At 43.0% G+C, this 288,358-nt stretch overlaps 1 protein-coding gene across 1 annotated transcript; it reads right to left on the reverse strand.

Annotated features, from left to right (window-relative positions):
• Nucleotides 1–7,650: 7,650 nt before the first annotated feature.
• On the reverse strand, nt 7,651–204,272 carry LOC124796224 (odorant receptor Or2-like). Its single transcript, XM_047260316.1, has 8 exons — nt 204,246–204,272; nt 177,027–177,248; nt 149,653–150,004; nt 85,202–85,553; nt 69,447–69,546; nt 67,956–68,057; nt 43,200–43,355; nt 7,651–8,454 (listed from the first exon to the last, which is right to left on the reverse strand). Exons 1-8 carry the CDS (start codon nt 204,270–204,272, stop codon nt 8,386–8,388), a joined length of 1,380 nt encoding a protein of 459 aa, XP_047116272.1. The 3' UTR covers nt 7,651–8,385.
• Between the last annotated feature and the right edge of the window lie 84,086 nt (nt 204,273–288,358).

Raw genomic sequence — 288,358 nt, forward strand, 5'->3', positions numbered from 1 at the left:
GGCGTCTGAGATCCGTTGTACATACTGTCCTTTTCATGGGTGTTTAATGGTCTGTTGGTAATCTATTATAGCTATTCTTTTAAAATATTGTGTTTTATGTAAATCAACACAATATTTTAAAACAATGGCTATATATTGTGTTTTATGTAAATCAACCCCCCCATGAACCATGGACCCTGCCGTTGGTGTGGAGGCTTGCGTGCCTCAGCGATACAGATAGCCGTACCGTAGGTGCAACCACAACGGAGGGGTATCTGTTGAGAGGCCAGACAAACGTGTGGTTCCTGAAGAGGGGCAGCAGCCTTTTCAGTAGTTGCAAGGGCAACAGTCTGGATGATTGACTGATCTGGCCTTGTAACAATAACCAAAATGGCCTTGCTGTGCTGGTACTGCGAACGGCTGAAAGCAAGGGGAAACTACAGCCGTAATTTTTCCCGAAGGCATGCAGCTTTACTGTATGATTACATGATGATGGCGTCCTCTTGGGTAAAATATTCCGGAGGTAAAATAGTCCCCCATTCGGATCTCCGGGCGGGGACTACTCAAGAGGATGTCGTTATCAGGAGAAAGAAAACTGGCGTTCTACGGATCGGAGCGTGGAATGTCAGATCCCTTAATCGGGCAGGTAGGTTAGAAAATTTAAAAAGGGAAATGGATAGGTTGAAGTTAGATATAGTGGGAATTAGGGAAGTTCGGTGGCAGGAGGAACAAGACTTCTGGTCAGGTGACTACAGGGTTATAAACACAAAATCAAATAGGGGTAATGCAGGAGAAGGTTTAATAATGAATAGGAAAATAGGAAAGCGGGTAAGCTACTACAAACAGCATAGTGAACGCATTATTGTGGCCAAGATAGATACGAAGCCCACACCAACTACAGTAGTACAAGTTTATATGCCAACTAGCTCTGCAGATGACGAAGAAATTGAAGAAATGTATGATGAAATAAAAGAAATTATTCAGATTGTGAAGGGTGACGGGAATTCGAGTGTAGGAAAAGGGAGAGAAGGAAACATAGTAGGTGAATATGGATTGGGGGACAGAAACGAAAGAGGAAGCCGCCTGGTAGAATTTTGCACAGATCACAACATAATCATAACTAACACTTGGTTTAAGAATCATGAAAGAAGGCTGTATACCTGGAAGAACCCTGGAGATACTAAAAGGTATCAGATAGATTATATAATGGTAAGACAGAGATTTAGGAACCAGGTTTTAAATTGTAAGACATTTCCAGGGGCAGATGTGGACTCTGACCACAATCTATTGGTTATGACCGGTAGATTAAAACTGAAGAAGCTGCAAAAAGGTGGGAATTTAAGGAGATGGGACCTGGATAAACTAAAAGAACCAGAGGTTGTACAGAGATTCAGGGAGAGCATAAGGGAGCAATTGACAGGAATGGGGGAAATAAATACAGTAGAAGAAGAATGGGTAGCTTTGAGGGATGAAGTAGTGAAGGCAGCAGAGGATCAAGTAGGTAAAAAGACGAGGGCTAGTAGAAATACTTGGGTAACAGAAGAAATATTGAATTTAATTGATGAAAGGAGAAAATATAAAAATGCAGTAAGTGAAACAGGCAAAAAGGAATACAAACGTCTCAAAAATGAGATCGACAGGAAGTGCAAAATGGCTAAGCAGGGATGGCTAGAGGACAAATGTAAGGATGTAGAGGCCTATCTCACTAGGGGTAAGATAGATACCGCCTACAGGAAAATTAAAGAGACCTTTGGAGATAAGAGAACGACTTGTATGAATATCAAGAGCTCAGATGGAAACCCAGTTCTAAGCAAAGAAGGGAAAGCAGAAAGGTGGAAGGAGTATATAGAGGGTCTATACAAGGGCGATGTACTTGAGGACAATATTATGAAAATGGAAGAGGATGCAGATGAAGATGAAATGGGAGATACGATACTGCGTGAAGAGTTTGACAGAGCACTGAAAGACCTGAGTCGAAACAAGGCCCCCGGAGTAGACAATATTCCATTGGAACTACTGACAGCCGTGGGAGAGCCAGTCCTGACAAAACTCTACCATCTGGTGAGCAAGATGTATGAAACAGGCGAAATACCCTCAGACTTCAAGAAGAATATAATAATTCCAATCCCAAAGAAAGCAGGTGTTGACAGATGTGAAAATTACCGAACTATCAGCTTAATAAGTCACAGCTGCAAAATACTAACACGAATTCTTTACAGACGAATGGAAAAACTAGTAGAAGCCAACCTTGGGGAAGATCAGTTTGGATTCCGTAGAAACACTGGAACACGTGAGGAAATACTGACCTTACGACTTATCTTAGAAGAAAGATTAAGGAAAGGCAAACCTACGTTTCTAGCATTTGTAGACTTAGAGAAAGCTTTTGACAATGTTGACTGGAATACTCTCTTTCAAATTCTAAAGGTGGCAGGGGTAAAATGCAGAGAGCGAAAGGCTATTTACAATTTGTACAGAAACCAGACGGCAGTTATAAGAGTCGAGGGACATGAAAGGGAAGCAGTGGTTGGGAAGGGAGTAAGACAGGGTTGTAGCCTCTCCCCGATGTTGTTCAATCTGTATATTGAGCAAGCAGTAAAGGAAACAAAAGAAAAATTCGGAGTAGGTATTAAAATTCATGGAGAAGAAATAAAAACTTTGACGTTCGCCGATGACATTGTAATTCTGTCAGAGACAGCAAAGGACTTTGAAGAGCAGTTGAATGGAATGGACAGTGTCTTGAAAGCAGGATATAAGATGAACATCAACAAAAGCAAAACAAGGATAATGGAATGTAGTCTAATTAAGTCGGGTGATGCTGAGGGAATTGGATTAGGAAATGAGGCACTTAAAGTAGTAAAAGAGTTTTGCTATTTGGGGAGCAAAATAACTGATGGTGGTCGAAGTAGAGAGGATATAAAATGTAGGCTGGCAATGGCAAGGAAAGCGTTTCTGAAGAAGAGAAATTTGTTAACATCCAGTATTGATTTAAGTGTCAGGAAGTCATTTCTGAAAGTATTCGTATGGAGTGTAGCCATGTATGGAAGTGAAACATGGACGATAAATAGTTTGGACAAGAAGAGAATAGAAGCTTTCGAAATGTGGTGCTACAGAAGAATGCTGAAGATTAGATGGGTAGATCACATAACTAATGAGGAAGTATTGAATAGGATTGGGGAGAAGAGAAGTTTGTGGCACAACTTGACCAGAAGAAGGGATCGGTTGGTAGGACATATTCTGAGGCATCAAGGGATCACCAATTTAGTATTGGAGGGCAGCGTGGAGGGTAAAAATCGTAGAGGGAGACCAAGAGATGAATACACTAAGCAGATTCAGAAGGATGTAGGTTGCAGTAGGTACTGGATTTTAAATTTTTGGAAAATCAATTGTGGGGACTTCAGCCGCTGTAGACCTTAGTCTTAAATTTAGTTGTCGTTGCGTTGCCTTTTCATTTAGTGTGCTTTCGCCCACTTAAAACTTAAAGGTATTTTTGAATTTTTGGAAAATCAGCTGTGGGCCTTCAGCCGCTTAAAGCGTTATTCTTAAAATTTCCCCTTAAGGGAAAACAGTGTGGCCTTCTGCCTTAAAAGATGGTGGTAATATATGTTAAAATTTTTAAATTTAATTGTGGCCTTTAGTCGTTTGTATTGCACCTTGTTTATGTTTACTCTATCCACAATTATCTTGAGGCTTTCAGCCTAGCTGTGATATATACAATTTGATTTGCAATTTTAACTGCGTGTCTTCAGTCACTGGACATTTACCTTGTTGATTTTTAAGGTTTCTTGTTTGGAGGCCCTCAGCCATGAAAGAATTGGATTTTGAAACACGTAGTTGTAAAGGTTCGGCTATGTGCAGTTTTGGTTTAAATGTGTTATTAAATTACAATTTTGAAGTGAATCTGACCGCCACCTTATTTGGCCCTTTCCCCAATCCTAATCACCTGTTCTGCCGTGCGGGTTTAGAGGGCATTTCAGTCCATATTTGATATTTGTCAATTACAGCGCCGTTTACCACGAATGAAGAACAATGTTTTGAGAAAATCGTACGTATTTTTTGGCGTAGATTCCGAATATGTAGTAAAAATAGGGGTTCTGATATAAAAATATAAAGTTGACGCTATCCACACAGGAGGGGTGGTTAGGAGATGGCCGGTTGTAGAACAGACAGATGTCCGTTTTACTAATATCAACTGTTCATCCAACATTTTTTTCGTATGATGCACCGTTTTTGAAGTATTTAGTTACCTCAGGTTAAAACAAACATCCTGTATCTTCATTAACTGTTTCTTCCACCTCAGTTCTAATTAATACTCATTATTTTGAGCTACATTTGAACGATTTTCAGATGCATTTATCAGTCTCGCCCTACTACATCTATCATTTGTTGCTCAAGTTGAAAGAGTACAAGGTGTAACAAGATAAAGCTTGATATTGACTGGAACGACGTGAAACAAAATGCAGTCAGTTCACTTAACGCAGTTGTACAGTGTCAGAACTGGTGTTATTTCTTTTCGAGTTGTTTTGTTAATACAGCTGTAATACGTACCGGCTGCGGGAGCTCACCGTCGTCCATGTTGATTCCCGACAAAGTCCTGTATTCGGCGTTTTGCCAGCCCGCACAGAATGCGTTAAATATGAAGCATGAGCAACGTCAATGAAGAAACACTGGACTGAAATATTCAACGTGCGTGCTTTCACAAACACGACACATCATAATCGGATAGTCAATTTCACTTTTGAAGTCTCAGTTTGCTTTAATGTTGGAATGGCGGTTAATAACTGTTGTGAGCACTAATAGTTGAATTTTAAGGTAGTCCCATCGAAACGTCAGCAGTTTCTTTAATAAAGGAAGAACGAAAGCGTTGTCAGTCAAATAACAGAAATGCTACCATCATCATAAATGTTACAGATTATTATTGCTCCAAATAGTGGCTTTGTTCTGAACTACTTCACAGCTCACTTCGTGCAGTAGATTTCTTTGCCTGCAAATTTCGAATTAGCTGGATTTCTTTGGGGGGAATAGCTATCAAGAAAATATACATGAAAGCACAAATGTGGAACTATGAGGGATGTATGGCAAAAGATATTCTTTAAAATAACTTTCTGTATTATCAGAGATTTCAGCTGTGTCTATTTTTATGTAGAGGACAACTGGAATCTTCTGAAAGTCTTGATTGCTTACTTAATGATAGAGAAACGGCTTGTCACGAAAATCGACGTTTTATGTATTTAGTCTGTTACACTGTATGCAACACAGTGTGCTAGATGGCGTTGTATTTTATTTAAATGAAGCGCTTACGAGGAAAAATAAACTTGTTTGTGAATAGATATATTAATACTGATGTATTCAATTCTTCAGTAGGACCTTTGGTGCTGTATAAATTATTTAACAGATCTTTCAAATGCATTTATATTCGTACTTTACGTCATTTTAAAGCCTCTCACAACCTTCTGATCCGCTGAAGCCTTAACTTTCTGCTACATACTTGTATTAACGGGTATTGTATCTAAATTTTCTTTTAGTCTTGTGCTATGATTCTGTATGTCTCAGTTTTGTCTCACACTATTGATGCCAATAACATTTTTATACTGTGTACTAGTATGTCCATACCATATGTGCATGCAAATGATTGATAGCGATTTTAAACAATGTTTTACACCGACTGTCCATCGCTAACTAATGGCACTCTTCCGGATTATGAGCTTTTAGAGAATTTTGGCAGAATATGTGGCCATATTTTAGACATATGTTAAAGTAACTATAGGAAGAACTCATTAGGGAATGCTCATTTATGTGACCTTTTAGTTCCCTTGAAGAACGATAGCAAGATTTAGTGACCTTGCCACTGATGTGTTCGATAGTTTGTCCCATTTTAAAACAATTTGTTAGATAGGAAGTCACATATTCCAAAGATAATTTGAACGACTCATGCGTCTAAATAATGCGGAACGAGTCAGTTTACAGCACATGTATACATAATCAGTGTTAACATTAATGCACATACAAGTTTTTACTCCAGTTCCACTTAAAAACAAGCTTCATTAATAAAAAATCGTCTTTGTAATAGAAAAGTTGCCCAGAAAAAATGATTTCGGGTTAGATATAAAAGTTAAAAGTTTTTGTTATTACTGTCTGCAAAACCATCTTGTTGTCACCCAACCTGCTGTTTCATTTTCAGGAAGTTTTGTTTGCTGAAAGTACAGTTTCGTGTTTTGTTGGTTATCAGTGACTCAGACTGCCAGACGTTTCTGATTCCCCTCTCAACGCACCGTTCGCTGCTTCCACAACTTCCATAGTTACACCTAAACATCGATTTTTTAACACTTACTTGATCTTAAATTTCTTCAAACAACCGCACGTGGTAGCCGCGCAGTCTGAGGCGTTTTGTCACGGTCCGGGCGGCTTCCCCCGTCGGTGGTTCGAGTCCTCACTCGGGTATGGGTGCGTGTGTGTTGTCGTTAGCGTAAGTTAGTTTAATTTAGATGCAGTAGTGCGTAAGCTTAGGGACCGATGACCTCAGTAGATTGGTCCCATAAGACCTTACTACAAATTTCCAATTTTTTTTCCTCAGTGGTTTGCATTGGTTGTGAGTCCTCCGTGTTACTTTTGCTAATGAATGAAATCCGACTCGCGCGGCTCCATTATTCACCTACTTCTTAACCTCACCTATTTTGATAATCACAAATCTCTAACCTTCTTTTGTTTGTCAGCATCTGTTGCCGCCTTGTAGGTTTGGCCCGTAATACGTCAAAGTGCGACTGGTTGCAAGATCTGCGCTTCTCTTTGAAATATGACCAGCATTGAGCTCTGATAATGCTGTAGCAGGTGACTGAGTTTTGTAAATTTTCGGGGAGAAATTATTCTTTCTTTTGCACGAAAAATATTTCGATTGTGCTGCATAATAAATGCGGAATTTCTGCAAGCATAATTTATAGAATGGTGGCTTGTGGGACAGGGAGGCCCATCAGAGCTGAATCGATCGATGAGCTTCGAGGAGCAGCAAGGTGTGGCTTCTAGGCGGTCTCGCACAGATTTCAAGTCAAAAGCCGTGTCGGGTACCCATCGCCATTTCCGAAACACAAGACACAAACATCTAAATACGAAATCACAAGGGGTTAGACCTGTATAATTAGTGAACACGCGAAACAAGACATTCGATCGTGTGTGAGAATAAATAAATTAGTGTGGTCAGAACGAATCGTATTAGATTACAGAAATAAAGCTATTCTTAAATGTATGATGGACGAACAAAATAATGGCCAAATTTCTAACTATTATAATGTAAGGACCAGACCTGCAAAATCCGTTAATTATATATAATATAAAAAAGTTGCACATAATGTCCCATTCTCTGAGCAATAAGTGCAATTAAAAAGAAAAGGAAAAAACAGAAGGTGTTTAAGAATGAAATGTAAAATCTCGAAACCGTGAATAAATATACCTCACCAGTGCCTGTGGAGGCTCATTCATTATTTTGCTGAATTATTTTACCAGCAGATCTACACAAGCATGAAGAACTTTGCAAGTACAGCAAAAATTTCAGTGAAGCTGAATCAGTCTTTATACACCTCTGAAAAACAAAATTCTAGTTTCTCTAGTACTTGTTTTTACATTTCACCTTGTGATATTTTTTTCTTTTATTTTGTCTTACTTATAATGATGTACATCGAGTTGCTCAGTTAGTGACAGTTAGATGATGCTAATGTCATTAAACATTATTCAACAAAGTGCTGGAATTTTTATATTACATCTTTATAGGGTAGACGTGTCCACTAAGATTTTGCTTTACGTAAATCATACACTATCAACCGAAGTGCATGTTATACAGGTATATCGTATTTTATTAAAACAGAGAATAAGCAATAAGCGTTTACAGCACTAGTTTCATTATAAAATGCATTAAACATCTGCAAGCTATGTCGCACTACATTTTCATTAGTGGAGTCTTACCCTAGTAGCGAAGTTCGTTGCTTAATCGCAGCTCGCACATTTCAGTAACACTGAAACCTAGGACTAATACATATTTTAATATCCGATTTCAATATTATTCCCTTTTTCCCCAGTTGTCTTCTGCAGCTCGTGTTATCTTACGTAAATTACGTTTGAGATACCTCACTTTACTAATATTGTACGAAGTTAAACGCTGTATCACAGATTGATCAGCTTAAAACTTTCATTTTAAGTTACAGTATAACAGATTACGGAAGTGATAAATCATTTTAAATATGGTGCTCTTATGCTTTATACTGCTTTGGTCAATTTCTATACTATTTGCAAGACATTAGTTCGATCTCAGAACGTTGAATTTACGAGTATATGTGGTGGAATTTTCCCTCTATTAGCTATGTGAGGCAAAATTGTGTTGACAACGGCTTAGAAGCCCAAACTGATGAACGCGTGGTGGGGCTAAGATATATGCTGGCGGTCGTTCATCTGGTGCAGGAGAGCGAAGTACGTGTAGGAGCCCTTCAGCAGCTGGAAAAGAGGGAAAACAATTCTTTTAGCGCGTAACGTATTGTTGACGTTCAGGGTTATTAAATTTCAAGAGGGAGTATATCAATCATAGGACTGATAAAATTCGCCGATCACATTGCTGTGCACAGAAAATGTGAGGGAGAATTACAGGGCCTGTTGAAATCAATGGACACTTCAGGACATGGACTGTGTTAACTCTGCAACAAAATAACGCACGACAGACGACTAAAGGACGATATGAGAGGCAGGGCAGCGACCGCCGCTGGGCGTAAGGCTCTAACTGCAGTTCACCCCCAATGTAGGCCTCCCAGTTTAAAAAATTTACTTTACCCAATCCGTAGTAACGAAGGAAGTCTGGGTTTAACGTCCCTCTGACATCGAGGTCATTACAGACGGAGCACAAGCTCGGATGGTGTCAAGAACGGGAAAGGAAGTCGGCCGTGTCCTTTTAAAGGGGCCATCCTGGTATTTAGGGAAAACACGAAAAACCTATATCAGGATAGCCGCCCTCCCGAATGAGAGTCCAGTGTTCTAACAACTGCCCCACCTCGCTCGGTACCCAATCCGAGACAGGGATGTTGTTGTCCATATACTTCGAATTTCTCACACGAGTTGTAGGCCCCTCCCTTTTATGTCCGTTGTTTTTTCGAAGACAGTAGAAATCGGAGCATACAGACGATTTCACATCGCTAAAGATTCGTTCTTCGTGTGAAACTCCCATGTGATACAGGTTATATTTCTTCTGAATATTCTCTCATCCAGTAAAAGAATCTATTCATATAAGCTTAATATCTGTTATGTCCTGCATCAGAGGACCAGAATATTAAACACATGTTTGGCTCCCGACGCAGTGCTAAGAGTATTCTGTATCACAGGGTGCCTCCTCACTTTCGAACTCTGGTAAGGTAGTCGAATGTCTCATCACCAAAGAAGTCTCTTGATGTTGTTGTGGTCTTCAGTCCGGAGACTGGTTTGATGCAGCTCTCCATGCTACTCTATCCTGTGCAAGCTTCTTCATCTCCCAGTACCTACTGCAGCCTACATCCTTCTGAATCTGTTTAGTGTATTCATCTCTTGGTCTCCCTCTACGATTTTTACCCTCCACGCTGCCCTCCAATACTAAATTGGTGATCCCTTGATGCCTCATAACATGTCTGACGAACCGATCCCTGCTTCTAGTCAAGTTGTGCCACAAACTTCTGTTCTCCCCTATTCTATTCAATACCTCCTCATTAGTTATGTGATCTACCCATCTAATCTTCAGCATTCTTCTGTAGCACCACATTTCGAAAGCTTCTATTCTCTTCTTGTCCAAAGTATTTATCGTCCATGTTTCACTTCCATACATCGCTATACTCCATACAAATACTTTCAGAAATGACTTCCTGACACATAAATCTATATTCGATGTTAACAAATTTCTCTTCTTTAGATACGCTTTCCGCCATTACATTTGATATCCTCTCTACTTCGACCATCATCAGTTATTTTGCTCCCCAAATAGCAAAACCCCTTTACTACTTTAAGTGTCTCATTTCCTAATCTAATTCCCTTAGCATGACCCGATTTAATTAGACTACATTCCATTATCCTCGTTTTGCTTTTGTTGATGTTCATCTTATATCCTACTTTCAACACACTGTCCATTCCGTTCAACTGCTCTTCAAAGTCCTTTGCTGTCTCTGACAGAATTACAATGCCATCGGCGAACCTCAAAGTATTTATTTCTTCTCCACGGATTTTAATACCTACTCCGCATTTTTCTTTTGATTTCTTTACTGCTTGCTCAATATACAGATTGAATAACATCGGGGAGAGGCTACAATCCTGTCTCACTCCTTTCCCAACCACTGCTTCTCTTTCATGCCCTTCGACTCTTATAACTGCCATCTGGTTTCTGTACAAATTGTAAATAGCCTTTCGCTCCCTGTATTTTACCCCTGCCACCTTCAGAACTTGAAAGAGAGTATTCCAGTCAACATTGTCAAAAGTTTTCTCTAAGTCTACAAATGCTAGAAACGTAGGTTTGCCTTTCCTTAATCTAGCTTCTAAGATAAGTCGTAGGGTCAGTATTGCCTCACGTGTTCCAATATTTCTACGGAATCCAAACTGATCTTCCCCGAGTTCTGCTTCTACCAGTTGTTCCATTCGTCTGTAAAGAATCTGCGTTAGTATTTTGCAGCCGTGACTTATTAAACTGATAGTTCGGCAATTTTCACATCTGTCAACACCTGCTTTCTTTGGGATTGGAACTATTATATTCTTCTTGAAGTCAGAGGGAATTTCGCCTGTCTCATACATTTTGCTCACTAGATGGTATAGTTTTGTCAGGACTGGCTCTCCCAAGGCTGTCAGTGGTTCTAATGGAATGTTGTCTACTCCCGGGGCCTTGTTTCGACTTAGGTCTTTCAGTTCTCTGTCAAACGCTTCACGCAGTATCGTGTCTCATACATTTTGCTCACTAGATGGTATAGTTTTGTCAGGACTGGCTCTCCCAAGGCTGTCAGTGGTTCTAATGGAATGTTGTCTTCTCCCGGGGCCTTGTTTCGACTTAGGTCTTTCAGTTCTCTGTCAAACGCTTCACGCAGTATCGTATCTCCCATTTCATCTTCCTCTACATCCTCTTCCATTTCTATTATATTGTCCTAGAGTACAACACACCTGTACAGACCCTCTATACACTGTGGTCTAGCGGTTCTAGGCGCGCAGTCCGGAACCGACTGCTACGGTCGCAGGTTCGAATCCTGCCTGGGGCATGGATGTGTGTGATGTCCTTAGGTTAGTTAGGTTTAAGTAGTTCTAAGTTGTAGGGGACTGATGACCACAGATGTTAAGTCCCATAGTGCTCAGAGCCATTTGAACCTCTATATACTCCTTCCACCTTTCTACTTTCCCTTTTTTGCTTAGAACTGCATTCCATCTGAGCTCTTGATATTCATGCAAGTGGCTCTCTTTTCTCCAAAGGTCTCTTTAATTTTCCTGTGGGCAGTATCTATCTTACCCCTAGTGAGAGAAGCCTCTACATCCTTACGTTTGTCCTCTAGCCATCCCTGCTTAGCCATTTTGCACTTCCTGTCGATCTCATTTTTGAGACGTTTGTATTTCTTTTTGCCTGCTTCATTTACTGCATTTTTATATTTTCTTCTTTCATCAATTAAATTCAATACATCTTCTGTCACCCAAGGATTTCTACTAGCCCTCGTCTTTTTACCTACTTGATCCTCTGCTGGCTTCACTATTTCATCCCTCAAAGCTACCCATTCTTCTTCTACTGTTTTTCTTTCCCCCATTATTGTCAATCGTTCCCTAATGCTCTGCCTGAAACTCTGTACAACCTCTGGTTCTTTCAGTTTATCCAGGTCCCATCTCCTTAAATTCCCACGTAACTTTGTACAGTCGGTAATACAGCTGATTTTACTACGATCGCCCTCACTCCCTGTGTAAGTGGGAGATTGGAATTTCATCAAAAGATTTCGCTGCAGGGAAGAAACGCCTGATAACGGTTCCATCTCCCAAACCATATCCATGCCATTCGCTTCCTCACGCCTGATGGCACGCTACCGATATAAAATATATTATTAATTAAACTGATCATGGAAGTCCCTTTGCATGGTGAGCAGTTCTTTACCTGCAGTCATATTACACTCGCCGGGTAACACAAATGGGACTCCCCGGAGGCAACATGATGTACTTTTCAAGGAGCGCTACTGAGAAAGTTCACGGAACCGACATTTGAAGCTGATTGCAGGAGGATTCTACTGCTGCCAACATCCATTTCGCGTAAGGACAATGACGATAAGAAATTAGCTTTCGTATGGGGGCATGTAGGTGGTCTTTTGTCCCTTCGCTACATTTGCTAGTAGAATACGAAAGGAAATTACTAGTAGTGCTACAAAGTAGCCTCCGCCAAGCACAGCAAAATATGCATATAGATGTACATAGATGTGTGTTTAGTCTACCTATTAAGATGTCAGTCCATCCATTTATAGGCACAAAAATCTCACGGATGAATGTTGTTTCGTTGTTTATCGAGAAAACAAACGACGGAAGTTCTGTTGCTGGTTGTCTCTCAGTAAAAACCTTCGTATTAGCCTCTAATTTTCGCACTACAGTCACTTACCGAGACGCGTGTGAGAGGCTGTAATACATTTGTCCACAAAACACATCAAAAGCGGTACAGAGCTCACCTCTCACAGCCCCTTTCGTCAGAGTATCGCTTACGCGCCATATTCCCACGAACCTTCTAGTGCATTTTGTATAGCGTTTGAATCCACCTGATTCTGACGAGTAACGGATGTCCCTCGCCAAGTCACAGGCCCCTGCTAAATCTTATGAAATCCTATAACGCTGGTACGGCGTTGTTCCATTTGTTAGAAAGTTGTCTATTCCCCCATTCGTTCAAATAGTTCAAATGGCTCTGAGCACTATAGGACTTAAATTCTGAGGTCATCAGTCCCCGAAAACTCAGAACTACTTAAACCTAACTAACCTAAGGACATGACACACATCCATGCCCGAGGCAGGATTCGAACCTGCGACGGTAGCAGTCGCGCGGTTCCAGACTGTAGCGCCTAGAACCGCTCGGCCACCCCGGCCGGTCCCCATGCGTCACTGGCTGTATAGAGAGCTATCACAATGAGAAAAAAAACAGATTTTTTTTATGTTTGGTACTGTTATTAGTGATTCATAATCGATGACGTAGTAGAATAGTAGTAGGTCTCTTTGGCTATGTCAGATTTGATAGTTACATTTATGTATATTCATCTCCAACGCCCAGCATTCCTGAATCCTCTGCAAATCTCTACAAATTACTGGTGTCGGAAACCTGCTGTAGACAGGAGCCAAAATTTAAATACGTATTCCACAAACAACTACGCAGTCTGGACCATGTCGTGGCTGTGTTATCGCCTTCTTCCTTCCGTTTCCAGTCACACACGCAATGATAGGGTAAAAACGAAGTTCTATATAAAATGAAGGTCTGTATGTGGTGTCACCGCCAGACACCACACTTGCTAGGTGGTAGCCTTTAAATCGGCCGCGGTCCGTTAGTATACGTCGGACCCGCGTGTCTCCACTATCAGTGATTGCAGACCGAGCGCCGCCACACGGCGGGTCTAGAGAGACTTCCTAGCACTCGCCCCAGTTGTACAGCCGACTTTGCTAGCGATGGTTCACTGATAAATTACGCTCTCATTTGCCGAGACGATTGTTAGCATAGCCTTCAGCTACGTCATTTGCTACGACCTAGCAAGGCGCCATTATCATTTGCTATTTATCTTGTGATGCATGTACCGTCAGACCGATGTTCACCAATTATGGATTAAAGTTAAGTATTCCAGAAGCTACGTACCTTTTTTGCTAGTCTCTATTCCTTTAACTGTTCCAGACCTCACGCCAGCCTGCGTGAGCTTAAACGCGTGCCTTCAGCTTCCTCTCGTAGTGGCTTGGCTGTCTTGCCAAGTCACAACACTGTATATATATTAATATCCTCTATGATCGCTACACTGGATAAAGGTCTTTTAATGGTCAAGGAAGCCTTACTGCTGCAGCTTTACTATACACTATACAATGCACAAAGAAAATGTGACTCATCTGCAATTCATCGACATCGAATGATTGTCCATAAATACACTATATGATCAAAAGCATCCGGACACATGGCTGAAAATCTCTTACAAGTTCGTGGCGCCCTCCATCGGTAATGCTGGAATTCAGGATGTTGTTGGACGACCCTTAGCCTAAATGACAGCTTCCACTCTCGCAGGCATACGTTCAATCAGATGCTGGAATGTTTCTTGGGGAATGGCAGCCCATTCTTAATGGAGTGCTGCACTGAGGAGAGGTATCGATGTCAGTCGGTGAGACCTGGCGCGTAGTCGGCGTTCCAAAACATCCCAAAGGTGTTCTGTAGGATTCACGTCAGGAATCTGTGCAGGTCAGACCATTACAGGGATGTTATTGTCGTGTAATCACTCCTCCACAGGCCGTGCATTATTAACAGATGCTCGATCACGTTGAAAGATGCAATCGCCATCACCGAATTGCTCTTCAACAGTGGGAGGCGAGAAGGTGCTTAAAATATCAATGTAGGCCTGTGCTGTGACAGTGCCACGCAAAACAACAAGGGGTGCAAGGCCCCTCCATGAAAAACACGACCACACCATAACGTCACCGTCTCCGAATTTTAATGTTGGCACTTCACACGCTGTCAGATGACGTTTACAGGGCGTTCGCCGTTCCCACGCCCTGCCATCAGAGCGCCACATTGTGTACCGTGATGCGCCACTCCACACAACGGTTTTCCATTGTTCAATCGTCCAAAGTTTATACTTCTTGTACGAAGCGAGGCGTCGTTTGGCATTTACTGGCGTAATGTATGACTAATGAGCAGCCGCTCGACCATGAAATCCAAGTTTTCTCACCTTTCGCCTAACTGTCATAGTACTTGCAATAGATCCTGACGCAGTTTGGAATTCCTTGGTGATGGTCTGGATAGATGTCTGGCTGTTACACATTACGACGCTTTTCAACTGTCGGCGGTCTCTGTCAGTCAACAGAAGAGATCGGCCTGTACGCTTTTGTGCTGTACGTGTCCCTTCACGTTTCCACTTCACTATCACATCGGAAACAATGGACCTATGATGTAGGTGACACCGAATCACCTGACTACGTTCGACGTCCGTGAGTTCCGCGGAGCGCCCCATTCTGCTCTCTCACGACGTCTAACGACTACCGGTGTCGCTGATATGGAGTACCCGGCAGAAGGTGGCAGCACAATGCACCAAATATGAAAAACGTGTGTTTTTTGGGCTGTCTGGATACTTTTGTTCACATAGTGTATCATCATGTCCGTGTTCTAATCTCCTTTATCGTATTCCAGTGATCACCACTCTAGATGTGCGACGGCATAAGGGTGTCAGAGTCTTCGCTGATAGTATAGTGTTTGGTTTTTTCAATTGGGATACCTCTATAATTCAGTTCTAACAGCACGCCCTATCACAGAGCTTCCAACACACTACCCACTGAATCATTTACATTCGTGCAACAGCCTCACACCTCCACGATGAATGCAGAGCAAGTGTAACGGAAAGATTTAGTCGCGGCATTGTTCATCCTTCCTCCATGTGTTCCTCTTGAGTGGACCGACCATGATCTATTCCGTCTTGAATAGAGCATATCCACGTGGCAGCACGCATATGTGTAGTGTAACTATTTATTTAGAAACAAACCCAGTACCTACACGCTTATCCGACTATCGTACATTTATTTATTTATTTACACGTCAAGTTCTGTAGGACCAAATTGAGGAGCAGATCTCCAAGGTCATGGAAGATGTCAGTACAAGAAATTACAACACAAAAGTAATAACAGATAAAAATAAAATGTTTATGAACCCGCAAAAGCCAACCAATAAGTTTAAGTAAACGCTATCAACAAAACAACAAGAACCAGCTTTATTTTTCAAGGAACTCCCCTACAGAATAGGAGTGACCCATGAGGAAACTCTTCAATATCGATTTGAAAGCGCGTGGATTATTGCTAAGACTTTTTAATTCGAGGTGTAGCTTATTTAAATTGGATTCAGCAGTATAGTGCACCCCTTTCAACACAAAGTCCGATCCAAAAGCAAGTTGGATTTCTGCAGAATATTAACTGAGTGAAAGCTGAAACATCCTGGCAGATTAAAACTGTTTGCCCGACCGAGGTTCGAAATCTGGACCTTTGCCTTTCGCGGGCAAGTGCTCTACCATCTGAGCTACCGAAGCACGACTCACGCCCGGTACTCACAGCTTTACTTCTGCCAGTATCTCGTCTCTTACCTTCCAAAAAGCTGCTTATTCTTGGGAATAAGCCAATACTGTTAACAAGAAATTACAGTAAGGAACATATGTATTGAGAGGTCAATGCATAATATCCAGACTCGTGAAGAGGGGTCGACAAGAGGTTCGTGAACTTACACCACTTGTTGCCCGAACCGCCATTTATAAGCCAAAAATATCCGTTCAGAAAGGGAAGAGTTACTCCAAAATATAATACAACACGACATAAGCGAATGAAAATAAGTAAAGTAGACTAATTTTCGTGTTGAACGATCATTCACTTCAAAAACCGTTCGAATAGTAAAAATGGCAGCATTAATAATTTGAACAAGATCTTGACCGTGGGTTTTCCACAACAGTTTACTATCTACCTGAACACCTCACTAATCATATGCACATCCTGTGATATTAAAACGTTAGGTTATATTGAATTGTGTTAGAAACTGTAAAAGCTGAGTCTTACTGTGATATAACGTTAGTTTATTTCCTACAAGCCATAAACTTGTGTCATGAACAGCATCGAGATCCATTTAACCAACCAATACGAGCCACACCAAATCAATAACGATATTTCTTCCAGCAGCAGCCGTTATTTTAGTGAGTCTAACATCTCGGTCCAAACTGTAGTGCCAAAGTCTCCAGGTGACACGCCAGAAGAAATTGTGGAAACTAGCTTCCTACACCGTCACTTCTTAGAGGGTAGGTTACACCCCCTTAAAAATGAGTGCAAGTGAATCTGAGCCTGACGTACTCTACTTTAACTCGGCGACCTGTCAGTCCACAATATCTGGGCTGCTTCCCTTAGGATTCTAGCAAATGGAGCCGAACCCAGCATAAGCATTCGCATTCTTCTTCAGCTCCCTCCAGCTGCTTACTACTAGGTACTTTACTGTAGTTAACGCTTCCGATGACAGTGTATTGGATTTCTACTCCTATCAATGTGCAGTAGATTTATTTACGTTCAGGTCAACTTCCATTAACACCATAAAACTTCCAATCTGCTTCCAAACAACTTTATGACCTGCAGACATTCCACATATACACTCCTGGAAATTGAAATAAGAACACCGTGAATTCATTGTCCCAGGAAGGGAAAACTTTATTGACACATTCCTGGGGTCAGATACATCACATGATCACACTGACAGAACCACAGGCACATAGACACAGGCAACAGAGCATGCACAATGTCGGCACTAGTACAGTGTATATCCACCTTTCGCAGCAATGCAGGCTGCTATTCTCCCATGGAGACGATCGTAGAGATGCTGGATGTAGTCCTGTGGAACGGCTTGCCATGCCATTTCCACCTGGCGCCTCAGTTGGACCAGCGTTCGTGCTGGACGTGCAGACCGCGTGAGACGACGCTTCATCCAGTCCCAAACATGCTCAATGGGGGACAGATCCGGAGATCTTGCTGGCCAGGGTAGTTGACTAACACCTTCTAGAGCACGTTGGGTGGCACGGGATACATGCGGACGTGCATTGTCCTGTTGGAACAGCAAGTTCCCTTGCCGGTCTAGGAATGGTAGAACGATGGGTTCGATGACGGTTTGGATGTACCGTGCACTATTCAGTGTCCCCTCGACGATCACCAGTGGTGTACGGCCAGTGTAGGAGATCGCTCCCCACACCATGATGCCGGGTGTTGGCCCTGTGTGCCTCGGTCGTATGCAGTCCTGATTGTGGCGCTCACCTGCACGGCGCCAAAAACGCGTACGACCATCATTGGCACCAAGGCAGAAGCGACTCTCATCGCTGAAGACGACACGTCTCCATTCGTCCCTCCATTCACGCCTGTCGCGACACCACTGGAGGCGGGCTGCACGATGTTGGGGCGTGAGCGGAAGACGGCCTAACGGTGTGCGGGACCGTAGCCCAGCTTCATGGAGACGGTTGCGAATGGTCCTCGCCGATACCCCAGGAGCAACAGTGTCCCTAATTTGCTGGGAAGTGGCGGTGCGGTTCCCTAGGCACTGCGTAGGATCCTACGGTCTTGGCGTGCATCCGTGCGTCGCTGCGGTCCGGTCCCAGGTCGACGGGCACGTGCACCTTCCGCCGACCACTGGCGACAACATCGATGTACTGTGGAGACCTCACGCCCGACGTGTTGAGCAATTCGGCGGTACGTCCACCCGGCCTCCCGCATGCCCACTATACGCCCTCGCTCAAAGTCCGTCAACTGCACATACGGTTCACGTCCACGCTGTCGCGGCATGCTACCAGTGTTAAAGACTGCGATGGAGCTCCGTATGCCACGGCAAACTGGCTGACACTGACGGCGGCGGTGCGCAAATGCTGCGCAGCTAGCGCCATTCGACGGCCAACACCGCGGTTCCTGGTGTGTCCGCTGTGCCGTGCGTGTGATCATTGCTTGTACAGCGCTTTCGCAGTGTCCGGAGCAAGTATGGTGGGTCTGACACACCGGTGTCAATGTGTTCTTTTTTCCATTTCCAGGAGTGTAAAACAAATACGCCGCGAGCCACTGTACAATGCTTGGAACAAGGTACATCGCACCAGCCTTGTCGATTACCCATACATTTCAATCTCACGCTCTGATCGAGTAAAGAAATTATTGTCTGTATACTTCCATACATACCCTAGTCCAGCCTTATTTTCCCTGAGGAAGTAAGTCGTCTATTCTAGGCCATTTTTTCTTGTTGCGTATTCAAACGGAGTATACCAACCTGTATGATCCTGGGAGCATCCACACGATGATTCTGCATCGCCGACCAGTCAGGTAACACGAGTAGATGTGGCCGCACAGGACTGGCAGGCAGCGGCTACGCCGTGTCGAGTTATTGGGTCAACGTTACTGTTATCATTTCACATTAAACTGATGACGACCTCAAACGTGTAGAGGAAATTGAGAATCTGCAGTGCGGTACGAAATAGGGTGGGGGAACCTGTGCGATCAGCGTATATATATATATATATATATATGGTGAGTCACCTAACGTTACCGCTGGATATATTTCGTAAACCACATCAAATACTGACGAATCGATTCCACAGACCGAACGTGAGGAGAGGGGCTAGTGTAATTGGTTAATACAAACCATAAAAAAATGCACGGAAGTGTGTTTTTTAACACAAACCTACGTTTTTTTTTAAATGGAACCCCGTTAGTTTTGTTAGCACATCTGAACATATAAACAAATACGTAATCAGTGCCGTTTGTTGCATTGTAAAATGTTAATTACATCCGGAGATATTGTAACCTAAAGTTGACGCTTGAGTACCACTCCTCCGCTGTTCGATCGTGTGTATCGGAGAGCACCGAATTACGTAGGGATCCAAAGGGAACAGTGATGGACCTTAGGTACAGAAGAGACTGGAACAGCACATTATGTCCACATGCTAACACCTTTTTATTGGTCTTTTTCACTGACGCAAATGTACATTACCATGAGGGGTGCGGTACACGTACACACGTGGTTTACGTTTTCAATTACGGAGTGGAATAGAGTGTGACCCGACTTGTCAGGCCAATAGATGTTCAATGTGGTGGCCATCATTTGCTGCACACAATTGCAATCTCTGGCGTAATGAATGTCGTACACGCCGCAGTACATTTGGTGTAATGTCGCCGCAGGTTGCCACAATACGTTGTTTCATATCCTCTGGGGTTGTAGGCACATCACGGTAGACATTCTCCTTTAACGTACCCTACAGAAAGAAGTCCAGAGGTGTAAGATCAGGAGAACGAGCTGGCCAATTTATGCGTCCTCCACGTCCTATGAAACGCCCGTCGAACATCCTGTCAAGGGTTAGCCTAGTTTTAATTGCGGAATGTGCAGGTGCACCATCATGCTGATACCACATACGTAGACGCGTTTCCAGTGGGACATTTTCGAGCAACGTTGGCAGATCATTCTGTAGAAACGCGATGTATGTTGCAGCTGTTTGGGCCCCTGCAATGAAGTGAGGACCAATGAGGTGGTCGCCAATGATTCCGCACCATACATTTACAGTCCACGGTCGCTGTCGCCCTACCTGTCTGAGCCAGTGGACCAGTAATGCATGTTCCGTAGATTCACTGCCCCGTGGTTTGTGAAACCCGCTTCATTGGTAAACAGGTAGAACTGCAACGCCTTCTCTGTTAATGCCCATTGACAAAATTGCACTCGATGATTAAAGTCATCACCATGTAATTGCTGATGTAACGACACATGAAACGGTTGAAAGCGGTGACGATGCAGTATGCGCATGACACTACTTTGACTCAGTCCACCGGCTCTCGCAATGTCCCGTGTACTCATGTGTGGGTTCATGACAACAGCAGCTAACACACCAACTGGACCCGATTTTCCTATGACGGGCCTGTTACGGACCCGTTTGCGTGCTACGACCATACCTGTTGCATACAGTTGGCGGTAGATGTTTTGCAATGTGCGGCACGTTGGATGCTCTCTGTCCGGGTGCCGTTCTGCATACACCCTGCAGGCTTCAGCTGCATTTCGTCGACACTCGCCATAGATGAGTATCATCTCCGCCTTTTCAGAGTTCGAATACACCATGGTCACAGTTCCTACACCACTACACTATCACAGACGTCTGGTAACACGGTGTACTACAGTTGGTCTGCGTGCGGAGACAAATGCAGAATAACAATAGCAGCAAGCGCTACATGCGGACACTGCGACAGCTAGACCAAACCACAACAGTGTACTACAGCCACACTCGTAAACACGGTCGTCATCGTAAACATGTCCCTGCAGATGCTGCTCGCCGACCGTGGCCCGTGTTTGTTACAACACGCAACTGAACGTCGGAGGTTTCAAGCGTCAAATTTAGGTTACAATATCTCCGGATGTAATTAACATTTTACAGTGCAACAAACGGCACTGATTACGTATTTGTTTATATGTTCAGATGTGCTAACAAAACTAACGTGGTTCCATTTTAAAAAAAACGTAGGTTTGTGTTAAAAAACATACTGCCGTGCATTGTTGTATGGTTTGTATTAAACAATTACACTAGCCGCTCTCCTCACGTTCGGTCTATGGAATCGGTTCGTCAGTATTTGATGTGGTTTACGAAATATATCCAGCGGTAACGTTAGGTGCCTCACCCAATATATATATATATATATATATATATATATATATATATATATATATATATATACAGGGTGGTCAGAGAATGTCTGAAACGCATGTCGTGATGTTGTAGGGCAGATTGGCAGATTGTACTGAGACATAAATGTTTAGACAAAAATGCGATACGTTGCCCCGTTTCCGAGTTATTTAGCATTGAAGTTAGCCAACCGGGGCATCGCGCGCTCACTTCAAGCGGCCTGCTATGGGCGGTGTTACCTAACGAGTGCTTTTTTTGGTTAGCAGAAACGAATTCCCGCGCGCAATGACCATATCGGCTAACTTCAATGCTAAATAACTCGGAAACGGCGCAAGGTATCGCATTTTTTCTTTAACATTTATGTCTAAGTACAATCTGCCTTACAACATCACGACAAGCGTTTCAGACATTTTCTGACCACCGTATATATATATATATATATATATATATATATATATATATATATATATATATAAACCATGAACCTTGGCGTTGGTGGGGAGGCTTGCGTGCCTCAACGTTACAGACAGCCGTACCGTAGGTGCAACCACAACGGAGGGGTATCTGTTGAGAGGCCAGACAAACGTGTGTTTCCTGAAGAGGGCAGCAGCCTTTTCAGTAGTTGCAGGGGCAACAGTCTGGGTGATTGACTGATTTGGCCTTGTAACACTAACCAAAACGGCCTTGCTGTTGTGGTACTGCGAACGGCTGAAAGCTAGGGTAAACTACAGCCGTAATTTTTACCGAGGGCATGCAGCTTTACTGTATGATTAAATGATGATGGCATGGAGGTAAAATAGTCCCCCATTCAGATCTCAGGGCGGGGACTACTCAAGAGGACGTCGTTATCAGGAGAAAGAAAACTGGCGTTCTACAGAGCGTGGAATGTCAGATCACTTAATCGGGCAGGTAGGTTAGAAAATTTTAAAAGGGAAATGGATAGGTTAAAGTTAGACATAGTGGGAATTAGTGAAGTTCGGTGGCAGGAGGAACAAGACTTTTGGTCAGGTGAATACAAGGTTATAAATACAAAATCAGATAGGGGTAATGCAGGAGTAGCTTTAATAACGAATATGAAAATAGGAGTGCGGGTAACCTACTACAAAAAGCATAGTGAACTCATTATTGTGGCCAAGATAGACACAAAGCCCATGCCTACTACAGTAGTACAAGTTTATATGCCAACTAGCTCTGCAGATGATGAAGAAATTGATGAAATATATGATGAGATAAAAGAAATTATTGGGGTAGTGAAGGGAGACGAAAATTTAATAGTCATGGGTACTGGAATTCGACAGTAGGAAAAGGAAGAGCAGGAAACGTAGTAGGTGAATATGGATTAGGGCTAAGAAATGAAAGAGGAAGCCGTCTGGTAGAATTTTGCACAGAGCATAACTTAATCATAGCAAACACTTGGTTCAAGAATCATGTCCCGGGTTCGATTCCCGGCGGGGGCAGGGATTTTCTCTGCCTCGTGTTGACTGGGTGTTGTGTCATGTCCTTAGCTTAGTTAGGTTTAAGTAGTTATAAGTCCTAGGGGACTGATGACCATAGATGTTAAATCTCATAGTCCTCAGAGCCAAGAATCATGAAAGAAGGTTGTATACATGCAAGAACCCTAGAGATACTAGAAGGTTTCAGATAGATTATATAATGGTAAGACAGAGATTTAGGAACCAGGTTTTAAATTGTAAGACATTTCCAGGGGCAAATGTGGACTCTGCCACAATCTATTGGATATGAACTGTAGATTAAAACTGAAGAAACTGATAACATGTGGCAATTTAAGAAGATCGGACATGGATAAACTGAAATAACGAGAGGTTCTACAGAGTGTCAGGGAGAGCATAAGGGAACGATTGACAATAATGGGGGAAAGAAATACAGTAGAAGAAGAATGGATAGCTTTGAGGGATGTAATAGTGAAGGCAGCAGAGGATCAAATAGGTAAAAAGACGAGGGCTAGCAGAAACCCTTGGGTAACAGAAGAGATACTGAATTTAATTGATGAAAGGAGAAAATACAAAAATGCAGTAAATGAAGCAGGCAAAAAGGAATACAAACGTCGCAAGAATGAGATCGACAGGAAGTGCAAAATGGCTAAGCAGGGATGGCTAGAGGACAAACGTAAGGATGTAGAGGCTTATCTCACGAGGGGTAAGGTAGATATTGCCTACAAGAAAATTAAAGAGATCTTTGGAGAAAAGAGAACCACTTGCATGAATATCAAGAGCTCAGATGGAATCGCAGTTCTAAGAAATGAAGGGAAATCAGAAAGGTGGAAGGAGTATATAGAGGATCTATACAGGGGCGATGTTCTTGAGGACAATATTATAGAAATGGAAGAGGATGTAGATGAAGATGAAATGGGAGATATGATACTGCGTGAAGAGTTTGACAGAGCACTGAAAGATTTGAGTCGAAACAGAGCCCTCGGAGTAGACAACATTCCATCAGAACTATTGACAGCCTTGGGAGAGCCAGTTGTGACAATTCTACCATCTGGTGAGCAAGATGTATGAGACAGGCGAAATACCCTCAGACTTCAAGAAGAATATAATAATTCCAATCCCAAAGAAAGCAGTTGTTGAAAGGTGTGAAAATTACCGAACTATCAGTTTAATAAGTCACAGCTGCAAAATACTAACACGAATTCTTTACAAACGAATGGAAAAACTGGTGGAAGCCGACCTCGGGGAAGATCAGTTTGGATTCCATAAAAATATTGGAACACGTGAGGCAATACTGACCTTGCGGCTTATCTTAGAAGAAAGATTAAGGAAAGACAAACCTACGTTTCTAGCATTTGTAGACTTAGAGAAAGCTTTTGACAATGTTGACTGGAATACTCTCTCTCAAATTCTGAAGGTGGCAGCGGTAAAATACAGGGATCGAAAGGCTATTGACGATTTGTATTGAAACCAGATGGCGGTTATAAGAGTCGAGGGACACGAAAGGGAAGCAGCGGTTGGGAAGGGAGTGAGACAGGGTTGTAGTCTCTCACCAGTGTTATTCAATCTATATATTGAGCAAGCTGTAAAGAAAACAAAAGAAAAATGCGGAGTAGGTATTAAAATCCATGGAGAAGAAATAAAAACTTTGAGGTTCGCCGATGACATTGTAATTCTGTCAGAGACAGCAAAGGACTTGGAAGAGCAGTTGAACGGAATGGGTAATGTCTTGAAAGGAGAATGTAAGATGAACATCAACAGAAGAAAAACGAGGATAACGGAATGTAGTCGAATTAAGTCGGGTGATGCTGAGGGAATTAGATGAGGAAATGAGACACTTAAAGTAGTAAAGGAGTTTTGCTATTTGGGGAGTAAAATAACTGATGGTCGAAGTAGAGAAGATATAAAATGTAGACTGGCAATGGCAAGGAAAGCGTTTCTGAAGAAGAGAAATTTGTTAACATTGAGTATTGATTTAAGAGTCAGGAAGTCGTTTCTGAAAGTATTTGTATGGAGTGTAGCGATGTATGGAAGTGAAACATGGACGATAAATAATTTAGGCAAGAAGGCAGTAGAAGCTTTCGAAATGTGGTGCTACAGAAGAATGTTGAAGATTATATGGGTAGATCACATAACTAATAGTGAGGTACTGAATAGGATTGGGGAGAAGAGGGATTTGTGGCACAACTTGACTGGAAGAAGGGATCAATTGGTAGGACATGTTCTGAGGCATCAAGGGATCACCAATATAGTACTGGAGGGCAGCGTGGAGGGTAAAAATCGTAGAGGGAGACCAAGAGATGAATACACTAAGCAGATTCAGAAGGATGTAGGCTGCAGTAGGTACTGGGAGATGAAGAGGCTTGCATAGGACAGAATAGCATGGAGAGCCGCAGCAAACCAGTCTCAAGACTGAAGACCACAACAACTATATATATAGTGGTGGTTGACGACTAAGTACGCACTTCATCTAAGTCTCGAATAATCTGTCTTCGAAGAAAAGCATCTAGCTAACTGTAACTCTCTCTCCATCATATTGCTGCAGGGACAAAGAAATTGCCTCGTTGTTGCACTACTATAGGCATTCTGCAGACACCTTACCCCGACACTAATGCTACCCCTCCATCAGACGGGTGCTGCGCTACTGCAAGTGTCTCGTCGACCATGTTGGAGTGTTTTGCGAGTGTCTTTCTAAGGTAATGCTGCTGGAATTTACCATGTGTCTCACCACGGAACATCTTCTCTGTGTCCAATAACCTGTCTCCAAGGCACAGTTGCCAACTTTGTTTAACTCTCGAACCGTCTTACTGTTGCTGGATCAGAAACCTTGCTTCGGTTTTGCATTACTATAGGCATTCAGCAGTCGCCTTACCACGACACTAGTTCTGCCCCTCAGGGACAGCCTCTCTCCACCACAAGGATGCACAGCTACTGCACGAGTCTCTGTCACACTGCTGCATGTGTATTTCTGTTGTACTGTAGTTGTCATTAGGCTAGGGTCACACCGTGGAATCTCTTCTGGGTGTCTACCATTCTTGCTGCTACACACAGCTGACGGATTTCTATAATTCTCTCCCCATCGAATTGTTCCTATGACAGTATTCACTTGGCCGCTGGGCTGCTGGAGTACTCTAATTGTCTCGTCGACATTGTTGGAGTATTTCTGCAAGTGCATGACTATGAGAATTATTCTGGAATTTAGCACCGGTCTCACCACAGAACCTTTTCTGGGTGCCCAATAACCTGTGTCTGATGCAGAATTCCTATCTTACTGCATCTCTCATGCCACTTTATTCTTGCTGGGACAAAGAAATTGCTTCGCCTTTGCACTAGTACAGGATTCTACAGAGGTCTCTCAGTGATCCTGCCAATGCCGTTCTAAAAATGCTTGTCCATCACACCGTTTCTGGGCAACTGCAAATGTCAATCCACCACACTGCTGTGTGCGCGACGGCTCCTATCAATATGCATTTTCTCTCCACCGTACCATATCTGGGTGTAAAATACTTCGTAACCGAGGCCCAGCTGTCGGCTTACTGTAACTCTCACTCCCTCAGATAGACCTTGGGACACAGAAGTTACTTCGCCAGGCATTCTTAGACGCGTCGCCATCACACTGTGGCTGACCATCAGCACTCACTTCTCCATCTCACGTGAACTTGCCTATAGCAAGTGTGTGTCTGACACTGCTGAGCTTATTTTTCAAGTGCGTTTCCCCGAGACTGCAGCGGGCAATTTGGTTGGGTCTCACCATGAAACGTCGTCAGGGTGTCCAGCAGTCTTTCTGTGAGGAAAAGCTGATGACTTGTTGTAACTTTCTCCTCATTACCTTGCAACAGAACAGTCACTCTGCAATGGCGCCGGTATGACAGTCCCGCTACCGTTTTGTTATTACCTCTCCATGATACGGCTGCTGGCCTGGTGCACCAGTTTCCTCGACACTCTTATAGTACTGTTCCAAGTGCCCATGAATTCTAATGCTGCAGGCAATTAGGGAAGGCCTCGCCATGAAGCCCCTTCTGGGTCTCCAATAATCTGTCTTCGAGGCTTACTGTAACACCCTTTCCATCGCATTGCTGCAGGGACATACAAATTGCTTCGCCATCGCATTATTACAGGCTTTCTCCTGATGCCTCACAGTGACTCTAATGCTGCCCCCTCATAAATTGCCTTTCCATGATACAGGTGCTGGGCAACTGCAAGAGTTCCTACCACGCTGCTGGTGTCGTTCTGCATGTGTATTTCTATTATACTGCTGCTTGTATTAGACTAGACATGGAAGTTCTGGGCCTCCAATAATCTGTCTCCGAGCTTCCTGTAACGCTCTATGGATCACATTGCTGCAGGGACCTAGAAATTGCATCGCCGTTGCACTACAATAGGCATTTTCGAAACGCGCTCGCCATGTCAGTAATACTACCCCGATGGTATTGCCTCTCCATCAGATAGGTCATGACCTACTACTTATGTATAGATGACACCTTTCGAGTCGTTATGCTAGTGAATATCCATGATACTGCCGCTGGATTTTGGCTACGGTCACACAAAGGATCCTCTTCTGGGTGTCCTGTAGTTTGTTACCGGGGCACAGCTGTCGACTTACTGTAACCCTCAGACACATAAACCGCTTTGCATTCGTACTACCACAGGCATTCTGCAGATGCCTCACAATGACAGCAGTTCTGCCCCTCAGGAACTGCCTATCCATTAGACAGATACTGGGCTCCTGCAAGAGTCCCAGTCACGCGGCTGCAATCATTCTGCAATTTTATTTCTGATATACTGCTTCTTGTCTAGGCTTGGGTCAAAGCATGGAAACTCTTCTGGGTGTCCAGCACACTTTCGGCGACACAAAGCTGATGGCTTTCTATTATTCTCTCCCCATCGCGTTGCTCGTGGGACAAAGTAATCTCATCGCCATTGCAATACAGTGGGCGCTCTGCAAACGTCGTCTTATTGTGCTGGCGCTCAGTTATGCCCCTGCATTGCACGGTTGCTGGCCTACTGCAAGTGTCTCATCGACATTGTTGGAAAGTGATTCGATGTCTTTCTATGAGAATGCTGCTGTAATTGAATGTTGCCCCCAAGGAACTGCCTCTCCATCAGGCTAGTGCTGCCGCATTGCACATGTCTCGATGACACTGCTGTAGTCATAACGCTGGTGTATATCTGTGATACAGACGTTGGCACTCGGCTACTCTCTCCCTATGGAACCTCATCTGTTTCTCCAGTGGCTTGTAACGGACTCACAGCTAGGAGCTTACTTTAGCCCTCGCATCCTGAGATTTACGCTGGCACACAGAAGTTCCCACGCCGTCAGACTACCACAATCATTCTGCAGACGCCTAACCGTGGCGCTATGGTTGGCCTTAAGGAATCGCCTCTCCATTTCACGTGTGCCGTCCTACAGGAAATGTCACTACGACACTGTTGGAGTCCTCCTGGAAGTGCGTTTCTCGTAGACTGCTGCTTGCATACTGATGGGGTGTGACCTTCGAACATCTTCTGTATGTCCAGCAATATTACTGCAAGACAACACTGATATCTCGCTGTAAATTTCTCCCGTTCATCTTGCTCCTGGGACACAGTAATTGCATCGTCGTCGCAATAATATAGTCGTTTTTGTGAGTTAACGAGCTCTCATTTAAGTATTTAGCCGAAAGAGTCAGCCTTCAGGAATTGTGAAATGAACCCTGTCGTGCAGGGCCGGATGCCACAAAGGGCACAGATTCACCACGAGATGGGGAAACTCATAGGCGTCTATTGTCTGTTGAGGCCTAAGCGCTGTAGTGTGCGAGTGAGACAGACGGGAATCTACGTCATGGGGTGAAAGGGTACAGTACCACCCGACATTGAAAATAGGTACAACATTCTTCGTTATTCTTGTCAGAAAAACATACTTTTTTCTAATAATAACTCAATTTCAATTAATACAGCGAAGCCGGGTACCAGTGTGGGAAAGAATGACAATTTATTTATTTAATTGATCACATGTGCACTCCCACAAAATAAATCCCTACATCCAGTTTGGTGAGATCTGTGAAATGAATGAATGTATGGTCGTCTGCTAACCACAGATAGTGAATGTGAATATATGATCATCTTTGAGACGGTACTTGGGTCATCTTTGGTGGGACCAAAGAGATGAAATTTACCTGAGCTTTGAGCGCCTGAAATGTGGCTGACCAATACGGTAGTAAGGTGCTCCCCCACTTCGGCAGAGGTGTGAGAGGACCTGAAGAACGGCCATGTTTCAGCACTCTGCTGCTGGATCTAGCGTTGGTAACACCTGTCTTAGGCGTGCTACGTAAGGACAAAAGAGTGGAGACATGGTATGCATGTGAAATACTTAAGAGTAGTTTAGAATAACAATTTCTCTATTTCAGGAACTTTTGTGGGGAGAATTAAATGTCAGGCAGGTAATATTAATGGGATCGTAGTAATCTTCGAAAGTGACCAACGGTCACAATGAAACCACGTGTAGCAATAAGTTGAAATACTTCAGAGTGCTTAAGTTAAGCTTAATTACTAGCGTGTGTACTACAAGTTGGAAATATTTAAGAAATGGCGTGTGCAGGACTTGAAATTAGAGCCGAGTACTTCCACGTGGTGAGTACTGTGTGAGTCTCAATCTGCGTATGAGACAAAGGATAAAGAGAAGTACTCGTCCATGGTATCAGTTGAGGACTCGTGTGTGTGATGAATATGTTCTTAATATGACTTTGCGTGTTATGTTTCCGTGTGACGCTTGATTCAAACTATAATACTCTGAGAGAGAAGCAAGGTGAGTCAGCCGTCTATCCAGCAACGCCACTTGGCTTGCATTGCACAGGAAGACGTGCATATAACGTCCAGAGTTCGTGGTAGGAAAGAAAAGTTACGAAGTGGGGCAGTATCGTGTGGAACTGGGATGAATACTAATTGAAGTGGGAAAGCTGAAAGTGATGTGATTATAATGTTGTGACTATTCCTTATGTTGTATTCCATGTTGCAGTGTGGTGTATGTCATGTAATTTAAGTATGTGTGGTTTGCATGGGAGAGTAGCAAGGTAGTTTCAGAGGTAGTGGGTTATGCATGTTCCTTTTGTACCGCTCGGTCTGGAGGAAAGTTTCGTGATGATGGTTATGATAGTCGAAGTGTGAGATATAGCAAAAGATCCACCATCCTATCCAGAAAGTGCACTTTAGCGTTAAAGAATTACGAGACCATAAGATAGAGAATCACCAATGTAAAGCCATGCCCTCTGGGCGGAATTTCTCATGTGTTATTGTTGTAGGTTACAGAATTTGTGTGTTTAGGTTATAGAATTTATCGGAATAAATAAGATAGTGAAAAGAAATAGATTGGTGGCCTTTTCCTTCGAATTGTATGTTGCCATGATATCCAGAATTTATAATGTGTGCGCCATTCATATTCAGTGCGATGGCCACGTGTTGATCAAAGCCGTTAAATAAAAAAGAAAATGTGGTATTGCCAGTGCGTAGTGAACAGTGAGAGTTGTGTAAATTACTGATAGTCAGATGTGCGTTTCTGTTGCGTAATATTCATACAGAAGAATAATTTGTAACTTAATTGTGAGTAATAGAGTTCATGTTACTCGATAAATAAGAATGAATCCACTCGCTTGGCAGACCACTCATCTTGCATGCCTGACTGCTTGACGCCACAGTATGAGCAAGGCATGTGGGTGCCTCTCAAGGGAAACCCAGTAGAAGGCCTTTGTCGCCGAGGAGACATAGCAGTGTTAAATAAGGCGGACCTAAGATCGGCTATAAAGACGCCTCCCTATGACACTCCCGCTACCGTTATATTGTTGCCTCCCCATAGCACGGCTGCTGGCCTACTGGAAGTGTCTGGTCAACATTGTTGGGGTATTGGTGCGAATGCCTTTCTGAGACAAATGCTGCTCGAATTTAACACTGGATTCCCATGAAAATTCTTGTAACAGCTGCTTTGTCTAACATGTGGTTATACACGAACTTCATTTGTAACAGCTCCCCTCATGATGTAGGTAGGGTGTCATCAAATTTTGAAATCCAAATTCGGCGGTGTTGCAAAGTATTTGGGTCTGGGAATACCGAGTACTACAGTACCGAAATGAAATGTTTCCGACAGACTTCGTCTTCTGTTGTCGTGACCGTAGTTTTGTTAACGGAACTCGAATCTGAGATTGTACACGAGCGCTTCCATATGACGGAGTTCGTCATGTTCTTGACTTTGGTTTGTGTCCGTTCCCCCATCTATTACGTTTTCGCGTCTGGCTCCCTCGCGCACGTTCACTTGCATCAGGTGATTTAGCAACTCATGGTTTCTTTTATTTATGTCGTTCTAAAAAATGGCTCTGAGCACTATGGGACTCAACTGCTGTGGTCATAAGTCCCCTAGAACTTAGAACTACTTAAACCTAACTAACCTAAGGACAGCACACAACACCCAGCCATCACGAGGCAGAGAAAAATCCCTGACCCCGCCGGGAATCGCACCCGGGAACCCGGGCGTGGGAAGTGAGAACGTTACCGCACGACCACGAGATGCGGGCTTATGTCGTTCTGCGTCTGTTTAAAGCGTAATAGTGACTGCACCTCTTCGCTGTCATTTGAACAACAGGCAGTGTCCTATCAAATTCATTTTCTCTCCACTCAGACGCAATTTCGACTGTCAAAGTCAGAACGTCTACTTTCTGCGTGACTTGTGCCGTTACAGTTTCCTAGTGCTCTTCACATACGCGTTCTGTGGCTTCTTTAACTTGTTACGGATTTACTACAATCTCAGAGCGCCCTTGCAAGTCGATTCGATTTTCTATTCGCTCGGTAATTTCCTCCATATCTTCTCGTATTTTACCGACTTCGGTACTTATGTCCCTTTTACTTGATTGTTTCTCCGTCACCAACGGATTCACGCGGGTTTCGAGTTGACCAAACTTTTGTGTTTGTTCCCCAAATCTTTGTTCCTGCCTATCGAACCGTTTATTCAAGTCTTCTGCTATGGCACCAATTTTGTTTGTTAAATCTTCCGAAACTCGTTTCTGTTCTTCCGAACTTTGTTTCTGCTGCTCCAAGTTACGGTTTTGTTCTTGCAAGAGTTTAAGAATTTCTCCTAAGATATCATTGTCGGTACCAGCGGTAACCGCGAATATTGGTTGCGCGCCTTCTACTCCCGCCGCCCGGTTCTGAGTTTGACCTTGCGGAAGCGTGCTCCCGGCCACCCCCGCCTGGTCGGAGGACTCGAGCCCGCGGGTTGCTCTTTTGTGCACCCCTGCACACCAGCACTGGTGTCTCTCGCACCAGCAACGCCGTGATTTCAACATCGTTATCGACGCTGAAACACGACACAAAACAGAATTGTGGATGCCTGAAAAAGAGGTTTGATTAGTATATTCTATCACAACTGACTGCGCAATCGGAAGAAACCGGAGTTCGAATGAAAATCCTGGCTAAGGGTCAACCACATGCGAGCTCCCTTATGACGACACAACTTTTTTGTTAGCAGTTCGTTAACTCTGCCTGTCTGTTCTATATATACTCACTATTATTGAATTTATAATGGCAGGCTAAGAAGGGAGTTGCTTACTTTTGATAGCAGGATTTTTCCTACTTTTTTATATGGCATGCTGTGATAAAAGATATTAACTATGTAGCCATCTTACTTACATATTATGGCTTTAAGTCACGTCAACGTACTGTAACCTGACACACTTGTATGTCGTTCTCTTTTTTTTTTCTTTATTGATTTTAGATTCCCCCCACCTGGAGAGGGGCGTGCTGACAGCCGCTTAATACACTGCTCTACAGCCGAAAGAAAAGTTAAACAAACAATGGTGAAAGAACAAACAATATAAAAAGGCGATAAAACGGTGATTTTGTTAATAACAGTAAAATGGATAAAGTTGCTGAACGTAAAATACAAAAATACGGCGTTGACGATGCGGATGAAGACACACAGGAAGGAGACAGGCAGTATTAAAAAACACGGCGACTCTCTGGTTTCTGCTCGCATGAGATAAAAACACAACTAGTGACAGTATGGTGGCTGTTTGCAATAATGACAGGGGACGCACAACACTGAACACTCACTTAAAACAGCACTGTAGAGGCGACACAGTAGCAGATGGGGGGCGTAAGGGAGGACCCAATTAAAACAGCACTGTAGAGGCGACACAGTAGCAGATTGGGGGCGTAAAGGAGGACCCAGACCGATGAAGGGGAAAAAGGGGGGAGGAGAGGATGGGGAAAAAAGGGGCGAAGCCGATGAAGGGATTTGTATGTCTTTTTTTTCCTTTATTGAGTTTCAATTCCCCCCAAAGGGTGCGGGCTTGGCAGCAGCTTAGTACGACACTCTTCAGCTTACAGAATTTGTAAACCAGAAGAAGAAGATTAAACAATAAAAGCAGGCGATAAAAACTGTGATTAAATTGTAAAATGGTGGAAAATTGTGGAAGGTAGAACATAAGACAAAGGGGCAATGCTGATAAAATACACAATAAGCAGACAGGTAAATCAGTAGACAGACAATTTAAAAAAAAACACGGCGCCAGTCTGGTTTCTGTCTGCAAGAAATATAAAAATCGCACCCAGCGGCAGTATGATTTCTGTTTGCAACACTTTGGAAAAGACGCACAACACTGAACACTCACTTAAAACACTGCACTAAAAAGTAGGCAAGAAGATGTCACACCACAGCCAAGGGCAGATGGGGGGGGGGGGGGGGAAGAAAAAGGGGGAAGGAGAGAGAAAACGAAGTGGGGGAAGGAGCTGATGGAGGGAGTGGACTCAAAAGAGGGAGGGGGGCAGGGCAGACGTGAGAGGGAGTGGGGAAAGGCAGAGGAGGGGAATTCAAAAGGATTCAGGGAAGAGAAGGGAGGCAGAGAGAGGGTAGGTGGGAGAAAAACAGGATGGAAGGGCGAAGATGGACAGACGAATGGAGGGGATCAGAGTTGATAGGAAATGGAGGGAGAGAGGGCATCCTGCAGTAGGGGCAGTCAACAGAAGCCACCTTGGGAAAGGAGAAGAAGGGTGTAGGGGTGGAGGGTAGGGGGACACAACGGTGAAGGTGCGTCAGAGAGTGGGTGTTGGAGAGGAGGAGCAACCAGGGGATGAGGGGGATCAAGGCAGCGGGAGGTGTAGATGACATGGATATGTTTGAGGAAAATGAGCAGATGGGAGAAAGGAATCAGGTCGTGGAGGATACGCATGGGGGATGGGAGGTGTATACGGAAGGTGAGGTGGAGTGCTTGGTACTGGAGAATCTGGAGGGACTTATAGAATTTGGGGGGGGGGGGAGGCGGATATCCAGGTGGGACTGGCGTAACAGGATTTGTAGGTGTGGAGAATGGTAGAGGGGTTCAACCCCATGTCCAGCCAGAGAGGAGTTTGAGGAGTCGGACACAGTTGTGGGCTTTGGATGGGACAGAGCAGAGATGAGGATCCAGGTGAGTTGACAGTCAATTGTGAGGCCAAGGTAGGTGAGGGTGTGGGAGAGGCGGACAGGATGGGTGCAGATAGTAAGGGAGACATCAAGGAGTCGGAAGGAGCGAGTGGTACAACCTACGATGATTGCCTGGGTCTTGGAAGGATTGATTTTCAGGAGCCACTGGTTACGCCATGCAGCAAAAAGATCAAGGTTTGTATGTCGTTGTCAATACTGTTAAACACACTTGTGATGTTGTTACACAGTGCAAGCACATGTAATCAAACATCATAAAACAACATAATCTATAAGTGCACATGTTCGTTAAACCATCACTAGTGACAAATGCATTAGACCACAGCTGCTGACTACTGTTTGCAGGCTGCTGATAACCATTTTGGCGCATAAACTGTTTACAGATATTGTTTTGCTATATGTGGAGCGCCATTGCAGTCCAACAACTGTACTAGGAAGCAAAGAGTATGACGTCATTGCACAATTACATAGTCTGCTATAAGATCTTATGTGACTTATTGTTAAACCATCATACATAAACGTGAGAATTACACATAGAATTACATACACAAGGGTTATACATCGTTATACATAAAATCTTATGGGACTTATTTTTAAAACATCATGAATAAATGTGGGGACTATATGTCGAATTACACATATAAGGGTTAAACATCGTTATGCATAACTGTAAGTATTCTTTTTTGCCCACTCTTGCTGTTAAATTTGTACAGGATGTATATTATTACCTCATAGCTTTATTGTATTAATGCTATATAACCAAACTGACAGAGGTAGTGAGATGTCACCTCATGTGCTACTGAATCAGTAGCATGCTCCCATGGAACCACCCTCGCTTAAATCCAACACAGCTGGCGAAACATTTTGTCAGCATTACATGCATTTTCAGTACATAAATTGATCATCGACGTAGCAAACGAAAGTAATATGAAAATACAATATAGTACGTCTTCTCTATGTCAATCATGTAAAACGTGCTACCAGCATCGAAGAGTAAAACAGTAGCCTAAATCGTAAAAAAGTGTACAATATCGTTTTGACGGGAGTTCGTTATTTTATAAAATTCATACTACACTGCATTAACATTCTTCGTTGTATTAAATTCATAATACACTGAATTAATACGTTAACCTGAGCCTAAGTCTGAGCTGCTGTTAGTGTGTGCATCGTAAGATCGAGTAAAAATTATCTAAGAATCGTTTGTTTCTCAAGTTGCTCTGGTCATTTAGAAGATTACCAGGATCATTTTTGAGAAGCTTGTATATTTCCGTGTCTTCAAGGACCCTCATAACTCTTCCTTTAGGTACAGTCTGTAATATTGTCAGGGCTGTGCATCCCACCTGGATCTCCGTCCCTCCTATCTACTAGAAGTCCCTTCAAATCCTGGAACGCCATGTGCTCCACCTCACCTGTCGCAACCGTCTCCCATCCCCCACGCGGCCCCTCTATGACTTAATTCCTTTCCCACACCTCCTCCTCTTCCTTGAACAGATATGGATCCTTTACACCTCCCATAAACTTGATCCCCCTCACCCACTTGTCCCTCCTGTCCTTTCCCACCCCAATCCGCTGCCACGTCTGTACTCCTGCATCCCACCTGCTCTCCATCTTACCACCCTCCACACCCCTGCCCAAGGTGGCTTCCGCAAACCCCCCCTCCTGGATAATGCCCTTGTCCCCTCCATCTACCCCTCCTACCAGATTTAATCCTCCCCTTCCTCCTCCTTAGTCTTCCTCCAGGGATCCCTCTTTCCCTCGTATCCCTCCTAACATCCTTCCCTCTCTTCACTCCCTTCCCCCTCCCCCTGGGCTTCCACAGCCAAACCTACCCTCTCCCCTCCCTTCACTTCTTCTCTCCCACTGGCGTCCTCCCCACCTCCCTCCTACCCTCCCCTATTCCCTGTAGCAGAGCCCCCCACCCCTTTATGTCGTACGGTAGTGTGTGCAGGTCCCAGTGCATCAGTGTTTTCTGTGCAGTGCTTCTCCATTCCAGTGCACTTGTGTCTCTTCAGCATCCTCCACCATTCGACAGTGTACTCATTGTGCCTTCGTATACGATTGCACTTGCTTGTGCAATTCAGTGTCTTCAGTTTGAACGACTTCATTATTCTCATTAAGTGTGTTACCTGTTTTATCATATTCATACCGGGTGATCAAAAAGTCAGAATAAATTTGAAAACTTAATAAACCACGGAATAATGTAGATAGAGAGGTAAAAATTGGCACACATGTTTGGAATTACATGGGGTTTTATTAGAACCAAAGAAAACACCCCATATTGCTAGACGCGTGAAAGATCTCTTGCGCGCATCGTTTGGTGATGATCCTGTGCTCAGCCGCCACTTTCGTCATGCTTGGCCTCCCAAGTCCCAAAACCTCAGTCCGTACGATTATTGGCTTTGGGGTTACCTGAAGTCGCAAGTATATTGTGATCGACCGACATCTCTAGGGACGCTGAAAGACAACATCCGACGCCAATGCCTCATCATAACTCCGGACATGCTTTACAGTGCTGTTCACAACATTATTCCTCGACTACAGCTATTGTTGAGGAATGATGGTGGACATATTGAGCATTTCCTGTAAAGAACATCATCTTTGCTTTGTCTTACTTTGTTATGTTAATTATTGCTATTCTGTTCAGATGAAGCGCCATCTGTCGGACATTTTTTGAACGTTTGTATTTTTTTGGTTCTAATAAAATCCCATGTCATTCCAAGCATGTGTGTCAATTTATACCTCTCTAGCTACATTATTCCGTGATTTATTCAGTTTTCAAATTTATACTGACTTTTTGATCACCCGGTATTTCCTGTCTATCTGTCTACATGTTATCTGTTCTCTGGTTTTATATCGCCGAAGAGCAGTATAGGTAGGCCGCTGCCGGCCTACCTTTTGTACAAAGTTTTAAAATAACAAAATAACGGAAAAAGAAGATATGCAAATGTGTCCGCTTGCATTACGTTGACATGGCTTAAAGCCATAGTATCTAAGTAAAATGGCTACATAGTTAAAATGTCTTGTATAATTGGCACAACGTCGAGATAATGAATCTGTAAAATATTTTTTTTAAATATTCAGTATTTTTCAGCAGCACTTGATAACGGCGAAAGGCCGAAATTGCAATAGTGTAATAAAAACTTATAACAGTCACTGGCGTAAAGATGATGACCTTCAAAATATTTTTTACTACTGTGAATCCCAACTACAATTTTGTTGAGTTTACATTGAATTCCAGTCGCAACCAGATTAAACTACGTAATGTTTTTGCGTGTGGTAAGAGTCATAGTAATTTTAAATAAGGATAGGGAACCATGCCACAACAAGATGTTGCAGAAAAGTTTCGAATTTTAGCTCCTATTTCACCGACTATTATGTATTTAAATATGTTAAACCTCAGTGGACGTACACTGTTGAGAACTGCCTGCTCTATATTGAACTTTAATTTCGCTTTAGGATAAATATTAACCAATATTAAATAAATGATTGATAGTATGTTTTGTTAACTGTGGTATTGAAACCTCTTTAGAGGGATATCTCCGAATTTATGTGTATGTTATTCATTTTAAACCGCTTTCGTGGCAAATTCTTATTTGTTAACAAACATATGGTTCAAATGGTTCAAATGGCTCTGAGCACTATGGGACTCAACGGCTGAGGTCATTAGTCCCCTAGAACTTAGAACTAGTTAAACCTAACTAACCTAATGACATCACAAACATCCATGCCCGAGGCAGGATTCGAACCTGCGGCCGTAGCGGTCTTGCGGTTCCGGACTGCAGCGCCTTTAACCGCACGGCCACTTTGGCCGGCAACAAACATATAATATGTTATTTCCACCTCACAAGAGGCATACCTACATTTAGTGAAATTTAACCTCATCTGAGGGAAATTTGACTGTACTTGCAGAAGAATTGTGTCACAAGGTCGATTGTAATGCCCATTCTGTGACCACAACTATTCTAAGAACAAAATTTTCTTAAAAAGAAAAAGTATGGAATTATCCTTACATTGGAAGAATAACCCCTATCCATTTTTTATTTCTGCAGGTATTGGGTGATGCAATATCACAACTGGTGCAGTTCCATGATTAACATCAGTGCTCCAATATATATTCATACTATCTGATACGTAACTATCAGCATAAATTCATCTTTTACGTAATTAATTAACTGTGGTGTAATCTCAGCCCCAAATACCAGCCGGCCGGCGTGGCCGAGCAGCTCTAGGCGCTCCAGTCTGGAACTGCACGACCGCTACGGTCGCAGGTTCGAATCCTGCTTCGGGCATGGATGTGTGTGATGTCCTTAGGTTAGTTAGGTTTAAGTAGTTCTAATTTCTAGGGGACTGATGGCCTCAGATGTTAAGTCCCATAGTGCTCAGAGCCATTTGAACCATTTTGAACCCAAATACCACATGCCTGTGGAGTAATTATGGGTCAACGTATTTTATTTTCATTCCAGTGTGCACGTCCTGTGTCCTTCATTGCCTTTTTTAACCCCTCCTTAATGTGTGTGGTCATATATGAATGTTTTGAATGTTATTGATTGGCGACTCCATGGAGTGTCCTGTGCACCACGACCAGATAATGGATATACTTGGAAGGAGAGACAGCATTAGTCGTATTATTTTTGTATTATTAACCGCAAAATCGATTTTCGGTCACTTAGTGACCATCTTCAGTGCTGTAATATACAATTTAAATTGGTAGGCACAAGCCTACCAATTTAAATTGTATATTACAGCACTGAAGATGGTCAGTAAGTGACCGAAAATGGATTTTTCGGTTAATAAAACAAAAAAATACGACCAATGCTGTCTCTCCTTCCAAGTATATGTTTTGAATGTGGTAGCAGACGAACCAGAGAAGTGGTAGGTTTGTGAATATTTTACCAACTTAAATGCTGTCAGTGGAAGGTAAAGAGCAGGAACAGGAGGATTTGGCCAAAGATGTGTAAAAGCTAAAAAGTTTTCCCACCCGAGGTTGGTCACGGGCTTCGCCCACCACCTTGGGCCGGTCCGAGAGGGCTCAGCACGGCCATTGGTAGCGGGGAGTGTTTAAGGACAGGTGAGCGACCGGACATTCCCTCAGAACGGCTGTGTCAAATAAGGGACAAAGGTATTTGAATTTCACTTATTTGTTAAACTCACCAGTTTCCTTGTGATAGATGTTTCAGTGACGATTATTTAGTGACCGATTACGATTTTTAGTCGAATCAATCGGATATAGAGTAATCTGAGAAAGTGATTTCCATTAGGTGCGAGCAAGCGGTCCATAAATTCAAATCTAAATCTCCGTTAAACGTAGTAAGAAATTTTACAGCTTGCCTACTATTATTGATGAACATTTTTAAATTATCTTGTAACGATGTCGGAATGTTTTATTCAAAATTTTACAGAGTGGGCGTTTTGTGAGACGAGTCCGTTTCTTTACAAGTGCTTCAATCTAGCAGTATGCCGCCACAAAATCGTGCTCGATGCCATCTATGAACTAAAAGACAAATATATAAAAAAAAATAAAAAGAATCTTCTCACCAAAATGCTGTCGATATTTGATTGCCCGTGATCATTACTTAGTGCATGTGAATGTCTGTCTTTAAAATAGGACAGTGACTAAGTGCTCTCCAAAACTTTCCCTTCCCCATAGGACTACGCAAATTGAAGCCAACACGGCTTGTAATTCTCAGGTAAGATATTGTGAAATAGAATTTCGCAAATAGTACCATGAATTTTTGTCAAACTATCAAATGCAAACAGATTAATCAAAAATAAAAATAGCTTTTAATTTGAAAGCAACTTCCATTTATCGCCTGAAGAAAGAGTCACGTTAATAGCACTTACGTTTAGGCTGCCCTTATCTTAAGTTCTTGGCACAGGATTAGTTCAGGCCAACACGTAGTTGTATGTGACTCCCCCATATTCCTATTGCGTTATCGGTTGCGACCGTACAAAATATCCGTAGGTGCAAAACAACACCCGGGAATAAAGTTCATTCGGTGATAGACTGTTGTGAAAATATAGGTGGGCAAAACCTTAGTCTATTAACGGGAGGGATAGTCAGAGAAGGTTACGTACACGATAATAAGAGTGTGTCCAAGGATCTTTCATCACAGCATGCCATATAAAAAGGACGAAAATTCCTGCAATTAGAAGTAAGCAACTCCCTTCTTAGCCTGCCATTATAAATTCAATAATAATGAGTATATATAGAACAGACAGGCAGAGTTAACGAAATGCAAACAAAATGAGTAGTGTCGTCCTAAGGGAGCTTGCAACAGGAATAGATTAATATAAATCCCTGAGGAATGAAATAAATAAGAGGTGCAGGACAGCCAAGGCAAAATGTGAAGAAATCCAAAAGAAATTACTGTCGGAAGGAGTGACTCGGGAAAGGTAAAGGGACCAGAGAGGTAGTTCTGAAGTTGCGGTTGATAACAGAAGTAAGCGTGAAAAAAATTAAAGCTCGTTAATAGGATTTATACATGTGGAAAAAGTATGTAAAACGGTGCAAGAAACTATGGATAAGCTATGCCGAAAGTCGGGTTATATAAAACATATACAAGAAGCAAGCTCTCTGATTGAAAGAGTGTACGACAGGGATATAGATTTTCGCCCCTAGTGATCGATTTGTACATGAATGAAGGAATGACAGAACAAAAGAAAGGCTCAAGAGTTTGATTAAAATGCGGGGTGAAATGATATCAATGATAGGATTCGCTGATGGATATTGCTATCGTTAGTGAAAACGCTGAACGGAATGAACAGTCTCATGACTACAAATTGTGGATTGAGAGAAAATGAAAAAAGACGAAAGTAATGAGAAGCAGCAGAAATGAGAACAACGAGAAACTTGACACCGAAATAGGTGATCACGAGGTTAATGAAGTAAAGGAATTCTGCTGTCTAGGCAGCAAAATAACTCATCAAGGATGGAGCAAGGAGGATATAAAAAGCAGAGTGGCACTGGCGAAAAGGGGCATCCTTGGTCAAGTGAAGTCTACTGTATCAAACATCGGCTTTATTTAGAGGAAGAAGTTTCTGTGAATGTACATTCAGAGGACCGTATTGAATGTTAGTGAAATACTGAAAGTGGGAAAACCATAACAGAATATAATCGGAGCATCTAAGATGTGGTGCTACAGAAGTATGTAGAAAAATAGGTGGCCTCATAAGATAAGAAATGAGTGAGTTCTGTGGAGAATCAGGGAGAAGGGGTATGTATGGAAAACAGTGGCAAGAAGAAGGGACAGGATGATAGGACACGTGATAGGATGTGCGGGAATAACTCCCATGGTGCAGTAGAGGAAGACAGACTGGAATATGTCCAGTAAATAACTGAGGGCGTAGGTTGCAAGTGATGCTGTGAGATGGAGAGGTTGGCACAGGATAGGAGTTTATAGCAGCCCTCTTCAAACAAGTCAGAACACAAATGAAAAAAAATATATCCCCACTTACCCACAAAATTAATCGTATATTCATCCTATTATATTTTACATGGATAATACACTAAAGGCCATTAAAATCGCTACACCACGAAGATGACCTGCTACGGACGCGAAATATAACCGACAGGAAGAAGGTGCTGTGATATGCAAATCATTATCTTTTCAGATCATCCACACAAGGTTGACGCCGGTGGCGACACCTACAACGTGCTGACATGAGGAAAGTTTCCAATCGACTACTCATACACAAACAGCAGTTGACCGGCGTTGCCTGGTAAAACGTTGTTGTGATGCCTCGTGTAAGGAGGAGAAGTGCGTACCATCACCTTTCCGACTTTGATAAAGGTCGGATTGTAGCCTATCGCGATTGCGGTTTATCGTATCGCGACATTGTTGCTCGCGTTGGTCGAGATACAATGACTGTTAGCAGAATATGGAATCGGTGGGTTCAGGAGGGTAATGGTAATACGGAACGCCGTGCTGGATCTCAACGGCCCCGTATCACCAGCAGTCGACATGACAGGGATCTAATCCTCATGACTGTAACGGATCGTGCAGCCACGTCTCCATCCCTGAGTCAACAGATGGGGACGTTTGCAAGGCAACAACCATCTGCACGAACAGTTCGACGACGTTTGCAGCAGCATGGACTATCAGCTCGGAGACCGTGCCCGCGGTTACCCTTCACGCTGCATCACAGACAGGAGCGCCTGCGATGGTGTACTCGACGACGAACCTGGGTGCACGAAAGGCAAAACGTCATTTTTCCGGATGAATCCAGGTTCTGTTTACAGCATCATGATGGTCGCATCCGTGTTTGGCGACATCGCAGTGAACGCACATTGGAAGCGTGTATTCGTCATCGCCATATGGTATGGGGTGGCATTGGTTACACGTCTCGGTCACCTCTTGTTCGCATTGACGGCACTTTGAACAGTGGACGTTACATTTCAGATGTGTTACGACCCGTGGCTCTACCCTTCACTCGATTCCTGCGAAACCCTACATTTCAGCAGGATAATGCACGAGCGCATGTTGCAAGTCCTGTACGGGCCTTTCTGGATACAGAAAATGTTCGACTGCTGCTCTGGCCAGCACATTCTCCAGATCTCTCACCAATTGAAAACGTCTGGTCAATAGTGGCCTAGCAACTGGCTCGTCACAATTCGCCAGTCACTACTCTTGATGAACTGTGGTATCGTGTTGAAGCTGCACGGGCCGCTGTACCCGTACACGCCATCCAAGCTCTGTTTGACTCAATGCCCAGGCGTATTAAGGCCGTTATTACGGCCAGATGTGGTTGTTCTGGGTACTGATTTCTCAGGATCTATGCACCCAAATTGCGTGAAAATGTAATCACATGTCCAATGAATAACCGTTTATCACCTGCATTTCTTCTTGGTGTAGCAATTTTAATGGCCAGTAGTGTATATAAAATTTCGTAGTTTTACATCCTTTGAATTGTCAGCAGTATAGCGGGGGCCATGAGTTAGTGATGAGTACGCACCACGAGGAAGGTCTGTCGGGAGATCTTGTAGAGCTTGGCGGCGGTGAGGCAGAGGGGCCTGTGGACGCGCGCCATCACGATGCACAGGGAGCGCTGGAAGCGGCCGCCAGCCCCCGGCCAGGCGCAGCTGTAGGCCGACAGCCGCAGCGCGTCGCTCTGCAACAGCGGGGCCGCGGGGCTGCTGCACTCCACCAACAGGTGTTAGCGAGGTGCGCTGATGACGGCGTACACTCCAGTACTCCCCCAAGTGGAGCACAGACATGCGCTACATGTTGGTGTGTGTCACTGAGTGGACTACTCATACACTGAGGCGGTAAAAGCTCTGGGATACTTCCTAATGTGGTGTGGGACCTCCTTTTGCCTGGCGTAGCGCAGGAACTCGACGTGGCATGGTCTCAATAAACCGTTCCAAGGCTCCAGCAGAAATACTGAAGCATGCTGCCTCTGTATAACCGTCCATAATTGTGAAAGTGGCGCCAGTGCAGGATTTCGTGCGCGAACTGATCCCTCGATTAAGTTCTACAAATGTGTGATGGGATTCACATCGAGTGATCCGGATGGCCGAACCATTCGCTCGAACTCTCCAGTACTTTCTTCAAACCAATGGAGAACAATAATTGTGGTCTGGTGACACGGGACACTGTCACTCATAGAAATTCCATGGTTGTCTGGGAACGTTAGCTCCATGAATGGCTAAAAATGATCTCCAAGTAGCCGAACATCCAAAGGACCCTGTCCATTCCGTGTAAACGCAGGCCACACTATTACGTAGCCATCATCAGCTCGCACAGTGTCTTGTTGGCAACTTGAGTCAATTTCTTGTTGAGGTGTGCACCACGCTCAGACCCTAACGTCAGCTCAGAAACAACTGTAATCAGCACTCATATGACCGACTTTTCCAGTCGTCTAAGGTCCAATCGATATGGTCACGAACCCAGGGAAGGCACGGCAGGCGATGTTGTGACGTTAGCAAAGGCATATGCGTCGGTCGTCTGCTGCTACAGCCCTTAACGCCAATTTTCGCCGCACTGTGCTTACGGATATGTTCCTTCTATGAGCCGCTCTGATTTTTTGCGGTTATTTCACGCAGTGTTGCTTGTGTGTTAGCACTGACTACTGTACACAAACTCCGTTGCTCTCAGTCGTTAAGTGAAGGCCGAAGCCCACTGCGTTGTCCATGGTGAGAGGTAATGCGTGAAATGCGGTATTCTCGGGACACACTCTTGACACTGCGGATCGCGGAATATTGCGTTCTCTTACGACTACTCAAACGGCATGTCCCATGCGTCTAGCTCCACCAGTCTCCTAATTCCCGTCGTGCCTCCATAAGCACGTGCGAAACGTTTCCACTTGAATCACTTCAGTGAAAATAGCAGCTCCGACAAAGCACTGTCTATTTCTACCTTACGTACGCGATCCCCTACCTGCATTTGTACACGTGCGCCTCATTATCCCATGATTTTTGTCACCTCAGTGTAGATAACGAGAACAAAAAATTGTTCCAATGGCTCTCAGCCCTATGGGACTTAACACCTGAGGTCATCAGTCCCCTAGAACGTAGAGCTACTTAAACATAACTAACCTAAGGACATCACATACATGCATGCCCGAGGCAGGATTCGAACCTGCGACCGTAGCGGTCGCGCGGTTCCAGACGGAAGCGCCTAGAACCGCTCGGTCACACCGGCCGGCTAACGAGAACAGAAACAGGGCCTACAGCACACTACGGGCCAAAAATTTTCGATCGCTAATGATAAAAATATACACTTCATCCCAATGGACGAAACATCCTCAAAACTAAACAGACCAACAAATACTTCTTTCCCTCTTCTTATATTGAGTACAATACAGTATGCTTTACATTTCAGCCTTTTCAAAATACTGACCCCATGCTCTCAGCACAACTGCGCAAACACATGGCTTTCTGGAGGTAAGGTAGTGTTTTTGCAGGTATTGCTGTCCAACACGTCTGTATATTAGTGTATAAATCTTCAACATTAAATAACCCCAGATTTATGCCCTTCCTGTCAAGTTTAATCCCTAAGAGTTAATGTGGTTTACGTCAGGTGACTGACTTGCCTAGACCATACTTTTCAGTGCCCAACATTTCTCTTTCCTACTGACGTGCCGTCTGCACAATTTTGAAGCATGTTTGGGAGCATTGCCCTACTGCACAACACACGACAAAAAAATCCCTGTAATGGACTGACCTGAATCCTATAGAATAGCGGTGGGATGTTTTACAAGGCCGACTTCGTGGCAGGCCTCACCGACCGACATCGATACCTCACCTCAGTGCAGCACTCCGTGAAGAATGGGCTGCCATTCCCCAAGAAACCTTCCAGCACCTGACTGAACGTATGCCTGCGGGAGCGGAAGCTATCGTCAAGGCTAAGGGTGGGCCAACACCATCCTGAACTGCAGCATTAGCGATGGAGGGCGCTGCGAAGTTGTAAGTGATTTTCACCTAGGTGTACGTATACTTTTGATCACATTGTGTATTTACTTCCTCGCGAATTTCAGGTGCAGTACGAGTCCTCTGACGTTTACTACGTACATATGAGAACTAAACTCCTTGTGTAATGTTAGGGTCTTCCAGATTGCATAGGCACAATTTATTTGAACCACTGCATTGCATGCTCATAAATTAGTTGGAGGTGTTCACGCTATTTTAGAAGCACGTTACTTTGATAATAGGAGCAACGATGTATATGACATAATCTGTTACCAAAAAATCATCCATAAAATCCTTTAAAATGGGTTAAGGCCGAAATTGTACAATCGTACAGGAAATAAAGAAAATAGCAGCTGAAGGCTTCAAGAAATCATCTAAAAAAACAAAAAAATAAATCTAATCAAATCGATGAGGAGAAGTTCGCATGGTCCTCTTCTCAGCGTTATCTGTATAAGATACACGCAGTGTACACTGACAAAGACAGCCGAAGAGCTGTGTTTGTAGAACTGCGCCCTGTGCGAGTTGCCTCGTACACACGTATAATTCTCACAAATACGTATGCGTTAAGGAACGTTGTACAGACATCATGCACATACCACAGAACAACTCACAGCAGAACAATGATTCTCCCTGTGGTACAAAGGAAAGGTCTAAACAAAAAACACTAAAAGAAGATGTGGTAAAGGAGTCGTTATCTCCCCCAATTCTCTTATGAATTGCTCGGCATGATGAAGTGACTACCCGACATTTGTGGGTCACGTAACGAAGTATAGTCACGTTACAGCTCAAAATGGCGTGCTTTGGTATCTCGCCTTACAAGCGCAAAAAATTTATCACGGAAAATACCTTTGCGGGAAGCTGGACAACTTCATGCTAACGCTATTAACTTTACTGGCAATGCTAACGAGAAAGGGGATATTGCCGTTAGAGAAGACGACGGAAGGTGTAAGCAAGCGATGGAAAGCAACAATTAAGTAAGTAAGTGGTGTGCACATTACGGAAGGACGGACATGATGACTAATACAGCAAGGTTCAAATATATCTGCCCCAAAGTAAAATGCGCGTAACAAATATTTCGTTGATGATCTGGATAAATGTGATTAGGCAAGAATTTCTGTGACATTATGAAGAATGCAACGAAATACAGTCTTTCCAAAAAGTTTATAGTTTTTGTCGCACACAACTGGAATTCCAGGCTAGCATAGAAACTATGAGAAAAAAACTGTTCTAGGAGATTTGACTGTAAAAGGTGCCAGCATGGACGAGTCATTATGCTGGACTAAAGAACATACATGGGCAAACTACACTAGATTTTTTACGAAAAATGAAGCATCAGGGGAAGCAGCAGTTCCGTTAAACGTAGTGTGGACTCGTAGCCACTGCACTGTGGATAAATGTTGCAAGGTGACAATGAACGAGTAGTGTTGTCGATCAAAAGTGCCAGGCAACGTTGTCAGTTTCATGTTCACTTCTCCCCTATCGGTATGCGAGGAAAACGTTAGACTATCACGTAGAAATGGAGCACCGGCCACTTTGCTTTCTCCACTGACATGAGTTTTTAAGAAAATGGCGCCCTTTCTACTTCCACCATACCAGCTAGACCTAACTCCTACAAAACTGGTCCAAAATGTTGCAAAGAATAAGACGAGTAGTCGTAACATGTCAACCATTCCCTCTCTCACCAGAAATAATAACGGCCAATGCTTTTGCTGCTAATACGCATCAGATTTGTCGTGTTTATACTCAAGCAGCTTCTCAGTTGGCCTCGGAAAGCTGAATGCAACCCTTTCCAGACTTTTCCATCAGAGAGAAATTTGAGGTGCCCACCGGGAATTGGCCTGTGGCTTCAGTGTTATGAGCCAAAATCTTTAACCACACTTCATTCCACTTCCCTGTAGCCATCCCATTAGTTTTTACTGGTGTGGCGCTAGAAGACTTGAAAAGGCGTGTATCAGCCCGAAACATGTGTGTACTACTACTAGAGGAGAGACGGACGGGGAAATAGAAAATATAGTGAAATCATTCGCCATACAAAGTGTCGCCATGTCATCCTCGACTGAAACAGCAAATAAAGACAGCAGAGGCAGCTGTGACTAGTAGCAACATCTAAGACAATTAGTCTTCTATTCCCCCCTACCTCCCTCCCCCTCCCTCCCCCCCCCAAGGACCTAAACTGTATACATATCTGCCTTTAGAGTAAAGTCTATGTGCGACTGAGTGAAAGTTTTCTAAGTACGTGTTTGTAAATACAACGCATTTTTTCTTGCTGCACCCTATTTTATTTCTCCAAGACGCGTTTCGCCTTTTTCACTTTAAGGCATCATCAGTAGGGTCTAGAATGATACATTTTTGTTTTAATATGTGTTATTTCTATTTTATAAAACAATTCATGTCTTGTTTTTTATGTAAATAAGTGATTACCTACAGTTCTTCGCGTTTTTCGTTTGCATCTGGATTTCCTCTCATCTGGTAATATGCTGGAGATCGCACTGCAACTCTATTTACAAAACATTAAGCATATTTTTATGTTCTGAACTTTTTCTCCCCATTTTTCATCTTGTTTGCCTTTATTGTTGTGGTGCACTATCAGTCTTCCGTCACTAATTACAGATATTTGATCGAAAACTGTAATTTCCAGACGTAGCCAGCCACTGTGAGTTCACTGTGTATCTCATCCTGTTTGGTTTGAAGAATGTTGAATATGACCGTAGTGGCTATCAGAGAATGGTTCAAAGTTTTGATGTTCAGCTGATTTGAGTTTAGGTTTAAATGTATTGTACAACCGTTCGTGGACAAATAAGTGCAAAGGGGTCAGGTGGTGGTATTATTATTATTATTATTATTATTATTTTCGATTATTCCCATTTAAGAGAGCGTTTGAACTTGAATTCCTTTATGATGATTGTTTGTGTTTTTTCTGAGCCCAAATTTTCTTCATGTGTTCACTGTGTTGTTTCTTTCGCTCCGCTGTCCATTTGCATCCTGGTCTCTTCTGTGTTGTGGTGTCAAATTTATGTTTTTTGATGATGTTCCTGAATTCAGTTCTGTTTTCTGCATCGTTTACTGTTATTTGTGCTTGTCTGAGGTCCTCTTCAACTTCTTTTATCCATTTTGTTTTTCCCCTGCCTGAGTTGATGACTTTAAGAATTCGCTTTGAAATTCTGTTTTCATTCATCCTGTGGATATGTCCGTAGAACTGCATTCTTCTTTTCCTTACTGTATCTGTAATCTTGTCTGTGTATTTATATAATTCTGATGTTGGTCTCTTCTTCCAGATTCCTTGCTCTTGTATCGGGCCAAAAATTTTCCTGAGAATTTTCCTTTCTTGTTTCTCTATTTCTTTGATTTTAGTTTGCCCACCTATTTGTGTTGTTTCAGATGCATACAGTGCCTCCGGAAGTACGACAGTGGTGTAGTGCCTCAATTTTGCGTTAGTGGATATGGACTTTTTGTTATAATAGTTCCACGTGAGTTTATATGCTTTCTGTAATTTTTTTATTCTTTCCTCATTGGCCTTTAGGTTGATCCCTGATGGCTGAATGATTTCTCCCAGGTATTTAAAATGTGGTACTTGTATGATTTTCCCATGGGTTGTCACAATAGGCAATTTGTCTTGTGGCACTCTTTCTATGTACTGGGTTTTCTCATATGAGATTTGCAGGCCAGTTCTTTGTGCAATTTCGTGTAACTTCTCTATGGCGTTAGTGGCTTCTTTTCTATTATTTGTGAGGATTGCAAGGTCATCTGCAAAAGCTAAACACTTCACATTGAATCTATTATCTTTTCTAATGCCAATTTGGATTCCTTTGACTTCTTTTTCCCATGTCCTGATGATTTTTTCAAGAATGATATTAAAGAGTAATGGTGAAAGTCCGTCACCCTGTCGCACTCCAGTTTGGATTACAAATGGTTCCGAGATATCCCCCATAAATTTAACCTTGGAGACTGTGTCAGTTAATGTTTCCTGAATGATTGCTCTTGTCTTTCTGTCAATGCTGAATTCTTCCAGCGTCTTGCAGAGCACTACTCTGTCTATTGAGTCGTAGGCCTTTTTAAAATCTACAAAAGTAACCACTGTGTTTCGGGTGTTTCTCATCTGGAGAATCATTTTCAGATTCCAGATCTGCTCTATGTATGATCGTCCCTTGCGAAAACCAGCCTGGTATTCTCCTATTTGTGGGTCAGCTTGTTCTTCTAATCTATTCATGAGAACTTTTGATAGGATTTTATATGTGACCGGTACGAGTGAGATACCCCTGTAATTATTTGGTTCAGTTTTGTCCCCTTTTTTGTGGAGTGGATGGATGAGTGCGCATTTCCATTCAGAAGGGATCTGTTCTGTTTCCCAAATGTTTAATACGATTTTGTGAATTTTTCCTGTTAATCTTTCATCATTTAGTTTCCATAGTTCTGCAATAATTCCATCTTCTCCTGGGGCTCTATTGTTTTTCAGTGTCTTGATAATTTCTACAATTTCGTTGATGGTTGGCAGTTTAGCGTCAGGATTTGGTGTAGACGTCTCGTAGTGAATGTCCTCTGTAGGTCTTTCACAGTTGAGAAGTTTGTTGAAATAGTCTGCGAGGATTTGGCAGTTATTCTTCGTGTTAGTTTCTAGTGAACCATCCAGTTTCTTGAAGCAAAGATTGGGTGGCTGGTATCCTGCAATATGTTCTTTAAACGTCTTATAAAAATTCCTGATGTTGTTCTTCTTAAAGTCTTGTTCTATCTCATCTAGTCGCCGTTTGTCATAATTTCTTTTTTCCCTCCGAATAGTTTTCGATGTTTGTTTTCGGATTACTAGAAATTGTTGCCATTTTTCCGATGTTTTGTGACTATTGAAGTTTTTCCAGGCATTGGTCCTTTCTTCTATTGCTTGGTCACATATTATATTCCACCACCTGTGTTTTCTCCTTCTCGGGGGTTGACCCAATTTCATTGTGGATTTGAGGACGTCCACAAGTTCTGTCCAGTTTGTGGTGTTTGTCTGACTAATTTCCTGTAAGATGTTTTCCTTGTTGAGTTTTATGTATTCGGGGTCTGGTCTCAGCACTTTCTTTAGTTTTGGTTTTTTTCTGTTGGGTTGTAATCTGGTCTTTATCTGTAGAAGATGGTGGTCTGAGTCAAAAAATCCTCTTCTCGTTTTCACATTCAGAATTTCTGCTGTGTTACTCTTGGAGATGGCCACATGGTCTATCTGGAATTCACCCAACATTGTGTTGGGCGACTTCCAAGTATACAGTTTCTTGTTGGGTTTTTTGAATTGTGTTGACATAATTACGAGGCTGAAATTTTCGCAAAAGCTTATCAATCTTTCCCCATTCTTGTTAGTTCTCTTGTGAGCTGTATGGATTCCGGTGATTTTCCTGTATTTTTTCTCTTTACCTAATTGTGCGTTAAAGTCGCCTAACAAGATTATTACATGGTGTTTGGCAATTTTGTTTGTCGTCTCTTCAAGGTCATTCCAGAAGTCATCCACTTTCTGGCAGTTCTTCTTGTTATAGTTATTTGTGGGTGCGTGTGCGTTGATCAAGGTATATGCTTTGTTGGCCGATTTGACGGAGAGCGTTGATATACGTTCTGAGGCAGACTGGAAGTCAATGACAGAGTCACTGATAGATTTGTGGACTGCAAATGCTGTGCCAAACTGTTTGAGTCCTTTCTCATTAGTTTTAACTGCTGGTTTTCCTTTGTAGATCCTGTAGTTGTCTGTATCAAAATGGGTTTCGTCCGTAAATCGTGTTTCCTGGATTGCAAGGATTTTGATCTGGAATTTTTGCAGCACGTCTGTAAGTTGTCTGATCTTGCCCAGTTTGAAAAGAGTATTAGTATTAAGTGTACCGATGAAGTGTCTTTGTTTTGTGTGTAATAATTTGGACGTCGTCTGGTTCTCAACCTTAGGCGTAACATGATGCTCCTGGTCCCCCGGAATCCGATGACCAGGTAAAGCCAGCCTTGCGACTGGTGCCCGGGGTAGTGGATTCATTCCTTGTGTTATCATCATGTTTGGTTTTCAAGTTGAAAACTAACTTGGTGGTGGTCCTTCCGAGGAAAGATCACGAGGAATACGACTTGATTGTTGAGATCAAGAAGGTTGCTGCAGCCGCACCATCTAGGCGAACAGACGCTGACCCCTAACCGCTGGATACCAGGCAGACGTTAGTGGATTTCGGTTGATAGTTTTGGTCCACCCCGGGTATTTTATTTCCCCTGTGTTGTAGTGTTTCTCTATTATCTTATCTATTAGTGTAAACAATGATTTGTTTGGCATGTTTACTTGATAATTAAACAGGATTTTCTTTTCTTTTTGGTTTTCTGTTTATGGTAATTTTCTTACTGGTTTGTGTTTCCATTTCATTTGTGTACTGTCTTGTGTTTTTTCTTATATTTTGTTGATTGTTCCATGTTGTTGCTACAGTACTGTGTGCTTGTGGTTATATTTGGTTCTGTTGTGATGTTGTCAATGGTTTTGTGCTTTCTGATTTTATTTTACTTTGAATTTTCTTATTTAGGTTTGTAACTATGTCAACATTGTAGCCATTGTTGTGGGCTGTCTACATTATGAATTCACGTTCTTTTTGATAGTTTTCTTTGTTGGGTGGCACTGTGATGAGGCTATGGAGTATGTATCGAAGCACTGCTTGCTTTTGTGAGTGTCGATGATTCGAGAATTGGGGAGTGCATTTAAGGTAAATTTGAAACACATGTTTATTTTTTGATTTTTATGTACAGAGAGTTAATTTGATTATTCCGTTCTCTTTCCATTGTGAATTTTATATTTGTATTTACCTTGTTAATGTCAATTTGTTATGTTTCAATTTTTCTTTGTGGTTCGTTTATTAAAGAGAGGACGTCATCCATGTACCTGAAGCAATATAGTACATTGTATTCTTTTGCTACTATTTCTGCGAAAATTATCTGTTCAGTGTGCTTTATAAAAACATTTCCTAATCCCTCTGAGACTGGAAATCTCACTGGTAATCCATCTTCTTGTAAATAAAATTCATTATTGAATTGGAAGTAATTTTGTCTGTTATAAGCTTTGTTAATGCATTTCATTTCTCTGTTCATCACGGAGTTGACTGTCCATTATAGAACTCGCAATGAATAACCAAAAACAACCCCAAACCGCAAAAAAAATCCATGCGTATATACTCCCCCATCCCCACCCCCCTCTCTCTCTTTGTCTGTCTGTCTGTCTGTCTGTCTCTCTCTCTCTTTCTCTCTCTCTCTCTCTCTCTCTCTCTCTCTCCCTGTCACACACACACAAAAACACTATGTAAACAAACCAAACAGGATGAGGCACATAGTGAACTCACAGTGTCTGGCTACGTCTCGACATGACTGTTTTCGATCAAATATCTTTAACTAGTGACAGAAGACTGATAGTGTACCACGGCAATAAGGGCAAAAAAGACGAAAAGTGGGAAGGAAAAAGTTCGGAACGTTAAAACATGGTAAATAGAGTTGTTGTACGATCCCCTGCATGTGACCAGATCAGAGGAAACCCAGATGCCAAGAAAAACGCGAACAACTGTAGGTAATCACTTATTTACATAAAAAAACGAGACGTGAACTGTTTTATCATGTACAGATAACTGATACCAAAGCAAAACTGTATCATTCTAAATCCCACTTAAAGTGAAAATGGCGGAACATGTCTTGGAGAAATAAAATACAGTGCAGCAAGAAAAGACTGTTCTTAAACACCGTCCATATAGGCCTTGAAGGCGCAGCGGTACCCACCGGCAGGCGTTTCATCTTCAGCCCTCAGGCGTCACCAAAGGTAGATGAGTTGGGGCATGTGGTCAGCACACCGCTGCCCCGGAGCCGCAACTTCTCAGTCAAGTAGCTCCTGAATTGGCCTCGCGAGGGCTGTCTGTACCATGGTTGCCAACAACACTAGGTACACTCGGACGGTGACCCATCCAAGCGCTAGCCAAACCCGACAGAGCTTAACTGCGGTATTCTGAGAGGAACTTGTTTTACCATTGCAGTAAGGCGTTGGTGGTTTTTATTTACAAAACAAAAATTTGTGTACTTGTTGCGGACGATGGCCGCATAAACAAATTAATTAGTTTTCTAAATGTTTGCGTAGCGTGTATCTGAGGCAGGACGTGGGTACCAGGCCGCTATTCAGCTAATGGGGTGTGGGGAACTGACTAAAAATCACATCCGAGCTAGCCGCCGCATCAGCCCTGATAGTTATACTGCCGGACGGACTCGGGTCGGGGCGTGTCCCCTACGCAAAAGCTGGCGCTTTTAAGCCTTTTTCATGGATGTGTAGTGTCCCTTGGTGATTTTTACGGACAGTGCGTGTGCAATGAATATAAAAATAGTGAATAACATAAAATAGACAAGACTTAAAAGGCATTTGTAAAGAACTATATCAGTAATATTTATGAAAACCTGTAACGTAAATACTCTGATGCGAAAAGGACTTATCGTAGTGATAATATATCGAAATCAAATATTGGTATCTTTGTGTAATTATATATACGATGGCCAGTGTAGTGACGTAACAAGACTGTTACGCCACACGGTAGTAGCCAAAAGAAAGGCACGCTATACTAATGCTGTGGCCGATAGTGCACGAACGGCAATAAGCAGACGGGCGTGAAGTCTGGAACATGAGAACTTATAAATGAATAAGAAGAAAAGTATGTAGATGCTTTTTACTTAACTTTTATTTATTCCTTGGAATACATCTCTCTTGAATACTCGTAAGCTATAGGCACTGATACAAATGGCTCCTTGCTATTCGTAGCCATTAACTTCTGATGGCTATTCTGTCTCTCGGCTAATGAGAAAGGCTTCGTACAACTGGGCGATAGCTAGGTTCTCGTACAACTGGGGCGGTAGCTTGGTTCTCGTACAACTGGGCGGTAGCTTGGTTCTCGTACAACTGGGGGCCGAGTCCACCCTCGTATCACGAGACCTGCCTAGGTGGTGGCGCTAGGTCTGCGATCACAGTGGCGACACGCGGGTCCGACATGTACTACATGGACCGCGGCCGATTTAAACTACCACCTAGCAAGTGTGGTGTCTGGCGGTGACACCACATTCCTCCCCCGCAAATCGGCGAACGGTCGTGTAATAAGGCTTCCGCCCGCCGTGGGGAGGACCACATGTTGACGTATGCGATGAGGTGGGGAGCCTAACAACAGGCGAGGCTGTGCCACCCGCACCCGGCCATCCGGTCCGTGTATGCGCCCGTAATAAGACATGAGGGACCGAAGGGTCGATGTCCATGGCGTCGGGGTAGCCGACGCGCGATGACGTCATGTGGTCCGGAGCGGGCGGGCGTTCCATGGCGGAGGACAGCTGGTCACGGGAAGCGATCGGCGGCGCGTGACCCTGGGAGGCGCTTGGCGGCTGCAACGAAGCGTCGAATGCGGTCGGCGGCGGCGGCGGCTGCTGCTGCTGCTGCTGCTGCTGCGGCGGCGGCGGCGCGTCGCCATGGGGCAAAATGGAAGGCATCGTCGGTAACACCTGGGGATGAGGCGAGCCAGTAGATGGGTCCCCAGGGCGCTGACCGGACGGCACCGTCGCTGAAAGCAGACGGGGAGCGGCAGAACCCGAGCGACGACAGAGGCGCAGCTGATTGAGATGCCGACGCACCTCACCAGAGGCCCCCAAAACCAAATACATCGCGCGGCCGAGGCAGCGAAGAATGCGCCCTGCGAGCCAACGCCGTGAACCGCGATAGTTGCGATAAAATACAACGTCGCCTGGAGCAAAAGCAGGAGTCTGCCGCTGCACAGGAACCTGATGCGGCGGATGCAGCAAAGACATCAAGGTGCGATGAGGACGACCGTGGAGCAACTCAGCCGGCGAGCGACCATCTCGGGGCTGAGAGCGATACGAAGACAAAAAGAGCAACAATGCGTCCTCCCGAGAATGCGACTCTTTCAATTTCAACATCTGCGACTTGAAAGTCCGGACCAATCGTTCAGCGGCACCGTTGGACTGAGGCGAAAACGGCGCGGATGTCAGATGTTGAATACCATTGGCCTGGCAGAATGACTGAAATTCGGCGGACATGAATTGTGGGCCATTGTCGGAAACAATAGTCTGCGGAAGACCTTCAATGCAAAAGAGAGCAGACAACGCTTGGATGGTGGCGGAGGACGTCGTGGAAGACATCCGGACAACAAAAGGAAAATTACTGAAGGCGTCGACCAGAACCAACCATCGAGCATTCCAGAATGGACCAGCAAAATCAATGTGCAAGCGTTGCCAAGGGGAAGTGGCTTTTGGCCACGCAAAGACTTTCCGCGGCGGTGCGGACTGTTGTTCGGCACACGCCGGGCACGAAGAACACATATTCGTAATCGCAGCATCGATTCCGAACCAAGTACAGTGCTGACGAGCAAGTTGTTTCGTTCGCACTATACCCCAATGTCCTTGATGAAGAAGCCGTAAAACAGAGGACTGTAACGAACGTGGGACCACGACTCTGGACTGATCATTATCAGAACGCAACAACAAAACACCACGGCGAACAAAAAGTCTCTCCTTGTGAGCAAAAAATCGGCGAACCAACGGATCCTCGATCCGAGACTTTGACAAAGGCCATTGCGTAGCAACAAAACGTAAAACAGTAGCAAGGACAGGGTCAGCAGCTGTGGCTGTAGCGACACGACGAAAATCAATCGGAAACGATTCGACCACTTCATCGGTTTCCGAATCAATGAACATGCAAGCAAGTTCGGAAGAATCGAATGCTTTATCCTCAGCAACAGGCAAACGGGACAACGCATCGGCGTTTCCGTGCTTAGCAGTGGACCGATACAAGATATCGTAGCGGTACTGCGAGAGGAAAATAGACCAGCGAATGAATTTCTGCGCTGTACGTGGAGGTACAGGCTTGGACGGATGAAAAAGCGATGTCAAAGGTTTGTGGTCTGTGATGATGGTAAAGTGACGACCATACAAGAAATCATGGAACTTAGTAACACCAAACACGAGAGCCAAAGCTTCTTTCTCTATCTGTGAATAATTTCTTTGCGCAGACGAGAGCAATTTGGACGCAAAGGCAATAGGGCGATCATGTGAGCCAACTTTGTGCGCAAGCACAGCACCGATCCCGAAATCCGATGCATCGACCATCAACAAAAGGGGTTTCTGGGGATCGAATGGCGTAAGGCAAGTATTAGAAAGCAACGCCGATTTCAACTGGCGAAAGGCGCGTTCACATTCCGTCGTCCAGACGAACGGAACACCTTTACGGCGTAAGCGATGAAGCGGAGCTGAAATGGAAGAGGCATTGCGCACATATTTATGGTAATAATTAATTTTACCCAACACACTCTGTAGCTGTTTCACATTTTGAGGGGAAGGCAAGTCTTGTATGGCACGGAGGTGCTCTGGACTCGGGTGTATGCCTTGGGCATTAATGACATGTCCCAGGTATGGTAAGTCACGAGCAAAAAACACACATTTGTCCTTCCTCAAGCGAAGACCATTTTGCCGCAAGACCTGAAATAATGTTCGTAAATTCGCAAGATGATCTTCTTCTGTCTGTCCGGAGATCACTATATCGTCCAGATAGTTTGCTGCAGTAGGGACCGACGCACAAATAGTTTGTAAATATTGCTGAAACAAGGCAGGGGCGGATGCACACCCGAAAGGCAGTCTTTTGAAGCGGTACAATCCAAGATGCGTGTTAACCACTAATACGCGCTGGGATGCGTCGTCCACCGGTATTTGCAAGTACGCATCGGCTAGGTCCAACTTTGAAAAATATTTTCCCGGGCACAGTTTAGCAAAAAGATCTTCCGGGCGGGGCAAAGGAAAAGTAGCAGTCACTAGCTGTGGATTCACTGTGGCCTTGAAGTCCACGCAAAGTCTCAATTTTCCGGAAGGTTTTGGCAAAATGACTAAGGGTGAGGCCCAAAGAGAAGCTTGCACACGTTCAATTACACCCTGTGATTCGAGATCGTGTAACGTTCTTGCGACCTCATCACGCAATGCGTGGGGAACATTGCGCGCCCTGAAAAATTTCGGTTGCGCGTTTACCTTCAGTTCTAAATGTGCTTCATAGTTTTTAGCGCAACCTAAGCCCGGTGCAAAAATGTCTGCAAATTCGTCACACAGCCGAGAAACACTGTCTGCAGGCACAGTCTGATTCACTGATAGGACCTGATTTACAATAGACATGTTAAACAACTTAAATAAATCTAGACCAAACAAGTTCACTGCAGAAGAAGAACGAAGAACGTAAAACGACACAAGTTTTGTTTGTCCCTTGTATGTTGCAAGAAGGCTGCACTGTCCTAACACAGGAATTTTCTGTCCGGAATATGTAGTTAGCTTAACATTTGCGGCACGCAACGGAGGTGCGCCCAGTTGTTTGTATGTGTCGTGATTGAGCAATGAAACTGCAGCTCCGGTATCGAGCTGGAATGGTATCACTTGGCCGTCAAAGTCTAAGTCCACAAAAAGTTTATTGTCCTGCTGACGACAAGAGCGACTGTTTTGTGCAATTGGAACAGACACTGGTACAGAATCACTTGCTAATTGACGTGATTTCCGGCGACGTCGACGCACAGTTTTTGTGGGACGATCACAGTCACTGTTAGAGAAAGTGTCACTGGACGAAGTGGAATTAACGACATGAATGTCCATAGGCGAAGGTCCACGAGCCTGAGTGTCCTTGATTCGATTCCGGCGCGAAGCAAAGGGCCTGGAATGATTGTGATTGTCTGATCTGAGCTTTTTCTGGCAAACACTTTGAACATGTCCTTTCTTATTGCAGAAAAAGCAAATAGCTTGGCGTGACGGGCAATGTTCACGCGAATGTCTAGTAGCACACCGCGGGCATGATTTCACTACATTTGTGGGCTGGCGCGGCACACCTGGCTTAGCACGCGGCGGCAGCTGTGCGGACGGCCGCGAGGGCAGTTGACCGGGGCGCGTTGCGCGAGCGCGCCCGGCGGGCCGGTTAATGTTACACACGGCTGGCGAAGTTTCAAAAGATTCCTGAGCACAGTCCAGTGTGTCCTGTCTATCCAATATGTCTATCACTTGTTGAAGGGAGGGATTAACTAGTTTCAAAATTTGCTCCCGTATGCGAACATCAGAAACGTTCTGTGCAATTGCATCACGCACCATTGTATCTGAATAAGAAAGACCACAGTCACATTCAAAGGCACAGTCCCTAGTAAGTCCTTGCAATGTTGCTACCCACTCCCTATTAGTTTGACCGGCCGTACGTTTTGTACGAAAGAACGTATACCGTTTTGCAACCACATTAACTGTTTCTTTGAAATAGGCATCTAATGCAGACAAAATTTCCTCGTAGGACAGAGTTGCTACGTCTCGTCGGGGAAACAATTTCACTATCACACGGTATGTGGACACACCGACACAAGAAAGCAAAAACGGCTGCCGCTCATTACCTTGAATTCTGTAGGCAGCAAGGTGGAAGGTGAACTGGCGAGACCACTCTTGCCACGTCTCATCGGCTGCCACGTATGGTCGAAAGGGAGGTGCAACAGCGTTCAGTGGCAGCGGTAGCGAAGAAGCGGCGGCGGCCGCATCGGTGTGCAGCGCACGTTGACCCTGGACGAGCTGTCCAAGGGCATCCAATAACGCCTGCGTCTGCTGATTCTGCAAGCGATAAAATTCGGACAGTACATCTGGAGAATGTGGCGAAGCCATGACACAACGAAATGTAAGCAATCAGAACACTTTAAAGCGGCGCCAACGTGGCAAATGAATTAATACAAACTCTTGTGCTCGTCGCCAATCTGTAGTGACGTAACAAGACTGTTACGCCACACGGTAGTAGCCAAAAGAAAGGCACGCTATACTAATGCTGTGGCCGATAGTGCACGAACGGCAATAAGCAGACGGGCGTGAAGTCTGGAACATGAGAACTTATAAATGAATAAGAAGAAAAGTATGTAGATGCTTTTTACTTAACTTTTATTTATTCCTTGGAATACATCTCTCTTGAATACTCGTAAGCTATAGGCACTGATACAAATGGCTCCTTGCTATTCGTAGCCATTAACTTCTGATGGCTATTCTGTCTCTCGGCTAATGAGAAAGGCTTCGTACAACTGGGCGGTAGCTTGGTTCTCGTACAACTGGGCGGTAGCTTGGTTCTCGTACAACTGGGGGCCGAGTCCACCCTCGTATCACGAGACCTGCCTAGGTGGTGGCGCTAGGTCTGCGATCACAGTGGCGACACGCGGGTCCGACATGTACTACATGGACCGCGGCCGATTTAAACTACCACCTAGCAAGTGTGGTGTCTGGCGGTGACACCACAGCCAGAACATATCTTCTTCTACCGCTTCTTTTGTTCGTTGGAGATTTTGGGTAGCGCTTAACGCTTTCAGATGTTCGTATTGTTTTCTCTCCTACACGATGTTAAGGTGTGTATGTGAAGTATTGCTTAAAATATATGTATAAAAATAGTTCATGTTATTATTTCAAGGTAATATAAGTACCTCATCTCAATGTTTCACTTGCAGTGAAAGATTGATTAGTATTTTTCAGCAGCTACGACGCCCAAAATCCGTTATCGCTGACCGAGCGAGGTGGCGCAGTGGTTAGCACACTGGACTCGCATTCGGGAGGACGACGGTTCAATCCCGTCTCCAGCCATCCTGATTTAGGTTTTCCGTGATTTCCCTAAATCGTTTCAGGCAAATGACGGGATGGTTCCTTTGAATGGGCACGGCCGATTTCCTTCCCAATCCTTCCCTAACCTGAGCTTGCGCTCCGTCTCTAATGACCTCGTTGTCGACGGGACGTTAAACACTAACCACCACCACCGTTATCGCTGACGGGCAACAATTTGCTGCCATTACGCGGCAGATTCAAATATTAAGTTATTTTACAGATTTCATTCATAGCAGTGGCTACTAAATCATTTTAAATCATTATTTACTTTGAGTTTGAGGATTTCAGCAATTTGCATTTACAAGAGTTCAGATATTTTCAGCGATATCAGTTAAAGCAGATCAGTGAACTCTGGCCTGGACTTCATTTCGTGTAATTATTAACTTGTAAGGAGCCTGGCGCTCATCTAAAATAAAATCAAGCATTTATTTGGCCTCCTACAAAGTATTCAGCTTACAGCTTATATTGGCCCCGCCTACGTAATGAAAACGATTAATGTTTAAGTCTCATCTTACGTAGTTTTAAGTAAGGAACCAATATAAATGTCGCCCGGTAACGTTGGGGCGTGAGGAAAAAAAAATGGTAGTCATGGAAACATATGTATATTACTTAATTCTGCATGTATATTAATACAATACAAATTTTTGTTTCATGTATAGCCGTCACGAACGTGTGTACCAGAGAAGAACCTTGATAGACCCTGAGAGGATAAGGAAACATATACGAACAGAAAAGAAAAAAGGTAAGGACCACTAGGCATCAATCCTTGCTGCATAGGCTTAGTATCATGAAAGTACAGGAGAATAGATGGTACATGGTGCGTAGTGGAGTAGGAAATAGTTTGTATTTGTGAAAACAATCGTTAAGCAAGTGGTAGCAATGTGAGTTTAGAGATATTAACCATTTTTTAGAAAGCATAGTCTGCTCCTATAGTCCAGCACCAGTATTTGTAGTAAGTAGGTACACTGTAAAGCAGTCGCCAGTGAAAGTGTATACCGTTAAAGTGTGTGAAGCAGTTTGTGTGGATTTCTTGTTAGTATGGGTAAAGTTGGCCGAGTTATGCAGCCACCACAGAATCAGGATACAAATATGCGGGATAATTTTCCGTTATTAAGCGATATTCATCGTGATAAGGAGATGGTAGACGTTACTACTAACCATAGGAATGATAACGGTGGTAAGCTATTTTCAGGTGAATCACCAAGATCTAGTCAGTACATGGAAGTACCAGAACAGATAGCCGATACCAATGCAAGTAGCAGTATCACAATGAATAGATTAACGACGACGCCTGTATGTTCGCGCTACCCGACCTGTTCGCGGAATTTCTCAGGAAGTTAGAAGAGAGGGACAGGTTACGGGAAGAAGAAACGAAAGAAAGAGATAGAATCATGGAGGAACGAAATAACCAGATACTTAAACAAATCAGGGAACAAGTCGAAGAGCGAGACGAAGCATTAATGGAGCGCATAAATGAACAGTTCTAGAAAGTACAGTCGGAGATAAATGAAATGAAAAACGCATACACCGAATTGTGGAACATAGTCAGCAACATGGCACAAGACGTGCAAACGTTGCAAATGGCACATACAGTTATAAAAGACGAGGCTGAACAACTTACACGCCGTACGGAAAACCTTGAAGTAGTTCAAAAGGAAACTATAGACAAACATTTAGCCGAACAAGTTAAGAAAGTAGAACAGTAATTCCAAGATTGGCTAACTGAGAAGGACAGTCAGATATCGGAACAAATAGAGAATAAAGTGCTATGCAGCAAGTAACGAACGGCGTACTGTGTTTAACGAAGGCGATGTTGGCCTGATATATTCGACGATGCCCTTTGGTTACACTGACTAAAGGATTCTTCTAAGAAATACCAAATTAAGATAACCTGAAGATGCCTAAATAAGGTGAAACGCGTCGTTGAAAAATAAAAAAATAAAATTGCACCGCGTCAGTTTTACAGGAATATGATTTAAAGATCATGTACATTAAAGGAAAGCTAAAGACGTTATAGAGGACGTGTCTGAAGTCAAACTCCTACTCATGACGTCACAGCAGCACCGACGCAAGTATCTGTAACTATTTAAGAATATCGTACAATTGCAAGATGAGGATCCTACGTGGGAAGAAATAAAGCAGTCAACAAGACAGAAGCAACCAAGTAACCAAAACTCGCAATATAAACGAGAGAATAATGTAGTGTATCACAGAAACAACACAGATTCCGAAATATGGTGCGTGTGTATTCCCCACCAATGCATAGAAAATTTTGTTTGTTACACTCATTAAGCGTGGTGACACGTGGGAATCCAAAAATGTGGTGCCATCATACGAAGGTACTGTTACATTCCAAACCTCAAATATGTGGTACAACGGATAGTAAGGACATGCGAAGTTTGCCAGAAAGCAAAATCCAACAATCAAGGCTGCAAAACAGGACTACACCTGATAATTCCTATCTATCCACTTCGACTTGTATCTGTGGACGTCACGGGACCACTACCAACCGCTCGTGGCGGCGTAAAATATTTCCCGTTTATGATACGTTTACGAAGTATGTGAAGCTGTATATGATGGAAACCACCTCGGCCAACCCTATGATACAGCGTGTATTAAAGGACTACATCCCAAATGTGGGAAAACCTCAGAATATTTTGACAGACAATTCAAAATATTTTACGGGTCGTTAGTGGAGGGCATTTTTATGCAAACAAAACATCAGGCATATACTATTCACGAGATTCCACCCCAAAGCGAGCCCCATGGAAAGAATCTTCTGCGATATAAATTGATTTGTAAGAACATATGCACACAAACAGCATACAAAATGGACGGAACTGGTACCGTTATTTGAGACATTACATAACAACTTGCCTCATCCTTCAACAGGCTACACGACCCACGAATTATTATGCCACACTTCGGAACCCAGTGAACGCACTACACCATTGCCAAAGCTATCACACCCGGATAAAGCTCAGGAAGAGAAAATAAGGGAAGCAGTAAGTAACATAGGAAATTGTGCTCACCGGAGAAAATTACGGTATGACAAGGATATACATAAAGCCATCGAAACCAAGGCACCACAACACCGTCACATGTGACGTAACACATGAGAACGCAGGGTGTCCGTAGTGTACCACTGTGCTATCAGAGTTCCTTCGTGTACTACCAGGCGTGACCTGGGGCCGAACCCCGTGGCTCGCGACACCTCGAGTAACACCGCCGTGACCCTGCAAGACACTGGAAGGCGCGGACCTATCCCCAGCAGGCGGCCACGCCTGGCGTGGTGCGGCAACGCAGTACGCCTTTGATCAGCAGTCCACGCTTCACGCGGCACGGTATTCCCCCCAGACATGACCGCCCGTGTTGTGGTATTAGCGGCAACCTACGCGTGACACAGTAATTCCCTCGCCCGGTTACCGCTGATCTCTGACCAGTGATGCAGGATGAAACAGAATTGCGCAGGCAGTCCATTCCTTGTTCTCGAATGGCAGACACTGATGTTAAGGGGTCACGACGTGCTTGCTGACAATACGTCGACCCCCCCCCCCCCCCCTCGTGGTTGTCAGACGTGGTCGACCGGATACTTGGTGGCGGGTGTGCTTGCCCTCAGGTTCCCATGCAATCCAACACTGGGGCACACTCACATTCACATGCCCCACAAACCTGGACATTATACTATTCGACCAGCGATCCGAGTGGACACCCACATTGAGATCCATTTCATATTCTGCCAGATTCAAATGCTGACACCGCTGTCTAACACGAGCAAGTATCATCTCCATGTCGTTCACTGTGAAGCCTCGACAGCTTATGCTGTTCACGACCCTTATGCAGGGTGTATCATAATTAACAGCGTAAACTCACACAGTAATTACACAGTAGTTCAAACAGAAACTTCAGTTAACACAGTCTCGATCATTTAGTTTCTGGTTATCAGCCAGTGCTGACGTGATTCTATGTGAACCCTACATGCCGTTGTGTGGTGTGGTCTTTGTTTACATTGTTGAGAAGTAGAGTTGTGAATGGATACGAAAGTACAGCACACAGTCAGAGTGGCACACACATCAGTTGTTCGTGAAGTGGTAGTTGTGTTGCACGTGTGTCGATCGTAACAGGGAACGTTACAGTAGCGAGACGCATGCAGATGCATTTCGCGTACGATAAGACTGACGGCCATCCACAGGATGTTGCATTTCCATACCGAGAAGCATATCCTGGCCGAAGGCACCCCGAGACTCGAACGTTTACAAGTGTGGATCAACCAACGACTCCAAGAAACTACGAGCATGCTGCCTGCACGAATTACGCCTCTGCTTGAAGATGTGGTGCTGGAAACAGTCGAACACTCTACAGGCATGTCGACAAGGAGTCTTGCCACACAAATTCCTGGAATGAGCCGCAGCAGTGTTTGTAGAATACTGCGTTGCAGTTCAATTTATCCGTAATACCTTCAGCGAGAGGTGCACAAGGTGCGAGTCAAACGTTCTGTCAGTGGATGCAACGATAAGCTGTGCGCGTCCCGAGATTTACCTTTAACACTGAGGCGTATATGAGCTGCGTGTGTGTGATTATTGATAGCAACCGCTCTCCGCTCTGCGGGAACGTCTTTGCCCGGTTGCTCAGTGGTGGACGCTGTTATGCAAGGTGGCAGGGACGTTGGCATGCATGGAATATGTTCGGAGTTGTTGGCTTATTGAAGGCACAGACAGTGTGCTATTCACTGTTTGCAGCTGCTGTGGACGTGGTCGACTTCCTGTCGGCCTGATCGCAGGGCTGTAACTGGCTGCCTGCAATGAGGACTGTTGGTGGTGTGACGTCCATCTGGATTGGAGCCACTGGCCAGTAAACCGTTTCACAGACGGGAACCTGGCTTGGAATTTCTTCTCAGCTGAAAACTGTTGGTATCGTCACGGTGAGCAACTGCCTTTTCATTAGACAGCACTTTGAAAGCGTTAAACACAAGTCCCATTATCCTGGTTACGTTGCATCTAGCAAATCCGTTTTCTGTGCCTTGCATACCACCAGGCGAGAGAGCACTCATCTGTCAGTTGTACTACAAAATTTGTGGCCATTTTCAGTACACATTGTGAAATGCTGAGTCTGCGTGTCCAGACTCAGCGTGTGCCGTTCTTTGTAAGCTGCAGAGATCGTTGGTGATCACACAAGCTTTTCGTGTTGTCTTGTTAGTCTTTTAGTGAGTTGTGCTCTTAAGAGATCTGTTTTAGATCGTCCTTGCTGGTTTGCATTTTGTGTCTTTGTCTATGCTGTCCAGTTGATGCGTATATCTACTGTGTTATAGGAACTTCATTAATATAATTTCGCATGTTGCAGCGGAGCATAGGAGTAATATTATTATTGTTTTTGTGCATATACGGTAAAGAAGGCCAGAAGGTGGCCTGGCTGTATGGTACTATATGCTTGGTGTCCGTCTCCTAAACTGACAACTATTTCAAAACAAAGAGGCACCTTCACGTACTATTTAATTTGTGAACGCAGTGGGTAATAAAAGTGTCAGTCTTCTTTTATTAAAGAGCTTCGCCAGATTGTTAAATCTGTGTGCATCTATTATAATTTTTCGACACCTGAGCCACATTGTACGTGAGATCGACCCTTTGTGACACAGTCACCAATTGCTGTTGTTGTCTGTTATTCTGCCTCCCTCTGCTGCCCCAGTGGGCGAAAGTTGATTTGAGTAATTACTGTTTCTGACCGTTCAAAGGCGTTAAATTTTGTTTTTTGATTTTCAAGAATTTCTTTTATATATAACATTTTTAATATGCTTCTTGCCGCAAGGTGATTTGTCTGATTCATTAACTGGGTGTCAGAAAGAATTTTACGTAAATACTTACACCAAGAGCGTATCAGCATATATTTGCTACTCTAGTTGCTTTCTTATCCTCAGTGGTCCTCGCCTATATTCCAGTCTGACGTTTTGGGTACGTTAAATACAATTGTGAGTCGGCTCACTTACTGTAAACTTGTTATTGGCCTTTGGCCGTAAATACATTTATTTTTATTATTTATTCATTTACCAGTAGGTCTCGATCGTTTTTAAATTTCGGAATTCTATGTTTTTTTAAAAAAAATATGACTAGCCATGTTCGCGTTTGTGAAATGCCTAAGTGGCTAGTGGCTCGAATCCAGATGGACGTCACAGCACTAACAGTCCTCATCCGAGGCAGCCAGTTGCACCCGTATCATCAGCCCGCCAGGAAGGTGAACACGTCCGCAGCAACAAAAAACCGTAAACAGTTGTTATTAAGCTAGTGTTTGTCTGTGGTGCCAAAAGAACAGTGACTAACTGTTTTTCTAAATTTCTCGGTGGAGAATTGTTATATTTATCTATTCTCCCTTGGAAGACCCTTTCTCAAGTCCCATAACTGTTTTACTGTGTGTTTATTTGGTTACTCGTAATGATAATAAATTTTTGTCAAAATTTTAAATGTTTTTATTTACCTACCCCTCGCCCTATCAGACATCTACCGCCACAGACATTTTATTTACAGTTGAAGCAGGGTTCACTTCTGATGGTGTGTTTAATTATTACAGTTTTCACGTTTGGAGTATCTGGGCTCCTACCAACGTGCTGTGCACGAATTCCCATATCAACGATATTTCTCATTACATCTGTAATTAGGGGTACAAGGGGACCGGGCAAAACATGCTATTGCTACCAAACGAACTCAATGCACGGAATTACCTTCCATTTCGCGGCATCGTCTTGCAGAATGGTTGAGGAAGTTGCCTCAGAGCAACGCCGAAGGACGTGGTACATGTATGATGGAACACCGGGACGTATTGCTGCTGTAGTGACATGACATCCAGCGCGCCGCTATGGCCAAATGTGGCTTGGGCGAGGAGGACCTGTACTGCGGCCTCCAGCATCACCCGATTTGAACCACATGGATTTCTGTGTCTGGGGCCACCTTAAGGATACAGTGTACGCCACTCTCATTAACACAGTTGGAGTACTGTGTCAGAGACTTGTCAGTGTTTGTCAACAATTTCTAAATGATTCGGACGTGTTTGAAACCATCTGAAACTATTTGTGGCGAAGGGCAGGTGCCTTCATCAAGGTACAAGGGCGACACTTTGAACTCCTCCTTTAACTACGAGTACAGTCATTTAACTGCCATCGTGTTCATTCAGAACACCTGCACTTCTACCAAAGTATCTCTATTAACTTTTTTTTTAATGTTTCACAGTATTGCTTCCTTTTCGCAACTGAGATGACGTTTACGTAGGATCAAGTCAGTGATGTCTGGTAATCAAACAATCGCAATTATCTCGCTAACGGTTCGTTCCTGGACCTATACGTAGTGGGACTTATTTGCTTCAACTTTCGTGTACTTTCAATTGTGTGCGTGTGCGCTTTTAATTATGATACTCTCCGTATATCATACCAGGCCTGGAAGCAACACTGAACGCAAACGACACTCACTCACTGTGGTGGCCACTATGCTAGTCACAGAGGACTGTAAATGTAATCATTTACATTTCCGCTGACTGCTAGAGTGAGGCTAGAGTGACATCCGTCGGCCTTCCGGGAACTTCTTCTTTTTCGTTTCTTTCATGCAGTGCAGGGTCTCGATCACTCTTCCTACAACATCTACGCATGCAGACACACGCCCATATCTACGTTTGATATGCCATGTTACCTGCTCCAGTAGCTCGTTCCCATACCAGCAGTACATGAACAACTCGTAGAACATGGTAGCGAGGTAGGTGGCATAAGCGGGCATCTCTTGTCTCTTCGTGGACTGAAACAAAGGTGAAGAAACTGTCAGCTATTTGCAGAATGCTAATACGAAAGCAACTTACAAAATAATTACAGAATTTCTGCGCTGTAAAATGTTTACCCAGTGCAATAAAACTGTTCTATTCCGCAAAAACGGAATCCATATGATATAAGAGATTACATGCATATCACTCTCCTCTACAAAATGATCAATATGCTCACTAAAATTAACAAACATACCGGATTTTAATGAAACAAAAGATCAAAGGCTTTAGTACAGAATGTAGCACAATGGATCCTTTGCAAGACGTGAACGAAACTATAGATCTCCCTGTTTGAAAAAAAAAAATGTTCAAATGGCTCTGAGCACTATGGGACTTAACAGCTGAGGTCATCAGTCCCCTAGAACTTAGAACTACTTAAACCTAACTAACCTAAGGACATCACACACATCCATGCCTGAGGCAGGATCCGAACCTGCGACAGTAGCAGTCGCGCGGTTCTAGACTGAAGCGCCAAAGCTTCAGAGCTAAATTTAACAAATCTCAGGACATAGAAAGGAATATGTGTAGTTGCGTAGCATAACTAGTCACTTTTGACTTTATTAATAGCATTAAACTCTTCCCCTCATATAAAGATCTGTTCGCAAATGGAAGAACTTAATACAACCATGCAATGTATTCGCTGTTGCAAATACGAACAGCGATCAGCTGTATAAGGGAATGACGGCAGTGAAAACTTGCGCCAGACCGGGAACCAAACGCTGATATCCGGTTTTACGCGAGCGGTCATATAACTGCGTTGGCTATTTGTGCACGATTACCGGCATGAATGTCCGAAGGGACACTCAATCGTTTTTATTATCAGACAGGCACTACAATATCGGATTTATCCGCCGATACCAGGCACGGACTTTCAATTAAAATGTCCTCCCCTGCACGGGAAATACGTGCTGTGTGTACGAGTACAGGTTGTGACGCAGGTTATGCCCATGGGAGGCGGTAGGTAGAACTTAGGCAACGTGTGTCACCTATCATCCAGTCGGCTGCCCTGCGTGGTAGGCCGAGTTTCTGGTTCGCTTGTGAAATATCTTTCTGCACTGAGAGAGGCCCATTCTTCAGGTTATCCCGCTGTAAATCGCCTTATCAATGTACTGGGTAGATAGTACATAGATGCAAAACACAAGGTTGGCAGACCGTGCGTTTTCAGTCGTCCCATGGTCGGCGAATTCAATAAAAAGGCGCCGATCACCGCTGGGAAGCGTCAGACAATATTTTGTCTCGAACAAGAGTTATTCCCCATGACGGGGCCTATCGTTCCCAGATCTTCCGGGATGTGGCTGACATCGCAATAGTAACTGCGGGCGAGCCGTTGCGTCCACACACAGCAGCTGCAGATGCGCCGTACTTACTGTCATCACAGCGAAGGCGGTGAAGCAGATGACGAGGGTGCTGGTGGCGAACTGCGCGAGGACGGAGGGGCTCAGAAGCGACTCCATCTCCTCCACCGACCTGTAAGAACCAGGAAGAAGAAATTACCTGAGTTGTAAACCAGGACTCTTTATACTAAGTTTATCTGTTTCGGTTCTAAGAAGCACAGAAAGGATGTAGAGCGTTAATAAGGTGTTTGTAAATTCATATCTTATGTGACGAATTTATTTCTGTGTAATCCTGCGTCCAGCATCATTTAACTAATACCGTCAACAGGTTTATCTAGCGAGAGCAGTTATCTCCACAGCACTTTACTGAGTCGTGTGGAGGGCTCTCATCTTATTCTGACGAACGTCCTGAGAGCTCCCATACTGTTCATAACACACTTGTGGTGTAATATTGTCCGAACTCTTCAATCTTTCGATATTTGCATCATCATAATCATCATATGTTGGCATAGAGCAACAAAGAAAGTATCAACACCTTCAGATTAGGCTCAACAGTCTCAACGAACTTATTAAAGGTTAAAATTACGTATCTGACGGGAGAGTAAGCATTTTTTTTTTTTCAAAAATTAAAATTTTTGGCATGTAACGACTGGGCAAATTGGCCCCTAGAGCGATTTTCATTGAGTGGCAATTTAATCATACCTCGGTGCTCACGGTCAAGGAGCAGACGTGGTCACCGTCTTGGGGGGTGATACTTAGCTAGAAGATGCATTCAGAAACCTCCTGTGCACCCTAGACAAAGCAAAAGTAAATCTACAAACATCAAATTTCTTTTTCGTTTATGATTACTGTGGCTTTATATTGTTTTCTAGTGACTTCCTGTGGTTACATAATACAGGATGATAAGTTTGCTTCAGTTAACATCACGTCAATATAAAATGGAATAATACTGCGAACGTAACGCCCACTTTAGAGTGTGAAACGTTAGGAAAAAGATGAAAATTGTTCCAAAAGAACAGAGCAAGAACATGGACGATATATATGAGACATGAGAAAAAGCTTATCTGAATCAAGTAAGCAGGAAACGGACTGAGGATGAAACAGATTGCAAAAAAGGGTATGCAATAGTACTAAGAGAAGAACACCAAAAAGAAAGATCTCCGAATTATGTATCAGTGAAAGAGATGCTAATCTGCATGTAAATCAAACGTGGCATTGGAAACAAGTAAATTTCTTAATAGGAACCAAAAGCACAAGGAAGTCCTTAATAGCATGCCAGTATAAAAAGGAGTAAACTACCATAAGAGACTTTGGGTACAGATTATAGAGAGAAAAGTAATTATCGAGCGCAGACTTGGTCGGAGTTTCATAGTATTAGGAAGAGTGTAATACTCACTAAATTTCTTCCCTAACAGGGTACTAGGGTATTTATACTTGTTATAAACAATATGATAGTGGAACTCTGGTTTACCAACGTTTAAGAAAGGGAACGGAAATAATCGTGAGAATGAAGTATATTAACGAGAAGGCTAATGACCAATGCGGATTTTTAAGAGGAAGACCCCCTCGCAAATGCCTATTTCGTATGACTCTATTGACTGCGAAGCATATATAATCTTCACAGATAAAATCAATGCTTCCAATAGAATGGGCAAATATGGAAGAGAAACAATTCCCAAATCATTTGCTAAATGTGTTATTACAATCCTCTAATGTAATTATGTCAACACTGAAGTGGAGCTAAAAAGACAAAAATGAGACAAAATAGGAGAACCGGTAATGAATGAATGACATCAAAAGTATCAAGATTTAAGTCTGGACAATGTGATGTTAGAGTTCATTTCTGAAGAGCCCCCACGTGTCAAGGACACTAGTTGCCACCAAACGAAAGTGTTATGTGGTGATGCCACCGTAATGACGTGGACCAGATTTTACTATAATTACTGGATACATATCGTCAAATGAGTTTCCTTGATAGTGATTCTGTTTAAGCACAAGGTGACAGTTGACATCCCTTCGTGACTATCGCACATCCTCCCAAATATGACTTTTTGTGGGATGGAACTCCTCCATGAAAATGGTTCGTGAATGTTCACAATTGGCCTGACGACAGTTTTAAATAACTTCAGCAAATAATTTTTCACGTAACAAAGTAACAATCTTGTTATAACTTGGCGTCTGAAAGACATTTGACTCAGTATTACACAAGCGATTGTTAACTAAAGTACGATAACATAGGGTATCAAACGAAATTAGTGACTAGATTTCATGGGATGGAGGACACAGTACGACATAGGGTCAGCCACATATGTGGAAGTATCCTCAGGAGTACCGCAGGGAAATGCTTTGGACCTTTGCTGTTCATTTTCTATGTTAATGACATTTTTATATATGATTCAATTACCTATAACGAGATACTATCTCAACAAAATTGTATATATATACTCAGTCTGATTTTGATAAGATGTAGAAGTGATGGAAAGATTGGCAACTTGCTTTAAATGTTCAGATATCGAAAACTGTGCACTTAAAAAAATTGACGAAAGAAGACACGTAGTGTCGTGTGACAAGTCACAGCTCGAATCACTCGACTAACAAAAACACCTGGGAGCAACAAACCGTGAAGATGTGAAACTGAATTATCACATAGGCTCTATGGTAGATAAAACAGATGGCAGGCTTCGGTCCAGTACTAGGATTCTAGGACAATCTGGTCCCTCTACAGAAGTGAATTGCTAACAAATCACTCGTATGTCTAATACCAGAATATTGCTCAAACGTGTGGCATATACATCAAATAACTAAAGGAGGAGTCAGTGAAAGTATTCAAATAAGGAGGGTAGCTCGTTGGTGACAAATTTGTTTAATCTACGAAGAAGCATCATGGACACGTCGGAAAACTAAATTTTGCATTCTATTGATGATAGACTGGCAGACGCTCGAAAACAACCGCCCAACTGCACCACGAAATCTTTATTCAAAGTTTTAAGAACCAGTATCAAGCGAGGAACCTAGGAATATACTACATTCTCCTTGACTTCCCTAGGAATGACGAAGACTGTACTGGACTAATTACAGAGAGCACAGAGGCACACCAGCAGTCTTCCTATGCTCCATTCGCGAATGGAACGACAAAAATCTCCAATGCACGGTACAATGGTAAGTACCCAGTGCCACGCAGCTTACAGTGATTTGTAATGTAGATGTAGATGTACGTGTAGACGCTTCTGCAAAGCTGCGTGGTATTAGGCGCCATGTCATGGTCACGGTCCGCGCGGCTCCCCCCGTCGGAGGTTCGAGGTTCGAGTCCTCCCTCGGGCATGGGTGTGTGTGTGTGTGTGTGTGTGTGTGTGTGTGTGTGTGTGTGTGTGTGTGTGTGTGTGTGTTTGTGTGCGTGTGCGTGTGTGTTGTCCTTAGTGTAAGTTAGTTTAAGTTAGATTAAGTAGTGTGTAAGCTTAGGGACCGATGATATCAGCAGTTTGGTCCTATAAGAAAGATATCGAAAAAAAAATAGGTTTTTAAAAGCTATGTTAGAGAAGGCAGCTATTGCGCCAGCATGTAACGTTCCTTCTCATAGACTGGCTTTTGTATTTTTCCTTTACTTAATTTTTTAATTGTTACTAATATTTTTATGTTACGATAGTTGAAAGTAGCGTGAATAAAAGGCCGCTATGTGTAAGAAGCGTGAAGCGCCCTTTGAATGTACCCTGATGGCTAAAAGAGCCACGCGCACTTTGAATAAGAAAATTCTATCTGGCATTGAAATCAACGTAAAATGATTCAAATGGTTCAAATGGCTCTGAGCACTATGGGACTTAACATCTGAGGTCATCAGTCCCCTAGAACTTAGAACAACTTAAACCTAACAAACCTAAGGACATCACACACATCCATGCCCGAGGCAGGATTCGAACCTGCGACCGTAGCAGTCGCGCGGTTCCGGACTGTAGCGCCTAGAACCACTCGACCACCGCGGCCGGTTCAACGTGAAAGATTGGGTCGCCACCAACTCCAGCCACGCAACAAATAAGAGGTTGCACCGACCCGTAAAATTATTTAATTTATTCATAAGAAAAACTCACAAAAGAACATTCATTGTAAAGTCACTGATAAAGAATGGGATGTAATTATCAATATGATCCAGGCATTGCTCACGCGAATCAAATACTGAACAAAGTAAAGCGCTCGTGAAGACTGTCCATAAGTGCAGCTTGCAGCAACATTCCTGAAAACAAGATCTATTCCATAGCATTTGTTTTAAATAAAAAAGCGACGCTGATTATTGGACCTGTGCGCATGGAGACGCTATAGATGAGCTAACAAGGAAAACTACAAGGTAAATGGCGTAGGTAATGGAGACGCAACATCGGTACACTGGATAAGATTGGAGGCAAAATTACTTATCCTTAAAACATTGATGTTAGGCAACTATACAGCTGCTGTTGCCTGGTAAGTAAGTACAATTGCTTGTGAAACGCTATACGTTTCACTGCAGACTTGTGTGCCCACTTGGTTCACGGAGACAGAATTTCTACATACCGTGCCCAATTTTAGTAACATCAAACCACGCAGTAGCGAACAATTCACATTTAACAGACGACACATTTGAGTAGAGAAATGATAATGGCAGAAGGCCAACAAACTCTACTACGAGGGCAGTTCAATAAGTAATGCAACACATTTTTTTCTGAAACAGGGGTTGTTTTATTCAGCATTTAAATACACCAGGTTATTCCCCAATCTTTTAGCTACACAACACTATTTTTCAACGTAATCTCCATTCAATGCTACGGCCTTACGCCACCTTGAAATGAGGGCCTGTATGCCTGCACGGTACCATTCCACTGGTCGATGTCGGAGCCAACGTCGTACTGCATCAATAACTTCTTCATCATCCGCGTAGTGCCTCCCACGGATTGCGTCCTTCATTGGGCCAAACATATGGAAATCCGACGGTGCGAGATCGGGGCTGTAGGGTGCATGAGGAAGAACAGTCCACTGAAGTTTTGTGAGCTCCTCTCGGGTGCGAAGACTTGTGTGAGGCCTTGCGTTGTCATGAAGAAGAAGTTCGTTCAGATTTTTGTGCCTATGAACACGCTGAAGTCGTTTCTTCAATTTCTGAAGAGTAGCACAATACACTTCAGAGTTGATCGTTTGACCATGGGGAAGGACATTGAACAGAATAACCCCTTCAGCGTCCCAGAAGACTGTAACCATGACTTTACCGGCTGAGGGTATGGCTTTAAACTTTTTCTTGGTAGGGGAGTGGGTGTGGCGCCACTCCATTGATTGCCGTTTTGTTTCAGGTTCGAAGTGATGAACCCATGTTTCATCGCCTGTAACAATCTTTGACAAGAAATTGTCACCCTCAGCCACATGACGAGCAAGCAATTCCGCACAGATGGTTCTCCTTTGCTCTTTATGGTGTTCGGTTAGACAACGAGAGACCCAGCCGAAACAAACCTTTGAATATCCCAACTGGTGAACAATTGTGACAGCACTACCAACAGATATGTCAAGTTGAGCACTGAGTTGTTTGATGGTGATCCGTCGATCATCTCGAACGAGTGTGTTCGCACGCTCCGCCATTGCAGGAGTCACAGCTGTGCACGGCCGGCCCGCACGCGGGAGATCAGACAGTCTTACTTGATCTTGCGGCGATGATGACACACGCTTTGCCCAACGACTCACCGTGCTTTTGTCCACTGCCAGACATTCTGCAAGCGCCTATGAATATCTGAGATGCCCTGGTTTTCCGCCAAAAGAAACTCGATCACTGCCCGTTGTTTGCAACGCACATCCGTTACAGACCCCATTTTAACAGCTCCGTACATCGCTGCCACCTGTCGGAAGTCAATGAAACTATACGAGACGAAGCGGGAATGTTTGAAAATATTCCACAAGAAATTTCCGGTTTTTTCAACCAAAATTGGCCGAGAAAAAAAATGTGTTGCATTACTTATTGAACTGCCCTCGTATTAAACCATGTGGATCGTTTCCACCGGACATAAGGTAATGGGATAAAGAAAATTCATAAAGCAGCAAAAACTACCAAGGTTCGGAAAAGATCAGAATGCACTCACACGCAGTTGCAGACACACAACACACACTCACACTGAACCGAGGGCGCTTCAACATATGCAACACCTTTGTGCTACGTTCTTCTGACGGATCAAAGTCAAGTCTGCATTAGGAATCAAACTGAAAGTCTGCAAAAGCCTTGCATTCCTTGCTACGGCCCAGAAAATCAATTTTTTATAAGATGAAATGCGAGATCAACAGCTAAAAGCTCCTCTCTCGCTATGAGACAACGCGCCACGCGGTTACGTCAACTCACCCACCTTCGAAGAGACTTCGGCAGCAGACCCTCGGCGAGGGGAGCAAACCTCTCTGCTTACCTGAAAACTACATAGGTTGGCCATTCTGTGCGACTACCGCTGATTCTCTGCAGCAGACTAAACTCCTGTATAGCAAAATGGAAAACACCGACATGCATTCACTCACGCATGTCAGAGAGTTCTGTATCATTGGAAAGCGAATAAAAATGATACTGAAAGGGGACTACAGGACGCTTTCATAGTGTCTCAGTAACTTATAGAAGTACTGGATGGAAGCAAGTGGCTTTGGATGGAAGCAAGAGGCTGTGGATGGAGGCAGTTGGAGCAGCACACGTGTTGCCTGTAGCAGGTCGGTGATTCGATGAGCGGCTCGCTACGTGAGAAGATGTGTTACTAGCTGATATAAGAAGGGAACATGGAAAATTGGCATGGAACTTTAATACCTTTAAACAGAAATATTAATACCAGAAGACATTTTCAATACAGAAAACGTCAATGGTACTCTGTGTTTCATTATCAGTGGTTGTGGAAATAATCCGGTGCATAAAATCGGAGTTTTGCCAAATATATGACGACCACAAAATCACACGAGAGTATAAAAGTACGAAGGAGTATGATTTTGAGTAGTAGAGGCTACGGATCACCACGTCAATCAGTCGGCGCACGGACACGATGCAGGCGAGACAAACGCGTACGCCACCATCTTACACTACTGGCCATTAAAATTGCTACACCACGAAGGTAACGTGCTACAGACGCGAAATTTAACCGACAGGAAGAAGACGCTGTGATATGCAAATGATTTACTTTTCAGAGCATTCACACAAGGTTGGCGCCGGTGGCGACACCTACAACGTCCTGACATGAGGAAAGTTTCCAATCGATTTCTCATACACAAACAGCAGTTGACCGACGTTGCCTGGTAAAACGTTGTTGTGATGCCTCGTGTAAGGAGCAGAAATGCGTACCAGCACGTTTCCGACTTTTGATAAATGTCGGATTGTAGCCTATCGCGATTGCGGTTTATCGTATCGCGACATTGCTGCTCGCGTTGTTCGAGATCCAATGACTGTTAGCAGAGTATGGAATCGGTGGATTCAGGAGGGTAATACGGAACGCCGTGCTGGATGCCAACGGCCTCGTATCGCTACCAGTCGAGATGACAGGCATCTTATCCGCATGGCTGATGGCTGTAACGGATCGTGCAGCCAGATGGGGACGTTTGCAAGACAACAACCATCTGCACGAACAGTTCGACGACGTTTGCAGCAACATGGACTATCAGCTCTGAGACCATGCCTGCGGTTACTATTGACGCTGCATCACAGACAGGAGCGCCTGCGATAGTGTACTCAACGACGAACCTGGGTGCACGAATGTCAAAACGTCATTTTTTCGGATGAATCCACGTTCTGTTTACAGCACCATGATGGTCGCATCCGTGTTTGGCGACATCGCGGTGAACGCACATCGGAAGCGTGTATTCGTCATCGCCATACTGGCATATTACCCAGCGTGATGGTATGAGGAGCCATTGGTTACACATCTCGGTCACCTCTTGTTCGCACTGACGGCACTTTGAACAATGGACATTTCAGACGTGTTAGGACCAGTGGCTCTACCCATCATTCGATCCCTGCGAAACACTACATTTCAGCAGGATAATACACGACCGCATGTTGCAGTTCCTGTACGGGCCTTTCTGGATACAGAAAATGTTCGACTGCTGCCCTGGCCAGCACATTCTCAGATTTCTCACCAATTGAAAACGTCTGGTCAATGGTGGCCGAGCAACTGGCTCGTCACAATACGCAAGTCACTACTCTAGATGAACTGTGGTATCGTGTTGAAGCTGCATGGGCAGCTGTACCTGTACACGCCATCCTAGCTCTGTTTGACTCAATGCCCAGGCGTATCAAGGCCGTTATTATGGCCAGAGATGATTGTTCTGCGTACTGATTTCTCAGGATCTATGCACCCAAATTGCGTGAAAATGTAATCACATGTCAGTTATAGTATAATATATTTGTCAAATGAATACCCGTTTATCATCTGCATTTCTTCTTGGTGTAGCAATTTTAATGGCCAGCAGTGTAGTATTTTCCGTTTTCTAATTAGTTGTAACCTTTGTAAACATATTGAGCAATCAGAGATCACAATGTACAGTAATAAAACATTATATAACATCCCTGATCGTATGAAAACCCTTTTATTCATAAGTGGTGACCGGTTTCGACCCGATGTGGATCATCTTCGGACGCTGCTCTGTAATTCAGAGTACATCAGAATAGAGGGAAACATGAAATACAATAAACATTCGGTCTAGAATAAATTATACGGTGCTCTAACCGGTGGCGACGTTTGGAGATGGAGGCAGCAAATGTGGACGCCGCACACTGGTGCCGACTGCTGACTGCGTGGCAGTGAGGTGGCGAGTCGAACAGCAGGTGCCACCACTGCTTGCTTGTCGCCCTGCGTCATCTTTAGCCAGCAGGATACAACGTATGCGACACTTGTTTGACAGTTGTTGATGTTGTTGTTGTTGTTGTTGTCTTCAGTTGGTTTGATGCAGCTCTCCACGCCACACTATTCTGTGCAAGCTTCTTCACCACCCAGTACTTACTGCAACCTACATCCTTCTGAATCTGCTTAGTGTATTCATCTCTTGGTCTCCCTCTACTATTTTTTTACCCTCCACGCTGCCCTCCAATAATAAATTGGTGATCCCCTGATGCCTCAGACTATGACCTACCAATCGATCCCTTCTTCTAGTCAATTTCTGCTACAATTTTCTCTTCTCTCCAATTCTATTCAAATAACTCCTCATTAGTTATGTGATCTACCCATCTAATATTCTGCATTATTCTGTAGCACCACATATCGAAAGCTTGTATTGTCTTCTTGTCTAAACTACTTATCGTCCACGTTTCACTTCCATACATGGCTACACTCCATAAAAAATACTTTCGGAAACGATATCCTGACACTTAAATCTATACTCGCTGATCAGATTTTTCTTCTTCAGAAACGTTTTCCTTGCCATTGCCAGTCTACATTTTATATCCCCTCTACTTCGACCATCATCAGTTACTTTGCTCCCCAAATAGCAAAACTCCTTTACTACTTTAAGTGTCTCATTTCCTAATTTAATTCCCTCAGGATCGCTCGACTTAATTCGACTACATTCCATTATCCTCGTTTTGCTTTTGTTGATGTTCATCTTATATCCTGCTTTCAAGACACTGTCCATTCCGTTGAGCTGCTCTTCCAGGTTAACCATACAATAAAGCTGCATGCCCTCGGGAAAAATTACAGCTACAGTTTCCCCTTGCTTTCAGCCGTTCGCAGTGCAGCACAGCAACGCCGTTTTGGTTAGTGTTACAAGGCCAGATCAGTCAATCATCCTGAGTGTTGCCCCTGCAACTATTGAAAAGGCTGCTGCCCCTCTTCAGGAACCACACGTTTGTCTGGCCTCTCAACAGATATCCCTCTGTTGTTGTCGCACATACGGTACAGCTATCTGTATCGCTGAGGCACGAAAACCTCCCCACCAACGGCAAGGTCCGCGGTTCATGGGGGGTACGGTTTGAGAGTATGAATGTAAAACTTAATACCGCAAGGTAACCAGAGGCGTCCTGCTGCCCGTCTTTGCTGCACTCAAAAGTTTCAGCCAGGGCAGTCGGCTAACATTTTAACAGAAGCTACTGGCTGGTCAGTAGTAATTCTTCACGTTAGGTGGTGTAAAATTTTAACTGTACAACAAGTAAGTTGTTGTGTTGCTTGAGACTTTCCTGACGAACTCCTTGTAAATATGGTTCTCGGGCGAGACGTCGAATATTTTTGTGAAATTCCTACAATATTTCGTCAGCGAAACCGATCGTCATTTTCAAGACGACAGTTTGTTGCACCGATGAAGCATTGTGGAATTTTCACGACGATACCCGACGACTCGCCCGAGAACCATATTTAGGTGTAAATTGTTATTTTGATATAACCTACAATAATACGCAGCATGATATTAAGGTTTATGTTCATGCTCTTTGGCATGTATCGCATACGTTGTATCGTGTTGGCTAAAGACGACGCAGGGCGACAGGCAAGGAGCAGCACGCCTGCTGTTTGCCTCCACGACACCGCCACACAGTGACCAGTCGACGTCACAGGGCGGCGTCCACTTGTCCTGCTCCGTGTCCACACGTCATCACTGGGTAGAGAAGCGTATAATTATGCTTTACTGTGTGTTGATGGTGTTGGGACAGCAACCAGCCACAAATTTACTTTCAGTTCATTTATTCAAAGGATACCGTTGTGATTCATCCTCAGATTGTGGCTAGTTGCTGTCCCAACACTATCAACATTTGTTTTCAAACAACAGCCACGGTCTCCATCATGTCATCTTTACTTTATGTTTATTACATTAAATCATTCCCTCTATTTCGTCGCACTCGGAGCGAAGGTGATCCACGTCAGGTAGAAACCGTAACCACTTATGAATAAAAGGGTTTTTATGAGGTCAAGACTGTTGTATATAATATTTTATTCCAGTTCATTATGTAAGTTTTTATCAGAAGTGTATTGCTGCGAAGTTCACGGTGACCTTTTTCAATAAATTCACCGTAATGGTACCCCTAAACTTCATTTACTGAAGGCAGCAGCGCGTATTCTTATCAGAGGCCATTGATTATCAGTTTACAGTACGGTTGCCGCATGCTGGGGCGTCGTCAGAAGGACCCCAACTCTGAGCACACAGCCGAATGTCTAAAGACATACTCAAAAGGTTAATTCAAGAACGGACTAGCCTCACACTGCCTCCCTCAGTGACGTGGTCTTGCCCGCTGTATACGTGTGTCACGTAGACATCACTCACAGGTCGATTTCTCCTTCTAATTAACAGTGCTAGAGACAAAGCGTTAGAGAAATGTTTGAAAATCATTCGAAAATTTTCCCCGATTTGTAGAACCGTGCAAATAACATGGCGATCATCAGATAAACACATGGATTTAGCGACGTCCTACGTCATTTCAGATGCAGCGCGAGCAAAGTCTTTCGTTGCACCGTAGATGTGACTGGTCACTTGTGGGTCAGAATCTCGGTGGAGGAGAAAGCCGTGCAGTATCGGCTGGCCGGCCACTACTCTGGTTTACCTTTCTGCCTTCAGGTGGTAAAAGTGTACCTTAAGAAGCAGCAAGCACGTATACCTCCTCCCTCTCTTCAGTGCTTTGTCTGCTCTGCGTGGCTGGCGGTGGTCGCAGTGCTCTTAGGATAATATCAGGCCTGTGGTAGCCCTTTTGAAGTCGAGAGATTAACATAATTGTTGTATTTCGCTTATCTATGCTATGTAAGAAATGACATCTAACAAACGTTTCATGATAATTTCCGTAAAAGAACGTATGATATGAATAGATCCGACGGCTTCTCAGTTGTGCAGTACCGGCCACGCGATTGTCTTTCTGTACCGACCACATGTAACTTCAGTTTTTAAATTATATTTTCTTCTTCTCACTTCTTTTCAGACTGACGTCGCAGAAACTGAACAAAAATAAGAGGAAGATGAATGAAGAGTGCGTGAAAACGCTGTGAGCAATGTCACATCTAACAAAATGACCCCAAGGGAGGTTCAGAAGTAGGACCTTTGTATCACTACCTTCCACACGACAATTGAAGGAGAAAATGATGTTTGGTTGGTTGATTTGAGGATGGGACTAAACAGAGAGGTTATTGGTACCATCGGATTAGGAAAGGAAGTCGGTCGTGCCCAGTTCAAAGGAACCATCCCAGCTTTTGCCAGAATCAATTTAGGGAAATCGCGGAAGACCTAAATCAGGATAGCTGGATGCGGGTTTGCACCGCCGTCCTCCCGAATCCGAGTCCGGTTTGCTAACCACTGCGCCACCTCGCTCGGTGGGAGCAAAAGATCGCCACCGAGAAAATGAGATTGAAAGCCAAAAAAAGAAAGGCTAAAAACAGTTGAAGAAAACTGAATTTAAGTGCTCCAAAAGGTAATTAACGCACAGAGAGTGATCATGAGAAACTAATTACATAGCGGCAAAGAAAACTGGACTTTACCGGAAATAATGGGTCAACAGAAGGCATCGAAAACTGCATTTGACAAAGTGCATGGTGCCGTTTGACGAATAGTGGGTGCTTTGTATCAAGTATAGAGGCTGGGCACAAGTTGGATGTGTGAATCAGGAGGATAATTTGTATTTTATTTGCGATCTCTTTAAAACACTGAGTTAAACATTGGTGAACTAAGCTGAAATAGCAACAATAAGTTCCCATTCTTATGTGTTCTACTGTTATTCAATAAGTATCAGTGTTGTACATCATTAATAACGCCGATGACATTGTAATTCTGTCAGAGACAGCAAAGGACTTGGAAGAGCAGTTGAATGGAATGGACAGTGTCTTGGAAGGAGGATATAAGATGAACATCAACAAAAGCAAAACGAGGATAATGAAATGTAGTCGAATTCAGTCGGGTGATGCTGCGGGAGTTAGATTAGGAACTGAGACACTTAAAGTAGTAAAGGAGTTTTTCTATTTGGGGAGCAAAATAACTGATGATGGCCGAAGTAAAGAGGATATAAAATGTAGACTGGCAATGGCAAGGAAAGCGTTTCTGAAGAAGAAAAATTTGTTAACATCGAGTATAGATTTAAGTGTCAGGAAGTCGTTTCTGAAAGTATTTGTATGGAGTGTAGCCATGTATGGAACTGAAACGTGGACGATAAATAGCTTAGACAAGAAGAAAATAAAAGCTTTCGAAATGTGGTGCTACAGAAGAATGCTGAAGATTAGATGGGTTGATCACATAACTAACGATGAGGTATTGAATAGAATTGGGGAGAAGAGGAGCTTGTGGCACACCACACGCTGTATACGTGTGTCATGTGGACATCACTCACAGGTCGATCTCTCCTTCTAATTAACAGTGCTAGAGACAAAGCGTTAGACAAATGTTTGAAAATCATTCGAAAATTTTCCCCGATTGGTAGAACCATCCAAAAAACATGGCGATCATCAGATAATCACATGGATTCAGCGACATCCTACGTCATTTCAGATGCAGCGCGAGCAAAGTCTTTCGTTGCACCATAGATGTGACTGGTCACTTCTAGAAGAAGGGATCAGTTGGTAGGATATGTTCTGAGACATCGAGGAATCACCAATTTAGTATTGGAGGGCAGCGTGGAGGGTAAAAATCGTATAGGGAGACCAAGAGATGAATACACTAAGCAGATTCAGAAGGATGTAGGCTGCAGTAGGTACTGGGAGATGAAGAAGCTTGCACAGGATAGAGTAGCATGGAGAGCTGCATCAAACCAGTCTCAGGACTGAAGGCCACAACAACAACAACCCATATTATCAATGAAAGGAAAATGGTTGGTACTACAACGTATTTTCTACAAGCCTTGTAACTGTGACTCTTTTACTTTCGAAGGAATTAGGTAGTATAAATAAACAATAAAAATCATTACACTGTGAAATTCATAGAACATGTGTACCAGGAATAGAATATGGTGCCCATAATTAAAGTTCCAGTTTCAAAACGCGTAGGAAGAGAACCACTGCTCACAAATTTGAACAATGTATTATTGACGCCGGAGGGCAACGTCATGGAACAAAAAAAACGTAAATTTTATCAATAGACGTCTCTGCCAGCGTCTTACAGTAAATCGGATCAGGTACAAATGGCAGAAGAACTGCAGTACTGGGGCTATGGTTTGAGTTGCATATTGCACCAGCCATGCTCTTGAATGCGCATGACGCACAGGTTCAGCAATCGACACTTGCTGCACTGTTTGTTCGGTAAGCCCATCGACCAAGACAAGGTCCTACCAAACCGGGTGGGAAAAATCGGTTTCGAATTCTTGTAAGGCCAAAAGTTGCGTAAAAACAAATGCAAAATGATGTCTGCTTTTAATTGTCCTGGGGCTAAAAATTGCATCAAAAGGAAAATGACTTCGGTTTTTAATTGTGCTGGGGCCAAAAACCACATAAAAAGCAAACTGACATCTGTTCCTAATTGTCGTGAGACTGGTGCAAGACATATTCAATAATCTGCCCACAGTTTTCTACCGCAAGTTGAAATCGGGGAACATCATGTTCCACAAAAGAATGGAGTGCCTCAGAGTTCACGTTCGGAATGCATTGCGCTGTTCTTTCCTTCACTTCAGCTACGTTCGTAATTGGAGCACTGAACGCAGCATCTTTCAGATAGCACCATAGCCAGAAGTCACATGGATTAAGATCAGGTGATGTGGACGGGCAGGCTGTAGGGAAATGAGCGCTGACAGTTCATACATTTCCGAAATGCTTCTGCAGCAGCCGCATCGCTGGTTGTGCAATGTGCGGATGAGCGCCATCTGCATAAAAACATGCAAGCTGTCAAGAAGCTGGAGTGACGCTGATGTGCAAAAAACTGTTAGTGACCGTACAGGTAACAAGACCCGCAGGGCTCATCTCGAAAAACACATCCTGCCATGAACGATACCGTTAACTTGCACCACACACTTGCTTTTTCAGAATGATGTGGTAACAATTGGTGTGCGTGCGGATTTTCTATTGCCAATATTCCGTAATTCTGCATACTGTGTGTCCTTGGAAAAGAAAATGGGTTGGTTCAAATGGCTCTGAGGACTATGGGACTTAACTTCCGAGGTCATTAGTGCCCTAGAACTTAGAACTACTTGAACCTAACTAACCTAAGGACATCACGCACATCCATGTCCGAGGTAGGATTGGAACCGAACCTGCAACCGTAGCGAAACGAAAATGGGTTTTATCTGTCTACAGAATGTGCTGCGGCCATTCATTATCCACATCCACGAGAGCAAGAAATTCCGGAGTCGTAGTTTGTCCTGCTGGCAAGTCAGCAGGATGCTACCCCTCAACACGGATGAGTTTGCATGGACAGCAGTGCAGGCTGATTCGTAGCATTTTACGGACTGTGGTCGCGGGACTGTCCAACGTTTGGGCAATTCCCCACGTGCTGCACGTTTGCACACAGCTGGTCAACCCCTCCTGCAGTGCTGTGGCCACATCTTCGACAGATGTCGGATCACCTGATTTCATCCTTTGCCACATTTTACTTCAAAAGAACCTCTCTTTTTGATAATTTTGTAATCGATTTCCCCAGAACCTTAGCTGACTTTGAACCAATGTCATTTTCCACACGCTTGAATGTATATAAATATTCAGATTAACCACCACAATTAAGAAGGGACATCGAAAATCTTAAGCACGAGTTCCCCTATTACCAACAGTTATACAGGATGGGAAAAATAAAACTGGCCCAGGAAAATATTTCAAGCGCCTTGAGATAGGCAACCCAACATACAGATGCAGGCGATGTAAGCTGGGTTGTCTATTTTCAGGTGCACGAAATATTCTTCTAGGACAGTTTTACTTTGGCTAGGCTGTAGACAGAGCGTTGCGTTACGCAGCTTGATGATCTCCTGGTGGAAGAGGACGCACTGGACGAGCCTCCGGTAGTCCCCGTGCCGTGTTACAGAGGCCGCGGAACGCCGGTCGCCTACGGTAGCCGCTTCACCGCGCCCGGGCAGCTGGACGGTGTCAGCCAGTGCTGCGTTGAGCATCTTGAGCTGCGACGACAGGTATATGATGAGCGTCACGTAGAAGGCGTCCAGCGTGCTGGTGGACAGGTAGATGAGCATGAACCAGTAGCAGATGAGCGCGTAGCTGAGCTGGTAGTAGGGCGTCCGCACGGGCTGGCCCCCGTACCACCAGATCAGCATCGGCAGGTTGCGGCCCAGGTGTCTCTCGAACGTCCCGTTACCTGCAACCACACAAATCGTACAGCTATACTTAAATAAGCAGTAAGAACTTTGAACTTGCCACACCTCCCTAAACCTTCTACAGCTCATTCCAGTAACTGCGTCCTCTACATCTACAACACACTTCGCAAGCAACCGAATGCAGCGCGGTGGAGGATCCTTTTGGTAGCATCAACGTATCCCCTCTTCACTGTTCCACTTCGTTTGGACGTGGAAGAATGATTGCTAGTAAGCCGTTGTATTACCCTTATGTTCTCGGAATTTTTCATCGTGGTCATTTCGTGAGATGTATATGGGAGGAAGTAATACGGCATCAGACTTTTCCCGGAAAGTGCTCACTGGAAATTTCAACAGTAAACCTCTCTGATATGCACAACGCATCTGCTTTGAAGTCTGCCACTGGAGTCTGTGAAGCACCTCTGTAGGGCCGACTAAACGAACCCGTGACGAAACGCGCCGTTCTTCGTTGGATCTTCACTGTCCTACCTATCAGTCCAAACTGGTGAGGGTCCCACACTGATGAACAACACTCAAGAATCGGTCGGACAAGCGTCTTATAAGCCAGTTGCTTCGTGGATGAGTTACAATTCGTTAAAATTCTTCCAATGAACCTCAGTTTGGCATACTCTTTTCGGACTATTTATTTTAAGTGGTCATTTCGTTTAATTTCGCTCCTAGACATTTTACGGTAGATACTGTTTCCAGTAGTTTGACATCAATAATGTAGCTATACAGTGTCGGATTTCTTTTCCTGTGTACACTCCATATGTTACATTTATTTACGCTCGGGGTAAATTGTCAGAACCTGCACTGTTGTGGGTTGGCAGGAGAGCCAACACCGTTACTGGAGGAAGCCTAAAGGCACGCGTTTTAGCTCACGCAGGCTGGCGTGAGGTCTGGAACAGGACAAGGAAATTAGAATTTAGAAAAACGGACGTAGCTGGTGGAGTACTTAACTTTAATTCGTTAATGAAGAACGTCGCTCTTGACGGTACATGATTCAGTATCAATAGTAATTGGTAATGGCGCCTTGCTAGGTCGTAGCAAATGACGTAGCTGAAGGCTACGCTAACTATCGTCTCGGCAAATGAGAACGTATTTTGTCAGTGAACCATCGCTAGCAAAGTCGGTTGTACAACTGGGGCGAGTGCTAGGAAGTCTCTCTAGACCTGCCGTGTGGCGGCGCTCGATCTGCAATCACTGATAGTGGCGACACGCGGGTGCGACGTATACTAACGGACCGCGGCCGATTTAAAGGCTACCACCTAGCAAGTGTGGTGTCTGGCGGTGACACCACATGCACCATTCATCAATCCTCTGCAGGTCATCCTGCAAATCGGCTCTGTCTTCTCGTGTTGCTACTTTCATATAGAGAACCACATCATCTGCGATCGCTCTTAAAGAGCTTCCGACGCTTTTTACTAAATCATTTACATACGTTGGGTACTACAGAAATTACCTTTACGTACGTCGATTTTGTTCCATTAGGAGCGAGGTGTAGAGTTCTTTCTGCAAAGAACTCTTGTACCTAGTCTCAAATCTGGTCCGACACTCTGCAAACCTGTATTTTTTTCGCTAAACGGCAGTGCAGGATTGAGTTAAATGCCTTCCTGAAGTCAAGGAACATGACGTCAACCTGAGCACCGTTGTCAACAGCACTATGGATCTCGCGGAAAAACAGAGCGAGTTGCGCTTCACAAGATGTCTGTTTACGGAAGCCTACATCAACAGATGGCAGAACTATATAACTTTCGGAAATGGTCGACATTGATGTCCGTATGTTGATGTTCTGTAATTGAATTCCTTGCTGCTGAACGCCGAAACGCATTCATGAAAAGCTGAAGAAGGTGTAAGGAAATGCGCCGTTGGACGCCAGACAAGGGTTTCGTTGCTGTAGAGAAGCTGAAAGGCGCACGCAGTTGGCCGATGCCACGCACAGCGGCCGGCCAGCTGCTGCAGTGACGCCACACAACACGTAGCGCGTCGACAAAATCGTCCGCGGCGACCGCTGGGTAACACAGCAGACGAGTTGCGTCGGCAGTAAGTGCGTTGCGATGGTCGTTACTGAGAAACTCGGCTACTGCAAGATTTTTGCGTGCCGGATACCGAAAATGCCGACCGACCGGAATAACGAGGAACTGCACCACACCGCGTCCGTCTCTCCGTCTCTTCGGTCCACCAAATGAAGCTCATCGGAGGCATCACTTTGGAGCACCAGCGGCTGAGGAAGCTGGGCCACGATTCTTACCGCACAAGTTTACATGCTCGAGTTTCATGGTGGAAAAGAAACTGTGCATAAAGGTGGAGATTTTACTCAAACGTGACAAATTAATCGTCAATGTTGTGGTTGACATTTAAATCGCATTTACTTTTCATGTAAAGTGAAAAGAAAGTAGCCATTACTTTCTGATTGACATAATACATAACGTTTCATGCATCATCTGAAAATTGGAACTGTGTCTTCATTGTTAACTTCCTTAAATTATCTTACAAGAATTGTATGTTACGTCAACAGGTATTTTGGAACAATTCCAAGCAACCAGCCAAAATTTGGTTTTATTTCACTTTATCAAAAAAGCACTGTTGCATGTTTCTATTTTAGACATTCATCGTGTGACGCCTTCTGGCTCTTATCAAAGCACATGGATGTCGGTTTAACGCTTTCTGCGTAAGTGATTTCGTGGAGAAACCACAGCGATATTTTCACTTTGACCCTACTGAAAACTTAGTTTCTCACTGTTCCTCGCCGGCTGGTGTGACCGAGCGGTTCTAGGCGCTTCCGTCTGGAACTGCGCGACCTCTACGGTCGCAGGTTCGAATCCTGCCTCGGGCATGGATGTGTGTTATGTCCTTAGGTTAGGTAGGTTTAAGTAGTTCTAACTTCTAAGGGACCGATGACCTCAGATGTCCCATAATCCCATAGTGCTCAGAGCCATTTGAACCATTTTTCACTGTTCCGCGATGACCTCATAGATCCATGCACTTATCTTGTGATGCACTTATCTTAAGACAAATGGAACCACGTGCTCTAACCAGATGCACTGCAGCTCGAGACAAATGGCAGTCAAGGAAAAGTTTATGGTGTTCCAGTTTACTAGTTTTTGTAACAGTCGTGTAATTTTGTTCTTAGAATAGAATACGGCTTTAAAAATGCGAATACTGGACAAAGTGGTGGGTTAGCGTAGTGGTTAATGGACATTCGTAAAGTGCAAAAGGTCGAATATCCTAAAATCATTTGAAATTTTTATTTGTAATTCGTTATGTAAATGAATTTGATCATTATTTGCATCTGATTAATTGATTTAATGCAATGTTTCTATTTCTACCTCTTTGTAACGTCATGTAGATCGTCGTAGTAACGTCTCATTTGTCTTCAATTTTTCTTTCCTATCATTATTTTACCTATTGGAATCTTTGTGCAAATGGTCACCATTATTTTTAATCGTCTGTCATAGTAGTGGAACATACGAAATTCGTGGTCGATCGGGTAAAGACCAAAATACGAAATAATCTGTTTGCACCAAATATGCAGTAGTGACAAAAATGTACTTACCACTACGAAATGTGGATATTTTGGATGGTAATAGTGTTATAGATTAGGTTAGAAACATTTAATACGTAAATTATTGTTGTATTCTGAAAAAAAACGAATATGGAGAAAGAAAGAAGGAATTATAAGTAAAAATGAAATTCAACCACAATAACGAATAGCAATAATGCCTACAGTAATGTGTACGAAAACATGAAATGTTACAACGACGTTAATACATAAAAATAATCAATATCATGTGAACAAAGTTCACAAACGAAAAAAGAATGATGTGAAGTAACAATCGAGCAAATTGGAGAGTTCATATGATAATTAAAATTATATCACAAAGAAATAGAAATAAAAAATTACATTCAAGCAATGTAAATGAACAAACGTTGTAATCAAAGTAATTTCGATAAAAATTTAAAAATAAAGAATGGGAAATCACCCATTAGCATTCAGAACCACAGTGTTCTGTACGTGATCAGTACCTCTCTACCACCAAGCTCTCATGATACGTGTAAGGAATTTTAATGCAGTTTTTTAATTTTATTTAGTTTCTTAAAATTTTTAGTTATCATATATATATATACATATATACATCCGAGGAGTGTCACCTGCGACCAGTTTTGCGAAAGAAGCGGCGACATGTTCTGCACAACCCACCCAACATTTTGCATGACAACGTGCAGGTGCAAGTAGTGGGGCTACGTCTGTACAGGTGCATTTTGTTAGTGGTGGTGATGGTTTTAGTGTTTAACGTCCTGTCGACAACGAGGTCATTAGAGACGGAGCGCAAGCTCGGGTTAGGGAAGGATTGGGAAGGAAATCGGCCGTGCCCTTTCAAAGGAATCATCCCGGCATTTGCCTGAAACGATTTAGGGAAATCACGGAAAACCTAAATCAGGATGGCCGGAGACAGGATTGAACCGTCGTCCTCCCGAATGCGAGTCCAGTGTGCTAACCACTGCGCCACCTCGCACGGTCTTTCGTTAGTGCGGGTTGCCTACATCAGGGGCAGGTATGCACTCAGGGGCAAACCTATTATTCTCCTTTGACTGACAGGTATTTAACATATTGTTCTCCTTTGTTTGACAGGTCCTTAGCCTATTGTTCTGCTAAGTGGTTTTCCATGTCACAGCACTTAACCCATTGTCCCCCCCTCACACTTCCCCCCCCCCTCTCGGGAAACCCCTCACCCATCGCTGTTACAGGTACACTTTCAGGTATGAGTTAACCTACTGTTCTGTAAGTGCTTTTCTATGTCATCCCAATTTCCTTTTAAGTGACAGACACTTAACCTATTATCCCCCCACCCCCTCCCCCTCCCCAACCCCTCCCCCCTCACTGCTACAGGTACACATTCAGGTCTGTTATTGGAATAGGTCCCCCTCTCACTCTTATCAATTTGATTGACAACTTAATTGATTTGATCAGTTAGTTAACACTTCTGGTGGGAAAGTTCCATGCCCTCGACCATGCTCCCCTGGTGGGAAGTTCAAATTCCATCAGGGTAATGCAACCTCTACTAACCTAAGAAAATGGTGGGGAGATAATTTAGGTCACATTGACTACTTCATTAAATTGGTCAATTAATTGACCTCTCTGGTGTGAAAGTGCCACACCCCCCTGGTGGGAAGTTCAAATTCCGTCAGGACATGCAACCCTAAGACAATGGTGGGAAAAAAGGGCACTTCCACTATCCTAACTCATCCAACCGCCACCTCTTCTCAGTCGATCGATCATTTGGAGGGTATTCGATTGTAGTGTATGGAATATTCTTTAAAAATTTTAGACATTGTGTGCACTATTGTTTATTTAAACAATTTAGGGGATTCAAGGCATTGTATGGAATATATAGAAATTGGTGGAGAGGAAGGATCTCATAACAAGAAATTCAAGTGTATATTGTTTATTTAAAAAAAAAAAAAATAAGTTTGTGGGGGTTGAATTTCACTTGATCATCATTACCTGCAGTCTGGAAACATGTACGTCTTTTAAAAAGTAATTACATGGAGGAAACATGATGCATTACCTAATGTTCATCATTGTACCCTGGGTGTCTTAACCTAATTTTTGGGCCTTTGTTGGCACTTAACCTATTGTTCTGTTAAGTGGTTTTCCATGTCACCCCCATTTCCTTAAAATATTCTACCGCCATTGATACTAAATTAAGTAATTAGTTAAGTCCTCCCACCATTTTCTGGTACACTTTTAGAATTTCACATGCTTTTGAACGCCATTTTTGGCGCATTCTTCATTGCCACACACCTCCTTAAACTTTTGTACTGCGTTTTACATAAAAATTATGCAAATTTACCTAGTGTTCTTCACTTAACCTGCTGTTCTGCTCCATGTCATCCAACCACGCGCTCCCTCCCATTAACTACTATACCGCCAATACCACATTAATATAAAAATCTATGCAAATTAATTAAACTGGTGTTATTCACATGTAGGGGGTGGTTTTTCTTAATTCGAAGCATCCGATTGTTCGGTGAAATCGATGGAATATAGCTTATACAAAAGATTGCTAATAAAAAACATATTCCACCACTCGACACCCGATTTAGCTGCCACCACCACCACAGCCGCCGCCAACGCCGCGAGCCACCGCCGGACGCAAGCCAGTGCGAGCCATTGTTCTCACACAGCTGCAGGTGAAAGTTAGGTCTGTTTTCCTGTATACAGTTAGAGTTCTTCGAGTGTTATACTGACGTCACAGAAATCCAAGGCGCGCTCACACTGGTCCCATGCGCGATGACGCCTAGCTGTGATAAGATCCAGCACTGAGAGAGATTTCCAGTGCTTCCCAGATTAGCACAGGCTGCATTGTTCCTCGCGCAACATGAGAGACGTGTCTAACCGTGCTTAACTGTTCAAAGTGACTAAGCAACGCCGCGAAGTGCGTGCGTGTAGCTACAAACGCTCGCAAGCACATCTAACAAGGATCTAAATCTTATACTGATGTCACATGACTATGTAGAAATAAGAATCCAGTCGACCTCGCGGAAACAGTATAAAAAAATTGAGGTCTCACCATGTATGCATGGAAATTCTTGTCCTAAGAGAACCTGTTTACGAAAATAGCGCAGAATAACATCGAATGCAGTCTTCCTCGCGGACCTGAAGTGGTAACCTATCCATCGCGTGTTAACCTTCCTGCTTTCAACACGCACAAACACTCCATCCGCTATGTAGAGGCTCCTTTATCCCAGCACAAAGGATGTGAATAAATCTAGCATTATGATTGGCTCTTATCGAATTTACCCAGTGAATTACTGATGCCGATGGTATCGACGCACCATCCACCTTTTCTTTCTTTCTGCAGATGAGACTTCCAGCAGCTATTTTACACAGATCGCCATATTGCACTGGCAATAAAATCTTTCAGACAACCATATATATTGACAAATTTGGAAAGACTCTTACTCGTTTACCCTGCTCTCCCACCGAGGACAGGAGCTTGAATATTAGTGCGTGAAACCACTCTCCAGCCCAGCAATATACCACCGCATACCGTGCCGTTGTAGTAAACATACAATTCGTATCCTGTGCTAAACAATATCATCCCTTTTACACCATTCTTACATATACCGTGAATACGGGCAGTACTGTATATATATTCCTGACCAGAACACCCACAGTGGACCGAAGTCGCTCTCAGAACTGTTCTACAAATTCGGATTCGTTTCCCGTCGGCACAAACACGTTAATGTTTCTGCAAGGAACCTGTTTACTTGCATGCTAACTTTTCTACTCTTATCTCCAGACTCGGGGTCTACAGGAACACAAGTATTTTTTTCGTATGGTTCACGATAATATTATACCATTTTCGCTGTACTTCTCGATATCCAGCACTAGACAGCATTCTACCGATCGCTAGGGCAACATCATTCCCAAAATATAGACTGGAAATTAGTTCTCTACAAACCCGAAACTTATGCAAGGTGGGGTGTGCTGTAAAACACTGACTAACTAGAAACTTGTCACGTCCAGAAAGACATTTACTTGGCAACTAGAAACAAATAGAGGAAACTGGTATCACCACTCTCGTATACGGATGTCAGTGATGTAGTAGATTCCAAATCATCCCCATAATTTACAAGGTCAACTAAATTATTTCTCATGTCTAGGGAACTGGCAAATGTGTCTTCAAACACTATATCTTCTCTCAACCAAATAAACCCTCCTCACACTGTCATTGACCAACCCGCCCTGCAGCACTGTTACCGAATTAATCTACAACCAATCAGAAGAAGACTGCTACACTTGACGTCTCGTGAGTGAAGGGACCTTTCCGAGTCCTAACCCTTCCAAGGGCACGAGATTTCTCGAGATGCGGCCATGTCGAGGAGCTTAGCACTCCTTATTGATGTATAGTAACAGATTTCAAAGTGTCGTGATGTAATACCAGGCGGTTAAGAAGAACAAGGAACAAATGATTTTTATGCTTGATGGAGCTCCAGACCGATGGAGTTCGACGCATTTTTACGTAAATCAACCAAGCTATCAACTTTAAAGTATTGTTCTAGAGTCTAGGGTCGGTACCTGGAAGGTAGCAGAGCAAACGCTCTCCGAATGCGGAGGTGACTGGATACAGTTGAGTGCAGTGCTGTATTACACCTCCTGATCAATGCATTTGGACTAGGTGGTGGCATTTGTGCTGCATTTACAATCAGTTTTAGAACACAGAACGAGATGTTATGTCATAATCGCATATACAGATCTGACCTGAAATCGACAGAATTGCGAAAAGTGACCAGGGAATAGGTATATATTGACCGAATATAGAGCCTAATGTGGTGAACCTAAGGAAGTACTTTGCTATCTTCTGGTTCGCATAGAACAATTAGTATACTGGACCCAGTATACTGCAACAGGAGGAATCCCAGGAAACGTGGACATCGAAATGAAGGGAATAAGGGAGGCAGCAGTCAATTTTTTTCCCATTGAGGCTGCATTATACTGTATGTCTATTGAGGTACCAGTGATTCCGGATGCATCAGTCACGTGACATAGCCTGCGTTCTACTAGTATACAGCTACGTGTTCTGTATGTATTTTAAAGCACTGTCTACTTGCGATCGTTAACGGTAAACCTGTCGGTCATCAGAGGATTTCCATCTCATGTGTGAAGAAACTTGACACACTCCTCTAAAGGAGCTTTCATTTATGCGATCACCCCTGTCGCATCCCGGGTGTAAAATCAAGACTTCAGGGTCATAACTAACTTAGCGGTAAGAGCTTGTGATGCGCTGCAACCCCTCTGTAGGCACTGCCCAACTGATGCGCTGTTTAGAGAGTTAGTGACGGAATGACTTGTAATTTTCACATGTCGAACGCTGCTGCTTTGCGTTTATCTGTCTCCTTATCAGATGTATCCCCGACTAGTAAGTATCATTTTATGTAGGCCTTATGCAGGCATTGTATAATTTATTAACTGTGATTGGATGTGAACAGTAGAGACTATACGTCTCCGCAAAATATTTACCATTCGATAAGATAGTTCAGCTTAGAGAAACTGTGAAGAAGGATGTATGTCTGATAGGTGGGAAAGGGTTTCGATCTAACACTATAGCCAGTTTTTAAGTGCAGAACATAGTAGTCTTAGGAGTGTGTGTGTTTATGTTCTCTATCTTAACAGTGCCCTCCAAGTATAGATCCTAGACTCTAGAACAATAATTCAGAGTTGATAGCTTCGTTGATTTAGGTAAAAATGTATCCAACTCAATTCGTCTCGAACTCCATCGAGTATAAAAATAAGTCTTTTCTTGTTCTTCTTAACTGTATGCTATTACATTACCGCACTTTGAAATCTGTTACTATACATCGATAAGGAGTGCTAAGTTCTTCGACATGGTAATATCTCGAGAAATCTCGTGCACTTGGATGGTTGGGACTTGGAGAGCTATATTAATTCACGAGACGTGTAGTGTAGCGCTCTTCTTCTGATCCCATGGAGATTAACGGTGCTGCAGGGTGTGTTGGTCAATGACTGTGTGAGGTTGGTCTTTTATCCTAAGACGGGGAGAATGCTCTGTGACTCCCATACGCTGAGAGATAATTCGTAAATTAAACACTATGCTCGAAGTGTTACAAATTTGTAGAGCGTTGTCTGAAGTACTTTGATCATGTTTGTGTTCGAGAATTAACAATGAATGGACGTACTGCACAATAATCTACCCATATTCGCAATCATACTCGCAAAGTGATGTAAAAGGGGCGGTTTAGCTGTGATACTGAAATTGGGGGCCATACTGCCACATCAATGGCTGATGCTGAACCTAGTGTAAAATTCTTCAAACTATCAAGTTCCAAAAAATGTTCAAATGTGTGTGAAATCTGGTGGGACTTAACTGCTAAGGTCATCAGTCCCTAAGCTTACACACTACTTAACCTAAATTATCCTAAGGACAAACACACACACCCAGGCTCGAGGGAGGACTCGAACCTCCGCCGGGACCAGACGCACAGTCCATGACTGCAGCGCCCTAGACGGCTCGGCTGATGCCGGGCAGCGAACTATCAAATCTGTTGCATAATATTACGGTGCACTGAAGGTGGCTTCTCCATCACATCTGCGCATCGGTTACTACATAATAATTGAGTGACATAGCTTATTTGAGTTGGGGGAGACGTTTTGTGGGTGTGAGACAACTTCTGGGGGTTGCTGGCAGCCAAACAGCGATCGCGTACATGAGTGCAAAATTACGAATAACTCGAAATGGAACGCCGAACCATCATCTGTTCTGTCACGGCGACATATGAACTTAAATTTAGATGTCATGGAAGAATTTCGCACAGTAGTTTGGAAACTCTCCACAACGCTGCCAATCTCTTCTATTTTCCTAATGTTGTAAGCGTGATTTACTTAAAAATAATTCAGTGTTATGCTATCCCCGGTAAGAATATGATTTACATAGTATGATGTCTAGTTTCCTGTGAGAGGTCGTGGATCAGAGCGTCTTAATGCAAGTTTAGAATCTGACATAGAGCTCGAAGTCGTGGCAGAAAAAAGAAATGTTTTGCAGTGCACAAAGCGCGTTAGAAAACAGTGTTCCAAACAATTAAACAGGGCCACAGTTGGCGTTTCTTGCAATGTACAGTATATTACGTGGGATACGATTATTCTCCTAGAGTGGATGTGATGAAACTTTAAACTACCCTCTGCAGTGTATCAATAAGTGTGTATTTAATAGGTTTGTTCGACACAGGAAGCAGTAGCAGCAGCAGTTTGAGGGGTAGGTTCAGTGAGGGGTGAAGTGTGCCGTTAGGAATGCCTGGCGGGCTGCACACTGTGATATTCTGGGAAGCATTGAGAAATCTCTCTCTCTCTCTCTCTCTCTCTCTCTGTGTGTCTATCCCCCTCTCTCTGTCTCTGTCTCTCTCTCCACGCTGGACCCCCAACGCAGCTTTGCGTCAACGCGCCAGTAATGGCGTGTATGTAAGTTCTACACTCCTGGAAATGGAAAAAAGAACACATTGACACCGGTGTCTCTGACCCACCATACTTGCTCCGGACACTGCGAGAGGGCTGTACAAGCAATGATCACACGCACGGCACAGCGGACACACCAGGAACCGCGGTGTTGGCCGTCGAATGGCGCTAGCTGCGCAGCATTTGTGCACCGCCGCCGTCAGTGTCAGCCAGTTTGCCGTGGCATACGGAGCTCCATCGCAGTCTTTAACACTGGTAGCATGCCGCGACAGCGTGGACGTGAACCGTATGTGCAGTTGACGGACTTTGAGCGAGGGCGTATAGTGGGCATGCGGGAGGCCGGGTGGACGTACCGCCGAATTGCTCAACACGTGGGGCGTGAGGTCTCCACAGTACATCGATGTTGTCGCCAGTGGTCGGCGGAAGGTGCACGTGCCCGTCGACCTGGGACCGGACCGCAGCGACGCACGGATGCACGCCAAGACCGTAGGACCCTACGCAGTGCCGTAGGGGACCGCACCGCCACTTCCCAGCAAATTAGGGACACTGTTGCTCTTGGGGTATCGGCGAGGACCATTCGCAACCGTCTCCATGAAGCTGGGCTACGGTCCCGCACACCGTTAGGCCGTCTTCCGCTCACGCCCCAATATCGTGCAGCCTGCCTCCAGTGGTGTCGCAACAGGCGTGGATGGAGGGACGAATGGAGACGTGTCGTCTTCAGCGATGAGAGTCGCTTCTGCCTTGGTGCCAATGATGGTCGTATGCGTGTTTGGCGCCGTGCAGGTGAGCGCCACAATCAGGACTGCATACGACCGAAGCACACAGGGCCAACACCCGGCATCATGGTGTGGAGAGCGATCTCCTACACTGGCCGTACACCACTGGTGATCGTCGAGGGGACACTGAATAGTGCACGGTACATCCAAACCGTCATCGAACCCATCGTTCTACCATTCCTACACCGGCAAGGGAACTTGCTGTTCCAACAGGACAATGCACGTCCGCACGTATCCCGTGCCACCCAACGTGCTCAAGAAGGTGTAAGTCAACTACCCTGGCCAGCAAGATCTCCGGATCTGTCCCCCATTGAGCATGTTTGGGACTGGATGAAGCGACGTCTCACGCGGTCTGCACGTCCAGCACGAACGCTGGTCCAACTGAGGCGCCAGGTGGAAATGGCATGGCAAGCCGTTCCACAGGACTACATCCAGCATCTCTACGATCGTCTCCATGGGAGAATAGCAGCCTGCATTGCTGTGAAAGGTGGATATACACTGTACTAGTGCCGACATTGTGCATGCTCTGTTGCCTGTATCTATGTGCCTGTGGTTCTGTCATTGTGATCATGTGATGTATCTGACCCCAGGAATGTGTCAATAAAGTTTCCCCTTCCTGGGACAATGAATTCACGGTGTTCTTATTTCAATTTCCAGGAGTGTATATCGGATGAAGTTATTTGAGCTTCTATAGTTGTTAATTTTTGTCTGCTGGGGGGGGGGGGGGGAGAGAATAACGATGATAGGATGTTGGGCTTATAGATTTGATTGGACGTGGATCTGTAGTACTTGTATCTAGTTTGAGAACGCACAACAATGCGCGCATTTCCGCCGAATGGTCAAAACACGGTCATGTCGCACTAACTCAGTTCGCTCTGTTTCTAGATGGGCTGCAGAAGGTGGTGGATATGGCTTTGTCCGACTTTGCTCAGTCCCGCCATAAAATGGTATGATCACATGTGCAAAGCGGTATAAATGGGAGCAGTTGCAAGATGTGTAGGGACTGACTAAGACCATGTTTGGATTTTTACTGTAGCAGATAGGTTCGAGAACGTGACTTGTTTCCGGATATGATTCACTTGTGGCTGTGATCCTTCTCAATGAGTCATCGCCTTTAACTCAATGGATATATAACGGAACATCTGACATGGTATCGAGACTGAATACGTTACACACATTGGATAAAGATCTATCGTCGTGAGGGAGTTGCAAATACCCGTCACATACTGCGTTCCTTAGCCGAATGACTTTCAAAATTCATCGGGCTGGTTCAAATTGCTCTAAGCATTATGCGACTTAACTTCTGAGGTCATCAGTCGCCGATAACTTAGGACTAATTAAACCTAAGGACATCACACACATCTATGCCCGAGGCAGGATTCGAACCAGCGACCGTAGCGGTCGCTCGGCTCCAGACTGTAGCACCTAGAACCGCACGGCCACACCGGCCGGCAAATCCATCGGACAGATGTGTGATATGTCCGCATTTGAGGATCAGGTTCATAAAGTATATCTGTTTGTGTAAAGAAAATGTCTATATGCTGTTGTAGGAAGGCTATGGATTTGACCTGGGGTACTGTCATAGCGAAGGGAAGAGTATGTCTAGTGCCAAGGAAGGTACAGGTATTTCCAGAGCCACAGTCTTCAACAGAGTGTATTTCGAATACTGCGCTCATTGTCGAATACCGTTCAGTTGAGACCAAGATCGTAAGAGTTAATTGTAAGTCTGTCCGGCCCCGGTAGCTGAGTGGTCAATCCTAAGGTCCCGGGTTCGATTTCCGGCTGCGTCGGAGATTTTCTCCGCTCAGGGTGTTGTGTTGTCCTAATCATCACCATTTTATCCCCATCGACGCGCAAGCCGCCGAAGTGGAGTCAACTTGAAAGACTTGCACCAGGCAAACGGTCTACCCGCCGGGAGGCCATAGCCACAATAAAAAAAAAAAAAAAAAATTGTATGTATAATGATAGAAGAAATATGTGAGGCGTTTTCTATAATGTGTCCGTGTATGCAAAGTCTGTGGTGGTATTGATTCGCGTTCCCACGTTAATTGTAGCGGTCTTTTGAATGCAGAGGCCTGTTGGAGTGTAGGAATTTATGGTAGTTAACTTTACCATGTTCTAGACGACCGAATAGCGAATTAAGTATGTGCTAGGATGCTTTCGTGATCAGGTGTAACTTTGAGAAGATGGTGCGTTTGCAGTGGAGCGTTATTCCCTCCCATGTAAATTGTTCGGTCGACTGCTTCTGCACATTTGATGCCTATATTTAGTTGAGGGAATGTTGGACACACATTTGCCTGCTCTCTAGACGTGGGAATGACCATAGTTGGTTTGTAAACAATATTGATCATGTGCAATCTGTTAGATGACCGACTTCGGTATTCGAAAGCGCGAATATCAGTTTACTCTACTTGTTTCTAGTTAGTCAGTGGTTTACAGCACGCTGCACCTCGCTAAAGTTTGGTGTTTCTGGAGAAATAATTTACAGTCTATAACCTGCGCATTATGGTGCGTTAGCGATCGGGTGGCTAGTGCTGTGTTCTTGATCCCGAGAAGTACTGCGAAAATTGTATAAAATTATGGCGAAAATACGGGTGTTCTTGTAATCGACTAGTCTGGAGATGACTGTAGAAATGCGAGCAAGAAAGCGGAAAGAGCGTTTAAGCCAAGGGGGTTCAAATGGCTGTAATCACTGTAGGACTTAACATTGAGGTCATCAGTCCCCTAGACTTAGAACTACTTAAACCTAACTAACCTAAGGACATCACACACATCCATGCCCGAGGCAGGATTCGAACCTGCGACCGTAGCAGCAGCGCGGTTCCGGACTGAAGCGCCTAGAACCGCTCGGCCACAGCAGGCGGCTTGCCAAGGGGGAAATGAGCATGTTTTTGAACGTCAGTTCTGAGAGTGACTTCAGTTCGCTGATGTAAAGGGGGCGATTTGGTATGGTTGGGGATATGAATTGCATGTTTACTAGATCGAGATGGTACGCGGTGATATATTCCCTGGTTGGAGATCGGTTTGACACTCCAATATTCTTGCTAGTGTAGTATGTATTTGATGACTTGTAGACAAATTTCCCATGTTTAGTTGTCGGTGCAAAATGGTGATCAGTGTAAAATAGTTTATTACCTCTGAGTGTAGCGTCTGTAGAAAGAATGAACAGGTTGGGGGTGTATAGATTGAGGGAACTGTCTGTGCAATTTAGCAATCTTTGCAAAATAACCGCTGGAAGTCAGAGAAAGAAAAGGTGGATTGTTCTTCGATACCTCCGGCATAAGTAATTCGACTGGTAAATTCGAGAAGAGCACATGAGAATGCTCGAATTGATTGTGGTGGGATATAGGAGCGGTGAGAACATTTGCGTATTTTGAGAGCAGGAAAGCTATCACGTTATGTCCGGGAGGAAGACTGGATTAGGCGATATTTTGGTAAACAGTTTCTGTTAGGGTGAGAATTTCCGTGCATACAAGCTGAGGCATGAAGAAAGCGGTCGTTGACTATTTCTGGGACACTGTACAACTCCATAGAGGTCGACTTGGCTCTTTTTATGGGAAGGTTATTAGAAGAGCTTGTAAATATGTGCGTGCACTTGGTGGTGTTGCATCGGTCATGTGGGGGAGGGAGGGGGTGCTTGCGGTTAAGTGCGTGTCAACACGCTCTGTGCTGTTCTGCATCCAATGGTGAGGACAGGTGGCGCCTGGAGATGCCTCGAATATGAGACTGGCGTGAACGCGATTTGGAGTGCTATGACAGTATAACAGTGACTGTATAGAGGAATGCAACTTTCACCGGTGTTTGGTGGCGGTGGCTGGCAAGTGCGGCAGAGCGCGCGTACCTGGCTTGTCGCGGCAGGAGCTGTGTCGGGGTGAACACGTATTTGGATAGGAATTTCATGGGCGTGGAGTATGAATGCGGCTGTCGCCACCTCACGTTTGTGGAAGCTGAGAAGGGACCAGTGCGCCGTTTGAGGGCTGTCAGGCGTGTGACTTCACGGGGGAGGAGGTGTGGTGGTGGGTGCTTGTGTGCATGTGTTGCATTATTTTGCGAGCAGCCCTGTAGGCTGTGCCATGCGTTATTTTCCATTATTTAGGAGCAGTTTGCTATTGTGTACTGAAATTAGGAGTGGCTTGCGTGTCTGCAGACTGTGTATTGTGACGCCAAGCACATTAGGGTGGATGATTTGTATCAGTGTGATGGATAAATTCGATCACTAAAAAAATGTTTGAAACTAAGTAGAGTGAACTCCTTCTTTACTCCCCCCAGCAGCCCAGAGCAGGCTGAGTCATTTTCCCTCACGATCTTGATTTACATCACGAAACGGACGACAGCGTTGTAGACCTCATGGAGAACACACTGTTTACCGCCATCATGGATAACTGTACTTCCGTCATCAGCTGGTGTCACTGTGGCGTCCTCTGATGGCAAGGCAATGTAGTAAGACAGTTGGGGTCTGGAGCTCGTGGTGGACCCACTAGGTAGCACCATGTTAGATTACGGTACTTGCGTCACTAGAGCGTCCTCTAGTGGCATCAGTATGACCTACGTCAGTTGGGTTATGGACTCAGCGGCGAATACACTTGGTGATGGTGTACCGTCCAATTGTTTAAATAAAGGTATGATTTCGACAGTTGACGCTTAGCAAGCGGAGTCTTTTACATAGATTATTATTTTGAGAATTTAGGAGTTGTTTGGGCATATGGAGGTAAATGCTGTGCATTGTTTGTAAGTGGTTCGCATGTCTATAGACTGTGCAATGTGTTATTTTTGACGGTTTACAATTAGGAAGAGTGTGTGTAGAATTTTATTTATTAGTTATGTGGGAGTAGTTTGCCTGTCTGTATGCTGTGGGGCATGTCAGAGCATGTGTTCCGTGATACATACACTCCATCACTAAATAAATTGCTCGCAAATAAATACACTCCTTCCTCCTTCCATCAGCCTAGTGCGGGCTGAGTCCTTTTACCACCCACCCCTAGGAAGAGGTGGCGGTCTGGCGATTTATGTTAGTGGTGGTGGTGAGCTTCGTTTGCAGCAATTTTTCTTACATTGGTAGCGAAAACGCAAGTGAGCTTTGGTTACTGGCAGATTTCACACTAGGCGCCTGATCCTTGGAGGAAGTGGCGGTCGGGTGGCTGAGATTAGTACAAGTGTCCTTTCTTTACGCACAATTTTCTTTGGTTGGTAGCGAAAGCGCAAGTGACCTTCCTTTACTGCCAGAATTCAAACTTGGCGGGAGTTCCTAGGAAGAGGTGGCGGTCTGGTCCTTGAAAAGCAGTTGAAAGTAGGTAGTTGAACACCTTTTCATACCTATATGAAATTGTAAATTGAATTATTGAATATGATTAAAATTGAAATGGAATTAAGTACTCGGGTTAGATGCGCATTGTGGGTGTTAGCATATTTACGGAAGATTATGTCCACCGCGTGTATGGAGGTGGCAGCCGAGGGTGTGTGACGTAAGTGGTCGGACGCCTGCAGGGCGGCGGAGCGGCGTGTGTCCAGTTATAATGCACATGCGCGTGATAGAGAGCAGACGACCTTGTGTCAGTTAACTTTGCGAGATCGTTCTTCGTGGAGCAAACCACGTGGTGGACTGGCAGTTGTGTGACACTGGGGAAGATTCCACTCTCAGGCGAACAGTTTTGGCGCGAAACATGTGGGAGGGATGATTACACGTGTTGAACGGACAACCTGCCATTGTGACGTCAGAATCAGCAGGTTCGAACGAGCAAAACATGTTTACGCCACTGAACCCGCACAGACCGAGTGGCACCTTCTCACTCATGGGCCGGCGGCGGTGGCAGGGGTGGCGACGATTTCATCTAATTCAGCTGGGCCCTAGACCTCGTGGATGCTGGTGTGATCTCAAAGACGTGTACTGAGTCTGTTGGAGAACAAGTGATGACAGTACTGCTTGAAATAAAGACTTCAGTCCATTTTCCCTGCAATATCAGAGGATGTGAATTACGTTGGTATAAGTGCAGTTTATTATTTGACGCGATTTTGATAGGTTAGCAGTGAAAAAAGATAAGTGACGGGCAAAGTTCGTAGGATGTGAACTATTTCGTATGTGTGATCGATCATTGTGTTGGAATTTGATCTTCTGAAGATTTTTGTTATGAATGTAACACAAATGGCTTTCTTCCGCCAAATTAGGACATCTTGAATAAATAATAAATGATAATAATAATAAATAGAAGTACAGTTTTCGTGACATTATGGTGTTGGAATTGGAATTTGGCGCAATTTTCTAGTGGAGGTAGGACAACAATAATAAATAATAATAATAAATGATAATGAATAATAATAAAGTACGGTTTTGCAGCCATTATCATGATGGAATTTGAACTTCCCACCATTTTTCTTGGGGAGGGGGTTAGGTTAGTGGAGGTAGGCCAAGTGTACAATCTTCCCGCCAAAATCCACCATCTCGGATGACGTCACGGTGGCGCTCGCTGGTGGCAACGATATGTACTAAGTGAGTTGGAGTCCAGACCTCTTCGTGAATACACTGGGTATCGCCATCTTGGATTATGTCACAGATGAGAGCGCCCTCTGGTGATGGCGATGTGTACTAAGTCAGTTGGAGTCCTGACCTTGTGGTGAACACACCTGCATGGAATTGTTTAAATAAAGTCTTATGTCCAAGTCCTTTTCCCACGAACCCTTAGGAGGTGGTGGCAGTCTAGTGACTGAGGTTAGTAAAAGTGTCTTTTCTTTCACGCCATTTCTGTTAGCTTAGTAGACATATGGGAATTGAATTTTGTTTATAGCAAAAATTAAACGTTGGTGCCAGTTCGTAGGAAGAGGTGGTGGTAGGGTGACTTAGGTTAGTGGAGGTAGGCCAAGTGAGCTATTTTCCTGCGATTTTCTTTGCTTAGTAGAGATAAGAGCAGTGTGGTGCATTATCCTGTTGCGATTTGAACTTGCCGCCACTTTTTAGTGGTTTGGGGTTACGTAGGTGGACGTATCCCAATTGGTCTATTTTCCCACCATTTTCGTGGTGTGAAGCATTATCCTGCTGGAATTTAAATTTCCTGCCAGTTTTTTTCTGGAGGGTTAGGTTAGTGGAGGTACCCCAATTGACCCATCTTACCAGCAAAATTCAAACTTCCTGCCAAAATCCGCTATCTTGGATGACATCATGTGTTGTTGCCAAGCATACATGGCGCCAGCTTGGATGACGTCATCGCCGCCATCTTGGATACATCTGGCAACAATGGAATGTGGGGTAGAACGAACTTAGCTCTACTTCTTTCAGTGTATATTCGGTCAATTTATACCTATTCCCTCATCATTTTTCGCAATTCTATCGATTTATCCATGCGATCATGACATAATCTCTCGTTCTGTGTTCTAAAATTGCTTGTAAATGTAGCACAGCTGCCGACATCTAGCCCAAATGCACTGATCAGTAGGCGTAATATAGCACTGTACTTGACAGTATCCAGTCACCTGCACATTTCGAGAGCGCTCGCTCTGTTTTCTGTATGTCTGTGTATATACATGCCAAATAGTGAACTATACTTAACGACAGCGTTGATGGCCTCTCGGCCGACGATGCGCAGTAGACAGCTGCGCAGCTGGCCAATGAGCGCTCATTCGGTTTCCGCGCCTCGTGCTGTCTGAAGTACCATCATATTTCAGAGTTCTACCGTGTATTACGTGCGGAAAAGTGCGGTTGGCCAATTTCTGTTGTATACAGGGTCTTCTCTGAGTTTTGTCCTAATGGCTGAAACACCTAAACGTCGTCAAGTATTTTACAAACAGACAAGAGACCTTATTTTTAGAGCATACTCTTTCTTCAAGCGTGAGGCGGTTTCAGGCGAGCCGATCTGCGAGGTTGCCAAGGTGCGGGAACGCACTGCAGCGGCCTGTGGCGATACTGGTGTACGAACTGTCAGGCGAGTTATACAGGAGGCGAAGCTGTCACAGCAGGCAGTTGGCAATGTGGTGTTTCGGTCTCCAGGGAAGAAACATAGCATTCCAAAGAGGGTAACAGGAATCGACGACTTCGATCAAAATGTGTTACGTCGCAAGGTTTTCGAATTTTATGAAAGAGGCGAGTTCCCCACAGCAGCGAAATTGTGCACTGGTATGCACGAAGCTACTGGATTTGATGGAAGTGCAAGATCAATGCAAAGAATGTTGAAGAACATCGGATTTAAATATGTTAAGTCCAATGATGGGCGCTAATTTTTAATGGAGCGTAATGATATTGCTCCTGCTAGGATTACGTTTCTAAGAAAAATGCATGACATCAGATCAAAAGGAACGTCAGCTGTCTATTACTTGGATGAGACTTGGGTAAATAAAAATCATACTCGGAAATTTATTTGGCAACCAACAGATGGACAAGGCGGTTTGAAAGTTCCAGTGGGAAAAGGCGGGCGTCTTATAATATGCCACGCTGGTTCTGCTGCTACCGGGTTTGTGCCTGAAAGTAAACTTATTTTCAAATCAAAATCAAAAGCTACATCTGACTACCATACCGAAATGAATGGAAAAACATTTCAAGAATGGTTTCAGAATCAGCTGTTGCCTTATTTGCATCCAGACTCTGTCATTGTTATGGACAATGGAAGCTATCACTCTGTTGTTCTCAACAGGCCTCCCACTACGAGCACAAGGAAAAGTGATATTGTTTCTTGGTTGCGAAATAATAATGTAACGCATAGGGAAACACAAACAAGAGCAGAGCTTTTGGAACTGGTGAAGATGTCAAAGACCAGCGTTAAAAACTACGAAATTGACTCTATAGCTAAGCAACATGGATACAGAGTGATACGAGTACCTCCTTATCATTGCTATTATAACCCCATTGAACTGGTGAGGGCACAGATGAAGAAATACGTGGCAGACAAAAATACTACATTTAAAATAGCCGACACCTAACGACTCACCCATGGAGCAATAGAGAAAATCACCGTTGCTGATTGGGATGCTTGTGTTCGTCACACTGACAAACCGCAAGAAGAAGATTACCAGAAGGAAGCTGTCAGAGACGAAATAATGGATTCGTTGATCGTCAGTCTAGCTCTCACATCCAGCGACTCCAGTTCCGAAGGCAACGACAATGAAAGCTCTGAGTAAAAAGGTATGTGAATGGAATGTAAACTTACTCTCTAATTATCATGAACATTTGCTTTTTTCTCTAGCTGTCTGTGCCGTAGAAAGTAGTTCAGTGGAATATCTATTCTGTAATGACAATTTTATTTTACTTCGTTTTTTTTCTTTAAATTAAACGCTTTTTCATGCTGCAATCTGTTTTATTAATCCAGACGTGTTTAAAATTTTATTTTAAGGCATCGTCGTTGGATATCATCTGATGTAGTACACTGTAGCTATTATATGCCGTCATGTAGGTTTTAAAACAGTTTACGCCCTTATCTTTGCATAAATAAATTGTTACTTACGATTATATGCAAAAATTAGGGCGTGAACTGTTCTTAAATCTACAATGACGGCATATAGCCACAGTGTACTATTTCAGATGATATCCACCGATAATGCCTTAAAATAAAATGTGAAATGCGTCTGGATTAATAAAACAGATTGCAGCTAGAAAAGGCGTTTACTTCAAAAAACGATTATTTATATACTTGCTCCAGATAATGGCCATTCAAACAAATTTGTTTATTTTACTTCTCTCTTTATTCTGTCTACGATATAACGTAGATGAAAATGCTGTTCGCTCTAGGGATTGGGGAGGGTATTTTAGGTTTGATTCTTTCGTCTTTTTATTTATAAAGCAAGAGGAACCGAGGGGATAATCTTTCTATAATGTGCAATTTATTATAGAATCCATTCTGCAGTGAGAGAGTATGTATAACTATTTCATGATGTAGTTATGACTGGGAAAGATTGAATAGACAGTCCATTCTTTTATGTATATGTCGCAGTTATTAGGTACATTTAGTAAATTTATCACTGAATGGGGAGTAGAGGACCATGAACCTGGCAGTAGCGAGACAAGTGAAACATCAGCTAAAGCAGCTGTCCATAGCATAGCTGCCGTCAATTCGCCCAGCGCCCAGTTGACAACGCAGCACTCCTTGGAAGCTGCGCGGCACAGCGACAGGCCATTAACGCTGTTGCGGACTATAATACTTAGTATCCGTTGGATAGCTTTCGTGATCAAGCAGAGGAGAACAGTAGATTAAGTACCTGTCAATGAAAGAAGAGCAATAGGTTTGCCCTTGAGTGCATACCTGTCCCTTATGTAGGTAACTCGCACTAACAAATGCACCCGTACAATCATAGCTCCACTACTGGCGCATACAGCGCAGGCTGCGGCTGTTCTGTTTGGTTGGTGAGAGTGGAAAGTGCTGTACCATCCATCATACTCCCCGGACTTCAGTCCTAGTGACTTTGATTTGATTCCGAATATAAAGGAACCACTTCGTGGCATTCGCTTCAGAACTGCTCCAGAAATTCAACAGGCAGTAGATCGGTCCATTCAAACCATCAATAGAACAGGCTCTGCGAACGGTATACTACGCCTTCCGCATCGCTGGCAACGGGTTCTACACAATGCTGGTGACTACTTTGAAGGACAGTAACAATAACTCTTGTGTATCGATTGTGAATAAGTAGTTGCCACTATTTAAGTTCCAACCCTCGTATATACTTCATCTATACGCATTTTGCAATAGAACCAAGGCGATATTGAGTCACACAAAACAAAACGAGATGGTATATTAGGAGAGAACAAGCCGAAGCAATTCAGCTGGGAAACATACATAACAAAGAAAACACCTCTCATCAGAAGAATGAAATTAACCAACACCTTGCCGGAGGAAAACAAGATTCATGTTGGCGAAGAGGTCTCGATATCGAGGCATCCACAAGCATGTCCAAAGGGCCATAATCATGTACTGCATGAATCTTATGTGATCTTCCCACTCGTCTTCGACAACATAATGAACAAAGTGTCCCAGCAACCAGATAACGATATGGGTTTTCGACCGATGTAAGAAGGAAGAATCTGGGCGGAATATTGTGTCCGTAGTGTATTAAGCCTCAGAAGATCGATTAAGGAATGCCAACTGCGCCCTAATCCAAGACCAATTTGCCATATGACCTCCATAAGTAAAGCGATCTCTTGTCGTATCTATAAATGTACAACGACTTCATAAATCCGTGTCGCTAAGCCCAATACGGAAAAGTCGCACGTTCGTTGGAATCAAGTTATTTGCTACCTTATAACAAGAGGACGCGAAGCGCATCGGCAAATTCGGAGGACTGGTATTGCACCAAACTGTCCTCCAATTTGTTTGCGGCTATCCTCTTTCAACGAGGTTCGGGGAAGTGGCTGATTTACAAAGATTCTGTAGGGACTTCATGGTGAAAACGGGTCTCCATAAAAAGTCAGCCCCTAAATAGCTCATCGCAAGATAGGAAGTCACGAATGTGTTTTAACTTATAATTAATGCGACCAACATCAACAGGGGGTTCAAGACCAGCAGGAAGGACACACAGAAATAAACGAGACGTGAATGTGTGAGTTTCCTGAGTCATCATCAAAACGGTGCGTCGCACATATAGAATCTGTGTCTTCCTTCGTATGTCAGCCAGACTCAACCCCCCAAAGGAATGAGGCTTCATGACCACCTCATATCGTAAGCTAAAGATATGTCTCTTCCATAAGAAACGACCAGAAAATTGCTGTAGTTTCTTCGTCATCACCCAGGGAATCGGATAAACTTGGGCCACGTTATAAGCTTAGCATAAGACTTATGTGTCCAGTATTCGGACTTTCTGGAGCGGAGTAAGAGAACACCTTTCATGTTCTAGTATCGCTCCCTGAATTTTTTACGTAACAGACTTCCAGTTGAGGTCGCTATTTTGGGTGGACAACGATCAATCATGAAACCGAGAGACGCATGCCGATCCACTCAGTAGCCCATGGAACAACGGCGTCATCAAAACCTTGCAAAGTAAGAAGCCTGCATTTACCTTCTTTAAGTAGTGCTCCTGAACCCCGAGAATGATCATCGATTACAGCCTTCAGTCACGGTATCTGCGCAGAAATGCGGAGTAAAACCATCACGGCATCCGCGTATGCACGAAGAGCGAAGCGTCCAACCTTTCAGCTGGGATGCTAGCATCCGAAGTAGGGGCTCCAGAGACAATACAAATAAAGTCACTGACAGCGGGCTTTCTTGAGGCATTCTCCTACGGATATTTATCGGTAGCGTCAGTTGGCCACTAAGAACCACCGAAGCTGAAATACCCGTAACCGGTTTTGAGAGCACTCGTCGTGTCAGTAGTAAAACAACCTGCCTCAGAATCCTAAGCAAAAAGTAGTGATTAACACGATCAAATGCCTTATCAAAGTCAAGGAAAGCAAGGGCTCAAGGAACGGACTAACCGAACCCACGTCACGACACTCGACTGTAGGAGAAAGACAATTAATTGCCATCACCACAAAGTAATTTGGCGAAAGCTATCAGGGGAAGCCGGTCCAGGGCGTTTCGGGAACAATTTTTCCCTGTTTGAACGAGATCGTCACAACTCTACCCTGTAACACTTCATTCAAAAGAGACGTAAGAGTAGCACCCAACAACGGCCAAAAGCGCACGTAAAATTCCTTGAGAAGTCCATCCAGACCCGGAGCCTTTGAGAAAGCGACCCCACAATAAGTTTGTTAACTTCCTCAGGCTGAAATGCAGCTAAGAGCGCTTCGTTATGTTCAGGTGTAAGTGCCGGATCCCAGATGCTGACTAGTGGGTCGTAAGAGGTTACACTGGACTCATCGGTGTCGTAGATGTCTACATAGTATTGGTGTAAGACACGCACCCTATCAGCTTGCTCCGATACGATACGTCCGTTATTTGTCGTGAGAGAATGAATACAGAGGCGTGGCGACGGCTCCGACGCCGAAGCAAATGATATAACGGAGTCAGTTCTTCCGTCACCGATGATCGTGGCTTGGGTCGCATGTTCAACCCTTCCATTTGTATTCTTTTCAAGGTCAACAATTTAGCCTTTACACGCCTAACATCCGCAATTCGCAGAGCGGTGTGATCCGCAGCATCATAAAGTTCACGCAGGATGGAATAGTAATACTCGTAAGTCCTCCGAAAGTCTCGCGCTTTGGCAGCACAGAAAAGTGTCAAAGTTTGCGTGAGCCTCGGTTTTGCCAACTGTGTCGACCAGTCAAGGATGGAAGAGTACTTCCCAGTGGGCCGTAGAGTACACTCCCACACGGCTCACATCACGTCATCGAGAGGTCAGCTAGATGAGCGACGTTTAACGTCCATGGAGTGGAGTGCGAAACAGTTTGACTGGTTGCCGTTGTAAATTGAGGGTTGTAGTCACAGCGCAGTGATCGTAAAGAAAGCTAGGATGACTTCAACATTAAGAACACAATCGCGCAGGCAGTCTGACAAGTAAAACCTATCTAACCTGCTACTAGAATTCGCAGTAAAGTGGGTAAACTTAACTAACGTCGGGTATTTACATATCCAGACGTCTTGCAGGCGTAAGGAGCGAACCAATCCATGTAATTCGCGACAAAAATTAAAATTTGGAGATTGATCTGCAGGACACAACACACAAATTAACATGACCACCCAGTACAATATCCGGAGACTCTTACGCAACAGATAAACAGTATCCTCTTCATAATAACGCGAACGATCCACTGCGCGACCAGTGCCAGGAGGAGGGTATGAAAGAACCAAGGTAAGATTAAAAAGTTGACAACCTATGTCCCTTCCCGAATCCAACATTTACATCTCAGCAATAGGAATGCCTTCGCGAAAAAATAAGGTAGTCCCCGTAGAAAATTCGGGCGCAACACACGAGAACCATGTGAGGAAAAATGCTTAAATAACACCTCCTGTAAGAAGACTATGTCCGCACATGAATGATAAATGAACTGAAGCAGCGAAGCCAATCGCAGTTCTGATTCTACACGATTATCATTTAAGGAAAGGAACGTGTAGGCTTGGGTCATTGGTCACAGGTATATAGTGATGTACGGGGAGCCCGAGCACAATTAGATAGACAGCTGAGAGTCAAGGTCCATTGCGGAATCCACAGATGAATCAGACACTGGGGGACCAGAACCTCCGTCATCGCAACCTTTTTTCTTAGATTTCTTACCTGCCACCGCACAGTCAGGTTGTATACGCTGTTTCTGTCGGCTACGTGGGATGGCGGCCTCTGCAGTCGGAGGTGCGGGAGGGATCATAAGCACAGCTTCCTGTCCCTCAGAACTAGGGCCATGTAATGCAGTATCAGCATTCTGTGGAACTGCCAACGCAACAGACGATACTTGGTCGCTAATTTTACTCTCTTCGTGAGTTTCTGTAGGCGGCAAATTCAGGAAACCTTCGGCAGCTGAAGACGAAGAAGCAGGACGCCATTGCATCGTCTCAGATTGTAACGGAGGACACAAAGACGAAGGGGGACTCCGCTCCCTCTCCACACACAGGCAGCTCAGGAGGAGCCATTTCGTGAGCGGGAGGGATGCTGGAGATACGTTCTTCGCCACTCACCGTACCACGGAAGGGAGGTATCGTAGCATCGAGAGGAACAGGGGACTCAATCGATGTGGAGGAGGTTGGCGCAGAAGCCACAACCAAATCCCCACCACCATCATCCTGAGTGCGACGTCGCTTGTTTGTCATCGTTACAGGTCCTGTCCTGGGGGCAACAGGATCTGAACGTGTCGCGGAGTTAAAGGCAGAAATTCATTGACACGATTATCATAATTGACTTTCTGTTCATTATGATCCGAAGCAGAAGTAGGTCCAACAGCGGGAGTGGAAGGAACGAAATCAGCAACCGTCAACTTGCGACGCTGCGCTAATGACGGCTTTAATACAAAAACCCTCCACGGGCAATTAGATCGAACGTGTCCACTTTCATTACATAGGAAGCAGGTTCCCTCTTGACCAGTATACATGACACGAACGCGGTAACCACACACTTGTAAATGTAATAAAAAATTGCGTTTGACATGCATTTCCACGGAACGAATTCTACAATAAAACTGTAATCTGTGTTGAGTATACCAGCGTTCACGACGGATATGTCCTTTAGAAAGTTGTCATCATCTTCTGGCGGGAGGTTGAACACTCGAACATTGGTATAGTCAATTGCTGCATCTGCGAGTGACACCATACTAGCAGAATTATCGCAATGCTTCAACGGGACTTTTTTTTCTGTTTGTTTGGTTTTAGGGCGCAAAATTGGTATGGTCATTAGCGCCCGGTCCGTGACTTAGGAAACAGTAAAAACCGAAAACGGAAACCAGCAGAAATGGGAACGAAACTCAAAAAATTGGAGAAACTAAAAGCAGAAGGAAGGCTTAGAAATCCACTTCAGAAAGGGGTTGGTTGTCCCCAAAAAAGACTTCAAATGACTGACGTCATTTCACTGGCACTAATAAACTCGAGAACGCGATCGGCCGAGCGCGTGTCATCTGCTAAAATGGACGATAGATCAAGTGATAGCTGTAGACGTGCGCGTAACGGAGTAAAATAGGGGCACTCAATTAAAAGGTGTCTGACCGTCCACAGCTGAGAGCAGTGGGGACAGAGTGGGGGAGGATCGCCGCTTAAAAGATGTCGATGGCTAAAAAGACAGTGCCCTATCCGGAGTCTAGTTAAAATTACCTCCTCCCGACGACGCGTTCGGGAGGACGAGGTCCAAGCACAAGGAAGAGCTTTCACGTCCCGCAATTTACTATGGGGAAGTGCCGACCAATGGGCGTGCCATAAAAGAACAACTCGACGACATAAAACGCTCCGTAGATCGGTGAAGGGAATCGATTGAATAGCTGGCCGAAGAAGAGAGACTGCAGCCTTGGCGGCTATATCTGCCGTCTCATTTCCATAGATACCAACGTGTCCTGGGAGCCAGAGGAACGCCACCGAGACGTCCCCAGGTGGAGCAAGCGCAGACAGTCCTGAATCCGGTGGACCAGAGGGTGGACAGGGTAAAGAGCTTGGAGACTGAGGAGAGAGCTGAGAGAATCTGAGCAGATAACGTATTGTATCCGTTGATGGCGGCGGATGTAGTAGACAGCCTGGAGAACAGCGTAAAGCTCCGCAGTATAAACCGAACACTGGTCGGGAAGCCGAAATTGATTTGGGCTGTCGCCGACAATATAGGCACTCCCTACACCTAACAATGTTTTCGAGCCATCAGTGTAAATAAATGTGGCTTCCTTCATTTGTGCACATAGAGCAGCAAATGCCCGACGATAAACAAGTGAAGGGGTACCATGCTTGGGAAATTGACAAAGGTCACGGAGCAGGCAGGTCAGGGGCCGGAGCCAAGGCGGTGCTGTACCCCAAGTTGTCAAGAAGGTATTAGGAAAGCGAAAGGAAAGAGAATGGAGAAGTTGACGGAAGCGGACTCCCGGTGGTAGTAGGGAGGAAGGGTGGCCTGCGTACCCTACATCGAAGGAGGCGTCGAAAAAAATGTCATGGGCTGGATTAGCAGGCATGGAAGACAGATGGCTAGAGTAACGACTCAGAAGGACTGCTCGCCGATTGGACAGCGGAGGTTCAGCAGTCTCAGCATAAAGGCTTTCCACAGGGCTGGTGTAAAAAGCTCCAGACACTAAACGTAATCCACGGTGGTGGATAGAGTCGAGATGACGAAGAATAGACGGACGAGCAGAGGAGTAAACTATGCTTCCATAGTCCAATTTCGAGCACACTAAGGCGCGATAGAGGCGGAGAAGGACCACTCGGTCCGCTCCCCAGGAGGTACCATTCAGGACACGGAGGGTGTTGAGGGATCGCAGACAGCGAGCCGAAAGATAGGAAACGTGGGAGGACCAGCACAGTTTTCTGTCAAATATAAGACCCAAGAATTTAGCGACGTCCGCAAACGGAAGGTTGACAGGTCCTGGATGTAAGGAGGGTGGAAGAAACTCCTTACGTCGCCAAAAATTAACACAAACGGTCTCACTGGGAGAAAAACGGAAGCCGGTTTCGATGCTCCAAGAGTGGAGGCGATCGAGACATCCTTGAAGACGTCGTTCAAGAAGTCTGGTCCGTTGAGAGCTGTAGTAGATCGCAAAATCGTCCACAAAGAGGGAGCCCGAGGCATCAGGAAGGAGACAATCCATAATTGGATTTATGGCAATGGCAAACAGTACAACACTCAGCACGGAGCCCTGGGGTACCCCGTTTTCTTGGGAGAAAGTACGGGAGAGAGTAGTGTTCATCCGCACTCTAAATGTGCGCTCTGATACAAATTCGCGAAGAAAAAGGGGCAGCCGACCTCGAAAGCCCCAAGAGAACAGTGTGCGGAGGATGCCTGTCCTCCAACAGGTATCGTATGCTCTCTCCAGATCAAAAAATATTGCTACTGTTTGGCGTTTCCGGAGAAAATTGTTCATGATATAAGTGGAGAGAGCAACAAGATGGTCAACTGCAGATCGATGCTTTCGGAATCCGCATTGGGCAGGTGTTAAAAGACTTCAAGACTTCAGCCACCAAGCTAAACGGCAATTCACCATACGCTCCAAAACCTTACATACACTACTCGTGAGAGAAATGGGGCGATAGCTAGAGGGGAGATGTTTGTCCTTTCCGGGTTTCGGAACAGGAACGACGATAGCTTCCCGCCATCGTCTGGGAAAAGTACTGTCGGTCCAAATTCGATTATATAGGCGAAGGAGGTAACGCAGACTATGGGTTGGTAAATGCAGCAACATTTGGACGTGGATACCATCCGGTCCTGGGGCGGAGGAGCGAGAAGAAGAGAGTGCATGTTGGAGTTCCCGCATGGAGAAAACAGTATTGTAGCTTTCGCGATTTTGAGAGGAGAAAGCAAGAGGTCGCACTTCCGCTGCACGTTTCTTCGGGAGAAACGCTGGCAGGTAATTTGAGGAGCTCGAAATCTCAGCAAAGTGTTGACCCAATGAGTTAGAAATTGCGACGGGGTCCACTAATGTATCATGCGACAGTGAGCCCAGTGACCGGGGAGAAACTAGGCGCGCCTGAGAACCGTCGAAGCCGACTCCAAACTTCCGAGGAGGGAGTGAAGGTGTTAAATGAGCTAATAAAGAATTTCCAGCTTGCCTTCTTGCTATCGCGGATGACGCGACGGCATCGCGCACGGAACTGCTTATAGCGGATACAATTCGCCAAAGTAGGATGGTGGCGGAAAACGCGAAGAGCACGTCGCCGCTCACGTATTGCGTCACGGCACGCCTCGTTCCACCAAGGAACTGGGGGGCGCCGGGGCAATTCGGAGGTGCATGGTAATGAACGTTCCGCAGCTGTAAGAATAACGTCGGTGATATGTGTGACCTCATCGTCGACGCTGGGAAAGTAACGGTCATCAAATGTCGCTAGAGACAAAAAAGTGTCAAATCGGCTTGGGCAAACTTCCAACATCGCGGGCGCATATATGGCAGTTGAGGCTGCAGTCTAAGGACACATGGAAAGTGGTCACTCGAGTGTGTATCGTTAAGGGCGAACCATTCGAAGCGCCGAGCTAGCGGAACAGTACCGACCGAAAGGTCCAAGTGAGAGAAATTTGTCGTGGAGGCAGACAAAAATGTAGGGACCCCAGTGTTGAGGCAAACTAGATCCGCTTGGTGGAAGACGTCTAGCAATAGTGAGCCACGTGGACAAGGATGTGGAGATCCCCAAAGCGGGTGGTGGGCATTGAAGTCCCCAACCAGCAAATAGGGGGGGTGGAAGCTGACCAAGAAGATGAAGGAGATCAGCTCGTGCCATTGGTGTGGACGATGGAATGTATACAGTACAAAGAGAAAAGGTATATCCAGAAAGGGAAAGACGGACAGCGACAGCATGGAAGGAAGTGTTTAAGTGGATTGGGTGATAATGGAGAGTATCATGGAGAAGAATCATGAGTCCTCCATGGGCTGGAGTGCCTTCAACAGAGGGGAGATCAAATCGGACAGACTGAAAATGGGGGAGAACAAAGCGGTCATGGGGACACAGCTTTGTTTCCTGAAGACAGAAGATGACCGGCAAGTAGGATCGTAAGAGGATCGACAATTCGTCCCGATTGGCTCGAATGCCGCGGATATTCCAGTGGATAATGGACATAGGGTGAACAGAAAATGGAGGAATGTGACCAAGGTTGCTGTCAACTCAACGACTGCTCAGAGCTTGCGACCGACAGCATGGAATGACATTCAGCCGAAGGCAGAAGATCCTGATACATAGGTTGTTCAGGAGCAGCTCCTGCCACCAGCGATTGGCCGGTTGATCGGCCGCCAGCAGTGCACCTCGGCGACACAGAAGACGGCCGAGGGTGATTTCCGCCAGGTGGTGCTGTAGATGGGACACGCCTTGGCGGAGAAGGAGATGAACTGGGTTTCTTATTAGCCTTCTTGGAAATATGATGTCTAGATGAAGGAGGAACCGATGGTTGTGAAGTTGGGGTACATAAAAAATCTTCACGAGTATGCTCTTTTTTCGAAGTCTTGGTGTCTGACTTGTGGGCTCGAGATTTAGCAGAACCCGATGAAGGGTGAGCCATAGAGTGGGCAGGCGAAAGTGGTGAGGTTGAACGGGCGATCTTTGCGCTGGCCGATCTGACGACCGTGGTACTAAAGGTGAGGTCGCAAGTCTGCGTGGCCGCCTCCTTTGTTGACCGAGGAGAAGCAAGGACAGTGCTGTATTTTCCTGTCTGAGGCACGGTGGGCTGTCGACTGGCGAATAATTTTCGAGCAGCAAAGGTCGACACCTTTTCCTTCACTCTGATTTCCTGGATGAGCTTTTCGTCTTTAAAAATGGGGCAATCTCGAGAGGAAGCAGCGTGGTCACCCATACAGTTGATGCAGCGAGGGGATGGAGGTGGACAAGCACCCTCTTGGGCATCCTTGCCACACATAACACATTTGGCCGGATTGGAACAGGACTGGCTGGTGTGATTGAACCGCTGACACCGACAGCAATGCGTAGGGTTTGGGACGTAAGGGCGAACGGAAATTATCTCATAGCCTGCTTTGATTTTCGATGGGGTTGAACTTTGTCAAATGTCAAGAAGACAGTGCGGGTTGGAATGATGTTTGTGTCAACCATTTTCATAACTCTATGAACAGCCTTTACGCCCTGATCAGACAGGTAGTGTTGAATTTCTTCGTCAGACAATCCATCGAGGGAGCGTGTATAAACGACTCCATGCGAGGAATTTAAAGTGCGGTGCGGTTCAACCCGGACAGGGAAGGAGTGGAGCAGCGAAGTATGCAGCAATTTTTGTGCCTGGAAGGCACTGACTGTTTCTAACAACAAGGTGCCATTCCGTAATCTCGAACAAGACTTTACAGGACCTGCAATTGCGTCGACACCTTTCTGAATAATGAAAGGGTTGATCGTGGAGAAGTTGTGGCCTTCGTCAGACCGAGAAACAACAAGGAACTGTGGCAATGATGGAAGAAATGTCTGTGCCTGAGACTCAGTGAACTTACGCTTGTGATCAGACATAGTGGAACGTGAGGAAACCATTGCGGAAGAATCCCCCATGATTACCGGCGTCTCCGATGGCGCGCTCCTCCCTTGTGGGGGCCCTCTCTGAGGGCACTCCCGCCTTAGGTGATTGTTCACACGTCAGGTCACACCTCCCGAAAAATGGATGGAGGGACCAATCGGCACTTACGGAAGGTATCAGCTGGGGTAATCACCCCTCCCTGGGCCTGGCCATTACCAGGGGGTACGTATGTGTCCTGCCTGTCTACCCGGGCCGGGGAATTACGCGTTACCCCGTCACTGGCTACGCATGGAAATGCGTGGGTCGGCCTTCAGACACGCACAGGGAGGAAAAAAGAGAAAGGAGAGAAGAGGGGTCTCAAACGACGCAGTGGAGAAAAGGGCAAAGAGAAGAGGTAAGGAAAAGAGAAGGACAGAGGAAGGACGAAGACTTGCAAGCGGAGAAAGCAAAGAATTTGGAACAGATTCGAGCGTCCGTCTCCGGACTTAGGCACAAACCATACTCCCAGAGTGGGAGAAAGGGAAGGAAAGAGCCAGAGGTGAGGGGGGGGGGGGGGCGAAGATGGGGGATGGGGAAGGATGCGGAAAGGGAAGCTATGCAGCCCAGAAAGGAAGGAGGACCACATTAGCTCAGGGTCCCGTGCTCGCTACGCACGTATCCACAAAAGAGTTGTGGACCCCCTGGGGGGGTCAACAGGACTTGAGAACCACCTCGCGACAGTAATCTGTCAACGTGAAGAGGATCCGTAAATTCCAAGTAAAACACGTACTCGTCTGTATCAAAATAAGCGGTGTGGACTTGATCAGAGTTCACATGAAATGCATCGACAAGCCAGTCGTGTATTTCTAGAGACCCGGGCTGCACGTGTAGCGTTGTTTTATCGAAAGCAAATCACACAGTACCTTTTCATGGAATACACGTGGAAGCCATGGTAGCCATAGCGGATCGGCCGACGCCGCTGCAAGTAGACAGTAAGGCGCAGCGGAGGCGCTACGAGTCACTCGGCAGACAGAACAACACTAACGAGGAAAACTCCACACAAGCGACGCTGTGGCAAGTGAAATAAACAAGAACCTCCCCGCTCGGCGCTCGAAGCGGAACTGACCACTAGGCTAGGCTAGCCAGTAGCGTAGGCAATACTATTATGTTATAAGGCAGTAGTGGATAACGGGAAATTCCTATGGTTTCAGAAAGTGGAGCCCACCCATGGGGAGCTCTCCTTGTTAGTGTACAGCGAGAAGTGTAACAAAAACAGGGAAAAAATAATGATAATCATGAAGCAATAAATACGATGTTTTCTGAAGTCGTTCATGTAACAACAAAATAATCAGGAACGAAAAGCAACGACAATTATTCACAACAGCTGCTCAAAGTGTCCTCCTCCAACCCGAATGCACACATTACAGGACTACGTCATGAAGTCCTTAAGTTTTCCAAAGTCAAGGCTTTCCCTGTTTTTAACAAAGGCTACCATTATCCTCACAAGAAGCTCTTCGACGGTGTCAATTTTATTCACTTGCTCTCCCCCCCTCACCCTCCCTCCAATAGGAAAAAAAAAAATCCAAAGGGGGGGGGGGGTGAGTCCCGGCGAACGAGCTGGCCAGGGAACTGGACCATCTCACCCAATCCATCTCTGCGGATTCAACGCATCTAAACTCTCCTTCCGCAACAGCGAAGTCAATTTGGTGCCACATTACCTGACAGACCGCCATACGAGTGTCTTCTAAATACAACGGATGGACGTTTACAAGGAACGCTTAACACCTCCGTCTGTTTAGGCGGTAAGGAAATAGGACGGGACCCCACAAAACGACAACTACTAGACCTGCGCAAACCTTCACGCCAAATTTATGTTCATATGACTGTACATACGTGTCATGTGTAGTTTCGTCGTTGAAGTTGTGGTTTTTTCGAGACTGGAAGGCCCTTGGCTAGCGAAACATGCCTTGTCTGTCCCCACCACTCTCCTTTCGACGTTTGGAATCCCGATGCACTGATTCAAGTACCACAGGAACTATTGATTCAGAGAAGGATAGTCCTCATACACCGAATCTTGCCCTTCCTACAGGTTGTACGAAAACACGTTTTCGTCTTGTAGGACGTCCAGTATTTGAGGGGATATATCTTATCATGTTTAGTTTTCAGGCATAATTTAAGTACATCGGATTAACTTTACTGACTGCCGACCAATTACCAATGGCTGTAGAGATGATGATAATAGCATTGGCTACAACCATATTAAGAACATTTTCTTCAAATTACACGGCCACATGTTGGGTTGTCGTGCAGTGTCAACTTTGTTCACAAGAAAACTTCCGGTCTCCCGTAATCTTCTGTCGACTGCTACAAACGTATTCGCACATGGAATAATAAGTTGTAAATGTGCTGGTCCCCCAATGCATTTTGACCCGCAGCGCCGTATGAATAACGAACATTGTATTCGTCGAAAGAGTACCGATGACGCGCCATCGTACCACTGCGTTCGCTGCTGTGCAAGGGTGTGTACCGCCTACCTCTTCCATTGTCCCATCGCAACTGTTTCGAGTCAATTCGCAGATAAACGGACACTTTAACAACGATCCTCTGCATCAGTACCATTTCCAAAGATGAACGAATTACTGGTAGATAAAACTTACTACACAATCTGATGCACGTAATGCTAGTTGTTCTCACAACTCGATTTCGATCACTGCTACACTCAATCGTTTAATTTTTGTATTGCTCTCGTGTTCTGTTTGCGTAAATCAAACGAAGGAGAGGTATGGCAACACCGGCTCTGGTAGGTTGCTTGAATTTGCATATGCTACGACCTGATTGGCTAACTTCAATACTAAATAAGCACAACCACCCCTGCAACACATTTAAAAAGTCTTCAGTCTCTTTCTGAGCACCCCCTGACCCTGTATGGCATCCCGGTCTCCTCTTCAAACTCACGCCTTCGCCATCAACTATGTCCGCCTGATAGCTTCCTTCCTCTCTCATCGCCCCTCCTATCTTACCATTCACAACTCCAATTCTTACACCTTTTCCCCCTCCGCAGGCGTGCCCCAAGGCTCCGTTCTTTCCCCTTTCCTCTACCTCTTATAGACAGTGGACATGCCACAGCCCCCATGACCCGTCCATCTCCTGCAATATGCCAATGACACCGCCTTCCTTGCTCTTGCCCCCTCTCTCCAACGTTCCCAGCGCCTCCTCCAGTCCCACTTTGTCCTGTTCACTGCATGGTGCAACGAATGGCTCCTTAAGATCAATCCCTCCAAGACTCAGGCAATCATCGTAGGACAGACCACCCCTTCCTTCCGCCTCCTAGATTTCTACTTTACCATCTATCGCCACCCCATTGCCCTCACTCCCACCCTCAAGTACCTTGGCAGCACCCTCGACCGCTGCCTTCCTTGGACCCCCCATCTGCTCACAGTCCAAGCCAGGGCACATAACCGTCTCCTCCAACTCCTCTCTGCTCGAACATGGGGATAAGACCCTTCCACTATCCTACATACCTACAAGTCCTTCATACACCCCATCCTATGTTATGCTCACCCCACTTCCATCTCTGCTGCCCCCCCACCACCACCACCTACTACAAATCCCTCCAAATCCTTGAGCGCCATGCACTCCACATCACTTATCACATCCCCCGTCCCCCACTCTGATCCTTTATCTGATTCCCTTCCCCCATCTGTTCCTAAGACCCAAGAATTTAGCGACGTCCGCAAACGGAAGGTTGACAGGTCCTGGATGTAAGGAGGGTGGAAGAAACTCCTTACGTCGCCAAAAATTAACACAAACGGTCTCACTGGGAGAAAAACGGAAGCCGGTTTCGATGCTCCAAGAGTGGAGGCGATCGAGACATCCTTGAAGACGTCGTTCAAGAAGTCTGGTCCGTTGAGAGCTTGAATTTGCATATGCTACGACCTGATTGGCTAACTTCAATACTAAATAAGCACAACCACCCCTGCAACACATTTACAAAGTCTTCAGTCTCTTTCTGAGCACCCTCTGACCCTGTATGGCATCCCGGTCTCCTCTTCAAACTCACGCCTTCGCCATCAACTATGTCATCCTATATGTCTACCACAAACTGGATCCTCCCCATCCTTTGGTTTCCCCATCCTCTTCCTCCCTAGCCCGCTGCCGCGTCTGTACCACAGTGTCCCACCTGGTCTCCATCTCCACACACTCCATACCTTCGCCCAAGGTGGCTTCTGCCTACTTCGCCTCCCAGATGATGTCCTCGTGCCTTCCATCTACCCTTCCTACCATCAGATCTAATCCCTTCCTTCGATATCACCCTCCTCAGGGCTCCCTCTCTCCCTCCCTCTCCCCCTTCCTCTCTTCCTCCTTTTAACCTGTTGACCACCTTCTTTTTCCTTTTCACCCCCCCCCCTGGGCTTCCAGCTCCTTTCCTTCTCCCCTCTACTGCCCCCTCCTACCCTCCTCCCTGTTTCCCCCTACTGTCTCTAGCCCCTCCCTTTTCTTGCCCCCCCCCCTCCTCCCTTCACCTGGTGGTAGGTCCCCCTCAGTGCAGTGGCTTTTAACGTTCTTGTTGTGGTGTCAGTGTAGCTCTAGTACCATGTGTAGTGCTACACTACACCAGCACCAACAGTGTCGCCAGCATCATTCATTTGTGTTACCAATGCTGTTTCTTTGTTTTTTGTGTGGACTCACAGTATTCATTCTTTGCAGGTGTGTGTGGCTCTCGCCTATGTTGTTTTTAAATCTGCAGTTTATAATCATCCATTTTTGTTCTTGTTTTCTTTTCATCACTTTATACCATTCTCTGGTATGTGTTCTTTTCTCATTTGACTATGTTATTTCTGTAACTCTCTTGTCTCAAAAGCGGCGTACTGTGCTGCTGCCAGCCCGCCCCATTTTGGGGAGTGAAATATCAATAAAGAAAAAAAATGAGCACTCCGTATTGGTTGTTTCAGTCGAAAGCACCATGCTGCAAATGAGTTTCGATTTTGAGGTTATGAATGTTGCGAATCTTTGAAACCAAAATACATTACTGCATAACTTCACAAATCATTGATCTTATTGTGAGATACACTTATATACACACTGTTTTTTAAATTACTGTGATGTATACTCCAAAAGACAATTAATAAAAGCGACAGTGAACAGAAAAGGAGGGAGCATAACTACAGCCAACAAAAATTGTCAAGGACCATAATACAAACGTGGGATTCGTTGACAAAGCAGACATGTGGAAGCAAACATATACCACTGGCCGAAAATAGCAGTTGACAGTGGCACAGAGTCTTCCGGCACCTCAGTTATGTGAGTATTGTAAAAAGTTGCATTATATGTAAACTTTCCAACAAGTTTCCCAGGTTGTGAGGTAGCTACAGGACTCTTTGGGGAATATGTTTCACCCCCTTTGGTAGGAAAGAAATAATTTGAGGCCTTACATTTGAAAGACAGTGCTTAGTGACAAAGCAGAACACATGCCTGTGAAGAGCACTTTTAAACGATGTGTCTATTGCAGCAGCAAGGAAAATTCGAGAAGAACAAGATAGGTGTGTTTCATGTGCAAAGACTGATTGTGTGTGATCAAGAGAAGATATTGCTCTCAGTTGCATCAGATGTAGACAATTTAAGAAGAGGAAAACTGGCTGAAAGAGTGAACTGAAGTTTGTGTTGGCAGGAGACACGGGTTCAAGTTCAAGCTGCTGCACAAATGTTAATTAATTTCTTCAGCTTCTATCATTATTGAAGATAAAATTCCACAGTTTCAGAAGTGTGACAATGATGGTTGTGCTAACCAATGCAAACTAGCCTAAATCTAATTTTATTTCTCTCTCCGAACGCCTTGTGTTACATCTAAAACAACTGTTTGAGTTATCTTAACAGTGATATATGCGTCTTTTTCCTGAAGTCCATATCTTTGTCCTACATCATCATATCCAGCGTCTTTGACGATTACGTCCCTTGGGAGTGGGGACCCAACCTCTAGTTATAGAATGACACTTTAGTCTCCATCAGAGCCTGCTCTGATTTGAAACTTCATAGCAGATAAAAATTGTTTAGCGGACCAGGACTCGAGCCGGTCATTCACAGGCGAGTGCTCTACCGACCGAGCTATGTTTCTTTTCTGTTTTCTTCCTTCATAGAATTGTAAATAACTCTTCATGGTGAAACAAATTCTTCTTGATGAGTAAATATTTCTTTGAAAACTCAAATCCTTCTTCAACTTCTTGTAAATTCCGCCTGAAATTCAGGTTCTTACCTAAACCTAACTTACAGAGAGGTATAACGTCTCGTTTTTCAGAGCACACAGTGTCTCTTGCAATTAAAAATAATGTGGAGCTGTCTTCTGAAAAAAAGCTACACAGAAAACCCACTGGCGAACCAAAGTCTTTTTTCCAAATAGATTAACCGAAGACGCACATACTTCTTAAAATAAATAAATGAATAATCCTCAAATTTTCACCAGCATGAAAAGATTGTCAGAAGGTGAGGCGAGTTCTTGAAGTGCTGCAATTAAGTCCTCTTCCATTTCCTGGTGGTTTCAAGCGAACTGACGTATAAGACCAAGCGCGTGCTACCCTTCAACAGCTCCACAGTTAAGGCGGTGTCACACAGGACGAGGCAGCTCATGTTGATGTGGACGCAGACGGGAGACCCAGCGTCATGGCACACAGTGCCGGCGACACACGGGATGACCTGGTTCACGTGGTTCTGTGCTGCCGGCGCTCTCCAGAGGCGGTCCTTGGCCTTGCTTGGCTTGCAGTATGCAAGCTGTACAAAAGTGGACACACGTAAAATTCCTACATTGTTGTTGTTGTGGTCTTCAGTCCTGAGACTGGTTTGATGCAGCTCTCCATGCTACTCTATCCTGTGCAAGCTTCTTCATCTCCCAGTACCTACTGCAACCTACATCCTTCTGAATCTGCTTAGTGTATTCATCTCTTGGTCTCCCCCTACGATTTTTACCCTCCACACTGCCCTCCAATACTATATTAGTGATCCCTTGATGCCTCAGAACATGTACTACCAACCGTTCCCTTCTACTGGTCAAGTTATGCCACAAGCTTCTCTTCTCCCCAATCCTATTCAATACTTCCTCATTAGTTATGTGATCTACCCATCTAATCTTCAGCATTCTTCTGTAGCACGACATTTCGAAAGCTTCTATTCTCTTCTTGTCCAAACTATTTACCGTCCATGTTTCACTTCCATACATGGCTACACTCCTTACAATTACTTTCACAAACGACTTCCTGACACATAAATCTATACTCGAAGTTAGCAAACTTCTCTTCTTCAAAAACGCTTTCCTTGCCATTGCCAGTCTACATTTTATATCCTCTCTACTTCGACCATCGTCAGTTATTTTCCTCCCCAAATAGCAAAACTCCTTTACTATTTTAAGTGTCCTATTTCCTAATCTAATATTCTCAACATCACCCGACTTAATTCGACTACATTCCATTATACTCGTTTTGCTTGTGTTGATGTTCATCTTATATACTCCCTTCAATACACTGTCCATTCCGTTCAACTGCTCTTCCAAGTCCTTTGCTGTCTCTGACAGAATTACAATGTCATCGGCGAACCTCAAAGTTTTTATTTCTTCTCCATGGATTTTAATACCTACTCCGAATTTTTCTTTTGTTTCCTTTACTGCTTGCTCAATATACAGATTGAATAACACCGGGGAGAGGCTACAACCCTGTCTTACTCCCTTCCCAACCACTGCTTCCCTTTCATGTCCCTCGACTCTTATAACTGCCATCTGGTTTCTGTACAAATTGTAAATAGCCTTTCGCTCCCTGTATTTTACCCCTGCCACCTTTAGAATTTGAAAGAGAGTATTCCAATCAACATTGTCAAAAGCTTTCTCTAAGTCTACAAATGCTAGAAACGTAGGTTTGCCTTTCCTTAATCTTTCTTCTAAGATACGTCGTAAGGTCAGTATTGCCTCACGTGTTCCAGTATTTCTATGGAATCCAAACTGATCTTCCCCGAGGTCGGCTTCTACTAGTTTTTGCATTCGTCTGTAAAGAATTAGTGTTAGTATTTTGCAGCTGTGGCTTATTAAACTGATTGTTCGGTAATTTTCACATCTGTCAACACCTGCTTTCTTTGGCATTGGTATTATTATATTCTTCTTGAAGTCTGAGGGTACTTCGCCTGTTTCATACATCTTGCTCACCAGATGATAGAGTTTTGTCAAGACTGGCTCTCCCAAGACTGTCAGTAGTTCTAATGGAATGTTGTCTACTCCCGGGGCCTTGATTCGACTCAGGTCTTTCAGTGCTCTGTCAAACTCTTCACGCAGTGTCTTATCTCCCATTTCATCTTCATCTACATCCTCTTCCATTTCCATAATATTGTCCTCAAGTACACCGCCCTTGTATATACGCTCTATATACTCCTTCCACCTTTCTGCCTTCCCTTCTTTGCTTAGAACTGGGTTTCCATCTGAGCTCTTGATATTCATACAAGTGGTTCTCTTCTCTCCAAAGGTCTCTTTAATTTTCCTGTAGGCAGTATCTATCTTACACCTAGTGAGATAAGCCTCTACATCCTTACATTTGTCCTCTAGCCATCCCTGCTTAGCCATTTTGCACTTCCTGTCGATCTCGTTTTTGAGACGTTTGTATTCCTTTTTGCCTGCTTCATTTACTGCATTTTTATATTTTCTCTTTTCATCAATTAAATTCAATATTTCTTCTGTTACCCAAGGATTTCTACTAGCCCTCGTCTTCTTACCTACTTGATCCTCTGCTGCCTTCACTATTTCATCCTTCAAAGCTACCCATTCTTCTTCTATTGTATTTCTTTCCCCCGTTCCTGTCAATTGTTCCCTTACGCTCTCCCTGAAACTCTGTACAACCTCTGGTTCTTTCAGTTTATCCAGGTCCCATCTCCTTAAATTCGCACCTTTTTGCAGTTTCTTCAGTTTTAATCTACAGGTCATAACCAATACATTGTGGTCAGAGTCCACATCTGCCCCTGGAAATGTCTTACAATTTAAAACCTGGTTCCTAAATCTCTGTCTTACCATTATATAATCTAGCTGATACCTTTTAGTATCTCCAGGGTTCTTCCATGTATACAACCTTCTTTCATGATTCTTAAACCAAGTGTTAGCTATGATTAAGTTGTGCTCTGTGCAAAATTCTACCAGGCGGCTTCCTCTTTCATTTCTTAGCCCCAATCCATATTCACCTACTATGTTTCCTTCTCTCCCTTTTCCTACACTCGAATGCCAGTCACCCATGACTATTAAATTTTCGTCTCCCTTCACCATCTGAATAATTTCTTTTATTTCATCATACATTTCTTCAATTTCTTCGTCATCTGCAGGGCTAGTTGGCATATAAACTTGTACTACTGTAGTAGGTGTGGGCTTCGTATCTATCTTGGCCACAATAATGCGTTCACTATGCTATTTGTAGTAGATAACCCGCATTCCTATTTTCCTATTCATTATTAAACCTACTCCTGCATTACCCCTATTTGACTTTGTGTTTATAACCCTGTAGTCATGTGACCAGAAGTCTTGTTCCTCCTGCCACCGAACTTCACTAATTCCCACTATAACTTTAACCTATCCATTTCCCTTTTTAAATTTTCTAACCTACCTGCCCGATTAAGGGATCTGACATTCCACGCTCTGATCCGTAGAACGCCAGTTTTCTTTCTCCTGATAACGACATCCTCTTGAGTAGTCCCCTCCCGGAGATCCGAATGGGGGACTATTTTACCTCCGGAATATTTTACCCAAGAGGACGCCATCATCATTTAATCATACAGTAAAGCTGCATGCCCAAGGGAAAAATTATGGGCATAGTTTCCCCTTGCTTTCAGCCGTTCGCAGTACCAGCACAGCAAGGCCGTTTTGGTTATTGTTACAAGGCCAAATCAGTCAATCATCCAGACTGTTGCCCTTGCAACTACTGAAAAGGCTGCTGCCCCTCTTCAGGAACCACATGTTTGTCTGGCCTCTCAACAGATACCCCTCCGTTGTGGTTGCACCTAGGGTACGGCTATCTGTATCGCTGAGGCACGCAAGCCTCCCCACCAATGGCAAGGTCCATGGTTCATGGGGGGGATTCCTACATTAGCTCTATTAATATGCAAATTTCCTCCCTTGTCTATTGGTTACTCATGTGGTTGTGCCTAGACCACACATAAATAAAAACTTCAATATCTATAAACACGTAATAATACAGAAAGGAAAGATATGTGCCCAGTCAGTAATGACATCAGCTTATAAAAGTTCACAAAATAGCACAAACTCACTCCTGACAGAGAGCGCATTTATGTTTACATAATATAAAATACTAGAGAAATGAATTCTTTTAATATTCAATGAGGATAGAAGCTGAAGCAGTGAATTAAAATTCGCACTTTGGCCAGGACTTGAAACTGGGGCTATTGCTTACCAGGCAGATGTGCTAACCACTACTCTACCATAGCAGCATGGACCACCTTAGTTCAATGCCCTCCCTCACACAAACTTCAATTCACACCTTCAGCCCATTTTCCACTTCTCAGATCGTCAGAATTTCCCATGTTGGACAGTTTCAGTAATACTGACGATTTAACAAGGGGAAAATGGGCTGCAGGTGTGAATTGAAGTTTGTGTGAGAGAGGGCATTGAACTAGAGTAGTCTGTGCAAGTCTGGCAACCACAATGCTATGGTGCTGTTGTGGTTAGCATGGCTGCCTCGTAAGCAGGACTTCTGCACTGAGGTCCCTGTTGTACCACAAGTCTTAATTCATTGCTTCAGCTTCTATCCTTATTGGAGACGAAGTTTAGACTCATATGTCTGTAGGAAAATATGATTCCATCTGATCAATAATTTAGTTAATAAGAAAGTGCCACATCCTTCCTCAAGGGGCGTAGGTGGATATAGTGGGACACAAAATCGCTATCCACTATTTTGTTCAAATGGTTCAAATGGCTCTGAGCACTATGCGACTTAACTTCTGAGGTTATCAGTCGCCTAGAACTTAGAACTAATTAAACCTAACTAACCTAAGGACATCAGACACATCCATGCCCGAGGCAGGAGTCGAACCTGCGACCGTAGCGGTCGCTTGGTTCCAAACTGTAGCGCCTAGAACCGCACGGCCACTCCGGCCGGCCACTATTTTGTAACATGGCTCACCCACCAACTACGTTACGGTGAAGTTGTCGTCACTGAAGTCATAGGCAGCACAACAGCACTTGACACGTACAAAACTTGTAAGTCAAAAGTAAAATGTTTCAAGCACTGAATTTAAACTGATATACAACTCCTTGAGAAGCTCGAAATCCACGATAATGTGTCTTGTCCTTGAAACTGCTGCAAGGCGAAAGTGCGTCAATAAGCCAAGTCTCAGAACAGAAATTCCTCAGCGGGTAAACCTGTGGAATGAAATACTTATGAGGATGTAATGGAAGCGATAAATAGTATTGCAGGGCAGGTACGAAAGCAAGTAAATATCAAGTTACGCATCACTTCCAGTGTAACGTATAAGCAGTAGATTACTAGTGAATGTTCTGGGCCAGGAAGAGTTATTACCATTTTCTTACCTCGGGGAAGTCAATGATAAGGGGAATCATGTAATGCATTTCGGAGACATAAACGACGTCACCGCCCTCCCCTCCCGCCCCCTTACCTGGGGAGCCACCAGGAACTTGCTAAGGTCGTCCTGGGGAACCCCCACTTCCGTAGGCTATTGTGTGAATTATACTGAAGGTCATGACATAACTAAATACTGGTCGTGTGGTCCTTCCCACACATCTAAGGGAAGTGGACTAGGTCATCGCATAACCCAATGCTGGTCACATGATTCAAAATTAGTGGTGAATCCTAGTAACAGTGAGAGCACATTAAAATATCGAGAAACAGTATAGACCAATAAGACTCAAGCTCTCCCCATCCTCTTATCAACCTTTATAACTAGCTCTTCATTCAAGGTCTGAGTCTTGTGAGGAGAGGTTCTGGTTTCTTATAAACAAATTATTATTAACAACAATTCTATACTGGCAGTGTATAAAAATAGTAACAATTATATAACAAATTATTGTTTATTAATGACAATTTCTATATTTGCAATACTATTTTTGTGCCATGGCAACTAGTATTTCAATTTGCACGTTTTGTGAACTGTGACATAGAACTTCCCCGTTAGATGAAAATGGTCTCTATGTGGAGTTTCGGCTTCTCTGTCCGACGGTAGCCCACAACCATGGCATTCAACTGTTTGCTCATACAAGGTAACGATCTTGCAGGATTATCCCCAATGTATGATTCGTGTCATGTTCTTGATCCATATATAGTGGTGCTTCCCGCCCTCAATGATAAGCCACAAATCAGCATTTTGGATAATTTTGAAAAGTAGAGGGGGCCGACTCCTTTATAGTTTACTTCTTTATTCCGAACTGTGTGCTCATGGTCCTTGTCTTTTGGCTTATAAACAACTAGGGTCTTTATGTGAATTGAATAACCAGTGTTCTGGCTTTTGAAGTTGGGTATCTCCTGGAGTTTTACAGGGAATGAGATAACTGCCCGCATCTCGTGGTCGTGCGGTAGCGTTCTCGCTTCCCACGCCCGGGTTCCCGGGTTCGATTCCCGGCGGGGTCAGGGATTTTCTCTGCCTCGTGATAGCTGGGTGTTGTGTGCTGACCTTAGGTTAGTTAGGTTTAAGTAGTTCTAAGTTCTAGGGGACTGATGACCATAGATGTTAAGTCCCATAGTGCTCAGAGCCATTTGAACCATTTTTTTGAGATAACTTGGTGATTACAATGTTTGCAGTCATCGTATGTTTCATATTTATTTGTATGCTGCGCATCTTTCAGTTAATTTCTATCTCTAGCGAGAAACTACCATGCAAAGCGATATACACCCTTATCATTCAGATTCTGGGCATTAATACATGCCTGTTTGTTGGAAATATATTCTGGAGGAGGGATGAAACTGGAACCCCCTCCCATTAAATGAACTGGGGATCTGTGAGTATATATCGAGATGGAGTACACAGCTAAGTGCCTTACCGGACACTCTTTCCTGCATGTTGGAGAAATGACTGAGTATGACACTCGACAAAAATTCCGGCCGATTCTGACATCAACTCACTCCTCCCCTAAATTTAGACAATGCTCTTCTCCCCGCCAACGCCACAGCCCTGTTTTGAGGGGAGTGTGAGCAAACAGTATAGAGTCGTGTTATACTTAATGGCAGGATACCACTGGTCATTGACGATTTATGGGATCATTCTGTTCAAGAGGACTTGGCAGACATCGAGAAAACAACAGGATCATGGTAGCCCATCTTCGAGTTTTGAAAGTGGCCTTGTGAGATTCTGCCCCTAAAAGCGTCAGCAATTAGAGAGTAGTCCGTTGTGGCTGCATTGGTGATCTGCAACGGAATGAGCAGGGGTACTGCTGCTAGGCCCAGAATGATGAACAGACGTCTGATGCGACGAATATCCATGACGATTGCGAGATGAGTCCAGTGTGCAGCTGCATTACCAAACGACCCGGTGTCTTCAGCCTGTGCCACGATGACAGTGATGATGAAGAGCATGGCAGTCATTGTCTTCGTGGTTCAGTCACTGCATCATTGATGATCCAGGCAGGGCGACAAATGTATCATAATCAGGTCAAGTGGTGAAGTACTTGCATGTGCAAGCCCATGTCAGCATATCTATTTCATCTCAAGTGCAAAGAAAGAAAAAAATTGATAAGTGTCATATATAATTTTAAAAAAGGAATGTGTAGGCATCTATCCATACTCCGTTCATCATGATGATGGACCAGGCTGTGGAGTCTGTGTTTGCAGGTGCGATGAATACATCGAAGACAAAGAGGGCTGGTGGACATATGCTTAATTGTCCTGGAAGATCATTAAGTAGTTGTTACACATGCATTTCTGAATCCACAAATATATATCACACCTACAACAGAAGAACAAGAAATTAATCATCAACATGCAACTATTACGAGCACTCAGACATGAAAAATAGAAAAAATACGTACCCGTAAGGTCACTAGAGTCAAAATGGGATCTCTTACTAGCCTCTGACGAACAAACGTTTTTACTATGGCGTTTTATCTTCGCTAATTCTTTTGGCGCTGCTGATGTTAGTGCTAGCAAGCCTCAGACTGGAATGACTTCCCGCAACGAAAACGTATTTATAGCCGCAAACCACATTGATTTGCTTATTTCAGCCAATGGGAAACGCATATTCTAATCTCTAGTCACTTTTTTATGCAGGATGGCGCCTGCTCGCATCTGTGTGTACGTGTCGCTATCTACACCACTTTCGCCTGGTTTTTGCACACCAGATTATGTTTCACTGCAGGTGCGCACACTGATCCACCATGAGCTGTCAATTCCGCTGCTCAATGGAGAAGAAGCATTTACCAACACTCTTGAGACATACTGTGCACCACAACGAGTAACTGCAGCCCACTACTCAAACATCATGTGCCACTGTTAAAGATTGTGCTACATATTTTAACAATGTGCAGACATTGACTAGCACCGAAGTTATCAGTGTAACCATCAAACAGCGTTCAAAGTCAGATAAGTCTCGCACTATGCACTTCTTCCACAACAACAACAACAATAATAATAGTAATAATAAGAGTAATGTAAGGTACTGAGAATAATTTTTTATTCAAACAGCGAAGCTTCACAAGAGCATCGCAGACTGTCCAGACGTTAGGCGGCTGCAGTCACACAGAGTTCATCTAAGAGCCTGCTGGCATTATCTTCAGACAGGGATACACGATTGTATCAAGACGTTACCACACTAAAGTGTTTTAAGAAAGTATGATATAAAATTCAGTGTGTTTAGCGGTACCACTATCTAGAAAGAGTTTATAAACCATTGTGTAGCATTTTCTATGAGCATGAGTTTGCGTAATCAATTTCCACATGTTGTCGTTGTTATTGACTTCAGTCCAGAAACTGGTTTGATGCAGCTCTCCATGCTACTATATCCTGTGCAAGCTTCTTCATCTCCCAGTACCTACTGCAACCAACATCCTTCTGAATCTGCTTAGTGTATTCATCTCTTGGTCTCCCCCTATCATTTTTACCCTCCACACTGCCCTCCAGTACTAAACTGGTGATCCCATGATGCCTCAGAACATGTCCTACCAACCGATCCCTTCTTCTAGTCAAGTTGTGCCACAAACTACTCTTCTCTCAAATTCTGTTCAATACCTCCTCATTAGTTATGTGGTCTACCCATCCAATCTTCAGCATTCTTCTGTAGCACCACATTTCGAAAGCTTTAATTCTCTTCTTATCTAAACTATTTATCGTCCATGTTTCACTTCCATACATGGCTACACTCCACACAAATACTTTCAGAAACGACAGCCTGACTTTTAAATCTACACTCGATGTTAACAAATTTCTCTTCTTCAGAAATGCTTTCCTTGCCATTGCCAGCCTACATTTTATATCCTCTCTACTTTGACCATCATCAACTATTTTGCTCCCCAAATAGCAAAGCTCATATACTACTTTAAGTGTCTCATTTCCTAATCTAATTCCCTGAGCACCACTTGATTTAATTCGACTACATTCCATTATCCTCGTTTTACTTTGTTGACTTTCCTCTTACATCCTCCTTTCCAGACACTGTCCATTCCGTTCAGTTGCTCTTCCAGGTCCTTTGCTGTCTCTGAGAGAATTATAATGTCATCGGCAAACTACAAAGTTTTCATTTCTTCTTCATGGATTATAATTCATACTCCAAATTTTTCTTTTGTTTCCTTTACTGCTTGCTCAATAAACAGATTGAATAATATCGGGGATAGGCTACAAGCCCGTCTCGCTTCCTTCCTAACCACTGCTTCCTTTTCATGCCCCTAGACTCTTACAACTGCCATCTTGTTTCTGTACAAATTATAAATAGCCTTCGATCCTTGTATTTTACCCTTGACACCTTTAGAATTAGAAAGAGAGTATTCCAGTCAACATTGTCAAAAACGTTATCCTAGTCTACAAACCCTAGAAACGTAGGTTTGCCTTCCCTTAATCTATCTTCTAAGACAGGTCGTAGGGTCAGTATTGCCTCAAGTGTTCCAACATTTCTACGGAATCCAAACTGATTTTCCCCGAGATCAGCTTCTACCAGTTTTTCCATTCGTCTGTAAAGAATTCGTGTTAGTATTTTGCAGCTGTGACTTATTAAACTGATAGTTCGGTAATTTTCACATCTGTCAACACCTTCTTTCTTTGGGATTGGAATTGTTGCATTCTTCTTGAAGTCTGAGGATATTTCGCCTGTCTCATACATCTTGTTCACCAGATGGTAGAGTTTTGACAAGACTGGCTCTCACAGAGCTATCAATAGGTCTAATGGAATGTTGTCTACTCCCAGGGCCCTGTTTCGCCTTAGAGCTTTCAGTGCTCTGTCAAACCCTTCACGCAGTATCATATCTCCCATTTCATCTTCATCTTCATGCTCTTCCATTTCCATAATATTGTCGTCAACTACATCGCTCTAGTATAGACCCTCTAGATACTCCTTCCACCTTTCTGCTTTCCCATCTTTGCTTAGAACTGGGTTTCCATCTTAGCTTTTGATATTCATACAAGTGGTTCTCTTTTCTCCAAATGTCTCTTTAATTATCCTGTAGGCAGTATCTATCTTACCCCTAGTGAGATATGAGTCTACATCCTTACATTTGTCCTCTAGCCATCCCTACTTAGCCATTTTGCACTTCCTGTTGATCCCATTTTTAAGACGTTTGTATTCCTTTTTGCCTGCTTAATTTACTGCATTTTTATATTTTCCCCTTTTATCAATTCAATATTTTTTCAGTTACTCGAGGATTTTTACTAGCCTTCGTCTTTTTATCTACTTAATCCTCTGCTGCCTTCACTATTTCATCTCTCAAAACTACCCATTCCTCATCTACTGTATTTCTTTCCCCCATTCTTGTCAATCGTTCCCTAATTCTCTCCCTGAAACTTTCCACAACCTCTGGTTCTGCCAGTTTATCCAGGTCCCATCTCCTTAAATTCCCACCTTTTTGCAATTTGTTCAGTTTTAATCTACAGTTCATAACCAATAGATTGTGGTCAGTGTCCACATCTGCCACTGGAAATGTCTTACAATTTGAAACCTGGTTCCTAAATCTCTGTCTTACCATTATATAATCTATCTGAAACCTTTGGGTGTCTCCAAGCCTCTTCCATGTATACAACCTTCTTTCATGATTCCTGAACCAAGTGTTAGCTATGATTAAATTATGCTCTGTGCAAAATTCTACCAGGCGTCTTCCTCTTTCATTCCTTATCCCCATTCCATTTTCACCTACTACGTTTCTTTCCTTTCCTTTCCCTACTATCGAATTTCAGTCACCGATGACGATTAAATTTTCGTTTCCCTTCACTATCTGAATAACTTCTTTTATCTCATCATACATTTCTTCAATGTCTTCGTCATCTGCGGAGCTAGTTGGCATATAAACTTGTACTACTGTGGTAGGCGTGAGCTTTGTTTCTATCTTGGTCACAATAATGCGTTCACTATGCTGTTTATAGTAGCACTTATATTTTTTATTCATTATTAAACCTACTCCTGCGTTACCTCTATTTGATTTTGTATTTATAACCCTGTAATCACCTGACCAGAAGTCTTGTTCCTCCTGCCACCGAACTTCACTCAGTCCCACTATATCTAACTTTTTAAATTTTCTAACCTACCTGCCCGATTAAGGGATTTGACATTCCACGCTCCGACCCGAAGAACGCCAGTTTTCTTTCTCCTGATTACGACGTCCTGCTGAGTAGTCCCTTCCCGGAGATCCGAATGGGGAACTATTTTAGCTCCGGAATATTTTACCTAAGAGGACGCCATCATCAGGTAACAATACAGTAAAGCTGCATACCCTCGGGAAAAATTACGGCTGTAGTTTCCCCTTGCTTTCAGTCGTTCACAGTACCAGCACAGCAAGATTAGTGTTACAAGGCCAGATCAGTCAATCGTCCAGACTGTTGCCCCTGCAACTACTGAAAAGGCTGCTGCCCCTCTTCAGGAACCACACCTTTGTATGGCCTCTCAACAGGTACCCCTCTGTTGTGGTTGCACCTACGGTACGACTATCTGTATCGCTGAGGCACGCAAGTCTCCCCACCAACGGCAAGGTCCATGGTTCATGGGAGGGGGGGGGGGGGAGGAATTTCCACATACAGTAATTAAAATTGTAGGCAGATGGAAGATGGATGTTCTCCACAGACCCCCACACGTCAAACACAGTTAGATCATTATCCACATTGGTAGCACAAATCTGTGAGTAAAGACCGAAGATGGTAGCACTCTGGCTCATTCCTCTGTAAGTGTTGGTGTGTGTGTGTGTGGGGGTGGGGGGGAGGGGGGGGAGGGGTAAGCGTGGATGGGTGGGTCGGTGGGTGTTTATGCTGGGATATGGATACCCCTAGTGCCAGGAGAACACATTTCGTATGTGTTGAGAGCATTATGTACCCAACAACTGATGCTACTGAAGACAACAATCGAAAAAAATGGTTAAATGTAGGATAAATGGTTTCAAAAACTTGAAAAACGCCGAGAAATAGCAATATTAAGGGTAATCTTAGTCATTTAGATGAAATACAAACCTCTCATGACTTCGTCTATAGAAACGTGAACATGGGATCCATATGTATTAGTTCTGAAATCATAACACTTTACATTGCTTCCAAATATTTTTATGATTCCAGATACATATGACTCGCATCTCACATGAACGGGGTAAAGCAGCACAGCATTCAAAATAAAAAAGAAATACCGGTCCTCTCTCTTTCTCTCTCTCTCTCTCTCTCTCTCTCTCTCTCTCTCTCTCTCTCACACACACACACACACACACACACACAGATATAGTGCACTATGGCAAATCCGTCTTCCCACCAGGTCTCTCGAATGCACCTTCCTTGCGCTATTAAAGCGTATGTGTTGTCATGCCCTCTCATATCTCTACTCATTACAACCGTTCTCTGCCGATTACTTCAGCTGTGTAATTTTTTTAAATTTGTAAGTGCATGTGTGACACCATGCCTCTTCATGCAGCCCTCTGTACAAATAAGAAACCCCATATACTTTTCGCAAGGGATCTGCAAACTCTCTTAAACTTTAACACAGATCTCTCAGTAGTTTTCGAGAGCAGATGGTGTTGTGATTCTAATAGTTCTGCCCTCCTTAGTACAAACTTATAGCTCTCTAGTATAGTATCCAAGATTTCTCCATGCACTTTGATCTACTGCTTATGCCAGAAAAAATTTCGGCTACTTTCTAAATATAAATGCGATATTCTGTATGACTATGTTGTATTCAGGTTAACTGTATTTTTTTAAACTTTTCAACAAATTCTTCCATATTTTCCGATTTTTCCATATTTTTTCATATGCTGTTATTGTTTCCATTACCTTCCAACTGTGATACAGAGTGCTAACTCAGTACGCTTTCCAGGTGTCAACATGCATAAAACTAAGCGCCAAGGCAAATACTAAAACGCATATAAATATATGGATTTGCTGTCGAAGATGAGTGATGACATTATTCTGATGTTAACACATTCACCCCAGGACATTTCAAATTTCGAGGGGTAGCACCCCTATTATTCAATTCACTTATACACCCTGGGTGTTGATAAGCCAGGAGATGATTACCATGATCACACTGTACAGAATAAACAAGTAAACCATAAATTTGTTGAACCCAATGCTTTTCTAAATTAATAGATCAGTGCCCAAAACATGTTAATTTTTTGCTTTCCTCTGACAGGGAGAAGTAACACTACATGTGGATCAAATACCTGTCCATCTACTTTGTGCCCAATTGACAACAAAAAAAATGTACAATGTATTTTTGGCGCAGATACCTCACCTGTTTTACGAAGAGTGATTATCTGGAATGGCATCTGACTGACTGCTTGGGCTAGGATACGTCTATCAAGGATAAGAAGTTCTTAAGGTTTAAGAATATCCAAACTAGGAGTGATGTACCTTCGCTGTGTACACTACCTTCAAGTGCGTCCTAGCTCATGCGGTGCACTGTCAGAATGCCCCCACTACCTCCTATACAACTCTCAACAAACGGCACGGACCCTGTGCGGCAGCGTATCAACTTGTATGCTTGTACGTCTCCAGTCACAGTAAATTCGAAGCGTACATTGGAGATAATCCTGCGAGATCGTTGCTCGCTGAGCCCGAAAACTTGCATAGGAAGTTGATAGGATTTATCCCAACAGCGTTCCATGAGCGACTCACAAGAGAATAATGCCTTGTACCAGCAAGCTGTTGAGTGTCATATTTGTGAGCTGCCATTCAATCGAGAAGCAAAAACTCCATGTTGCCTTTAATGGGGGAGTTCCACGGTGCAGCTCACAATACATGTAACTTGGAGTACCAACTTCCTTTCAATATTTGACTGGGTATGATGCTCACTTTCCCGTTAAACACTTGGGTGATTTCAGGTTGAATGATGATAAGGTCAGTGTCATTAATGACACCATTGATAAGTACATTGTATTTTCCGAGAGAATCATGCCAAGAATATTGCTGTGATTTCCATAATTGATTTGCTCCATACACACCACATCACTTCACAAGGTTGCTAAGATGATGCATCAGGATGACATGCATATCACCAGAGCCACATGTCCGGATGCAAGGTGTCTGTTTGAGACAAGAAGGGCATCCTCCCATTTGAATACCTGGGTTTGATGAAAAGATGCCACGAAATCAAATTGCTTGACGTAACGGCATTCTTCACCTGTTGCTGCTAGTTCCCGTTTCGCATGTATGTGCACAAATATAGAAAAAATGATCAGAAAGAAATGACTAAAATGTAAACACTGAGTATAGAAAGAACAGAAAACAAATTTAAATACTGTATATATTAAATGATGATGACACCAATGAGAAAGAAAACATAAATATTGTACAAAAGAGTGACAAATGTATATAGAAACAAAATGGGAAATGTAGTATTTGAGTTCCTGTTCACTATACTAACTAGCTATAGTGTACACTAATGTAGCTGTGTAACTGGTAGCCATAAATCATCAGAGATACTTTTGCAAATAAGGCATATATATATATATATATATATATATATATATATATATATATATATATATATATATATGTGTGTGTGTGTGTGTGTGTGCGTGTGTGTGTGTGTGTGTCTGTGTGCGTGTGTGTGTGTGTGTGTGTGTGTGTGTGTGTGTGTGTGCGTGTGTGTGTGTATCTGTCTAAGAAAAAATTTGGCTGTGTGGATACATCAACAAAAACTATAAAAGAGATAGCTTTGCAAATTATCATCCATAAGAAAAAATTGCTTTGCAAGAAACCACTGAGAGATATGTCATCAGAAACAAACAGCTTTGTAAATAAAAGAACAAAAATAAACAACAAAAATTATTGTAATAATTGTACTGTAAAAACAGAATTTTTTAATAATAATTGATAAAATTAATTTGTTATATTAATGTTATTATTTTAAAACACTGCCAGTATAGAACTAGTGTTAGTAATAGTTTATATATCACGCCTTATGATGCTCAGACATCAAATGAACAGGGGTACACAGTTGTGCTAGTTATAAATGGCGATAAGGGGAGGAGGGGGAGCTTGAATGATATTGGTCCATAGGGTTTCGCTCCATTTTAATGTGTTCTAATTGGTGCAGGGGTTCCCACCAATATTTTATCGAATGACCAGCCTTATGAAATGACTAGCCTTTTTACCTAAGGTGCGTGGGTAGAACCACATGACTGGTATTGAGTTACATCATAATGTTCAATATAACTCACACAATTGTCTAAGGTCAATTGCCTAAGGTGTGCTGGAGCTCCCCCGGATGACCAATTCCTGGCTGTTCCCTGGAGTATGGGGATTGGGGGATGACCAGTGGATGTGCAACATGGTACCCCCTTATCTTATCCATAACCTTGAAATAAAAAACCAGTTATTGTCGATACTGGGCCAGAACATACGGTGATAACCTAATGCTTGTCAGTTACGGTGTTACCATATTATTGCAAGTGATGTGCCGCCCGAAGTTTACGTGGGATCGTACCTGTCCTGCTATACCATATCCATCATCCTTTTTCTTCAGGTTGTGTGCAAGTCTTATTTCCACTGCTTCCCTGACTACAGAATCCCAAAAGAAAGAAGCTGTAAGCTGCAGGCAGTAATTTAACGTGGATGTAATCCGCGGAAAGGGGAAAGAAGAGAAAGCAAGTGCTCAGCCCCATGTCAGCTAAAGAGTGCGCCGGATGGGACATTGGGTTTCGGTTCATCGATCTTACACAATGTATGTGATGGATCGGGTACAAAATTTACCACAGATTTTTAAAGACCACCGCAAATTCAAGTAGCTTACCTTCCTTGACAGTCTCGTAAAGACAATTCGAATTTCACTTCACATAATATTTCTTCATTATCCTGGAATTTATGTCAAACATTTCGCATCTACGGAATAAAGATCTTAAACATCTATGTCTTCTTTCTGTGATCGATCTGACATGTTGGCTTGCATACCATTCGTAATCTGATGATATGAGGATTAGTTTCACTGTGTAGGGGACGTATGTAACCTGGAGACTGCCAGAGACAGGAACTAGATGGGCATTGCGACCAGTATTCTGAGCATTTTCACAGCCTGCAAGGGATAATGGTCACACCTTTAAATCCGTACGAGTTTCCTTAATGGTACAGTGAATGCGATGGAAACACGGCTTGCCTACGTCTTTTTTTGGGATGGGGTGTAGGGAGAGGGTGTGATTCTTCTGACTGGATTGGTACTGACCGCCACGGGTTCCTCTTGTGTAATATCCTCCACATTTCAGGGTAGTACTTCCACACTATGTCCTTAATTATTTATAGGATTTATTTCTATTTCTCTCTTCCTCTGCAGTGTATAACCTTTTCAGCGCCCTCATGAAATGTAGACTTTATTGCTTTATTTCTTAACACGCGTCCTATCATTTTGTCTCTACCTCTTGTCAATGTCTCCCACATGTTCCCCTTCTCGTCGATTTTGTGGACAACCACCAAATTTGTTGTCTCAATGTAGACGTTATTGCTTTATTTCTTAACACGCGTCCTATCATTTTGTTTCTACCTCTTGTCAATGTCTGCCACATGTTCCCCTTCTCGTCGATTTTGTGGACAACCACCTAATTTGTTGCCTCATCAGTTAACCCAATTTTAACAGACTCCTACAGTACCTCATCTCAAATGCTGTGGTTGCTTTCCCTGTTGTTTTTGCCCCAGCTCATGAGTCATTTTCATACATTTCTGTGTTCCAAATTTACATTCTTCAAATTAAGGAAGTTTGGCAGGAGTATGCTGCTTTTCATATCCTGCTTGCTTTGTGTGACATGTGTTATTTTGCTTCCAAGACAAACAATTTCTTCACTTCGCTCACTTCATGCTTCTCACTTTTATGTTAAGTTGATTGCTAATCTCGTTTTGGCACTCCTCATTACTTTCGTCTTTCTTCGTTTTACTCTCGTTGTCAGTCCATATTGTGTACTCAGTCCACTGAACAGGTCCTACAGTTGGTACTAACTTTCACTGAGGTTAGAAATGTCTTCATGAATCTTATCACTGACATGCTTTCATCCTCAATTATTGTCTTACTCATGAACTTTCATTTTATTTACGTCATTTTTTTTTTTGTTACATCGAGCTACATCCCTTTCAACGCGAACACTACGTTCTTAATCTTCCATTCTCATTTTTCTGTCTTTGTTCTTCTACACTCGTCTTTCCTCAAAGCCAACACCGATTTTCCTGATAATTTCGTGCTCCACTTTACATTGTTGAAAGTTTTTTCTGTGTCAATAAAACCTGTGGAAGTGTCTTGATTTTTCTTATGTCTTGCTTCCATTCTCTGGTGCCTTTACATTTCCTACTACCAAACTTATCATCATTTAACAGACCTTCAATTTTCTTCTCCTTTCTTCCGTATACAATTATTGTCAGTAATATGGATGCATGAGCTGTTAAGCTGTTCTTACAATAGTTCTCAGACTTATTAGCCCTGGCTTTTTTTTTCAGAATTTTGTGAATGATATTTTTCTGATAGTCTGATAGCATATCTCCTAACTCAATATTCCACAAATCTACTTGAATAGATGTTTGGTGGTCTCTTCTCCGAATTATTTCGTAAATTCCGAAGCAATGTTATCTTCACCTTCCGTCTTATTTGATCGCAAGTAGAAAGAGGTCTGTTGAAGCCTGGCTCTAATACTGGTTCTCATGTCTCCCATATCCACCCCAGTTTCTCCTCCATCACGCCTCAGGCACCTCCATCCCGTTGTACTCGTATATAGCTTTCCACCAAGCGCTCTCTCCTTTGAGTTTCCCTACGGATATCCTCTTGCACACTTAGCGTTGTCGCCTTTGCTTCTCATTGCTCCCAAATAGTTTTGATTCTTCTATGTGCTATATCAGCCCTTCCAACTACTATTCCTTTTTCGACGTCTTCGCATTTTTCCTGTAGCCATTTCGCCTTGGTTTCCTACCATTTCCCACTTGTTTCGTTACTAAGTGATTTGCATCGCTATATTCCTATTTTTTCCTGAACATGTTTATGCATTCATCTTTCGGCGATCAACAGAAATATTTCTTCCGTTTAGATTTGGCTTCCCTGTACGTCTTATTTCATTCCTGGGTGATTTATATCGCTGTATTCCCGTCTTTTCTTAGACTTTTTTGTTTTTTGATCTTTCGTGAGTCTATTGAAGTACCCAATATTTCTTCGCAGTTGTCTTTCTCGTACCCATGTTTGTCTGTTAAAACTCTGATTTTGCCCTTTTTAGGGGTGTCCAGTCCATTCTCTTTCACTAAACTGCGCAGTAACTATCGCGCTATCTGCAGCCTTAGAGGACTTCAATCGCACCTCATCGTTCCTCAGCATTTCAGTGATTTTTCCGTACGATTCTCTTAAATTTCAGTCTCTCCTTCACCATTAGTGCATTGTGATCCGAGTCTTTCTCCCGAATACGCCTTACATTCCAATATCTGATTTTGGAATCTCTGAACTACAAGTAATCCAGCTGCATACTTGTCCTGTCTCCAGACCTTTCCCAAGAGTACTTCCTCCTCTTGTTATTTTTGAACATTGTATTCGGTAGTATATCGAAAAACAATAGACATCCATTCTTTTCATGTTGCTCGTTACACTTGACTTCTTATGTTTGCAGGTCAGCTGCGTCAAAAACTCCATCAGTGGCGTAAGGTGGTGGCGGTTCTAAATCATGTGCTTGGAAGTAAGGAACAGTTCCTGAAGACGAACGATGGAGACTAAATCCAGGCTTCAGAATCGAGGCACCAGTGCAAGTATAATGCATATAATAAACTGTACCTCAGTACCGGTGAAGAAAAAGTTTCCACAATGAATGAACAAAATCGAAGTGCATTTGCCAATGTAGCATAGCTATATCGGCGTAATTGTACGAAAATTATTGGGAAATGTCAAGCGAGACATGTAAGCACTTACCTCATGTGACGAAGACAATAAGAGAATCGTGTGTAAGAGTTCATTGCAATGATGTACACGTACCAGATCTCAGGGGGAAATTTTGTGGTTATTACCAGCGTGTGTGATTAAATTCGGATTATCAAAATAAAACTAGCGTACAAGAAAAACACCAGGACGTAATATAATACAGATAACAAACTCTGCTTGGCTTCAACATAAATGCAAATGATAGCGAAGTCTGAAGGTTACGTTGATTTATTTGAGAAGTAATGGCACCTGTGCAATTTCCTCAATATGTGACACATGCCAATCGTGGACAGAACTTTCTTCTGTGTAGTTGTATTTTATGTCGGAGCTGAGGGAATTCGAACACGAGCAAATTTTTGGTTCTCGAATTGTGGGTGTTTGCGTAACCAAGGAAGCCAACATGTATGTCGCTTCAAGATACACCGTAATGAAGATTTATTCAGCATACAGGGAAAGCGGAAAGACATCATCTGCTAAGTCACAACGTGGACGAAATTGTGTGTTGAATGATCATGACATACGGTCATTGAAGAGGATTGTGACGAAAAATAAGAAGGCAAAAGCGGAAAAAGTCGCGGCAGAACTGAATGTCACACTCGCGAATTCTTCATGGAACAGAGTAATATGAAGGGAACTCCATATGCAGGGAGATACAGGGCGAACTGAAATTCTAAAACCACTCACCAGTGATGGAAATGCCGTACGAGGAAGACGCCGTGCGGAAGCCATAAAACTTGGACTATGGAGCAATGGAAGAGAGTGAATTGGTCGGATGAGTCTTGTTTGTCACTGTTTCCGGACTCTGGCCGTGTTTACGTCCCAGAAATGAAACCTGGCCGTGGTGTTGCATGGTTACTCGGCAAAGTCACATTATTGCCGAGGACTATGTGACCACTCTGGTTGATCAGGGCCAACCCATCGAACAGTGATTGTTTCCCATTGGTGATGCCATGTTTCAAGATGAGAAGGGCCCTGCTCACACATCTCGCATCGCCCTGAACTGGTTTTGTGGCCTCGAGGATAAATTATCGCATCTCCCCTGTCCACCACAGTCACAAGATCTTGGGATTTCGTGGTTTACTTTGTACAGGAGGGTGTGTGATTGCTATTCGCCTCTATCATGGTTACTGTAACTTGTCACTATTTTTCAGGAACAAAGGTATAATATTCCTTTGAAAACCATAAAGCATCTGATTCATCCATTCCGAGACAACTGCAATCTGGTTTGAGTACCTACAGTTTTCCTACACCGTATTAGACATGGCAATGTGATGTGTCTGTGGTTCTCCCACATTTTTGTCCAGCCTCTGCAAGTATATAACGAAGAAGAAATAAAGTATCTTATTTCCAGGTATATCTCATCTGCCCATCCCATCAACCCAGTCTCTACCATGGATATAGCAGCTGTTAGTGTGGCTGGTAAATACATTATCTTCCAAAGACGTATTCACTCATGGAAGTGATACCCAAATGCTGCGGTAAACCTATTTTGCCAAAGTGCAACATCAGTCGGCGTCGGCAGTATACCTTGCGGCATCATAGTTTGCCAACACTAACGTGACAGTAAGTGGATCAGGGTTGCTAGTTACATACTCTGTATATCTTGCAGTGGACATAATAGAAAACTCGTATTCATATGTCGAACCAGGTACTTGAACGACTGTGACTATTCCCTACTCTGGGAATAGAAGTTATGTTTTACGGACATGTAAGATTTCCTAAATATCTGGGATAAAAATTATTACTACAGGATCCTTTCTGAATAATTTACGACACGAAAACTGCATCAGTCAGCGAGGTGGTCATCACACTGAACTCGTTTCCGGGAGGATGCTGGTTCATGTCCCCGTCCGGCCATCCATATTTAGTTTTTCCTTGATTTCGTTAAATTCACTGGGACGGTTCCTGTCAAAAGGATACATCCATCCTCAATCTGCGCTTGTGCTCCGTCTATAATAACGTGATCGAATGGACCTTAAACCGTGATCTCCCTTCCATTTCTTACATCTAGAACACAGGGACGATGAGGAAATATCTGTAGCAGAAAATTAGGCCTGATCTGTAACACCGACAAGATTCATACTGTGGTATGACACGGTCATGTATGTTCGTATTTGACAGATGCCGTAGTGAATGCTCTGCGACAGAGCTTAAAATCTAGCCGTGACGTCCAGCATGCCTACCGTTTTCGTGATTGAGCCTTGTGGCAGATTTGAGGAATAATGGTAAAAAAAATACTGAATCTTTTCGTATATGAGTCGAGGTACGAATGGTTGTACACCTAGGTGGGCAGGGTTCTACCATTAAGGAACACGATGTAGGTTAAAATACTCTGTAACCGTCACAAATACACCACTGACAAACACTAGGGCCACTTGTTTAATAGCATGTTGATCTCCTTGGAATGGAGTACAGCTGCAATACTGCGTGGTGCGGATTCCACAAGTCCTCGGTCGGTGGTGGGTTTCCACAGGTTCGTGCACCAGATATCTAAGCACAGGTTAAGCTAGCCTCGGCGATATATGGCGCATGTTGGAGCCCGATAGCTCGCCAGGTGAAATCGCTGGCCAAGACATCACCATGAGTCCAGTAGCGCTTTCCAGAAAGCTCTTTAGCACGATTATGGTCTTCAACATGGGTAGTTACTCTGGTGGAAATTGCCTTCATCATCGGAGAAGACATCGAGTATGTACAGCTATCACAGTGCCTTCGGTGACTACCACAGGTCGAATGGAAGCCCAGGTGAGTGACCTTAATGGCCTAATACTGCCCCCAGAGGTCCGTGTGATTCACATGAACATGCGACACGATTTCATTGGCCCTCAGTCCAATCTCGATGACACTGTGCCCACTGCAATCGTAATTGATGATGGCACTGTGTCAACATGGAAACGCATAAGGTTTGTCTGTTGCAGAAACACATGGGAATCATAGTGCACTGAACGGGCTACTCGAAACAACGTGTGCTGCGCCAGAGCGTCTCCTGACCGCCACCTGACCTGCTCCAGAGGGTGGTCAAGTCTCCGTCCTCCACGTTTTATGATGAGGTTTGGACATACACCGTGTCACCTATTCTTGTTTCACCACGCTTCAACAACTTTCCATAGATATATTATTGTTGTGGTCTTCAGTCCTGAGACTGGTTTGATGCAGCTCTCCATGCTACTCTATCCTGTGCAAGCTTCTTCATCTCCCAGTACCTACTGCAACCTACTTCCTTCTGAATCTGCTTGATGTATTCATCTCTTGGTCTCCCTCTACGATTTTTACCCTCCACGCTGCCCTCCAATACTAAATTGGTGATCCCTTGATGCCTCAGAACATGTCCTACTAACCGATCCCTTCTTCTAGTCAAGTTGTGCCACAACTATATATTGCAAGATATATTGCAGAGCAGAATAGTAATTATGTCAAAGACTAAAATTTTGTTACAACCGGCACAGTCAACGCTAAGTGGAACATGCCTGCTAGTTGTGCTGTGGTGCTGTAAACGATGTCAACATTGGGAGTGCAGAAGTAAGATACAGACAGGGAGCTTAAATCCTCATACTGTGCGAGGGAGGACGCCAGAACACACCTGATGCAGCACTTGGACAACACTGCCAAGCAGATACAAAGGTCTTCTGTAATTGCATTAAAAATTAGGCCAGCCAAGAGCCTTGACAGGCTCAGAATACGGGAGTACATCTAGTACCTACATGGGGAGGAATCATATCATCGACTGTTATACAACCCGTCCGCAGCTCGTGGTCGTGCGGTTGCGTTCTCGCTTCCCACGCCCGGGTTCCCGGGTTCGATTCCCGGGGGGGTCAGGGATTTTCTATGCCTCGTGATGACTGGGTGTTGTGTGACGTCCTTAGGTTAGTTAGGTTTAAGTAGTTCTAAGTTCTAGGGGACTGATGACCATAGATGTTAAATCCCATAGTGCTCAGAGCCATTTGAACCATTTTTTTGTTATACAACCCTCGCCTCCCTTAAACCCATTCTCGGCATTAGAACATTCCATATCCATCTCAGGTACTGATGGAAGCACAGCTGCAGGATGCTCTGGTGAGTTCAACGTACTATCTACAGCCGCCACCCCTTGGAGGCCACTACTCTAAGTCCACATGAGAGAAATCTGTGAGCAGCACTCCTGTCAGTCACAACAGTGAGTGACTGAAAATGGGGGCTGGGCTGATTTCCGTGAGTTAAGAACCGATCTGACTGTACGCTAGCTGTTCACCTTGGGAGCAGGGAACCTGTGCCACCACTCGTGGACAGTGTAAGTGCCTCCTTAACGACTGTATGCTGGACTACCTCTCATCGTTCGAATTTCTGTCTACATACCACTTCGACAACTGACAGCAGGGGCCCAGGCTAAGCACAGTTTTTCTCAATGACAGCAGTGAGGCTCTGATAAAATAACACAGCTACGCCAGGCTGTAGCGACACACCAGCTGCTGCATACAGTGGAGCCACAGCACTGACTCCAGACATGCCAGATCCTGGACCTGCTGCCGGCCAGGTCGCACTCAGTTTCATTGTGGAAAGTGGTTAAAGTGTTTCGGCTCATCAGTGATTTCACGTGTGAAACAATACACTATTTAGACAGGCTGGATCACGTTGGAATATGTGTGAATTCCTAAGGGACCAAACTGCTTAGGTCATCGTTTCCTAGACTTACACACTACTTAAACTACACTACTGGCCATTAAAATTGCTACACCACGAAGATGACGTGCTACAGACGCGAAATTTAACCGACAGGAAGAAGATGCTGTCATATGCAAATGATTAGCTTTTCAGAGCATTCACACAAGGTTGGCGCCGGTGGCGACATCTACAACGTGCTGACATGAGGAAAGTTTTCAACCGATTTCTCATACACAAACAGCAGTTGACAGACGTTGCCTGGTGAAACGTTGTTGTGATGCCTCGTGTAAATAGGAGAAATCTGTACCATCATGTTTCCGACTTTGATAAAGGTCGGATTGTAGCCTATCGCGATTGCGGTTTATCGTATCGCGACATTGCTGCTCGCGTTGGTCGAGACCCAATGACTGTTAGCAGAATATGGAATCGGTAGGTTCAGGAGGGTAATACGGAACGCCGTTCTGGATCCCAACGGACTCGCATCACTAGCAGTCGAGATGACAGGCATCTTATCCACATGGCTATAACGGATCGTGCAGCCACGTCTCGATCCCTGAGTCAAAAGATGGGGAAGTTTGCAGTACAACAATCACCTACACGAACAGTTCGACGACGTTTGGAGTAGCATGGAGTATTAGCTCGGAGACCATGGCTGGGTTACCCTTGACGCTGCATCACAGACAGGAGCGCCTACGATGGGGTACTCAACGACGAACCTGGGTGCACGAATGGAAAAACGTCATTTTTTTTCGGATGAATCCAGGTTCTGTATACAGGATCATGATGGTCGCATCCGTGTTTGGCGACATCGCGGTGAACGCACATAGGAAGCGTGTCTTCGTCATCGCCATACTTGCGTATCACCCGGCGTGATGGTATGGGGTGCCATTGGTTACACGTCTCGGTCACCTCTTGTTCGCATTGACGGCACTTTGAACAGTGGACGTTACATTTCAGATGTGTTACGACCCGTGGCTCTACCCCTCATTCGATCCCTGCGAAAACCTACAATTCAGCAGGATAATGCACGACCGCATATTGCACGTCCTGCACGGGCCTTCTGGATGCAGAAAATGTTCGACTGCTGCCCTGGCCAGCACATTCTCCATATCTCTCAGCAATTGAAAACGTCTGGTCAATGGTAACCGAGCAAGTGGCTCGTCACAATACGCCAGTCACTACTCTTGATGGACTGTGGTATCGTGTTGAAGCTGCATGGGCAGCTGTACTTGTACACGCCATCCAAGCTCTGTTTGACTCAATGCCCAGGTGTATCAAGGCCGTTATTACGGCCAGAGGTGGTTGTTAAGGGCACTGATTTCTCAGAATCTATGCACCGAAACTACGTGCACAGATGTCACCATTCCCTGCTTGTCGCCCTGCGTCGTCTTTAGCGAGCAGGATACAACGTACGGGACACTTGTTTGGCAGTGTGGATGCAAAACGTAATACCGCAAGGCAACCAGTGGCGGCCTGCTGCCCGTCTTTGCTGTACTCAGAAGTCTCACCCAGGGCAGACCGCTAACATATTAACTGAAGCCACTGGCTGGTCAGTAGTACTCTTTCACGTTAGGGCAGTAGTGTAAGTCAAACCAACTTATGCTAAGGACAACACACAGACCCATGGCCGAGGGAGGACTCGAATCTCCGGCGGGAGATGACGCCTCAAACCGCGGGGCCACTCCGCACGGCCTGGATCACGTACCAAGGATGTTAAATATGGCTTAGTCCACCACCTTCAGTGGTGGCTGATACGGCAGGCGACTCTGCGCCTCGGCGGCTCACCTGCAGCGCTGGCGAGGACCTCGGCGTCCTGGAGGTTCTGCAGCGCGGGCCCCGCGTAGAAGAGGCTGAGCGCGACGGCGCCGATGCCGAAGAAGACGCAGAACATGAGCAGCGCGCGCCGCCGCGCCTCGCGCAACGTGGCGGCGCGGCTGGCCGCGCGCAGCGGCGAGAAGGCGGCCACGCACGCCCGCACCCTCGACACCAGGCCGTCGACGCGCCGCCGCTGCCGCAGGAACACCAGCGCCTGCAAGGGCCGCCGCGTCAGCCGGGCGGCGCGAGGCGACGCCGGTTCCGCGCGCGGCCTTCTGCACGACTCAGTGCAGGCTAACTCACCACTGCTGCAGGTCCTTCCCTGCTCCAGACGAGACGACAGTCACGAGGTCATTCGGCAAAATGCTAGTCCCTGCAGCGTCGTCGGTCGTCATTAACGTCACACCTGCAGTCGGCCTCCACAGTAATGTTGCACGTCCAAGCTGAGCCGCAGACGGCACCAATCAGTGTAAGGTTCGGACCGTAGCGTCCCATAAGTTGTGAGGCCCTGCGCAGCAGGTACAAAATAGGGTCGCAAGGGACAAGCGCAGCAGTCACGTCTGAAATCAGATCGAGTCGACTTCTGCTTCCTGTGGACACAGTCGCCGCGTCACCGCCCAGCCGAGCTTATTTCAGACTTGTCTGGACCGTGTGTCAGGTTCTATTCGGTGAACAACGTTTGCAACAACTGCACTCAGAACATTCAGAGTGCACGATCTAAAGACTTGTATAAATAATTCTACACTCGTTTACTTCAGTCAGAGCAGTGGAGAGCTATAAAAGATAGGTACCTTTCAGTACCAAATAAAGAGTTGTGTTATTTGAATGTGTGTGTTAATTCAGTAGATATTTGTCCTTGTTCCCCTGCATCTACGAAAGGTGAACACAAGTCACTCCCGAGCAGAGTAAGATGGTCGCTCTGGAGCATTGCAAATGGTGCAGAAACTGGTGTACTGGGGTGCCAAATTTCCCTCAGCCACTGAAGTAAGTCGTGGCAATGAAGTGATGTTGTATGTGTCACTCAGTTGTACGGGCTCAGCACGGTAACTTGGCCCAACACAGAGACGTGGCCGTATGACAAAGGAACTATTCTGTTTGGACGTGCCCATCACAACACTCTGAATAAAACTGCTCCAAGTGCTGCTGTATCGACGCAAAGTGTCCGAAGCATCTGCAGAAAATGGTGCACCCCTCGCAGCCGCGCACAGCAGAGTCAAAAGAGTGGCCTTAAAAAGATCCTGACTGCTAGCGGCCAGAGACGCGTCTCACATGCAGATTCGTCACAACTAGACTCTGAGCAAATACCACGGATGGAAGTGTACGCAACGGACATGAGGGGCCGGGTACCACGCAGAAGACCATTGCTCAAGCGGCTCATACAGCTTCTCGTCTTCAAAGGGCCGAAAACACAGCAATTGGACGGCAGTTGACAGGCGTAGTGCAGTGAGCTCTGACCAGCTCCGATTTTGGCTCTTTTCTGATGTTGTAATGTGTCAGGTGCATGGATGACCCAATGCAGCGTTTAACTTGTGGTATGTAGAGTCTGTACTTGAGGCTGAAGGTGGGGTTTTGGGAGTGTTTTTCTTACCAGGATTTTTGTGCCAAATGCCTTTCCTCTCCTTATTTTTCTTTGACAAGGCCGTTGGCAGTATGATGGTGACACTATTGGAGTATCCGCCTGTGTTCTGGAACAGTCTGCACCTTTGCCTCATTTCTCCCCTCCAAGTCCGTTTATGACGCCATCAATGACATTGTGCATATTTGAGAAGTTTCCACTACCTCGTGCATTGTTTTCAAGTTTCCCCTAACCTAACTCCTATGATCTCATGGACTGCGCTGTGTACAAAATTGCGAAACTTCGAAGCAATCCAAATGTTGTTGTTGTTGTGGTCCTCAGTCCTGAGACTGGTTTGATGCAGCTCTCCACGCTACTCTATCCTGTGCAAGCTTCTTCATTTCCCAGTACCTACTGCAACCTACATCCTTCTGAATCTGCTTAGTGTATTCATCTCTTGGTCTCCCTCTACGATTTTTACCCTCAACGCTGCCCTCCAATACTAAATTTGTGATCCCTTGATGCGTCAGAACGTCTCCTACCAACCGATCCCTTCTTCTAGTCAAGTTGTGCCACAAACTCCTCGTCTCCCCAATCCTTTCAGTACCTCCTCATTCGTTATGTGATCTACCCATATAATCTTCAGCATTCTTCTGTAGCACCACATTTCGAAAGCTTCTATTCTCTTCTTGTCCAAACTATTTATCGTCCATGTTTCACTTCCATACATGGCTACACTCCATACATATACTTTCAGAAACGACTTCCTGACAATTAAATCTATACCCGATGTTAACAAATTTCTCTTCTTCAGAAACGCTTTCCTTGCCATTGCCAGTCTATATTTTATATCCTCTCTACTTCGACCATCATCAGTTATTTTGCTCCCCAAATAGCAAAACTCCTTTAGTGCTTTAAGTGTCTCATTTCCTAATCTAATTCCCTCAGCATCACCCGACTTAATTCGACTACATTCCATTAACCTCGTTTTGCTTTTGTTGATGTTCATCTTATATCCTCCTTTCAAGACAATGTCCATTCCATTCAACTGCTCTTCCAAGTCCTTTGCTGTCTCTGACAGAATTACAATGTCATCGGCGAACCTCAAAGTTTTTATTTCTTCTCCATGGATTTTAATACCTACTCCGAATTTTTCTTTTGTTTCCTTTACTGCTTGCTCAATATACAGATTGAATAACATTGGGGAGAGGCTGCAACCCTGTCTCACTCCCTTTCCAACCACTGCTTCCGTTTCATGTCCCTCGACTCTTATAACTGCCATCTATGAATGTATGAAGCATAAAATTTAAAAAAAATGTAAGATGGGAGATACCAACTTTAATAGACTAACTGTCAGTTATGCAAAATACGTAAGAACCTGAGGTGGTTCAAATGGTTCAAATGGCTCTGAGCACTATGGGACTTAACATCTTAGGTCATCAGTCCCCTAGAACTTAGAACTACTTAAACCTAACTAACCTAAGGACATCACACACATCCATGCCCGAGGCAGGATTCGAACCTGCGACCGTAGCAGTCCCGCGGTTCCGGACTGCAGCGCCTAGAACCACACGAGCACCGCGGCGGGCGAACCTGAGGTGCTATGAACTTAAACGAGCTGTCAAATAAAATATGTTTACTTATATTATACCTGTAAGTGCCAGCTTTGATACACGTCATAGTTTTAAAATTATGGGCAATAAGTAAATTGAATTAGACTATACAATTCTCCACAGTGCCATGTATAATGAAGTCAACGTAGCGCAGGCACATTCATTACTTATTCCCTATCACATTTAATTTATAATACTCAGCGTTTTTTATAGTTACATTAAATTAATTTAAATCGGCCATTAATAAAGGCTTTTTTCATTGTGGTATGGTGCGTATTTTGTAAATTTCGAGAGCATGAGGTGAGAGATCATGAAAGACGATTCACAATAACTGACCACTTAAAATTCATGTTAACTTATCAATATGCCTCCTTTGTGTAAACCAGTGTTGCAAAAATATTTTAAAATGTAATTATTTAATGCCAAGGTAACTACTATGATGATATAATGTGGCTTCTACACAACGAATGACTGCTATCACATATTTCCATAGTTTTAACGTCTCATTTGGTATAAATCAACGGTGACAACCAAAGTTATTTTAGTTGCAATAAATAGGGAAGTGTGACATCAGCAACGCTACTTAAGGGAGAAGCGTCAGTTGTGCGTCATCTTTTGTGCTTCAGTTGTGGTTGGGACTGTCAGCGCTGAGTTTGAGATAGGCAATGCTGAAGAGAGATTTTGTGTGCCAACTAGGCTGCAGCAAATGTGAAGCATTATATTTTAAAGTCTGTTTAAGTTAATTTCTTGTGAACTAGAAACAATACTGACATTACAAAATTGTTAAAGCTTCCGTGGCCACTTGTCAACGAAATGCCTGCTGACTTCCATCTAGCGTTCTTCGGCTCACATTGGTTTTATGATTTTTCTGACGTTTCATCAGCACGAGTGTCTAGCATTGTGAAAGCTTCAATCCTCCATTGCCCGTCGCAGACGCGAGTCGAGCTGATTGTGTGCACCCGTCGCACCAACGTCCGACGACCTTTCTTTCGTCGTTATCGCTGTGATTCTTCCCTTGATACCTGCAATGCTCGTTCGCTGCTTCACAGGAATCCAGGATCCGTTCATCTTGAGGCTTGTCTCCTTCTTGTCAAAGCTACTGTCACTTCTAGGGATTTCTACAACATTTCTGAACAAGACAGTGTGTTAGCTCTTCTGCACAGCAACAATTTCCGTGCTGGAGAATTTTATGACGTGGCCGGTTTTACAGAGCCCCTGCTGCGCCCCTGCAGATTTCTCTACCTGTCCCAACCTGCAACGTCGCTTATTTTCGGTGATTCTGGGGTTGATTGATGGTTCAGTCATTCCAAAGTAAAACTGGCCACAAGTACATGGAATGCGGCATATACCCGACACCTTGAGACCTTGTAAACCTAAGATGTGGTACAGATATGTCAACTATACCTTTCTTGTGTATGTTTACAAACTTCTTGGTGATTTCCTGAAACACCTTAATAGTCTCCATGTCAACATGAACTTCAATATGCTGTTATAAAAGAACCAACAGATACTCTTTCTATATGTGACGGTTACGCAGGATGATGGAAACCTGGGCCACAGCTTCTACTGGAAACCGACACATGCGGACTGACACCTGCACAAACTTGTAAACAGGGGTGGTTAATTCATTCGTAATGCAGCCAAGACGCACATGCGAGCCGCAGTATCTCAGACGCGAGATGCAACACGTAGAAAGCGTGCTGAGCAGCTATGGGTACAACATCAGTTACATTCCGTGTCAGTTACGGACTCGAACATGGTGAAGTGACACATCGAGAGAAGAAATATTGGGCACAGCCTTTCTGCCGTAAACTCCCAGAGTGACGGACAGAAGCGGCCGTACATTACGCAAACACAGAGCAAAAACTGTTTTTTAACCGACAAAGAAGATCAGAGGGTGTCACAGATCGGCAAACGAGTAAAAGTACCCCTTGCAATGCCTAAAATATACCGCATACCATGTATATGTGGAGAAGTCTATGTTGGAATGACTAAAAGATCAATCAGTGATGTAGTTCAGTCCTTCATCTGAGTGATTCTATTAACAAGAGTGGCTACTCATTATATTTTGTATCGAAATTGGCGTATATTATGTCGGAATCAGTCGGATATAATTCGAAATCAATGAATTAGCACATCTTCGTCGATATCGCTGAATTTCGCCTCGAAGTCAACGAATTTGATTTCGAAAACATAGAATTTTGTGGTCAAATGAGAGAATTGTCCGTCGAAATCACTCACATCGTTTAGTCAGAGTGCACAGTAATCTCGCAAGTTGTAGAACAGATGTTAGTGAAAGGTTTTTCTACGCGAGCAACATAGATAGCAGAACAGGAGGAAATTAGTAGGTGTAGTTTTGACACGTGGCAGTGCCCCTACCTAATGATTATCACGTTAAGGGCATCTTTGTTAGGTACGAGGAAGCGGCCGGCAGGACAGATCCCCGTGCCACATCCATCCCGACCCTCTCACCAGTGGAACAACACCGGTATCGAGTTACGTGGGATGTGACGCAAAAAGTTGTTTGTTAGCATCATTGAAGGCACGTCAGAATCGTGTTTAGTCTCATTCCTATAGTAATTACGTCACATAGTACAGCGTCAGTTCTGCGTTACATGGATTGGAAAAACCCTTTTTAAGTTGAAAATATCTGAAACGTGTGATTTTTGATCCGGTATGCCGTTCCTTGCTTTTCTAGAGTGAAGTATGTTCCACTGAAAACATTCCGTGTTGAATCTGACGATTGCACACAACACGAAAATGCCGCCGTTAAATCACTGCTGACGACACTCCTGCATCTCTAATGCCTCACAAAATATAGACTCCATCGCGTAACTCCAAAATGTGTGTTGTTATCGAGGTTACCGATTTCCACAGAATGTCTAAATCACGCAGATGTTCAGTAGTATACCAGATGCCTTCACAGCAGACGAATTTGATGGCAATATCCATGTGGTTCCTTCAACAAATTCACTACACATTTACGTCTACATCAGTGTGAAGTAGCGTTTTGTTTCTAAAGGTATCGATGTAGACTGTCCATTAATCTCCAATCATCCTTCATATAAACAGAAAGTTATCTATTGTTCAGATTAGTATTGCACTTTTAACTAATTTTTAAGTGACTTTTCACATAAGTTGTTGATGATTTACGTATAACCTAGGACATTTGTCATTTGTAGTACATTTGTAAATGAAGACTGTTGAGGAATGTGAAGCTGTGGTCTGTTTATGAAAGGTTTTTTAAGTCATCATCTATTGGAGGAATAGTAGGACTTCGATTTGCTACCTGAATGTTTTTTTGGCAAGCTTACTCTATTCCACAGGATATCTAAATCATTTCTGACGAATGCTAATATGGCTACATTAACAATAGCTCTTGTGGGAGAAGTCTTTTGCAAGTCAGGATTACAACTGACAGGAGATAAGTACTAAAATGACCATGTGTGCAGACTTTGTATTACTCTGCAAGTCTGCTGGTTCGTAGGAGATTGAAATATGTTCGAGTGTCCAGAATGAGATTTTCACTCTGCAGCGAAGTGTGCGCTGATATGAAACTTCCTGGCAGATTAAAACTGCGTGCCCGACCGAGACTCGAACTTGGGACCTTTGCCTTTCGCGGGCAAGTGCTCTACCAACTGAGCTACCGAAGCACGACTCACGCCCGGTATTCACAGCTTTACTTCTGCCAGTACCTCGTCTCCTACCTTCCAAACTTTACAGAAGCTCTCCTGCGAACCTTGCAGAACTAGTACTCTTGAAAGAAAGGATATTGCGGAGACATGGCTTAGCCACAGCCTGGGGGATGTTTCCAGAATGAGATTTTCACTCTGCAGCGGAGTGTGCGCTGATATGAAACTTCCTGGCAGATTAAAACTGCGTGCCCGACCGTAGCTTCGGTAGCTCAGTTGGTAGAGCACTTGCCCGCGAAAGGCAAAGGTCCCGAGTTAGTAAAAATATAAGGTGCCCTTTAAGATCGAATTCCAAGATGGCAGTCCAAGATGGCGGACCTTAGCACAGCTTTATGATACCACAGTCCAAGATAGTGATCCTGGACATCATCGATGATGTCAGAATCCAATATGGCGATCCAGGATGGATGACCTGTGGATATGGTGCAGCCTGCAACATTAGCACTCCAAAATAGTTGTTCCTGTTTCTGTGACGATGCAGTTGCATATCCCCACCAGTCATCTGCAGCATGCAGGCTAACTAGCCTTCAAATGGACTTGGCATTTCTGATCTGTACACTATACTGAAAGGTTGATCATTATGTACTGCCATCATAGATCTGCCACCTCCAGACAAAACAGACTCACTCACACATTCGACTGTAAGTAGTAACCGTTACGTCTGTCTCAATGTCCATTATTTTAATGTGTATACGTCTTCATGCCTTTCGTTTATTTGTACCTGAGCACAACAGCATCTTCATGTAGATGATGCAATGTCCAGTACATCTGAGTAACAACGGAAATGAAGTCATCACTCAGACACATTCTTAGACACAGCTCCCAACACAAGGAGTATAAATCAAGTCTGAACTCTACTGAAATGTTTCCTGATTCTGAGCTCCCACTAACTGAAATGCCTGCACCATGTATTGGGCTGCAGCTAAGTCATAACGTTTCGGGGTCATATGTTGAAACTAACACCTAAAGACGCAGCACAATGCACATATTTAAAGTGTCCAAGTACCAGGAAACTGTGCCTCGTGTTTACTGGAATACGGATCACCAATGAGATCCTCAATCCATATTGAGTACATCATAAAGTGCTCTTCAATGGCGTTGTTGAAAACATGAAGTTTACAAGAAGAGATGGGGCTAGACAAGTGTGTAAGTTTACGGATGTCCATTATATCTGACAGTATTATTTCTATAAACAGAAATTTCATAAAAGCAGAGTTTACGTACTACATACCTCCGTCTTTTAGTGCTCCAATTCGTTTGATTGCAATACAGGCTGAATTTACGGCATACACAGAACAGTTATTAGGAATATATTGCACAGTTATGAATGGCGTGGATGTAGGAAAGAAAAGAATAACACTGTTTTAACGACAGTGATTTATTTGCGATAGCTAACGAAGTTTAACAATGTACAAGAGTTGTTGTATGCTGTGGACGGTAGAATGCAACACTACCTCAGAAAAATAGGTATGACACAGTTCCAGGACAGGACAGCAGCCAGATGGGCCAGTACGATTGGTGATATCCAGACAGGATAATACAGCACGTTACATATATGAGATAGTGTGGCGTGTATTCGAACACTACAAAGGGGTAAGTAGCATGGCGTGGGGTGGCAGTCAAGGAGGGCAGACTCCCTCCTACAGGGATTTTGTGTGGTTCACTCGTACATAATTTACTTTTTGAGCAACCACACTCCCCATACATTTTGTATCCTGTAATAACGAACTACTAAGTCGAACAGCAACAATGGATGAACTGCTTAACCTCTCACTCCCTCTGATATTACAACAGTTGAGCTGTTAAGTTTCATCTTCGGTAAAATGTTGTAAGTCTCTTCGACATTGGAAGAACTTGGATTGTTAAGTGCCCCTCCCTCCCATCCTTTCTCTCTCTCGCGCTCTCTCTCTCTCTCTCTCTCTCTCTCTCTCTCTCTCTCTCGGGTAAAATGTTGCACCTCTTGATCTCGTACGTTATTTGTAACCTGTGCAGAATTATTAAATTTACTTAATATCTTGGTGGAGCCATGTCGGTTGTTATCGCTGAAGCATCAAGTGCATCATCATCTGGGCAGCATGAGAGTGTCAGGGTTATCGACAATGTTCGCCGGTACAACCTCGAAATATTATTCTTTCCATGCAGTCACACTGCTGTTTCCACATGTTGTTGTTGTTGTCATTGTGGTCTTCAGCCCAGAGACTGATTTGATGCAGCTCTCCATGCTACTCTATCCTGTGCAAGCTTCTTCATCTCGCACTACCTACTGCAACCTACATCCTTCATCTTTTGGCCTCCCCTTTTATTTTTACCCTCCACACTGCCCTCCAAGTTGTACCACAAATTCCTCTTCTCCCCATTTCTATTCAGTACCTCATCATTACTTATGTGATCTATCCATCTAATCTTCAGCATTCTTCTGTAGCACCACATTTCGAAAGCTTCTATTCTCTTCTTGTCTACGCTATTTATCGTCAAATGTTTCACATCCATACATGGCTACACTCAATACAAATACTTTCAGAAACGACTACTTGACTTTCAAATCTATACTCGATGTTAACAAATTTCTCTTCTTCAGAAACGCTTTTCTTGCCATTGCCAGTCTACGTTTTATATCCTCTCTACTTCGACCATCATCAGTTATTTTGCTTCCCAAATAGCAAAATTCATCCTCCTTTCAAGACACTGTCCATTCCGTTCAATTGCTCTTCCAGTTCCACTGATGTCTCTGACGGAATTACAATGTCATCGGCAAACTTCAAAGTTTTGATTTCTTCTTCTTGGATTTTAATTCCTCCTCCGAATTTTTCTTTTGTTTCCTTTACTGCTTGCTCAGTATGTAGATTGAATAACATCGGGGATAGGCTACAGCCCTCTCTCACTCCTTTCCCAACCACTGCTTCCCTTTCATGCCCCTCGACTCTTATAACTGCCATCTGATTTCTGTACAAATTGTAAATAGCCTTTCGCTCCCTGTAGGGTCATTATTACCTCACGTATTCCAACATTTCTACGGAATCCAAACTGATCTTTCCCAAGGTCGGCATCTACCAGTTTTTCCATTCGTCTGTAAAGACTTCGTGTTTTGTAGTCGTGACTTATTAAACTGATATTTCGGTAATTTTCACACCTGTCAGCACCTGCTTTCTTTGGGACTAGAATTATTATATTCTTTTTGACGTCTGAGGGTATTTCGCCTGTCTCATACATATTGCTCACCAGATGATACAGTTTTGTCATGGTTGGCTCTCCCAAGGCTGTTAGTAGTTCTAATGGAGTGTTGTCTATTCCAGAGGCCTTGTTTCAACTTAGGTATCAAATTCTTCACGATCTCAGCTTCATCTACGTCCTCTCCCGTTTCTATAATACTGCTCTCAAGTACATCGCCCTTGCATACACTCTGTATATACTCCTTCCTCCTTTCTGCCTTCCCTTCATTGCTTAGAACTGGTTTTCCGTCTCAGTTCTTGATATTCAAACAAGTGGTTCTCTTGTCTCCCAAGGTTTCTTCAGTTTTCCTGTAGGCAGTATGTATCGTACCCCTAGTGATATATGCCTCTACATCCTTACATTTGTCTTCTAGCCATCCCCGCTTAGCCATTTTACACTTGCCGTCGATCTCATTTTTGAGACGTTTGTATCCCTTTTTGCCTGCTTCATTTACAGCATTTTTATATTTTCTGCTTTCATAAATTAAATTCAATATTTTTTTCTAGCACTCGTCTTTTTACCTACTTGATCTTCGGATGTCTTCACTATTTCATCTCCCAGAGCTACCCATTCTTTTTATATTGTATTTATTTACCCCGGTCTTCTCAATTGTTCCCTAAAGTAGCTCTGAAAACCTCTACAACCTCAGATTCTTTCAATTTATCCAGGTCCCATTTCCTTAAGTTCCCAACTTTTTGCAGTTTCTTCAGTTTTAATTTACAGTTTTTAACCAGTAGGTTGTGCTCAGAGTCCACATCTACTCCTGGAAATGTCTTACATTTTAAAACCTTGTTCCTAAATCATTGTCTTACCATTATATAATCTATGTGAAACCTTCCAGTATCTCCAGGCCTCTTCCATGTATACAACCGTCTTTCATGATTCTTAAAGCAAGTGTTAGCTATGATTAAGTTAGCTCTGTGCAAAGTTCTACCAGACGGCTTCCTCTTTCATTGCTCATCCTCATTCCATATTCACCTATTATTTATCCTTCTCTTCTTTTTCCTACAACCGAGTTCCAGTCCCCCATGACTATTAAATTTTCGTCTCCAGTCACTATCCGAATAATTTTCTTTCTTATCTCATCATACATTTCCTCAATCTCTTCGCCAACTGTGGAGCTAGTTGGCATATAAACTTGTACTACTGTGATAGGTTTCGGTTTCGTGTCTATGTTGGCTACAATAATGCGTTCGCATTATATCATGTGAGAAAAGAGCAAGCCGCAGCCATGCTTTCGAATACCGTGCTGATTCATGAACATCAGGTCTTGGCCTCAAGAAAACGCGTTATATTCCTAGTATGTGTTCGGTACAGTGCAGGCAACTTGTAAATAGGCTGTTTAGGTTTTTATGTTGGTAACGCCACGTAGCGCTCTGTATGAAAATCACTGACTGTGCTGTGTGCAGTCTGTGGCTGGTTTGCATTGTTGGAATATTTGCTGTTGTAGTGTTGGGCAGTTGGATGTATAGCGTTGCGCAGTTGGAAGTGAGCTGCTAGCAGTGGTGGATGTGGGGAGAGAGATGGCAGAATTTTGAAAGCGGACGATCTGGACGTGTGTCCATCAGAAAGAGTAAATTTGTAATATTGGATATCTTGAACTGATATATGTATGATGACTTTTGAACATTATTAAGGCAAATACATTGTTTGTTCTCTATCAAAATCTTTCATTTGTTAACTATGCCTATCAGTAGTTAGTGCCTTCAGTAGTCGGAATCTTTTATTTAGCTGTTAGTATTGGCGCTCGCTGTATTGCAGTAGTTCGAGTAACGAAGATTTTTGTGAGGTAAGTGATTCATGAAAGGTATAGGCTATTGTTAGTCGGGGTCATTCTTTTGTAGGGATTATTGAAAGTAAGATTGCGTTGCGCTAAAAATATTGTGTGTCAGTTTAGTGATGATCAGAATGTTTGAAAATCAAATAACGTAAGAGGTTTATCAGCACAGTCATTCATTAATTTTCCAAACTGGACGTTTCAAGCAGAATTAAACTACGAATAGGTGTGGCTGGTTTTTTCGAGAGGGGGGGGGGGGGTGGAAGGGACGCAGACGACTATGTACTCAGTGGCACCCACTGGTACGGCGGTAGCGGGATCCCTAGCCGCCCATGTGATCCTGAACAGGGGCAGGGAACCTACTTTCAGAGAAGTAAGAAGGGAATGGCTCCTTCGTAATGGGTAGTTATGTCAAATGGGTAGTTACGTCACATCCTTATCTGACCACCTGCATATAAAATTGGGACTCACATAGAAAAGACGCCTAACTGAAGACAGATCTTCAATAAGGAATCGAGTGGATCTTGAGCAAATGGAACGTAAAGTGACGTCTGCCATTATGACCTCATACTCAGAAAACTGCCCATCATCAAGAAGTGTACAAACAGGAATATACCTTGGTGGAACAATAAATGGGCAAAATTTCGGAAGGCGCTTGTCAAATAGAACTTTCGGTTAACACGTTAAACTATGATCCTGTAAGATATTCTGTGAGGAGGTGGAAGATATAGCTGCATGGGCAAACTTCGTGAAATCCTCATCAGAGTAGCAGCCAATCCAGGAGGCACTTTGATGCGAGCGTGCGAGGAGAGGGCGTGAGACGCAAGGTGTGCTCCTCAAAACTCGCTTCCCTCAGACCACTCTGGCAGATAACACAGACGAAGATTCTGCCTCTGGGAAGTACTGGTCTACAGGAAACTGTTCAAGTCACCAGGCTGTGATGGGATCTTCCCGGCCCTATTTGCAATAAGCAGGAGAGGGACCAATTAGATTCTAATGCAGAATGTTTAGGGATAGCCCAACAGCGAGAGCCAGTCCTAATGCTTGGACGACAGTGAACGTTGCTTACATTTGGAAGCTAGGGAGAACTGATCATACCAAGGCTGGGGGCATGAGACCGGTCAGTGTGTCCTCCTTCCTGCTACAGGCGTTAGAAAAACTGCTTAATGTGCAAGTTAAGGAAGACAGGTTAACTAAGGTTTCTCTTAATGTAAACAAAAAGCTTACTAACCAGGCACATCATGTGAAACAGCACTTCGCCAATTCGATGGGAAGGTGCAAAAAGCACTACACTTTCAGGAAATTTGCATCTTCCTGGACATTATAGGGGCTTGTAGTAATACTACCATCGAATCAACGATTAGAGCTGCAGAAGAGCATGGCTGTAAAATGACCTTATGTAGATGGATTAAGATCATGCTGAGTGAACGAAAGGTAGGAGCCACCTTGTTCAACGAGAAAATGGTGATGAACACCACCAGAGGGTGTCCGCAAGATGTGGTTCTGTCCCACACTACTGTGGAAACTAGTGGTGAAAGAACTCGTCGTGGACTTAAATTGAGCTGTGCTCACTCCCAACTCAGCGTTTTCGTGAACTTGGCTGTCTGTGTTTGGTTTCCCGCCCTTGTTGTGGCTCCGCTGTGGTTCTTCTTCCATCTACATGTGGCAGTAGCGATGTGTATCGATATTTGCACAGTGTTCCATCTTTGGTTTCGTGCATATAGTTTCCAGCTATGCGAGCATTCGGTCGGTTGATGCGGACCAGGGAAGTTATTTCCGCGCTGTGCAGTCGGCTGGGTCCTCTGGCGCAGTGTCAGAGTGTGTGTGGAGCTGTCCGATCGCTACGAGCTTCTGGTTCACCGAAACAAGGACGTCAAATTTGAGTAGCGGTTTCAAGCACCCACGCCACGTCCATTCATGTTATGTGGTTCGTTTCGGTGGTTCGCTGTTGGGGAGGTTTTCCTGTGAGCAACACCGAGTGTTTTTATTACTGAAATTTAGCCGCCATACGTTGGAATTAACAATATTGGTTTGACTACAATTCAAGTGCACCAGCGGCATTTTTCTGCCTTGTGGCCGTTAGTGTTCCGGTTACCTGCCCTGGCCACTAACGTAATTTCAGGCAGTGTCCTTTCCTCACCTGTTGTCGCTGTCCAACATGGAGTGTAGTTTTGACAGCATAATACACTCCTGGAAATTGAAATAAGAACACCGTGAATTCATTTTCCCAGGAAGGGGAAACTTTATTGACACATTCCTGGGGTCAGATACATCACATGATCACACTGACAGAACCACAGGCACATAGACACAGGCAACAGAGCATGCACAATGTCGGCACTAGTACAGTGTATATCCACCTTTCGCAGCAATGCAGGCTGCTATTCTCCCATGGAGACGATCGTAGAGATGCTGGATGTAGTCCTGTGGAACGGCTTGCCATGCCATTTCCACCTGGCGCCTCAGTTGGACCAGCGTTCGTGCTGGACGTGCAGACCGCGTGAGACGACGCTTCATCCAGTCCCAAACATGCTCAATGGGGGACAGATCCGGAGATCTTGCTGGCCAGGGTAGTTGACTTACACCTTCTAGAGCACGTTGGGTGGCACGGGATACATGCGGACGTGCATTGTCCTGTTGGAACAGCAAGTTCCCTTGACGGTCTAGGAATGGTAGAACGATGGGTTCGATGACGGTTTGCATGTACCGTGCACTATTCAGTGTCCCCTCGACGATCACCAGTGGTGTACGGCCAGTGTAGGAGATCGCTCCCCACACCATGATGCCGAGTGTTGGCCCTGTGTGCCTCGGTCGTATGCAGTCCTGATTGTGGCGCTCACCTGCACGGCGCCAAACACGCATACGACCATCATTGGCACCAAGGCAGAAGCGACTCTCATCGCTGAAGACGACACGTCTCCATTCGTCCCTCCATTCACGCCTGTCGCGACACCACTGGAGGCGGGCTGCACGATGTTGGTGCGAGAGCGGAAGACGGCCTAACGGCGTGCGGGACCGTAGCCCAGCTTCATGGAGACGGTTGCGAATGGTCCTCGCCGATACCCCAGAAGCAACAGTGTCCCTAATTTGCTGGGAAGTGGCGGTGCGGTCCCCTACGGCACTGCGTAGGATCCTACGGTCTTGGCGTGCATCCGTGCGTCGCTGCGGTCTGGTCCCAGGTCGACGGGCACGTGCACCTTCCGCCGACCACTGGCGACAACATCGATGTACTGTGGAGACCTCACGCCCCACGTGTTGAGCATTTCGGCGGTACGTCCACCCGGCCTCCCGCATGCCTACTATACGCCCTCGCTCAAAGTCCGTCAACTGCACATACGGTTCACGTCCACGCTGTCGCGGCATGCTACCAGTGTTAAAGACTGCGATGGAGCTCCGTATGCCACGGCAAACTGGCTGACACTGACGGCGGCGGTGCACAAATGCTGCGCAGCTAGCGCCATTCGACGGCCAACACCGCGGATCCTGGTGTGTCCGCTGTGCCGTGCGTGTGATCATTGCTCGTACAGCCCTCTCGCAGTGTCCGGAGCAAGTATGGTGGGTCTGACACAGCGGTGTCAATGTGTTCTTTTTTCCATTTCCAGGAGTGTACATGTACATATTTCATTGTGGAATAATTACGCCCGTAAGATTTGTGTTTGAATTCTCATGTACCGATTGGTGGCAAGCAAGTCGCTGTTCAGTCGGTCCAAGGCTGTCCCTTGGTTGGGTTCCGACGGATCAAGTGTAGTTGGGCTCACCACCTGTCTCACCTAAGTGAACGAGGGCAGACCGACCCCCTGGGGGCTTCTGAATGCTGTGGTTCGCTGTTGGGGAGGTTTTCCTGTGTGTCTTTACTGTCTTTCTCACCGGTGTTTTATTGTCTGCTTATAATCTATCATAGGCAATGATAAAAAATTCATGATTTTATTGTGTTTTATGTAAGTAAGTTTGATTTCCGGCAAGTGGATATTTACTGATTTACTGAAAGGTTATTGCCGTTGTGTTGTCTTTTCTTTTAGTCCGATTCCAGCTACTTAAAACTTAAGGCTTACGGTTATATACTTATTTTATTTTGGAAAATAAATTGTGGGCCTTCAGCCTTGGAAATTACCTTTCAAACTTCAACATTGCGGCTTGGAGCCTATAATGAATTATACTGTAAATGATGAAAGTATGTGAATGCAGCTTGCCGCTAACTTGGTGTAATGTCTCTCACACATAAACCTGTACAGTAAAGTAAGGGCCTCCTGTTTTATCTTTAGGCTGATCCGAGATAAGACAGGCAAACAATTATACTAATGGAGAATTCTGCGTATTTTCTCTAATTTCATCCGCTCTCTCTCTCTCTCTCTCTCTCTCTCTCTCTCTCTCTCTCCTTTATCTATATACAGTTTTAAATATAATATTTCATTACGTGAACTCAGCCCAATAGAATCTCTGGTGGAGCCCTTCGTCTTAATATTCAGCGGCTGGCTTGCTGTAAAAGATCTTTATATCTATTATTATTGTTAAGCACTGCATTCAGTTGGGAAAATCGATCGTTTGAACAATTCGTTCATTTTACGACAGATTTAGAATTTCAGATGTGTCCGAAGCCTTTTTGGACGATTTTATAAAATCTCGGTGATTGCAGGCTCTCTTCGTCACAACTGAAACTTCCCCACTAATTACAGGGCCAAGACAATCATCAATGATTCAGACAGAGAACTCATTCGTCATTCACTCTAGAATAAAAGGGTCACAAACCTTATTTCTGAGGAAAATTGTATATTCAATCCATCTCCATTACATGTTCCGTTTTCTGTTGATTCCCAGTCTTACTTAATTTGCGTTTACAATTTTTCTCTCTCTTCAAATAACCCGCTAGTGGCACAAACGTTAATAGCTCGCTTTAGCGAGAAGAAGAGCAAATATGTTTCTTTTAGCAACCCGACACTCTTCCAACCGATACTTCCGAAGCTGTCCTCGTTATCCCTCCATAATAACCATTGAGAATACATATATGTATCTCTGTTATTCCAAAGAATAAACGTACTAGAAAAATACCTTGGCGTCGACGAGCTGTCGGCGCATATATTACTAGAAAATCCGATCAGATACTTTTCAAAAGTGAATAAATGTGGATGATTTGATTGACCATTATTAACTATTGCGTGGTAGGGGGTAATTTTCCGTGGGGAGATTACAAGCCTTATTCTTAAAATTACCTTTTAAGCTTAAACATTGCGGCCTTTTGCATTTGAAAGGTTCTGGTAATTTATTTTAAAATCTTTAAAATGTTCTTGTGAGCCATCAGTAGTTTGTATTGCATCTTGTTTATGTTTGTCTATCCACCCTTGCCTTGAGGCTTTCAGCCTAGCTTATATATATTGTTGTTGTTGTTGTGGTCTTCAGTCCTGAGACTGGTTTGATGCAGCTCGCCATGCTACTCTATCCTGTGCAAGCTTCTTCATCTCCCAGTACCTACTGCAACCTACATCCTTCTGAATCTGCTTAGTGTATTCATCTCTCGGTCTCCCTCTACGATTTTTACCCTCCACGCTGCTCTCCAATGCTAAATTTGTGATCCCTTAATGCCTCAAAACATGTCCTACCAACCGATCCCTTCTTTTAGCCAAGTTGTGCCACAAACTTCTCTTCTCCCCAATCCTATTCAATACCTCCTCATTAGTTACGTGATCTACCCACCTTATCTTCAGCATTCTTCTGTAGCACCACATTTCGAAAGCTTCTATTCTCTTCTTGTCCAAAGTATTTATCGTCCATGTTTCACTTCCATACATGGCTACACTCCATACAAATACTTTCAGAAACGACTTCCTGACACCTAAATCTATACTCGATGTTAACAAATTTCTCTTCTTCAGAAACGATTTCCTTGCCATTGCCAGTCTACATTTTATATCCTCTCTACTTCGACCATCGTCAGTTATTTTACTCCCTAAATAGCAAAACCCCTTTACTACTTTAAGTGTCTCATTTCCTAATCTAATTCCCTCAGCATCACCCGATTTAATTTGACTACATTCCATTATCCTCGTTTTGCTTTTGTTGATGTTCATTTTATATCCTCCTTTCAAGACACTGTCCATTCCGTTCAACTGCTCTTCCGAGTCTTTTGCTGTCTCTGACAGAATTACAATGTCATCGGCGAACCTCAAAGTTTTTACTTCTTCTCCATGAATTTTAATGCCTACTCCGAATTTTTCTTTTGTTTCCTTTACTGCTTCCTCAATATACAGATTGAATAACATCGGGGAGAGGCTACAACCCTGTCTCACTCCTTTCCCAACCACTGCTTCCATTTCATGCCCCTCGACTCTTACAACTGCCATCTGGTTTCTGTACAAATTGTAAATAGCCTTTCGCTCCCTGTATTTTACCCCTGCCACCTTCAGAATTTGAAAGAGAGTATTCCAGTTAACATTGTCAAAAGCTTTCTCTAATTCTACAAATACTAGAAACGTAGGTTAGCCTTTTCTTAATCTTTCTTCTAAGATAAGTCTTAAGGTCAGTATTGTCTCACGTGTTCCAGTATTTCTACGGAATCCAAACTGATCTTCCCCGATGTCGGCTTCTACCAGTTGTTCCATTCGTCTGTAAAGAATTCGTGTTGGTATTTTGCAGCTGTGACTTATTAAACTGATAGTTCGGTAATTTTCACATCTGTCAACACCTGTTTTCTTTGGGATTGGAATTATTATATTCTTCTTGAAGTCTGAGGGTACTTCGCCTGTCTCATATATCTCGCTCACCAGATGGTAGAGTTTTGTCAGGACTGGCTCTCCCAGGGCCGTCAGTAGTTCTAATGGAATGTTGTCTACTCCCGGGGCCTTGTTTCGGCTCAGGTCTTTCAGTGCTCTGTCAAACTCTTCACGCAGTATCGTATCTCCCATTTCCTCTTCATATACATTCTCTTCCATTTCTATAATATTTATCTCAAGTACATCACCCTTGTATAGACCCTCTATATACTCCTTCCATCTTTCTGCTTTCCCTTCTTTGGTTAGAACTGGGTTTCCATCAGAGCTCTTGATATTCATACAAATGGTTCTCTTTTCTCCAAAGGTCTCATTAATTTTCCTGTAGACAGTATCTATCTTACCCCTACTGAAATAAGCCTCTACATCCTTACATTTGTCCTCTAGCCATCCCTGCTTAGCCATTTTGCACTTCCTGTCGATCTTATTTTTGAGTCGTTTGGATTCCTTTTTGCCTGCTTCATTGACTGCATTTTTATATTTTCTCCTTTCATCAATTAAATTCAATATATCTTCTGTTACCCAAGGATTTCTGCTAGCCCTCGTCTTTTTACCTACTTGATCCTCTGCTGCCTTCACTGCTCCATCCCTCAGAGCTACCCATTCTTCTTCTACTGTACTTCTTTCCCCCACTGCTGTCAATTGTTCCCTTATGCTCTCCCTGAAACTCTGTACAACCTCTGGTTTAGTCAGTTTATCCAGGTCCCATCTCCTTAAATTCCCACCTTTTTGCAGTTTCTTCAATTTTAATCTGCAGTTCATAACTAATAGATTGTGGGTAGAGTCCACATCTGCAACTGGAAATGTCTTACAATTTAAAACCTGGTTCCTAAATCTCTGTCTTACCATTATATAATCTATCTGATACCTTTTAGTGTCTCTGGGATTCTTCCATGTATACAACCCTCTTTTATGATTCTTGAACCAAGTGTTAGCTATGATTAAGTTATGCTCTGTGCAAAATTCTACCAGACGGCTTCCTCTTTCATTACTTAGCCCCAATCCATATTCACCCACTATGATTCCTTCTCTCCCTTTTCCTACACGCGAATACCAGTCACCCATGACTATTAAATTTTCGTCTCCCTTCACTACCTGAATAATTTCTTTTATCTCATCATACATTTCATCTATTTCTTCATCATCTGCAGAGCTAGTTGGCATATAAACTTCTACTACTGTAGTAGGCATGGGCTTTGTGTCTATCTTGGCCACAATAATGCGTTCACTATGCTGTTTGTAGTAGCTAACCCGCACTCCTATTTTCTTATTCATTATTAAACCTACTCCTGCATTACCCCTATTTGATTTTGTATTTATAACCCTGTAATCACCTGACCAAAAGTCTTGTTCTTTCTGCCACCAAACTTCACTAATTCCCACTATATCTAACTTTAACCTATCCATTTCCCTTTTTAAATTTTCTAACCTACCTGCCCGATTAAGGGATCTGACATTCCACGCTCCGATCCGTAGAACGCCAGTTTTCTTTCTGCTGATAACGACGTCCTCTTGAGTAGTCCCCGCCCGGAGATCCGAATGGGGGACTATTTTACCTCCGGAATATTTTACCCAAGAGGACGCCATCATCATTTAATCATACAGTAAAGCTGCATGTCCTTGGCCAAAATTATGGCTGTAGTTTCCCCTTGCTTTTAGCCGTTCGCAGTACCAGCACAGCAAGGCCGTTTTCGTTAATGTTACCAGGCCAGATCAGTCAATCATCCAGACTGTTGCCCCTGCAACTACTGAAAAGGCTGCTGCCCCTCTTCAGGAACCACACGTTTGTCTGGCCTCTCAACAGATACCCTTCCATTATGGTTGCACCTACGGTACGGCCATCTGTATCGCTGAGGCACGCAAGCCTCCCCACCAACGGCAAGGTCCATGGTTCATGGGGGGGTTATATATATTAATTATTTTATTTGTAATTGTAACTGCATGCCTTTAGTCACTTGAAATTTACATCGTTGATTTTTAAGATTTCTTGTTTGGAGGCCTTCAGCAGTGAAAGATTTGGAGTTTGAAGCTCGTAGTTGTAAAAGTTCGGCTATGTACCGCTTTGGTTGTAAATGTGTTATTAGATTACAATAAATTACAATTTTAAGGTGAAACTGACCCCAAACTTATTTGTCCCTTTCCAGAATCCTAATTACGTGTTCTGCCTAGTGGGTTTAGGTTTAATAAATACTAGATGACATTTTTGCCAAGGGTACCATTTATTTGCTAGTACCGTTGTAGCAATGGCACAATGCGCATCGAACATTGTTCAAAACTGGCACAGGGAACAGGATCTAGGGGTCGGTGCCAAGAAGACTATTGTATTGCCGTTCTTGAGGAACCATATCCAGGAGGAGTATTGGAATCTTAAGTTCTTCGACAAAACTCTACCAGAAGAGGGGGCAGTAATGTATCTACAGATAAGCTGGGATGGGAAATTATCTTGGACCCCTCACATACGAAATATATGCTCCAAGGCAAAAGGAGCTCTTATGTGCACTCAAAGGGCCTGTGGTATAAACTGAAGACTAAGCCCGAGGAGTATATACTGGACGTACGCTAAGGACCCGGGCGGGTATCCCAAGTATCAACTGCTTATGATGGAAAGCTCTTTGGTTAAATTCTCCGGAGGTAAAATAGTCCCCCATTCGGATCTCCGGGCGGGGACAACTAAAGAGATACCAAAATCCAAAAGCATTAATGTAAGAAGGATAGCAACATGGAACGTCAACTCACTTCTTATATGTGGTAAACTGGAAAACTTGAAAATGGAAATGAAACGAATGGATATTGATGTACTGGGAGTCTCAGAAATGAGATGGCCAAACGCTGGCGACTTTTGGTCAGGGGATTACAGAATCATACACACTGGAACAGCACAAGACAGTCCCGGGAATGCAGGAGTGGGAATTATCCTCAACAAAGAGATGGGGTTAAGAGTAAAAGGATTTGTTCAACATAGTGAGAGGATAATTTACGTCCGATTGGATACTAAACCAAGAGACACAATCATAATCCAAGTATACATGCCAACTACGAGGCACGAGGATGATGAAATCGACATGATGTATGACCACCTTGAGGAAGTAATTGGCAGAATTAAAGGAGCTGAAAACCTTGTCATCATGGGAGATATGAATGCCGTTGTTGGGGAAGGTAAAGAAGAGGATGTGGCAGGGAATTTTGGATTAGGATTAAGAAATGAAAGAGGGGATAAACTTGTAGAATTCTGCCAAAGAAATAAACTTTGCATTACAAATACCTTCTTTAATCATCATCCAAGAAGAAGATATACTTGGAAAATGCCTGGTGACATTAACAGATACCAAATTGACTTCATATTAGTGAAGCAAAGATTTAAAAACCAAGTTAATGACAGCAGATCATATCCAGGCTGTGATGTGGAAAGTGACCACATACTCGTTATGATGACGACTGAACTAAAATTCAAGAACATTAAAAGAAGAAGTACATGTAAATGGGATTTGACAAACCTGAAAAACGAAAATACACTGAAGCACTATCAACTAGAAACAGACAAGAAAACAAATACACAGGGCTGCAATGACATCCAAAGCAGCTGGGAAAAAATAAAAACTGGTATTTTAGAAGCAGCAGAAGAAGTAATAGGAAAAGAAAGGACAGAGAAAAGGAAAGAATGGATCGCTAATGACCTACTAAATATGATGGAAGAAAGAAGGAAATTAAAAATTTCTGTGAAGAAGGAAGATCAAGAGAAATACAAGAGTCTGAAAAACAGAATTAACAGAGAGGCAAAACAAGCAAGAGAAAAATACCTTGATGATCTCTGTATTTCAGTTGAGGACAACATGAGCAAGGGAAATATCGACAAGGCCTATAAATGTGTGAGACATTGCTTTAGAGACAGAAGAAACAAGTGTAGGGCTGTGATGGATGAAAATGGCAATATATTGGATGATGATGATGCAGTTGCAAGAAGACGGAAACAATATATAGGAAAACTGTACAGCAGACCAGACCTGTCTGAAAACATCATGGAAGAAGAAACAGAAGTAGATGCACACAACATAGATGAACCTATATTAAAGGTAGAGTTTGAACTAGCTCTGAAAAAATTGAAAAACAACAAATCGCCTGGTATAGACAATATCCCAGCCGAACTTCTGAAATCTGGAGGAGCAAAACTGAATCAGGAGTTGTATAATCTTGTTTTCAACATGTACGAGCAGGGTAAAATTCCTACAGACTTTGAGAAAAACATTATGATCCCCATTCCAAAGAAGGCAAATGCTACAAGATGTGAAAATTATAGGACACTCAGCCTAGTTCCTCACACCTCTAAAATATTAACCTCAATTATCCTAAAACGCATAGAACAAAAAGTCGAAGCTACACTCTCCGAAGACCAGTATAGATTCCGGAAAGATAGAGGAACCAGAGAAGCAATATTTGCTCTAAAACTAATAATAGAGAAACGACTAGATAAGAACCTGAAAACATACATAGCTTTCGTAGATGTAGAGAAAGCCTTTGATAATGTTAAATGGGATAAGATGTTTGAGGTACTCAAAAAAGTAGGAATAGACCATAAAGATAGAAAAATGATATGGAACCTGTACAAAAATGAGACAGCAGTTATCCGTGGACGGACAAAGCAAGAAGAGGTGCAGATACGGAAAGGTGTCCGACAAGGTTGCGCACGTATACGTTGAAGAGGCGCTAAAAAAAGTAAGGGAAAATTCACAGACAGGTGTAGTAATTCATGGCCAACGAATAGATATGATAAGATATGCCGATGATATAGCTGTCCTGGCTGAAAGTGAAGAAGATCTTGTAGTCCTACTGAATAGAATGGATAAAGTTATGGGTGAAGAATATAAAATGAGAATTAATAAAGCAAAAACAAAAGTAATGGCATGCGACAAAGAAGATCAAGTGAAAGTCCAAGTTCATGTAGGCAATGAACTGCTTGAACAAGTTAATAAATTTACTTATCTGGGCAGTAATATTACCAGGGATGGAAGGAGCAAGGCAGAAGTGAGAAGTAGAATAGCTCAAACAAAGGCTGCTTTTATCAAGAAGAAAAATATATTAACATCTAGGAGCATCAGCCTTGAAACCAGGAAAAGATTTTTGAAATCATATGTGTGGAGTGTGGGTGTGAAACATGGACTCTCGGGACAGAGGAACAGCAGAAGCTAAATTCTTTTGAAATGTGGTGCTATAGACGGATGCTCAAAAAAAAAATGGATCGACAAGGTCACAAACGAAGTGGTTCTGGAAACAGCAGGTGAGAAGAGAAGCTTCTGGAGTTTCATTGTTAAAAGAAGAGTGCAGTTTACAGGCCATCTATCAAGACATAAAGGACTCCTGAACACAATCATAGAGGGATATGTCGAGGGAAAAAGACCAAGAGGAAGACCACGACTGAGGTACATGGATCAAATCGTGAAAGATGTGGGATGTAACACCTATATAGAAATGAAGAGAAAAGCTGAAAGACGCACAGAATGGAGACAAGCTGCCATTGTAGCTGTTGCAAACCAATCCTTGGATTGACCACTACAGAAGAAGGACGCTAAGGATGTTGGAAGGGTGCCTGGTTAATCATAACAGGCGGAACTAACAGCGCACCGTCTGGCAGAATGGAGATCATGCTGGACTTGCTCCGTTACACCTTTGGGTTACAAAGTAGAAAGCAGCAAAGACGCACAAGTTAGAAACTGAAAGTGACAGGAAATCTTTAGTAACAACTGCATGTGTGGAGCAATGGCACCGTGCAAAGATATAGTCTGGCTTACTATGAGTCGAAAGCAGATAAAGGCATTGGAGCATGGATATACATGATACAAGCTACACTACAGAGTGCAGTCTCTCTAGAAAAGCTGACCACTGTACTCCAGACGGAAACATCTGCTATCACAGCGTGGGTGGAGAGGAATCTGCGTAGGTGGCACAAGGATCCTGACATCTGCATTCTTTCGGAGAGCCAAGCCCCTCTGAAATCTCTACCAGCGCCTGCAAAGAGACTGCCGCGAAGCCGTCGAGTGGCTAGGAGAAAGCAACAGGGTAAACCTGCTGTGAATCGCTGGTCGCTCAGGAAGCTGCTGTGGCAATGGACCAGCTGACAGGCTGGCCAGGACAGGGGCGACGACTCCATTTGTTGTACTGGAACTTGTCCTAACCATCACTAAGGACAATGCGTAGCTGGATCAGTAGGCAGCACGCAGAATATTGGACTACTCCGCGAAAACGGAAACATGGAAATCTAATGGTGGAGAAGCCATGTTGCACGAGTATTTCTGTAATCCTGGACTTGAAGAGGAGGCGAATTGAACGCATGGTGTGACTCACGAGTGGCTATGGGAACCTAAAAAACATCTACACAAAGAATATAGAGAAAAAAGTCCCTAAGTGCAGACTGTGCAGTGAAGGGGATAAAACTGCACCATATTTAATATTCGAATTAAAGCGCTGCAAGTTAAAAGACACAGAATGTTTGAATAGTTAATTCCTGAAATCAGTGTGTCACCCAAACAACTAGTAAAAGGTACCGGTTGGCTGCTCTAGAATTATTACAAGAGGAACTGCACAATAGACAGTTTCGGTATTGGCAAGAGTGGGCCATCTCAGATCAGGACAGCTTATCGGCAGAAATTAGCCATCTCCGCTCCGTGTTTGCCCAGAACGGGTACTCCGAGAAGCAGATCCGGAACGCATTTCGACCAGCACGCTCCAAACCTCAAGAACAGCCTGAAGAAGCAGAAAACACCACGGGGTTGGTTTTTCTACCGTATGTCGGTGGCGTGTATTTTAAGATCGGCAGAATTTTAAAGAAATACCGGATTAAATGTGTTTTCCGGCCTCCAGCACGAGTGCAATCGATGCTGGGCTCTGTTAAAGACAACCTCGGCCTGAGCAGACCAGGAATATATAAAATTCCGTGCCAATGTGGGAAGTCTTATATTAGCCAGACGTGTCGTACGGTCAAAGACAGATGCGACGAACATAAACGTCACACGAGGTTGGGTCAGCCAGAGAAATCTGCGGTTGCTGAACACTGCCTTGACACGGGACACGGCATGAACTATGAAGAAACCGAGATCCTCTCGCATGCTTCCACATACTGGGACTCCATCATCAAAGAGGCGGTCGAAATACGTACAAGCAGTGACCTAATAAACAGAGACACGGGGATTCACCTGAGCAAAGCCTGGGAGCCAGCCTTGGCGGCACTAAGGAATCGTCAGCCACAGATTAGCAACCGCACCGAGTCAACGCAGGTGGGAAGCCTTAGCGCGCCAACAGCTTGCGCACGCGAGCGGGGTCCGTCGCTCCCGGCCGCATTTTCCCGCGCCGCGGCGCGCTTCCGCAGACCGCGACCCGTTTCTCCAGCAGAGGGCTCTGGTATACGATTGGTCTTCGATGAAGTTATGCCCCGCTGGCGCCTGCACTGTTCTAGAAACCCAGCATATAAATTGGCTAGCTGCTCAGCGACGCGACAGTAGCACCTGAAGATGACGGGCAGTTGTGTCGCTGAAATATTGTGCGGTTTCTATAATATTAGTCTAGTTTGCTTACTTTCATATGCTTATGTCGTATGGTATTATATTTTGGGGTAACTCTTCCCATTCTAAAAGGATATTTTTGGCTCAGAAACAGGCGGTTCGGGCAATAAGTGGTGTAAATTCGCGATCCTCTTGTCGATCCCTGTTTACGAGTCTGGGTATTTTGACATTGGCCTCTCAATACTGTATATATATTCCTTACTATCATTTCTTGTTAATAATATTAGCTTGTTCCCAAGAATAAGCAGCTTCCACTCAGTTAATACTCGGCAGAAATGAAACCTGCATTTGGATCGGACGTCCTTAACTCTTGTGCAGAAAGGTACGCAGTGTACTGCTGCATCCATTTTCAATAACCTACCAGTCGAATTCAAAAATCTTAGCAGTAATCCACGCGCTTCAAATCCAAACTGAAGAGTTTCCTCATGAGTCACTCATTCTATTCCGCCCAGGACTCCCTTGAAAAATTAAGCTGAATCTTGTTGTATTGTTGATTGCGTTTACTTAAACTTATGGACTCACTTTTTTCGGGTTCATAAACACTTATTTTTATCTGTTATTACTTTTATGCTGTAATTTCATGTATTGACACGTTCCATGACCTTGTAGATTTGCTCCTCAGTTTGGTCCCACTGAGATTGACATGTAAATAAATAAATAAATAAAATAAGATAAATTTTTGAGATCTGAACAAAAGATGATGGACAGATGATTCAACAAATATGTCAAAACATGTTTGGCACATAACAAGATAAGTTCTTTGCATTAATTGTTGGGTGAAATTCAGATAAATAAGGATGTTAAAACATTTGAGTCGGCTTTTTTATTTCTATTTTTTAATTTGAAAATCCTTGATGAGAAGAAGTTTTCCTGAAATGTACTGCAGAATATTTTGCAGAATTCGGCTGAAATTAGTTGTCTGATGGGACAGGTGTACACAGTGAAGAAGATTACGTTTGGATTTACTTCCAACGCAAGTCAGTTTCTCGTATTACCGTGTTTTAAAAAGAAACCTACCAGTCCACCCAGATAAAATGGCTAAACGGAACGATTCGTAGAAGCGGAGAATGTCAGTGTGACGCACGCTCTGGAATCGCCATTCCCTGTCTGCTAATTTCGATAACACTTGCTCCAATAGCAGTGCGCTGTTGGCCCGTGGGCCAGCCAGCCGCCAGCCTCGCCCTACCTTGAAGATGGTGCAGGAGGTGGTGAGCGCGAGGCAGACGGACGTGGCGACGGTGGGCAGGTTGGACCAGTGGCCGCGCAGGCCTGCCAGCTGCCCCAGCACGCTGCACAGCAGCATGAGCAGGCACCAGGCGGTGTAGGCCGAGTACAGCAGCCGCCTGCCCCCCGTGGGCCACAGCCCGACCGCGCGCAGCACGCCGCACGGCAGCCGCAGGTCCACCAGCTGCGCACACACGCAAGGAAGCGCCCTTCAGCAGGTGCAGCTCACACCACCAGACTGCGCCAGCGCACGAGTTGCTGCGACCTTTCGACAGAGGTCGGTGTAGCCTGGTAACGATAAAACAAATGCTCAGTTATCAGTTCGAGCCGAGTCTTTCATCCCTTTTCCGTAGGCGTTTTTGAGACATAATGAAGCACTACGTTAAAACCCTGTCATTTCGTAAGCATAGTGTGTCAAGCATAGACACTGTGAGGTAGCTAGCAAACATGACGGTCACCAAAAACCTAGTTATGCCTTATTATGGCAGCCCAAATAATTGTAATTGGGTAGTGGAACTAGTTTTCAACATACACTACTGGCCATTAAAATTGCTACACCAAGAAGAAATGCAGATGTTAAACGGGTATTCATTGGACAAATATATTATGCTAGAACTGGCAAGTGATTACATTTTCACGCAATTTGGGTGCATAGATCCTGAGAAATCAGTACCCAGCACAACCACCTCTGGCCGTAATAACGGCCTTGATACGCCTGGGCATTGAGTCAAACAGAGCTTGGATGGCGTGTCCAGGTTCAGCTGCCCATGCAGCTTCAACACGATACCAGAGTTCATCAAGAGTAGTGACTGCCGTATTGTGACTAGCCAGTTGCTCGGCCACCATTGACCTGACGTTTTCAATTGGTGAGAGATCTGGAGAATGTGCTGGCCAGGGCAGCAGTCGAACACTTCTGTATCCAGAAAGGCCCGTACAGGACGTGCAACATGCGGTCGTGCATTATCCTGCTGAAATGTAGGGTTTCGCAGGGATCGAATGTAGGGTAGAGCTACGAGTCGTAACACATCTGAAATGTAACATCCACTGCTCAAAATGCCGTCAATGCGAAAGAGGTGACCGAGACGTGTAACCAATGGCACTGCATACCATCACGCCGGGCGATACGCCGGTATGGCGATGACGAATTCACGCTTCCAATATGCGTTCACCGCGATGTCGCCAAACACCGATGCGACAATCATGATGCTGTAAACAGAACCTGGATTCATCTGAAAAAATGACGTTTTGCCATCCGTGCAACCAGGTTCGTCGTTGAGTACACCATCGCAGGTGCTCCTGTCTGTGAGGCAGCGTCAAGGGTAACCGCAGCCATGGTTTCCGAGCTGATAGTCTATGCTGCTGCAAACGTCGTCGAACTGTTCGTGCAGATGGTTGTTGTCTTGCAAACGTCCTCATCTGTTGGCTCAGGGATCGAGACGTGGATGCACGATCCGTTACAGCCATGCGGATAAGATGCCTGTCATCTCGACTGCTAGTAACACGAGACCGTTGTGATCCAGCACGGCGTTCCGTATTACCCTCCTGAACCCACCGATTCCATATTCTGCTAACAGTCATTGGATCTCGACCAACGCGAGCGGCAATGTCGCGATACGATAAACCGCAATCGCAATAGGCTACAACCGACCTTTATCAAAGTCGGAAACTTGATGGTACGCATTTCTCCTCCTTACACGAGGCATCACAACAACGTTTCACCAGGCAACGCCGGTCAACTGCTGTTTGTGTATGAGAAATCGGTTGGAAACTTTCCTCGTGTCAGCACGTTGTAGGTGTCGCCACCGGAGCCAACCTTGTGTGAATGCTCTGAAAAGCTAATCATTTGCATATCACAGCATCTTCTTCCTGTCGGTTAAATGTCACGCCTGTAGCACGTCATATTCGTGGTGCAGCGATTTTAATGGCCAGTAGTGTAGTCACCAAATGCCTTTTGAAGCAGTCGGGACGTGCCGCCACCCGTTCCTTTCCTGCTCGACGGACAGCCGCTCCTTGGTCACAGAACCTACAGAGACAGACGCACATATGTCGGCCAGTGTCCGTGTCTCTCACTCTGTGATTGCTGTCTGTCAGTTCTTCGATTGTGTATAAATTCTGGTCTGCGGCCCACATCGATGGCCTTCCAGGTCAGCATCACTGAGACTCCATTGCACTAGAGCTGGACATGACATTTCATTTGACCCACATGCAGCCAGATTTTATCGTTGAAGCTGTGTGCAATTTAGACAATTCAGACGTCTTCCCCAGAAGAATTGTGCTGTCACGTGTACTTCAAATTTGGGGTTCCTTTGTAGTTTTCACGCCCACTCACTCACACACCTATTACTTGTAACGCTAGCAGAATTGTATCTGCAGCAAGTGTTGTAGTTATTCACTGCAGGTTCGAGCCTAGGCAAAGGAGGACAGCAACCGGCACGTCTGGTAGTATGATAATGCTGTAATCAGCTGGTTATCAGAGGGCATTCAAAAACAGATAACAATCTCATCTGAGGGTCCACTGACAATGATTACTGCTGTCACGTTAAACGCTTGTGCTCGTTATAATCAAGGTCATCCCCCCTCCCTCCGGATAATCACTGGCAGTTGTTCAGGGTCACACCCATCACACCTCTTCCTCTCTCCCTGCTTACCCCTGTCCCCTGGAACAATAAGATTCGAGCACCCCCTCCCTCTTTTCATATTTTATAACTGGTTCACGTAAGTGGACGACTTCAATCTGGAGCTATTCACCATAGGGTGGCTATTTGCTAATAGCACAATAATGTTATTGTAATCATCTTAAGTAATTTCAGTTGTGCTCTATGGTGTAAGAATCCCTTGATCACAAATTAAATTTAATATTACGCCATTTTCGTCATTTAACGAACCAGAAGAGACCACATCCAGGAATATACGTAACTACTATAATTTTTCCATATACACCAATAATTTTTACATATTTTTCCACATTTTAAGTAGTTTTTCGTATTAAATGAAACAACAAGTTTATTGTTAACAGTCACTGTTTATTTATCTCCAAGGCTTAAACCTCCATCATCAGGTGGATTTATATTTGTTAGTATGACATTTGTGTGTGTTGTGTTACGAGTTTTTGGACGAACTTGTGGCACTGTCTCCAGTGGTCACAGTTTCCTTTCACTGTCGTAATACATCACATGTGTACTGTCATATTTTGTAAACAAAATTTTGTGTGTGTTACAAAACTAACGTGTTGCCCTCTTGGTCGAGATATTGGCATCATAGCAAATTCTACAAGCACTGCAGTTTTACCGATTTCCAAACAAAGACTGCATTTGTAAGAAATGGCACATCACAGTCTTCATAAGTCACCGTCCTACATGTCTTGTAAGTGGTGTCATAGTTCAGACATTAAAACGAACATGTTGTTGGAAACAGTGACGCCACATGTCCATTATAATTATCCGGGCTGTTATGCCGTGGTCGGTTGGTGAATTCTTTCTAAGATCCTAACGTTTCGTCCCCGTCTGCGGGAGACATCTTCAAGGGGGTCCGTAGCTCGAGCTACAGACCCCCTTGAAGATGTCTCCCGCAGACGGGGACGAAACGTTAGGATCTTAGAAAGAATTCACCAACCGACCACGGCATAACAGCCCGGATAATTACAATGGACATGACATTTCCGGCCGTGAAAGTCTACATTTTAGTAAATGACGCCACAGTATATTATGTCTGCCCCCGGCAGCTGAGTGGTCAACGCGACAGAATGTCAATCCTCAGGGCCCGGGTTGGATTCCCGGTTGGGTTGGAGATTTTCTCCGCTCAGGGACTGGGTGTTGTGTTGTCCTAACCACCATCATTTCATTCCCATCGACAGGCAAGTCGCCGAAGTGGCGTCAACTCGAAAGACTTGCACCTGGCGAATGGTCTACGCGACGGGAGGCCGTAGTCACACGACATTTATATTTATTTTAGTATATTTATGACGTCTCAGCAAAAATCCCAGGTTTACCGATTTCCAACCAACGATATGTTATGAACACTTGGTTCAAGAACCATAAAAGAAGGTTGTATACACCGAAGAAGCCTGGAGATACTGACAGGTTTCAGATGGATTGTATAATGGTAAGACAGAGATTTAGGAACCAAGTTTTAAATTGTAAGACGTTTCCAGGAGCAGATGTTGACTCTGATCACAATCTATTAGTTATGAACTGTAGATCAAAACTGAAGAAACTGCAAAAAGGTGGGAATTTAAGGAGATGGGCCCTAGATAAACTGACTAAACCAGAGGTTGTACAGAGTTTCAGGGAGAGCATAGGCGAACAATTGACAGGAATGGGGGAAAGAAATACAATAGAAGAAGAATGGGTAGCTTTGAAAGATGATGTAGTGAAGGCAGCAGAGGACCTAGTAGGTAAAAAGACGAGGACTAGTAGAAATCCTTGGGTAACAGAAGAAATACTGAATTTAATTGATGAAAGGAGAAAGTATAAAAATGCAGTAAAAGAAGCAGGCAAAAAGGAATACAAACGTCTCAAAAATGAGATCGACAGGAAGTGCAAAATGGCTAAGCAGGGATGGCTAGAGGACAAATCTAAGGATGTAGAGGCTTATCTCACTAGGGGTAAGATAGATACTGCCTACAGGAAAATTAAAGAGACCTTTGGAGAAAAGAGAACCACTTGTATGAATATCAAGAGCTCAGATGGAAACCCAGTTCTAAGCAAAGAAAGGAAAGCAGAAAGGTGGAAGCAGTATATAGAGGGTCTATACAAGGGTGATGTACTTGAGGACAATATTATGGAAATGGAAGTGGATGTAGTTAAAGATGAAATGGGAGATACGATACTGCGTGAAGAGTTTGACAGAGCACTGAAAGACATGAGTCGAAACAAGGCCCCGGGAGTAGACAACATTCCATTAGAACTACTGACAGCCTTGGGAGAGCCAGTCCTGACAAAACTCTACCACCTGGCGAGCAAGATGTATGAGACAGGGGACATACCTTCAGACTTCAAGAAGAATATAATAATTCCAATGCCAAAGAAATCAGGTGTTGACAGATGTGAAACTTGCCGAACTATCAGTTTAATAAGTCGCGGATGCAAAATACTAACGCGAATTCTTTACAGGCGAATGGAAAAACTGGTAGAAGCCGACCTCGGGGAAGATGAGTTTGGATTCCGTAGAAATATTGGAAGACGTGAGGCAATACTGACCCTACGACTTATCTTAGAAGAAAGATTGTTGTTGTTGTTGTAGTCTTCAGTCCTGAGACTGGTTTGATGCAGCTCTCCATGCCACTCTATCCTGTGCAAGCTTCTTCATCTCCCAGTACCTACTGCAACCTACATCCTTCTGAATCTGCTTAGTGTATTCATCTCTTGGTCTCCCTCTACGATTTTTACCCTCCACGCTGCCCTCCAATACTAAATTGGTGATCCCTTGATGCCTTAGAACATGTCCTACCAACCGATCCCTTCTTCTGGTCAAGTTGTGCCACAAACTTCTCTTCTCCCCAATCCTATTCAATACTTCCTCATTAGTTATGTGGTCTACCCATCTAATCTTCAGCATTCTTCTGTAGCACCACATTTCGAAAGCTTCTATTCTCTTCTTGTCCAAACTATTTATCGTCCATGTTTCACTTCCATACATGGCTACACTCCATACGAATACTTTCAGAAATGACTTCCTGACACTTAAATCAATACTGGATGTTAACAAATTTCTCTTCTTCAGAAACGCTTTCCTTGCCATTGCCAGCCTACATTTTATATCCTCTCTACTTCGACCATCATCAGTTATTTTGCTCCCCAAATAGCAAAACTCCTTTACTACTTTAAGTGCCTCATTTCCTAATCTAATTCCCTCAGCATCACCCGACTTAATTAGACTAATTCCATTATCCTTGTTTTGCTTTTGTTGATGTTCATCTTATATCCTCCTTTCAAGACACTGTCCATTCCATTCAACTGCTCTTCCAAGTCCTTTGCTGTCTCTGACAGAATTACAATGTCATCGGCGAACCTCAAAGTTTTTATTTCTTCTCCATGAATTTTAATACCTACCCCGAATTTTTCTTTTGTTTCCTTTACTGCTTGCTCAATATACAGATTGAACAACATCGGGGAGAGGCTACAACCCTGTCTTACTCCCTTCCCAACCACTGCTTCCCTTTCATGCCCCTCAACTCTTATAACTGCCATCTGGTTTCTGTACAAATTGTAAATAGCCTTTCGCTCCCTGTATTTTACCCTTGCCACCTTTAGAATTTGAAAGAGAGTATTCCAGTCAACATTGTCAAAAGCTTTCTCTAAGTCTACAAATGCTAGAAACGTGGGTTTGCCTTTCCTTAATCTTTCTTCTAAGATAAGTCGTAAGGTCAGTATTGCCTCACGTGTTCCAGTGTTTCTACGGAATCCAAACTGATCTTCCCCGAGGTTGGCTTCTACTAGTTTTTCCATTCGTCTGTAAAGAATTCGTGTTAGTATTTTGCAGCTGTGACTTATTAAGCTGATAGTTCGGTAATTTTCACATCTGTCAACACCTGCTTTCTTTGGGATTGGAATTATTATATTCTTCTTGAAGTCTGAGGGTATTTCGCCTGTTTCATACATCTTGCTCACCAGATGGTAGAGTTTTGTCAGGACTGGCTCACCCACGGCCTTCAGTAGTTCCAATGGAATATTGTCTACTTCGGGGGCCTTGTTTCGACTCAGGTCTTTCAGTGCTCTGTCAAACTCTTCACGCAGTATCGTATCTCCCATTTCATCTTCATCTACATCCTCTTCCATTTCCATAATATTGTCCTCAAGTACATCGCCCTTGTATAGACCCTCTATATACTCCTTCCACCTTTCTGCTTTCCCTTCTTTGCTTAGAACTGGGTTTCCATCTGAGCTCTTGATATTCATACCAGTCGTTCTCTTATCTCCAAAGGTCTCTTTAATTTTCCTGTAGGCGGTATCTACCTTACCCCTAGTGAGATAGGCCTCTACATCCTTACATTTGTCCTCTAGCCATCCCTGCTTAGCCATTTTGCACTTCCTGTCGATCTCATTTTTGAGACGTTTGTATTCCTTTTTGCCTGTTTCACTTACTGCATTTTTATATTTTCTCCTTTCATCAATTAAATTCAATATTTCTTCTGTTACCCAAGGATTTCTACTAGCCCTCGTCTTTTTACCTACTTGATCCTCTGCTGCCTTCACTACTTCATCCCTCAAAGCTACCCATTCTTCTTCTACTGTATTTATTTCCCCCATTCCTGTCAATTGCTCCCTTATGCTCTCCCTGAATCTCTGTACAACCTCTGGTTCTTTCAGTTTATCCAGGTCCCATCTCCTTAAATTCCCACCTTTTTGCAGTTTGTTCAGTTTCAATCTGCAGTTCATAACCAATAGACTGTGGTCAGAATCCACATCTGCCCCTGGAAATGTCTTACAATTTAAAACCTGGTTCCTAAATCTCTGTCTTACCATTATATAATCTATCTGATACCTTTTAGTATCTCCAGGGTTCTTCCATGTATACAACCTTCTTTCATGATTCTTAAACCAAGTGTTAGTTATGATTATGTTGTGCTCTGTGCAAAATTCTACCAGACGGCTTCCTCTTTCATTTCTGTCCCCAAATCCATATTCACCTACTATGTTTCCTTCTCTCCCTTTTCCTACACTCGAATTCCAGTCACCCATGACTATTAAATTTTCGTCTCCCTTCACAATCTGAATAATTTCTTTTATTTCATCATACATTTCTTCAATTTCTTCGTCATCTGCAGAGCTAGTTGGCATATAAACTTGTACTACTGTAGTAGGTGCGGGCTTCGTATCTATCTTGGCCACAATAATGCGTTCACTATGCTGTTTGTAGTAGCTTACCCGCATTCCTATTTTCCTATTCATTATTAAACCTACTCCTGCATTACCCCTATTTGATTTTGTGTTTATAACCCTGTAGTCACCTGACCAGAAGTCTTGTTCCTCCTGCCACCGAACTTCACTAATTCCCACTATATCTAACTTCAACCTATCCATTTCCCTTTTTAAATTTTCTAACCTACCTGCCCGATTAAGGGATCTGACATTCCACGCTCCGATCCGTAGAACGCGTTTTCTTTCTCCTGATAACGACATCCTCTTGAGTAGTCCCCGCCCGGAGATCCGAATGGGGGACTATTTTACCTCCGGAATATTTTACCCAAGAGGACGCCATCATCATGTAATCATACAGTAAAGCTGCATGCCCTCGGGAAAAATTACGGCTGTAGTTTCCCCTTGCTTTCAGCCGTTCGCAGTACCAGCACAGCAAGGCCGTTTTGGTTATTGTTACCAGGCCAGATCAGTCAATCATCCAGACTGTTGCCCTTGCAACTACTGAAAAGGCTGCTGCCCCTCTTCAGGAACCACACGTTTGTCTGGCCTCTCAACAGATACCCCTCCGTTGTGGTTGCACCTACGGTACGGCTATCTGTATCGCTGAGGCACGCAAGCCTCCCCACCAACGGCAAGGTCCATGGTTCATGGGGGGGGGGGAAAGATTAAGGAAAGGCAAACCTACGCTTCTAGCATTTGTAGACTTAGAGAAAGCTTTTGACAATGTTGACTGGAATACTCTCTTTCAAATTCTGAAGGTGGCAGGGGTAAAATACAGGGAGCGAAAGGCTATTTACAATTTGTACAGAAACCAGATGGCAGTTATAAGAGTCGAGGGACATGAAAGCGAAGCGGTGGTTGGGAAGGGAGTGAGACAGGGTTGTAGCCTATCCTCGATGTTATTCAATCTGTATATTGAGCAAGCAGTGAAGGTAACAAAAGAAAAATTCGGAGTAGGTATTAAAATTCATGGAGAAGAAATATAAACTTTGAGGTTCGCCGATGACATTGTAATTCTGTCAGAGACAGCAAAGGACTTGGAAGAGCAGTTGAATGGAATGGACAGTATCTTGAAAGGAGGATATAAGATGAACATCAACAAAAGCAAAACGAGGATAATGGAATGTAGTCGAAGTAATTCGGGTGATGCTAAGGGAATTAGATTATGAAATGAGACACTTAAAGTAGTAAAGGAGTTTTGCTATTTGGGGAGCAAAATAACTGATGATGGTCGAAGTAGAGGGGATACACTAAACAGATTCAGAAGGATGTAGGTTGCAGTAGGTACTGGGAGATGAAGAAGCTTGCACAGGATAGAGTAGCATGGAGAGCTGCATCAAACCAGTCTCAGGACTGAAGACCACATCAACGACAACATATATAAATAATCACATAGGGAGATGATGACCTGTATTTCCAACCACTGGAGGTTATTCAAGGCAGACAAGTCTAAGCAAGGGTACAACCAATCAACGTGACACCTGTTGGGGTAGACCATACGTCAGATGCTGACATGTGTGGTATCACTGCAACTGCAAACGCTGCACTAGCGCTGGCTGAGAAAGTTGCAATATTTAGCGACAGATCTGCCTCCTGGTGGCAAAATCACTGCTATGAAAGCAGACACTCCAGGAAGAGCCATTCTACCCACGGCAAACAGGCCCCAACACGTCAGTGGGAATATGTGGGCTGCACTGCAGATCAGCGCCCTCCCCTCCCTCCTCAAACTCTCTGGCCCAGTCAGAGACGAGCTGCCGAACCAACCTGGTTTCAGAACTAGCGCTTATGTATGGGCGACGTCAATCTTGGTTAACAAGAATTCCCGGCAACACCGCGAAGTCAACTATTGCTAGAAAATTCGTAAATAACTAAAAAAAAAATCCGAATAGGAGCACTACCTATACTTCTCTGTCCATCACAATGGTTAGGTTAGTGTGGTGTTTCCTTGTAACGTGGCAGGAATGGCACAGTGCGTCAAATCTGCTACATTCCCCTACACGTGAACCATACTGAGCACATCGGGAAAAAATTAGAGACAAATACAATCCTGCAAGCACAGTAGCGGTGGACTCGATCTGCCTGTGCTCGCAACGCAGAATAAAAAGACTTTTAACACGAAATAGTATCTTTTTGTAGCACTCTGCGTCACTGTAAGACTCTAGGATACATGCATAAATAATCCAATGTATTTACACACGTCCTCTCTACCCAAATGAGACTGAGTTATGGCCACTGTGCTGCAAAAATTAACGATTTCTACATATGAAGTCAAAGACTCACAGAGGTGACGGCACATCTCTCATAAAGTGCAACGTTGGAGAGCTGCAGACTTTTCATGCCATTTGTCGATAACTCAAATCTCCAAAGCCTACATGTAGCTACAATTAACTATTCAGAAACAGGAATGAACGAGAACAACACACGCATACTGACTGTTGGGAAGAAACGGCCTGCACGTACCTGATCGCAGTAGAATCGCCGCTACTTCTTCTCGATTCTCATGACGCAATTAACTCCACGTTGCCTCCTCAGCCTGCAACGTCTTGCATACGAAGTACTCCATCCCTCCGAGAAGTATAACGCATCTGTACTTTCAACGTAGTCGAACCTTTCAGCAGGGGAAGTTGCGCCACGCCCACAACACCACACTCATTGGCTCCAAGTAATCGCGGGAAATATTGCTACACATAAAACATTCGCTGCCCAGTCTCGCTAGCGTTAACCGCCGCATGCCTCCCCCCCTCCCACAAGTCATCAACAGCAACGCATAGCACGGAGAGGCCAGTTTGTGACCAGTAAAGGAAGCAGCTGCTGTATACCGACCACGCGCGGCCGTCACTTGTTATGCAGGCAGTAAGTCACATGAATAGAGCACTATACAGCCAGCAGATGGTGAATGCAGGCAGCTGCAAAACATCCTAAAATCTTTTTCTTGTTATATGTTTCCCTAAATACCGTGAGTGACACGCCACTAATCGTAGAAAAATTTCCCATGCAGCAGGAGTTTATTAAGTCGTCCGCACAAAGAAAAAACAGTCTGTCACTAGCGATGACAAATAAGCAGTAAGTTGTGTCGTGTTGACAGCCTGACCACCGTGATGGCATTATTAAATTTATCGTTTTATTCACGCATACAGTGGCAAAATACGATGGATGTATTGCAAGACAGGTCTGCCCACTGCTTCCTACGAAGATGAAAAACAGAGATCGAAATTAAAAAAAACTTATGGTCAGCCTATGTAGTTTATAAAGTTGAAGGCCACATCCAGTAGCAGTGAATTATTTGTTGCTTGTGGTAATACTGTAATACACTCCTTGCTAACTAGGTACAAGACTTTTACCAAAACCAATCATGAAATCCTGCTCGAATGTTAATGTGCAGTCGTCGTGAGCATCTGTGGAAAGATGTAGAAGGGCAGTGAAACTACTACTAGGCGCTAAATTAGTGGACGTCCACGACTCCTCCCACAACGTGAGGTTCGGAGGTTCAAAAATTCAAATGGCTCTGAGCACTATGGAACTTAACATCGGAGGTCATCAGCCCCCTAGAACTACGCGGATCCGGCCTGAAGCGCCTAGAACCGCTCGGCCGCCGTGGCCGGCGAGGTTCGGAGGATTATCTGCTCCGTAAAGTAGGATGGATGGTGATCTGTGGCGTCTCTAACGAAAGAGCACAATCCTGATGCATCCACAAGTGTTTCGGAGCACACCATTCATCGTACATTGTTGAGCATGGAACTTCACATCAAACCACCCCTACGTGTTTATATGTTGGCCCAACGACATCGTCAGTTACGACTGCAGTGATCACAGGAACACAGGAATTCGAGCGTCAATCAATGGAAATGTATCGGCTCTTCGGATGAATCCACAAAACGCCACCATCGAGGTGAACGGCGACTCGAAACGTGCAGCGCCCACGTACGCAGGCTGGAGGGAGCAGTATTATGCTACGGGAGACATTCACTTGCATAGGACCTGTGGTAGTGATCGAAAAAGCACTGTCATGTGCGAACTACTTGCATATCTTCGTGCTTGATGCCTTCCCGATGACGATGTTAGTATTGAGCAGCGTAATTGTCCATGTCTCGGAGACAGAGCCATGCTACAGTAGGCTGAACTCACGTTGATGTCTCTGCGACCAAATTTGCCTGATGTAGATCCTATGGAAACCATCTGTGCCGCTATGGGGTGCCAACACCACGTACTAAAACAAGCAGTCCCTTATTTCTACTTCTACATCTACATTTATACTCCGCAAGCCACCCAACGGTGTGTAGCGGAGGGCACTTTACGTGCCACTGTCATTACGTCCCTTTTCTGTTCCAGTCGCGTATGGTTCGCGGGAAGAACGACTGTCTGAAATCCTCCGTGCGCGCTCGAATCTCTCTAATTTTACATTCGTGATCTCCTCGGGAGGTATAAGTATGGGGAAGCAATATATTCGATACCTCATCCAGAAACGCACCCTCTCGAAACCTGGCGAGCAAGCCACGACGCGATGCAGAGCGCCTCTCTTGCAGAGTCTGCCACTTGAGTTTGCTAAACATCTCCGCAACGCTATCACGGTTACCAAATAACCCTGTGACGAAACGCGCCGCTCTTCTTTGGATCTTCTCTATCTCCTCCGTCAAACCGATCTGGTACGGATCCCACACTGATGAGCAATACTCAAGTACAGATCGAACGAGTGTTCTGTAAGCCACCTCCTTTGTTGATGGACTACATTTTCTAAGGACTCTCCCAATGAATCTCAACCTGGTACCCGCCTTACCAACAATTAATTTTATATGATCATTCCACTTTAAATCGTTCCGTACGCATACTCCCAGATATTTTACAGAAGTAACTGCTACCAGTGTTTGTTCCGCTATCATATAATCATGCAATAAAGGATTCTTCGTTCTATGTATTCGCAATACATTACACTTGTCTATATTAAGGGTCAGTTGCCACTCCCTGCACCAAGTGCCTATCTGCTGCAGGTCTTCCTGCATTTCGCTACAATTTTCTAATGCCTTAACTTCTCTGTATACTACAGCATCATCCGCGAAAAGCCGCATGGAACTTCCGACACTCTCTACTAGGTCATTTATATATATTGTGAAAAGCAATGGTCCCCTAACACTCCCCTGTGGCAAAAAACATGTTCTAAAATTCTACAACAGATCGATGTCAGAGATATAGGTCTATAGTTTTGCGCATCTGCTCGACGACCCTTCTTGAAGACTGGGACTACCTGTGCTCTTTTCCAATCATTTGGAACCTTCCGTTCCTCTAGAGACTTGCGGTACACGGCTGTTAGAAGGGGGGCAAGTTCTTTCGCGTACTCTGTGTAGAATCGAATTTGTATCCCGTCAGGTCCAGTGGACTTTCCTCTGTTGAGTGATTCCAGTTGCTTTTCTATTCCTTCGCCACTTATTTCGATGTCAGCCATTTTTTCGTTTGTGCGAGAATTTAGAGAAGGAACTGCAGTGCGGTCTTCCTCTGTGAAACAGCTTTGGAAAAAGGTGTTTAGTATTTCAGCTTTACGCGTGTCATCCTCTGTTTCAATGCCATCATCATCCCGGAGTGTCTGGATATGCTGTTTCTGTCCACTTACTGATTTAACGTAAGACCAGAACTCCCTAGGTTTTTCTGTCATGTCGGTACATAGAATTTTACTTTCGAATTCACTGAACGCTTCACGCATAGCCCTCATTACGCTAACTTTGACATCGTTTAGCTTCTGTTTGTCTGAGAGGTTTTGGCTGCGTTTAAACTTGGAGTGATGCTCTCTTTGCTTTCGCAGTAGTTTCCTAACTTTGTTGTTGAACCACGGTGGGATTTTCCCGTCCCTCACAGTTTTACTCGGCACGTACCTGTCTGAAACGCATTTTACGATTACCTTCAACTTTTTCCATAAACACTCAACATTGTCAGTGTCGGAACAGAAATTTTCGTTTTGATCTGTTAGGTAGTCTGAAATCTGCCTTCTATTACTCTTGCTGAACAGATACACCTTCCTCCCTTTTTTTATATTCCTCTTAACTTCCATATTCAGGGATGCTGCAACAGCCTTGTGATCACTGATTCCCTGTTCTGTACTTACAGAGTCGAAAAGTTCGGGTCTGTTTGTTATCAGTATGTCCAAAATGTTATCTCCACGAATCGATTCTCTGTTTAATTGCTCGAGGTAATTTTTGGATAGTGCACTCAGTATAATGTCACTCGATGCTCTGTCCCTACCACCCGTCCTAAACATCTGAGTGTCCCAGTCTATATCTGGTAAATTGAAATCTCCACCTAAGACTATAACACGCTGAGAAAATTTATGTGAAATGTATTCCAAATTTTCTCTCAGTTGTTCTGCCACTAATGCTGCTGAGTGGGGAAGTCGGTAAAAGGAGCCAATTATTAACGTAGCTCGGTTGTTGAGTGTAACCTCCACCCATAATAATTCACAGGAACTATCCACTTCTACTTCACTACAGGATAAACTACTACTAACAGCGACAAACACGCCACCACTGGTTGCGTGCAATCTATCCTTTCTAAACACCGTCTGTGCCTTTGTAAAAATTTCGGCAGAATTTATCTCTGGCTTCAGCCAGCTTTCTGTACCTATAACGATTTCAGCTTCGGTGCTTTCTATCAGCGATTGAAGTTCCGGTACTTTACCAATGCAGCTTCGACAGTTTACAATTACAATACCGATTGCTGCTTGGTCCCCGCATGTCCTGACTTTGCCCCGCACCCTTTGAGGCTGTTGCCCTTTATGTACTTGCCCGAAGCCATCTAACCTAAAAAAACCGCCCAGTCCACGTCACACAACCCCTGCTACCCGTGTAGCCGCTTGATGCGTGTCATGGACTCCTGACCTATCCAGCGGAACCCGAAACCCCACCACCCTATGGCACGCCAATGGCATGACCTTTGCATAGACATCTAATGCCACATCTCTACAAACCTGCCACCAAACTGTCGGGTGCGTGATATGTAGAATCTTTCCAAAGACGTCTATACAAGCTGTTATGCATGTGGTCATTATGTTCTGACTCATCAGTGTACTCTACGGTTTACAAGGGTAGAGGTACAGGTGCATGTATTAGAGTATAATCTTGCAACTCAATCTCCATCCCATCCTCAAACTTCTTGAATTTTTTTCTCCCAATGGATTTTTCATCCACCATAAAATGAGTATCCCAAAATTCCTCGCGTCCCTATCGCGACAATAATTGCGCTTATGATTGGTAAATACGAAGGTTGGAACCTAAATAGTGGCAACTATTTATTCACAACCGATACAAAAGAGTTACATGTTTGCACCAGTACTGTCCTTCAAAGTAGTCACGAGCGTTGTGCAGAACCCGTTGCTAGCGATGTGGAAGGCGTAGTATACCGTTAGCAGAGCGAACAGCAAGATGGCGTAATATTCTGGATCAGAAACAAGGTGCAAAAGTTTTGTTTTTCTGTGTAAAAAAAGCAGCCACACACCATCCAACGAACAGACAAGATGTTCGCTAAGTAATAAAGACGGCAACAGAAGAAAGAGCACAGAAAATATGTCACAAACAACGCCAATAATAAAACCTCCTGGCAGATTAAAACTGTGTGCCGGGCCCAAGTTGCGATACGATGCGCCAGAGCCACGCGCCGAACGCGACGGCCTTCCCTGTGGGCAGTGCCACGTGGCCGTCCGCAGCCCGGTCTCCTCCCTACTGTACACTCGCGTGACCGCCGCTGCCAGCAGTCAGGTACAGTGGCTGCGCTCCTGCCAAGTCTCTTTCTGCAGTATCACAGAAGCAATATGCAGCTTCTCATAAGCCCTACTACTCCATCTCGTTCGAAACTCAGTGACGTATTAAAAATGGCCTCTCTGTCATCTTAATAAAGGCATTCTTGACGAACATCAACTCACAACGTCCAGTCTTAAAGGTAACAAACAGAGCTCAAGAACATTACAGCACATATTTAAAGCAAACCTGATTTGAATTCCCATAATGGCGCTACTACAGCCAGTCGTACGAGACTACCGGGAAATATGAATATGCATCATTTTTCAGATGTAGAAACACGCCTACCGTCTTATCGTTTATGTGGTGCAGCTCCTCCTTGGTGTTCTGATTTTTTTTCCATCGTGTATTTTAGAGCCGATATTTACTGGACTTTTTATCTTGTTTTGGTCTACAATATCACCTCTCAAAATAAGGGAAATGTTTTTAACATCCTGTATTTACTCCTCCTGGATGAACTTTGGGTGGCATGTGATAGTTGTGTCATGCATGTATGCATCGTGTAAATGACTGTTGCGTATTTGTAGTGCAGTGTTCTTATTACGATGGGTGTCTGGCCTCATGTGCTACCGAGTTGAATGCCGCCAGAAGAGATGGCTTGCGGTGACTGTAAGGTGTCGCCGCCGCCGCGCAGCCCCGTGCTCGCACGGAGAGAGCGCCACCACAGTCTCGCGCCACATTAAACTTTCAAAAAGAATTAAAAATTTATATTTGATACCAAAATGCCAAAAATTCGCATTTGAGTAAATGAATACCGGGACTGGACAAAAATATGGAAACACGGTGAGAAATGCGTCCCTGAACGCCAGGGCAGGGGCAGGGGCAGGGGCAGTAGCGTCCCACGTGCACGCTGCTGCTCGGCTCAGAGCTCGCGCCTCACGTTGTCGGATCTCTCTTCACTCCAATCGGGATGCTTGGTAACCACCTTGTTTGTCACGCAGTTATTCGCTTCGGTCGTGTCTTCGACTTGTCCCTCCGCTGCTCTGGGCATTGTCGTCAATGTTGGGGCGAAGGTTCCTCTTAAGGCCTCGTTGTCGTCCATCTTGTTTGTCTCTGTCTGTCTGCCTGTAGCGTTTCACTCGCCTGCCTTTAGTTTGTGTTATTCGTCCGCAGGCAGTCGCTAGGCCGAAACACCTCCCGCTACTGCAGCCTCAAACGTTCTCCGTCGTTTCCAACTTTCAGTGACCCTAAGGAGCTCTGGGACTCATACTTCCATCGTCTCAAACTGCATTTCACGACGTTTCAGGCAACAGATGATTCACTGCATCGATTTTTGTCTTTGTCTTGGCCTTTATCAGAATCTTTCTTTCTGTTTAGAAGGTTGTCCACCCAGTCAGACAACGTACACTCTCCTTTCAGCACAACAGATGCCTTCTGTTCCCAGAGGTATTATGTGGCTGCCTTCACACTACAGTTCTATCAATAGAATAAACAGTTCAGACAATGATAACGCTCTCTTTGGTCGCTAATTTGCAAGATCTCAGCTGCAAATAGGATTTCACTTGCACCAGTCAAGGTTGCAAGGTTTCGTCCACGCACTCCTACATTCGTGACCTGGTGGCCCAGCTTGTACGAGACCCGGAGATCTGCACTGCGGCGTTGAAAATAGATAACCCGTCTCTGGAGAACATTTTGCGAATCATGCACCCGTTTGAGATCGCACAGGTGGCTAACAGAACTACTCGTGGTGTGACAGCCGTAGCACTGCCACCCTTCAAGGTTCCACCAATACTGTGGATCGTCCATGTCTGGTGAAATCTTGTCATTCAGATATTTTAAAACACGGTTACACAAATGTCAGACGCCGGCCGCTGTGGCCGAGCGGTTCTAGACGCTTCAGTCCGGAACCGCGCTGCTGCCACGGTCGCAGGTTCGAATCCTGCCTCGGGCGTGGATGTGTGCGATGTCCTTAGGTTAGTTAGGTTTAAATAGTTCTATGACTTGGGCAGTGATGACCTCAGACGTTAAGATGCTTAGAGCCATTTGAACCATTTTTGAAGAATGTCAGATGTTAAGTTCAGTGAAGCGAGCCTTCTAACTGAGTCAGAATGTTGTATTTGCAGATATACGTCTGACGTCTGTATGGCGTCTGAGCCTCCGGTCTGCCAGGGTCGCAGGTCACTGGGGCCACTCCCTCCGTGGCCACAGTGTCTGCCACCCACACCAGGGTTAACTGTCCAGATGGCTGGGGGCCCTGTACGCTTCGTGGCCAAGAGGGGCACCTCCTACAGGTGTGTCGCAGCTGCACAACCTGCACCCGTCCCGCCCCACGAGCGCGTCACGACACCGTACTTGTGCCGCAGTCAGTAGTCCCATTAGACGACCCTTTCATGGAGAAATTACCTACAAGCTCTTCAGTTATAAAGAGAACGTGACAGAAAGGGAGCAAATAGCAACTTGTGCAGAAGCACTTTGAAAATTATTCCAGTGCAGTGAGGAAAACAATTACTATCTTGAGAAAAAAAATTCTCATGGTGTCTGACAAAATATCAAGCAAAATATTAAAGTCTTTTCTTATAATATAAGCTCTTGTTCTCACCCATATACACTACTGGCCATTAAAATTGCTAAACCAAGAAGAAATGCAGATGATAAACGGGTATTCATTGGACAAATACATTATACTACAACTGACATGTGATTACATTTTCTCGCAATTTGGGTGCATGGATCCTGAGAAATCCGTACTCAGAATAACCACCTGTGGCCGTAATAACGGCCTTGATACGCCTGGGCATTGAGTCAAACAGAGCTTGGATGGCGTGTACAGGTACAGCTGCCTATGCAGCTTCAACACGATAGCACAGTTCATCAAGAGTAGTACCTGGCGTATTGTCACGAGCCAGTTGTACGGCCACCATTGACCAGACGTTTTCAGTTGGTGAGAGATCTGGAGAATGTGCTGGCTAGGGCAACAGTCGAACATTGTCTGTATTCAGAAAGGCCCGTACAGGACTTGCAACATGCGGTCGTGCATTTTCCTACTGAAAAGTAGGGTTTCGCAGGGATCGAATGAAGGCTAGAGCCACGGGTCGTAACACATCTGAAATGTAACGTCCACAGTTCAAAGTGTCGTCACTGCGAACAAGAGGTGACCGAAACGTGTAACCAATGGCACTGCATACCATCACGCCGGGTGATACGCCAGTATGGCGATGACGAATACACGCTTACAATGTGCGTTCACCGCGATGTCGCCAAACACGGATGCCACCATCATGATGCTGTAAACAGAGAAAATGACGTTTTGCTTTCGTGCACCCAGGTTCGTCGTTGAGTACGCCATCGCAGGAGCTCCCGTCTGTGATGCAGCGTCAAGGGTAACCGCAGCCATGGTCTCCGAGCTGATAGTCCGTGCTGCTGCAAACGTCGCCGAACTGTTCGTGCAAATGGTTGTTGCCTTGCAAACGTCCCCATCTGTTTACTCAGGGATCGAGAGGTGGTTGCACGATCCGTTACAGTCATGCAGATAGGATGCCTTTCATTTCGACTGCTAGTGGTACGAGACCGTTGGGATCCAGCACGGCGTTCCGTACTACCCTCCTGAGCCCACCGATTCCATATTCTGCTAACAGTCATTGGATCTCGACCAACGCGAGCAGCAATGTCGCGATACGATAAATCGCATCACGACAGGCTACAACAGACCTTTATCAATGTCGGAAACGTGATGGTACGCATTTCTCCTCCTTACATGAGGCATCACAACAACGTTTCACCAGGCAACGCCGGTCAACTGCTGATTATGTATGAGAAATCGGTTGGAAACTTATAGGTGTCGCCACCGGCGCCAACCTTGTGTGAATGCTCTGAAAAGCTAATCATTTGCATATCACAGCATCTTCTTCCTGTAGGTTAAATTTCGCGTCTGTAGCACGTTAGCTTCGTGGTGCACCAATTTTAATGGCCAGTAGTATATAAATAACTACCTACCTGTTTTAGTATTAACTTTCTCAAAATTTTGGAAATGGCAATGTATATAAGAATGATTGAATGTGTCCGGAAATATGAGTCAGTTAGAAGAGTTGTTCCACTTAATTTGACATCCGCATTTCTACGATTGTGTTTTAAGATATCTGAATGACAAGAGTTCACTCATCGAAAATTTTTATAATCCATCTAATGCACTGACTGTGCAAATCGCAACACTCTGTTGTGGATGCTTTAAGCTTAAGGCTTTAGCGGTATAATGACTTAGTGTTTCACTTTACTTATACTAACTTATCTCAGAGACGGCTCGTGCAGCTGTCATGAAAACTCTTTCTTTCAATGGGGACACAGTACTGCTGGTGACCACTCCTGTTCCTACTGGGTGTGAATGACCCTCTGTTGTACTCTCATAAAGCAGAAATAGTTCTCTTTGATAACGAGCAATAACGTAAATGTTCAAACGTAGTATTGCTTGGTTTTCAGTAAACAGTCTGTTCAAATTGTGTGAAATCTTATGGGACTTAACTGCTAAGTTCATCAGTCCCTAAGTTTATAAACTTTTTAAGCTAAATTATCCTAAGGACAAACTCACACGCACACACACACACACACACACACACACACACACACACACACACAGCCATGCCCGAGGGAGGACTCGAACCTCCACCGGGACCAGCCGCACAGTCCATGACTGCAGCGCCTTAGATCGCTCGGCTAATCCGCGTGGCTGAACAGTCTCTTCACTTTTGTGCAATGCAAGATGTATCATTATCAGCAACAATACATAATGGAGATAAGAAAGTATGTAAACTTGATGGTTCAAAATACCTTGACGTCTGCACTGAAGAGACAACGAATCGAAAACCACATGTTACAGATCTTGTCAAACGACTGAGGTCGGTGACACTTGATCTACGTGTAATTGCTGGTGTGAATAGTTTCCTAGTTTTGTACGACAAATCCACACATGGATACAAAGTGGTCACTGCGCAGAAACGTACCGTAGAGATAATATCCGGCGTGTATCCTCGATTCCGTGCAGGCAAAAGTTTAAAAAATAGGACTTACTAACATCAACCTCATAATACGTCTACTGTCTTATGACATTTATTGCGAAGATTCAAATATTATTTGAAAAATGGTTGTTGTTGTTGTGGTCTTCAGTCCTGAGACTGGTTTGATGCAGCTCTCCATGCTACTCTATCCTGTGCAAGCTTCTTCATCTCCCAGTACCTACTGCAACCTACATCCTTCTGAATCTGTTTAGTGTATCCCCTCTACTTCGACCATCATCAGTTATTTTGCTCCCCAAATAGCAAAACTCCTTTACTACTTTAAGTGTCTCATTTCCTAATCTAATTCCCTCAGCATCACCTGACTTAATTCGACTACATTCCATTGTTATTTTAAACATAGCTGCGTAACAGCAACGGTTCCACGTAGTTAGATTTAAAACAGCCGACCCGTTGCAAAGGATAAAGTAATCTTTACCTAGGTTTCGATAAGTTTAAACCTATCTTCTTCAGAAATCGGCCTGAGGAAAATGAACATCGTGATTTATATGAAAGGTATACACATAATTCAAGATTAGAGTTTAACATATATTAAGAGAAACTTGTGTTACAGAATATGAGAAGAATTTCTTGTACTTACACTATTATATTAACATGGAGTAATACGTCATTGCCATTTTTACAAACGTCTCCGTAGCTCCATTAGTCAAAATCAAATATAGCCCTAAGAGTAGGGTATGTCAGATAAATAAAATTAAGTACATGGAAGCTGAAGAGCGCATAAGCAACTGAGTAAAATCGGCCTGCGTGGTAGCACTGCGACCAGGGCAGGTGGCGCTCAGGTCGCGTACTATGTGCCGATTGGGGTACTGAAGTAACATGTAAAATATAAATGTTAATTGCGTCCTTAGATAGAGTGACAGTAAATAAGAGGAAAGCATTTAACATTCCCATTATGACAATGTGGGAGCCTTAGAAACAATAACGTAGGAACATATTTCAAAAAGGTAGGTGGCGCATACGCCATGAGTTACATGCAGTGGCATATACAGCCCAAAATAAAATTATATTACCATATTAGTGAAGCACATAGAACGTATATAAGTCAAAATTTTAAAATAAACAGTAATGGCATCTTAAGACATGAATTATGAAAGCTGGTCCACAATCTAGTTAATATATATTCACTGGGATCCGAGGTTTTAGGATAAGCGAGAATTACATGAGGGCCAGTGTAGTGGCAGCCATACATCATAAGTAAATCACATTGCATAAAAGGTAGAGAGCTTAGAGATATAAAAATGCATTATAGTTTCCTGAGGAAATAGACAACTGAGGTTATCAACATTAATGTTATGAATTAAATAGTACGGGTTTAAAGCCTTCAAAAAATTGTCTACAGGCAAGGTTCAACTGATCATTGAGTATATTACCGTCTTTGAGCACTAGATGTTTAAAAATAAATAACTCTTCCCACAGATCTAGTCTCCGTCCTTTAACTTGTCTGTGTAGGGTAACCGTGTCTTCTAACTGTTTAGGCGTATGGCCGGCTATCAAGAGGTGTTCAGCAAAAGTAGAGTTGTGAACATTAGCTCCTTTTTTACCTAATAGATGTTCTTTATATCGTGTTTTAACAGCTCTGCCTGTTTGACCAATATAATATGAGGGGCAGTTATTACAGGTTAGTTTGTATACACCTGAATTAGAAAACCAATCGTTAGCAATTTCTACTGAATGTATAAGATTTCTTTTTAAGCTGTTGTCTGTAGAAAAGGAGACGTTACAGTTATATTTTTTATTTAGAATACGTTTAATCCTATACGAAATGTTACCCAAGAAAGGGATGGAAATAAATTTTTTAGTTTCTGTGGTATCTGTGGGGAGGTTATTACTCAAAGTCGAACAATTTCGGAAAATTTTCTTATTAAGCAATTGATCGATCATATTCTGGTTATATCCATTATTAACAGCAATCGTTTTGATGACATTCAATTCCTTTTGTTGATCCGCAGGTGATAAAGGCGTGATTACCATTCGGTGAATGGCGGAATGAAAAAACGCCAGTTTGTGCGCTTTAGGATGAGTTGAGTCAGCAGGAATGACATTATCTGAATATGTTTCCTTGCGGAAGATATTGAAATGAAAGGTATTATCTTGTATAGAAATTGATAAATCTAGAAAATTAAGCTCACGTTTATCATTTTGAAGTTCTTTTGTGAAGGAAATTTTTTCATGTAAACCATTGAAAGTGTTGAAAAGCTGCTCCAACTCATGGTCAGTGCCATCAAAAGCAATGAAAATGTCGTCCACATAACGTGCATAATAGCGGATTTTTTGGTGTAATTCTGAACTACAATTGAAAAATGCTGTTTCCAGGCCGTTAATGAAAACCTCTGCTAGAATACCGGCGAGGGGGCTGCCCATTGCTAGACCATCTGGCTGTATATACATTTTCCCATTAAATGTGAAATAATTGTATTTTAATATGACCTTAAGCAAACCAATAAGTTCAGCAATCTGAGTTTCACTTAGTTTTTTATGCTTAAAAAGATTTTCTTTTACAAGGTCTATGGTTTCATCAACCGGGACATTTGTATAGAGGCCGATTTTACTCAGTTGCTTATGCGCTCTTCAGCTTCCATGTACTTGTAAAAGGTCCATGGTTCATGGGGGGGAGGGGGGGGGGAATTAATGGTACCATTCTGAAACACTAGGAACAAAAATACCCTTTGCTATCCACAACTTAACCTTCTTCTATCACGGAAAGCGACGAAGTCTGCAACCATCAGAATACTTGACCACCTGTCTTGTGAAATTAAGATGCTAGCATATACTGAAAACTTAAAAAACAAATTGAAGTCATTTCTGCTTAGCAACAATTTCTACTCCACAGAAAAATTTCAGTGTGGACAGTATGTTTGTGCTTGTGTTACTTGTATCAAATTTTGTTGTACCTTACAACAAAAAGCCCAGTTTTCAGAAAATGTTTCTTATTTGTAATTCTACGGGCAGTTTCCACCAATCGTTAAAAAAATTTTAAACTCAAGTTTACACCATCTTTCCATCATAATTAAGCAGAGTTCCAATGGCAATTGCTCATTGCACAACCGTCAACTTTTCACAGATTTTAATGAGAATCAGAACAGAGCTGGAAGACATTGATCCATGTACACGACACCTCTAAATGGATGTTGGACGGTTTTTAGGCGGTTTTCCATCTACCTCGACGAATGCTGGCTGGTTCCCCTTATTCCGCCTCAGTTAGACTACGTCGGCGATTGCTGCGCAAACAAGTTCTCCACTTACGCCTACTCCACCATTACTCTACCACGCAAACATAGAGGTTACACTCGTCTGGTGTGAGACGTTCCCTGGGGGGGGGGGGGGGGGTCCACCGGGGGCCGAACCGCACAATAACACTGGGTTCTGTGTGGGGCGGCGGAGGGGTGAAGTGGACTGCGGTAGTCGTCGTGGGGTTGTGGACCACTGCGGCTGATGCTGGGACGGAGCCTCTCCATTGCTTCTAGGTCCCCGGTTAACACACAATACAATACAATGGTATGTAAATTTACGTTGTACTACCTGATACAATTGTAGTACGGTATGTATGTTTATATTTTAATGCCTGATTCTCATTATGTTCTTCTATTCACATAGCACAGAAGATAGCCACACAGTAGCCGAAATCGATCTGCAGTGAACAGATTAAAACTTTTCGATAGATGCTGCTTTTCCTCCTATATTTAAGTGTCAGGAAGTGTTTTCTAAAGGAACTTGTCTAGAATATAGCGTTGTTCAGAAATGAAACATTGACGATAAAGAGTGCGGACGAGAAGAGAAAAGAAGTTTTTGAAATGTGGAACCAGAGCAGAATATAGAAAATTAGATGGCTAAATGAGTTAATCAACGAAGTGGTAGTGAATGGAACTGGTGAAAAAGACATTTGTGGTATAACTTGACTAGAAGAAGGGATGGATTTATGTGACACGTTCTGAGGCATCAAGGAACCGAAAATTTCGCTACGGAGGAAAATGTGAGGGGTGGAAGTTGTCTGGGAAAACCATGAATGTCTGAACAGTTATGCAGAGATGAGAAGCCTTGCACACGCAAGCCAAATTGGACGGCTGCATGAAACCAGTTTTAGGACTGAAACCCACAACAAAAAAAACGGCTTCCTATCACAGAGCGTCTTCACGGTAGCGGAAGTGGGCTTTGAGACGCCACTGACGTTCGCTTAGCTACTTTTTGACACACCGGCCACCTTCTGTCCCGCACAGTGCCGCGCCACAGCCTGTGGGGGGTGACGGCAGTGAGACGGCGCGGCAGCTGCTGTCGGTCCACTACTCGAACTGCGCCGCATTTTAGCTGCGTGTCTGTTTAACTATCCGGGTGAAAACGCATTAAGCTGCTTCAGACACAGTGTTGTCCCACAGACGAATGAAGGCATCTTGATTGATCCCCTATCTGCACACAACAGTATTATTCCCTCAAGTAGGGTAGTTAATGGGAATATTTTTTACAGATCATGAAAAGTCCAGATGCTATAAAGAAACGCATAGGGCAGTTAAAATCTCATCTACAGTCGCAGTTGGATTTATTTACTCTAAATTGAGGTTAATAAAAGTAAGATATTATTTTGACGCAAGAAGTCGGAAATTAAACTATAAGGACAGAGAACATTCAGCTGAATGCAACCTATGTACATATATGACGAATCTCAACAAAAAGAAGGATGGTTGCAACTACTTACAGAAAAATAATTTGGACGGTTTCGATAGATCAACATTCCTAATGGGTTTCGATCGTCTAATTATGCAGGTTGCTATGTTACTCTGCGAACACAACATCAGTTTTTTATGATCCTTCCAAAAATCATGCATCATTGTGTTAGAACGATTATTTTGCTAGAACGACATACGAGACTCCGTAAGGTCTACGTAATACATGTCGTTTCTCACTGATGAAGCCCATATTATTTATGCTTAATGCCATCAAACCACACCTACTGCAAACTGGAGGGTTGCAACGTTTCATCCTCCTATGTGCACTATGAACACTCGCCCCGGACTATAATCTGCCTCTGCTGCTTGCGTTCACATGTAAATGAGAGTAAACAAAACGTAATGCTTCTGCTGATGGTCAATTGATAGAAACGTATTATGCACTTGAAAAACGTTTAAATATAGCAAATCAGAAATTTATTTTGGAAACTGCTACGTATCGTCGATTTCACACGTCCCTCTAATCATACTTACTGTTATTTTGTTTGAAAGATCAAAAAGTTCGAAATAAGGTAAATTTAATAACAGAAAATGGCTATGAATAAAGGTTGTTGAGTAAAGCGTCATAAAATCTCAGGAAGTTTTGATTTTGCTTATAACAGTGAAAATATAAATTAAATATGATCGGGTAATACACCAAAGTCTTTACACTGTAATTTCGAATTTCCTGTTTTAAACACAATGAAAATTCGTACAGGTATGGAATTATGAAAACTGACAGTAGACTCCCGAAATTTCAGGGGTGCACTGGTATTTTGACTTCGATGATTGTCTGAAAATAGTGCAATTTAATGCGTCAAATCACATGACAAATAGAAATAAAGAAGGAGGAAAGCAAATGAAAATCTCATTAATAACTCCATAAAACCATCTGTAATGTAGTACTTTTCTAGATAAGTAATTATCTCTGTGACATGTATCACTTACCCCAAAACAGTTATGATCTACGGAAGATACGAAAATTCACGAAAAACGTATTTTCATCTTGCATCTGCATGCTGGAGGATTGCATTTGTTTGACTACATATATCTGCTCACAAAGCCTTCTGTGGTATTCAAGAATTCGTTAAGCAAAAACACTTTCATGTGTGTTTTAAAATACTGTTGTTGTCTCTCACATGTTTCATTTCCGAGTGTAATTGGCAATGAAAGTAATAACTGTGAATTTAACTCCTGTCTCTTGCAACATTAGCCACTGGTGAGTGGTGAAGATCAGTTGTGCTTTAGAATTTATAAATCTCCGTAGTTATTTCAAATTAAAACGGTCTACGACAAATTTCAAAAGTAAACAATTGTTATATGAAACTACGGTTAATATTTGCAAGTGCTTCGAAAAGTGAGGACGAGTTACAGGCATACGATCCTTAAGCATACTTCTGAATACACTAGTATGTGTATTTAGATATTTTTCGCAACAGAGGAGCTGCAGCAAAACATTATCGTTCAGGATATCAGTCAATCAAAAATGTAAAAAAATGTTTCAACTCACTAATTTCTATGACACTGTAGTCGTCTGTTGGGCTTCTCCCAGAAGTTCTAATTCTAGGTATTTTAAATGATCTGATAAATTATTTATCTTGTTTAAATTATTATCGATACGTACGGTCAACAATTTAGAACTTTATGCCCAGTTTGGTTTTACTTCTGGCACGTTACTTTCCTGAATTATGATAAACATAATGAACCCCGTTTCTTCAAAGTTCAAATGGAGCGCATCAATAGGAAAATGATTAATCACATTCACGCAGATTACACTTTTTTCTGTTGTCCCTGACCTCCACGGATGTGAAGTGAACTAAAGACCTGACTCATGAACGTACCGGCTCGGGAAGTTCTTGCGCCGCCATGCTGCCTCAAGACTTCTCTGTGACTGTGAGCCATGTTGGCCCATAGAGTCGTATTAAATACGCATGCGAGCACCGCGCAGGGGCGCCACATGAACGTGTCTGTTTAATTAATTCCCATCACACAAAGCACCGAATGTGGAACCGGTATCGGAAACACGCGTAGCACTTGAATGATGCACAACGTTTCTGGACGGTTCACAAAAGAGAGTAAATATTGCCTGCTGGATAAGACTCATTGGACGAGCTGGGACAAGGAACTGCTGCCAGTGTCACACATTTCTTATAACCATTTTCTGTGCATTTGATGCCCCACAACTAGCTAATATTTAAAGAAAGTCATATTTATGTGTCAGTAAGAGATTTTGATAAAATGAACTCATATTTGCTACCAGTTTCAATCGAAACAATCTTCAGGTAACATAAGATGGTCCAAGATACCAATATTAAATTACTCTTACTGTTGTATCAGTAGCAATGAAATTATAAAGAAAAGATGTTGCGTCTCCGCCATCAAGAGTAACGTGAATTTGTACAATGAACTGACTAAAGTGTACAAAAATTATTGCCTTGTATAAACGCATTTCACATTGGATGACAGTGACATATGATAGTAATATATAATTATACTATTATTGATTCCCTGGTAAGACTCATTCCGTATATGGTGCTATGATAATTCTAAATTGCCTGATGATCGTTTCGATTGAAACTGATGGCGGATAAAGGTTTATATTGTCATCGGCTCTTTGTGGTATTTGGAGATAAATATGACTTTCTTGAATGAATCCCGTGGTCTAGGGGTAGCGTCTTTGACTCATAATCAAAACGGGTTCGATCCCCGCCACTGCCTAAATTTTGATAAATAATCAGCATTGGCGGCCGAATACTTCCGGCATAAGAAGTCAGCCTCATTCTGCCAACGGGCTTGGCAAAGAGGGCGGAGGAGCGGATAGAGGTTCAGGGCACTCTCTTGTCCTAGGGGTGGGAAATTGCCCCTAAAGGCAGAAGAATCAGCAATGATCAACGACATGAGGATGCAGAAGGCAATGGAAACCACTGCATTAAAGACACGTAACGTGTATCCACAGGACATGTGGCCTGTAATTGAGGAAGTGTCATGATGATCTCTCCATTGGCAAAAGATTCCGGAATAGTCCCCCATTCGGATCTCCGGGAGGGGACTGCCAAGGGGAAGGTTACCATGAGAAAAAGATTGAATAATCAAAGAAAGGATAACGTTCTACGAGTCGGGGCGTGGAATGTCAGAAGCTTGAACGTGGTAGGGAAACCAGAAAATCTGAAAAGGGAAATGCAAAAGGCTCAATCTAGATATAGTAGGGGTCAGTGAAGTGAAGTGGAAGGAAGACAAGGATTTCTGGTCAGATGACTATCGGGTAATATCAACAGCAGCAGAAAATGGTATAACAGGCGTAGGATTCGTTAAGAATAGGAAGGTAGGGCAGAGGGTGTGTTACTGTGAACAGTTTAGTGACCGGGTTGTTCTAATCAGAATCGACAGCAGACCAACACCGACAACGATAGTTCAGGTATACATGCAGACGTCGCAAGCTGAAGAGGAACAGATAGTGAAAGTGTATGAGGATATTGAAAGGGTAATGCAGTATGTAAAGGGGGCGAAAATCTAGTAGTCATGGGCGACTGGAATGCAGTTGTAGGGGAAGGAGTAGAAGAAAAGGTTACAGAATATGGGCTTGGGACAAGGAATGAAAGAGGAGAAAGACTAATTGAGTTCTGTAACAAGTTTCAGCTAGTAATAGCGAATACCCTGTTCAAGAATCACAAGAGGAGAAGGTATACTTGGAAAAGGCCGGGAGATACAGGAAGATTTCAATTAGATTACATCATGGTCAGACAGAGATTCCGAAATCAGATACTGGATTGTAAGACGTACCCAGGAGCAGATATAGACTCAGATCACAATATAGTAGTGATGAAGAGTAGGCTGAAGTTCAAGACATTAGTCAGGAAGAATCAATACGCAAAGAAGTGGGATACGGAAGTACTAAGGAATGACGAGATACGTTTGAAGTTCTCTAACGCTATAGATACAGCAATAAGGAATAGCACAGTAGGCAGTACAGTTGAAGAGGAATGGACATCTCTGAAAAGGGCCATCACAGAAGTTGGGAAGGAAAACCTAGGTACAAAGAAGGTAGCTGCGAAGAAACCATGGGTAACAGAAGAAATACTTCAGTTGATTGATGAAAGGAGGAAGTACAAACACGTTCCGGGAAAATCAGGAATACAGAAATACAAGTCGCTGAGGAATGAAATAAATAGGAAGTGCAGAGAAGCTAAGACGAAATGGCTGCAGGAAAAATGTGAAGACATCGAAAAAGATATGATTGTCCGAAGGACAGACTCAGCATACAGGAAAGTCAAAACAACCTTTGGTGACATTAAAAGCAACGGTGGTAACATTAAGAGTGCAACGGGAATTCCACTGTTAAATGCAGAGGAGAGAGCAGATAGGTGGAAAGAATACATTGAAAGCCTCTATGAGGGTGAAGATTTGTCTGATGTGATAGAAGAAGAAACAGGAGTCGATTTAGAAGAGATTAGGGGATCCAGTATTAGAATCGGAATTTAAAAGAGCTTTGGAGGACTTATGGTCAAATAAGGCAGAAGGGATGGATAACATTCCATCAGAATTTCTAAAATCATTGGGGGAAGTGGCAACAAAACGACTATTCATGTTGGTGTGTAGAATATATGAGTCTGGCGATATACCATCTGACTTTCGGAAAAGCATCATCCACACAATTCCGAAGACGGCAAGAGCTGACAAGTGCGAGAATTATCGTACAATCAGCGTAACAGCTCATGCATCGAAGCTGCTTACAAGAATAATATACAGAAGAATGGAAAAGAAAATTGAGAATGCGCTAGGTGACGATCAGTTTGGCTTTAGGAAAAGTAAAGGGACGAGAGAGGCAATTCTGACGTTACGGCTAATAATGGAAACAAGGCTAAAGAAAAATCAAGACACTTTCATAGGATTTGTCGACCTGGAAAAAGCGTTCGACAATGTAAAATGGTGCAAGCTGTTCGAGATTCTGAAAAAGTAGGGGTAAGCTATAGGGAGAGACGGGTCATATACAATATGTACAACAACCAAGAGGGAATAATAAGAGTGGACGTTCAAGAACGAAGTGCTCGTATTAAGAAGGGTGTAAGACAAGGCTGTAGCCTTTCGCCCCTACTCTTCAATCTGTATATCGAGGAAGCAATGATGGAAATAAAAGAAAGTTTCAGGGGTGGAATTAAAATACAAGGCGAAAGGATATCAATGATACGGTTCGCTGATGACATTGCTATCCTGAGTGAAAGTGAAGAAGAATTAAATGATCTGCTGAACGGAATGAACAGTCTAATGAGTACATAGTATGGTTTGAGAGTGAATCGGAGAAAGACGAAGGTAATGAGAAGTAGTAGAAATGAGAACAGCGAGAAACTTAACATCAGGATTGATGGTCACGAAGTCAATGAAGTTAAGGAATTCTGCTACCTAGGCAGTAAAATAACCAATGACGGACGGAGCTAGGAGGACATCAAAAGCAGACTCGCTATGGCAAAAAAGGCATTTCTGGCCAAGAGAAGTCTACTAATATCAAATACCGGCCTTAATTTGAGGAAGAAATTTCTGAGGATGTGCGTCTGGAGTACAGCATTGCATGGTAGTGAAACATGGACTGTGGGAAAACCGGAACAGAAGAGAATCGAAGCATTTGAGATGTGGTGCTATAGACGAATGTTGAAAATTAGGTGGACTGATAAGGTAAGGAATGAGGAGGTTCTACGCAGAATCGGAGAGGAAAGGAATATCTGGAAAACGCTGATAAGGAGAAGGGACAGGATGATAGGACATCTGCTAAGACATGAGGGAATGACTTCCATGGTACTAGAGGAAGCTGTAGAGGGTAAAAACTGTAGAGGAAGACAGAGATTGGAATACGTCAAGCAAATAATTGAGGACGTAGGTCGCAAGTGCTACTCTGAGATGAAGAGGTTAGCACAGGAAAGGAATTCGTGGCCGGCCGCATCAAACCAGTCAGTAGACTGATGACCAAAAAAAAACTTTCTTTAAAAGTTAATCGGAACGCAAAGAACTTCTCTTCAGCGAGAGACGCTTATAAAGTGATTATCTCCTGCTTTCTAAGTATGTCTGAACCATTCAGTTCCGTTTGCTATACATTAGAATCATAATTATGAAAAACTATTATGCTCCTCAGAATTTTTTCTGGTTTGTTCATTATTTTCAGTTAGTGGGACGTATCTGCCGAATCAGACTTCATAGAATTAAAACACACTGGTATGTAATATGTAAAAATTCATCTCCTAATTTCATCTTAAAAATTTTTATGCAATTTTTCCTTTTTTGCCGTTAGGATGAATATATTTCGCTACCGATTGTTATATAGTTTTTAATTATCATCACGATAATGTTCGTTTGGAAGCGAAAATCTAATCTGAAAATGCCTAGGTTCCAATTTAAACATGGGCCTACTTGGGTCCCACCTCGCTGATTTCCCAAATAGATCAGCTTGTGCCGAACATTTGATAACGTAAATTTTTTTTGCCTCTTATTTTTCATATATGAGTGAAACTATTTTTAAGTACGAAAGAGGGTTCGGGGGTTAAACAGGAAACCAAAATCTGCATGACCGAGGTGGCAATTCAATCCGGATCTCCTCAAATCGAAAGAAACCATTTCGTGTCAGCTCGGTAGGGTACTGATGATGATGATGACGATGATAATGGTGAATAAGAATAAGAAAAGAATATGTACAGGAGCTTGCACATTCTGTACTGTGAAGCACTATCCACAGGCATTATTTTATAGCCCTGCTTAATATCACTTGACCGTCCTTATGAGCGCTTCTGTTTGTAAGTAGTATGTCAGATGACTTCCAGCTTACCAAACTAAGATTGTCACACATTTCACACTTGTAGACACAGTTGCTTCATGTATACGGATCAGACGTTACGTCTTGTGAGGAGCGACAATCTTTTTGCAAGAACAAGCTTCCGTGCTCTCAGTTGGGACAATCAGTTAAGAACATAATCGCCGCCGACGTTACGCCGCATCCAAAGACTGAAACGGTAAATACTATTTCAATACTGTCTCTCGTTTCTAGGAAATCAGCACGAGACTTACACACCGACAAGTTATGAATTATTAAATCATTCGTACAGAAGTAAAGGGACCATAAATACAATGTACAGCCATTTTTCAAATATGAATGAATATGCTGTCAGCCCAGAAATGACAGTTTAAACAAAGGTCTTTTCTCTTACTCTTATTATTGATATCGTCTTGACAGTTTGGTCGATCCAAACAGTAAAAGAACTGTCTGGAATTTTCGCGAAGAGATTTATAACCCGTGACAAACAGAAATCACGATTGCTCGACCGATGTCACCCGCTAATGTAAATCCAATATCCGGCCCACTGCGTCACCGCGCACCGTACATTAAGAGAATTTGTTACACGAAACTCGCCACAAGCAAGAAAGTTCACGAAGTGAGAGCGTTTTACAACCTTTCAGTTCAGAAGTATGTTGGAGGACGGTAAATAAGAATTTTCGTATCATCAGCTACTTAGAAAATACGGACTCAGCTTTTCCGTACGTTAGAGAACGTTATTCTTGTTGCTAAGGTCTTCAGTTCGAAGACAAGTTTTGTACACCTCTGTATGCTAGTCTACCGTGTGTAACTCTGTTCGTCTCTGCACAACCACTACATTCTACAACCACTGAAATCCAGAACCATCTCAACCTACTTACTGCGTTCTTGCTTTGGTCACCCTATACAACTTTAACCCCACCCCACCATCGCCACCAACAAAAACACACACACATGCACACACTTGCCTCCGTTACGAATTTGCCGATTTCGTAATGCCTCAGGATGTGTGCTGTCAACCGATCCTTCCCTTAGTCAAGCTGTGCCACAAATTTCTTTTTTCACCAATTCGATTCAGTACTTCCTGATTAGTTATTCGATCTACCCATCCAATCTGTAGCATTTTTCTGTAGAATCACATTTCAAAAGCTTTAGTTCTATCCTTTCTGAACTAACAATCGTCCTCATTTCGCTTCCGTACAACTCTAAGCTCCAGACAAAAATCTTCAGGAAAGATTACTAACATCTAAATTTATATTCGACGTCAACAAATTTTTCTTTTCGAAAAAGCTTTTCGTGCTATTGCCATTCTGCCTTTTACATCGCCTCTACTTCGACCATCATCAGTTATTTTGTTATCTAAATAACAAAAGTAATATACTGTTTTTTTAAAAAAAAAAAAAAAAACCATATACTCCGTTTAACCGCTCTTGCAGGTTCTTAGCCGTCTGTGACACAATTCCAACATAACTGTGAAATCTAAAACTTTTTGTTTCTTCTCTTTATTTCTTCTCCATGAACTCTAATACTCTTTCTCCTTGGTTTCCTTCAAAGCTTCTTCAATGAACGGACTAAATGCTACCTGAGGTAGGCTTCAGTCCTGTCTCCCTCCCTTCTGAACTATTGCTTCCTTTTCATATCCTTTGTCTCATAACTGCAGTCTGGTTTCGGCAAAATCTGTGAATAATCTTTTCCTATTTTATCCTCGCTAGCTTCAGTATTTCAAAGGCTGTATTCCAGCGAACATTGTCAAAATATTTCTCTCAAACTGCAAATGTTATAAACGAGAGCTTGCCTGCCTATAAAATAAATGGGAGTGCTTTGGCAAGATTGCCACAAGTTGTTTACATTTGAGACATGACATGGGTACGTCACTTCCTTATCAACGACGTCACAAGCTATTCATATTTATCTATGATGTCATCATCATAACATCACAGCTCACACCCCCTTTCAATGACGTTACATTGGCGGGAAATTTAAAAATTCAAAATAGCAGACAGTGGGAATTTTAAAAATGCAAGCATACGGATGGTAGGAAATTTAAAAAAAAATGTAGAACAACAGATGGCGGAAAATTTAAAAATGAATATTGATGCTGGTTCTAAATTAAAAATACATGATGGGAAATTAAAAAAGAAAACATCGTAAATCAAATATGCTAAAACTAATCCAGTTGTACTTTGTAACTCCTTCGCCTCCCTCTTCTCCCCAGCCTTCGACTCTTAAAAAAAAAAAAAAAAAAATAAAAAAAAATAAAAAAAAATAAAAAAAAAATCAAACCGCCAGTCACAGAGTTCAAAAGTATCAGAACACTCTGAAATTTTTTGTACCATATTCAAAAGCATTTACACAAAAATTGCGTAAAGTGTGTAGCAATATTTATATCTCTAAAAGCATATATAGACCATTAAAATGAAACAGTGAATCAAAATCTTGGCCACACTCAAAATTATCCGATGGATCTGAATTTTTTGTGCTTTGTTCAATAGCATTTATCCAGATAATAATTGTGTAAAGCAGCAATTGTAGATGTGAAATTCGATTTCTGTAACATAGACTATGTAAGAAACAACGGAGCATCATATTAACTATTTTCCCCTTGTTCATTGTTTTATGATGCTTGTCTTGTGTCAAGAGGCAGGTACGCTGGCATCAGCGAGACTGAACTCGCTCACTGAGCGTTTTGCTTGCTCCGACAAGTCTTGTTGACTTCCAGTGTATTTGACTTCAGGTTTGGTGTAATATGACATGCTTGGTGTATTACGGAACACAATTGCTCACCACGACTGATCAGTTTAAAGCGCACTTGTCGAGGGGGATCAGCAAAGTAAGCAGTGCTATTCCAACGTCGAAAACCTTCAAAAACTCGTCTCTAAAGCCGATGTCACAGTCGGTCAAACATTATAATGACACCACGCTAGGGTATTAACGGTATCTTGCAGTATAAAGCATTTATCATCTTCTGATAATAATGCAAAAACCATGTTGTGAAGGCGTTGAGACTACTGTTTTTGAACTGAATATTTTACAGAAATTTTGTGTCTCAGTGTAGCTCTGGGAACATCGCACAATTTTGAAGTACTTGCTATGGGGCATCAGCTAATGGGTGTGTCAGCTACTGGGAGCTCCAGCAACTGAGGGTGCCAATACTGGGGCCACATCCAGCGTAACCAAGAAACAGGTAATGGGTAACGGGAAATTGTAAACAATGCACAAGTAACAGCAAACATGTAATGGCTAACTGGTAACAGCAAATGGTAAATGAGTAATGTCAACAATAAATGGTAGCAGGTAATGGGTAATGGCACATGGCAAACGGTAAATGGGAACTGATATATGGTGTGCGATATGTGGCGCTATGGCCTAGGTTGGTATTAGCAGACATAGCCTGGTTGCACTTCCCTCTCTGGTAGTGGAAGTGTTTACCTGGTAAAGAGCTGACCATGGAACAAGACTCACCCACTGTCTGGAGCCGCGAGAGGGAAGACGGTTGATTGCTCACTCAGCAAGCCATCAGTGCAATTTGTTTACGGGGCCAGCCACACATGCTGAGCGCTTGTGGGGCTGTAGCAGAATGAAATCTGGAGGTGGTGCGACCTGGACTTACGGTAGTGACCATAGTATGTCTACTCAAGTCTGAAACACGGAATACACCCATGTATCGTTCTGACTGAAAAAGGTACTGTGTCTTGGTGTGGGCACATAATAATTTTCTGATTATCAATTAGAGATTGTGCGCTAGTAGATTGATTTAAACTGTATTTATAGATTTGACTATACGTTCTGTCCTCTGGTTCTACACAGCCATAGATTTCAAATAGTGGACAGTTGTATGATAAGAGTTACCATTAGATCGGACAGATATTTTGACGTTCTGTAACTGGCTTGTCGAACGTGTACAAAGTGTGCTTAACTGTTTGAGCATGCCAAGATTTTCTAGTTTTCTGTGGGTAACACTCAGATGTTTCGTCCGTGACCTTTTCTTAAATGTTCCTACTGGTGAAGTGAGATTTCAGTACCAAGACCTTCCAGACGAGCTATTCAGGTTGGAAATATCTGGGTTATTGCCAAGGGAAGCGCTGTTCCTATTAATTTTCTTTACTCTAGTTATTCTCCTTAATTGATTATTTGGTTGATATTCTTCTTCGCTGGTTGATTACACAAAGAATGAATACGGATGCTCTCAACACATTGCTCTTTTGATCTTGATGGGCCAGTTGTTTCCTTTTGTCATTGTTATCTTTCATGTGGCTAACAATTGCTTGAGGTTCAGGACCATCATACTCTGAAAATCAAATTAAAATATACGAATGATGTTGTACTGTTAACTCCTTAAATCGGTTCCAACCTATTATTTTTTCCTATACCACAATAATAAACAGTAAACGGTTAATGGCTGACGGGTAACCGGTAATGGGTAATGGGTAATGGGAATGGATAATGGGTAATGGGTAATAGAATGGGAGCCATGTGAATAGCCAGAAGTAAAGGTTCCCAGCAAGAAGCAAGATGGCAGTGCGATCAGCAAGCTTACCATTTACTGTTTACTGTTTACCAATGTACTGTTTATCATTTACTCATTATCCATTGTCCATTTTCTATTTAGCACTACCCATTTAGTATTTACCATTCACTGTTACCTGTTACCTGTGATCCATTTAATGTTCACCATTATATATTAACTATCTACTGTTTACAGTTCACCATTTACTCTATTCCATTTGACTGTAGCTAATGTCTGTTACGCGTTTACCTTCTGTAATTTACCGTTAGTCATTTATCACTTACCATTTACCATTAACCATTATCTGTTATCCATTACTGTTAACTTTTCACTGCGTATGGCTCTGAGCACTATGAGACTTAACCTCTGAGGTCATTAGTCCCCTACAACTTAGAACTACTTAAACCTAACTAACCTAAGGACATCACACACACCCATGTCCGAGGCAGGATTCGAACCTGAGACCGCTCACCCATCCCGGCCCTCTTTTCACTGCTTATTGTTACCGATTATGTGTTATCCATTAGCCATTGCCTGTTTCGAGGTAACATTGAAAAATGGCCCCTCATAGCTGACACCCTAGATAGCTGACATCCCCTGTGGCTTACATCCTTAGTAGCCGACACATCATCTTTTAAGCAACCCCCATGGTAGCTAACAACCAATAGCATGTTTCCAGAACAATTGTCTGATACAAAATTTCTATATTGCTGCTGTGCAGTAAGCCACTGTATCGAAGTGTCATTTATTTTGCACTGTTGGCAGCATAAAACGACAAAGGTATTGAACTTCAATTTGAAGCTAATACACTGCGTGGAGTCACCATAATGTCTCATGGACTATGATATCGTTTTTAGAGACGAATTTTTGGCAAATGTAGACGTGGAAATAACATAGCATGCTTTGATTTTATCCATACATTCAGCATTGATAGCATGCTTTGGTAGTTCTCATCAACAAGTGCACTTCAAGTTGCAAGTTAGATAAGGAATAGTGTCCATGTATGTTTTCCAGTGCAACATGTGTGCCACATTACCGCCGCATTGAGAGTCAAATACGCAGGATGTCACCAAAGCAGGACTTGTCAGAACAAGCAAAACACTCAGTCAGTAAATTCAGTTTTGCGGACGCTTGCCGGCCTCCCGTGTGACGCTGTAAAATAATTTAGATATGGAAAATAATGTTGACTGAAATACTCTCTTTCAAATTCTGAAGGTGGCAGGGGTAATATACAGGGAGCGAAAGGCTATTTACAATTTGTACAGAAACCAGATGGCAGTTATAAGAGTCGAGAGGTATGAAAGGGAAGCAGTGGTTGGGAAGGGAGTGAGACAGGATTGCAGCCTGTCCCGATGTTATTCAATCTTTATATTGAGCAAGCAGTAAAGGAAACAAAAGAAAAATTCGGAGTAGGTATTAAAATCCATGGAGAAGAAATAAAAACTTTAAGGTTCGCCGATGACATCGTAATTCTGTCAGAGACAGCAAAGGACTTAGAAGAGCAGTTGAACGGAATGGACAGTGTCTTGAAGGGAGGATATAAGATGAACATCAACAAAAGCAAGAGGAGGATAATGGAATGTAGTCGAATTAAGTCGGGCGATGCTGAGGGAATTAGATTAGGAAATGAGACACTTAAAGTAGTAAAGGAGTTTTGCTATTTGGGGAGCAAAGTAACTGATGATGGTCGAAGTGGAGAGGATATAAAATGTAGACTGGTAATGGCAAGGAAAGCGTTTCTGAAGAGGAGAAATTTGTTAACATCGAGTATAGATTCAAGCATCAGGAAGTCGTTTCTCAAAGTATTTGTATGGAGTGTAGCCATGTATGGAAGTGAAACATGGACGATAAACAGTTTAGACAAGAAGAGAATAGAAGCTTTTGAAATGTGGTGATACAGAAGAATGCTTAAGATTAGATGGGTAGATCACGTAACTAATGAGGAAGTATTGAATAGGATTGGGGAGAAAAGGAGTTTGTGGCACAACTTGACAAGAAGAAGTGATCGGTTGGTAGGGCATGTTCTGAGGCATCAAGGAATCACCAGTTTAGTACTAGAGGGCAGCGTGGAGGGTAAAAATCGTAGAGGGAGACCAAGAGATGAATACACTAAACAGATTCAGAAGGATGTAGGCTGCAGTACGTATTGGGAGATGAAGAAGCTTGGACAGGATAGAGTAGCATGGAGAGCGGCATCAAACCAGTCTCAGGACTGAAGACAACAACAGCAACAATGGAAAATAATATGCGGTTCCTTGTGCCTTACACCATCTATGGTAAAAAAATGGAACTTTGCCTTCATAAGTGCTGCTATACCTAAATTTTTGGATAAATGCTATTGAATTTAGTGTAAAAAGAAAACTCATATCGCTCGGATACTTTTGAGCATAGACAAGCTGGCTGCTCTGAGGATGCACTGTGTTTACCACTTCATTTTACTGGTCTATAAAGTACCAGGACGATGGAGGTAGGTCATTAAACTGGGTGTTTATGTTTACTACGATGACTACTGTCGTAGAAATTATAGTTAAATTTTCTATTCTCGTAGAACACACAAAGCCAACAAGCACTGTGCAATGGGAACTGCATAAGGGTTATTCGCGGTAGAGATGCCGTTGCCAAGCCTCACGAGAACCGTGAAATTGCTAAGATGATGCTTTGGTGATGGAAGTACGAGAGCAACCGACTGTCTGTGGACGAATGGAGACATATGACATAGTTCAATGAGTCACTGTGTTCAATGTTCCTCTCATAAAATGTGTTAATCTATAAGGTCACCAGCGTACAATAACTTGTCTTCCGCCTTTGGAGGAAGGTAGACACTGCAATGGTTAGACTAGCCATACCATGGGCGTGAGTAGACACTGTACAATGGTTAGGCTAGCCATGTCACGGGTATGAGTATGTGCTTTGCTCCCACTGAAAGGAAAAATAACTTTTGAAGTCTGTGAAACCGATTTAGGTTACCTCGCTCGTTCAGTGGTGTGTGGATTTGTCACCAATGCGGAGTAGCGTTTTCAAAATGGATTACTTTCTCTTTAACGAGGCTGGAAATGTGCAAGGTTGTTTTGATGAACTTGAATAACAGATAATACTTCTTTGGCCTTCGAAATAATCAGATATGATTATTATCTAGACTGCCTGGAACATATTGAAGAAAAACAGGCTGCAGGGAAGATGAAGATAGTGTGGATATGGGAATACCTCCTTCAGCATCGTCAACATAGTGCCATGAGACTGTACAACATACTTGTTACGAGCCATCAATGGTCGAACTTGGGACTCCAGTTGGCAGAGCTGAAGCTGGGACCCACCACGCCATATTTTGTCAGCAGGCCGAGCAAGTTCAAGAGTGTCGAGGGGCAGTGCAGAGTGATACAGCAGTATTCGTTAGCATTGCTTTACTCACATAATTTACAGTACTTGGATGGGTGCTGCATATTATCGAGGTGCCACCAGCAGCGCTGTTCTGCGAGTCCAGCCGGCTCAGCAACTCCATATGCTGACGCCACTGCTCCGTCATCAAGGCTGCTCAGCTGGGAGTCGGCCGCGCTCTGCCCGGTCTCCGCCCACCGAGGTTCGTGTCTTGCACCACGTAGCTGCCAGCGATTCTGGAGACTGTTACAGTTCCTCGTCCCCACTGCCCTCTGCCCCGTTTGGCCTGCTCTGTCCGACCATGGGACGAAGGTGGATGTACTGGGCACCCGTGGCCCTCCGGCCGCCACTGCTAACAGGACAAGACGAGACTCGAACCCACACACTCCTGGACACAGTGCCGCAACTTGCCGCTAGTGGTGCTTGCCGGATGGCAACACCTGCTGCCATCTCTGGCTCTGCTGCAGCGCTGCCGTGCCTCCCACAGCGCACGCCTCACCCGGACCCTGGTATGCCAGGCGGGAAGCGAACGTGTCCCGTCCTGGACCCACTGCACACCGCTGTCACTGCCTTCCTTCAGGCAGTTTCCAAGTACCCAGCTGCTGTTATGTCCCACCATGGTGTTGTGGCCCCAGAGGCGGAATACAGCCCAAACAAGTACATAGAAACAAAGTACAGGGTTACACAGAATATTTACAACATCGCTGCCAGACACAACGCGACACCTCGCGTGACTATATACATAAATGATTTAGCAGAGAGAGTGGGCCGCAATCTGTGGTTGTTTGCTGATGATGCCATACAGTAGGGTGTCGAAGTTGTGTGAGTGTAGCAGGATACAAGATGACTGAGACAAAACTTGTAGAGTTAATGCGAATGAGTAGGGAAAACAAACCCATAACGTTCGGATGCAGCATTAGTAGTGTGCTGCTTGACACAGACACATCGCTTAACTATCTGGCCGTAACTTTGCAAAGCGATAGCAAATGGAACGAGATTGTGTGGCCTGTGGCTGGGGAAAGCAAATGGTCGACTTCCGTTTACTGGGAGAATTTTAGGAAGGTGCCGTTCGTCTCTAAAGACGACCTTATACAGAGCGCTAGTGCGACCTGTTCTTGACTTCTTCTCCAGTGTTTGGGATCCCCACGAGGTCGCATTAAAGTAAGAAATCGATGTAATCCTGAGGCAGACTGCTAGATTTGTTACCGATGGATTCGAACAACATGTAAGTGTTACAGAGACGCTTTGGGAACTGAAATGGGAGTCCTTGGAAGTATGGAGAATTTCTTTTCGAGAAACACTCTTGAGAAAATTTAGAGAACCGGCCATTCAGGCTGACTGCAGAGCTATTCTACTCCCACCAGCATATATTTCGCAAAGGACCACGAATATAAGACACGAGAAATTACGGCATATACAGATGCACATAGAGAGTCGTTTTTCCCTTTCTCTATTTGAGAGTGGTACAGGGCACCCTCCATCATGCGACGTATGGTGGCTTGTGGAGTATATGCGTAGGTGCAGATGCAGATGTATTCCATGCCATCACATGAGTGCAATCAAGAATCACGTTTTCGGAAAGTACTACATTCACTTTATTTACATTTGAAATCTGTGAGGAAATAGATTGCATTGGGCAGAGATAGGAGATTTATTAAATATAATTTTCAGTTATGCACATTAAGTTGATGCTACTATTGAATTTCGAGACACATGACAGAGTAGAGGGAGGTACTGAGATAAATTGTGTTACCACACTAACTCAGATTATTATTATCTGATGTATGGTAGAAACGGCAAAAACATCTGCATTTGTCGAAATGTATAACATGACGACCCTCTTAACACTCACAGCAGTAACTGCAGGAGGCCTACAGTAAAGATTCTACTTCCGTTTTTGTCTTTGTTGAATCTGGTTATCCATTTCCGCTTTCCCCACTTTTATGCACGTTGTGCACTGCGAAAGTCCTCGCCACTGCAAAACTTCAAATAATTTCAGTCATATCGCGTTTATCTACATACATTTCATATAAAGCGGTAACATTTTAAGGTATCTAAATCAAAGTCTCTCATAAACTACCACATGCATCTTTCACGGGGCACGGGGGCAATGTGGGAGGTCTTTTACAGTGTCTTTTTGCTATGTTTATGCAGAATGTACAAAAAAAGCGGGAAGTAAGGCTTTTAACCTCTTAGAACGACAATACCGAACCATTGCTTTGATTGCTAGTTCTGATTTTAAACTGAGTTATCGTCAATTCATTAACGTACACGCAATGAAGTATTTGACAGGCCAACACCTGTGGGACTGACTCATGACAATTTTAGATTCACGAAAGAGTGTTGCAGCTACGTTGGTGCCGTTGGTAGGTTGGCATCGTGTAATAAGGATAGTGGCGTCTCGTTTTCTTCTTGTGTTCACTGGCGCCACTACATTTGTTAGCATTGTCTGTCCACGAGTGGCAGCAGCAGCCGTTATCGATATCTAGTACAGTGGTACTATCTTTGGAAGGACGTCAAGTGTTTTTGGGTCAGAGAGTGTCAGTGAGTTTGCTTGGGACGGAGCAGCAGTGAGTACTGGCAGTGCAAAGACATGCCGGGGCCGCTGGTGACACACAGGCACTGCCGGATCGAGGGGCTTCAGTTGTGAGGGCGACAACGCCGTTGTCCACCGCACCCAGGACGTTGAGTTGAGTGAATATTAACCCAGTAGTGAAACCTCCACTATTTTGAGATCACGCCGTTCGTTCGCGTGTTGCTGCTCGCAGGGTCGATGAGACAAAGAGCAACGAGTGGAGCGTTTGGAGTTGGCGAAATTAATTGGCCGTCCTCCACTTCTTATTATTAATTATCCAATTCCTTGTGTTATTAGTGCTGAAGTCCAACCAGCGGTATTTTTCTGCCTAGTGGCCGCTAACGCCTCAGTTACCTGCCCTGTAGGTTAGTGTATTTTCGTGCCAGTGTACCTTTCCTTGCCTTGCCGCTGCTGTCCGTTTCGGATATTTTGTTTCTTTTGGATTACTTTGGTCATAGCGGTTCCTTCTGCTTCTATATGTTCTAACACCGAATGCTGAAGACGCAGTTCTGTCCGCTGGTTCTGCCTTGCCTGGGTTATTCCATTGTTGTATTGGTTATCAGATGTTGGGTAGATTTTGGAAGATTGTTGGTCTGTGTTTAAGCTGTCACTAGTTTGAGTTGCCATCCGGTTAAGCGAATACAACTCTTGGCTGCCTGTCTCATCATTTACGAAGTTGAGCAACTTTCCCAGGTCGATCCTTGGAGCACTGTCTGAGGCCCACTTCTCTCTTGATTTGGTCGGACTGTGACGATTTTTTTAAATATTTGAATTATGAATTATTACTGTTTGGGCTTTTAGCCGACAAAGAGTTTGAATTTTTTGTTAATAAGGCCTTCAGCTGTGAGTGTAATCTGTCTTAAGAAATTTTAATTAGACTAAGTATCTTAACATTGAAATGTTGATGATTGTTCTTTAAATATCTCTCGAAGAAGTTTAATTGCTTCTCAAAAATTTACTATCCAGGCATTCAGCCATCCAACTGTTTTTTGAGTTATTACTATTGGTGCCTTCAGCCGACAAATAATTTGAAATTCTTTTCAACAAGGCCTTCAGCTGTGAACACAATTGGTCTTAAAAATTTTTTCTTACATATTGTCTCTTAATAGTGAAATTTAAATGATTGTCTTTTTTTAATATTTTAGTATCTCTTGGAGAAATTTAACTGACTTTTAAGAATTTGTTATCCAGGCCTTCAGCCAACAAATAATTTGAATTTCTGGTCAACAAGGCCTTCAGCTGTGAGTGCTACTTGCTTAAGAATTTTTTAAACTAGACATTGTGTCTTAACAGTCAAATTGAGTAATTGCTCCTTATTGTCAACTTTATTTGCAATTGTTTCCAAATAAAGTGTGCGTGATTTAATGGAAACACTGAGCAACCAGCGGTAGCCGATGACGGCCCCGTCCACACTGAATCCCGCCTTTCCCTAAGTACCCACCAGGTCTAGCACTAGTTGCAGATATGCGCCAACCCAACACCGATAGCTTGTTGTACCATAGTACTCGTACTGTACACAGGAAGAATCTTTCCAATAACTAAAACGTATCATTTACCTACTGTCAAAGAGTTACTCGTTAAATGATTACCGAGATTATGAACTGTTGGCAGTTCAAAGTGTCACTTGCTTGTCACTGATAATGAATGTAGACAAACTCAATCGGCAAAAGATGATAAGCGTTGCCTGTCACAGGATAAGGTGATTGCCTTGACTTGGGAATATCGGCTCGCTGAGAGACGACGCTTCAGTTTACTGTTAACAACGTGATAGGAGATGTAAATGTGAACACGCATTTGAATCCATGTGGCTCGCTGCTGAGGATTTACACGACTTGAAACTCTGTCTACATTAATCTTTAATATCCTGCAGGTGCAGGAAACGACTAAAAATAAGTGCACACAGCTCCTGATGCATGCCGTATACTGCATCTCCTAGCGTCTTCTTAACACAAAAGAGGGGTCCCCTCTGTCAGTGCGCCAACTTCGTTCTTGGGACACAGCGTGAATAACCAGGCGTAGGCAGCCTGGCAGTGGGGCGGGGCTTAGAAACAGTATTTGATGTGCGTATGATGTAACATGACGGCAAAAGGTGTCTGTAATCACTGGAGACAGTGCCACACATTACCCCAAAATCGCAAACGCAACACGTATATATCATATTAATTCACATATGTCCACCTGATGTAAACGTTTAAACTCCTGAAAAGTGCAAAGGAAGTAAAATTAGCTGTGATTATTAAAAAAAACTGATTGTTTAATCTGAAGTCCCTTGAAGACGTGAGAAAAAGTAGGCACTTCAGCTTCTAATCGTACCTATTACTGATGGACTGTAAAAGGCAGCACACAACTTTATGTCCCAGACAGTGTTTGATGCGTTACATTTGATAGTTTCAGTTCTGTGATCATTAACTTTCTCCCTCATGGAAACGGACTCATACTAAAAAAAAAAACTGTAGATAGATACATTTTTCAAACTAAACCACTCAACACACGAACAGATTTGTATGACAAATTAATGAAAATTTTAAACTTGGAATGTTTTTTTCACAGTTTAATTATTTAAGATGTAAAATTGTTAGATCAAGTGCTGCAATCATCAGTTTTTAGTTTTGTTGATATTTTTGTGATAAGCAGCATTATGGTGGAGAAGATATTGTTGTTGTTGTTGTTTTCTTCAGTCCTGAGACTGCTTTGATGCAGCTCTCCATGGTACTCTATCCTGTGCAAGCTTCTTCATCACACAGTACTTACTGCAACCCTCCACGCTGCTCTCCAACGCTAAATTTGTGATCCCTTGATGCCTCAGAACATGTCCTACCAACCGGTAACTTCTTCTTGTCAAGTTGTGCCACAAACTCCTCTTCTCCCCAATTCTATTCAATACTTCCTCATTAGTCACGTCATCTACCCATCTAATCTTCAGCATTCTTCTCTAGCACCACTTTTCGAAAGCTTCTATTCTCTTCCTGTCCAAACTATTTATTGTCCATGTTTCATTTCCATACATGGCTACACTCCATACAAATACTTTCACAAACGACTTACTGACACTTAAATCAATACTCAATGTTCACAAATTTCTCTTCTTCAGAAATGCTTTCCTTGCCATTGCCAGTCTACATTTTATATCCTATCTACTTCGACCATTATCAGTTAATTTGCTCCCCAAATAGCAAAACTCCTAATCTAATTCCCTCAGCATCACCCAACTAAATTCGACTACATTCCATTATCCTCGTTTTGCTTTTGTTGATGTTCATCTTATATCCTCCTTTCAAGACACTGTCCATTCCGTTCAACTGCTCTTCCAAGTCCTTTGCTGTCTCTGACAGAATTACAATGTCATCGGTGAACCTCAAAGTTTTTATTTCTTCTCCATGGAGTTTAATACCTACTCCGAATTTTTCTTTTGTTTCCTTTATTGCTTGCTCAATATACAGATTGAATAACATTGGGGAGAGGCTACAACCCTGTCTCACTCCCTTCCCAACCCCTGCTACCCTTTCATGCCCCTCGACTCTTATAACTGCCATCTGGTTTCTGTACAAATTGTAAATAGCCTTTCGCTCCCTGTATTTTACCCCAGCCACCTTTAGAATTTGAAAGAGTGTATTCCAGTCAACAATGTCAAAAGCTTTCTCTAAGTCTACAAATGCTAGAAACGTAGGTTTGCCTTTCCTTAATCTTTCTTCTAAGATAAGTCGTAAGGTCAGTATTGCCTCACGTGTTCCAACATTTCTACGGAATCCAAACTGATCTTCCCCGAGGTCCGCTTCTACCAGTTTTTCCATTCGTCTGTAAAGAATTCGTGTTAGTATTTTGCAGCTGTGGCTTATTAAACTAATTGTTCGGTAATTTTCACATCTGTCAACACCTGCTTTCTTTGGGATTGGAATTATTATATTCTTCTTGAAGTCTGAGGGTACTTCGCCTGTCACATACATCTTGCTTACCAGATGGTAGAATTTTGTCAGGACTGGCTCTCCCAAGGCCGTCAGTAGTTCTGGTGGAATGTTATCTACTCCCGGGGCCTTGTTTTGGCTCAGGTCTTTCAGTGCTCTGTCAAACTCTTCACGCAGTATCGTATCTCCCATTTCATCTTCATCTACACTCTTCCATTTCTATAATATTGTCCTCAAGTACATCGCCCTTGTATAGACCCTGTATATACTCCTTCCACCTTTCTGCTTTCCCTTCTTTGGTTAGTACTGGGTTTCCATCTGAGCTCTTGATATTCATACAAGTGGTTCTCTTTTCTCCAAAGGTCTCTTTAATTTTCCTGTAGGCAGTATCTATCTTACCCCCAGTGAGATAAGCCTCTACATCCTTACATTTGTCCTCTAGCCATCCCTGCTTAGCCATTTTGCACTTCCTGTCGATCTCATTTTTGAGACGTTTGTATTCCTTTTTGCCTGCTTCATTTACTGCGTTTTTATGTTTTCTCCTTTCATCAACTAAATTCAGTATTTCTTCTGTTACCCAAGGATTCTACTAGCCCTCGTCTTTTTACCTACTTGATCCTCTGCTGCCTTCACTATTTCATCCCTCAGAGCTACCCATTCTTCTTCTACTGTACATCTTTCCCCCACTGTTGTCAATTGTTCCCTTATGCTCTCCCTGAAACTCTGCACAACCTCTGGTTTAGTCAGTTTATCCAGGTCCCATCTACTTAAATTCCCACCTTTTTGCAGTTTCTTCAATTTTAATCTGCAGTTCATAACCAATAGATTGTGGTCAGAGTCCACATCTGCCCCTGGAAATGTCTTACAATTTAAAATCTGGTTCCTAAATCTCTGTCTTACCATTATATAATCTATCTGATACCTTTTAGTATCTCCAGGATTCTTCCATGTATACAACCTTCTTTTATTACTCTTGAACCAAGTGTTAGCTATGATTAAGTTATGCTCTGTCCAAAATTCTAACAGACGGCTTCCTCTTTCATTTCTTACCCCCAATGCATTACTTATAGAAAAAATTACAACATAATTCCATGTCAGTTATTTAGAGAGTATACTCATGCAATTATCAAAGAGCGTAAATGTAATTTCAAAGATATATCCTACAATCATGTTAACCCTGGAATGAAAACTAAGGCGTTGCTCGAAGTGTGAAAATAAGCAGAGTGGAAATCTATAAAACTTTCTTGTTAAAAGCAAACGTGATGATTTAAAAAAATGGTCGTCGTATCGTTAACTTCAGTGACTTTATTTGTATTTCATACAGAACATGGCATGTCAAGGTGGAGGAGGAGGTGGAGGAGAGGAAGATGAAGAAGAAGAAGAAGAAGAAAGAAAAGTGGAAGTCAGAATACGCTTCATCTGGATATTTTGAATATTTATGTGTGATATAATTTGGGATGACTCACTGGAATTGGTTCAGATGTTTTTTTCAATTGTGCTAGAGGGATAAGACTGCGAGTCATATTGCCTGACAAAAAAGCGAACCAACCAGAATACATAGTCGGATGTTATCGTAACATAATACATGTACACATCATTGGCAGGTACGCAAACGGTTAAGAGTTGCAATTCTCTGTGACAGAATGGTCACCACACTGCACCTGTGTTATTTGTGTTTAGTGTTGTTACTGGGCCTGGTGCGGTATGAAAGGGGCGTTAACAGTGGTTCAGATGGCTCTGAGCACTATTGTATTTAACATCTGAAGTCATCAGTCCCCTAGACTTAGAACTACTTAAACCTAACTAACCTAAGGACATCACACACATCCATGCCCGAGGCAGGATTCGAACCTGTGACCGCAGCAGCAGTGCTGTTCCGGACTGAAGCGCCTAGAACCGCTCGGCCACAGCCGCCTGGCCGTAAACAGTGTCAGATGTTGAGTGAACGCTGTGAAGGACATGGATATGCAGCCTGCTCACGTGATACTGCGTTGTCAGCACCTTACAGAATTTGAAAGGGACCTCCGTGTGGGTCTCCATTCGCCGGGTGGTCGAATCGAATCCAGATTTGTGGACCATTCAGATGTGACAGAGAGGAACATGTTAAACTCTGTTGTGTTTGAAGTTAATTTGCCTTAGCGTTTTTGGTGGTAATCTGCTTCCTTTTGTTTTATTTTGCTCAGAGTAAGAGCAACCTGCTGCCTTGGGACTGAAATCGACACTACCTGAGTTATCAGAGCAGGACAACCAGTTGTTTCCAGACTTCATCGAGCCGCAACACACAGATGGGTTACCTGATACATTGGAGCAGGACACACAGCTGTTTGCAAGCTTCGAGTTTCCACCACTTCCACAACCTGCCGAGCTGCATTCAAGTGGTTCCAGCATACTATTCAAATGGCTCTGAGCACTATGGGACTTAACTTCTAAGGTCATCAGTCCCCTAGAACTTAGAACTGCTTAATGCTGACTAAGCTAAGGACATCACACACGCCCATGCCCGAGGCAGGATTCGAACCTGAGACCGTAGCGGCCGCGTGCTTCCAGACTGTAGCGCCTAGAACCGCTCTGCCACTCCGGCCGACAACATACTATTGTTCACCAATACTTATCACATGACTGGCAGCAGATCGACATATGTAAATGATGGCTTAGCACTGGATAGTGACTGTTACATAATAATTGAAACCGAGTATGTTCAACATGGTACCAAGGTGCGGCACACATGGTCCGAGCGGAACTATCAACGTGGCGTGATGAACACTGTTGTCGACATCCGTGTGTTTTGCAGAGATGTATCAATCTCTCACATGTACAGAGATACAATGATGAAGTTATCTGCAGAATCCTGGATCTGTTTATACCATTCAAGTGATGTCAACTTGCATCGCCTAGGCAACTGATTCCAACATACGGGCTGATTCAAACTATTTCTTAACGTCAGTTCAATGATTTTATGAGCTATCTGTATGATATGTGGAGATGATTTGGATCGCTCTAAAAATTTCATGCACTCTTTCATTTCCAGAGTGTGCTGCTATTACTGTCATAAGTATTAAATCCATGTCAGCAGAATACCTGAGTATGTGCTCAGTACTACCGATTCAAATGTGATACAAGGTGATTTAAACGAGGATAAGGAACACTTATTTGGGAAATACTGCAGTGAGAGAGATGTAGAAAACAAAAGAATAACTACATTTTTAATTATTGCAGTTAATGATGTATATTCACATGTATATGTAATCAAACTATATTGTGTAGTAAACTGACTTATTTCACCTATGTCATACAGTTATTTAAATATAAGTCAAAAATTTATGAAGATATGCAGCCATTGTAACTGAGTGAGTAAGGCATTGCTTCTTAAACAGATGTTTATACAAAAATAGAGTAGGTTCGTTGCCGATTTCATCAACTTCCTAAGGTACAGTGACTGTGGATTTTTGGGAGTATTTTTAAGAGATACATGCATCTGAAAAAAAATATTTCATTTCTCCATTTTTACAGCCCTCATAAAGCATTTTAATACGAAGAGGGCCCTCAGTCTCACATCATGCATTCACACCATAATGCTTATAACAATTTTCATACTTAGAAAAATATGCGAATCACTCTGGAACTCATTAGGTAGCCAGTGAATGCTGTGCTAAATTTCACATAATAATCATAGTAGCTGTCTAGCAAACAAATAACAGTCTATTACAATCAGATTGCGATGTAACGACTTCTGCATGAGGGAGACTGTCAAGGAAACAGTAATGTAGTTATGTTGTCTAGTCTGTGAACCTTGATGGAAGGCCACTCTTAAATATATAAAAACATCACTGTTTTTGATGATTAAGGTTGAGAGGTGACACGCCACTCTCTCACTTTAACAACACTGTCAGCCAAATTAATATTCACATTTTAGATCATGATCTCGGTGTTCCCCAGTACTGCATTTCATATCTGTGGTTTATGGCTGTTTCACAAAGGCAGAATATTGTTATAACTGTAGAGAACCTGTACCTGAGAGGCCGAAGTGAAGGTGACAGAGAATAGGGAGACAGAGACAGATTGGGGGGCCCATAATTCCTGAGTGCAGCGATCACACTGTGTGAGTGATTCTGAGAAGCAGCACTCGGTGGATTCTGCCTACAGAGGTTCTGGTCGTAGCACTCTCCTCCTTCCACTCAGGATTGGGCAGTAGGGCACTGATTCACAAAACACTTTACCCGAGCCAGGCAGCAGTGTGTTGAAAGTGGGTGGAGGAATCCATTTAAGAGAAGGACTGTTATAAACTGAGCGTTTGTGGAGGGTGGGAAGGTCATAAAACCCTGTGCATTCTCACGTTACAAGCTGGGACGATATGGACAGAGAGTCTGTTGCATGTGATTAGTGGAGGCAAGGCTGTAACTCCCCTGACGCCAAGAAGCCGTCAAGTCCTTTTATCAAGTGGCAAAAACATTTATATTTCATCGGAACGGCTGTCTGGGAAGCTTAACGGCCTTGTTTCAGAAATTGGAAATGATCAGCCTGGAAAGAGTACATCTCTCCCGTCCAGGTAGACGGTTACTGCCAAAACATGGCTATGCTTACCGTGAGAAGGATGCCCCCCTCAGTCTAAAATCTCTTTTTCTCAGCCAAGAGAGATCTGGAGTCGCTGATTGGCTAGGATACGCAAAGTGGAGGCTTGCTCCCCCAGTGTGGGAGCCCTGGTGCTGTCCCTGGGTGGTCTAGCAGGCCAACAGTACAGTCAAGAGGGAAGATTCAATGAGTAGAGGATAGTTCGATTGGTTTGTTACATATGGGGGCAGTTTGGTTTTTGCTAATTCGGTTCCCGTAGCGAGGCTTGGTGCAAAGTGGTTGCGATTCTTTGCCTTCTTCGTTTTCTGGTCCTTCCCTGGTAGAGTACTTCAGGTCTTTCACTAGTGGGTGAGACTTGTGGTCTGTATCTTGTGGTGGGCTAAGATCCAGTGGCAGTTTCCAACTGTGCCGACAGTGGAATTGCATATCATCTCAGATATGTTTCACGATGGTGAACTTAGTCGTTCTGAATCGGCAAAGGATTGTTAAATGATATTCTCAGCTCCCTGTTCTCAGGTGAACCATAGTTTGTGGTATACTTTGTAGTAGTTGCTACCATATGAACAGAGTTGGGCGTCACACTGGATTCATGTAAACAAAGCCAGATTCCGATGTAAAAGGGATTAATTCAAGGCAGAATTTGTATAATTTCCACCCCAACGTACGCTTTCCCAATCAAATACGATCATCTTTCTGATCTGTGTTAATCATTTTCTTGTCTTAGATTCATCACCTGATTGTAGTTATAAAAGGGTTGTCATGGTTTTGTAAACATAAATTCGTAACTTTTCTCATTCATAGTCCGTCACCTGTTCATTGTTTTTATTTTACTGTAGTGGTACATGGGTACACCAGAAAATTATGGCGGGCATAGGCAACAAAAGTGCCATGAGTAAATTTATTAATTTCGTATATGAAAATTAAGGGTGTAAGTCACGGCCGGCCGGAGTGGCCGAGCGGTTCTAGGCTCTACAGTCTGGAACCGCGCGACCGCTACGGTCGCAGGTTCGAATGCTGCCTCGGGCGTGGATGTGTGTGATGTCCTTAGGTTAGTTAGGTTTAAGTAGTTCTAAGTTCTAGGGACTGATGACCTCAGAAGTTAAGTCCCATAGTGCTCAGAGCCATTTTTTTGGAAGTCACGATTTGAAGATTACTGAGGATATAATACCTTGCTTTATGTAAAGATAATAACATTTAGCATTACTCAGACATATGATTAAAGCAAGTGATGTCTTGCAAAGTAGTAAACATACTTTTATATCTACATTGTGTTGCTAGACATTTTTCACACTAGCAAGTCATATCTTTTTACAGTGTACTCCAATGTCATAATTTTCGGCTGTGGTGTAAACCGCCAAACAACACAGTACATTTAACAGCCATTAGACTGTTAAAGTGATAGAACCTCCAGCACTGTTTGAAAGAACAATAAGATGTGGAGGACCAACACGCATGCATTAAGGAAGATGTATGTTCCATTCACTGTCGTAACGAGAAAATCCTAGACATTAGAACTAATATATTACAATTTAGAAGCAACTTTTTCAGGTAAGAGAATCTGCGCTGGAGAACGTTGTCTTTGTGGGATGCTGCATTAGAATATGCATGTGAGGAATAGCCCACGCTCCGATGCAGCATGAAGGTCGAAGGGTAATTCAGACTTGATATGGCTGGCTGGCTGCTCTCTGCCGGAACACACGGGGAAATCCGCTACCAAAGCTTCACTGCATTACTGTACTGGTGGCTCGTGGCCTACGCAGCGGTTCCTGTCAGCGCCTGGCCAGTGGACCAGTATTTTGTTCCACACATATAAACGTTCCTTAGTATCTCATCCACTACGCACAAGCAGCAGCAATTTCTAAAACATTAAAAGTCTCGTCAAGACTATTATAAAAATGCATCTTTGGATGATGTTGCTCGAAAGTGCCTAGCAGCTCGTCATGAAAAGTAGTTGAAACTACGATTTTGGAAACAAAGTAACACTCGTTTTATGCCTACACGAGTGGATCATGGGCGTTATTAGATGTTAGCTCAGTACCCACAATTTACAGGAATTGCGTGAACATACGTCACATACCTCTGGAAATCTGGAAGAATGCATCTCGAGAGAGCATACTAAGTTGCAATAACTATCATGACAGTTCACAACCTTCACCATCAAAAACTACCTGCCCAAACACCTTTTTGAAAGAAGCGCACCAGTACTTGTAGGAAATGATATAGAAAATAATATTCGAGCTTTTGATGTCTACAAGACATTGATAGCTGTGTATCTTGCTGACCAATGCAATGCTGAAATTAAAGAGTTGTTGTATATTTACGCTAGTTCCACACCGTTAAGAAATGGTTAAGAAATCATTACATAGTGTATATGTAGGCGAAACAAATCAGAAAGCAATTTACGAAGTCTAAATTGTCACTGTTATATTGTCAAAAAACAGCTCTTAGTTCTGTAAAAATCATTATCAAAGCCATATATTTACTATAGCAACTAACCATGAAAAGGTAACTTCATATTTTAAAAGTTGGCTGGCATTGCCTTGTGCCTTATACTTCATTTCCTTTATACAATTGTATAGGTGGGCTATATTATTCACTTCGGAGCAAGAGCTTGCTTCAAAAAAACAATGATGAGTCTGATCATATTCTCGACAGTTGCAGTTACACACATTGATAGTACTTTCTATGGTTTTGAGACTTCTCTGCGTAAATCTATACACCATTTATGTACGGCGTGATGCACTTTGATTTAATTTCACTCTAACATAAGATATTTTGTTAGAAAACTGAAGCATGAGATATTTTGTTTCAGAAATGGAGGGAGGGATTCGTAACAGTTTGGGGACAGTCCTTACAGTTTGCAATCATGGAATAATTTCTTAAAATTATTGCTGAAATATAAGGCAAATATATGATTTCAACAAAAAATTGAAACATCAAGTTGCATTCCCCCTAACTGAAAGTAGGTGCATGTGAAGTACGGAATTTCCCTGTTACATGTGATATAGTTGTAAGCATCTTGGATACAAAAGGGTGGTTTGACAGGTCTGGTAAATTTCCGTGAAAGAATGGGTCATTTTTGTATCGCCTTTTTGTCAGTAAACTTGGTCATTCCAAGGACCACATGAAGAACTTCAGAGTACAGTGTACGGTTCATTGTTTACAGCCATCTGAATTGGTCAGTGTGTCGACTGCGATTGAAGACAGAAAATTTCGTGTGGCTATATTACACTCTCATTTGAACGACTGGAATGTCACACAAAGCAAAACAGAACTGGATATAGTTCACGTGGACTCTGCAACATCAATGAAGACCATTAACTTTTGGATTAATGAATTTAAACGTGATCGGACAAGCACTAAAGACGACGCGCACCCCAGCCTTCCAATTGACCGCGAAAGAAACCATTGAGAAAATCCACGATACGCTAATGCAAGACCGCTGAATAAAAATTCGTGAGATTGCTGAAATTGTAGGTATCTCAACTGAGGGAGTGTATAATATACTACACGGAGAACTGATTATGAAAAAGCTGCATGCGAGATGATTGGCCACTATTTTTTGGAATTCCCAAGAAATAATCCTCGTAGGTTATTTGGGGAAAGGCAGAACCACAACTGGATCCAATTATGTTTCATAGTTTGAAACTTGCGTTGCCTGAAGAACGACCGAGATTGGCACTTTCACCTGGAAAATCAACATGCCACACGCCAGAGATACTAAGTAACAATGGCGACAGTGGATGAACTCGGCTCTGAATTGGTTCTTCATCTACTCTCTCCACCAGAGTTAGAGTCAACTGACTTCTTCCTGTTCTCTGCCTTCAAACTTTGGCTAGCTGAGAAAATATTTTCATAAATTAGAAAGTGATAGTTGCAGTAAACGAATATTTTGCAGAGTCTGACAGAATTTAATTTTCCGATGAGATAAAAAAGTTGGTGGATCCTTGGAACAAGTGGATATTCCTCAAAGGAGATTATGTCAAGTAGTAAGGCGAGCTGTTTACGAAACAGACATTTTTCCTTGCTTTTTTACCAAGCTTATCAAACCACCCTCGTCAATCGAGTTGTTGAGTTTCATAGCTGTGGACACATTCTTCTTTAACAATATCCTGAACATAGGTATTCTTCCTATGAACCAAAAGCGTACAATAAAGTTGAAAGACCAACAACGAAGACCTCGGAGTAAAAAGTATGTAAGACAGGGATGTAGTATTTCACCTCTCCTGTTCAGTCTATACATCGAAGAACCAATGACGGACTTAGAAGAAAGGTTCAAGAGTGGGATTAAAATTCAAGATAAAAGGATATCGAGGAAGAGATTAGCTAATGACATTGCTATTCTCAGTGAGATGTGTTTAGTGGAAGGAACAGTGTAAGGAGTGCAGAACATGGATAGAGAGTAAGTCGAAAAAAAAAGAAGGTAATGAGAATTAGAAGAAATGAGAACAGCGAGAAACTTAATATCAGGCTTGAGAATCATGAAGCAGACTAAGTTAAGGAATTGTCCTACATTGTCAGCAAAATAACCCATGATGGATGGAGGAAAAATGACATTAAAGAGAAACTAGTACTGTCAAAATGGACATTCCTGGCCAAGAGAATTCTGCTGGTATCAAACAAAGACCTTAATTATTTCAGGAAGAAATTTCTGAGAATCTACAGCTGAAGCACAGTATTGCATGGTAGTGAAACATGGACTACAGGAAAACTGGAACAGAAGAGGATCGAAGCATTTGAGATGTGGTGCTACAGAGGAATGCTGAAAATTAGGTGGACTGATAAGGTGAGAAACAAGAAGGTTCTCCACAGAATCGTCGAGGAAACGACTGTACGGAAAACATTGACAAGAAGGGACAGGATGACGGGATATCTGCGAAGATATCATGGAATAACTTGCATTGTTCTAGACGGAACTGTAGCGGGTAACAATTTTAGAGGAACAGACAGATTAGAATAAATCCAGCAAATAACCGAGGACTTAGGTTGCAAGTGCTAGCAAGTGTCACTCTTAGACGAGGATGTTGGCACAAAACAGGAATTCGTGGCAACGCGCATCAAACCAGTCAGCAAATTGATGACATAAAAACAAAAATACATGTAGTAGGTGGAGTTTCCCATGAGGCATGTACACTGCTGTAACATATCATGATGAGTCATTACAAGCCTCTTGTAGCCCCTTGAAATGATTTTCTCCATTCGGCAATTGTTCAAAGTATATTAGGATAGATATTACAACTTATTGAGGCCGCCGTAACAGTGGGAGATACGCTGTCAGTTACAGATGGGCACATGAAATTCTGTACGTAAAAGATAATTTGAAAGAATTTCATTGTGCGTTTAGCAGAGCAGTATGGCAGTTAAGGCAAATAGCCCCAATTCTACATTAATAAAATACTGCAAACAACATTGACTATATAATTTCCAGTGTATGTTTGCATAACAACATCCTGTATGCCCTCGAATCATCTACAAATAAAATCATGTATTCTCACTAGTTTTCTGTACACACACTGTTGTTATTCTTCTTGGTATTGCAGGTTTAATACCCAGCATTGCACTTAGCTAAAGAACATGTGAAGTATATAATTTCTCTGCCACATCTGGCATACTTGAAGCTCCGTTGTCATTACCTTTTGCACTTCCAGTTACGATTTCTAGGTTTAGAACACATACTTACAACTCTAAAATTCATGGTACGTGATTGATTTGTGATGTTTTTCAATATTTGTAGGTGCTTCTTATAATCATCTATCAAGAGTCCAGACTACCGTTATGGTACGCAAACTTAACACTGTAAGTAGAAATGTGTTGCTGCCATGTAGAGTAGTAGCTGTAAGACACCTAGGAGCATGCCCGAGTCTTCACTGCTCTAACACTTAAAACGTATAACGGTATATTCTATCTCCTCTATGGTATTAGAAGAAGCCGAGAAGCCACTGGGAATCGTATCAGCTGCATAACACGTAAGATTCCATATCAGAATCGGTTTCGGGAAATGATACTGATGCTGAACTGCGTTTCTTTGTGTATGATTCGTGGTGGTTTCGATGTGATAGTGTAGTGTAATAAATATGTAATGTATTGAATCGACTGTGAGAAAGCTAAGTGGCAAAGACGTTATCTGAGAGACTCTATGATAATTATATCGTTGACTCGGAATATTACTCTCTCTGTGGTTTACTCGTAACTAAGGGTAACTAGAGTTTTCTGTTCGCTTCTTTTGATGTTATGTGGAGAATTGTACAAGAGACACTGTAAACCGTTATTATTTCATGAGAACAAAGGTGAGCGTCACGACCTTTATTAGTATTTTTGGAAGTATTGAAATAGCAGAATTATTTCAGATTGAATGCGACGTGTACGGGAAGAGACGTGGACAACAGCACTCGAACCTGCAATCTCATGTATGAATATTTGTTAAAAATATCCAGACGTCTCTCCCAAGACTCTTCACACGCGCAACAAACAGTAATTCTTTTAACAACACTATCAGAGACAATTTTATCACGTTGTTACGACCTTTTACTGCGAGCGTAATACATCGACAACAGACAAACAAAAAATAGACAAACGCATAAAAGAATCTACCACAATAGGTACTGCCTACGCCATATGTCAAAGTCTGTTTAGTATTAATCTACTTTATAGAGCATCAAGAAAAGTAGTACATAGAGGAATTAATCGGAATTAGCAGCTGGATGATGGTACCTCAAATACGTACTTTAGTAGAAGTTCTTGGATGCGTACTTGTACCTGAGGGATTCAATGTCCTGTTTCTTTGTCAAGGAATTCACATGATCTGTGACGTTAAGAGACATCAGCGTGAATTTTGCAATTTGCGGGAATTTCGTTAACATTTCATTCCACACCAGGCTGTTGGATTTTATTGCATATACATAGACCAAGTGTTCCATTACTGTACAATTACGCTACTGACAACAACCGACTGACCGGAAAATTTTAAAAGCACATTTGCATGCTGAGCTTTTATTAGAAGAAAACGTAATTATAAGCAATGAAATAAAGAAACAACTTGAGCCATAGGTATAGTCCACGGCTATACAAAAAATTGTACGCAGCCGCTTGAAATATTTGAAGATTTTTTATCGTCATATTATTGGCGAAAGAAGAAGAGTCACCTTTTGTTTTCTAGGACATATTATGGCACAACTCCATTAATACTACATTATTTTATTTATTCACGAGTTGCAACCAAACGGCACTCGTAATTACATAATGTAAGTGTCGTACTTAAGTTGTGCTTTTATTTCAGAATATACTGGTATTACTAACCTATGTATGTTTCATTTTGTATGTTTAGTCATTGTAAGATTGTTGGGTGATTTGGCATGGCAAAAAGCCGTCTAGCTCGATAGAACGTCGTCTTCAAATGTTGAAATGTATGCTACTTCCTAAGGGACCAAACTGCTGAGGTCAGCGGTCCCTAGACTTACACACTACTTAACGCTAACTTATGCTAAAAACAACACACACACCCGTGCCCGAGGCAAAACTCGAATCTCCGGCGAGAGGGCCCGCGCAATCCGTGACATAGGCCATAGACCGCGCGGCCATACCGAGCGGCCCGTCGTCTTCGGGTGATGTTTTTTCACGAAGTCTGATTTACCAGAGAGAGAAGAAACACGGTTAAAATAAATGAACGGACCTTTAACAAAAAAAAGGCCATGCTCAAGCTCCTAGAGATTGTATGAAATTTTTTGATATTCATTACTATAATTCATTGTATTGTCTCGATTCAGGAACGAATGAGCCAAAAAAATTAATTAAAAAATCCGAGGAATTACAGATACCATTCTTCCCAAGAATCATTCATGAATGGTACGAGTACTGGCGTTAAATGATAGAGGCATGAAAGGGGTGTAAGTTCGTGCATGTGCATTATGCAAACAGTACGTTTAATGGTCATCAAATTAATAAGAATAGTTTTAACCCGACGATTATTGGCGTGCATGTTAGCAAGACACAGAAAAATCGTGGGGTGAAATAATTTCGTGATACATATGACAGCAGTAGCGTGTCGCGATAACGGTGTGTGAAGCCTTGTGGTGGAGGCTGGGCTACAAGGCAGCTGGGGCGGCCTGACCACTGTGACTCCGGCTGTTGCTGCTGCTACTGATCTGACCCTAAACGTTCTACAGTAAAAAGCGCAATTATTTTTTACAAATAACTTCCCAACACCCTTCCTTCCCATGTTACATGCGCAGTAGTACTGTGTGTGAGGTAATGAGTGAGGCTACAAGGAGATTCAGTTCCACTGTTTGTATACAATTTGTTACTTAATCTGCTGTAGGGCTGGTTGTTTTTAATGTGATACTGATATTTACATAGTGTGATTCTTCAATGGCAAAAGTGACTTGATATGCTGTGTAGGTGGTACGGAGTGGACTCCAAGCGTTTTTATACTGCGATGATAATGCAGCTGTAACTCTCTTAATAAATATATTATCACGCATTTCTTTAATTTCTCGATTGTTTCAATTTCTTTCGGTTATAAATTATTTAGCAATGTTTTCTGTGCGACTTATATCACGTTTTTAACGTAATACATATACATACCTTAAATACGTTCCTTAGAGTGGCTATGTTTAAAAAGAAACACCTGCAGTATTTGTTAAACATGTAATTAGATGCTAACACCGTAATTTTAGCGGTATCTCGTATAGCGGTATCTCGTATGTGATCTGCAGTACAACTGTATTGTGGCAAGAGCGAACTTGATATGTTACATAGTTTGTATGATAATGGACTTCCAACAGCGGGTCATGTCCACTGTGACGATAAAGTAACAGTAACTGTTTTAACAAGCAAGCTATGTAGCCATTTCTTTAATCTCATACATAGGACTGTGCTGACTTTGGCTGGAGCACGTGAGTCTTTTCAATATGGTACTCGTATATACATGCTACAAACCTTGCTAAATATGATTTCTTTCTTAAATTTCTCGCCGTAGTAAACATGGAACAAGCAGGCATAAGGAGGCTATTTGAATTTTCCCGGACAAGTAGCAGGATATCTTGGATAGGCCTAGAGTAAGTGAGAGAGGTGGGAGGGGATCTGGCAAGCAATAGGAAAACACCCCTCTGATTTTCCCAGTCGCACAGAGGCAGAATGGAGAAGGAGATAGGAAGAGGAAGAAGCAGGGGAACGAGAGGAGGAAATATGGTCACAATGCACAGTGCGCTAGGGTACAGTGGAGATTTGGCAGTAATGCAGAGCATTGTTCATGGCGATTATCCAGCCATCACCCGTGGTGATTATCCAGTTCTGACTTCTTATTTTAACGCCTCCAGTAACTATTGATTTGCATTTTCTAATATTTCATTGAAAAGTGTGGACGATAAGTCACCTCCTTGTTTTATACCTGTGTTAACCATTGCAGTTCAGGTCATCTATACAACTGTGATGATGATGATTTTTGTTTCATGATGTAGGCTTTTAATAATCTATTTTAATCAACTGGCGTACCCTAGTCTTTCTAAAATACTCCATAAAAATGGCGGCTGACGGTGGCAAAAGAATTCTCAGAGTATGACATCTACACGGGCTCAGTATCACATTTACTCCTTTTCCCAGTGAGTTCTCCTAGTACAGTAAAATTGTCGCTACAAGAGCCCTCCTTCTTAACCCATTCCGCCTCTGGAATTGTAGAAAGTTGGCTATTTTTTAAGACAATTTTTGATAATTAGTTCATAGCTTGTAACACTTACCAGAAAGACTTATTTTATTTTCCAGCAGATATCGATCATATCGAAAAGTGTATTTTGAAGTACAGCCCATGTGAATCTTTGTAATGTTCTGATAAAATATGAACTGTTCTTTCGTGGGCTATATTACAACAGTTGTGGTAGGAATGGAAATGACTGTAATTAAGTTTGAGTTGAAATATGTTTTTAATAAAGTTAGCACTGTGGCTAACTCTGCAAGTGTTATCATTTTTTGGTCTTATTCTGATGAAGTCAGGCCCGGAGATCGCTGTTGCATGGCGATAAGCTGGTGATGGGTGACCTTGTGAAAATGTAGTACAGTGTGACGAAATACGTCGCAGTGTACAGCAAGAATAATCGGACTTCGTACTTAAAGGAAATCAGACTGCAGGTTCTAAAGCGATGTAACTAAGCATGTAGTATCACACTAATTGTGTACTATCATCAACATCACTGGACGTATGCTCCACTGTGGAAAGAGATACCTGAAACACGGAATGCAGTTATACGGATAATTAGTGACGCAAGATGGTGATATATATTAACTCATAGTACCTCAAAATATGATTTTCATCAGCAATTAACGTAAGAGTAGAAATATGGACATCTTAGTTTTAAGAAAACAAATGAGAGAAATAGAGAGAGGACAGGAAGGAAGCTACATCGGCCGTTTGAATGGCTATAACAAGGGTTGCAACGCCTAGCAGTAGCTATTCAGATGTACATTTAGGGCGTTATTTCATGTGGCATAGAAATAATATACATAGTAGTTACGTCATTCCAAGTATATCTAATTGTAATACACACATTATTCACCAAATATTGGGTAATAGTAAGTAATCAAAGTCTAAGTTTCAATGTAGTTACATAACATAATGTTACTCTCTAATCTAGCTAGTTATGTGGAGTCGCTTCGTGTCTTATTGTCCGCCTTTCAAATAAAGTTTTATAAACAAAGGACATGAAAGAACGTATGTATCACTGCTCATAATTGACATTTAAAACATTTTATGGTCACGTTGTGGTATCGTTCACTGCACTTCACAGTTGAGAGTGCTCAACGTATGTCTTTGGTAATTATGTTTTCTTGTGATACAGTTTACAAATGTTCTGTTTTATGAGACGGAGATTCTCAGGATCAGTTCCATGTTGCAGCTGATGATGACCAAGAGAGTTGGTACCAAACAACCGGCACAGGCGAAGACCCCTGGCTGTATTATAGTCTGTCTTATTATCCAGCCTCTGGACTGAAAGACATTGGCTGGAAGAATCGGCAGGAACCATCGACTCATTTCATCCAACACCTCAAAGTCACCTCAGTCAGCTCATCAGTTTTGACGTGCATGAAACAGGTGTACCACAGATTTACTGTCATGTAGAGCCCGATCTGTACAGGACATACTTCGAAAGGGTCAGTTCAAATACACAGATAACATTTCTTATAGAACAGAACTTGATACATATTACCATATATGCATTTACTATCTACATATTGGATCTGCATAAAGTGTGGGACATATTTGAATTCACTGTGATTAGAGCACGACTTTACAAGTTTGTATTATTACACTGCCTACATATGAGTTCATTCACTCTAGATTGGAATTTCAGTAATGACTTAGCTTGCACAATGAGAGTGTCCTTGCAAAATATCGTAGTACGGTTTGATTTATGTTTCGGATCAATAATTGAGCAAAGTAAAGTCACTGTGTCTCATTTAGCACAGCGATTAGCTCACGCCAATACACCCTTGCCTTGTGCACAATGGCTGTGCGGAATCCCTTAGAGAGTGTTTGTCACTTGTTTGTAATGAGCCGCAGCCCTCATGGAGTCCAACCCCTATCATTTCTGTACGACAACAAAAGTAAATGACGAGTCACTAAGTCCAGGGCAAGCCCAGGGATACACCAACATTTCAGTTTGTTGTCCATGTTGGCATGTTCCGTCTCTGTACTACTTTAGCTGTACCATCAAGCTTAACAGTGTGTCGCCATCAACTACCGTATTCACTATCACAACAGCTCTTTGAAGACGAAAGGGTAGGGCAAAATTGTCTATCACAGTCTCTGTTCAGAGTGTCATTCTAACTCAAAACAGAATACGACTAGAACAAGAAATTTAATAAAACAAACACTGAAAGCTGAGCAGACTCTATCCTCATACCATAGATCATTAGAAGTCAGAGCATAGTACTCACTGAAGGCTTGTTCAACTTCTTATTCTAATACATAGTTTCAACATGACTTCATAAATATGTGTTCTTAGGCCTCCTCTTGGTGAGAGTACCTATATATTAGCATTATTAAGATATTAGTATCCTTCCCTAACTTCGTTAATGCTCTCCTTTCTATTTGGTTCATGACTGTAGATATCATGGCTTAACTGGTTACAAACCAACTTCAAATTTACTCTTAAATATGAATTTATATGCTCAAAAATTAAGACTCATTATTTATGAAAATTTTGTTTAAATCCTGATAGAAGTATGATTATGTATGTTATCATTTTTAGAATAAGCCAGAAGGTAGCTTCCAGAATGAGGTATTCTCACAATCCTATAAGAACCAACATATAAAATTGCCACTTACAATTCTTCCTACACAGAAGCGATGACTTCTGGTGTTTTATTAAAAGTATGTAGTCTCCTACCCCTTGGTAAGCTTTTACTTGTCATAACTACCTAACATAGTTAATTTACATAAGCATGTTTGTTGTGTGAGTGAAATTAATCATTTCCTTACCTTTTCCTTCAGGAAACAATCTTTTCTGCACATTCTTGGCAGTGGGTCTATCCATTCATTCTGCTCTCTCAGTTTACTTATCAGAGCAGCTGGAGCAAACTGTATGTTACACAAAGGAAGATGTTTTACCACCCATTCAAAAAGTTCCAAGAACTCGACCCATCTTGTTTGATGATTGTGTCCATCTGTTTGAATGAGTTTATTGGACTCTAAATACACATTTGCATGTATTTCCTTCTATGTGAAACAACGAGATTAACATCTGTTTAATCCCATGTTAACATACACATGTTTTCCAAGTGTGACTAGCAAAGTTAGATGTGTTGTTGGACATCAGTGTGGCAGGTTTTAAAACATTTGGGATGTAACTGTTTACTATTTTCTTGACCATTGGAAGTGTTACTGTTGATTTTGAAGCATCTACTTTAACATACTTAGTGACAGTATCATATCGAAAACGGCATATTTAACTCCATCTGTCGCAGAGGGGAGAGGACCATGAACTTCTACTGTTGTGGGTTGGCAGTAGAGCCAACACCGTTTTACTAGAGGAAGCCGAAAGGCACGCGTTTTAGCTCACGCAGGCTGCCGTGAGGTCTGGAACAGGACAAGGAAATTAGAATTTAGAAAAACGGACGTAGATGGTGGAATACTTAACTTTAATCCATTAATGGTGAACGTCGGTCTTGACGGTACATTATTAGAGTATCAATAGTAACTGGTACTGGCGCCTTGCTAGGTCGTAGCAAATGACGTAGCTGAAGGCTATGCTAACTATCGTCTCGGCAAATGAGAGCGTACTTTGTCAGTGAACCATCGCTAGCAAAGTCGGCTGTACGACTGGTGCGAGTGCTAGGAAGTCTCAGACCTGCCGTGTGGCGGCGCTCGGTCTGCAGTCACTGACAGTGGCGACACGCGGGTCCGACGTATAGCCTACTAACGGACCGCGGCCGATTTAAAGGCTACCACCTAGCAAGTGTGGTGTCTGACAGTGACACCACATCTACACAGACTAAATGAAGTGGTTGAGTTGATATAATGGTATGCAATTCTGCATAACTTTTGACAAACAAGACAGGATTTTAGTAAATGAATGTGTTCCTTTCTCATGTTGAAACAATGACAGTATAAGTTAAATTTCTGTACACAATTAGATGTTCCATAATAACCCCAAGCGATATATATATATATATATATATATATTAGTAATTTTCGCCTCACAAACATTAATATACGCTCAATAGTAAACGCCTGATGGCCTAAAGTTATCGAACAATTGTAAAGTAAAAGAAATGAACCATCGCATAGCAGCGACAGAATCTATTATTCTTTATCTTTGCCGTTCTTGCGCGGGGCCTGTAAATCTATCTACATGTATCGATTAATGGTATAAAAAAAGAATTCTGTTGTTTCAAGACAAATGAGGCTTTTGGCGCCTCACCTTTTACTGTTTGTATTCCATGAGAGGCGGACTTGCTGCGTTCCGCAACTGTATTTTATATTCTATGTGAAAATATTGAGTGAATATGCTGTTATTTTTTTCTCAATCTAAAAACATGTAGTTTCTTGTGACTGATTACGAACAGACAGCACCAAGAGGACATTTTCACTGTTATGTATAAAGTATTTAACCACAATGGTCATCTATTGTAATTTAATATGAAAAGGTACGTAGCATTAAAAAAAAGTGTGTTAAAGATAAGTGTGCTTATTTTAGTAAATTAACCTTGATGATTTCCATCTCCTTATTTACCGGAAGGATAATTATTTTGTGTTACTTCATCACCAGAAATTACGATCACGCTGATGGGCCGAACGCAGCATGAGGCAGAAGGAACATTATCGTTTTCCTATTATTTCTGAACCAACTTTTTGTGCAGTGTTGCATTTCTTTTAAAGTCTGTAAATCTTCTGGTCCCTTAGTGTTGATCCGGGTATGACTACATCGCGACTATAAAATGCTCAGAAATGATAATGTTTCTTCCGAACGATCTCAAATATATATATATGCTGCTCTTATTCAGGTATTTAATGCTCAACGTATGTTATAATAGTGTAATCACTCCCTGATTCTGTTGCCAAGTGGCCCACCAAAATATTCACTTTTTCGACATTTTTCAAAAAAAAATAAAATAACAATTCTTTTTCTTTTCGTCCCCCAACTGCAACGCTATACTTGGCGCCCGAACAGGGAGTTGATCAAAAAATCATTTAATGTATGTGTTTAAAAATTTTTCAGTGCTTGTTCTAATAATTGTTTCATTTTTTCATGTGGATGCAATTCAACCGAGAAAGAGAAGAGGGAAGACCTTTTAATTAATTCAGAAGAACGATTGATGAAATTACCAAAAAACGCGAGTATTCATCCGTATCACCATCAAGACAGCCATAGTAAGTGAAATTTTATACGCAGTAGCCAAGCTTTCGTAGTGACGTAGCGTACTTCGAGTTGATCAGAACGTAAACCTGTCTTTCCCTGCCTTGAAACAGCTTTATTTCAATTTGTCCATAGTCCATTCTTATGTAGTTAAATTCAGTGAAAGTGTATCATTGTTGTCAATGCATAAAAAAATTACGATATGGCGGATACTACGCTCAAAACTGGTAAAACGTCTGATATTTCATTTGTTTGTAATTAGTAGGAACCATCTTGTCTTCGTGGCGTTCATGAACGTCAGTTGTTACCCAGAGTTAAAATTTCACCTTAGGTCCCAGTAAGCCATAGCACTACGTCACAGACAAACGACTGACGGCAGTGACAAACAATATCTGTAGCATTTTGACGTTTGACAAATAATTCATGAACATGGCTGACGGTAAACAGCGGACACAGACAAAAGCAGACGACAGCAGTGATGCGAATGGACCTCACTATCCATTGCGATCACGCGCGATAGGTACACGAGCGGAGGCAGAAGCAGCCTCGACCGAAGTTTTAGAAGCTGGTCCTAGTGTGCAAACTATTCCCGCTTTTGAAAAAAATGACTTGGCTGCAATGATCGAAGAAATAATGGAACGTAAGTTCGAAAGTCAAAAACAGGAAAGATTAGATAAAAAGGCCCGCGAAGAAAAAGAGAAGGCCGAAAGACGGCATAATAAAAATCAGGTCCTTACAAATCTGTGCAATTCAGTAAAAACAGAAATAAATTCAGTAAAAGCAAACAAATTCAGTAAAAGCAAACAAATTCAGTAAAAGCAAACAAAGTCAGTAAAAGCAGACATAAATTCAGTAAAAACAGATCTGCAAACTGAGATAAACGACCTAAATACACAGCTAAATTCGGTAAAGGCCGAACTAAAGGCAGACATAACAGCTGATTTAAATACCGTGTTGGGTAATGTCCAAAGCCAAATCAGTAGTCAGATGACGACCATGAGGCTAGAAATTGTCACACAAGTAGAGTCAAAAATAGAGGATATTTCAAAACGGTTAGATGAAAAAATCGAAGCAGCCAAGTGAGAGATAAATTCAAAAGTGATGGAATATCAAAAACAAGCTGCGAACTTAAAAGAAGATTATACTGCAATCTCTGATGAGGTCAAAGGAGTTAAAACCGCAGTAGACACGATCGAGAATGTTGTTGATGATCTTTCCAAACAGATTGAGACTCTTAATGTAGAGGATCAAATAAAGAATACTGTTAAGGCACATGCTGAAGCATTGTCCGACCACTACCAAGAGTGGATTAAAAACAAAGACGGATTCATAGAAAACAAGGTCAAGAACGAACTCAGGGAAACTGTCAAAAACGTGACCTTTGAAATATTGGCAGCCCCTGGAAAAACAGGAGACACGGTCATGTCAGAATTAGGCCAGATAAGACGAACGTTAGCTCAAGATTTACCTGAATGGCGTCAACAGATAGTTGATGAAGTTCGCACACTAAAATGTCAAGTTGAAAATTCCCCACCTCCCGTGTCAGGAGAGTGGAATAATTCACCACGATGTAATGAACAACAGCAGGTACATTACCGTTCACCATTTGATAACGCTCAAACTCATAGTTCTATAGAAGCACAATTTAACGAGAGTACCAGCCCACCCACTTTTGTCAGTTTGATGCAGGAGGAAAGCGTGATCAAACATCGTGTTTTCCGACCTTTCACCCACAGAAAAGAGAAATTCACCCTATAGTGTTCCTCCGAAATTTTTCAGGAATTTTCCAGAATAGCTGGAGTGACCGCCAGCGAATTCAATTCGTTAGTGGATTTATCGTAGGCGATGCTGCCTTATGGGGAACCGAAGTGGTCAACTCTTGTAAAAGTTACAAAGAGTTTGAACAGATGTTTTTAGCTAAATTCTGGAGTTCTGGTGTGCAGCAGCGCCTGAGAAAAGAGGCTTACAACGCCGAAGTGTTTAACAGTAAGCGCAGAAGTTTGAGAAGATATTTTGAAAAGTATTTAGCGAAAATCAAGTTCTGGGATTCGCCGATCACCGCCAAAGACGTTATTATGATTCTAAAAACTAAGCTACCGATTGCGATCAGAGACAAGTTAGTAAACGTGTCTGAGGACGATACGGACACCTTCCTATCTGTGTTAGACTCGTTAGATCTGATTTACGAGGACGCTAGAGCTGATGTTGGCAGCGCCCACTACAGTGCAGGCGGCCAGCACAATACAGAATACGCAGGCAACAATGGTGGCCGAGCGAAAGCGCGTCACAGCGACGGCCAGTACCTACCCCACAACGGTTTCAAAAATAAACATACTACGTACTCCAACAGTAAATACAAAAATAAGTACAATAACGGCCAGAGATACAATCCAATATATAATTCGTCACCACCTCAGTACGGAAATGCACTTTATAATACGCAGCCCCAGCAATATGGAAACACGCAACCGATCAACGGTAATTATGAAAACGATCAGTCTTACGATTCAGATCGTCAGTGGAAAGGAAATAAATGGCATAATCAAGATGGAGACCAACGTACACCTTTTAGTAACGGTTACAATCAACACAAGAAACAGCAAAATACCTTTCAGCCACAAAATATACACTTCACGCAACAAGCGAAAGGACCTTCGGGAAGTCTGAAGCCTAAACGCCCGCATAATACGCAAATTTATTATGCGCAAGCGAATACGCCAGGACAACAAGATCCATTTCCAACCGAGTTCGTACCACAAAACCAACACCAGTTCCAGACGGAAGAAACTTTAAGAAATATAAATCAGCAGGAAAGTAAGCGTCGAGCGGAAAATTAAAAGCAGCACCTTTGAGCCTCCTAGAGGATGCTGCAGGTTTGAATGGGGGCAATTAGGTATGACAAAGAGACAAACTTACGGGATGATCTAGTAGCAGACACTGAGACGAAAGACAATGACGACGTATGGGACGAACAAGTTCAAGCTTCCATAAGAGTATCAATTGCCAACATACCAGTAACAGCCATTCTAGATACAGGAGCTAATATAAATGTCTTATCTTTATGTTTATTTAAGCAAATATCCTCTGTATGCAAAGTTTTATCACTTCCAATTCAAGGTTGCACCGTTTCGGAGCAATTGGTCCACTAACACAATGTGTAAATCTTCAGACTCAGCTTCAAATCCAGGTAGAGTCTATTTCAGTAACGTGCATTTTTCTTATTGTTAAAAACCTATCAGTGCCATGTATCCTGAGTATGGAATTCTTGAGGCAGACGAAAGCTAAAATTGACATCGAGTGTGGAATCTGTACTCTAGTAGCGAGCCAGTAACAAGTAACTGTAAATTTGTTAAGAAGTAAGGTGAAGACAAACTTTGGGGCGCTTCAAATAGCAGTACGACCAAGGACTAAAAGACAACAGTACATTCAGACAGAAGACGTGACAGATCTTGAAAGTGTTAATGACGATGAGTATAAAGACCTAATTCCCGGTAAGAATGAATTATACGGTAAAGCTAGTGAGTCCACTGAATTATCCAAACAACAGAAGAATGAGCTTTACAATTTGTTAACAGATTACGTTCAAGTATTTTCTAAGAAACCTGGACTAATAAAAGGCTTTGAATATCGAATGGATGTCCTGCCCCATTCAACCTACTGTAGAACAAGCTATTCCATTCCATATGCGAGACGCGAAGCTGTCAAGTGCGAGATCAGGAAAATGTTACGCTGGAATGCGATAGAAGTATCTCATTCACCTTATTCGAGTCCTTTATTGTCTGTACTAAAATCAGATGGTAGCGTAAGGCTAGTCCTAGATGCAACATTAATCAATAAAATTATAGTACCCATAAGAACGAGACCAGGGCATCTGCAGAAGTTTCATGGAGTTAAGTATTTGAGCACAATTGGTTTGAAAAGCAGTTACTGGCAAGTAAAACTTGCGCAGGAGTCTAGGAAGTACACTGCGTTTATATTTGCAGGTAGACCTTACCATTTCAAAGTTGTACCGTTTGGACTAAATGTGAGTTCCGTAAGTTTTATTTCTGCCCTTGACTATGTACTAGGTCCTGAACTTTTAGCTGAGGTAACAGTCTATGTGGATGACGTTCTTGTAGCATCGAAAAACTGGGAAGATCATGTGGCCCTTCTGCAAAAGGTATTTCAAAGATTCAGAGAGTATGGTGTTACAGCAAATCTTAAGAAATCCAAGTTTGGAAAAAGTGAAATTAAATTTTTAGGGCACATCATCACCCCTGAAGGAATTAAACCTGATCCGGAAAAATTGTCTGCTATAAAAAACTTTCCAACCCCTGTTACAAAAAGGCAACTGAAAGGATTTATCGGTTTTACGTCATTTTTCAGACGTTTTGTTCTCAATCAGGTATTGAACAATCCCGCTCTTCACAACCTTTTAAAAAAGAATTCACATTGGAATTGGACGCCGAAATGCCAAGACGGATTTAAGAAAATTAAAGACAGTCTCGTTAACAGTAACATTCTCCATCATCCTCAGATGGATAAGGAATTTTGTATTACTGCAGACGCTTCCTTTGTGGGTATCGGCGCTTGTCTTTTCCAGATTCAATTATTAAATGGACACGAGCAAATCCAAGTGATTAGCTTTGCGAGTCTAGTGTTATCTGAGTGTGAAAAGTCTTATTCGGTTACGGAGTTGGAGGCACTTGCCGTAATAAGGGCTTTTAGGCAATTTAACTATTATATCTATGGAAAAAAAAATTAAAGTCTATTCAGACCATCAAGCCTTATCATTCCTCCTTACATGCAAGTTGCAACACCTTCGTCTTACTCGATGGTGCTTATTCCTGCAGGAATATGACTTTGACATTGTATATATAGAAGGTAAAGATAATGTTATAGCAGACGCACTTTCTCGCTCACCTGAGGGCTTACCAGAAACCAGCGAACTGGTGGAACAAATGTCTAATTATAAAGTTTTGTTAATGAAAGATCCAATTCACAGAAAGTATTTTCTTCAGTTATGTAGGCAGATTCAGATTCTTCAAAATACAGATCCAAAATGGAAAAAGGTTAGACAAATTCTTCACGAAAATCCAGCCCACAAGTTGTCCAAGTTTTATAAAGTTCATAACCAAGTGCTATTTCATAAGACGTCTGAGTCATCTGAGAGGTGGTGTGTTTGCATCCCTCGAAATTTCATTGAACATCTTCTGTGGTACACTCACATTTCATGGGGTCACTACGGACCAGAAAAATGTAAAAGGAAAATCTCGACTTACTGTTATGTTCCGAATCTACATCAGAGAATCCATAAATTATTGTGAAACTGTGTCATCTGTCAAAAACCAAAATCCTTAAACATTTCCACTTCAATTCCACTCAATCCAATAATTGCTGAAAGGCCAAACCAGCTTCTTAGTATTGATTTGGCAGGTCCACTACCTACCGGTAGGGGAGGCGCTAAATACTTAGTAGCAATCCTGGACAATTTTTCTAAGCACATAAGACTGTACGCAGGGAAATCTTCTTGTGCAAATCCGATAATTCGTCGCATTGAAAATGATTATTTCCCACGATTGGGGGTTCCAGAATCAGTCTTGTCCGATAATGCTTCAAATTTCACATCACGCTCGTGGCGTGCATTTCTTGCTCGCCATGGAATCAAACAAATTTTGATATCCCTGTTTCGACCGCTATCGAATCCGACAAAAAGAATCTTCAAAGATTTTAACAGATTTATAAGGACGTACATTCCGAATAAGCAATCTAAGTGGGTAGACTTCGTAACACCTTTCGAACAGATTGTAAACCACCTTCCTCATCTGTCGACCGGATTCACGCCACATGAGTTAATGTCAAGATCAAAAGAAGGGAATGAATGGATAGACCCCCTTCCAAAGTTACAAGACAACAAATTGGACCTAGACGCAAAAATCAGGCAAGCTCTCGTATCATTGACAACGTATGCTAAGCTCCGAAAAAAGGCATTTGGTAAGAAGGTAAACAGAGTTATAAATTTCAAAGAAGGAGAAAAGGTATTAGTCAGGACTCACTTTAAACCATCCCTGTTGTTAAAGAAGAATCGTAAGTGGCAACACGTTTATGAAGGTCCCTTTGTGATAATGAGGAAACCACACATAGGTAGCTATTTGTTATCTGACCCTGCCACGAATAAAATCAAAGGATTGTCCCACCATCATAACTTAAGAAAATTTTATAACGCCAGGAATTAAGTTAATTTAATCTGTAAGAAAATTCTAAGGTATTGGAGATCAGGATTAACCAATGAGTAACAAGAACTGAACTGAACTGACTACGGATGTTAACCGGTGCTAAAAGGAAACCTTATATATTAAAACAACGCGTCTGGAAAATAAAATACAGAATAAGTTGTAGACAAGTATTTACATGAATAATCTTTATGTTAACGGGAGGACATGTCCTAGAGGCGATTTTCAATTTTAGTTATAACTTAGTATGTGAGAAAAATGATGTACTCGAGAGGTATCAATTAGACCCGAGGTACTAAAATGAGGAAAGAGGAAGGAGCGAATAATGCACTTCTCTCGCTAAATAGTAATTTGAGAATGAGCAGTAAGGAGCGAATAATGCACTTCTCTCGCTAAATAGTAATATGAAAATGATGATTATATGTGCTTAGTATTAGTAAGTGAAATTTAATTGAGGACAAATTAATGACCTGTTTTAAAAGGAAATACTTAAACGTCCAGACAAAAGAGGAAAGTTGTGTGAAAAGATTCGATTCCATGAGATTATTCCCTATTTACAAATGTGACGTAAATAAGGCACCACCTGTTCCAGCACAGTGCTGTGCCAGCGATGAAATAACATCTCTTTGAAGTAAACAGATACCGAGGATTAAGAATGAACAGATTGATAACGCAGTGCAATTGTTCCAAAAAGGCCTGACGTTAACCTTAAGTAAAAGCGTGATGGAATAGAAAGGAAGTTTATTATATAACGCAAAGTAAGATGAGTCCAGATTATAAACAAGCTGAGTAAAAGAACATATGAGTAACATGGTTTATTATGCCAACTTCACGGTACTATTGAGCATTAGCGATACTGCAAATTCACAAGCTAGCAGCAAATAGAATAAGAATCTCGCCCAAGCTTCACAGGTCGCGACAGCAGCAAACAACAGCACTCTAGTGAGAGGCTTATATATACTCGTACAAATGATAATTAGTACCCAAAAGTGTAATGCATAAACTTGACAGCCTAAGAAATGAACAAAGAGTAGTAAGCAAGCTGCAGCAAGATACATATTAGATATACATGCTTGAAGTGATAGATTTTATTTTTAAGTGCGCACTGCAATATTTATTGTTTTCTCTGTGATTATGTGATTATTGAACTCCTTTCCTAAGTGCAAATCCTTGATCCTATCCACTCCCCAGTATCAACTTGTAAAGATGCACGTGTGCTTGGGAAGTGAGGCACTACGTATAAAAATGAGTAGGTTCGCGACGGGCAAATTGCTTTTGTACTGCGCAACGTAAATTACATTTTCGACCTGGTTGAGGAGTAATTTAAATTCTGTCGACGATCCGCGAGTAGACCAGCTTTTCCCACTTTTCTTTTTCGACTGTTTGTATTTCTACACGAAATCCAGAGGCGGAATTGCTATTTTCAAATCTATCCTCGAACTTTCTTTAAAGACAAGCACATACGAGAAAAACTTTGACATAAATGAAGCTCCCCTCACAAGTCACTAAATAAGATGAGCATTAAAAAAAATGTATTTAGCCTACAAAATGAATAAGCAAGCGTGATAAAGATTACTGTGAATGAAATTAATTTGTAAAGGAGATTGGAATGAAAGGTCTTATAATAGCTTACCTGTGACCGTACACATAAATAAAAAAAAGACTAATTAAGAAACAATTGTTCTGATTAAAAGTGGTCAGTTAGATTATTTCTCGATTTAAATGAACTCTTGTAAATATTAGTATGTAAATCAACTTGTAAACACCGTGTGATGTTATGAAGCGAGAATTTCTTTTAATGCACCGTTCACGCAGACGCTCACCACAGTGCAAGTGAAGTTCTACTGCACCATATGTGTGAAAAATTCATTGATGTGTGCAGTGTGTAATAATCAGTGTCATTCCACACATGCAGTTGCAGCGGTAGTTACCACTTACCTGTGAATCCGTAATTGGATAGTGGACAGGAAGTGATGTGAGGCAGTTTCGGTGGCAGAAGCTCCCTCCAGCAATTTAAAAAGCACAAAGCTACGATCCGTCGAACTAAAGCGACGCACGGCATCTCAAACGCGAAATCAAGGCTCTGCAAGAAAGCTCCGGTCACGTGCGCGCGCACAGACTGAATTTCAAGATTGCTCGCAACACTGGAGGCGGACAGCCACCACGTGACGAAATAATGTAAACGTTCAACCGCCAACACAGTTGCTGTGCGCTACATTCTGTAGCAAAAACATTCACACCCAGTACTGAAAACATTTTTGTACCTATCATAAACCTTCCGAGAGACTCTAAGATAGAGAAGTTAGCGTAATTATTATAATGACCAATTGTACACAGAGACAAGTCACAAGGTCACCTCTGAACACTGTCGAAACGTAAACTTTAACGAGAGGTCACGATACGAATGAAAATAAGCACACGAAAATACGTCAAAGGATCCCATCCTCCTATATCCCATCCCACATGTATATAAAATTAGTTTTGTAAGCTATTCTAATATAAGATATTTTATCTGTTTCATATGTTAAATAATTCGGAGAGCCATACTCGAGCCCTGAAAGTGAAAGATACGGACTTCCTTGTCAAAGCCATAACCAGTGGCCGCTCTACAATCCAAGTCTATCATAAATAGTGTATGTGCGACGAAAATAAATGTATAATTAAGTGCGGCAACGGACAAGGCAATCAATCGACAAGACGATGACAATATAATGAATACAGTCAAAACAGAAGTACCAGTTGTGATAGTCAAATTACTTTTGCAACAATGAAAAATGAAGTGTGACTATTTCCTTATAAATATTATAAATATGTGTACTTACAGCCTTAATTTTAAGAATCATCAAGAAAGACTGAATCCATACAAACACTGATAGAAACACAGAACAAATTCACAATGATCCACAGTCAGTAAATACAAATTGAAACGTTAATTCTTTTATTATGGAATGAATGTGAAATGAAACTTTTAATGACCTGTATGTTACACCCGAAAATTACAAATACTCCAATGGGCATGAGGATGAATGTAATACCTTCGGTATTCCGTCCCTCCCCATGGGAGGCAGTGTAATATTAGTAATTTTCACCTCACAAACATTAATATACGCTCAATAGTAAACGCCTGATGGCCTAAAGTTATCGAACAATTGTAAAGTAAAAGAAATGAACCATCGCATAGCAGCGACGGAATCTATTATTCTTTATCTTTGCCGTTCTTGCGCGGGGCCTGTAAATCTCTATCTACATGTATCGATTAATGGTATAAAAAAGAATTCTGTTGTTTCAAGACAAATGAGGCTTTTGGCGCCTCACCTTTTACTGTTTGTATTCCATGATAGGCGGACTTGCTGCGTTCCGCAACTGTATTTATATTCTATGTGAAAATATTGAGTGAATATGCCGTTATTTTTTTTCAATCTAAAAACATGTAGTTTCTTGTGACTGATTACGAACAGACAGCACCAAGAGGACAGTTTCACTGTTATGTATAAAGTATTTAACCACAATGGTCATCTATTGTAATTTAATATGAAAAGGTACGTAGCATTAAAAAAAAGTGTGTTAAAGATAAGTGTGCTTATTTTAGTAAATTAACCTTGATGATTTCCATCTCCTTATTTACCGGAAGGATAATTATTTTGTGTTACTTCATCACCAGAAATTACGATCACGCTGATGGGCCGAACGCAGCATGAGGCAGAAGGAACATTATCGTTTTCCTATTATTTCTGAACCAACTTTTTGTGCAGTGTTGCATTTCTTTAAAGTCTGTAAATCTTCTGGTCCCTTAGTGTTGATCCGGGTATGACTACATTGCGACTATAAAATGCTCAGAAATGATAATGTTTCTTCCGAACAATCTCAAATATATATATATATATATATATATATATATATATATATATATATATATATATATATATGCTGCTCTTATTCAGGTATTTAATGCTCAATGTATGTTATAATAGTGTAATCAATCCCTGATTCTGTTGCCAAGTGGCCCACCAAAATATTCACTTTTTCGAAATTTTTCAAAAAAAAAAAAAAAAAAGAAAACAATTCTTTTTCTTTTCGTCCCCCAAGAGCAACGCTACAATATATACCAAATTAATGTATCTCCATAAGCGTTAGGAATGCAAACACATGAACTGTCGATTAAGATTTCGTCTGTAGAATAGGAGGTCACTGAGTATCATGTACTGATTCGATATGTCTAATGGATTCTGTAAAATTAATGTTTTCATCTTGTGCCAAAGATGGTCTGCGTACTGTAACTCAGCCATGATCTTGCACATTTTTAAGTGATACTAACAATAGTAACTATCATGCATTAAGATTACTCTGTAATCAATTCTTTGTTCAAATAGTTTCTTATGTTTAGACGAATGTCGTTAATCTTTACAGTGCATTATGATGTATCATGCAATACGAGAGAAAGCAGCGTGACTTGACGTGATGGTGCCAGAGAGACACAAAGATATTCTTTATTTCTCTGTGGCATTTAGCGCTCAGATAATTATTCTTAGTGTAGGAAGTCTTTGTTCTTGTTAAGAAGTAATTGATTAGGAGTTTTCATTCTTGTGAAGTAGAAATCGACGCCATTGCGAGATTTTGAAGGAAATTGTATTATATACATCTGTTTATAAGCCAGTCAACAGATAATTCATGTTACGAGAAGAATTTCACTGACACAAAAGTCAATAAAAGATCGTTAATTTTAAGAAGCTACGTGTTTATTCCACAATTGACATATACTTCAGTTATGATCTATTAATGGATACCAGCTCGAGAACATTTCCGACGGGAGCGTTCAGTTCTAATTAAATACTTTGATGCTTCCTTTGGAAAAGGAGTAATTTCACGGATCATTTAAATCCACCAATGTTGGACATTTCTAGGAACTGAAAGCAAATCTGATTGCTATGCAACAGAGCCTAGACGAATATTTCCCCGCAACTTTGATTAACACCTTTAGCTTCAAATTATCGTCTGCAGCAGCTGGAGAAGATAGCTACAACGTGTAGTGTGAAAGCAGTTTCACACATCGCCCTGTATCAAACCAACGGTGTAGGTATTGAACACAACAGAGCACACCCAGTCACTCATACGTCTAAAGACAAACACAAGGTGGTGTGGGAAACATATAGAGAGACACTCACTCAATATAAGTGCTCATCAGACAGACTATAAATGTATACCGTTAGACAAGACTATCCTGCTGCAACAACACTTTAATACCACTTTAATGGTGACAGACACGGCACTGTCAAACATATTCCTGATTACGGATACCTGTAACATACTTTGTGCCAGACATAGTTCTAGTTTTTATGTAGTTATCTTCTTAATTAAGTAATTAATGTTACATTTTTGTGCATGTACGTATAGCCAGAAGGTGTAACTACATTATGGTTCCTTGTATGTTTCATGCTAACTGAACGTGCGGGAGTATCTTGTGAGGAGAACGTCTACGCCGTCCTAGCAGCCTGGCTGGAACTTTAAAAAGGCCAGACATTTGAATTACTAGCTTTGTTGAGCATTTATGCATTGTAATGACCTTTTGATTATTGATGTTAATGCATAAATGATTAGTTTCTGTATTACTTTTACTAGAATTTCATTATTTCAGTAGATATCTTAAGGCAGTATTTTGTGTGTTATCTGAGTACTGTGTTTTGTTACATTGTAAACTGTGCTTTAACAGCACTGACATTAACATTTTTTGCATGTGTAGAAATTAAAATTAACTCTTGTGGGACGTATTTAGTAGAGAAACTGTCTGTTGCTTATTTTCATGGTGATAACAAGGTCTATGTTCAAAGACAATAAGCAAGCACACAACATCACGATGGCATAAAATCAATTGATTAATGTAAATATATCGTCGACTAGTGCCACGGAATTTGATACAGGCATAGTTAGTGAAATGTCGATTACGGCTGAGCAATCAGCACTAACTACTACGCTCACGCCGTCGTCACAAACTGTTGCAATTTCCGACATTCAGAGATCGAGTGAAATCCAATGAAATGAGAAGAGTGTTGGAGCGTTTCAAGGAAGCAGACATAACTGCAAATCTGCGGAAGTCCCATTTTGCTCGGGATAAAATTAAATTTCTGGGTCATCTTATAAATGAAAAGGGAATCTTACCGGACTCTGGAATATTAAGGGCTATCAAAAACTTTGCAGCTCCAACAACTAAAACGCAATTAAAGGGATTCTTCTGAGGTTTTTTTTTTCAGGCGTTTCATTTACGATCACTCTTAATGCAGAACGATTGCACAGCTTGTTGCGTAAAATTACTCCGCGGGTGTGAACGCAACAATGCCAGAATGCATTTGAAACAATAAAACATGCCTTAGTTAATTCACAAATATTATATCATTCAGATATGAGCCAAAAATTCAGTTTAATGGCGGATGCTTCGGAAATTGGAATCGGTTCCTGGCCCTTCCAAGTAAAAACGATAGATGGAAAACCAACTTTCTGCCCAACAGCTTAAACTAGCCGACTCTTAATTGCTTGTGAAAGAACGTATACGACTACCGAAAAGGAAGCATTGGCTGTAGACAGTACAATTTCATCGACGATGCACTGTCAAGTATGCCAGACAGTGACTTGTCAACAATCAACGTCATGGACAATCCGTCCGAATTTAAAGTTCTGTTAATGACTGATAAAATATGTAGGAAACATTTTCTTAAAATGTGTAAGAACATAGGAAAACTACAAAATGAAGATCCTCGTTGGCTTTCATCGTACGAAGCTTTAGGAAAACCCAGAAACGAAGACCTGAAGCGACTGTATAAAGTTGAGGACGACGTCTTATTTTTCAAAGGGCATCTTGATTCAGATAAGTGGAAGGTGTGTATTCCCAAGAAGAATGAGGATGAATTAATTTTGCACATGTACATCACTTGGGGACATTTTGGAGTATTAAAATGTGCTCAGAAGATTCAAGCATATTGCTGCTTCCCAAATATTCGCAGGAAAGTGCACCTACAGTTAAGGAAATGTAAAATTTGTCATCTAGCCAAACCAGGAAATTTTTGTGTGATGGATTTCCTACATTCTATTATACCTGCTAAACCGCTGACGATCATTTCAGTCGATGTCTGTGGTCCTCTATTGTCAGCAAGAGGAGGATACAAATATATTGTAGCTTTTCTCGATATATTCAACAAATCTGTCAGATTGTATCCGTTAAAATCGGCTACTGGTGCATCCATAGTCAAGAAACTGGTCAAAGATTGTATAGTCAACGTAGGCAAACCAGAGGCTATTCTTCCTGACGATTGGTCAACGTTCACTGGATTTCGTTGGAGGCAATCACTAAGCAGCTGTGGTATAAAACAAATTCTAACATCAGTGTACTACCCTTCTGCAAATCCTGTGGAACGAATCATGAATTAAACCGGTTCATGAGAACATAGTCCCACAGCTATCAAACTAAAGAGATCTATTATCTTTACGATTTTCAAGAAATTGTGAACAATAAGATACACAATACGACAGAGTGCACTCCATACGAATTGATGTTTGGAAAAGAGGAACAGAATGACTGTATCCAACCAATCCCGACAGTAGCAGTTGATGGAATGTCTCTACAAAATAAAGTACACCAAGCCTTACCCAATATAATGGACAAGGCAAAGAAAAGAAATTTATTTTGACAATCGACTAGGAAGAATAAAAACATATAAAGTTAAAGACCAAGTTTTAGTAAAATCTCATCCTAAGGTGGTGTTGGAAACACATAGAGAGAGACAGTCAATATAAGTGCTCATCAGAGAGAATTTATAGCATCTGCTACAATGTTGTCTCTTCCAGATATGAAAACAAGTTCAAAATTCTACTCTTGAAGAAACAAAATCCAGCACGCTAACTGGAGGTGTAGTAACTTGCATGACATGAGAAAACTGCGCCTGATGGTTACAATAGATTGTAATCTTTCCATATATGTAATAGTTGAATTTTCTGAAAGCCAAGACCACAGCTACAGCTTCTTGCTCATTAATGGAGGTAAGGTGTAACAACCAAAACTTAAGACTTGGGCTTTTCATTTTTCTTCTTCCTCATGAACCTGAAGTAGGCAAGCTCCTAATCTAGAGACCGATGCAACAGTAACTAAACAGAAATCGTTATTCATATCAGGTCGATGCAGGTACCAAAATTCAGTAAAGTTCGTTTATTGCATTAAAATCATTCTCATAATCAGTAATTCCAACTGTTCAAAAGCTGATCAATAATAAATCGACGAAAAATGTTCTTAGTACTTGGATATGGATAAGTTCTGATGGCGTTTATCAGAGTCACCTGTTATTCCAGTATAGTTAACGATATGACCAAGAAATTTAAAAAAATGCCTGACAAATTTAGACTGTCACTCCTGCTTTGAGTATTTTTGTACGGTCTTTTCTACTAACTGCATCTGTTTCTTCTGTGATACGCCCCCTAAATAACGTCAGGCTAACAGGTAATTAGGATTGTGGAAAGGGCCAAGGGAGTTGCGGTCAGATTCATTTCACAATTGTAATTTATTATCATTTAGTTCACAAATACATTTTTGAAAGAATAATTTGCTTCGCTGCTGAAGGCCTCCAAACAGATGCTTTAGAATAAGTTCAATTTTGAAAAGACGTGACACACAGTTAAATATACGAATAAGATAAATCGAGATCAGTATGCGGAGCGGCTGAAGGCAGCAAAGTTAAATTCTGCAAAATAAGGAAATATATATATTGCAACAATCAGTAAAACAATACATTACGTCAAAAATTTCCTTTTTGCAACACCAACGTCGGAAGGCCCACAATAACTTGTAAAATCTTTCAGAGGAAATTACAATAACCTTTCAAGAGCAGAAGGCGATAATGTTTGGACTTGAAGGAAACTCTGAGAACATGTTTCGATGGCTGAAGGCCCACAACTAACATTGTCAAATTAAAAATATAAAATACAGTTAAATTACAACAACATTAAGACTGACAAAAGGATGATTAACAGAACGGCACTCACAAGGGAACCTCCCCATCGCACCCCCCTCAGATTTAGTTATAAGTTGGCACAGTGGATAGGCCTTGAAAAACTGAACACAGATCAATCGAGAAAACAGGAAGAAGTTGTGTGGAACTATAAAAAAAATAAGCAAAATATACAAACTGAGTAGTCCATGCGCAAGATATGCTCCATCAAGGAGGGACAATTTAGGAGCACCGTGGTCCCGTGGTTAGCGTGAGCAGCTGCGGAACGAGAGCTCGTTGGTTCAAGTCTCCCCTCGAGCGAAAAATTTTTCTTTATATTCGCAAAGTTGTGATCTGTCCGTTCGTTCATTGACGTCTCTGTTCACTCTAATAAGTTTAGTGTATGTGTTTTGCGACCGCACCGCAAAACCGTGCGATTAGTAGACGAAAGGACGCGCCTCTCCAATGGGAACCGAAAACATTTGATCGCAAGGTCATAGGTCAACCTATTCCTCCACAGGAAAACACGTCTGATATATTCTATACGACACTGGTGACGGCATGTGCATCACATGACAGGAATATGTTGTTGACCCACCTAACTTGTACACTTGGCGAATGGGTAAAAAGATTCATCTACGTTGCCCGATTTAGGGTTTCTTGTGGAGGTGATAATTCTCCCAAAAAAGTGATGAAAACATCAGATTTTGTCACATAAACTGCAATAAATGAATCCAAAAGTCTCACAGTCGCACACTTTTCCCTGTGCTCTGTCAAAACATATGTTTTTAACTTTTTCAAATGTTTCCGTGTGTAGACCGTCAAATCCTGCATATGTCCAAGCAAATCTGAACATGTCCTGCAATTTTGGAGAGCGAAGTTGATTTATGTGTGAGTGCCTGAACTTTGATAATTGTCTGAAAATAAAAAATTAAGATTTTCGCTAGAAGGAAGACTTGAACCAAGGACCTCTCGTTCCATAGCTGCTCACGCTAACCACGGGACCACGGTGCTCCTGAGTTTTGTCTCTCCTTGATGGAGCATATGTTACACATGGACTAATCAGTTTGTATATTTTGCTTATTTTTTCACAGTTCCACACAACTTCTTCCTGTTTTCTCGATTGATCTGTGTTCAGTTTTTCAGGGTCTATCCACTGTGGCAACTTATAACTAAATCTGAGGGGGGTGCGATGGGGAGGTTCCCTTGTCAGAAGCCTCCAGAGAGGACGGTCTGCCTTCGTTCACTTAGGCGAGACAGGTGGTCAGTCTAACTACACTTAATTCATGCGAACCCAACCAAGGGACAGTCACGGACCGACCGGCCGACCGCTTGCCACGACGGAATACACGAGAATTCAAGCCCACCCCCCCCCCCCAAACAAATTACAAGTATCACTATACTCAGACAAACGCGTATGTGAACTGAGCTGCCAAAACTACACACCATATTGGGCAGCAACACAGGTGAGGGAAAGAAAACGCTGCCTAAGAACTACGTTAGCCAGGGCAGGCAACCAGAACACTAACGGCCACAAGGCAGAAAATTCCCCTGGTGCACTTTACTATGGGTAGATTAATTTGATCAATTCAGCCTGACGGCGGCTATTTCAAACACTTCACTCGTTGTTGCTCTTAGGAAAACCTCTACAACAGCAACGCCGGAACCAACAACGTAATGGTCGAAACCACTCAACCTTCACGTCCTGCGTAGGCGAGCGACAATGCTAGTACCGATCGGACAGCTCCAGACAGACTCCGACCCTGCGCAGAGAACGCCAGCGGCCCAGTCGACTACACCCCACGGAGATGTCCTCGGACGAACCGACCGACCAACATTCCACCAAGGTCAGGCCCGGCTCAAGTGATGCGTGGCGCAACGGTCAGGAAGGCGATGAACACGCAGGGCTCACTGCTGGTGCTAGTGGGCGACCGGCTGGCCCGGGCTGCGCTCCAGTCGCGTTGCAACTGACTGGCAGCCCGAACTCTCGACGCGAACTGGCTATCCGAACTGGTTTACGACAAACCACCAGGAAGTAATAGCAGCCGAGCAAAGATACAACGAGAAGGGATATATCGATACGCGCTGCTAACACCGCTCACGGTCAGGCAAAGCAGCAGCTCAGTGACAGTAGTAATTTAAATTAACGAGGTGAAGTGGAAGTACGTTACAAACAGGGTGTAAAATACACTCCTGGAAATTGAAATAAGAATACCGTGAATTCATTGTCCCAGGAAGGGGAAACTTTATTGACACATTCCTGGGGTCAGATACATCACATGATCACACTGACAGAACCACAGGCACATAGACACAGGCAACAGAGCATGCACAATGTCGGCACTAGTACAGTGTATATCCACCTTTCGCAGCAATGCAGGCTGCTATTCTCCCATGGAGACGATCGTAGAGATGCTGGATGTAGTCCTGTGAAACGGCTTGCCATGCCATTTCCACCTGGCGCCTCAGTTGGACCAGCGTTCGTGCTGGACGTGCAGACCGCGTGAGACGACGCTTCATCCAGTCCCAAACATGCTCAATGGGGGACAGATCCGGAGATCTTGCTGGCCAGAGTAGTTGACTTACACCTTCTAGAGCACGTTGGGTGGCACGGGATACATGCGGACGTGCATTGTCCTGTTGGAACAGCAAGTTCCCTTGCCGGTCTAGGAATGGTAGAACGATGGGTTCGATGACGGTTTGGATGTACTGTGCACTATTCAGTGTCCCCTCGACGATCACCAGTGGTGTACGGCCAGTGTAGGAGATCGCTCCCCACACCATGATGCCGGGTGTTGGCCCTGTGTACCTCGGTCGTATGCAGTCCTGATTGTGGCGCTCACCTGCACGGCGCCAAACACGCATACGACCATCATTGGCACCAAGGCAGAAGCGACTCTCATCGCTGAAGACGACACGTCTCCATTCGTCCCTCCATTCACGCCTGTCGCGACACCACTGGAGGCGGACTGCACGATGTTGGGGCGTGAGCGGAAGACGGCCTAACGGTGTGCGGGACCGTAGCCCAGCTTCATGGAGACGGTTGCGAATGGTCCTCGCCGATACCCCAGGAGCAACAGTGTCCCTAATTTGCTGGGAAGTGGCGGTGCGGTCCCCTACGGCACTGCGTAGGATCCTACGGTCTTGGCGTGCATCCGTGCGTCGCTGCGGTCCGGTCCCAGGTCGACGGGCACGTGCACCTTCCGCCGACCACTGGCGACAACATCGATGTACTGTGGAGACCTCACGCCCCACGTGTTGAGCAATTCGGCGGTACGTCCACCCGGCCTCCCGCATGCCCACTATACGCCCTCGCTCAAAGTCCGTCAACTGCACATACGGTTCACGTCCACGCTGTCGCGGCATGCTACCAGTGTTAAAGACTGCGATGGAGCTCCGTATGCCACGGCAAACTGGCTGACACTGACGGCGGCGGTGCACAAATGCTGCGCAGCTAGCGCCATTCGCCGGCCAACACCGCGGTTCCTGGTGTGTCCGCTGTGCCGTGCGTGTGATCGTTGCTTGTACTGCCCTCTCGCAGTGTCCGGAGCAAGTATGGTGGGTCTGACACACCGGTGTCAATGTGTTCTTTTTTCCATTTCCAGGAGTGTACATGATGGCGGGAACACGAGCCACGCACAGCTCACTGTGTAAATGTAGTGTAGTTATTAGTATACCAACAACATTCAGAGTAGTTCCGTCAAGTAGTTCAGGTCCCAATACTGCATCCAGTTTATAATACTCCCGAACTTAAATTGAAGTCAAATGACTTTGCACAACGCTGATACCTTCTTCCACAAAAAATTAGCCAGTGCATTTCCTAAGTTCTTCAGTGAGTCCCACCTGCCAGTAGGAGATCGTAAATCGATGCTAATGAGGAATTTAAGCCCAAGAAATTTCTGTAATTGCTCAATCAGGTTCCGTGGACAAGTTGTTAACTACCATCACATCTAAAACCAAACGAACATTACCTAAGGGTTTTGTAAAAACTAACAGTGGCCTACAGTAGGACGACATTGATGGTTCAATTACGTGCCACTCAAGCATCTGTTTTATTTCACTGCTAACTCCTGCTTTCTTAGACCAAATATCATGGATGCAGACATTCATGTGATACTGGTAAGTGTTTATGACACCAGGGTTTTGCCAGACGTGGATGCATACATCAGTAACAACTTTTGTAACTCATTATGTTGTGACGAGTCAGTTGAGGTAGACTCAGTTTGTTTAATCATAAATTCACTTTCAATGTCTTCGATTTGACTACCTTGTGCAAACGTGGTATAGGAGGGTGCTGCCTTCGGTTCTGTTAACTTAACTTTTATCCCTTGGCAGTACTTACCATGGCTCACTTTTGTATTTACGCGTCTCTTGTGATTCTTTGGCTATCGATGTTCAACTAACATTTACCTATAGAGAAGCCTGTTACTGCGTCCTTCCCACGTAAAATGTCTAGGCCGAAAATACACTGAGCTGTAAGTCCATTTGTCATAAAGTAGGGCATTATATTACTCGATTTACTGATCTTACTTCTACCTGTCCTGGATCCTGACATGCCGCAATTCAACTCCAATTGCGTCCAGAATTCCACAGCTCTGAATGGAATACATGGATACCTTTCTAATCTCTCGTATTTTGATGCATAAACTGTTGGACATAATACTTACTATAGCACCTGTATCAATCAAAATGTCAGTTGATGTATCTCCTGCGAAAGCATGTCTGTATAACTTCCTTATTTTGCCCATTACAGTTAAACTAATTAGGTACTAATTCTTCCCTTACATCACTATCATCGTTGTAATGTGACATTTGGATTGTATTTCCTACATTGATCTACATCTCTTTCTACATACTGGGTTATCAAAAAGTCAGTATAAATTTGAAAACTGAATAAATCACGGAATAATGTAGATAGTGAAGTACAAATTGACACACGTGCTTGGAATGACATGGGATTTTTTAGAACCAAAAAAATACAAAAGTTCAAAAAATGTCAGACAAATGTCGCTCCATCTGATCAGAATAGCAATAGTTAGCATAAAAAAGTAAGATAAAGCAAAGATGATGTTCTTTACAGGAAATGCTCAATATGTCCACCATCATTCCTCAACAACAACTGTAGTCGAAGAATAATGTTGTGAACAGCACTGTAAAGCATGTCCGGAGTTATGGTGAGGCATTGACGTCGGATGTTGTCTTTCAGCACCCCTAGAGATGACGGTCGATCCCGATACACTTGCAACTTCAGGTAACCCCAAAGCCAATAATAGCACGTATGGGGACCTGGGAAGCCAAGCATGACGAAAGTGGCGGCTGAGCACACGATCATCACCAAACGACGCGCGCAAGAGATCTTTCACGCGTCTAGCAATACTTTCTTTTTTTTCTAATCAAACCCCATGTCATTCCAAGCATGTGTGTCAATTTTCACCTCTCTATCCACATTATTCCGTGGTTTATTAAGTTTTCAGATTTATACTGATTTTTTGATCACCCGGTAGATACTCCGAAAGCCACTGTACGATGCGTGGCGGAGGGTACCCTGTACCACTACTTGCCATTTCCCTTACCCTTCCTTTTGTCGGCCGCTGTGGCCGCGCAGTTCTAGGCGCTCAATCCGGAACCGCACTGCTGCTACGGTCGCAGGTTTGAATCCTGCCTCGCGCATGGTTTACATGTCCTTAGGTTAGTTATATTTAAGTAGTTCTAACACGATGACATTGTAATTCTGTCAGAGACAGCAAAGGACTTGGAAGAGCAGTTGAACGGAATGGACAGTGTCTTGAAAGGAAGATATAAGATGAACATCAACAAAAGCAAAACGAGGATAATGGAATGTAGTCAAATTAAGTCGGGTGATGCTGAGGGAATTAGATTGGGAAATCAGACACTTAAAGTAGTAAAGGAGTTTTGCTATTTAGGGAGTAAAATAACTGATGATGGTCGAAGTAGAGAGGATATAAAATGTAGACTGGCAATGGCAAGGAAAGCGTTTCTGAAGAAGAGAAATTTGTTGACATCGAGTATAGATTTAAGTGTGAGGAAGTCATTTCTGAAAGTATTTGTATGGAGTGTAGCCATGTATGGAAGTGAAACATGGACGATAACTAGTTTGGACAAGAAGAGAATAGAAGCTTTCGAAATGTGGTGCTACAGAAGAATGCTGAAGATAAGGTGGGTAGATCACGTAGCTAATGAGGAGGTATTGAATAGAATTGGGGAGAAGAGAAGTTTGTGGCACAACTTGACTAGAAGAAGGGATCGGTTGGTAGGACATGTTTTGAGGCATCAAGGAATCACAAATTTAGCATTGGAGGGCACCGTGGAGGGTAAAAATCGTAGAGGGAGACCAAGAGATGAATACACTAAGCAGATTCAGAAGGATGTAGGTTGCAGTAGGTACTGGGAGATGAAGAAGCTTGCACAGGATAGAGTAGCATGGAGAGCTGCATCAAACCAGTCTCAGGACTGAAGACCACAACAACAACAACTCTAGGGGACTGGTGACCCCAGATGTTAGAGCCATTTGAGCCGTTTGAGCCTTCCTTTTCCCCTCCCACACAGAGCGATGGAAAAAGGACTCTCTGTACGTGTCCGGATGAGCCGTATTCTCTCCTCTCTTATCTTCCTGGTCCTTACCCGCGATGTATTTTAGCGGCGGTAGAATCGTTCGGCAGTCAGCTTCAAACGCCGATTCTCGAAATTTTCTCAATAGTGCTTCTCGATAAGAACATCGCCTTCCCTCCAGGGATTCCCATTTGACTTCCCGAAACATCTCCGCAACATTTACATGTTGTTCGAACTTACCTTCCCTGACCATCCGACAGTAAGCGTGTTAGTTCTCAGTGTTTGTTGAACCGTATTTGAGGAGCGTGGCCCATCTGCCGCCTGAGTTACGCCCACGGTTGAGCGCCGAGTTGCCAGTCATCTTGACGGTATGAGTATGTAACTGGCACCTCCTGTGGCTTATGCCACTTATTATTAGTATTGTTATTTTTATCATTATCTGGTCTTGATGTTGCTCATCACTGCTCATAGCGCAGTTCCATCTGTTGTTATTGCTGCTCCAGTTATCCTCAGAATTCTGCCATTGACCATTTCCAGTTCCATAATAAGCCACAAAATACTGACTGCCGCCAGCTGGCTCGTGGTACACTGGCCCCCACACCAGCCTTCCGCGACGCCCCAGAACTGCCAGCAGACGTTCTCGCCTCTGCTGACCGGGTCCACACTCCGCTGCCCCGCCAGCGCCGTGGGAGAACAGTCCCGTACTTCTAATTAATAATTTTTTTTTGCGTACAACATTTTCTTGGCGATCTTGACAATGAACAGATCCCTTTCACGGCACTCAGCTTGGTTCAGTCCTGACAACCATAGGGGTCTCGGTATGCAGAGGCAAAGGTGTGCACATAACACTTTTTTGCTTTTCCCTTTTCTGGTTACATCACAATGAACACCTAGGACCATACTTCACGCGATACCATAAGATTGCTCATATGATGTATTAAAGTTATAGTTAACAAGATGTTACAAGTGAAGAAAAGGGATCTTTGCCTCACGCTTGAGGTTAACATGGTACTGTTATGGGGCAAAATATCACACACAAAAATTATTGTAATTACACTACTGGCCATTAAAATTGCTACACCAAGAAGAAATGCAGGTGATACTGGCCGTAATAACGGCCTTGATACGCATTGAGTCAAACAGAGCTTGGATGGCGTGTACAGGTACAGCTGCCCATGCAGCTTCAACACGATACCACAGTTCACCAAGAGTAGTGACTGGCGTATTGTGACGAGCCACTTGCTCGGCCACCATTGACAGACGTTTTCAATTGGTGAGGTATCTGGAGAATGTGCTGGCCAGGCCACCAGTCGAACATTTTCTGTATCCAGAAAGGCCCGTACAGGACCTGCAACATGCGGTTGTGCATTATCCTGCTGAAATGTATGGTTTCGCAGGGATCGAATGAAGGGTAGAGTCACGGGTCATAACACACCTCAAATGTAACGTCCCCTGTTCAAATTGCCGTCAATGGGAACAAGAGGTGACCGAGACGTGTAACCAATGGCACCCCATACCATCACGCCGGGTGATACGCCAGTATGGCGATGACGAATACACGCTTCCAATGTGCGTACACCACGATGTCGCCAAACACGGATGCGATCATCATGATGCTGTAAACAGAACCTGGATTGATCCGAAAAAATGACGTTTTGCCATTCGTGCACCCAGGTTCGTCCTTGAGTACACCATCGCAGGCGCTCCTGTCTGTGATGCAGCGTCAAGGGTAACAGCAGCCATGGTCTCCGAGCTGATAGTCCATGCTGCTGCAAACGTCGTCGAACTGTTCGTGCAGATGTGTGTTCTCTTGCAAACTTCCCCATCTGTTGACTCAGGCATCGAGACGTGGCTGCACGATCCGTTACAGCCATGCGGATACGATGCCTGTCATCTCTACTGCTAGTGATACGAGGCCGTTGGGATCCAGCACGGCGTTCCGTATTACCCGCCTGAACCCACCGATTCCATATTCTGTTAACAGTCATTGGATCTCGATCAAGTCGAGCAGCAATGTCGCGATACGATAAACCTCAATCGCAATAGGCTACAATCCGACCTTTATCAAAGTCGGAAACGTGATGGTACGCATATCTCCTCCTTACACGAGGCATCACAACAACGTTTCACCAGGCAACGCCGGTCAACTGCTGTTTGTGTATGAGAAATCGGTTGGAAACTTTCCTCATGTCAGCACGTTTTACGTGTCGCCACCGGCACCAACCTTGCGTGAATGCTCTGAAAAGCTAATCATTTGCATATCACAGCATCTTCTTCCTGTCGGTTAAATGTCGCGTCTGTAGCACGTCATCTTTGTGGTGTAGCAATTTTAATGACCAGTAGTGTATAACAGACTAAAGGAGAATTATAGTATTTGTCAGGTACTGCCATTATTTACTTATAAAATGTTTTACTATATGAAAACGATCACAGTCATCATCATCATCATTGTCTCGATCATTGCGATCGTATTAAGCATCAAAACATCACATGATATATCACTAATTTAAATACAGAACATTTTAACACAAGGAAACACATTGTATTATTGTTATTTGGCCTTTTCTTGCCACACGTTTCTTCAGTTTTCCCAGCATAGTTTGTATTTCTGTTTCGTCTTCATTATAGATTCTACGGAACGGTTGCCTCAAACTTAAATAGCGACTAGCGATGAATGAGGGAGCTCAGTCTTCCCCTGCCTCCTGCGTTTCTTTACTAGATGAGTGGTTTATATTATTACTTTCAGGAAACTAATGTGCTAACTGTCGGAATGTTTAAACATTAGACCATAGAACATAGAATCCAGATTGGTACAGTGCTCTGCCGATTGAATTTTTTCTGTCTCAGAAAATACTGTGTTGAAACACCCAATGATGCCACTCCATACCCTGCTTTGTCTTTTACATCATGTGGGCTCATTACATCCAAACCTTTCGGCTGCATTTCTAATGGAAGATTCATTTTCTATTAGCTTCTTAGCCTCCTCTAACGTTTTAGATGAAGACAGCGTGCGGAACGTTTTTCTCTCATAGTTTCTGTAACGTAAAGTTGAACTACTCTTATAAATATTGAATCAGTCAGTGTGAAATAGTGAACTATAAATTAAGGTCCATTAAATATGTTAACTAAATCTACGCATTCACTATCAAAACCGACGAAGGAAAAGAGAAACGTTTTGGGGCAAAGATATGCGTGCGGGCACGCACAGTTAACTCGTACGATCTTTTCCCCGTGGCGCTGATTTATGAACTTCTCGCATCAGCTGCCAGTTATGGTAACTTGTTAAACTAACAACTAAGCGTAAAGAGTGAGTTAGGTTATGTACTTACACACGAGGCATTGGTAACTTTGGGATTTTGTTAGAGCAGACAGATGGCTTTCAATCACATGCTAAATACTTAGATCGAAATTTCAAAAAAAAAATCTAGCTCACCTCATACTCGAAAGCATCGAAGCGCAAACCACTAACATAACTGATTCTGCCACCATAGAACCGTAGACGGTGTCAGCTGAAGATGCAGGGCTGTCTCACTACACCCACAAGTAGGAAAATTACTAGATTCAGATGTCTACCCTGCGCGCACATTTGTTCCTACCTACCTTATAGTTTTGTACGTAAGGAAACGGGTACCTGTAGTGGGTCTTATGGGAAGAAAATTAAACAAGATAAAGGTATAATAAAAGCATTCGCTGAAGCCGGGCTCTCTTCTTGGAATAAAACGTCAGAAATGTCTACTTGTCATGAAAGGACGAATTATCGTATGTTTTGCTGTAGTAGGAACAGTGCAGTTGATAAACGTGTGAACGTCCTGTGTTTAATGTCTATGGGTAAAGAGGGAAAAATGAAACCTGGAAGAGTAGTCTGTAGCTCTATTGAGGATGTTATCTTCACTGCGTTATCTCATGGTGCAAGAGTTAGCAATCCGTGGTCACATTAATAAAAATTCTAATGAAATTTATTGTTGTAGTTAACTGCTGAAGATAGCTCTGATTTGTCCAACTGGCTCCCGCGTACAAAGTGCACGTGGCTTTCACAGAACATAACAAATGATGCAGGTTCTGTTATGGCTAACAAAACCTTACGTGGTTTGGTAAAGTTTGCAAGATATTCCCAGGACACTTCGAAAATAGTCGATGACACTAGTGATATACGCTAACACGAGCAAATTTCTATTTGTTTCGTTGTGTCAATGGTGATAATTTTCTAATTAATGAATATTATCTTTTTTCTATAATACTAAATACAGTTACAGATGACGTACTGTTGAAAAATTTCAGTTGATGTTTTCATTCGTTTTTCTTTGGATATTGAGTCATGAAGAGGTGTTGCTACCGACAGAGCGGCAAACGTGACTGCTGCTTTTCCTGGGTTTCGAGGAAAAATCAAAATTGAGCCACGAGTTTCGTATTTTCGTGTTTGACCCAGTCTTTGAACTTTGTGACCCGAGAGGCAGCGCAAAATGAGACCATCGTGAGAGGCTATCTTTCAGATGCAAAAGAAATAATCAATTTCGTAAGTGGGTCCTCCTAAGCGACTAGCAGTGTCTGAGTCTCTGGAGGCAGAATAGATTCGTTGGAAACTATTTTCCAGAATTACGAACAGTTAATTTTTTTTTTTTCTTTGAGGAGCTGGTTCTCGGAAAATCCGGGGCCAGTATTAAAGCTAAATGTATCTTAAATTTTCTATGTGTTTTCGAATTTATTTTTGCTACTGCCCTTCTTTATAGGATTTTAGGGACAGCTGAAAGTTTTAATTCTTTTCTGTAAAATTCCTTTCTACACCTCCGAAAAGCCATGGACAAAATAGTGTCCCAGATGTTGTGAAGTTAACTCTAACTGATGAAAGTTTCGAAGAAGTATGGAGGTCTTGCATGGAATTGACCAAAAAATTTGATGTCGAAAATACGAAACATCCAAAAGCCTAAAAGATTTCTGGAAAATTTGATGACGACGCGCTGCGCTGTGGTTTTTCTTGCCTCCGTGTTTATTACCGGAGAATTTATTTTCAGGTTTTGGATATTTCGAGTGAGTGTTTCTAAAGCTACTACGACTCATTTCAAAGCAAAAACTTTTTATAACCAAGATCGCTTTAATTAATATTTATTACTGACAACCGGTATCGACAGGTGAAACTCTCATCTTTTGATCTTCAAAAAATTTTCGTTATTAATTGTTTTCCATTGTGAGTTTATCACTCATGCTATGTCGTTATGGTGGTGAACATACAACATATTATACATATGTTAGTCAAAAGTAAAACCATATACAGATAAAAACACCTTGCGCAAATGGGCATGTTCACATCTGTAGCACTCCACTAACGTTTGTTAGTTCTTAAAATGCACGATGTATAGTAAAAATGAACATTTGCGCAAATCCTCATGATTACGTGACACATATTCTTCGAAAATACAGCTCAGTCGAAGTAAAGGGTACTACTGCACGCTTTTTTTCTCTTTTCTTTCATTTTAAATATAGATTGCCCCTTCCATTTTCTCAAGCCCTATAAGTAACTTAGTCACTTCAAAGAAATAGAATCATTTTCTCTTTCCAAAACTAATGACTGCTGTTAAGTAACAGAATTTTAAAAGGATGACTGTGATCCACATTCACTCATGCTCATAAATTAAGGATAATGCTGATACATAGTGAAACAACGCTCTGGTGGGCGGCTTGCGGATTTAAATCACCTCGGGGTGTGACCATGCGGTGCATTTGACCTCCGGTCGTCGCACGGTGGCGCTGGCAGCAGTCCACATACGCAGAGGTGTGTTGGGGCATGTCAGAGTATGGTGCAGTGAGTAAGTGCGCAGACGTCTTCAGACGTGACAATGGTGACTGTGTGTTGAAAATGGCTCAAAGGAGACGTATTGATAACGTTATGAGGGTTAGAATACTAGGGCGACTGAAGACCGGTCAAACACAGAATGTGGTCTCAAGATTATGGCAACGATTCCAGCAGACAGGAAACGTGTCCAGGCGCTACAGTACGCGACGCCCACAGTGTACAACACCACGAGAAGACCGATATCTCACCATCAGTGCTCGCAGACGGCCACGGAGTACTGCAGGCAGTCTTGCTCCGAACCTTACCGCAGCCACTGGAACAGTTCTCTCCAGACACACAGTCTACAGACGACTGAACAGACATGGTTTATTCACCCGGAGACTTGCAAGGTGGATTCCACTGACCCCTGCTCACAGGAGAGCCCGTAAAGCCTGGTGTCAAGAACAAAGTACATGGTCATTGGAACACAGGCCCCAGGTTATGTTCACGGACGAGTCCAGGTATAGTCTGAACAGTGATTCTCGCCGGGTTTTCATCTCGCGTGAACCAGGAACCAGATACCAACCCCTTAATGTCCTTGAAAGGGACCTGCATGGAGGTCGTGGTTTGATGGTGTTGGGTAGGATATTGATTGGTGCACGCACACCCCTGCGTGTCGTTGACAGAGGAACTGTAACAGGCCAGGTGTATCGGGACATTTTTCCTCCAGTATGACCATGCCGGCCGCGGTGGTCGTGCGGTTCTAGAGCTGCAGTCCGGAACCGCGGGACTGCTACGGCCGCAGGTTCGAATCCTGCCTCGGGCATGGATGTGTGTGATGTCCTTAGGCTAGTTAGGTTTAAGTAGTTCTAAGTTCTAGGGGACTGATGACCTAAGATGTTAAGTCCCATAGTGCTCAGAGCCGTTTGAACCTCCAGTATGACCGCCTTTTCAGGGGTGCAGTGGGTCCCACCTTCCTCCTGACGGATGATAACGCACGGCCCCACCGAGCTGCCATCGTGGTGGAATACCTTGAAACAGAAGATATCAGGCAAATGCAGTGGCCTGCCTCTTTTCCGGAACTAAACCCCATCAAGCACGTCTGGGATGCTCTCGATCGACGTATCGCTGCACGTCTTCAAACCCCTACGACACTTCAGGAGCTCCGACAGGCACTGGTGCAAGAATGGCAGGCTATACCCCAGCAGCTGCTCGACCACATGATCCAGAGTATGCCAATCCGTTGGGCGACCTGTGTACCTGTGCATGGTGATCATATCCCATATTGATGTCGGGGTACGTGCGTTTTGTAGCACGTGTGTTTCAGGACGGTTTTCTCAACTTATCACCATTGCCGTGGACTTAGAGATCTGTGTCGTGTGTGTTCCCTATGTGCCTCTGCCATTAGCGCCAGTTTTGTGTAGTGCCACGTTGTGTGGCACCACATTCTGCAATTATCCTTAGTTTATGAGCATGAGTGTAGATTAAATTTGCTCAGTTATATGATGTTAGGTTTGTGCAAATCTAAAATTTATTTCGTTGGAAACACGGAAGTCTTAGTGTGCTCCCCTTCCTCAAATATGCATGTCGGCGAATTGATTCTAGAGGTGATGAAATTAACAAGGATCGCCTTAACTATACCAGTTTCTACACGTACAGCAGAACGTTCTGTCTCCTCCCTTAGAAGATTAGCAACTTACGTGCGCAACAACTTGACGTAATATAAACATAACGCTAACAGACGATCCACTATTCGTAGGAACACGTTCTTTATCAGTGAGAACTACAAATTACTCAAAGATTTTCGAGAGGGTTAGTTTTCAACATCTGTCAACTGCGCCCCTGTGAGTGACCCTGTGCAAAGGCAGTACAGTGCGACGAAATGTGTCGCACTGTACAGCAAGAATAATCAGGCTGCAGGTTGTAACACGAATTATGTAGTTAAGAATGCAGTAGAACGCAGTTGGTACGCAATCATCATATCATCGAACTTACGCTTCACGGCGGAAATAAATAGCTGAAACATAGGATGGACTAATACAGGTAATTGGTGATACATTATGGGTGTATCTAATGTATTGTATTTCAGAATACGATTATTATCCGCAATTAGCTTCAGAGTACTTTGTAAGAGTGAGACACGCGCCTTTTGTTTTTTCCTTAATGCTTTTTCGACTTTTCCTTTTTTTTTCCTGTGGCCGCCCTCGCTTCTCCGTTGATGCTTTATCATGTACTATCTAGTTCTTTGTTAGTTTAAGGACTTGCCGGTCGGTTTATGAGGTGCTGCTCTAGTCGTTAATCTCGTTTTGTGCTTCAGATATCCTGCTGTTTCTGTCATATGAAAGCCTCCTTCAGTGTTGGAATTTTCATTTATAGTTGTGCAATAACTCCTACCAGAGAACGAAGTAGTTGCACAAAATACTTTTTCGCTTAATAACAGTGTCATGTCTTTGTTTTACTGTCAGTCACTCCTCGTACAAACATCTCGTTTTTCTACCACTCTCTTAATGGTGTTGTAGCTTTCCCTTCATACGAGTGTGTTGGACTTTTCAGTTGCACGAATAATTACTGCCTAAACATGGTGACGAGTAAGACTGAGTGCGTCCGCCCGGTTAGCCGTTCGGTCTAACGCACTGCTTTCCGAGCGGGAAGGTATGCCGGTCCCCGGGGCCGAACCGCACAATGACCCTGGGTTCGGTGTGGTGAGTGGACTGCTGTAGCCTGTTGTGGCGTTGTGTACCACTGCGGCTACGGCGGGGACGAAGCCTCTCCGTCGTTTCTAGGTCACCGGTTCCTTACAATACAATACACGACTGAGTACTGAGGTAGCCCTATAAGTAGAAAGTTGTAATACTTTTTCGTAGTCTGGCAGATGGCAATAGAAAGAGCAATGCTTGGAGTGAGCCTAAGAGTCAGATACAAGAACGAAGAGATAGGGAGAAGAACTGGGTCTATAACGTCGTCGAACGGACAGCTAGACTGAAGTGGCGTTGGGCAGGACAAGTTCAGATGGGCAGTGACGCCCGGACGTAGCGAGGAGAAACGTCGGACGTCCTCTGGCGATAGGCAGAGAAAATCTTTGGAAGAGGTCTACGTCCAGTAGTCGATGTCCACAAGTTAAAGATGAATACTTTTTTTAAATTTAAAACGTCGTAGTGATACTACTGAATCACACTAGTTCCTTCCAAGTATTTCCCGTAGTTTTCTTACTTGACGTATTTCACAGCTTTTCGTGAAAGCTGGGCATTATTTCCTACGCAGTCACACTTCTGTATGTGCCACAGAGGTTTCGGACTTTTTGAGAAGCCAGTTCCTCACTCTGTAAGTTACACGCCAGTCAGTTTACCGCCACGGTAAACTGTTCGCCCATAGAGCCATTAAAATTGCATGCTACTGTCTCGGCGTGTTGGAACACCACGAGACATGATTATTTAAGTAGGTCGCGCGTATGGTCCGTGGTACCCTGACATGAAACACGTGTTTCACGAAGCAACACACACGCACTGTGGTTCGTGGTTATGTGCATCAGAACACTCTTCTTGGCTTACGTTTACGCCAAATGACTGACCTCAAGAACTTGATTGATTATTGTAGCATTTCATATGCGGAATGCATTACAAAAAATATCTCGATTATTCGTTTCGTCGTAAGCTGACGTTACGTTAAAACGTGAACAGTGTTTGACCTTTATTACGATGTATTTGCGCACCTCTGTAGCATTCACGACGCTGTGAGACAAGCTAGATCCCAGCTAGCTGTCTCTTATAATCCCCTATAAAAGGCAAACTGAAACAGCTTAAAAGTCTGAGAAAGAATCACTTATTCATATGATCAGTTAATCGTTGATTCTCTTACCGAACACTCTCAGGAAACGCGCCTTTGAGCAAGAAACGTCACGCCGTATGTCGACAAGGGAGGTACCACGGAGGGCAAGGGTGTTTTTTGTTGCCATCTCGCAAGGAATCTTAGTCGCCTGTTACATAAACGTCCTTCGTAATAGTAACTGAATTTTTCGTCGGTGCTTGGCAGAAGATGATAATAATATTAAAAAGGAAAAAAATCCTTTATATTTATTTGGTCACGAACCGGTTTTCCCAGTTCGTATGCAAATAAATACAATTTTGCAGAATATTAGGAAATGTATTACTTTTTAATATTAAACCCTATTCGTTTCTGAATTGCTTTATTTGAAAGAAATCTATTCAAAGACGTGTCAACCAAATACACGGTACAACTAGTTCTGTAAGGCTTCTGCAGTTATTTGCTGATTGTGTTCCGTACAGCGCTGAGAAAATGTTCCGAGACATTTCCCGTCATAGCTACTACCACGGAGACATTTATTAGACGGCTTCTAACTGCTTTAATTATTAATTATCTGTAACAGAACAACACACACACACACACACACACACACACACACACACACACAAACACAAACAAAGAGATGTAGTCTTCACAGCATCATGAAAGGAAGGAGTAAAAGCACCGCGTCACCAAGTCAAACAGCTGGAGAACCTTCAAGTTATTCAGTCCCAAGACTGGAATTTTTCGTTCATTTGTGTTTTTTGACGCATTCCTCGTGTCTACCTTCCAACGATAGACTAATAAGTAAAGTCTTCTATAAGCCGCCCAAGAAATGTGACTGTGGTACTAAGAAAGTCGGAAACTGCCTTGGAACAATTTGCGAACGCTGTAGAGAATACAGCCAGCAAGTTATTACAGCAGCCTTGTAGAATCAGCTGTTGCCGAACACTGACCTGAGAATAAGCAAAACACCTAGTTTCAACAGCCGGAAATCCCTTCTTGCCCACTCATGAAATTACTGGGCCTTGCCTGATAGTGAGAGATGCAGAGGAGTACATCCGATACTACACACGGTGTTTGAGAAGTCACTCTCTAGTGTCAAAGTATTATAATTTCAGTATCATTTAAAAGACTACGTTGAAACTTAGTAAATATACACACTGGACTTTGAATTATTGTAAGTTAAGTTTGGAGTGGAAAAGCAAGGCAGTCTCGATGTGGGGATGAAGTGGTCCTCACAGGGGTCGTCTTTGTCATCGTGAGGCACGCCAGACGTGGTTTCCATCGTGGTTGGCATGGGAGTAGCCAGACAGCGTGGGTGGGGGGGAGGGGGAAGGTTCGTGGGATTCAGACCCCTCCCGCGGAACCTTCACGAAGCTAAGGATAAGGGAGAACTGGTTACATAATCGATTTCAGTGTAATCTTCACTTGAAAACTACCGCGTTCTCAAACCGCGGCTATTGCCTGCGTGGCGTAGTGCGTAAGGGGAGTACTGCAGCGATGAGGTAGCTGGCACCAGCCTGCGGACTGTCGTCTCGTCTGGAGTCCTGGAGTGGCCAGTGAGCGCCGCAGCACCGAGGCTGGGCGCGTTGAGCCTCACAACTCAGCTACGTCACCCAATCCAGGCGAGGCAACCCTGCCTTTCGACAAATCGTTGTACTAACACCGTTTTAGAAACAGGTAAATGTAAGACAGTAAAAGACATTAAGACGATCGAGCTTGAAATTGCTGCAAGTTGATTTGTTATCTCAGGGGAAAAAGTGGAAGCATTTACTGTTTTCAGCTGTGCCAGATATAGGATCATGAACATTTTTTGCGCTTAACACAACTTTGGCAATTCCAGGCACTAAAAGCTGTCGAGCTGTAAGAAATGCCATTAATGAGACTTAAAAGTAATTTCTTTTTTTCTAAGGTATGTCAGGTGTAAAATAACAAACGACACTGAAGCAGACGGTGGAAGAAAATGCTAATTAACAACAGCATATTTTGAGTTATTGTATGGTATATGTTTCGTTAATTTTGAAGACAAGGACATAAACAGAGTAGGCAATGCATTCTCAGGGTACACATGAAACTACTACCTCCTAGAACGTTGTATATTGGGAAACAACAGATAAAGTTATCAGTTTAATCTTCAATTCATGGCTAGCATTTTCTTCAATTGTACCGAAGTTTTTATTTACGCTGACACAGTTTTATTCTCGTAACATTGACGCAAACGAAATTGTTGAATATACAGCTTCCACATCTAAACGATGTTCAACAAATAAAAATATACATTCATAACATATTCACATATAAGGTTTCAAGTAAATTGCAAACAGTTAAAGGAGAAAAAAATTACTAGTAACTCTCACTAAACCTATGAGCACAACCAAAGATACAGAAGTATCTATGAATTGCGTGAACCAGCCCAGCATTACTCTAACAATGAAAGCATTCATTCTACATTACACTTATGGAAGCATTGCACAGAGTTACAAAGTAGCAGTCCTCATGAATGTAACCTTGTTTTCATTTGCTATGTTCTTTTCACAGACATGATGACTGATGCCACAGCATCTTAATAGTTACTGTAAGCACAGATAGTAATAATTACTCAAACTGTATCACATTTGCATTTCTAGATATCAAAATTTCTTCTACAAAACATCTTAAATATTAACAGCGTGGTTAATGATTGTGCTAATGGACACAGCACAATATGTAGGGAAGGTAAGTGATTTAAATTTTCAAATGGCAGATCACATCCCACAAACAGATTTTTACACAAAAATAACTTTCACACAAATAGAGGAAGAAGAACAAGACAATTCGAATTCACGACACGTAAAGGAAATACAAACATGACACCCTTGTCCAACCACAATTAACTTTCAAAGCAGGATCAACATAGCACATGGTCAAAGACATGCAAATACTTCTCACCAAACTCTACAAAATGGCAATGTGGCAAAGAACTCTGTGCAAATAATAAGCGACATGAATGAGAGCCATCTTAGAGACAGTGAAGTTGCTATCATTGCATATTGAATGTGAAACAGGAGTTTGCTGCCTTCAGTGGAAAACTACAAGCAGATTGTTAGAGGGATATAATAGCATTATTTTTTAATTAACAAGGTATGCCATATAACAGAAAAAGATCTATCTAAATATTAGGTTAAGTTCACACAGTAAGATATTTGGAAAACACACAATGCCGCACAAAAAAGGCACCAGAACTATGCAAAAGCTCATTTCACATTTGCGTGGTAAAGTACACTTAAAAATCTTCAGCATTTAGCCATGTGCACAAATTAATTTGCAATGTGAATTCAAAATGACTCATTCCAAAATCATTATGGTCCCAGAATGAGATTTTCACTCTGCAGCAGAGTGTGCGCTGAAACTTCCTCGCAGATTAAAACTGTGTGCCCGACCGAGACTCGAACTCGGGACCTTTGCCTTTCGCGGGCAAGTGCTCTACCAACTGAGCTACCCAAACTTGGGTTACATTTCAGATGTGTTATCACCCGTGGCTCTACCCATCATTCGATCCCTGCGAAACCCTACATTTCAGCAGGATAATGCACGACCGCATGTTGCAGGTCCTGTACGGGCCTTTCTGGATACAGAAAAAGTTCGACTGGTGCCCTGGCCAGCACATTCTCCACATCTCTCACCAATTGAAAACGTCTGGTCAATGGTGGCCGAGCAACTGGCTCGTCACAATACGCCAGTCACTACTATTGACGAACTGTGGTAACGTGTTGAAACTGCACGGGCAGCTGTACGTGTACACGCTATCCAAGCTCTGTTTGACTCAATGCCCAGGTGTATTAAGGCCGTTATTACGGCCAGAGGTGGTTGTTCTGGGTACTGATTTCTCAGGATCTATGCACCCAAATTGCGTGAAAATGTAATCACATGTCAGTTCTAGTATAATATAATACCCGTTTCTCATCTGCATTTCTTCTTGGTGTAGCAATTTTAATGGCCAGTAGTGTATTTTCAAAACACATTAAAAATGATAGGAGGAATAAGAGAAGCAATTATGACTAACCACACTTATCTCCCACTTCCCTTAACACCTAAATGCACACTCACACCATCCTGCACTCACACTAAGTATTTCACATTTACATAGTATCTAAAATGATAATATCTTACATCAGACACATGAGTCACAGATATGGGAATAAAAAGTGCCAGCAGAATATGTAATAGGAGGAAAATGACAAACAGTTATGACTATATACACTTATCAGTCCATCCCCTTAAAATCTAACAGCTCACTCACCATCCTACACTCCACTAACTAATACTCATTACAGTAACATTCTAGACACAAATTATATTCTCTCTACATTGTAATTCTGAAGATTTTGTAACAACAGAGCTGAAGAAATAAATATATGTAGGGAGAGCTCACATGAACTTTAGTTAGTACTGAAAACTTGCTTAGTGAAGTTAACAAAAGTGGACAACTACTAATGAAAATTATGTACATTTCTTTTTGCTTTCTTTGTTTAAAATATGTCCTTCCTCCACAGATGTCAGTATCCTTCTGTTTAATGATCTGTGCACCTTGTCATTTTCCGTTTTACAGTAGTTGTTAAGTAAAATATTAACATCTGTCCAAACAACGGATTTACACAATTCCTGTGCTGAATGTTTGTTACAGACATCTACTGCAAAATCATCATTGGTCATGACACAATCAAGGCTGAGAAATGAATCACAGTGTTCATCTGATAATAGTTTTTGCATGAAGCAAAAAGAATACACTACTGTCAGCAATGGCATTTTCTGTGAATATCACAAGCCTCCTCTTCCAAGACCTTTAAGTAGTTTGTGATCAGCACCACACGCAAACTGATTATCTATTGTTCAAAACTGAGCACAGTTACCACAGTTCAACATCTTTATTGTGCTGTAGCAACAGTATCCAGCAATGAATGTAAGCACTGGCAATTCTGGACCGATAAGTTCCAAATCACATTGACTAACAATTTACAAATATCTGGTGCTGAGATGTCATATGCAACTTCAAGACATTCAGACTGATCACAGCTTTGTAGAGATCTAATTACAATTTTCTTATCTAAGTCACCTTGTAAAGAGCTCTAACAAAGTTGATAATCTCAGCGTTTTCTCAGCCTCAAATATTTGGCTAATTGACACATGGTACTGAGATCCATATAGCCATCGATACAATCCAACCCTGGCTTCCAAGGCATCAGTCTGAAATTTCCAGGCAGCAAGTGTGACATTTTAAGTTCTAACAGACATTCTCAGTTCTAATAATGCATATGTTGTATGGTTGAGTGCAGAGTGTGATTCTAAGGCCTTTCAAAGTGGACTTAACATTCACAATTTTCCACCCTGTGCTTACTATTTTTAAAAATTCAGCAGTTCCTTAATAATTTTTAGTGTTATTTGTAGGGCCCAACTCCAGTAAACTACATTTGCTGTTGTGATAGAAAATTTTACAAACAAGCTTTACATTTTGTTTTTCTAACGAAGAGGGCCACAGAGATTTCATACTTAAACCATACTTAAATTTCAATAATTTGTTCGTTTCAGTGTCAAATATGGACCTAATTGCAGAAAATGAAGCTTGCATTCTCACATATGTGTTTTCAAAGATGGGGAAGCAAAATGTCAGAAGTTCATCTTTCAAATTCACCCAGTTATTTCTGATGCATTTCAAAATGTGTAGTGGGTCTATAACATAAAACAAGGGTCTGGAATGATTTGAAGGATGTGAGTAAGCAATAATAAGTTGCGGTGGATTTGCAAAATTACTAACAGCCTTTCTGTTAGTTGAATTATTGTCAGAACAAATACAAATAACCTTTAAACCTAGGTCTTCTAACCCAATAAATACCTTTTGATTACACTGAACTGGCCAGAAATCATTTATTTACAGGCAAGATATGGATAACATCCTTAAATGATGAAATTACACCTTGCATCGTAAACACATGAGCAATTGTTGGAAAAGTGGTGGTACCATGTGCCATACCAGCTAAATTTCCTCCTTTGTAGTCATTGGCTGGCTTAATGTGTATTTCATCTAAGATGAGTGTCAAAAAGCAATCATGATGATTCAGGTTTGATACTTTCTCCCTAATGTAAACTAGAAAGTTTGGACTATTAGGATCAACATTAATATTTGCACAAATGTTTCCAACAATATTAATATGTGGCAGAATAGTGTTTCCAGTGCTCTGTAGGAATCTGTATGCATGGCTTGAAACAAAAACAATAAAGAAGCAAATACTCAAATATGGGGAGGACGCCTATGTCTTTCAGGTGGCGAAAAGCTTAACTGAAACTGGCTTCTTATGATTTCAACAGCAGGTTTAGTTATTCCCTCAGATTCTAAGTTATCTACAAGAACTCAAGTATGATGTCCTGAAGATGTTTTTCTTCCTTCTTGCACACTAAACTTTCAACAAATACTATAATATTATCTAGATCTTGGACATCCTGATTAATAATTATGATGTGGTGTTCTCTCAGTGTCTACGTAAAAAAACACTATATAGGAATCTTTTATTGCTTTTTACCAGTTTTCGCTACAGTCACAGAGTCAAGCTTTTTATCAGTTCTTGAAATGAATTGAAGGAAAACTTCTTATTATATTCTTTTAGAGATTTAATACTGTCCTCTATGGATGCTCTCAGAGCAGCAGCTTCCCTCTTCTCCTGTTTTCAGAAGGAGATTCTCTGGCATTTGGCATCACTTTCGAAATATACAAAGGGGAGTTAGGAAATTTTCTTGGAACTGCGTTTTGTCGGCATTGTGGCTTGTTTAGTGATGCGGTATATATACTTGAATATTTGTGGTATCTCAACTGCAGATTTCTGAGAGTGAACAAAAATTGACTTTTATCACTATTGAAATAAGCCCTTCATATACTTTCGTCGATAAGTACGGCTTAAACTGAGAGGCACTCATCACAGAATGCTTGCTAGGAATGAAGTTCTCTCTTTTGACTGAAGATAACCATTTCCTTCGCGTATTCTCATCGGCTGGAAATTTAAAAATGTGTACCTTATTCTTCTCGTCGTAATTACCGTCACAACCAGCAACACAACACAATAGTGGTGGTCACTTCTGAACTGCTACAGGCAGTACACGCTTCAAAGAGCAGAAAAGCAAACGACTTCACAAGGGAATTCAACTCACTAAGGCTACAGGTCTGAAACAGTTGTTTACTTGGCTCCACATAGCATTTCTACAGGCATCTAGGTCGCGCTGCTAGCGGTAGGTGGCACTGGCTGTATACCTGAGGTTGATTTAGTCACTCGCCTGTTGGTAGAGAGTTGTAAGGCGTTGTGATTTGGGTGCTGTTGGCTGAGTGGGTGAACAAGCGCACCAGAGTCGTCCGCAGGGCACGCGGCAGTCACCTACTGCGGTCACCGTCGCGCCCCCTGAAAGCTGCGAAAATTGTTGTTGTCGCCCCCGGAGTGGGTATTTTTTTAAATATTAATTTGAGGCAAGCTTATGTAGGGGCGGGGAACGGCTAATACGTGCAGTATGGTAATCTCTCTGCTCTTCGAGTTCAACATTTGCACGATGCGTGCAATGTCTGAAAATTAACCGGTTTGACGCAAAATTACAGAAGAGATGAATTGTAGATCATCAAGTGGGTTAAAAAAAAAGGGGGGGGGGAAGAAAAAAAGAAAAAAAACCTAATTAACTGATAAAAGAACGAGGTCGAAAGTAAATTTCACCACTTATGGGTCCGCAGCTCGTGGTCGTGCGGTAGCGTTCTCGCTTCCCGCGCCCAGGTTCCCGGGTTCGATTCCCGGCGGGGTCAAAGATTTTCTCTGCCTCGTGATGACTGGGTGTTGTGTGATGTCCTTAGGTTAGTTAGGTTTAAGTAGTTCTAAGTTCTAGGGGACTGATGACCTCAGATGTTAAATCCCCTAGTGCTCAGAGCCAGAGCCACCACTTATGGATTTAATAGAAATCGCAAGCATTGAGACAACACACTGCTGTGCAAAACGTGAGGGCGAAAGGCAACAGCATACGCAGCTACACTTCTGCATGTTGCATAAGAACCACTGCAGCCATCGTAAATTCGTTAGCAAGGTCACTACCAGTTTCGTAACTAAAATTACATCATCAGGTGCACTATTATGGTGTGACGCCACTTTACAATCCGATCCCAACTCTTTCCCTATAATTTGGGAATCGGCTTTAGCTGACGTTCCAGTTTCACTGCCACGCTTAATCCGTGACTACCGTTTTTTTGAGCAAATTCCCAAATTTTTAAAGAAGCCTTTGGGATCGGACTGTGAAAGTGGGCCGGCCGCTGTGGCCGAGCGGGTCTGGACGCTCCAGTCCGGAACCGCGCTTCTGCTACGGTCGCAGGTTCGAATCCTGCCTCGGGCATGGTTGTTTGTGATGTCCTTAGGTTTAAGTAGATCTAAGTCTAGGGGACTGATGACCTCAGAGTTGAGTCCCATAGTGCTCAGAGCCATTTTTTTGTGAAAGTGGCTTGACCACTGTAATAGTCGCACCTGATGATTTAACCTAAATTAATAAACCGGTAGTGCCTCGAATAAAGGATTTACGACATCTACAGCGGTTTTTATTCAACGTGTTAAGACCGATAGTAACTTTCGCATAATGTGTCACTGCCAAGTAACATAGTTCGTTGACCGTACACAGAAAGAACTGTTACAGTGTAGTACAGAAGATAACTGAAAGAAATATGCAGTGAGTCGAACATAAATTTTATTCAAAGACTAAAATTACACTGATTACACAAGTCACCGCGTTTCGTGATGGTCCCCTGGACGTTAAAAAAGGCGGGACGCGGTATGTGGTTACCACAGACGGCAAGGCCAGCTACCACGCTGGCCACGGTGCTGGTGAGGAGTTGCGGCGGCGGGGCGTCCCAGTCCTCGACCGGCGTGACTGGCGACCGCTGGCCGGTCGTTGGTGCGTGTGGAGGTGTTTCAGTACTTCTCCCCAGTGCATTCCACACGTGTTCCGTGGGGTTTAAGACGGACCGACGGGCAGACCAGTCGACTCGACGAACACAAATCAAATGGTTCAAATGGCTCTAGGCACTATGGGACTTAACATCGGAGGTCATCAGTCTCCTAGACTTAGAACTACTTAAACCTAAGGACATCACACACATCCATGCCCGAGGCAGGATTCGAACCTGCGACCGCAGCAGCAGCGCGGTTCCAGACTGAAGCGCCTGAAACCGCTCGGCCACACCGACCGGCCGCCGAACACACTTTCTTTCCAAAAGCTTCTGCACCTGCAGCGTCTGATGCTGTCACAGATTCTCTTCATACGAAAGTCACTGTCGTCCTAACGTCTTGCGCACCAGTGAAGTTTTGGAAACACTGAAATTATCAGAATGACGTTCAATAAATCACAAAACATTTGTTTACTTCGGTTCACGTTATATCTATAATTAGTTTTGTAAACATTGATGTCTATGTTGTCGTACACAAACTTCATAAAATAATCGTCTTGAGAGATTCCTGCTGTTTATTGCGTCCTCTGTCCGCAGCCCGTGGTCGTCCGGCAGCGTTCTCGCTTCCCACGCCCGGGTTCCCGGGTTCGATTCCCGGCGGGGTCCGGGATTTTCCCTGCCTCGTGAAGACTGGGTGTTGTGTGATGTCGTTAGGTTAGTTAGGTTTAAGTAGTTCTAAGTTCTCGGGGACTGATGACCATAGATGTTAAGTCACATAGTGCTCAGAGCCATTTGAACCATTTATTGCGTCCTGGATACTTCAGTCCGTCTGATGTCACCACATAGTTAGTTCAAAAGCTGACACCACATCTACAAGATCTGTTGATCAAAATTTTTTGTACCGTTTTCTCAATATCGTGTACGAGAAAAGAAGAATCCTCTTCTTGCAGCTGAAATGACAGAATGTGAAAGGCAGTTAATTGTTGTCTTTAGATTTGAACAATCTCCTTTATCTTCCGGACAAACAATCATTGTAAGAAGTAATCTCAGTTTCTGTAGATGTCTCAGCTGTATCCAATAACGAATCTGGACGGAGATACGTCGCCATTTCATTAGCTCGTGAAATGATGTTGCATTCCAGCAGCAGTTTCAACAATTCAGATCCGATTCTCTTGTTGATCATTGCTTCGTTCTGGCTATTCTGGCTATCCTATTTCCTTTGCTTCATGGTGTGTGTGTGTGTGTGTGTGTGTGTGTGTGTGTGTGTGAGTGTGTGTGTGTGTGTGTGAGTGTGTTTGAGTGTGTGTCTGTGTGTATTGTAAATACATCCATGCACGTTTTTGCACGGATAAACACTTTTATAAATGAGTTACGCATTCTCCTACCTGGAAAGTTTTTTGACTGAATACATAAATTATCCACCCCCATGAACCATGGACCTTGCCGTTGGTGCGGGGGCTTCCGTGCCTCAGCGATACAGACAGCCGTACCGTAGGTGCAACCACAACGGAGGGGTATCTGTTGAGAGGCCAGACAAACGTGTGGTTCCTGAAGAGGGGCAGCAGCCTTTTCAGCAGTTGCAGGGGCAACTCTCTGGATGATTGACTGATCTGGCCTTGTAACACTAACCAAAACGGCCTTGTTGTGCTGGTACTGCGAATGGCTGAAAGCAAGGGGAATCTATAGCCGTAATTTTTCCCGAGCGTATGCAGCTTTACTGTATGGTTACATGATGATGGCGTCCTCTTAGGTAAAATATTCCGTAGGCAAAATAGTCCCCCATTCGGACCACCGGGCGGGGACTACTCAGCAGGACGTCGTAATCAGGGGAAAGAAAACTGGCGTTCTACGGATCGGAGCGTGGAATGTCAGATCCCTTAATCGGGCAGGTAGGTTAGAAAATTTAAAAAGGGAAATGGATAGTTTAAAGTTAGATATAGTCGGAATTAGTGACGTTCTGTGGCAGGATGAACAAGACTTTTGGTCAGGTGAATACAGGGTTATAAATAAAAATCAAATAGGGCTATTGCGAGAGTAGGTTTACTAATGAATAAAAAAAATTGGAATGCGAGTAAGCTACTACAAACAGCATAGTGAACCCATTATTGTGGCCAAGATAGACACGAAGCCCACGCCTACTACAGTAGTACAAGTTTATATGCCAACTAGCCCTGCAGATGACGAAGAAATTGAAGAAATGTATGATGAAATAAAAGAAACTATTCAGATAGTGAAAGGAGACGAAAATTTAATAGTCATGGGTGACTGGAATTCGGTACTAGGAAAACGGAGAGAAGGAAACGTAGTAGATGAATATGGATTGGCGGTAAGAAATGAAAGAGGAAGCTGCCTCGTAGAATTTTGCACAGAGCACAACTTACTCATAGCTAACACTTGGTTCAAGAATAATAAAAGAAGGTTGTATACGTGGAAGAAGCCTGGAGATACTAAAAGGTATCAGATAGATTATACTGTATAATGGTAAGACAGAGATGTAGGAACCAGGTTTTTAATTGTAAGACATTTCCAGGGGCAGATGTGGACTCTGACCACAATCTATTGGTTATGAACTGTAGATTAAAACTGAAGAAATTGCAAAAAGATTGGAATTTAACAAGATGGGACCTGGATAAACTGGCTAACCAGAGGCTGTACAGAGTTTCAGGGACAGCATAAGGGAACAATTGACAGGAATGGGGGAAAGAAATACAGTAGAAGAAGAATAGGTAGCTCTGAGGGATGAAGTAGTGAAGGCAGCAGAAGATCAAGTATGTAAAAAGACGAGGGCTAATAGAAATCCTTGGGTAACAGAAGAAATATTGAATTTAATTGATGAAAGGAGAAAATATAAAAATGCAGTAAATGAAGTACACAAAGAGGAATAGAAACGTCTCAAAAATGAGATCGACAGGGAGTGCAAAATGGCTAAGCAGGGATGGCTAGAGGACAATTGTAAGGATGTAGAGGCTTATCTCACTAGCGGCAAGATAGATACTGCCTACAGGAAAATTAAAGAGACCTCAATAGAAAAGAGAACAACGTGTATAAATATCAAGAGCTCAGATGGAAACCCAGTTCTAAGCAAAGAAGGGAAAGCGGAAAGGTGGAAGGAGTGGGACTATACAAGGGCCATATACTTCAGGACAATATTATGGAAATGGAAGTGGGTGTAGATGAAGATGCAATGGGAGATATGATACTGCGTGAAGTGTTTGACAGAGCACTGAAAGACCTGAGTCGAAACAAGGCCCCGGGAGCAGACAACATTCCATTTGAACTACTGACGGCCTTGGGAGAGCCAGCCCTGACAAAACTCTACCATCTGGTGAGCAAGATGTATGAGACAGGAGAAATATCCTCAGACGTCAAGAAGAACATAATAATTCCAATCCCAAAGAAAGCAGGTGTTGACAGATGTGAAAATTACCGAACTATAAGTCTCAAAAGTCACGTTTGCAAAAAACTAACGCGAATTCTTTACAGACCAACTGAAAAACTGGTAGAAGACGACATCGGGGAAGATCAGTTTGGATTCCGTAGAAATATTGGAACACGTGAGGCAATACTGACCTTACGACTTATCTTAGAAGAAAGATTAAGGAAAGGCAAACCTACGTTTCTAGCATTTGTAGACTTAGAGAAAGCTTTTGGCAATGTTGATTGGAATACTCTCTTTCAAATTCTGAAGGTGGCAGGTGTAAAATACAAGGGGCGAAAGGCTATTTACAATTTGTACAGAAACCAGATAGCAGTTATAAGAGTCGAGGGACATGAAAGGGAAGCACTGGTTGGGAAGGGAGTGAGACAGGCTTGTAGCCTCTCCCCGATGTTATTCAATCTTTATGTTGAGCAAGCAGTGAAGGAAGCAAAAGAAAAATGCGGAGTAGGTATTAAAATCCATGGAGAAAAAATAAAAACTTTGAGGTTCGCTGATGACATTGTAATTCTGTCAGAGACAGCAAAGGACCTGTAAGAGCAGTTGAACGGAATGGACAGTGTCTTGAAAAGTGGATATAAGACGAATATCAACAAAAGCTAAACGAGGATAATGGAATGTAATCGAATTAAGCTGGGTGATGCTGAGGGAATTAGATTAGGAAATGAGACACTTAAAGTAGTAAAGGAGTTTTGCTATTTGGGGAGCAAAATAACTGATGATGGTCGAAGTAGAGAGGATACAAAATGTAGACTGGCAATGGGAAGGAAAGCGTTTCTGAAGAAGAAAAATTTGTTAACATCGAGTATAGATTTAAATGTCAGGAAGTCGTTTCTGAAAGTATTTGTATGGAGTGTGGCCATGTATGGAAGTGAAACGTGGATGATAAACAGTTTAGACAAGAAGAGAATAGAAGCTTTCGAAATGTTGTGCTACAGAAGAATGCTGAAGATTAGATGGGTAGATCACATAACTAATGAGGAGGTATTGAAGAGGGTTGGGGAGAAGAGAAGTTTGTGGCCGAACTTGACTAGAAGAAGGGATTGGTTGGTAGGACATGTTCTGAGGCATCAAGGGATCACCAATTTAGTATTGGAGGGCAGTGTGAAGGGTAAAAATCGTAGAGGGAGATCGAGAGATGAATACACTAAACAGATTCAGAAGGATGTAGGTTGCAGTAGGTACTGGGAGATGAAGAAGCTTGCACAGGGTAGAGTAGCATGGAGAGCTGCATCAAACGAGTCTCAGGACTGAAGACCCCGACAGAACAACTTAAATTATTGAACCGCGATAGAAGGAGGCTATGACGTAAAAACTAACTTTCCGATTATTTGGTCCATTTTGTAGAGTGTGTTCAAAAAATCGAACAAATTCACTATTTAAAGCGACTGCCAATGTATGTACACTAAATTGTAAAAAATCTTAGCAAGAACAACTTGTTGTTAGTGAATTTTCGATGTGCCATTGCCTCGAAACGGCATACTGCACAAGTTATAATAGGAAAACAACCAAACATAAAATTCCATTAACCACCAATGTTTCGATTCCTGTCATTTTATTACAACAAATCGTACGAAGAACATCGCGTTTTCCAGAGATTTTCAGCGCGCTGCTGTTTTGAAACAGCGTACATTTCTAGGACGCCACCAAATATGGGTTTGAAATTCGAACGGCACAATCGACTATGGCGGGAGCGGTGG

Source organism: Schistocerca piceifrons, chromosome 4 (genome assembly GCF_021461385.2).
Source record: "Schistocerca piceifrons isolate TAMUIC-IGC-003096 chromosome 4, iqSchPice1.1, whole genome shotgun sequence".
Lineage (NCBI taxonomy): Eukaryota > Metazoa > Arthropoda > Insecta > Orthoptera > Acrididae > Schistocerca > Schistocerca piceifrons.

Bases quoted from the DNA above. Each gene is read 5' to 3' on its own strand.
- LOC124796224 (XM_047260316.1), bottom strand. From the start codon at position 204,272: ATGGCGGCGCAAGAACTTCCCGAGCCG. The intron at 177,249-204,245 runs GTACGTTCATGA...GTGTGTGCGCAG, and splicing joins CGCAAGAACTTCCCGAGCCG to CTGGTGGACCTGCGGCTGCC. The intron at 68,058-69,446 runs GTAAGTACGGCG...CCTTTGTTTCAG, and splicing joins CCGCCTTCGCTGTGATGACA to TCCACGAAGAGACAAGAGAT.